At 33.5% G+C, this 266,580-nt stretch overlaps 7 protein-coding genes and 2 long non-coding RNA genes across 17 annotated transcripts; 4 read left to right on the top strand and 5 right to left on the bottom strand.

Moving 5' to 3' along the window:
• Positions 1 to 85,846: 85,846 nt before the first annotated feature.
• Positions 85,847 to 132,771, top strand: LOC128671550 (protein tramtrack, beta isoform-like). 4 transcript variants are annotated; one of them, XM_053748133.2, is made up of 8 exons: positions 106,574 to 106,877; positions 108,230 to 108,390; positions 110,703 to 110,894; positions 112,039 to 112,696; positions 113,317 to 113,513; positions 114,048 to 114,134; positions 115,967 to 116,396; positions 116,707 to 119,506. In XM_053748133.2, exons 1-8 carry the CDS (start codon positions 106,847 to 106,849, stop codon positions 116,856 to 116,858), a joined length of 1,908 nt encoding a protein of 635 aa, XP_053604108.1. In that variant the 5' UTR covers positions 106,574 to 106,846; the 3' UTR covers positions 116,859 to 119,506. The 4 variants fall into 4 exon arrangements, with proteins under 4 accessions (XP_053604107.1, XP_053604106.1, XP_053604105.1 ...); XM_053748132.2 differs by lacking the exons at positions 106,574 to 106,877; positions 115,967 to 116,396; positions 116,707 to 119,506 and adding exons at positions 85,847 to 86,252; positions 125,691 to 132,771; XM_053748131.2 differs by lacking the exons at positions 106,574 to 106,877; positions 115,967 to 116,396; positions 116,707 to 119,506 and adding exons at positions 85,848 to 86,141; positions 125,691 to 132,771.
• Positions 101,959 to 109,875, bottom strand: LOC128671553 (uncharacterized). The gene is made up of 3 exons (XR_008404858.1): positions 109,602 to 109,875; positions 108,471 to 108,619; positions 101,959 to 102,116 (listed from the first exon to the last, which is right to left on the bottom strand). It is a non-coding gene; the product is annotated as an uncharacterized LOC128671553 (long non-coding RNA).
• On the top strand, positions 119,515 to 122,021 carry LOC128671552 (transcription factor Adf-1-like). The gene is made up of 2 exons (XM_053748135.2): positions 119,515 to 120,072; positions 121,373 to 122,021. Exons 1-2 carry the CDS (start codon positions 119,725 to 119,727, stop codon positions 121,916 to 121,918), a joined length of 894 nt encoding a protein of 297 aa, XP_053604110.1. The 5' UTR covers positions 119,515 to 119,724; the 3' UTR covers positions 121,919 to 122,021.
• On the bottom strand, positions 120,377 to 122,547 carry LOC128671551 (uncharacterized). The gene is made up of 2 exons (XM_053748134.1): positions 122,020 to 122,547; positions 120,377 to 121,220 (listed from the first exon to the last, which is right to left on the bottom strand). Exons 1-2 carry the CDS (start codon positions 122,545 to 122,547, stop codon positions 120,402 to 120,404), a joined length of 1,347 nt encoding a protein of 448 aa, XP_053604109.1. The 3' UTR covers positions 120,377 to 120,401.
• Positions 132,772 to 137,934: 5,163 nt separating the features above from the next.
• Positions 137,935 to 210,797, top strand: LOC128671119 (acetylcholinesterase-like). Its single transcript, XM_053747317.1, has 7 exons — positions 137,935 to 138,125; positions 176,409 to 177,717; positions 185,061 to 185,203; positions 187,083 to 187,235; positions 201,397 to 201,560; positions 202,929 to 203,086; positions 203,642 to 210,797. The coding sequence occupies exons 2-7, from the start codon at positions 176,532 to 176,534 to the stop codon at positions 203,752 to 203,754; spliced, it is 1,917 nt and encodes a 638-aa protein (XP_053603292.1). The 5' UTR covers positions 137,935 to 138,125; positions 176,409 to 176,531; the 3' UTR covers positions 203,755 to 210,797.
• On the bottom strand, positions 146,545 to 150,370 carry LOC128671121 (uncharacterized). Of its 4 annotated transcripts, none has more exons than XR_008404816.2 (4): positions 150,254 to 150,370; positions 149,604 to 149,746; positions 148,910 to 149,034; positions 146,545 to 147,503 (listed from the first exon to the last, which is right to left on the bottom strand). It is a non-coding gene; the product is annotated as an uncharacterized LOC128671121 (long non-coding RNA). The 4 variants fall into 4 exon arrangements; XR_008404813.2 differs by having other exon boundaries at positions 149,604 to 149,762; positions 150,254 to 150,344; XR_008404815.2 differs by lacking the exon at positions 149,604 to 149,746 and having other exon boundaries at positions 150,254 to 150,360.
• A 561-nt stretch (positions 210,798 to 211,358) lies between the features above and the next one.
• On the bottom strand, positions 211,359 to 226,217 carry LOC128671501 (uncharacterized protein). Its single transcript, XM_053747989.2, has 7 exons — positions 225,810 to 226,217; positions 219,095 to 219,197; positions 218,338 to 218,498; positions 216,358 to 216,553; positions 214,710 to 214,885; positions 213,773 to 213,881; positions 211,359 to 212,389 (listed from the first exon to the last, which is right to left on the bottom strand). Exons 1-7 carry the CDS (start codon positions 225,876 to 225,878, stop codon positions 212,238 to 212,240), a joined length of 966 nt encoding a protein of 321 aa, XP_053603964.1. The 5' UTR covers positions 225,879 to 226,217; the 3' UTR covers positions 211,359 to 212,237.
• Positions 226,218 to 229,152: 2,935 nt separating this feature from the next.
• Osi23 (Osiris 23) lies at positions 229,153 to 239,112 on the bottom strand. Of its 2 annotated transcripts, XM_053747628.1 has the most exons (7): positions 239,017 to 239,112; positions 237,729 to 237,966; positions 234,589 to 234,782; positions 232,609 to 232,742; positions 231,205 to 231,380; positions 230,112 to 230,147; positions 229,153 to 229,741 (listed from the first exon to the last, which is right to left on the bottom strand). In XM_053747628.1, the coding sequence occupies exons 2-7, from the start codon at positions 237,918 to 237,920 to the stop codon at positions 229,307 to 229,309; spliced, it is 1,167 nt and encodes a 388-aa protein (XP_053603603.1). In that variant the 5' UTR covers positions 237,921 to 237,966; positions 239,017 to 239,112; the 3' UTR covers positions 229,153 to 229,306. The 2 variants fall into 2 exon arrangements, with proteins under 2 accessions (XP_053603603.1, XP_053603604.1); XM_053747629.1 differs by lacking the exon at positions 230,112 to 230,147.
• Positions 239,113 to 245,957: 6,845 nt separating this feature from the next.
• Positions 245,958 to 264,167, top strand: ndl (nudel). Of its 2 annotated transcripts, none has more exons than XM_053747920.1 (26): positions 245,958 to 246,099; positions 247,631 to 247,715; positions 248,761 to 248,865; positions 248,942 to 249,523; positions 249,868 to 249,925; positions 250,702 to 250,812; positions 251,108 to 251,361; positions 251,773 to 251,930; positions 253,275 to 253,402; positions 254,128 to 254,308; positions 254,666 to 255,024; positions 255,878 to 256,176; positions 256,461 to 256,576; positions 256,652 to 256,811; positions 256,888 to 257,896; positions 257,977 to 258,146; positions 258,233 to 258,346; positions 258,429 to 258,606; positions 258,768 to 259,178; positions 259,262 to 259,447; positions 259,528 to 259,675; positions 260,034 to 260,199; positions 260,425 to 260,619; positions 260,911 to 261,142; positions 262,717 to 262,842; positions 263,234 to 264,167. In XM_053747920.1, the coding sequence occupies exons 1-26, from the start codon at positions 246,082 to 246,084 to the stop codon at positions 263,550 to 263,552; spliced, it is 5,868 nt and encodes a 1,955-aa protein (XP_053603895.1). In that variant the 5' UTR covers positions 245,958 to 246,081; the 3' UTR covers positions 263,553 to 264,167. The 2 variants fall into 2 exon arrangements, with proteins under 2 accessions (XP_053603895.1, XP_053603894.1); XM_053747919.1 differs by having other exon boundaries at positions 260,410 to 260,619.
• The last annotated feature ends 2,413 nt before the right edge of the window (positions 264,168 to 266,580 follow it).

Below are 266,580 nucleotides of genomic sequence, written 5' to 3'. Positions count from 1 at the left end.
CAGGCTTTGGTGAACTATTCCAACGACTCTCCTCTAAAAACTAGCCAGACACTCTTGCTGCTTCTGCATAAATCTCCCACGGGCCATTTCCTTATATCGTTATTAACCGTCAATGTAAAGCAAATGAGGGCAATGAATCACTTAAGCAAAATAAAACGGAAACGCAGCGGAGTAGAGCCTGCGTCCCGACATCTATGCGCGTCGTTCCAACCACAGACCTTGGCCTCTATTAGAAATGGCACCAGTTACTTTTATTCGTCATAAAAAACTTAAGTGAAATAGATCTTTTCGTTTTACGTTGGGTAAACGACCAGATTTAATCAGAAGTTATTTCCAAAAAATTAGACAGGAAAGAACTTTGGGAAGAGATTGGAAAAATACCCGTATCTGTTCTAATAGACTATATAAAATATCAATACTTCTTTGTTTCTAATCAACATGAATTTATTCCATATCAGAATTTTGCCCTGTGTTAGGCAATCTTGGTCAATAACATGGTTTTGTTGGTTTAAATTATGTCCAAATTGACTGACTTCGGACATTCGATGCAGCTAGCGAAAACTGATCCGACAAAAATTATCCAATATGCCATATGTAGTGCCTTGAACGAATCTAATTGTTTTATACGCATTATTGAAACAATAGATTTTAAAACTATACTAACATTATTTCATTTTGGTAAAAAAATTACTTATATAATACCTACATACCTATATTTGTAATTTATTTATTTTATTATTGTTGTGCTGAAATGGGTTTTGTTGGGTTCATAATTCCAATTTTAAGATTAATACAAATAAATTAATATAACACTTTATTTTAATTTATTTGTATAGCTCTATGGTTCTATTAAATCAGGACGCTGCACTAGCTCTATGCCAGCCTCCCGTAGGTACGGAGACTTTTTGTAATTCATGATATGCAAAAATATTCCCGATTTAAGGCAGAAACCAGTTAAAATAGGGGGCTTTCTTGTATTAAGTTGTAATATACATATTAAGTATTTAATAGTGAACTTTGCATCAACTTTTCAATCACAAAGATTTTTTTAATGAGTATTTTAAAACATTTTTTGCATAACCTAGGAAGATAAAACGGCTTAATAGAGAAATCAATCAAATAGCTAAGAAGAAGCCATTAGATTTATGTAATAGCTTAGAAGAAGCTATTAGATTTATCTAATAGCTTCTTAACGTACGTACGTATTGTATTAAATATTGTAACTTACCTTAATATACTGAATTACAAAAAAATTGCGATGCGTAGTAATGAAAAAATAAGTTAGGTATAGTTTAATGATTGAATCTTTCCACATGATTCAATCTTTGCAACTGGCCATATTTAAAAGAATAAAAAAAAGAATCGAAACCCGTCTCGCGTGTGGTTCATTAGGCTGCGTACACATTCATTCATAAAGTTGCGTTACTACAAACGAGCCGGTCGCGGTTTGAACGAGTTGCATTCGAATGTCACTCTTCGCGAGTTGCTGCATCTGTCTGGTACGGGCCTAAATTATGCGAGTGGCCAGCTAATGAGACTTTTGAAATTGGAACTGCGTTTAGTATTTACATTCTTGTACTGTGTAAAAGCGGACTCTTAAAAAACAAGTTTTTTAAACTTAAATGAGATTCCAATCAAATTGTGTAATTGTCAAATACAAGTTAAATAAAGATTGTATTGTTTAATTTTTTATTATTTTCTTGTCTTTAGAATTAATTGTATTTTTGTATTTTTTTAATTTGTATTTTTATTGGTGTGAGTCGAAATTACAAGTCGAGGGTAAACTTTTTTAAAACTACTGATTGCAACATTTTGAAGTTTTTTTATTTAAATTTATTTAAATGGTTTTTGCTAAAAGAACATTTGTCAATCCGGCTTCTATATTTCATAGGTTTCGGTGGCTTTGGTACGTGTACTTTGGAATAAAAGCATATAATCAAATCATATACGAACATACTTTAAATTTGTTCCTTATGTCAATTACCCTTCCTTACTTACATCAATTAAATTCTATAATACAACATAATAGAGCCTACAATTATTAAACGTAGTTGTAAATATCATATCGTCATTTATGACGTGTCCGAATATATATATGTAAAAAAGTTTAATTGAAATAACTGACAGAACAATTCACTTCGTGTTCGCGCCCGCCGCACGCTAGATGGGATTTTTAACCACATAGCCGGATAACATTTTACAAATATACTAGCGGCCCGTCCCGGCGTCGCTCGGGTAGAAACATAATAAATTATACACCTAAACCTTTCTCAGCAACCACTCTATTGGTGAAAAACGCATGAAAATCCGTGCAGCAGTTTTTGAGTTAATTGCGCACAGATATACAGACGCGGCAGATAGGTATATGATACAGTTGGACTCTACATAGATGTATTTGTTTGTGTTTGTTATACTGGCCCCACGGCTATGGTAAGAAAGCATTTTACAATTTTTTGTTTATAATTTGGTGGCGAATAAAGTTTATACTATTTTACTATATAATAAAAAGTACTAAAGTACTCGCTCCCTTATAGGAATATTATATATAATATACTGACGGCCTCGGTGGCGCAGTGGTAAAGTTCTTGCCACTGAACCGAGAGGTCCCGGGTTCGATCCCGGTCGGGTCATGATGGAAAACGATCTTTTTCTTATTGGCCCGGGTCTTGGATGTTTATCTATATATGTATTTGTTATAAAATATATAGTATCGTTGAGTTAGTATCCCATAACACAAGTCTCGAACTTACTTTGGGGCTAGCTCAATATGTGTAGTTTGTCCTCATTTATTTATTTATTTATTTATTTAATATTGGGTAAATAGTAGGTACGTCCTATGCCCCGTGTACCAAATTTCATGAAACAATCTAGCAGATTTTGCGTGAAACAAACTTTATATTTACACTGTTACATAATATGATATCTAATGATGATATAACTATAACAAGTATGACAAACCCCAACAACCCCGACTTCTTGTTACACAATTCCGTCCCTTTTCACACAGGAAAAGGATACAGACTATAGACAATGATCTTATATTTTTCCGCGCGTAAGCGGCAGTTAATACTAAATGGCGATAGTAAAATCAAGCAGATCCAACATTAAGTGCACTTAAATTAGTCACAATTAATTATACAAAGGGGTACCCGTTATCGTATCGCTATCGATGTAACTCTCCGCTCGCAAACCCTCTCTATATGTAGGGTGACCAAGGCACCGAAAATACCCGGACTATGTGGCAAAAATTTTTGACAAGTACCTAAATAAAAATGACAATTGAAATAAAGGTGAGTTGATACAAAACTAAATTTTGATTAAATGTAATTACATTTAACTTGAAATAAATAATATTATTAAATAAATAAATATAACAAAGTAAAAAAAAACTAAATAGTATAAATCAGCACGTCATATCATGTACCTATTTTTAGTTTTACAGTAAACACCGCAATAATTCGCTTGTCAATTTATATACATAGTAATTGATAAGCTGTAAAAGAAATAACTTTATTATACATAATTATCTGCTATATTTAAAAGGAAAATGTCTTTTTCTTTTTATAAATAGTCGATATTGATAAAAATATGCTGTGATATAAATATGGGTATTTATATCACAGCATATTTTTATCAATTTATCAAATCAATTTATTGACAAGGAACCTGTTTTAATTAGTCTTCTAGAGTCAAGGATTAATTAACATTCTCATCTGAGCATTAGTTATGCCGTTGTGCCAGAAGGTAATTAGGTTATAAGATGAATTATCCCGAAAAATCCAAACTCAAACGCACCCTATGGACATGCGAAATGAAAAGCTTTACTCACGCCGTCACACCGCCCGCGTTAATTAAACTACAAATTATATGTTCTTTATCACCTTACTTTTTTTTTAATAACAGGCATTGTTGGGCATTCGTGCTAAGAGCCAATTCTTTGCAGCCAGTAGCTGGTTTAATTCGATCACAGCATGAACCAGCTGACGTATGGTGGGACGTCTTCATCGGTTTTACCATGACGATTTAATTCCTGAGGTTCCGGTCGTAATTACCGTGTCGCTAATTTCACTCCATCTTAATTGCTTAAGGCTTTATGGGAAATGTAAAATATTTTAAAAAATACTATTTTTTTTTACTTTTTAGTTGACATTTTGAGATTGTGTTTATTAATTTTCGAAATTTTTCCATTTCATCATCATTTGAAATATTTTCTGATATGTTGTATTGGAGAATTATCGTATACAGATATTTGTAGACAGCTATCTGTATGGACTTGTTGCGAATCAGAAAACGCTCGTCTGGTTCATTATTATGCAAATGTGGTGTGGATACGAAACAATAAATTTAGTATCATTGAAATAAAATTATAACGGACATGATTGCATGGTACGGAGATGGTCTTCAATTATCTTGTAAAATTTACTATTTCAAGTAATTTTAGCATTAAATTCTAGTGTAATATTCGGACAGATATGTCAAATTAAAAGAATGCGCACAATAATAACAATTTATAAAAATAAAACAATTGCCTTGCCATATTTTTTAAATGATAACAATTGAAATTGGATATGAAATTTAAAATTTGTTTGTTTCGAACGGTCTTCAAACTAGAAGCACTTAACTAAATGAGTGAACGCAGGTGGGAGGCACCTGCATCAAGATTAGTGATTGCACTTAGCTACTTCTACTTGCATACTGGATTACTTGCATATCAGCAAATGTGAGTCTTTAATTAATTGAATGACTACTTAAAGGTTTGGCTGGTTTGATGGTTATCACACAGGCTGACGTTTTAGCGGTGTTTCAGTGGACTTGTAGTAATTAAAATAAACTCATAATCCATGTTTACAATTGTGTCATATTTCTTAGAATAAATAAAGGGCCGAGTGCGTTTTGGGCCACGTTCAGTGTAGGGTTCCGTCGTTTAGTGCAACATACAAATATTAATTTTATTTAAAATATGATGTGAAAAAATCTTTATTATGCAAATGTTTTGTAAGAAATAAAATATTACAAAAATAATGTATTTATAAATTCCTGAACAATGCAAAATAAGAAAAGTATTGTTCACTTTTGATGCAGTCATTGATCAACAAATATAAAAAAATGCAGCTGTATAAATCTTTATTACAGGTTATATATCTTATAATTTAAAGTATTTTGGTTTTAGTGTATTTTTTCTGAATAAAGGTTATTTTGAATAAAATAATGAGATGAAAAAATTCTAAAATCGAGCGGGAATTGAACCCACATAAAACTGTCTATTCAGAACAGCTCTTAACCACTAAGCTATCGAGATCATGCTATTGGTCGCCGACGCATAGTATTTTCATTACAGAGATTTCTGATTTTTTTGAAGTAATTTTCATGCATTTGCGGCGGCATCAGCCTATAGCCGACACACTATAGTCACACTATAGCCGAACTCAGAAGTTCGGCTATAGTGTGTAGCCGGCATAATGTGTATAGTTTTTGCATAGAAAATGTATATTTTATCAGTTTGATAGATGATGACAAATTGGCATGACGTATTAACAATCTTGTTGGTACAGTCAACCGCAAGTGACTTATCTTACTCGAATAACTTTTTCTTATTGAGTATTGATTTCAACTGGAGTTTGATCAGGCACATATTATTTGACTTCGATAAGTTTTACTTTTAGTAAAAATATAATGATAATTGTGAATAACTTCCAGTCATTTAAACTATTTACCCTAATTCAAATTGTTAAATTTATGTTTAGTTTATAGATCCATTTGCAAAATGTTAAGTTTGTCGCAATTTTCCCCACTATAGACATTGACGGTCCGATAAGAAAACGTCTTGATGACAGTTATCACAACGTTCAGAGGTGGTCAACAATTGAATTCTTCTTTGTGTGTCGACGTTCTTCAAAGATTTTAGAATTAGAAGAAGAACAACAATTGAAGAACAAAATAATAACCAATACTGAAAAGATTCATTGGAATATTTTCAATATTTCAAAGTCAATTGATATTGATCAGCATACTTACGTACCTAATTACAAAATAACATTTCTTGATAAAAATAAACATTCAGTTTAAGTATTCGTAATTTACTATTTTACAATGGTACCGTTTACAATGACTTAACTTGCAAATATTTTACAATGACCTAACTTGCAAATGCAATAACTTTTTCGAGTATTTTTTTTTATTTAGCTGTAAACAAGAATGAGTATGAGAATCTATAATTAGAATGATGAAAATAGTATATTTTAATATGCATTACCTGCCATTTGAAGTTCATACAAAGTGACTTTTTTGTCGTTTAATTGAATTCTAAATCACTTTTGACATTATATTTTTAAATGCAGACAACATAATACGTTTATATCCTTATCCAAATCCTTACACGTTCGCGATAAACTCAAAAATTACTGATATACATTACTTAAATCATTAAATTATATAATTACTTAAATTATTAATATATTGTGATTTCAGAAGAAGGTTCAGGTGTATAATTTATTATGTTTTTACCCGAGCGAAGCCGGGACAGGCCGCTAGTTATTCATAAGGTTCGTGGTTGGCCGAAGGCAGAAAACTGTGGATGACAAAAGGGGTTGACATTTTAGTTCGCTATTGACTTGAATAACACATAGTGTTAGCAATAACCTACACGACAAGTAAAAAAGAAGACCATTTAACAGATAGGCTTGGTCTGTGAAGTTCCTTTTATTAATTTCGTTCCATTGTCAGTTGTCTACTTAAGTATTGGCTTAAGAAAAAAAATCGATCAGTAATTAGGTACTGCTTTAGTAATATAAAATGTCTACAACATTTTCTTCCCTTTGTTACCTAGTCTTACCTTTGTTAAAATCTTATTATTACATATACATATTATATATTACATTATATATATACATTATATATATACATCATATATTACATATTATATTAGTTATTTATGTTCTATACAATAATAAACGATATAGACTCGTTGGTTGAGTACCCCTGGATATCGATCGATATCGATCATTTATCGATCTAGCTCGTCGCACTATGATCCAACATTTCAAGCGGCCATTGCTGTATTCACGGTTAGTTTTGTAATTCCAGTTTTCTGTGCCCATAAAACTTGAGAACGGGAATACAAAAGCCTTAGGCCATAACTGATTTTAGGTGCACATTTGTTTTATATCAATGCACTAATGAAATATATTGAACGCCTATATAAAGGCCTACCGTCTCTAGTATACCTATTACTAGAGACAGTTGACCATATTGTCAAGATACCTTTATCTATATGCACACACTGAGCTGTAACATTTTGCTATTAAAAAAAGAAATCCTCGTTTAGGTTCAAAATATGATTGAAGGAAAAATTGAAGCTAGAATAGGGAAAGTAAAACAAGGAAGTGCATTCATAAATGAAGTTATAATAAGGTAAGCTCGTGTCGTATATAGCGAGGTAAATATATGGCTGGAAACAGAGTGAAATGGATTTTTTGAGTATTTATGATAAAGTTTTTTAGAAAGTAAAGAACTATACTTACTTGGTAATTAGTTGAACAGAACTACGTGAATTCTCGTCTCTCTTCACTTCATGCATGCTACGTTTTTAAATGTAGTTTTCACCCTCAAGAATTGAAAGCATTTGTAACTGTTAGGAGCGGAGGATCAACTAATTGTGGTAGGTTTGTCTAAACGGCTGTGGATGTACTCGCGCAGACGCCACGCAATTTGGAGCTAACGACTTTTACAGCTCGTATCTTGTAGGAACAAGACGAAAATGAAGATTTGTTTGGATGCTGGAATATTAGTTGCCAGCTTCATTGTAATGTTAGGATCTTAACGTCCTAAGATTGCACTAAAAGATGTAGGTAGAAAGTTTATCTATTTGCAAAATATAAAGTTAAAAATGGCGTGACGGCTCCATTTTTTTTATATGGCAAGAATAGGTTTGGCTTAAATGTCAACCAGTTTTGGTAATCATCATTATCAACAGCCATTTACTGCTGGGGCACAGGCCTTCTTCATACATGGATAAGGAGTATGAGCCATGACCCATCTCGCGGGCCCATTGCGGATTGGCGGGTTTTAACGACTGCAAATACAACTGGGACCAACAGCTTAAGGTGCCTCAAGATAAAACATTTTTGGTCACCTATCCAATTCATCCATATCCATCCATTCGCCACTGAGCTCCCCTAATTCCTATAAGTGACTTGAATAAAATCTGACACCAGTGTTAGCAGTAAAAGAAGATTCCGAGTGCCTTCACTATACGAATTTCAGAAACAGAACAAATACGAACAGAAATTGTAAAGTACCAAATCTTAAAAAAGTAAATTGGTTCGGTAGTTATTAAGTAACTAGCTTTTGCCCGCGGCTTCGCCCTCGTGAATTTTATAGCAAAATCTCAGTAATTTTTTTATAGTGTAAACTCTGTAAGACTGGTAAACTTATATGATTTAAATTCTCATTTTTTCTCATCTTTAGTTCAATTTCCAGTTTCCCGCTGCGTGTCTCGTCCCGCAAATTTATCCAATCCCGCTTCTTGCTATGTAATGTAGATATCCCGTACCGTTTCATACATATTGTGCCATCATGTTTTCGCAATGTGTCCCGTCCTGTTTCCCACTACGTGTCTCCTTCCCATTTCCCGCTCCGACTCCCACTCCCGCTTTTTGCAACGCGTGCCGTCCCATTTTCCATAACGTTTTACGTCCCGGTTTTTTATTAACTACAAACGTAAATTAAACATTTTTTGTATTTACTTACTGTTATTTACTACAAAAAGTAAGTGTGCCAATTTTCAGCTTTTATCTTGAAAATTGTATTAAGTCCCATATAATCTTTCACCCCCCTTTTGAAGGTTAAGGTTAATTTTCAGAATTCATTAATTTGTTGTAAACAACCAAAATTCAAGTCAATAACTTCAACGGTGTAGAACTTTCATATTAACAGTTTTTCACCCCTTTTTCTTTCTACAAAATTTTAAAGTAAATCGGCTCCGTGGATTGTTATTTTCATTTTCCTGCAGGACCCTCCTCATTTTCCGGGATGAAAGTCTATAAGATGTTAACCCGGGATTCCGAGGTATTTTTGATTCATTATTAGTTTTTCAATTATCCTACGGGAACCTGACCATTTACCGGGAAATGTATCTAAGATGTTAGCCCGGTATATAAGATACCTACATACCAAATTTCAAGCAAATCGGTCCAGTAGATTTCGAGTGATGTGCGTTCAGACAGACAGACAGACAGACAAAAATTTCCAAAACTATATTGTCGTCATCTATATCAGTAACTAAGTAAATTCCATGAAGAATTAAAAAATAAATATACAATGTACAAATTTGGCCTTTCTTCAATTTTATTATAAGTATGTATTGATGATGATTAATGGTGTATTTACCTAATGCAACTTCGATTTGTTTTATTTCAAATCCTTGTACGTGGTTACCACGTAGTTACGGAGTCTATACGACGTACAAATATATCTCTAGAAGTCCAAATAAATGGACATCCGGAGCGCCAGATGAACTCCTTATACAAGTAATCCAAAGTGCATTTGTACTTGCATTTACCAAAGCATACTAGCGTGGATTAGTTGAAATAAATAGGGGATTAAATCACAGTTTAAATGGCCAGTCGGATGCCCGTCTGGCGACTAATTGGCCCAAAATGGGGACTACAGTGCAGTTGGCAACGAATGGTATTAATCTTCGTACGCTTCGGCCATTAAGATTGTAACAGGGGTAAGTTACGATGTCCAGTCAAAAAAATTAAGTCTTGCAACTTCGAGTGAGAAGTTATGGTTGTACGAGTTTGTATCTTGTGCCTTATGGAGACTGTAATGTAAATTAAAATATACTATATGATAATTAGATCATCTGTTATTATATCATAAACATCTAGATATATAGGCACCAATATAAGAAACCTATACATGGTATTGTAGGTATTAGCTAGTAATGGCTATAGTGTAATGGAGAAGGCATTTCTATATCTAAACATTTGTCGCTGTCCAGCAGTGGACTTCTTGTGACCGAGATGATGATCAGTATTTCCGATGTGTGTGTATAAACTATATGAAGAAATGTTAGAATAATTAAGAATATGATATCCAGGAGCATAGTTCAAGACAAAACCTAACATATCAAAGTCGCATCTAACTTAAATTTAGTTCCCTGGGTAGGAAGTAGTAAATATAAAGCCCATACATTGTAAGGACCGAGTTGCGTGGGCCACTCGTGTGGGCCGTGGGCGCTCGGCACGCCTCTCCGTTATCAACCATCGGCCACTCACGCGCACCTCCACATACATACTGGATAATTAAATCCTAGATTCAATACATATAAAAATTAAAAGATATCTATATTCAAGAAATATATATTAATTAAGTATACATACCAAATGAAGTTGAAATAGTACATTTTGAGTAAATCATAAACATTTATGAATAATATATCAAATGGTCAATATCCTGTAGACGCATACCTAGAAAGCTGACAGCATTAAAATGTAATTAATTTATTATAAAAAATATTGATTTCATTGAATTTTACTTAAACAATTTTGGAACATTACCATGCGTGTAACAAAACAAAAATCATATAATTTCCCGACAAAATAAAATCATAAATATCATTGTTTTGTATGGAACTAAATAAATACGACATTTATCCGTAGGCTACGACCATATATTGCGCGTGCGCCGGGTTTGCCACTTACCAAGATAAGCTTACTACTGAGTGGTGATCATATAATTCATTTTATTAATTGCTATCGAAGATAGAAGTTGATATTAAATCGAATTATACTTTGTTTTCAATGAAACGAAATACTTTAGTAATACATGCGGTTTATAACATATTGTTATAGATATATCAATACTTACCTATTTTCTATAGCAAATAGGTAAGTATAGATATATCAATATTAACTATACTAAAAAATAAAAGTACATTTTAGAAAAAAAAATTAATGAAGGAGATACGTAACACAAACCTGAAACAGAATATTTCGTGAATAAATTTTTATTATGCGTTCATTGGAAAATATGTTTTTGATTTAATTAAAAATTATCAAGGTTTCATGAGATTACTGATCTTTATTGACATTGTGTCCACATTCAGGCATCTGTCTATCCCAGTACTACATAAATATTAGGTACTTATCAAACTCAGAATACTTGAACCGTAAATACGTTTAAGAAGACTGGTCTTTATCTTATTTTTTTTTATAAATAAATGAAGTCTGCGTTTATATTTATTATAATATTCCTAGCCTAAGGACAATAGCGACCTACAGTTTGACAAGCATTGGCCTAATGTATGGGCGGGTATCGCTGAGAGCTAGATTTTTCCTGCACGCGCTATTACCTCCGGCGCGGCGGGCTGGGTCGTGAGCGCGCTTTGCATATTTCAAGATTCAAGCTAATGCGTGCTATAAGGGGAGCTTAGAGGTTTAGGTAATCAAAACTAGACTCCACGTGGATTATTTATCAGTATGGTCTTAGAATGGTTAGTTAGGCTTGTTGTCCCGCTCTAGAATAGCATTACTCCATATTCGCCCACGGATAACGTACGAGGCGACTAAGGGCACATATCTTTGGTAGCTGTTAGGTAATAACAATCTCTAAGTGGATTGATCCCGGGTTAGTCTCGATCAAAGCCGGCATCGTGCGGAGGTGAGAGAGAGTGCTTTTATTACGGTACTATCACAGAATTGATAATCTAATGGCACTTACTACGTTTTTTATAATGCAGTGACAAAAAAACTTTAGTGTAATGCGATAAGTGTCAATTTCGCGTAACTTTTCCCTAATTGTGAAGCTACTGTACAACATTACTGTTATATTCTGTGTTGTAAGCTAATGCGTACTCCAGCTGAAAAGCTTTGGCGTTTACCATATTAACGGGTAACTGCATGTGCAGCTTTCCCACGGCACTCGCAGCTTTTCCTTGAAGCTCATTGTTTGTGCTTACTAGTCAAGTTTCAGGGAAACAATTGTGCGACGGCTGATCTACTTCCATGATTATAAGCCAACAATTTAATACTTAACTTACAGTAATAACACTGTTTGTGGAAATTTGTAAATTTAATTTCACGTAAGTTACTTGAGGTTGATATGTACGGGTAAGACTGTGGTGTCATTAAATCTAGTTAAATATAATTTGTAACATTTCATTTTTAGTAAGTATGTTAATTGTTTTTGGTTTTATTCAAGTCGTCTAGAGTCATTTGACATGAATTTTACGACTACCTACTGCATGTAGTGCCAAGTGATCGCATACACTCTACTGAACTTAAACTGTCAACCAGTGTTCACACGATTTTGTCCTTCACCGGAGGCAAGACGATTTATGAAAACTACTATTATATGAGTCAGACTGGTATAAAAACTCATGCGGCACGAGTAGCATTCGAACCTGGTACCTAAAGACAGCAATAAACACTAAATAAACAACAATAGGAGTTGGGTTTTCTATTCTGATGAGGCCATTGAAGTAGCTCGATTCTGTTAAGTAATATTTAATAGTAGTCAGTGGTGTGGTAGCGTTTTAGGATTTGCAAAGACATACAAGAAAACGAGACGAGAAGTACCTATTTAGTTACCGTTTGTTTTAGAAATTAGAAATTAGTTAGAAAACACACGTGAAGTCGCGTTAGATCACCTAGACATAAAGCTTCCTTTCAATGTAGTAAATACGTAAGGTATCGCAAGAATACGACGATAAATAAAGGAGTCGTGCGAATCTTAGTGAAAGTAGACTATGTGCACGGTAAGGCCAACATTGATTGAAACTATAACATCGGCAAATGAATCAATGATGATGTTGACTAAAATCGATGGCTTAGAAAATATATTTTGGTTGGGTAGCATTCATTCTATTCCCATGAAATCTTATGACATTCTTTTTATCGAAAAGAAGAGTATTGCTACTCTTCTTTTTGATAATCGGAAAGCGCATCTCTCTCTTTCAGTGTTTAAGTGATGGGCCCATCCAACCCACCAGTAATGACATTTGAGGCAAAAAGGCAATTTAGGAAAGCTAGTTTAAAATTTGAAGAATTGGCTCCATTCTCAACCAGCCGCTTAACTACCGTCAACCCTCTTTGGAAAGGCTGTTACTGCCTAAAGTAAACAAGCGTATTTATAGCTTGTAATAAAGTATAGGCGTAGTCACCGGTATCGATGGTGCGGTCTCAATACGGTCCAATTAGTCGAGCCTGACTTCCGCACGTTTTTGCCCGCCACTAATAGGCAAGATCTGGGGCTTTACAACCCACGATTGGTGGATTTTAGGATTTATTAAGTAAGCCTGAAAAAGGTGGAACTAATACGTGTAGCTTTCCGCTTTCGGCCAAAGCCAGACGTTAGTTGATATTTTAATTTATTTTTTTGTTTCGACTATGTCATACCATGAGTATGTCGGATTATACAGGGTTACTGGTTTCTAACGCATAACCTTAACCCACTAACATATTTTTTTCTACGTCTTTTGTCTAAAGCTAAATTATATAAACTTCAAAATATAAATTGCAGTGAAATAAGAACATACATTTTTGGCTTTCAAAACACAACACGAAAATATTTTTTTCCAAGTTTTTAATATGGTCAGGTTGTCTTGCGACTTAGAGGGCTCCTCCAGCTCTCTCCATTCGTGTCTAGACTGACACGCTTCTTCTTCAGATATATGTGAAGAGGTAACAAACAAGCAATCTTAATTTCGCACTTATAATATTATTTAGGACTAGTTGTTGCTCGGGGCTTCGCTCCCGTGGGAAAAAGAAATATAGCCTAGCCTATAGCAATCTTGGATAATGTACCTCTATAATGGTGAAAGAATTTTTTAAAATCGCTTCAGCAGTTTCGTAGATTACCCGCCTCAACTCACAGTATATGGGTAGATTAGGATACTAAACATTATAAATTTATTTTACAAGAGATATTGAAAATACTACTAATATATTAACTACATACCTTCTATCCGTCTTCCTGATATGGTAAAAAGCCGAAATATAGTGTGGTGTAAAGAAGGCCAGAAAACCCGGCATTATAGGCTGTGCTCAGTTCACAATTACGCGGGTCAAGCGTGCCTCGTCTGACGACGACTCTATACAACAACAAACAAACAGACATACCTATCTCGTTAAAATACGAAAACAACTGTGATTTTTATTTTCGCTTCATGTGTCATGTGAAAATATTAGGGAAAAAGAAGAATATTATATGAAAGAATTTAGAGATCTAAATTTAAAATTTAAGGATATAAATTTTTGAAATTCAAAGAAATAAAATTTTAAAATTATATTAAAATTGAATTTCAAAACAACATATATTCAGATTAGCGTCCCGTCCCGGCTTCGCTCGGGTAAAAACATAACAAATTATACCTAAAACTTCCTCAGGAATCACACTATCTATTGGTGAAATCCGTATGAAAACCGTGCAGTTGTTTTGAAGTTCATCGCGAACAGACATTCAGACGTGGCAGAGGACTTTGTTTTACTCTAGTCGTAGCTGTGTCTCGGGGCTTCGCTCCCGTGGAAATATTTGGTATAAAAAGTACACTATGTGTTATTCAAGGTTCTATTCTACCCATGTACCAAATTTCATATCAATCCGTCTAGTAGATTTTGCGTGAAAGACTAACAAACGTACATACAAACATACACCCTCATAAACATTCACATTTATAATATTAGTAGGATAATAAATAAATAAAATAATATTTAAGAATAGTATTTAAAAATAAAGTGTACTAAAAGAGTACTACTTCTACTACTTTTTTACCGAAAACATTTCTAGCTATCACCTTACCGCACATTAGAGCGGCTCCGACAGCAAATTACCGAAGCACCTGCCAAATCTTAGCTCACTCCGAACATAGTTGCCGATAATGGATCGTTGAGGTGCTCTACTACTCCACATTATGAGGAGTTGAGTTTCACATTACGTTTCAGATTTTCAGGAAGCGTATTGTGAATTTGTGAGAGAATTGCTTTGTTCGTGGCTCAAGTAAAATATTTTTAGACTTATTGTACAAGACGTATTTTAGTTTTTGAATAGATTGTCAATCTAATTATTGGTAATTAAGTATTTAATTGTTCTAGTTATAGTGAGGAATATTTCGTTTGAAATGCAAATATCTATTTTTCATCTTCAGAATAACTTATTACCTACGTCGTCTCTTCAAAAGTACATAAAAACGCTATTTTCTTACGTTCATTAATTCTACACTAGAAAATGTGGAAGAACTAAAACTTTCCAGAAAAATCATATCATTTTCGCGGCAAAGGCAAAATTGGAGTGGCGATAAGGACGCAGACTGATCGTGGACGCTTCGTCAAAGGGATCACCCGTTCCCGACGCCATTCTCCGGCCTTGACGTAGAACGTCAAATTCGCAAAATGTCATCGCGAAAAATTTCGCCATTTTTGCAATATGTCCTTTTAGCACCATGTTAGTTTCATAATATTTCATTAATATTTTTTCCTAAGTGATATCAGACATGCGACAGAATCTGATAGTAGATAAGTATGAGTATTATGACTAAACAGTCTTTATAACATAATTATTATAATACTCATAGTTACTTAATACTTATGAACGTTTGTTCATTCAATGGTTTCTATTCATCCAGTAAATGGTTTCTATTGAGAAAACAAATATTTTTTTCCTAAGTGATATCAGACATGCGACAGAATCTGATAAGTATGAGTATTATAATAATTATGTTATAAATACTGTTTAGTCTTTATAACATAATTATTATTATAATATAACATAGTATTATAATAATTATGTTATAAAGACTGTTTAGTCTTTATAACATAATTATTATAATTCTCATACATTAAGTAAGTAAATGGTTTCTATTGAGAAAACAAAAATGAGTGACGTTTTACCTAATTAGATTAATTACCTAATTTAATTAGAATTTATTAAACGTTGTGAAAATCACGTTTTGAAAAAGTAACATTATGGAACGTAACAAAACTTTTCACGTTGACATTTTGCGATAGTGTCGTTGTACGTCAAGATCCATCCTCTATCCTTTCACGTCAGGGGGTCGGGAGACGGGCGTTTAATATCCGAGGCATTGCGGCCGTCTTTTTACTGCGCTACGAGCGAAAAATAATTGATCGATTCCACTCGGGCTTAATGGCCGCCGGGAAAGAAACTTTGGAACTATAGTTTCAGATTTTTCTCTTTTGGGTTTTATATGGCGAAACGATCAGCACTGGAGTCTAGTTCAACATTAGGCAATCGTTAAAAAATGTAAATGAACTAATTTACATGAGTGCAACTTCATTTGGGGACAAGCTTTCAAGAGTTTTTACAAAAACTATTAAGTTTATTATTTTAGTTTTCTAAAAAACTTAGTTTTATGACTGTCAAAAATAAGGTTAAATGGCAAAATTGTATTGGACAAGTATTTTTTATGAAAATATACAAATATTTTCTACTATATTTTCTACCCTAAACTTTGTCAAAGTGCATCCACATGGGCGCCTCTGGCGATAAGCATTGAACAGATAACAAGACTATTCCTGTATATTCAATAGGCCTCAGTCAGGCCGGGGTCGGCAGCTAGCCTCAGAGATAGGCATTGTTAGCTCCGATGGGCAACAAACTTGGGACTTTTAAAAGAAGACCAGTTCGTTCCCATTTCAGCCTTTTAGGCTAAAACTTCTTGTTTTGAAAAGTCAAGTTTTGGTCCGATTTTGCCCAGATTGTGAGCCATTGTGAGGGAAACAATGCAAGCGCTGACACCTTACAATGGACCGAGTTAGCGCTGTGAAAAATTAACGCGTGACCTGCGTGCGCTATAGCGTACCTACAGTCTAGTTGATATAGTTAGCTTTCCTTGGGCAGGGAAGTTGCAAGTTAATTGCTCCTATACAGGCTGATTTTTTAACATAAACCAAATATTTTTGGCACATTTGCATGACGATATACTTACTTCTTCTTCAGGTCTGAAAAATCTATAGCAAAAACTTTTCAATTTTTTGTTTCTTTTGTTCTATACACACAATGAAAACCCGCCTGTATATCACACACGTACATTATACGATCTAGGTATCCTACATTCAAATCACATGTACCGGAACTTGCGGTAACTAATTTCACTGAATCGCAGACTCCAGATATATTAACGAAACCTTTGACTGCAACGACCAAAATAATTCCTCTACATTCTCAATACATTAGGAGCTGAATGCAACGACTATAGGGGTATATAGGGGGTTCGGTCGTACCCCATTAGTATCGGTCGGTAGTCGACGTTGATAGATGCACCGTGCAGTTCTGTGCAGTGTAAACTTAGAACGCGTTATCCTATGCAGGGAAGTTTGGGGATAAGAATTTGGGATGACTGATGGGAATATTTACAAGCTATAAAGGTATTGAGTTACTTTGTGTTGTTATTTTATTGATGATAATATTCTATATTTTGAGCTGCATTTCAAATTCATAGGAATGGAACGAAATAAAGAGGTATCCATATATTGATAATATTTGATATCAGATATTTTGTTGAATATTGTTTACGTTTTGCAATATTTATAAAATATGGTCGATAATAATAGGAAATGTATGAATACACGTCTAAGAACAGCAGCAACACCAAAGACTTATTTATTCGGAATTTAGACTTCACAAGCACTTCACGTCAAATTCCCTTATTTACTGGTATTTACCTCTCTATAGTTTACAAGAGACAGCAGATTAGGTACTCTTAAATGAGGGTCGAGTGTCTTGTGACTTTGATATATATATATATATAGTTCGCTCAAAACTTGCAGAAATGTCATCAATCAATGTTTCATCATTTTAATTAATAAAGTTAAATGTAAAAATAAATTAAAGTTAACACGCTAATTACAACCAATAATAAATGGGCTGCATTTTGGCATCCCGTGACAAAGAAACCCTGGCGAGGAGTTACAGGAACGTCTGGGGGATGGGGGGTGGCGAACAAAGCCTTCCGGGAAAGCCTTCGGACGTTGATAGATGCGATAAGCTCGGATGCAAGTAAGCTGCATACATTTCTTGCTATTCCTTGCTGAATAATCCAGGCTTTTTGTTTACATATGCCGTTAATCAGAACTATGATATCAATCTTCCATGAATTTATGATGTTTTTATGAATTAATCATTCTTTTTTCAAAATTTGATTATTTTAGGTCGAAGCACCATATTTTTAGTTGACCTAAGTTTTTAAAATGTAGAACGGTAATTAGTCGGCTGAACGAAAACATAGTAACCTTTAAAAGTTAACAAAACGGTTACGACAAGCACTAACCTTTTGTTTTGTTACTTTTATTTTTACCTACGTTATCTCAGCATGGAACACAAGAAATGATAATATGAGTATATATTGTATTTACACCCGTACACACACCACACAGATACAATTTTGTATTGCCAAGCATGTGCTTATGAAGAAAAATATGCTGATAGGTATGATGAAATTTTTACTAGAATTGGTAGTCCAATTCTTGTAAAAAATTCATCAATTTAATTTCATCTGACCCATATAGAATTCAAGAGCAAGCATAAACTCTTTGTAAAAACACATTTTCCTGTAATTTCCTGAAGGAGCTATTATCATATAAGTATACGATTGTAGTATAAAATTGCTGCACAGATAGCTCTTTAAATTTAGGGTGCCATGATAGGAGTCTGTTCTGTTTTTATAAATTAATCAGCTTGTTCAATGGTGTTTATGCACTGGCACACACACCATTGAAAAATAAAACAACGTCAATATAATATATTTAATAAAGAAAAATATATTAAAAAATACATTTATAGTTTATATACATTTACATAACCGCCATGATCGATGATTTAAAAAAAATAAAAATAAAAAAAAGAATCAATCAAAAAGAATAATTTCAATATGATATTGTAAATGATTCTTTATAATTGCTAAAGCTAAAGCTTATTATAGAGCAAAAATATTATATATTTAACGACGTGTGAAAGTAAGTGGGTACATTTTTTTAAAATCTCTAATTTGCCACAACGAACGTTTTCAGTGGAATTCATTTCGCACTGGCAGCGAATGGGCGTCTTCAATGCATTTTCTTATAATTCAGGGGCGTCACGTACCAAGTTCCTAGCCCGGGGAGAAACCGGCACAGAAGAACGCTGAGTATTTGCAGTTACACCTTTTTACATCTTGCCCGCTTCAACCCATAAACTTGGATGAGAAAATGAAATGAGAAAATTCGATTGAATTGAGATTTTCATTTTGAATAACAATAAGGATTACTTAGATATTGTAAATAGACATTAATAATATGAACTTAAAATCATTTTTGACATAACGAAATTTGATAATTTTAACAAAGGATATGTCTATAATTTGTTGAGCAGACAATCGCAGCGTACAAAAAAAAACTTTATTATTTATTTAAATATCTATATAGACATCCAACATTGTTAAAAATATTGTCACGATGATTCAGTTCCAAAAATAGGCACGACGCATATAAAATACACACTATGCCTCTTACACGATAAAAAAATGGGTAAGTTACAAACATTTCACACAATAGTATTGTAGTAATGACAACGTTGGTATTCTAATGAATATTTTGTATTTCATTACATTTCAATGAAAAATTATGACAATGGTGTCTTATAAATGTGAACAATTCAATAGCTACTTGTCTTCAATCGTCATATAACGCACAAAGAAGAAAATAAATTACAAAACGTATTGTTTTTAGATACACAAGTACTTACTACCTATAAAAGAATATCTATAAAATTTCATCAACTGCAGTTGATATCTGCGGCGAAAAAAATATCACAAATTTTGCCTAAAGGTCTGAAATATATTAAAAAATTAACATAAGAAAAACTAAATTGAGCAATCGCTTTATTTACTCATTAATTCGTTCTAATTTAAAAACATGGCTCTTGTGGAGTGGAGTGTCATCTTTCCCTATCCTCGGCCATCGTTTTGACCTCCATTTAGAACATTTACCTACATAAATTCTATATGTCATGGACAGAGACAGCAAAAGAAAATTGTTTTTGTAAGTCCAGGAACGTGACACGAGCTGTCATACGCTAAGCAAGCATGGTCGCACGAATATTTTATTTGGGCAGTCGGGACATCGTGCCCCCTACGCCTACCCGCAAGGGGGTTAAGGGGGTTAGGGGGGTGGGGGAGCGACGTTGATCGATGCACGTCTTGCGCCGGAGGCTGCACCCGACGTAATTCATTAAACGCTGAAACTGCAAGCGGATTTTGAGTATTAAAACGATTTCTCACGAGGTGTCCAGTTTAGTCTTTACATTAGGAACGACAGACAGTTTAAATCCATTGCAGGAAATGCAGTTTAGCTCGGTATTAATGTAGCAAATGACTAGTTTATCCAGACTAGAGAGTATTAGGGGAGTAGGTATCTCGTGTTTTAGAATTAGGGTAGACACTTAAAAGGACAGAAAGGTTTTTAATATTATTCATATTTATGTAAACTATTTGTCCGGTATAACTAATATTATGAAAGAATTATTAAATTAATTAAGAAAAATTATCGACTTTTTGCTACTTGTAATTCTTAATCTGTGCAACTTTCTTATTTCAGTATTCGCTCTACTATTTAAAAAAAACCGGATCAAAATCCGTTGCGTAGTTTTAAAAGTCGAAGCGGAATACCTAACTGCGTCTTTGTTTTATACTAGGTAGATATTTTTGATGATTGTATATCTGTGACAAAATAATATAGACAATAGTCACATGAACATCTAGTAAATAATAAATGTAATACTTGCCCCGTAGATGTAGTATTATTTTAGGCTATCTCGCTCAATGATGGCGATTGTAAATAATAAAAAATACAAAATCATATATTTCATATCATCCACACATTGGCTCACTGAATAATTATAAATATACTTACGTGTTTATTATTAAACGATATATTATACTAAACAGAATATCTACAACACACAAGGTTTTTATTACAGTATTTTACGCTGATATGTAAATTGGACGAGAATTCATTATTATTATAAATATTTACCACAGAAGTTATAAAGTAGTTACCACAGAAGTTATATTGTATAAAATTTTAAATCCAATCTCAAATAACAATACTATACTAATAATTAGACTGAGTGAGTGCAAGTAGTAAAATTTTTATTTCATTTATTGGAAAAAGGCATCATAGCATCATAAATTCTGTAAATTCTGGTTGACTGTTAGATAATGTTTTAGCATTAAATCTGCCTATTGTACTTTTAAACATAGTATTTTTGTGCAATAAAGTTTAAAAAAATAATAAAAATCAGGTTACTTAACGAAAAAAGTTTACTAAAATATTTTCGCAAATTTCTCATAAAGTCCCGCGCTTAGTACTAACGTAAATACCTAAGAGTAATACTCTGGAAGTGCTGAGAAGGTTTCTGGCTGTACCTGCATCAATCAACGTCCTGCCGGCTGCAGGACAGCGAGATTATGGAAGAAAAAGCGGGAACCTTTCGCGCCAAATGCTCCGGTGTAACGACTTTAGAACTTATTGTTTTATCTATTTTAAAGCGTAAATGTTATATAAATAAAATGTTGTGTTAGTTAGTTACATGTTTCTGTTTGTTTTGTTGCTCAGACTCACATGTCTTTTAGACAAAAATTTCTTACTAAATTATTGAATTAAAAATAAACCAATTGTTGGCCATGTTTCCTTTCTATACACACACTTAAAGTACACACAGTACATACCTACCTACAATATGATTGCGCAATAGGTTTGCCATTAATTTTATTTTTATTTCAGTTTGAAAACTAAGTAATTTATAATATATACTAATAAAAACATTATTGTGATAACATTGATTTCTTTATACTTATCGTTTTTTATTTAAAGTGGTAAAGGAGAAGGTCTTAACCTTTTTACACATTAATATTCAGAACCATAGACTATAGCACCTATGTAACAAAATGTATGTATGTATGAAAGTTATATAATAGGTATCTACTTATTTCAAAGTTTCAAACGAATTATTATCTAATTCAAATGCCATTTCCTTAGCATGAATTTCAGATAGGTAGTTGAATTACCATTGTTAACTGCTACATCGGAGGTTCCGGGTTCGATCCGCGGTCATTTATCGTTGAATTAGTTATTCTTCGAACTCACTTTAGTGCTAACTCAATCTGTATGATTTGTCCCAATATACCTACATGTATATATCAACTTGATCATAAAATGTCTGACATTTTTAGATGCTAGATTTATAGTTTACGTAGGCAGGTATTTACCCAAATGATGATAACACATCCTCTTTTAAATTTACGGCCGCATTACATTGTGTAGTCACCAAGTAGGTACGCACGTAGAATGGCCTATATAATTTTAGAGTTATAGTTCAATAGAATAGAAGCGTGCTCATAAACTTTTATAGTTTACACGTGTAACTGGTACGTGACGCAACATTGCATAAATTGTAATTCTAAATAATTGTTACACAAAGATGTAACGGCCGTGAAAAGTGTGTGGGCTTTCCCAGTTAGGTATTAATTATTTTTTTCGAAATAAGATTAAAACGCAATCAAGTCTAATAAATTTTTAAATTCATCAACATGTGGTCACTTCACTGTATGTTTTATTGTATGGTGTGAAGATACTAGATAAAAGATCTCCATGAAACTAATAGATTTTTTCTTTTTGCTTCACTTGAGCATCATATTGGAGGCAATACTATGAAATAAACTCTTATTTGACAGTTGAAATTCAGTGCTGGGGTCCATTGGGGTCATGCGATCGAAGTCCATTTCACCAACTTTCTCCAAATTTTTTAAAAGGTTTAACACGGTTTCTTGTCTTACGATAAATCACAATTGAAAGAGTTCAATTCAATGCATCGATCGATCGATTTTTCCCATTGTAAATTTGCTTAAAACCTTCGAAAAAAAATTGAGAAAATTGATGATGATGATATGAACTTCGATTGCGTGAGAATCGGACCCCTGGTCATTTTCGCCCGCTGTGCCGTACCTATTGTGTGATTTGCACATACTTAAGTTTATTTAATATCAGAATATGTTTATGTGTGAGCTCATAATAAGGACTATTCTATTCCTATTTAATAAGTGATATACTTATAATAATAGTCCTTCATGCGCATTACCTGTTTGCATTACTTGGGGAAGGCATAACATATCTGTTCTTTACACAAACCCCTATCTCCAGACGTACTCATATCCACTATCATATCTACGCTGACACAATCCATATTCCTTTTTATATTTATATTTTCTAGCTTAGGTATGTATTAAGTACATATATTTATAAATTACCTTTTTTCCTCGACGGGTTGATCCTAATATAATTTTTTGTCTTTTGAAAGTATATTTATATTACTTACTAATTACTACTCCTCTAAAATAAGAGCACGCCACCGTCCCTGGTCCTACGCCAACTCCCGCCAGTCGTCACCAACTTGCAGTTTCATCATGTCGTGTCGCTCCACCATGTCGCTCCAGCAGTATCTAGGACGCCCAACTGCTTCGATTTATATTATTTCTATTTATAGCAAAAAAGAATTCGCTTTCAGGTGGTTTTCGCTTTTCAATAACGAAGAGAGTTAAAGTTAGTTAGAGGGTAAAAGATAATAAAGTAGAAAATATAATTGACAGCATCTGCTCACATCGCTGTCTGTGACGGGCATACTTGTGTACTCTTTGTTTTTCCCGCTTGCTATTTCAAATATAGGGTGTTTTTATTTTGCTTTTCATTCGTAGTTAATGCTCCAGCTCAGACGAGCAACAAAACCAAATAAAAATGGGTATTGCACGACATGTCAAGCGTAATCCTTTTGACGAAAACATCTTCCAGCCAGCACGCTTCCCCTAGGTTCTAGAGATTAATTTAGTGGGTGGCACGCTTTTGGCGCCAATGTAGACGTCTAGATGGCGCCACTGAGCACCTCGATACGCGTTGTTTTTACACCGTACTTGTGCAAAATAAGTAATGTGCACAAACTGCTCTATAAATTACCTTTTGTACTCATTGGCACTACTACATATATTATAATTCAAGTTATGAGCAAATAATAAAATATTATCATCTATTTGCTTTATTTTAGCTGGAAAAAGTCACTTAATATTTTGGATATTTTGGAATCTACTACGGAACGTGTACGTTACCTAAATAGCTGATGTGGATAAGATAAAAAAAATATGCTGCAGAGGTAAAAGCAAATATACCTATTCAGAAATACTATGTCTCTTACTATTGATATAAAACTAAAATTTGCATTCGTGTATTAAAGCTTATCGGCCGATTTGTTGTATTTATGTGCGTATAGGTATAATGTCTAAAAATATTGACAACTATACATCAACAGATCGCTATATCTACGGTCCTCTATGAAGTGGAGAGAAAAAAGTAGGTAAGCGCACTTCAGATAAAAACTATAAAGGAACTCATGGTCTTTTTGATACATGAGAAGGACAATTAAGTACTTATATTGAAGTTATCGCCGATGATTAAGAAGTTTCGGGACGTCTTTGGGTGTGTGCATGAAGTGCCATATCTAGTGTACCTTTACTTTGAGGTCATGTCCCAACTTCCGACTATAAAACGGAGCCGTGGTGCAGAGACGAACGGCAGTATGGAATGGGAAAAGTGGTTTAGATTGTGCGGTTGTAGGTGTGATATTTTATGAAAATTTTATGAACAATGGCCACCGTTGTACCTACCTAGTTGTACTTTATGTCCATAATAATTTTGGAAAGTTTCTTACTTCTTCGCTCGTGCTTTTTATCTTCTATCTGAATGTCTTATCTCCATGTCAGACTTTTGAAAAGTTCCCGATAGGAGTACAAACAGTTGCATGTGCAGTAACGCAAACACCTCAATAAACAGATTTCATAAATTGATCCATTTTATAGTATTACGTTTCGTCTTAGTGAGGAGATGAATGTCCCTTGAAGTTTAGTTGGTGTTCAACTGTATTTTATATTAAATAGACATCATTATTTAAATGTAACTAAGTATAATTATATTTTGGATAACATTTAATTTAGTTATGGTTTCGGAAAATGAATGAAACAAAATTATCTTTGAGATAAGCTTTTAGGAGACATTATGTGTACAGTAAACAGTTGAGAAGTTCGCTAGTTGGGAGCCGATCCTAAGTGCACCATATGGTCGAATAAATTATCACTGTAATCGGAATAGAAGCCACGTGCAAAATTATATAACTTTGCTGTGATACGTACTTAGAATACTTTTTTCGCTAGAAGTCGATCCTGGTTCACCATCAGGTCTTGATTACGACAATAATGCATTATCATTAGAAGTAAAGGTGTAGGCTGGGAGTGCCAAATTTAATTTGCTTGATTTGTTGCAAGGCTTTTCTTTAAAGACGTTGACCATTTCCATCAATAAATTACGATCTATTCGTAGAAGCATTTTACTTTTTTTATATTAAAGTTTGCAAAATGTCAAAATATTTTCAGTTAGGTTATATTGTCTTTTTTGCACTGTGGCGTAGCGGGTGGAGGTTGGAAGACGAGCCATGTAGAGGTACAAGAGGGGGGAGGTGGAACGGAGACGACTAATTGACCATCGAGTACATGCAAATCGCTAATTACCGTCGTTTACCAGCCTTCGCAAATAAATAACGTTACAGTTATCCACAGTGCTATGTTGCGGATATCAGATAAGAAAATAAACGTTAATTAGTTTTATCTTCAATTGATTGCGCATTGCGAACGAATTTAACTTCCGTTCGAAGATCCGATCGTCTGTTGCTAAGTGTAACCGTAACGAAAGAAAAGTATGAGGCATTAACACATAAGGATAATTTTATTCACTCGTTCCAATTAAGGAATTATGATATAAGAAAATACATTGAGCCATAGCTGATAAGACTTTCGATGAGATAGAGATATAGACTTCAACTGTTTGGAAGGTAGCACAGACAGACACTTGTATGAAATACCTATAAAGTAAATATATGTGGGCAAATCAGACAATATTGAGTTAGCACCTTTGAGACTAGTGTTAACTGATTTATCAACGAGTATAGTGAGTCTAAATAGGTATAATTATAATTATACGATACAATGATCTGAAAGAATCTTAAAAAGCAGCTATATTATGGAGTATCTATAACGTCTATAGGCGAGAAAAGGTCGGAGAAGGAAATTCGTTCAGGGCTGGCAACGCGCGTATGACACCCCTGGTGTTGTACAGTCAACAGCACACCAACCTACCCTAATTCATTGCAAACTCGCCGCTATTACCGCACCATAGAGGTGCTGTTGACTGTACAGTAAGATGGTAGTATAACTGATATTTTTTGCATTCACCGTTTGACTACAACATGTATTTCTTTTATCTATGACTACACCATGCAAAACTTATTAATAATATTATAACAACAATAGACTTGCTCAGACACTAATAAATATGATTATTGACAAGGAATCCAAGTACATATTAGGCGTGAATGGAAAAGAATAATTTCTTGCATCATTTACTCACAACCGGTTATTTACTTATTTAGTCATGCATAACTTAATTATCCGTAAATATTATAGACATATAGAAAATGAAGTATTGATCACTGTCAACCATTTTTATTATTACACAGATGAATCCATGAATATTTTTCTAAAGAACTTAGGGTGAGTTGCAACGTCAAATTTGAAGTTTTTACCGCTGCGCCGCTGACGTTGAGACAAAATGGCGTACTTTGCGTTTTTCTGCGCACGATAAAGTTAACGTCAAAATTGACGATGCAACTCACCCTAAGAGTTGGGTTACACCAGTCAACTTTGACTTTAACTTTAAACTGAGCAGAAAAAGTTAAGCACGCAATTTTGTTTAAACGACAGCGGCGCGTAGGTCAAAGTCAACGTCAAAGTTAACTGGTGTAACTCACCCAAGTACTAACATACTGCTGTCCCTTTTCTTAATATTTACCCTATTTACTTGTAATATTTTTTCTTTGTTGTAGGTGAAGAAGGCCGTGCGGAAAAATATGTAATGATTTTTTTCTAAGCTGAGAACTAACATAAACCGAGAAATATACATATTTAGAATCGTCTCTTTTTTATTAATTTATGCTAACTTTATTTGAAAAAAATGTTACAACGGGGGGAGTTAATGCTAGAAATATTTCCTACAAGCAACATTCGGGAAAAACTGAAATAATATTTCTTCAGTACTCTTTTTTCCTATGCCTTTTTCACATGACTGCAGTATGGGTGGGCGATACAAATATACGTTTGGTAATAATAGTTAGTTAGTTAGTTTCTGTAAAAAGGTAATAAATATTCAGAAAACCTACGTTTTAGTCGTGATCGCAGATACCGGAGTACTCTATTTGATAAGAAATAACACTAAATCAAACATCATGCACATAATTTACTTTGTTAATTATAATATGCGGTAAGCGAGAGATAAAAGATAAATGAATTTCATTGAATTATATTTATACGACATTATTAACAGTATTTCAAATCCGTTTATTCGTTTTTCAAATCCGTCTTCAATTTCGCGAAATTAGCGTGATTACTTATATACAAACAATTCAAACCAAGTGATTTATTTCGTTGTGTTACAATCTTAAGAGTTTTTACATCTATGTCACGTGATGTAATATTTTAACGGTTAAAAACTTTGTTTTGTATAGTGTATTTTATCAGTTTACGTGATTCTTAGAACGTAAATTTCAATGTCCATTGCCGCCGCGACAAACAAGTGATGTTGGTAGTTGTCATGCAATACAGCAATCATAGCGTGCAGTGTGGGCACAAAATATCGAGAGTGCGAAAAGATAACTCGTATGCGGTAATAAATGTACTAGCTGCGCCTCGGAGCTAGTAGGTACATTTCTTACCGCTTTGCTCCCGTGGGAATTTCAGGATGAAATGTGCCCTATGTTGTTATTCCAGGTTATATTCTACCCGTGTAAATTTCATAAAATGTCCAGTATATTGTGTTTGAAAGAATAACAAACATAACGTGTGTATGTGTCCTCACAAACTTTCGCATTTATGATATTATTAATAGGTTTTCTTAAAATGATACAAGCATTTCCGAAGGACCAGTGTTGAGAAGAAATGCCGACAGAAATAATAAATGCGTATTTTATGCGTTATATCATGAGAAGATTCCACTTGATGTACACACACACACACGTAGAGCTCTTAATAGACTTGGTTGGGAGTTGTGTTGGGAGATGCAGAGAATACAGAGCTAAGGGGGTACTCAGATGATAAACTACGTGAATGTAGCACACTCTGTGCAAACAAGAGCTCGTCTTTTATCTTGGCCGAAAGGCCCTTCCTTATAAAGCTGAATAAATAAATTATTTTGACTGGCATTTCGACTTACAAGGTATGACACTTACCTAGATCAATGTCAAAAATCCATTATTATGTTGTTTCGGAGTAAATATTTTAAAAAAAAATTAAGCATCACGTTGTATTAAGTTATTACGTTGATAACTATTGGTCAGTTAGTGTACACTTTATTATTTATATGCTACAATGTTATAGTAAAGAGTTAAATTGTTTTTAATCAGTTCCTGACCATTTTTCTGTGTTCTCGTCGTTTTTTCTTAAACTACCTATGACACATTATATTGTTTTATTTAAAAGATTCTCCGCATTTTGAAAATGAAACAATTATAGAGCTACAATATTCTTATTACATTTAATATTATAACATTGGTCAAGTGCGTAAAATATCCTGTATACTTGACTGTCTTACAGGACAAAAAAGTAACAATGATCCAAGATCCTCATAAATTCTCATATTCAAAACAATACGTGCGTGAAGTTCGCATTTTACTCAAGCAAAGTATATAAAGTATACGCATATTATTTTCATGTACATTTATGGAGATGTAAATTAAAAGTGATATTATATTTTAGTTATTTAATTTCAAATGTGAAAATAAATAAAAAACATATGAAGCAAATTCGAAAATCAAAATCAATACATAGAATTGTTTTATTCTTCTTTTCAAGTGTATTATTACTAACACTGGTGTTAGATATTATTTAAGCGGCATTTGACTTGACTATTGCTACCTATCAACATCCAGCCACATGTAGACGCATACACACACAAACTGCCGACCAGTGTGCAGGTTTCTTTGGGATGTTCTTAATTAATATATGTTGAGAAGTGTTACGGGTACGCTGAAGTTCATTAGCTACATTTCGACAGCTATAAATTTCATTATTATGTTTTATTTCATTAGTCTTTGAGTAATTTTATTTCTTACTTTAGTTTTGTTGTGTTCAAATTAATAATGTGATTTCAATTTTAGGATATAATTCTTAAGATATCATACTTTCCGATTGTAGTACACCACGGTGAGTCACTTCTACAATCAATTTGACAATCAAAATAAAATATATTGTGCTACTCTAGCATAGACTGAAGTACTTATGTATACTAACCTTAATAAGGATTTGGTCTGAAGATAATCATCTAAAATCTAAATAATGATACAAAATGACGATAATCCAAAATCTTTCATTAATTCCTTCAAAATCGTCTGTTTAGGAAGTACGATACCAGACAGACACACATACATGTGAAACTTAGCACCTAACCGGAAAGAAAAAGAATATATAATAAATTTCAGTGCATGCCCTGCGATTTAGGATAGCGTGGCTAAAATAAAAATTGACGGCACACGGCGGTGAAACGCCCAAGTTGTGTGTGCATTAAGTGCAGTCGGTGCATTCGGTGCATCGAGTCACGCAGCCGTCTGACACGCAATACTTGTCACGAGAGCCGCTGAATTGCAGGACCTGAAAAATAATGCGACTGCATTCAACAACGGCTTTCATAAAATTATAAGTAAACAGGCTGCTGTCTGAAAGGCAATATAATTCGAAAGAGGACAATTAAGTATTTTCAGTGGGCGTAGTGCGGGTTAGCATTTCACTTCTCACCATCGAATCGATTCGAACTGAGACACAGCGAATCAACCACATTGCGCCATTGTGACGCAACGATAACCACACTACAATATCATTGGTAACATATAGATATTTGGGAGAATAGGGCCTGCCTAGTTGCCTGGATAGCTGTTGACGACCACCGTGGTATAGTGGTCACCATCCCGCACGCTATCTGGGGGTCCTGGATTTGATTACCAGCGCTGGCAAATTATTTTTACCTGTGATCATAAATATTTATCGGCGGTTGTGGATGTGCTGTAACCGTGTCCATCGGATCTGCAAAGGATTAAGCAATGTGAATTTCAATATTTTTCTTTCACACCTACTGGTTTAATGAAGTAAAACATTATGTACTTATGTTGGAACACCAACATTAAAAAGTTTTTTTTTTATATTTCATTTTTTGGTTACGGCAACATTGTCTGTATCGAATTTCTCTCTCTAATAAACGGTCCATAGGTCGCTGGTTCATATCCCGAAGGATCATGAATAAAAATGTAAAATATGAATATAGCGGACTGTAGATTTAAGCTGGTAAAAATAAAAATCCAGGAGCTACGAAGACACGTGACTGTTTATTAGAGGGAGAACGAACAAGAGAGAGAAATACAATCGATACAGACAATGTTGCCGTAACCAAAAAATGAAATATAAAAAAAAGAACTAACCAAAAAATGAAATATAAAAAAAACTTTTTAATGTTGGTGTTCCAACAACTTATGAGATTCAAAGATTACTTAACCCACAAATAAAGGTTGTTGTACACAAACACGTCATATGCAAAGAACTTTAAAATTATGTGTTCGTGTCAAATAGTATGAAAAGTAAGCTGTGCCATGAGAATCTAATCTTGATACGGGACAAAAACAAAACAATATCGCTCAGTTGGTCGACCTGTGTTACCTTGTTGTGTAAAAATTATAAAACAACTGGAATGGAAAATGTTTTAATATGGTGCAAATATACATATTTTCATCGTATTGTTTGAACATCGTATTGTTTGAACAAGTTACAAAACTTCTGGGGTTAATTAAAAAATAAACTAAAAATAAATATTATCAGTGAATCATCGCTAATTAGTAGTTACGAATATATTAATATCGGTTTATGTAGCTATGGCTTTGAGGCTTACACCCAAAATACCGATACTACTCTGTAGTTCTTCAAACAGAAGTGAGACAAAATACAACCTTAGATTGACACAGTTCTACTGCATATTCTATGTATCTTTTCTATGCAGCATTCATCTAAGTCGTGGACATAATTACGCCCTTCTCGAACTAACACTAACAGAACGACGTTTTCAGATTCCTTCTGAAAGAAATCATTCATAAAAGTACTCTTTTCTTGAAATGTAAAGAAAATATGTAACATCTAGACGATGTATTTTAACGTTGTATCTCCCAAATAATAAAGCAAAGTAATAGTAAACAGATCTCGTGTAGTTTCGGAGTCAACGCACTCTTACGTTACCATATAATTTTGTAGAAATCCCTGCAGCGTTACAAAAGGGGGGAGTGGAGAAGGGGGTCTGGTGTTGATAACCTGGATGGGGGTGTAGGGTCGTGGACCTTACGCCCAATCTTTGTCTTTACTGCAACCATCTCTGAGACCTGATAGGTACTGGAACGACGTTTTCGTAACAATTTTTAAACTTTCGCCTTGCAGTCTTCGGATGAAATATGTTGAAAAGGATAAAAGTAGATATTATGATTACCTTATTAAATTTTTTTTAAAGTACCGACGTAGAATTGAAATATTTGCGACGCCCGCCTGTTGATCGAAAGGTCTCATGTTCGTATCCTACTCGTGCCATATGAGTTTGTATACCAATCTGACTCATATGTACTAGTTTTTATAGACGACCACTTGCTTTCGGTGAAAGAAAACATGGCGAGGAAACCTGCACACTGTTGGAAAGATTAGTTCACTAGTGTGTGTGCGACTACCTGCCACTAGATGGCGGCAAGTAGACGTAAAAAGTCATGTCAGGTGCCTTTAGGCGACTTTAATAAAATCTGACACCAGTGTTAGCAATAACACACTAGATATGATGATGAAGACCTATAAAAAATAAACTCGGCATATTAACCGTTTACGGTGAATATACTGAGCTTCTTTTTAAAATATTAGGAAAAAAATCTTTTTTCAGGAAATTTCATATGTTACCTATGACTGTTAAATAATGTTTGTTTATTACTTATTATTTGGTTGTATTAAATGAATATTACTGCCACTATCTGTCAACGGATCAATAAAACCAGTATTTTTAATTAACCGACGCTCTAACATAGTGAGGAATTTGTCATAGTACTTGAAATGTTCCCTTCATATTTTCATATCAGTTGGATAAATTGTTGCATGATTTTTTATAATAATGTAGGGTAATTATTAAAAATCCAGATAAGGTAGCTATGCGATGTGTGATATTAAACAACATGCTTTGAAAAGAACTTAAATACAGACAAGACGGAGTAGTTAATATATTTTAACCGACGTTAGAAATGTCTAGTTTACCTATTCACCTATTATTTATATATATATACCGTTTTATTATATGTATATTATCTATACATATAATAAAACTGGAAGGAATTTGATGAGGTTTTCTTATATCTCGGATGGTCTAACTTAAAATCTTGTTTAATATAGATTATTTATTTATATTTATTTTGACATAATATAGCCTATAGCAATCTTGAATAATGGTGTAATGGTGAAATAATTTTTGAATTCGGTTCGGTAGTTTCAGAGATTACCCGCCTCAAACATACAAACTCGCAAACGCTTACCTCTTTATAATAATAGTATAGAAGTATAGATATTGCTTAGAACCCGAGGTATTAACATTAATATGTTTAATTATTAAACGCGGGTGAAGGCGCGGGCAAAAGCTAGTTTTGAATATAATTGCATATTTCAGTTTCCGATACCTATTTACGTTTCCGATAACGATTTACCTAGGTTTGATTTTCTATTTGAACCAGTTTCAACAACTTACTTCAGTTGCGTGATTTCCATGGAAACCCGTTTTTTATTCAGTTCCATAATATATATATATATATATATATATATATATATATATATATATATATATATATATATATATATATATATATGAAGTTGAAGAAGAAGCAGCTTGCAGCAATGATTGGAGTATCCGAAACCAGTATTTTGAATATTCTACATGATCATCTTGGCATGACTAAGGTCAGTGCAAGATGGGTTCCGAGAATGCTCACGCCACTTCAAAAACATGAACGTGTCGAGTGTTCTCGTCAGTTTTTGGAGCTCTGTGGAGAGAGAAAGGAAGCAATTATGGCCCGGATTGTTACTGGTGATGAAACCTGGGTTCACCACTACGAACCTGAGTCGAAGCAAGAGTCGATGCAGTGGCATAAAAAAGGCACACCTCCTCCAAAGAAGTACAAAGTGACACAATCGGCTGGCAAGATCATGGCGACTGTCTTTTGGGATACAGAAGGCATTTTATTGATCGATTACAAAGAACGTGGTGTGACTATAACGGGACAGTACTACGCTTCTTTACTGGAAAGATTAAATGAAGCTATTAAGGAAAAAATAAGAGGAAAGTTGTCAAAAGGTGTGCTCCTTCTGCACGACAACGCACTCGTTCACAGGTGCCATGTTGCGACGGCTGCCATTCACCGATGCGGCTTCGAACAATTGAACCACCCACCCTACAGTCCAGCACCCAGTGACTATTATCTATTTCCAAAAATGAAAAAAGAGCTGTGTGGAAAAAATAATGGCGACGATGAAGAAGTGAAGTCGGCAATTTCGGCCTATTTTGACACCAAAGATAAATAATTTTTTTTCGATGGTATAAATAAGTTATTTGAGAGATCTGAAAAATGTATTAGATTTAAGGGAGAATATATTGAAAAGGAAAAATAGTTTGGTGTTTAATTTCAACCCGCTTCCCCCTTATTCCGCGAACTTTTTGACCTCCCCTCGTATATGTATATCAATAATAATTTAAACGGAAGTTTATGAACATCGTACTTTTAGTAAAACATGCAGACTAACAGTAGTCGCTCTGTGCAAATAAATATATTTTATTGAGAAATGTTGTGTGTGGTTAATTCATCTTCTTTGTTCACTTCTCCTACTTTATTTGGTGTCGGGTTGTGTGTGGTTGACTGTACTCAAGTTAATATGAAATGAGGTCACTGTAAATCTGCACGTAGTTGGATAAAGACAAAGTTTTTAAGCCATTCGCCTTTACTTTGTGTGTTTAACTTGTATTAAAATTCACTTCAAGAAATATTGTCAACATAAATGAGTTATTATAACGTGATCGAGTGAATTTTATTTTCGTTTCATGTACATAATGAATTCACTGTATATAGCTTTTTTAAACTGCTTAGCAAGCAAACAGACATGCGGTCGACCTGATGGGAAATGGTCACCGCAGCCGCAACACCAGAGGTTCACACCGAATGAATCTTGTCACGCCGTTCCGAACGCAATCCCAGAGAGTCTTAATTTTTTTTTAATGTTTAAACTTCGAGCTTTATAGTCTTGGGAATGCAACCGACAGGAAAGGATGAGAGAGAATGAAGGCTATCTGGAGGTCATGTGCGTACTATCTGCAATATTAATTTTTTTAGATTTTTGTCTTGACGGGGCTGATAAATCTTTCGGAACTTTTACAAATTCATCAACCTTACAAGTAAAGAAAACTGAATTTATTTAACAATTTATTCACTGAGCTTTGTCGTCGTCGAAGAATAACAAGAGTAATTGTACGATTTACTTTAATTTTTAAATTCATTTTTAATATATATTTTATTTACTCTTGTTCTTCCATGCCTAATACTACTTGAGATAAATTTAGTAAAACATTAAAAAGCCCAATTACTTTCTCTCCTTTTATCATATATTTTTTTCTGATATATTTTTATGCAATTTTTGATTAGCTTTGAAATATCTAAACTTTTATAAGTCTGCTTCTAAGCCTAAGGCTCAGTTAAGTTCATTGCTCTTGCAACTAGAGCGATGATCTGGACCTAAGCTACGTGAGGCATTGACTTGGAGAGTTTGGTTCCCAAATTCCTGAGTTCAATGGTTATTTTCACCCGATGGCACTGCGTAGGGTGAACGACATTATTACAGGCTACGACTTCACATGTCAGTTGCATAAGTCTTTGTGTTGCCTTATTGGGTTTGAGTTGTTTGACGTCGCTTATATGTGTAGACTGATATTTGGCACGGTATTCAAAATCGAAAATTATCAACATTTAAAACATCATTTTATTCGGCCCAGATATCATTGTTAGTGTATGTTAGTGTTTTTTGTTTTGTAACAAATTCGATAAATTTAATTAAACGATAAAATCGTAAATAGTATAACCTAAGTAGAAACCATAAATTGTCATTCATTTCTTCATCATATATCCATGGAATTAGTACGAAGTACTTACTAAGTCCATGCATATATCGTAATTGGGATAGAAATTATCCTACTTTCGGTTGTAACTATTGACAGATGTTTATACAGTCGAAGAATTATGAAGACTTCTTGGAAATGATTGATGGTAGGGATTCCTATTTTTTTAACAATTTCAAATCATGCCATTGTGATACCTATGTAAAAAACTTATTCGTTACTTCAATAACCACATTTTGTCCATGTAGAAACACAATTTGTAATATAAAAATATATTTAAAGTAACCTGTTCTTAAATACTGTAATTAAATACACTAAATTGAACTTTTTAATTCATGCCAAAAGAATCGTTTCCGAGTGCGAAGGTTTTGTTTGTATGGAACTATTTATTCACTGATTCGACACCTTAATTAAACCACAATACTGAATTGAAGATTTCAAGCAAGAATGTAAAAAATAAGTGTAATATCTTGGGTGAAGGCATAATGAAAAGGCCGCACGCGTCAGGGCAAGTACTTTAGCACCATTTGAAAGTACACATTTTCCCAAATGATCTCACTTTATCGGCACGTTAGATAAATGTGAGATGATGATTGAATCGTCTCAAATTGCAGACTCTGAACTAAACCTATTCTGCTCACTACATATCTGCTTGGAATCGTGACTTGACTGTCTTTAAGATTGTCTAGGGGCTATCATAGGTCTGTCTACCTTAATATTTATTTAGAAAAAAGTTTTCTTCCGGCCAGTCTTACCGAAATAAACGAATAACTTTTTGTTTAAATTCGGATTTAGGATATATTATGTATACCCTTTTTTATAATTCTTTTAGGTACCAATAACTAATTTCCAAAAGGTATCTAAATAATGATTTAAATCTGTACTACGACACTCTTCATGGAGCCCAACATTTCCAGATTTTCGGGCACAAAATTCAGCTCTAGAAGTAAACGGAACGATTTTATTGCGTAATGAATGAGGGTCGGCGTACGGACTCAGGGGGTGAGGGGTGGCGTCTCATCGCACCGGTGGTGTGGGGGGTGCAATACCCCCCTTAGGAGCCTTATTTCGGGTCATCGAGCCCAGAGTTCGCAAAGCAGAGCCTCGCTGAGTACTTCTTGAAAATTAATTTTAAATTGGATCTTGCTAATAGTGCAAAGACAGATTCACTTAGTTTATTTCATATCAATTTTAAGTTAAAATTATATGAATTTATCGCTTATTTATTATATTATTTACCTTTATTTTTAAATGTTTATAGATCTCACGAATTCTTCTTCTAATTTTACTAAAGTGATCAACTGTAGTTTCGGTAACATGGCAATTTTCGGGGTCCATTTATTTACCTTGTCATATTCAAACTAAATAAAAAAAAAATTGGTTATATTTAATTTGAGTATGAAAAGTACCACTGGGGATAGCCAAGGCTATAAATAAGATTAATATGAAGTTATAGCATACATTTGCATACATCGCGAACTTCGACAGAATTTTTTCTAACGAGAAATGAAAGAATGTGGTAAGGTTGTTTCACATTTACAGGGAATCACTAAACCTAATACTTCCTATCTCTGTATCATCTGAGTGTCTTTCTGGTTTATTCCTCAGCCGTAACGCGTCGCAGTCCAGGGTCCGCTTTCTAACTTTTTCTTCTCCATTTCGCTTCGTATATAGAAGCTTCGCCCGCGGAAAATTTAATCTAAATTGGCACAGTAGTTTTGTAGTGAAAGCATGACAAACATACAAACATTTATAACTTTAATATGGAAGTTTAGATTCACCTTCTATCCTCCTGATTCTCGAACGCACTGTGATTAGTGCGTCTTATATCACCTGTGCCGAATATGAATAATTTTATCAACGAACTTTCATGTAAACATGCCTCGCCTGTAGATGTGAATACGGCCGCAAATAACGCTCGCCTATTAATCCAATACTAAGGCAGCGACAGGTGAGGCCGATAATCTTGCGCCGGCGCATACGGCGTGACCTTTCCATAATTGAATAGGCGTGCTCGTTCTACGCACGCACGTCCTAAACGCACGCAAGCATCAGTATTACATGTAGAAAATTGTTATCTCCTACGTACTAGTCATATTTTTCTAACCAGTTGTAAGTGTCAACTACAACCCCCTTTTGGCGGCTTTAAATGAGACCACTATTGCAGCAATAAAGTAGCTCTTTAAAATTTTATTATTAAATAATTTAAATGCCTCGGCTTGCTGCGTAGAAACTGTTAACTCGCACCTGGAGGAATATTTTTTTAATGAAAATAATACTTAGTATGGAAATCCTACGTAAACATGTATTTACAAAAGCCGTTTTACCGCACGCATTATTTTTTTTATGTTAACGTTTTATTTATTTATATACAACCCTGTATTAATATTCGTGTCGAAACCTGTATTTTATGCAGATTAAATAGGTACCTATGCTAAATCTGTAAATTATAGTCATTTTATGACGAAAGTCTAGACTTCTAGTAATGCGTCACAATAATCTTGGCAGAATCATCATAAGGCTTGCCTATAAATATAGAGAATTGGTATATAAAATTAATCAAATAGATGACAAGCTAAATTTTATTAGACCCTAAATGGCTTCAAGAATTCAAGTTTCGGTACGGCTTAGCGACCCAAAGCCCCAAGTGTTTACCAAACGGTCATTCGACAAATATGATTTAATATTTGATATTTCTGACAAATACTTAACATGACATCAAACGTAATTCGTCCAAATGTGACTCGGTCTACGCCAAAATGAAAAACTCTCCTGCTAAATCCTCATTCAAAATCATTCAAAATTCTCAAAATTTTAAGGTCTTCATGGCGTTCATGGCATCACAGCCTCAAATACAACCCGGAACATACGAAAAGGAGAGACAAATAGAGGTGCTGTTGACAGTACACACGAAATGGCTTCCTAATAACATAAGAAAGCAAGAGAAAATATGCCAGACACTGACATCAATAAAACGAAATGCGACTACAAGATAATGACTAAAAACAGTTATAGTTGTATAAAGGTGTTATTAGGGTTTAAAGCTGAATGTAATCAGATTATAGGGGTGTGATCGCACGTGATAATTGAAACATCTGTGGCGGTAATCGGGCGGAAAACCACTTCGCTGGCCGCTGCACATTTCGATTTTTCTCCTTTGATGTGTTCAATAATGCATGAGCTCGATCGCCGCTTTCATACCAACACTGATAGATTTATAAGCATTTATAAGTGATCCGATGCACACATATTAAGCGCACATTTTGTATGCAAGTTTACTTCTCAATGATTAGGCCAGGCAGGCCTACCATATTTTACGGAACGCTTCAAGCACCGCTGTTCAATTTAAGAACCTGAAATGAATCGCAATACTTAGTTTTAAAAATTAACTTGATGGTACGAATTAGTTGAACAGTTTAGGTCCTGAACTGGATCGAAAAGATTAACCGCCCTGAAACGGTCCGCACAGGTCATATAAACCCCTCAAGGTTTGATAAATAATAATATATACATACTACTTATCTATATTTTCTTAATTAACAAGAAGGACCCCACAATACAACCTTTTTTAAAACGATTAAATTTAAAAATCCTATCGATAAACCGTCATTTAAAATCGCCACAATTAGGAGCTCTACGCATGCGTCTACTTATGATTAATTCATAGATTTCAGAGTAGAACTAGATTAGTCTATTTTTCTTGACAAAACCACAATTTCATACACTTTACGTATTCTGTAGTCTAGATTTAAAATTATCCCTTTTCTCTCTAAAATATAGTTTAACACTAAAAGCATTCCCGTGTCCGCGTTGCCCGCGATTAAAACTAAAATTCGATTTGGCGTTTGTTAAATTTTGAGAGAGTTTTTATTTATATCGCTCCAGTTCCAATGTACCGGGTCAGCAGTTCTGTCTGTCTGTTTATTGATTCGCTAACGGGTTGGTTAATTTTGGCAAGGTGCGCGTTTCTGTTATCTACGTAGGTACACAAGACTGCATTGCTTTGGTTCATTTTCGCGAAATGCATTTTGGTTGTGTTGTTTGCTTTTATCTGCTTTTTGTGGTATTCGTTGTGTAATCACGGCAAGATTTGTCATGTTCGTCCTTATAATACATGTTGTGTTCTTTCCCAATTGTTTTTATTCAATTTGAACACATAGCTATACCTACATATCTATAAATGCTTATAACATCCCCCCGTGTTTCTGGTTGCTTTCGGGTCTGCAAGGCTATTGCCTCTTAGTCACATCATACGACATCCACTGAACATAGTTGAGCGGTCCTATTCTAGTCTAGGACAGGACCACATGCCAAACCATTACCATAAGTTACATGCATTATTATGGATGAATTCTAAGAATAAGATAAGAATTTTTCATTTATTTTTTAAAGAAAACACGAGTGCATACAAATTAGCATTAAAGAAATAGTTTAAACACGAAAATAAACAAATGAGGTGCTCCTGGTATATTAGTTCTATTTACACAATGTATTCATATTGTCCGAAATTTTTTTATTTCTTTTTTCGTACCCATACTTAGGTTATCTTCCACAAAATAACAAAAAAATAATCAATTTACACTAACTGATATTTTTCTATCCAGTTCATTTAATTTTCCCAAGTGGCAAATTACATACTTTAAAGAATCACACATCAAAATGCATACTACGTCGCCTGCTTAATGAAGCATAAGTAACACTGTTAAACTTACATCTAATGAAATGTAGGAATTTGGTTCAAGTGCCGCCACGTCGAAAAAAAAGTACACTAACGTAAGTAATATTTCCATGGAGATATTTAATCGAAAAAGGAGTACGTTGTGTAAACTTTGAAATGCAGAAAAAAGTGATATGGAGTCTAATAAGTTTGACCTTTAGCATTTCTTCATAACTGCAATTAAAACGTTTAGTGCGCGCCGCGGACCCCTCGACAAAAATTGCGACACGTACAAAATATATGTGACCACCTATTTATTTATTTGTGCACTCAGAACTGATAAGAATTATCAAACAGTACAACATTTTTATTCATATTTATCTTTATGGTAAAATACATACACAATACAATTTACTTATATTATTTTTTTTATTTAGTTTTTTTTTCCTTATTTTGTACATCTATTATAACTACCCTGCTACTGTATACATGTTCTCTCAACCTATCGTCGATTGACTGTAAGAGATCCCTACAGGGGATAAGTCCGCCGTTGTACATGTATCTTTTTTGTCTATATCACAGATATATGAAAATAGTTTTTATATCTATGTATTCCATGTACGTATTCTCGTAATAAATTTAGTACAAACATTTTTTTGATTGATAATTATGCTCTGAAAAATCATTATAAAGCATAACCGCAGCTGGGATGCGAAAGGCTCAAACTTGGAAATAAAAACAAGTGTATACCAGTATGTCTCAGTATAGTAATTTCATCGAATACTAAGTAACTACTTCCGGTGAAGGAAAACTTCATGTGGAAACCTGCAGTCGAGTTCATTATCAACTTGTGTGTGAAATGGAGAAGACCAGGTGACCAGGTTATGAAGAAGAAGAATCAAGGAAAGGCAATATAATAAACTGTCTCCATTCGATTATGGTCACATACAGACACAGAGCACCTGACGGCCTTGCAATAAATGACTTGTGTAGATATAAAAATAAAACAAGTGTTACCTACTCTGATAGTTATACATATAGAAACTTAGCAAAAAAATATGTATGCAATTTATTTAAATTTCAAATTGCGAATTTAAATAAATGCTTATGCAAATAAATTTGTTTTGGGTAGGTACCATCCATGACACAAAATTACCATTGGTTAATATAACTTGCATTTAAAAAAAATCCTATAAATAGACAAAAATATACATTGACAATTTATATAATGTAGCTGCAATACGAGCCAATTTCAGAATTTGGCATAATGTAAATTATTTTTTATTTTCATTATTTTTTTTTGTTATTATATAGCTAATTCACCGATTTTGTCTTTGATACACTTTTAAGAAACAATCTTAAAGAATAACGAAAGTTATAAACACATACAAATGCTCTTACCAACATAGTGGAAGTAAAATAGCGAGATATACTTATTGTATAAGTATTGTTAAGTTCTATAATGATTTATTATCAATCATCGATTTTTAAAGCAATATGAGGCAGGTGTATTATAATATGCGTATTATTTTCGACCCCAGTCTTAGTTCTGCATTCTTGAGTTACGTTTAGTGAAAGCACAAAATACTGAGCATATAGAAAATGTTTCTAAAAATCTTTAAGTAATATGTTTCAATATTCAATTAAATCTCATTATGAAGATTACATGAATATTAAAATTTAAAATCTTAAAAATTAACCACACAATTCATATTAAGTGAGCAAATCCATACATCATGACAAAATAAAGCATCGGTTACTAAATGTGTTCTCAAGATTTTTAGAGAAACCAATGAAATCAAAAGATTTGTGTAAACGTAGGTACCTGTTTTATACGTTACGTTGATAGGAGTTCTTTGTAGATTTATGTCATAAATATTCGGTTTATTTAAAATGATAATAATGATAGCTATTATTTACTGAATCAGGGTTTGTTGTCACTTTCATAAAATCTAACACCAGTCTTGGCAATAATACATTAGATAAGAAAGAACGCTTTGTTTCGTAATTCCCTTATTGGCGTCGATTAAGATAATTTTGAATAGAGTTTAATATCTACCTGTCACTGTTTTGTAGCGTGACGTGAATAAATTTGCATTAGGCTGCGTGTGTGTGGTGTGCATGCATGCATGTACCGCCTCCGAGGCGGCGCCTAGTTGCGCCTATCAATCACTCATTCACAACACATTCGTAATTTCACATGGATGTCTTATAAAAAAGTAAATAAATAAAAGTAATATCTTATATAAAAGTAATAAAAATGAAATAAATCAATCAATGATAATGAGACGAAAGCAATATATAATTCTTGCTATCAGTTCACGCTTTACAAAACAGCTATTCTTTTGATAGATCATTGAAGATGCATTTGCAATTTGGATAGTAAACATTTTATACACACATTAGTTATTTTATAGATATTAAATACTGTACTGTGTTATACTTCATAAAATAAATGATATATAAAAAAACTGGCCAAGTGCGAGTCGGACTCGCGTACGAAAGGTTTCGGAAAATCATCTAGAAAATTGGCAAAAAAATCACGTTTGTTGTATGGGTATAATAAATTCATATTTATTCTGTGTTATATCGGCAACAGACAACATTTTTGAAATTTTCGACTGTCTAACTATAACGGTTGATGAGATACAACCTGGTACCAGACGGACAGACAGATGACTGATAGCGTAGTCTTATTACCAGGGTCTCTCGTTTTGCCCTTTGGGTACGAAACCCTAAAACGAAAAAATATCTGTATATTAGATACTTAAATATAGTTTCATCGATTCTATTAATGAACGGTATGTATTAAATTGCAGTAATAGCAATTAAAATGTTTATACATAATACCTCAGTTTCACCTGGGTGGGTGTTCGTTCAGCTAAAGATAATCTTGCAATTGACCTATCCCGACAAATGTAGTTTATAACTATCATCTTCATTACATAGCAAAATAAGAGTAATTAAAATAGTATGTATGTTTGTAGACGATGTAATTATTACCCTAAAACTATTCTACTTAGCTCGTTACTATCGATAGTTAGGTACTTTTTACATCTATGTCGCTTCACTGGAAGAAAAAGCTTTCTTCAATCTACTTATTATTATATAGAGGTAAGCGTTTGTGAGTTTGTATGTTTGAGGCGGGTAATCTTCGAAACTACCCAATCGATTTCAAAAATTCTTTCACTATTAGAAAGGTACATTATCCAAGATTGCTATACGATTGGCTATTTTATCTAAAAATTCCGAAACCCCGGGCAACTTCTAATAAATAATAAAACAGTATGTAGACTATATCAATAATACATAGGAGATATTAGAAAAATAATGAAGAGTGTCTTTATGTGACTATATAGAAACATAAAGATATTTTTTTATGTCTGTTCCTATGTTTGTTCGCAAATCACTTTAAAACTTCTGAATGAAATTTGATTCGGTTTTCACAGTTATATAGCGAATTGTCTAGATTAAAATCGTGCATCGCGAGACGCCGCTTAAAACCTGATATACTTATTGACAATAAATGACTGAATGAACACTTAGTGACGAAATTAACGCAGACGAAGCCGCGAGCTAAACCTAGTTTGTAATTATGTTAAATAAATAAAGCAATACGGTAATACGACGACGCGACATAGCAAAATATAATGTATTTTTTTCCCAAATACAACTCGCAAGTACCAAAAACCGTGACATTATGCAAAACTTAAATCCCAGGTGTTTGGTCACACGACTCCTCCGTCCGGAATGTGTCCCGTCAGCTCCTTAGCAGGAACCGCGTGTGATGTGAACTCCATTCGATTCGCAGCTCGTGGTGAATCATCGTGAGAACATTTTGGTTTGTTTTGTCAATTGTTAGGATTAGTCACTTGATGAGCATGTTTAAGTAATATTTGTTAATAAGTAACCTCCACTTATGTAGATAATAAGTAGATAAAGGACAAACGCACTAAAATAAAATAAAAATAACGTTAAGAAATATCCCTCAAAATTAGTTATACCATATAAAATATATCGTAATACTTTGTACTTTATTATATTCGTTAGTGCTCTATCATTTTGAGACATTTTTCTTGTAGCTCTGTTTCCTAAATATTTAAATAACGTATATTTTTTTTGTAAGTACGTTTCCACTTTTTAATGAATTAGTATATTAAGACTCTTAACATTATTATATTTATATTATATTATTATAAATTAAATTATTAAAATAAAATTATTAAACCACTTTTTAATGAATTAGTATATTAAGACTATTAACAATATTATATTTATATTAAATTATTATAAATTAAATTATTAAAACAAAATTATTAAAAATTTAAAACAAAAGTCATTGCAAGTTATTGTCAAAAAGCCATTTGGGAAAGTCTCATTGTTAAAATTTTAATTTTCGAAATTTGCAGGTAGTAATTTAGTAACTATATGATTGGCGATGAAAAAAGCGGTTGATTACAACAGCGTTATAAAAATATGTATCATTGTAATAATCAAGCCTAGAGTATTTTCAATGGAACCTAAACCTCTCAATGCCTTGACTACAATATAAAAGGTAAGCAGCTGAAAAACCAAGTCGATTAATAAGAACTTTTACAATTCTTTTCATAACAATGCAACAATGCTTACAGTTTTTCTCTTGAACATGTTCTGAAATTCCAACGTTTCGTTGACTACAACTACAAGTAGCAGGTGTTAACAAGTCATTAAATATATTTACATAAGTCAACACAAAAGCGGTTAGGCTTTTGCACTAGTGATGACGATCACTATCGATAGATTTATCGATACTGTGAAAATTAGTGTTAACTAATTTTAAAAATTTAAAATCCTAACGGACACTTGATACAATGGCGAAAAAACAATGGAAGGAGTTTCTTCCAACACATCTGTTTCTTCTCTTGTACAGATTGTAAAAGTAAATGAAGGGAAAAATGGTTATAAATTAGCAACCTGTATTATCTAACCTCATTTATAAGCCCGCCATATACCTACAGATGTATAGTTTTGCAACCATTGCTTCTGTCTACTCCATAAGCGATAAGGACGTCACTATGCAACAAATTCCGCTGCCTTGTCTCAATGAGGACAACCCCATTTTATACTACCATAGCCTTATTGATATCCTAAAAGTAGCGAGGTCAACTATCGATATCCTAGCCAATCGATAGTTCGGCATCACTACTTTGAACCGAGTTACTATAATCGTGTCCCAGGTATTGTATGCAGATTTAGCTTAAGGTGTTACCTTTACCACTTTGTAGCGTCATATAAATTCGTTTTCAATTTAAATATCCAGTATAATGATGTTATTATATCGACATTGTTTTAAGAGATAAGGGACAGAGATTAGCTGATACGGTATGTATTTAAAACCATGATTTAAAAACCAGGTTTGAAGTTTAGAATTTCATATGTTAAGAAAAGTTTCAAATCAAATAATTTTACAATAATAGCATTGCCTATTGTAAATGCATAAATTTTTTACTATCATCGTCAAGATTGGGTTGAACCAGTCAATTTTGACGTTAACTTTAACCTGCGCAAAAAAACGCAATGTACGCCATTTTGTATAAACGGTGTCGATGGTGGCGTGTAGGTTAAAGCCAACGTCAAAGTTGACTGTGCAACTCGCACCCTTCGTCACTATTCGATTGATAACTTGGTGTTAAACATGGAACTGTAACTTTGATTGGTACCATTCTTCTAAGTAAGCAAAGTTAAAACCATAAACCGATGTCTATGCAAATTATGAGGTTGTAAAAACGATATACATGGGTTTATCTATAACTTGTTGTGTTTTTAGGTGTCGCTCCCGTGAGAATATCTGAATACTTTATATTTTCCATTGTTGCGAAGTCATATTCAGTATCCTACTAATATTATACATGCAAAAGTTTGTGACGATGTGTGTGTGTGTGTGTGTGTGTGTGTGTGGTGTGTATATTTGTTTCTTTTTCACTCTAAATCTACTTGACGGATTTTGATGAGATTTGGTACACGGGTAGAACATATCCAGGAATAACACGTAGGGTACTTTTTGTGCCGAAATTCTCACGGCAGCGAAGCCCCGGGGCGCAGCTAGTACTTTCTATTTTCGTATTTTCTATTTTTATATAATTCATATAATTAGACTGTAAGACCTTCTTGATTAAACAAAAACGTGTATGTACTTTCTGGAATATGTTCTTCCTGTAAATAAAAATCAGTCATCAGAATCTGTCCGTCCAGCGGATTTTTCTTGAAAATGATCAAACAAACATCTTCATCTTACTAATATTATAAACGCGAAAGTTTGTGAGGATGTAAAGTGTGTATGTATGATTGTTACTCTTCACGCAAAATCTACTATATTGGTTGTTATGAAATTTGGTACATGGATAGATTTTTTATTATTTGGTTTTATCCCGAAACTCCCACGGGAGCGAAGCCCTGGGGCGCAGCTGGTCATCCATAAACTTGCTAATTATAATGTTAGTACCTACAAAAATTAGATATTTTGAGTTCACATAAAAATAATGCGAATGTAGAACATGCGTAACCATGTTAAAGTTTAATTGCAATTAGGTTAATTGAACTTTATGATATAACTATGTGCATTTCATTACTAGTAAATATAACTCCACTAATGCATAATTGTTTGCATGCCTGGGCTTTTGCTGCAATTAATCAAAAAAAAAAACGCAACTTTAACATGAATTATGAAAAAAAATATCAATTTAAAATCATTAGTGTGTTGAACGAGACGATTGCGTGTTCGCCGGTGGCCGCCGTAACTGCAGTGGACAATCGATTCACCGTACCAATGCGGCATATTTTGCGACACTATAAATTAAAATCGTTTCATAACTTTGAAACTTCACTTCGCATTCCATTAACAAGTTAGTATTACCCAATTTCCTAAGCATTCTTTATAAAGCGGCAACGAATAAAGTGTTCAACGATGATTTCATTACGACTGTTCTTAATTTGAAATGTGGTATGTATGCGTCATCAGGAACGTCGTTTGACGCGTTATCGATAGAATCATGTGTCACGTTTAAAGTATAGGAGATGTGTGCCATTGAAGCATCGATAAAGTTTCGATTAGTCTATATTGCCTTCCGATTGTAGTTCCGAGCGATGTGAGACTAACTGGCGAAGTTCGATGAAACCGCTGTGTTGAACAATGAACGAACTTTTTATAGATTTAACTTTTCGCAGACAGAAATTAACAGTGATTGTTTAATTATCCTGATTTTATTCACGCTTTTGCACTAATGTTTCTTAGATGGGATTACTTTGAGAAAATTCTATATTATACTTAATATATTTCAACTTATACTTTATTAATATATTTCAACTATTTATGTATAATGCAAAATGTCTAGATTTCACTCTTTCACACTACCTAAATTATATATTTGTTTGACTATCACATGTACAGATGGTTATGAAATTTGGTACACTTGTAGAATATAACTTGGAATAACACGTATGCCTTCGAGATAAAAAGTACCATAGGCTTCTTTTTATTCTCACGGGAGCGAAACCCCGGGGCGTAGCTAGTACGTGTATAAATGTCTCGACGAAACAATAGCTGAAAAGAGCGGGAAAACTTCGCGTTTAAATTTCGTTATTTATATCAAAGAATAATTTAAAAAAAATAAGTGAAAAACACGTTTTGTATAACAAAAAATTGAAGTGAATGTTTTTTTTAAAGTACATTAGAAAATATATATGTTAGGTTATGATGTACATTTTTAATAACGTAAAGAGTATACTTTTAACTTTATTTTTCACAAAAATCCTATTAGTCCTTTTCTTAATTTTAATCACTCTAGCCGGGACGAGCGTTGTATAAACATACTTATTGCACATTTTTATATAACCTTTTGTAAACATAAAAAATGTAATTATTTATAGGTTTAAATTTACATAATTCTGCTATTAAATATACTACATCGCATGCTTCTTTATCTTATATACTTACCAGCTCTTACCCGCGGCTTCACCCGCGTGAATTTCTCTGCGATAGCGAAACAAACATGATTTTCATATTAACTTTCACCAACCCATATAGTTGGAGGTCGATTAAAAAAAATAGTAATGTTTGAATGGGGGTCTACATGTATACTAGGTCTAACTTTCGCATTTGTAATATTTTTATGGATATACGACGATATTATGAATTCAACAAATCTTATTCACATTGGACATACATAAATACACTTATACTTTAATAACCCTTTTATGACACGAAAGAAGTTTATTTTCATGTCTGTAGACTTGAAGTGTCCTGTAAATGGTTACAACAACAAATTAACTGAAACCATTGCCAGAAAATGGTTTTCCCAGGAACGTTATCCTAAAAGATTTACTTTTTCGATGGGTTATCCAGTATGTTTCCACACAGGCTATAGGACTTTTTGAGGTTATTCCTAATTTTTATGTTACAGTCCATTTGTTGAGTTTGACCACTTTGTTTTGTCTATAACACAATACTTACAAAAAAGAAGACAAAAAACGTCCACAGGTAAAATCATGTATGTAACACATACGTACAACCAACAGCACCAAAAAAAAGTAAATATATCCTATTACCAAAGCATAAAGGTATGTATTCATGCAAGCATTCAAAGATTACAAAGTAAGGAAGAATCATACTTAATTAATATTGACAATGTGTAAACGCACCGCATACCGCCGGTCGCTGGCGCTGTCGTTGTTATAATTACAAAATACGCGAACAAAGGTCATATTTTTTCAGTGAGACGCAATTATGCGTAAGTCCCTTTACATAAGGCGCAATTAAAAGAATTAGAGTAATTACGTTTAATAGTCAAGAGATTACGATAATAAAACTATTTCCGTTCTGGCGACGGTTCTGGAACGGTTGTGTCCAATTTTCTGAGGCAATTTCTGATTGTTAAAAGAGATGGCTTTAATAAATCCTCTGGCAAAGTAGGTTTCGAAGATAAATACTTATTAAATACTGGTCAAGTGCGAGCTGGATTCGTGGGCTGAAGGTTCCGTAAAGTTGGTTGTTTTTGTTACATTACCTAGGACCTTCATTGATCTAGGTACATATTTACGGTTTTCAGATTAATTTCCTCAACATCTGTTGTAAGATAATTATTCTTCAAAGATCATTATTTTAGGTCAATTAACATAGTAATCTGATTTTATAGTTGTGAACGTGACGTCTATGGGCGGTGAACAATTTGTTATTTTTATTTTTCCTTTATTGGTGAAGGAAAGCTTAGCTGATATACCTAGCTATGAATTTAACGTACTATCGTTACTGCAAACGCCAGAAATGCGTTAAACTATAGGCTGTAGTTGATATTAGTCATAAATTAAACTATTTTCTTATCTGAGATAGCTTAGGTATAGTAGTCATTAAATTGCACATAAATAAAACTGCCTATACGGATTTTTCAAACTAAATATTATTACAATATCAGACTTAAATCCCTATTTTATGGTTGAAAATGCTTTATTCAAAATACGAGGTGGTTTCCGATGGTACTATTTTTCGAATTTTAGTTTTAAGTCGTCGTATCAAGGTTGAAAATGTTTTACCTCCTTGAGAGGTGTATCTTCTTGTTTCTAGTTGCAGGGTTGTGGTATTACTCCCGTTGTCCTTCAGATTCTGCCTTTGTGGTAGAAATTGGGGAAAAGTAGACATATGATGGACAGGCTAAGTATATACTTATGTATTATTTTGAATTTCGTTTGGAAGACATTAGCTAACATCTTCGTTAAAGTCTAAAACAATTGTGAAGGTGAACCCACCTTAGAATTGTTTTAGACTTTAACGAAGTAACCGTCAACCGTCAATTTTGAAAAAACGCAGGTTACCACAACGTCAACTCCTTCCATGGAGGTAACCACCTCCGAGTTTTTCCCATATTCCTCATTAGGGCCATAGCTAGTTCCCTCCAGCTGTTCCCACTATAACATTACGCGATTTGAATTTATGTCACTCTTTTCTCATGGTGCATGAGGAGAAACGGCAGAAGAATATTGAGGGACCTTACATATCGAAAACAAAAGAACACACATCATAAAGAAAAATAATTTCATGGAGCGTGCAGAAATGCAAAACTGTTGGTTTTGACCCTAGTTAGTGGCAACGGAAATAAATCTAATCGCGACAACTTCTTCATTATGGGCCCTAAATTCCCATTTTTCATAGCAATGACGCAGGTTTCAAAGACTGGGTACCAAAGGGAAGGCGGTGTGGTGGTCGCGCGTGACGTCGCACGACCTGCACTTATCTCGGCTCTCACGAGCACGCAGAGCGCGCATTGCACGACCACGCTGCTTTCGTTAAGTGCATGCGCGTATTTATGTACCTAATGCACAATACACCCCGATTGAGATTTGAATTCTTTATGGTCATGTCACAAAAGGTCGCATCATTAAACTATTTTTTTAGGATTTGCGTAACTGAGTTATATAAGTGTCTGTAGTGTATAGCTATTATAAAAAAAATCTTAAACACTTATGAGTACCGTAATTGTTATAAAAAATCATATGAATTTTGCTCTGCTAGTCGATTGTACGCGCATCTTTATAATATTATAAATGCGGAAGTTTGTGGGGATGTATGTGTGTGTGTATGTTTGTTATTTTTTCATTTATACGGGTAGATTATAAGCTGGAATAATACATTTTTCACAAATTCCCACGGGAGCGAAGCCCCGGGGCGAAGCTAGTTCCTAATAAAGTTTTGATGATGAGTATTTTTTCATTTTACATTAATATGATTTAATTGCCTTAAAGTTGTATATGTACGCTTTTTAAGGGCTACCACACACGTCTGCGCAGACGCAGGTCGCGGTCTCACGTCTTCGTATCTCAGAATCTCGCCATTTGCATCTGCAGCCTTAGCCCGGGCAGCGTAGTAGCAAAATACTAGTAAGTACCACAGGATTTTTAAAAATCAAGTGTTTTCTGTACATCACACGGATTAAGTATCTTACGAGTTTTTTATTTATCGTATGCCAGTAATTTGTTACTGTTACAATTTAAACATATATTTTTTACTATTATCGTATAGTAATAATACCTACTTTATTATGAATTTAGTTAAATTTAATAGAGTGTGGGTTGAACTGACACTTAAACCTGCGCAGAAAAACGCAAAGTACGTCATTTTGTCTTAATGTCAGCGGCGCGCAGGTCTAAAATCAACGGTGTAACTATCATTTAAGAAATATGATTTCTGATTTTATGCATATAAAATATATAATAGGTAATCCAACCTCCTCGGTTTTTTAAGAACTGACAAATATAATAACAATAAAAAAATATTAAATTTAAAAAGCCCTCTCATCCTAAAAATATCTTGAAATTAAATTAGTCCTGAACTTAAAATCATTCATAAGTGTTGCATCGCTATTACATTGTAATATGAAAAATCGTGTTGGCGCATTGAATAAAGTAAAAATAAATAACATAAAAATCACCATAAGGATAATATGCAAGATAAACATACTTTTTATAGTTTTTGTACTTAAGCAGTAATAAAAAGTCTTCATTAGATTGAATGTATTAGTTAGATTAATAGTTAATCGATGTCTTATAAAAACTTATCCATTTCTAGAACTGTGCGCTAAAATCAAGTATGATTTCTACCGAATTTTACGGTCGACTTTTCACAGGTTTTTGCTAAAACGCGGCCTTATGCGTGGTCGTGCGCTGGGAGTAATGACAGGCCGCACGCGCGCCATCTAATTGATAATGCGCGGGCGCAGACGTGCGCAAGAGACGCCATGGGAACCGCGGAACTTGGGGTTGCTCAGACCTCGAGACCACAGACTTATATTTGCGTAGATACAGTTAGCCAGTACCGGGCCATAAATATAACATGTGATATGTGTACCGTACCGCATGTCATTTTTATGGCTATTTCGATAAGGAGCTTACCATAAGTTTGACAAAAAGAACATAAAACTGTGCTGTAATTAATTTGATTAAATTATACAAGTCTTATATGTAGAATTAGTGTGACATGGCCTTGTTTTATTAATTTGACGAAGGTGAAAAAAGCATTGTTTGGTTCTATATATTATTATTATTAGTGAAGCTATCTAGTATAATGCAAGTCTATGGCTCAGACCATTTTTTTTGCGCATTTTTTTTGCGATGTCTCGTATTTAGACTTTAGACAAGCTGACCTGTGTTGTCGCATTGGCATATACAATTCTTGGAAATGTAATTGTAACATTTCGCGTAATTACATTTCATTTATTAGTAAACGGATGCTTGAAACAATTTTTTATAGTTCACAAAATAACAATATATCATTTTACCAAGGGGTATTTTCAAGCTTTTTGACCATTATTTTGTTAATCTGTCAATGGAGATACTTAAATATTTGAAAGTTTTTTTTAAAATAGTTACATCGCCACATATTGCAGTATAGAAAAAAATAATTACTTTAAAAACTCGCCATTTAATTGCGCAAATTACCGTCATAGGGGACAATTACTGCATACAAAATCCATCTTTGACCCGGCTGTAACCTGAATACAAACATTAGGCACACGCAACTTGTAGGTACTAATGGTACTAACAGAACCTGGTGCGTGTCTACCTCACCTGCAACCACATGCAAGCCCCACTTCTATTTGACCTATTTAAAGTATTATGTAATTCAAAAATCTATAATTGGCTTTAGAATGAAACTTGAAAATGAAAACTGGACTTAAAAAAAACAATGACAATGACATTGACATTTCGGTGGCGCAGTGGTAATGTACTTGCCTCTGAACCGAGAGGTCCCGGATTCGATCCCAGGTCGGGTCATGATGGACAATGATCTTTTTCTGATTGGCTCGGGTCTTGGATGTTTATCTACAGGTGTATTTGTTATAAAATATAGTATAGTTTAGTTAGTATCCCATAACACAAGTCTCGAATTTACTTTGGGGCTAGCTCAATCTGTGTGATTTGTCCTAATATATTTATTTATAATTAATATAGTCTTCTTAGTAAACCACCAGCCAGCTGGCCAGATGACATTGTTTGGGTCACGGGAATCGATGGATGAGACTGACACAGGACAGAAAAAAGTGACGTGAAAAACGCCCGCAGTGGGTTGATGTAGACTTAAAATGATTATGATGAAAATTTTCTTCTTCTTCTTCTTCTTCCACCCAAATAAAGTGGGACAATTTATTTGGGATCGCGTTTCCTCGTGCATTTCATCGACCGCCGTGGCCTCATGGTCATCACGCCGGACTGCTACACTGGAGGTCCCGGGTTCGATCCCCGGTCAGGTCAACATGGAAAATGATCTTTTTCAGATTGACCTGGGTCTTGGATGTTTATCTATATATGTATATGTTATAGAATATACTATCGTTGGTTTAGTATCCCATAACACAAGTTTCGAACTTACTTTGGGGCTAAATCAATCTGTGTGATTTGTCCCTATTTATTTATTTATTATTTATTTATTTATTTATTAGGTCTACTCCAGTCTTTGTGGATCTCTCTATCCACATTGCTTTGCCACGTAGCTGGTGGTTTTCCTAAACCTTAGGGTAAAAACCTATTTTTCTCTTCTTTATGGATTGACATTGAAAATGGTCATTCATGACGTTTTAGTAGATGAAAATTTTGTACAACATAAAAATTGGGATTGTTTATGTTTATTATTGTTTCAAAAAGGTTTTTATAAAATAAAAGGTCAACCTTTTCTAGAGACTTTGTTTCAATGTGGGCACATTTATAAAACTTCACTTATCGATTTAAAAATATGGAATAATTATAACACAAATACTAGATAAGCCATATTCTCACGCAACGTACACTTGTCTAATTCTGTTTTGTTTATTTTATAATTTCTACTGTACATGAGTTTGTATAGCAATCTGACTTAATAGTATAAGTATTTTTCATCTTTTCTTAATATGTATTAGTACTTTTCATTATCCATCATTTACTTCCGGTGAAGGAAAACATCGTAACCTGCAGTCTGGTTGATTATCAACTTGTGTATGAAATGGAGAAGGCAATGGCAAACCACTCCATTAATAGTGTCAAGAAAGTCGTTGTGTGTGTTTCATCCCACGTAATGACCACGATCCTTGAGGAATACAACTATGAAGAAGAGTCGCAGCCTGATCGCATACAAGTTTTTTCTTTACTTTCATAATCGGCAGATGTTGGCAAAGGTCGCTAGCACGATGCGTACAGTCAACTACATATTAAGTTACCACGCAATGGCATTTATGCGGTGGTATAATAAGGGAGAATTTACAATTAGGGCGTGATGATGAGTTGTTGACTGTACAAACGTACAGACAATTAACGGTCTCATGCTTTCATACGTAATGTTTCAATTATTGTTAACAGTCGAGACCCATATTAGGACTAGCGAAGAATTTGTATTGTTAATAAGTTTTACTAACAATACACGAGTTGACAGTTTAAAACGTGATTATTTTTCTGTGTCCTCTTTATATGTAGATTATGTGGATTATTTTGCTTATATAAAACAATGACTCAATGAATAAAAATTAGTGTAAATACAGCTGGTGTAAGAAGTCCATTAACGGTACGGCCTTATCATATGGGTTTTGACTTTAGTACCGTTTCTGATCACACTTGATTTTGTATAATCCAAGAAGGTACGATTAAGGTGATACTACAAATCGTTTGTAGTAGAATTGTAAAAATAGTGGAAGCGAAATCAAAATATATTCCACATCTCTCTCCCTCGCATGTCTGATAAATATAAATATTATGAATTATGAATCGTGTTTTAACATCCGAAGCCCCGGGGTCCACTCTTATTTTAAGACCTTTCTGACAACAATGTGGCCACAATTGTTAATGTTTTATATTGTAGTATGGAATATCATTGCAGAAACAAATTCGCTATTCAAATTAAGAAGGTTGAGGTGAGTTAAAAGCATGGTATAAAAATTATACCTATACTTAAACATATCATACAATTTGGGGACTCCGTCTTCGAAGGTAAAATGTAATGTTAGCTGTAAGTAAAAAGTAAGTAAAAAAAGAACCTATAAATTTTTTAAAGCTGTTAGAGCCTTAGGCAAAAGCTTTAAAAGATCTGTTTATTATGATATCAAGAACCTATGATAAAAAAAGTCTAGTCTGCAGACCTCAAATATTCGCTAGACAGGTCAATGGACCGAGTGTCGTAATTTTAACAATGATTAAATATTCCTAGCCATTAATATGTTAAACCTAGACAGACCCATTTGTATTATTTAATTTATTTTTAATCCTATCCCACTAAAAATATAATTATTCGAAAGTTTGAATATGTGTTAGATTGTTTGTTACTACGTGAGGTAAATTTACTGAACGGATATCGATGAAATTTGGTATAAGGGTAGAATATAGCTGGAAATGGCACGTGTACTTTTTTAAATTGAGTAGAACCTCGGCGATGCAGTTAGTTTTAAATACCTGTATCACTCACTTATCATAATCTGTCAACTATTGTGCAGGCTTCCTCACGATGTTTTTCTTTAAATCGGTGCGTGAGTCTCTGATACGCGTTTTTACCTAATGAGTATTTTATAATAAATATATATTTTTCTACATATTAGTGAAATAGAAATAGTTCAATTGTGTGAGAATCTATTTAAATAGTAGGTTTTACAGTCTGATAACTCCACCGCTCCAGACAAATTCACGGTACCTATTCTACAGAAAAACATAAAATCTAGCACATATATATATATATTACAACATATTAATCTATCTAATGACATCATAAAACACAGAAAGAGTCTGCATCGATCTAGACATGCAAATGAGACCTATAAAATTTAATGCAACTAGACATTTGTGTAAAAAACTTGTCACACTAGTTTTTTATGACATGCAGGATGTTACTCGAGAAAACATGGAAATATGTTAAGTTTATTTATTAAATATTTTGCCATCGGCAAATATACAAAATAAAATCACGTCTTTACCCATTTCGGGGTACAGATCAGAAGCAAGCGGCAGACCAGTTTCATGGTTAATTCTTTTACCTTTCAATCTTCGCGTTTCAGGAATGCTTTTCCCATTGACATAAAATGTAGAGTTTAGTTTAACAGAAGAGTTCACGCTCCTCTGTTGGACACACTCTCTGGTTAATAATTTCTAATAATTTATTTTCTCCTAATAATTCATCATCTAAATTTTGTATTTTATGTATCAATTATGTATGTAATTATATTTTCATATTTATGGAAGTAGTCTGTTTAGTGTATAGCTATATATATATATATATAAACAATAAAGTTTAATAAATAAAATAACCTGAAATAATATATCCTTTACTTAATCCCGAAATGATCACGGGGAATTCTGAGAGGCATATGATATTCAAGCAAACTTTCAATTTGTGAGAAAGTTTGGTTTTTTCGCAACTATTTTACGGAAAAAAGTACTTGACGAATTTGGATTATGATTAGGTACAAGTGTAGAATTTAACTTGGAATAACATTAATGGTACATTTTATCTTGAAATGCAGCGGAAGGAAGCAACCAGCGCCGGCTGCGGCTAGTAGTTAATACTCTATTATACTGTGCTAGTAGTGTCAAACTAAAAATCGATATAATGTGCAATATCGTCTAGTTTACGAATGAATCAAAAAATATTCCAAAACAACTAATAACTAGACTTAAACATTTCACGGAATCAGTATACAAAAAATAATAAATTTGACAATATGAAGATAACTTTGATTTACGGCTGCAGTAGGTATGTTATGTACCGTTCGGTGTAGTGACCTCTACCACACTATAATAAAGGGATAGGTATGTAGGTACCTCACTTATAACTTAGACGTTGTTGTTTGTTGTTATAACGTGACAATTGTAAATTAATCAGTCTAGTCTAGAATCTCAAGTGTCAACGTAAGTTTTTTAAAATTAGAATTCTATTATTCAACGTAAGTTTTTTTTAATTAGAATTCTATTATTCAGACATGCATGCAGCTCCGATTGGTTGCAACTCCATAATCCTGTCTTAACGATGTTTTTTGATGAAAGTAACGATTTACGATGGCATCTAACTTGAGTTTCATTTGAAGTTTTGTCAAAAGACTCCTTATTGTGTGGTCATACACAACACACTGCCATTTTGAAACCTTTTGGTATTGATATTAAAAGCTATCAAAATATACAATATTGCAATTGCGACATCGTTTTTGTTTACGACATCGTGTTAATTTTTCGAAGGACTGTATATATTTTTTTGCTTTATTAATTCCAGTTCACACTGGCAAATACCCTTGTTAGGATAATAAAATGCGCCTATTGATTATTCCCATGCAAAAAGTATGTATTCAAATAAGGCAAAAAATGTGATAGACTTAAATTGCGGGACTTTCACTATCATGCCTAACTAAGGGAATAGTCTGACTTCGTAAATATTTCACGCTGTGTTGCCATTACGTGGCTGAATTATTGTATATTTTAATACTCTTTTTACGAGCTACTTATAAGGTGGGTTGCACCAGTAAACTTTGACGGTATCTTTAACTTACACAGTAAAACGCAAAGTAAGTACGCTGTTTTGTCTAAACGTCGTCGGTGGTGGCGCGAAGGATAATGTCAATGTCAAAGTAAACGGTGCAACTCGTATTTAAAAAGCCGTAATCATAACTGTTCGTTTCGAGACGTGTGGTTCCCGCCCTAGAATAGGCGAATATATATCTTCCCGTGAATGTCGTACAAGGTTCCTTTTCGCTACAGATCTTAGTTTATACATAAATGTAAAAATGTATTTTGGTAGAAAGTACCAATTTCTTTATTAATTTATACGAAATATATTAGGACAAATCACACAGATTGAGCTAGCCCCAAAGTAAGTTCGAGACTTGTGTTATGGGATACTAACTCAACGATACTATATTTTATAACAAATGCATATATAGATAAACATCCAAGACCCGGGTCAATCAGAAAAAGATCATTTTCCATCATGACCCGACCGGGGATCGAACCCGGGACCTCTCGGTTCAGTGGCAAGAACCTTAACCACTGCCTGCTTACCACTTGGTCATCATTTTACTTTATACGTCTAAATGTGTGTCATATCATAATATCACGTATTTAGCTATATTCCATCGATATAAGTTTAATATCCTTGTAGGACCATGCCCATGGCCCCGGGCGATCGTAGAGGATCTCGTGTAAACAAAACGCGTTTCGACGGAGTTTCTCCTCGGCCGCGGATAGGTTCGGTCTAACTGTTTGGCCACTAAGTTAGCGGCTGATCCAAGTCACTAGTGACAAGTAACACATTTAAATTACTATTGAGAAGTCTTTGAAATATTGAAGACATTTTTTTCACTACTATTTTTATAACGATTTTAACTGACGGGCCGCTAAGTTAGCGGCTAGCCGAATTTTTACTAATGGCACAGAATTTCTAAAATTCTGATAGAAATCCTAACTTTTCAGTATTTTTATACAATAAATTTTGTTATATAAAATATTTCAGCTCAATTCTATTTCAATAAATAAAATAATAAATATGTAAAGATTTGTAATCACAGAACATTTTAAGTTTTGAGTTTTAACCCTTTTATTGAATCAAGTTTGTCACCTTTAATTACGCGATTTGATTAGGCGGTGATTTTCGAAGAATACTGGAATAAAATAATTAGTTACGACTGTGATAAGTGATATCACTAGATATTATAAAACAAAGTCGCTTCCCTCTCTGTCCCAATGTATGCTTAGTTCTTAAAAACTAACGCAACGGATTTTGATGCGGGATTTTATATATAGAGTGATTCAAGAGGAACGTTTAGTATGCTTTTCGTCATCATTTCGTTTTAGTCAAGGTTATTTTATTATTATAATTATTATAATGTAATATCATAGAAACTGAAGTGACGTGGAAACTTTCAACTCTGTAGGACAAGCGGACGTCTCTGTAGACAAGATGAAGTTAACATTGCAAGATTTGATTACAGACAAACAAACATCGCAATAGTTTTAAATTAAAGCTTGTAAAATATAAAACTTCGTGGCCCGACGGGCAGTATGAAGCGCGCGTGCACCGTTTTCAGTCAAAAACAACGTGGCCACGACTGCGATAGAGTGTTGGTTTGGACCGCCGCAGTCTAGGTGCGCAGCACAGAGAACACATGGAGACTCCTATACTAACGTTATAAAGAGTATAATGTGTATTTTTGTATGTTTTTGTCGAATAAACTCAAAGGCCGATTTTGATGAAATTTGGCACATAGATAAATTAGACCTTCACTAGTAATACAAACTACTTTTTATCACGAACAGAAGAAATACAATGAATATAATTTCCAAAGAGGAATGACGTCAGACAGGCGGCAAGTAGTACAGACGAATCTTTATTATAACGCTGATCTTGGGTATAGCGACGTCACAGCCCCGAATGGAAACTCACAAAGATGAGAGAGAAAGACGACTACAGGCATGGCTACGTTGTATAGAGTGCAGCTTGGGACATGTAAGGAACAAGAAATACATAGAGATACTCTACTCGTATGTAGTCACCGGGAAATCAAAGAATTTTAATTAACTAAACATTAAAGTTCATAGATTGATAAACTTTTTATTTTATTTCTTTGAAGACGAGAAAAGTTGCTCGGTTCTGGCAAGAAATTGTTTTCTATCTAATAGAGCGTTTGTAGAGTTTGTAGCTTAGAAGCGGACCCTGGGCTCCAACACTCATAAGTTCTGAAGAAATTAAGTAAGTTCTGAAGCTCAGAAGCAATCGGAACCGCAGATTTTCCATCGACACGAAAAGAAGAAGAAAAACTCTATATTGCAAAGTAAATAAATACGTTATAATAAAATGATCGAAAATGATATTTCTTTAGTATATTAAAAATTGGAAAATGTTTATTAAAATCTTTGAGTAGATATAGAGACAATTGAACAAAATACAAGATGAAGTAATTGATAATACTGTATACAAAGATTAATTGGTTTTTATATCCTTACATATAATAAGATAAAGTCCTCTGCCGCGTTCGTTTGTGTGTCTGTTCGCGATAAACTCTTCCTGAGAAAATTTTAGGTGTTGTGTTTGACTCGAGTGAAGCCGGGACGGGCAGCTAGTTATTTTATATAACACATGGAACATTAATAAAGACTATTCTATCAGAACCAGTCGAATATATACGAATGCTGTATTTAAAATGTACATACTAGGAACTGGTTGTAAATTACTTGTTAGACACTTACTGTATTTTTTTATAATTCTAAATTTATCACATGTACCGCTGAGTGCAACGGGACATGTGATAAATTTAGAATTATAAAAAAAATACAGTAAAAAATCCAACTATTATTTTAAATCTTCGAATAAATTATGCATAGATTAAATGCTGCGGGCTAGATTAATTCGACGTAACTAGGACGATAATATCGGCATTTTGATTCCACGTAATTTTGACATTTCATATATATGTTGTCAACGTTCAAATGGTCTGATCGAAAATGGAAAATGTTTGGCTGAAATTAAAAAGAAAACGTTGAATTAATTTTTAATTCCGATTAGAAGATTAAGTCCTAAAAATATATTGATGATTTTGAAACAGCAATCAAGTAGATATTTTGATGTTGTTTTATTTGTTGATTTTTTGACCATGAATTCCATGAATCTACGATGAAAATAGGTCTCGATAATCTCAGATGTCTTACGAGAGATGTCTGCCTGACTTTCACATCTGAAGAGATGTGTTAGTTATAATAAGAAAGTTGTTTATTTGTTATCCATTTAGCAAAATTACAAATGACTTTTCCCACGAAACTTGTATAATTGAATTAGAAAAAGTATTTTTATATTATTTCTAAAAACAAATATTTTTTCTTAAGTGTCAAAAAATTACAGCTGCCAAACTGTAGAATTGGTAGAATTCGAGGCCAATTTGCATTATCGCCAATTTGCGATGTCTATATGGTGCCGTCTTTGGATCAATTCCTTACTGGAAGTGTGATCTTAAAAAAAATTGTGAGTCTCAATCTCAAATTTTCGTTTCGTCCTACGATGGCTATGATGTAGCCGTCTGGCATGATGACCATTAAGCTTTGTCGTCAAAAAATATTCTACAAGACTGCATGCCTTCGCCGTTCCCGGCGTGGTGGGGGCGTGGCGGGAAAAGCTGCACATTATTTACGGCGGCCACGAAGCGATGCCGCGATAAGGCGCGTCGCAGACCCCGTCACGATCTCCGCTATCTGCCGATGCCGATATTGAGACTATAATAGTATTAAATACGACCTCACTGCTCGCTCCCAACGCAAAGACTGTTGACCGAATACGGATCAAGTTGGATCGATGTTGCTGAACGTTAATTGTTTAGATTTCGCTCCGGGAGGTTGTAATTTGTTACAATAAGGCAATATTGTAACAAATTACAACAAATTACAAGATTTAACATAGCCTTAGCATACCATTTTTTTGGCAACCTTAGGCACCAACATGTTCAAATGTATTTCTCCGGTTTTTTTATTATTTTTACTGATCTAATTTATTCTTTTCCTATCGAGTGTATTGAAAGGAGTCCTTTTCTCAAATGCACTATCAGGTGTTAGAATTTATCAAATGGCCTAAGTTGACATGACTTTTGCGACTAACATCATCTAATAGACAAATAATCGCATACACACTTGTGAATCAGTATGCAGGTAAAATTAACGTTTTGTCTTCCTTTCTTTCAGGTTTTGTCACGATTGTTCCTCCGTCGGAAGTATGTGGTGTTCTTTAAACACAGATTAATTGAACTGAAACTGAAGAATTTGAAACTGGGACCTTTCGATCAGTGATCATCACCTTTATGTGTGAATGATCTTTATGTGTTAGCAACAACATTTTTATTGAAATAATGAAATGAAAGTAAAATTAATTTCAATAATGAGTGACATGGATAAAAAGAACAATAAGAAAAGATTATGAATTACATGGAAAAGATGTAAAATTATGGGCCCAGTGTTTAAACTTTTCACATAAAATAAATAGCCTATTGTTTCACTTAGTAATATGGTTTTCTATATTTTCTGTAGGTACATACAGCAAAAATAGCTTGCGTTCCTTGAAGAAAAAGACACGTAAAACCAAATGATTACGTGTTGTAAAAAAAATTAACCGCCAAACAAATCTGACGTATTGGAACAATGCATGTAAATTAGTTTTGTAAATTAGTTTGAGATTACTTCTTAAAACCTCAAGTATTACACGGTTAGGGCGGCAATGCACTTGCACTGTAAGTGTACTGGCATGTGCTAATTGTCGTTTTACTTGCACGTGTATCTCGGTAATTATGTATACTAATATTTGTAGGTACAGTCAATCGAATATCATGTTACCTTGCATGAACCGTATGGCGCGGTAATAGGTAGGTGATGATGTTATAAATGAATGGTAATTTTTACAATGCGTAAATCGTAAGCTATTTCGCTGATGGCTCGGGGAAAATTAAAAACAATTGGTAAGGAGCACCCAAAGAGAAACAATAGGCTTCATGTTTTATGTGAAAAGTTTAAATATACAGCTCATAATTTTCCAACTTTTCTATGTAAAAATATTTAACAAACAAATAAATTATACGATACTAGCGGTGCGTCCCGGCTTGGCTCGGGTTTTTACAAACTATTCTTGTACCTATATATATAAAATTACATTAAAATATGGCAAGCCGTTTCGGTATAGTTACTGAAACTGTGACACGAGAATTTTATTATTAGATTACAGATCATGATCATGGATCCTAAATATATGAGTATTTGGGATAATTCTTATAAAATTATTAATACTTATTACAAATTCTTACTATATATAAATCTTCACACGGCGACCAATGCAAATTTAATCGGCTATTGACATCCGCAGACTAGCCTAATATAATTTTAAAGCTGGCCTGATGGCTTTCTGATTGCCGTGAAAGTTCGCAAGTTTGTCTGCGTTGCGCAAGACGCTACCGGATTCTAGATCTAGCGTTCTAAGGTCAACCGTATTCATGTTTGTCTGACTGCCTATATGTATATACAGGTAACTTTTTATATATTGGCAATATTTTGTCTACATGCTCAGTCCATGATACTATATATATCTATGATACTCAGTGATAATACTGAATATTTATTTGTATAGGAGTAACTCGCGAAAAACAATCAGCTGATCCATACATTTTCCACAACTTAAGTATTTAATTTTGTATGCAATGTATAAAGAATCACCCTGTATATATATTAAAATACTACGGCCGTTTTCGGCCATGGTGATTGTCTATCTTCCTCTAATTAAGGTGTCGATGCCGTATCTTCGACCGCATCTGGTTCCGATAGATAAGAGTTTCGACGGCCGATGTAGGGTGCATACGTACACTTGTTGCTGTGAATGTTCTAGACCAGTGAGGACATATCCGGGTACCGTCAATTACTATATTAGCTTTTGCCTATGTCCTTCTCCATACTTCATACTATAAGAATGCAAAATTTCAATAAGATTGGTTGAGTAGATAGAGCGTGAAGAGTTAACAAACAAACAAACTTTCGCATTTATAATATTAGTTAGGTAGGATGGACTATATTACGCGCTAATATCAGTATCAGCTACACACTATCGGCAAGCGGTTCGCTAAACTTTGGCTATTTCTGCGTACATTGCTGATTATTCCGTGCGCGGTAAATCAAAGGTTTCATAGACACTACGCAAAGATGACTAAAACTACGTCGGCACCGGCATCAGTCCGAGTAAGACGTTAGTGTGTAGCCGGCGTATAAGAGGTTCTATGGCGATTTGTGGAACTATTAATAACATATCAGCCTCGTTGTTGTTGTCTTGGATTGTAGCGCCGAATCTTAGAGACTTTTTTCGTGGCGCGGATTTCTTTGTTCCTACTTGTTTTCGTCAAAAGTTATTGTATGTTGTACCTACAGCATCTCGTGAGCATATAAACAACTGTATATTAAAAAAGGTATTAAACTAAAAGGATATTAGGCATATACATTTATTTATTAAAACCCCTTCCACACGACCCAATTTTACGCCCAATTTGATTAGATTGACAATCAAATTGGGTCGTGTGGACGGAATATGAAATTCAAGGTCATTGGGTGGTCGGTGTCGCCCGATTTGGGATTGTTCAGTCAAATACTGAAATTGGCAATTTAGCCGTGTACGTGTGGTCTAGAACATTCAAAGATTGTACCCAATTCAATCGGCAAACAAATTGGGTAATCAGATTGTATCGTGTGGAAGGGGTTTAAAAAAAACCTGTAGGTCCCAGCTGTCGTAATGTTTAAATGGTTTGGAGATGATAATAAAGAAAATATAATTAAAAATATAATTAAAAATTATATTTATTAAATAACATCACCCCATAAAAATCATAAATAATTTACATATACTATACCTAACAAAGAAATCAATGGATACCTCCAGTTTATATCAATAGAGCAATGTGCAATTTGGGTTTTATCTCATTTATATACTAGATTAGACAGAGGAAGGACACGACTGATGATAAAATAATGTGTATTTCAGCGACAGTTTACTTTTTTCTTATTTTATTTAATAGGTATATATATTTTTCAACATTTTAATTCACGTGGGTATGTTTCATGTAGGTATGTTTTACATTTTGACACAATCAAAAACATACTATATGCAATCATAATCAAGTTCTTTGAACATTTATGTGGGTGAATATTGTTGTGGTCTTTGTAAACTATTAATAAATGTGGCGTTCCAAACAAAATGGTACAGTCAACATCAAGTTACCCTGCATGAACTTTTATGGCGCGGTAATAGCGGCGAGTTTGCAATTAATTTGGGTAGGTTGATGTGCTGTTGACTGTACCACTGTGCAGATTCTTGTTTCCGAGATATTTGAGTTTATTCAATACAAACAAAAATAAATAAAAATATTTTCTCTTTATAATATTAGTATAGATATGGTATAGATCATAGATAAAAGAGTAAAGTGTAGATCGTATAGACTACAGCTGTTGCCCTCAGTTAGTTGTCCTAATATATTTATTTATTTATTTTATAATGTATATTTGTTCTTATATGTGCGGTGGTGGATTACACGTAAAGTAAGACGCCGCCTGTGGATCGAAAGGTCCCAGGTTCGAATCCTACTCGTGCCACATGAGTTTGTATACCAATCTGACTCATGTATAGTAGTTTTCATCGTCCACCACGTCCTTCCGGTGAAGGAAAACATCGTGAGGAAACCTGCACACTGGTTGATTATTATTAACTTGTGTGTGAAATGGAGAAGGCAATGGCAAACCACTCCATTAATAATGCCAAGAAAGTTGTGTGTAACCACGACCCTCAGCCATGAGGAATACGACTATGAAGAAGATATTTGTGTAAGTGAATAAATAAATAATAATAAATAAACAATTGAAACTTTTAATAGTCATCCTTACAAAATACAGACAAACATTCTTAGTAACTAATTAGTATTATTGAAGAAAATGCGTAATTGTGACTTGGCCTTCATTTGTTTGAAATTTAATTTTCTTTGCTAAATACAATTCGCAATGGCAACTGTCTACATTTGATATTGATATTTCGTGTGCCTGTCACAATTATGGTGCTTTTTTGGGGTTCTTAGTTTCCTATTGAAAATCCCAACAAATCGTAATAAAAAAAATCACAATATATCGTTAATTATACTATTTCACAGGAAAATCAAACTAGTACAATACAGATATCGGAGGTGGTGTATGGAAAATACTATACATGAGTGTTGCGGCCAAAGCCTGGCAACACAGGCGACGACGGACGTCAAGGGAATGGAGGCGCCGCGACGGACATCCGTTACTCGCCATCTTATACTAACTTACATCTTGTACGCACCATTGTCCAAAGAATAAATTCTAATCTACAAATTCAGCGCCTTATAAATACAGTCTAGTCACAACATATATTCAGGCCTCTGCGCCAACAATGAGTCAGATTGTTATACAAACTCATGTGGTACGAGTATGATTCGAACTTAGGACCTTTCAATTCCAGGCCGACGGTCTTAACCAATTGACCCACCGCTTCAAACTTAGGTCGCGTTTAGCTTTATATTGGTAGTATTGAGATTAAATAATAGCTTGCTGGCCTATCACTTATGAGAAGAATCTCTATTTGACTGACGATCTCTATATGACTGGCAAGTGGCTTTACGCAAAGTATAAATATATTTTAGAAAATAATGAGATTAAAAATTCTGAAATCGAGCGGGGATCGAAACCTACGCCTCTGGGTAACTAGGCTAGGTGTTTTTAACCACTAAGAGCATGCTAGTTGGGTCGCATTAATTCTTCTTTTTACGTCTTAAATATATATTTGGTACATGGATTTCGGATTGGCTATTTGACTAAACAATATATAAAATTCATAAATAATCAAACACGATAATTGAATGTAATTTTAAATGATCAAAGTATATAATGCTTTTTGTCTCAAAAAACAACGACCTCATGGATGTCATGCAAGCATATACATTTTTATTATTGACATTAGAGAAAAGTGTCTGATTTGACTACTTGATGGTTAAGTGTGCTGTTTGGAAGTATAAAAAAAAATTAAAAAATCTGTGGTACGTTGGAATATAGACTATGCCGAAATACGTGACTGCCAGGGAGATCCCTTACGTAACCGCCGGAGGCCGCGAGGCCGATTGATCAACCCTAAATTAGTGGGTGCGGGGGTGCGACGCGCGGGGCTACGGCAAACTAGGTTGGCCGCGGAAGCACACTAACCCCTAGAAAACTAGGGGTGCGAAACTCCTCCCTTTTCTGGTCATCGGAGCACGCCGATTGGCTCGCGCTCTCCACCGCTCGCCCCTCACCCAGATTACAATCGGTGGGGTGCGCTCATAGAAATAGTTCTATGTACTCACTCACCTATATACTATATACTTTATACATATTATGTATTACTAGACCCCAATCCGTGACATTGAAGTTTACACGTGCTGAATACTTATTACGTAAAACAAAGTCACATCGAGGCCTATGTTTAGAGTTTGGAGACGTCAGGTCAAACCAAAAACGACATCTGAATAATTAGAATGAACAAGGTCATAGTAATTGTCATTTGTAACCCAACCCATTAATGCAAAAAATATTATTTCATTGTTTGTTTCGTGACCTCGTGACTGAAAAAAAAAGTCGCCTCATTACATTTTTAAATAAATATTCGTTCATGATTCGATACTATTCTAAAAAAATCTTTAATATATTATTCATTTTATTTTAAAATTAGACAACAATAGGCAAGCGATTTTGTTAGCACCATTTTTGGGTCGCATATATGTAATCTCCTACTGAATTCAAAACGCCATTAGTTCTGAGCTGCGGGTGGTGTGAAATAACAGAAAGTTGCAGTAAACCATTCCTATGTTCAGAATCGAACACGTGTATTGTTTCTGGTGTAGTACTCAAGATACAGATAAGTATCACGTCATTATCCCTAGCGGGGTTGACAGAGCCAAGTGTTGAAAAAGGCCACATTTGACTATTGATGACTTTGAGATTGAATAGTAATACGTGGCTAGCCTTTTCCTCATAATTAACATTTACATTTTACGCGGGGGGAGATGCAACTGGCACAATGTATGTTTTTATTTCGTATCCAGACCAGCATATAAGTCAGGTCAGGTCAGCATATAATCAGGTTTGTATGAAGTCGATAAATAAGAAGTATATTTGCATCAACTGAGACACATACAAATAATCAAAAGTTGGAACATGCTAGATACAGATATATACGTACATGTATAAATAACAATAATGAGATTGTTTCCGTGACGTAAATATGTGCCACAGTGATACACATTTGGAGATAGCTTAGTGTTGGAATTGCTCAAGGAGTAAACACAGATTTTCAGATATCACTATAAAAGGACACATTGAGAAAAAGTACAAGACTTCAGATCAGGAAGAGTCCTGACAATATCGCAGACTAGGGATAATTTTAACTTGCTGTAGTTATTGTAGTAGTTCTATGATTATCATGAGGTGATTGAACTCTTTTCTCTCATCAGAACAAATGGTTGGTTCCGTTCTCAGCTGATGTGCACTAAAATCCAGGTCCATTTTATATGTTCAGTTCATGAATGCTGTGGTTGCCTATTAATTGCCAAGGCGGCTCTTATATCTTAGTCACCTCGTACGACTTCCACGGGAAGATATGAAGTGGTACTGTTCTAGAGCGGAAACTACGTGCCATATTTACCTATGATTAGAAGAAAATAAATTATAAAACCTTTAGAAGTAGTAGGATCTACGTGTGGATCCTCTCTTTTCATCGTCGCGTGTTCCCGGTTTTATTCGGGGCTGTGAGGCCGCGAAGCCCAGCGACAGAGTTAAAACTGCATATTGCGAAAAAAAAATTACCCAAAATAACAAGCTTACGAATACTGAGAGTATTCGTTTCCTGTTTATTATGTAGAATTGTAGTGGGTTCCAGAAGTACGTCCAGTTCCAGTTTCAGAACTACGTCCTTGCTCTTTTTGCATCCTTCTATGTAGGTACAAATAAAATAAATACTAAGTAGCAGCGGGGTTTCTGAAGATTACTAATAGCGTCATAATATCCCACGCGAAAGAAAAACGTATTTGTAGATATTCTTACTATTTTCTCTCTAAATAGTTTGACATGAATAATATCTAAGTAAGTAAAAAAACAAAGAATAATTAGAATTGTGGCAGATATGACAATAAACTTGATAGGTACATTATATACAATTTAAATATGGAATGGAAAGTCTGGAGCATCCGAGCCAACTTCGGCTCAATGAAACGCGCGTCTCGCGAACGACTTTCGTTTTCATACGCTCACATGTTTGCAGCTTTGCATTTTGTTTCCCGCTTTTTCACTTATGACGTCACACGATTCATGAACGCTGCCTTAAAATAATGCACAACTTTTGTTTGTTGTTGTTTTAATAGTCATACAGTATTTGATATAAATTAGTCGTACAGACTATGTATGTAATATATTTGATGAGGATTTTCCGACCGACTGTATCGAAACAGATCTACTAGTTTTTAACCCCTACGGCAGACGATGCCACGGACAGACATACAGATACGTATCTGTATGTCTGTCTGGGGCATCGTAGCAGCCAAACGACTGAACCGATTTTGATCTAGTTCTTTTTATTTGAAAGATAATTTAATCGAGAGTGTTCTTAGCTATGTTTGCAAAATGCGTGTTCAGCCATTTGGGAACCGTCAGTCTTTTTCTAGTCGGGGGTTACTTAAATTTTTAATTCAATCCATATTATTCATATACAGGGTAAAACAATGACGTTAGTCGATTAATGGATTACTTGTCACGTCACTAATCTAAAGCCGAGTACTTTGTTTTTAAAGATCTCTTACTTCACAACCAGTTATATTTTGTCGTTGAGTTGTGCCGTGGGGCTGGAAGGCTTTTAATCTCCGACGAAAATAGTACTAATGTAGTGTCTGTGTATCAATCTGTGACATCGGAGCTATGAAATGGATGTACCGATTTTGATATTTTTTTTTCTTCTCCGACTAAGACGAGAGTGTTACTACTTATGACTTATTGTAGAGTTTTTAATTTTTTTTTTAATATATTTTTTTATAATGTCTACGCCACGTCCGAAAATATAGGTAGTTGACATAAATAGAGTGAAATGACAATTCCAGCGTGCTACTGATAAGGTGATTAGTAATCACACTCGCAAGGACACAGTGAGGTTACCTGAGCCACGTTATCACTTATCTTGTTGCAGCTATTGCATAATTTTGCTTTGAAATAAAGAATAAAAAATCGCTCACAATTAGTAGAACTAATACTGTAAACAAATATTAAACTTCTCTTTTGATCCCATTAAAATTCTATTTCTCGGGATTTTTTTCAACATTGACAATAATAATGAGATGAAAAAATCCTGGTATCGAGTAAGAACTGAATCCAATCCGGCTCTATCTATGCAGGACCATGCTCTTAACCACTGAGCTATCGAGAATTGTATCGCCAATAAAAATGGTTTTATTTAAGTCACTTATCGTCTTTGATTCATAAATTTACATATGTGTTCTAAATTTTAACTCTATTTATTCAGTAATCGAAGCAAACTAGCTATGAAGGTCGGACAGACAGACGATCAGACAGGTGCACGAGTGATTTTATAAGACTTTCGTTTTGAAGTACGGAACCCTAGAAATATTATGGTCAGCTCCGATCGGCCACATTGTGAATAACCCTCAAGAATCATCTCATTTACGACCTACGTGTACAGTGAACAGCACATCAACCTACCCAAATTCATTGGAAACTTGCCGCTATTACCGCGCCATAGATAGGTTGAGGTTCATGCAGGATAATTTGATGTGCTGTTGACTGTACGATCCCATATATAGTTTCAAGTATATAACCTAAAAGAAAACACGAATGTCACATTATTTGGAGTTAAATGTGTAAGTTATACATCAATTCAATAATTAATTTTAATAGTTGTTATAAATTTAATCGATTCCTGCTGGGGTGGCAACAGGCTGACAACGACAGAAGCCTTTTCCCAGCAGTGGGACACATTAACAGGCTTAATAAACTTATACGAATAACAGGCTAAAAAAAAATTGTGAAAAAATTATAGCGGCCGGTCCCGGCTTCGCTCGGGTAAAACCAAAATAAATTATAATCCTAAACCTTCCTCAGGAATCTATCGTTGAGAACCGCATGAAAATCCATGCTGCAGTTTTTGAATTTATCGTGAACAGACAGACGCGGTAGAGAACTTTGTTTTATAATAAGTAAGGATGAATTGAGTAAAGCTAAACCAAATTGAGAAAAAATTATAGTATATAATAAAAAGAAAGCTAAATCTGCAGCATTTATTCAGAATATTCCTGACAAAAAGACGGTACCATAAATGATTGGATTGGAGGAGAAATGTTCGGGAAATACCCAAAATACTTTCACTACACTTGCATGACTTGCTCAATGCAGATATTTGAGATCGGAAGTTTCATTTAAAAAATATATATTAGTCTCACTTGGACAATTAATGATTTCAGATTTTGATATTCTAATCTTTAAATCTGTTGTACTCTTTATTATAATGTGCTGTTGGTTCGTTTTAAATAGACGCGTTATTTTTATATTTGCTAACGATTTCTATTTTATGGTATTATTATAAAATTCTATACGAGTATAACAGTTCTATATAAATAAATCCACGGGTATCTCTAAATTCATTACGAAGATTTTTCATTGAAAAATCAAGGGTTGGTGAATGTATTTCAAAATATTCTACTTATAAAATTTCATGTAGGTAACAATATTAAATATCTTAAAGACTTAAATTACTATAACATACGACATAACCTATCTATCACAAGCTGGTGTGCACATATTTTGTATCTATACATTTTGTTTGTTGTGTCCCCACTGTTGGGCAAATTTCTACCCCTTTTTCTTCCACTTGGCTTTGTGTACTCTTTCTCGTAGATTATACGTTCAGATTCTGGTCTTTTTCGTAGAAAGTTAAAAAGGAACTACCACCAGAGAGTACAACATGGAGATCTTCAAAAAGGGACATGAAAACATTTATTCATGGCCTGCAACGCGCGTGTGACACCCCTGGTGTTGCAAGCGTCCATAGACAGCGGTGACCACTACCCATCCGGTGGGACGCAAGTCTGTTTGCTTGTTTAGTAGATAAAAAAAAAATTTTGCACACAAAAAAATAATATTATAAATTTTATATTTTTTGAAACACTTAAAATTTTAAAATCACGCTCACAGGTATGTGCTTGTCTGTTATCAGGTGTATGGCTATTTTTGTACCATGTAGATAAGAGTGTATCTACAAAAATGCAGTTTGTCTCTCACCAGTGCATTGATAGAGTGCACTTTGCATCTTTGCCCAATTAGGTAAGTACTTATGAAATTTTATTATGCTTTAATAACTACGCAACAACTATTTTATTGATAATAAACTTACAAACAATATCATCTAGGTATGATAAAAGGACTACTGAAATAAATATTTAATTGGTAAAATTTTAGTTTTTTCTCTGCCACGGTATAAAAGTAATACCATTATTCTTGTTCTTCATATGCCTATTCGTTACAGAATGTTGGCCATCATCTCTTTTTTATTTAGCTTTATCCAGAGCTAGACTGAATTATTTTTCAATTGTGTTGACACAAAGCAGATGAATAAATGGTATCAAAATAGTATTAAGTATCATTTGGAACTTTTCGTCTGTTCCAAGACAGCCGTGGCGGTTCCAACGGGCATGGTATATTTCCCGAGATAAGATCCCTACGCGGACGATTGTTCAAATGTTTAGACTCAAAGCAAATATAAAAAGGTAGTCAAAATAATTGGATACATCTCCATATATCATACATCATTTCACGATTTATCACTTCATCATTCATTCATCAAGATTTGGCGTGTTTTTATTATTTTCTGAACTTGTCTCTTATTGAACACATTTTGCAACTCTTCCGGAACTTTGATACATTTTAATTTTTATGAAAAAGTTAAATTTATTATGGTGCGATTTGGTACCATCCAATCATTTCTCAAAAAAGTGAATTGATTGTACAAAATATAACAGTGTAAATACAACACGTAGCAGTGTAAATATACCTACTTAATAAGCAGCTTAATTACAAATAGGAAAGTAAGTATAGAAGGTTAATACCTTCTGTATTTAATTTCTTATTTATAATTAAAGTTGTCTTATTGTTATAGATATTTATTTCTTTCAGTAGAATAGATTTTTTTTCGATGATAGGTATATTCATTTTCATAATATTCAAATCAAAATATTGCCCGATTACAAATTATAATATTGTTAATACTTCATGACAGCTGAGAATGTATAGTTTTCAACAAATGAAACCTTACTCACAGCAGCTACAGTTAGTAGGTTTTAGGAATTCACGCTAATGCGTCTAGCCGTCTGGTGTCCCACTTACACGGTTATTCACAAGCCGAAATCAATCTAAGGTCAAATGCCGCGTGAAAATATAAAAATATAACCATAAATATACTACGAAAGTGAGAGGACACTCTTGGATATAATTATGTAATATTAAATACATCTTTAGATATATGAAATAAAGTCTACGAAGTCTCAATTTGATAAAGTGTAGTGTAACTGGATTTTGTCTAAAAGTTATTTTTTATATTGCTTTGAATTTTAACGCTTCATTTGAATGTATTTGTGAATTTTAGTAATTTTGGAAAAATATCACTTTGGCGTCACATCGTTTTTAACTTAAAATACATAGAAACAAACGAACAATCACACTTGTACATCTAAAATGTCCTTTGATTGTAATTTTTACATTAGAATAGTAATCCAGTGTTTGACCTTTTAAAACGGCCTTGGTGGCCACTACGTCTGTCCTTTATCTCAATGCGAGTTCGATTCCCAGCAAGGGACAATATCTGTACACTTCTTATCTCAGATATTTGCCTGTAGTTCTGGGTGTGTTATGTTCGTTTGTATTTTTGTCCATCGGACCCATACTAAACACTAGTAGACATACTAAACACTCGTTAGTACTTATGTGAGTTTGATTGATCCTTTAAATATTGTCCATTAAAAATATGTTTACATGAATTACTCGATGATGTTATCAGTTAAAATTTTATTTATGTTTTCGTACGTATGTCACTAATTATATCGATAAATGTCGTGTTTTATTACGGTTTATAATAAATTCATACAAAAAATATTCGAGTATTTATTATTTAGAGAGATTCGGTCAAGGTGACTAATTATACGGTTACACCAGTTAGATATGTACAAAATGTTTTTTTGTGTCTGGGTCTCAGCTGCCTAGACGGCGAGTTCGTCGACCTCTAGATAGTCTAACACTGGCCTTGCTCTCTACGATTTTGTACGATACGACGATAATGAGCTAAGATTTATATATGAATTTTCTACGTTTATGAAAAAAAAAGGCAAATAAAAAAATATAAGTTTTATTGTTTGTTGTAATTTAAAAATAATGATTTGGCGAAATCTTTCGGTTTTTTGTGAGTGTGTCCCAGTATTATAAAATTATAACGTACTAGCAAAATAGTTCCGTCCACGGAAGCCTGTCTGACCTCAGGTCTGAACTATATCTGTTACAAATTTCATCAAAATAGGCCCAGCGGTTTAACCGTGAAAGCGTAACAGACAGATAGACAGACAGCTTTTTGCACTTACAATATTAGTATAGATTGATAGTTATTGAGAGAAAAAAAATATAAAACATTAAAAAAAAGAACATTAGTTATGTTAATAATTTAGATTCAATATGGAGTATTTATATGACAGTAAATTAGTGATAAATAACTATAACTGCAGATTATTGATACGAAATTTTTCCTCTACCTTCGATGTTTCTTGTCTGGAATATCATTTAATTCTTATTTACTTACTTTTGTCTTGGGAATTGAACTTATGACCATCAACTCACCAAGATTTCTAGTAGGTAGGTACCTATCTAGTTACATAGGTATACTACCATATAATAAATCTATTTTTTTTATATAGCCAGTAGGTGTCGTGTCCCACTGCTGGGCAAAGGCTGAATAAAGCTATTAAAATAAATAAAAAAATGCGTAGTGGGCTTTAAACGTTAGCAAACTACTTGTATAGTAGCAGTTGACTTATTAAATTTCCAGCAAGGTACATAGAAGTATATATGTATAAATAAATTTACTATAAAGTGCTATGGCCATCCACGACCCGTAGCTAAGAGTTTCATAAACAAAATACAGTGTATTTAGGAGTATTGAACGTTTTCAATTTACCTACCATTTTACACCTGACAATTTGTTATTGAAAACAGACGGTCCAAAAGTCAATAATTCAAAAGTATGAATCAAAATCATATTTTTTTTGGGTAGGTATACCATGTTATTCAACAAATAAAATTATGATTATGATTCATACTTTTACCTAAAAATGTTACTAGTGTGTGATTTATGTACAAAAACATATTATGAAAGCTAAAGGAAATTATGAAAGCTACTTTTATTTAAGTAGTAACGAAAGTTAAAAGCTTTTTAAAATTTTATAACGCAACCTTACTGCATACTAGCTAATTGTATGACTACGGAACACTTTCTTAACGAATACTTCTCGCTCTTGCCGATTTAACAAAAAAATCTTTTTTTTTTCGTAAATACCCCAAACGTGAATCACCCGTAACAACCAATAGCATCATTAGAGCCGTCACGTAGATTCTACGGTCTTTACGGTGCAGATTTTGAAAGATTTTCCTCAAAATGTCATTGACTTCTTGTTTATAATGATTAGGCTCATTCTTTACAATGTTACCCATTTTTGCAAGCTTTACTTTCAATATTCGACTGCCGCCGTCGTCGTGACAAATTGATTTCAATCATTTGAGTACTTGTTTTTTAAATTGTATTAATGTTTAGGTGCGAGCTCAGTCATTATATTTATGACTGTGGATTTTATTTGTTTGCTAAGTGGTTTAGTATTTAGAATGAACTGTGTTATGTTATTGTGAATGTAAGTGAAAAATTACAAAAGAATAGGTATGTAAGTAGCAAATGATACTAATTATTTTTTCATATGATGGGATGGGAATAAGTACTTCGTACAACAGTACCTACTAATTCCATGGATGGGACACTGCATTTATAATAGGCAAGAGGTTACGCATTTTCGGTTCTTATAAATCGAGCACTTTTAAGGATTACGGAGTCCTTGAGAAGATTGAACCTTGAAACTCAAAAGGTAAAAACGGAACACTTCGTTATCAACTGTACAGACCTACAGACTATAAGTATTTGGACAGACCACTACTGCATAGAAATACCAAATTATTTAAAAACAATAGTAACAGTAATAATAGATCATTTATTCCTGCGTAATTTTGTTTTGATAGGTAGATAAAAGAAAAAATGGCCATATGGCCCATCTGATGGGAAGTGGTTACCGCAGCCTACTTGAAATTCTAGGGTGACAGTGACATATGCGCGTTGTGGACTTCGTGGCTTAGGATCTTTTGCCACTGCAATAACATTGCTTCTTGAATTTCAATCATTGAATAATGACAATGCAAGCATGGCTGTTTAGCAGCAGAAGTAGATGAGGGATTGATCAAAAGGTTATAAGGTACAGTCAGCGTAATAACCTGCCCATCATAATTGTGTAATGGTGTCGTCGGAAGACCAGCGTTGTGGCTCTCACCGCAACTTTATGCTGAGAGGAGGTCTTTTTGGTATACACAAATACGCCCAGGTTGTTAATTCATGTATAACAATTTAGATTTCAGTTTGTGATATCAAATAAACAATTTTTCTTTCTTTCTTCTTTCTTTCATCATTGCCAATTTGACATACTACATCGGGTCATGAAGAATCATGTACATAGGAACTTAACATGCATAGGACTGTACTTACTTACTGTATGGCAGTGTGTCGTGTTTTTATCAGAGCAATATGGCGTGTCCTTTTTAAGCGTCACAGGTTAAAAAGTTTGCAATGTCAGAGCGTCTAAAAACCCACAACTTTTCTTGTCTGGTTGGTATTTATATTACGGACTTACCACTTATTATTACGTAGGTTAGTTAGGTTTTGGACATACGTGAAAAGGTGATTAAGTGTTGAGTATCATACAATTTCAAAGATAGCAGCAAACTTTTTAGAACCTATAGCGCCACCATACACAAGGAAATGGTCATATATAGGAAATTGTCTCTCTCTTTCACTCTACATGTTCCCGGTTGCGTTCGGGGTTGTGAAGCCACGATGATTTTACAACCGGCTGCCTGCCTGAGTCAACCCTCCTTGGGAATACTATTGTTGCCTATCAGCTACTTTGGTTGGGTGTCTCTTAGTCTCGTACGAAATCCACGGGAGGATATGGAGTGGTCCTATTCTAGGGCGGAACGACACGCCATACTAAGAAAATGGCACCTGCTACAAATTATGGTATACAAGATAGGTATAGTACATTTCATCTGAAAGTTAGTTTTCTATTGGTCTGTAGCCACAATCAAATTAAATTAAATTTTCAAAATTGAAAACGGCGACCACCAAAATCATTGTCGTAAATTGTGTCTACATTTTGTATATTGGAAATCTATTTTTAGGTTACTTCAGTAATCTAAGGTTGAGGTGAAGGAAGGAGACTAAAAAAGTCCAATCTATTCCTAGGTGACATCACCTGGGGGATATAAGTCAAGAAATGATAACACTGGAGCGTCTGCTTTGTTCACCTAGGTGATAACGTTCACCTGAACGACCTGAGCACCTGCTCAACGTGGAATAAACCTAGTATTGCTATAGTTAATTATGTTTACTTATTTAAGATGTCCCTAAGAGTGAGTTGCACCAGTCTTTTAATTTTGACGTCAACAAAATACGACATTTTGACTAATTGTCAGTGGTGCGCAGGTCAAAGTTGACTGGAGTGCAACTCACCCTAAGATACTTCATCCCTTGACTGAAGACGGGAAATTACATCGACCTGTAAAAATTATGACCACTCGTAGTTTTTGGATAGTAGAATTAATTAAAACTTAAATTTCATTCACACATAAATTACATTTGATTAATTTTGTTATTACTGTTCACTTTTTTAATTCTTTCCTTCTTTTCGAGTGTGATTGGTAACTGGTATCAGATTTTATTCAAGTCGCCTAAAGGCATATTTTTTTAATGTTGGCCATACATTTTTTTAAATAACGAAAATATATACATACATATCAGTATCAGATATAAACAGAAACTATGCTCATTTTATAATAAATATTAAAAATTTGGTAATAAATATTTAAATCTTGGTAAACAATCGGGCAAGTAAGCCAGCTAATAAATATTAGGTAGCTTGGTAGGCAATCTAAAAACTAGATAATTATGACACGTATATATACATGTTTTATAAATATGACTGCCTAATTAAAACAATTAATTGTTTTTATATTAATTGGCAATTATTTTGGTATAATTACTTTAGTATAATAACATCTGGTTGAACACGAACTTAATGAATGTCTTTATTTATCAAACTAATTTGTATTAATCGACATTGATTGAGAATTTTTTCAGGTTATTTTTTATGTAACAAAAAATTGTCTAGGGAGACAATTTTTTGCGACCAGTGATTCTGAATGATCAGTTTTTATATGCTTAATTCTTTTCCTGTAACTGTATTCTCTTCAATCGCCTATTTAAATTTTAATAATATTAACACGAAATTTTTCTGCTTTCTGGTTCCTACGTATGTTCGAGGTAGAGGAAAAGTTTTGACATGATGCCAACGGCCACATTCCATTACTTATAGGGTTACTTAAAGCAAACGTAGTGACTTAGATAATCTTCAACATGTTCAGCATGGGCTAACCATCGGATTGAGACGGTCATTAACCCTGCGAAAACCCATTTGTTCGCTCTAAAAAACTATAGTTAGTCGATACAATAAATAAGGAAAATTAAAATATATCGCACCAACATAAAATAAAAATATTTGAGAAAAGTTACACCTTGTTTTCAACGAATGTTCTTTTAAATTTTAGTGATATATTTTTGTTATCATATGGTTGAAGACATAAAGTCTTCATTGATTTTTTTTTGTCGGGAGCGGGGAAGGAGTGACTGGAGGAATTTAGGCAAATGAACTCGCAGGTAAAAGCTAGTTGTATTACGAATTCCGTGAGAAATTTAATAAAGATTTAGAAGCATGATTTACTTGATTCTTGTAATGTTTGTATTTTATAGTGTCTAATTATTTCTGTAGTCTCATTATTTTTTGATTAGTACAAAGTCTACAAACATGACGAGCTTTAAAATGCAGGCATGGTCGAGTAGTAAAATAAACTAAATGAAGCACACTGCTAATTAACATTGGCTTAGGCTACCAAAACGTAATTAACTCTTATTGAAAAACTTTTATGGAGAAGGAAGGCCTTTAAAATTTCAGAACTTTATAATTTCACAGACAATAGGCAATTACATTGAAACTTATTTGAAACAAATATAAAAAAAGGTTCGTTTGTTTACAATTTACAGTATACATTCAGGGTTTATGACGTATCTATAGTGAGCACTCAGGCGCACAAGCTCAAGGGCACCTCAGAGTTTGGACTTTTAAATAAACGTCTTGGCTTGGAGTCACCTTAATTTTTTGCACTTTCACATGTGGCTTAGGGAAGGACTGGCGATAACCCCAGCATTCCATAAACTTACTGGTGGCTATGCATATCACACATCCTTATTACACTATACCTAAATAGTAACAACAATACCTTATCCTGTAACTAATTATATAATACCCGAAGATCTTTGTAGTGGTCACCACACCCAACCGCTATCTGAAGGTCCTAGGTCCGATTCCTAGCGCGGCATATATTTGTACATGTGATCACAAATATTTGCCTGTTTCTATATTTGTGTATATCGGACCCGCCGCGATATAAGCTTAGTGCTTCGTGTGGGCCGTTGGGAATTTTTCATTTATTTCTTTATTTATATATAACATACTAGCTGCGCTCCGGGGTTTCACTTACCTATACCTTACCTTACCTAACCCTATGTGTTATTCCAGTTTATATTCCCGTGTACCAAATTTTATAATAATCGGATTTCGCGTCAAAGACTAACAAACATATACACACAAATCCTCACAAACTTTCGCATTAATAATATTAGTGGGATTCCAATTCCATTACTCCAATAACATTATCAAATAGAATTTTATTTTCTAACGCCAGTCCGCATCTAATTGAAATAACAACAATAACACAAAAAAATATTTGAAATTATTTATACAATAATCTCATAATGCAGAATTGAATCCTTCGTTGGCAGTCTCACGTCGGCGGTTCTTGGAAGGAGAACTGCTGAGTTGCTTCCAGCACTTCCAATGGAAAATATCACGCTTGCTGCAGAGCAAATTATAGAGGACGGCAGATGTGACTGACTGTGCGGTGTGTGGTTTCCGTCTTAGAATCAGACCAGTCCATATCTTACGTGTTACTTTTGGCGTGGATGTCGTATGAGGTGATATCAGATGCCTTTACACTAGAATAAAATCCACCACCAGTGTTAGCATTAACACATTCGATAAGTCGAGTGTGTTATTGTTAAAACTGGTGTCAGATTTAATTTAGGGCGCCTAAAGGCATCTGCCATTCCCGCCATCTATTGGCAGTAGTCGGATATAAAGTAATGAACAAAACTGTCTACCAATAAGCAGGTTTCCTCACTATGAAAACATGAGTCAGATTGGTATATTCATTTGGCACGAGTAGGATTCGAACCTGAGAAGATCTTAACCACTGTGCCACCACCGATTTAAATATTTGCTAAGAAAGAAGTTAAAAGATGGGACTAAAATGTCATGATAACAATGGCTTTGCTGCCGTAGGAATTTTGATATAAAAAATAGCAATCTTGGAAAATGTAGGTACCTTTCTAATTTTCTGTAAGAATTTTCGAAATCGGTTCGGTCTTTTCGGATATTACCCGCCTCAAACATACAAACTCACAAACGCTTACCTCTTTATAATAATAGTACCTATAGATATAAATAACTACCTTTTGCCTGCTGCATCGATCGTTTGATTTCCTACGGGAGCAGCTATTGTTTCGGCATAAAAGGTAGCCCATGTGCTACTTCAAACTATATATATGCAAAATTTTAAGAAGATTGAGTAGATAGAACGCGAAGAGCAGTAAGGTAACAAACAAACTTACTTTCGGATTTATAATATTAGTTAGGATTAAAAAAAATTAAAAGGTTTAAGAATAGATAGAAATCCGAAATTATGTAATTTATATCTCGTCAAAGAAAGTATTTAAAAATTTCGTGTCAAAAATTATAAAAACCCATTTGGAAATTTTAACATAATACAAATAATAATTCATAAAATACCTAAGCACTTTTCGTAGGCAACTATATACCTAATAATATACCATAGTTACCTACGAGAAGTGCTTAGGTATTTTCTGCATTCTCTGTATTTTTTACTACCACCCACTGCCTGGGAAGTTTGCAATCGCACGTACGACAACACGTAAGCGCGCGATCGTAAACATTTTATAAGAGCGTGTTTGCAAATTTTCTAAATTTAAAAAGTAACTTTAATTTGAAATATGTACATTTCTAAAATGTAATTTGTCAAATGCCTTTAGGCGACTTAAATAAAATCTAACACCAGTGATAGCAATACCACACTAGATATGATGATGATAAATGTAATTTTAAGGTAAGATTTCGTAGTCAACGAGATCTTGCTTGATGTGACAAAAAATCTGTGCAGTAAAAAGTTGAAGAGTTTGTGCAACAAAACAAAACTTGAATAGAAAAAATCATTTTAATGGGTTCAAGATTTGCTTTAAAATTGAGATGCAAAACTAACTCGGGCGAAAACGATATCATCTAGGTTTTTCCTGATAGTTTTTCATAGCTACGAATTAGCATTTTGAATATAATTATAAATAGGCACCTCCTCTTATTTGTTTTATACATGTAGGTAAATAGTATTTTCATTAAATCATTACGTAATACCTACAATGTATGAATCTCGTTCAGACACCAGACCAGCACCCATTGAACTAGCTGAAAACTCCTTATTCTAGACCATATGCAATCTGTGTACAAAATACGGGCGATTCGCTTTGTGTGTTGACTTTATCCATAGGAAACCGTTTTGCCATTTTCCCACCCTAGGTCTAGCTTAATAAAAGTTTTGACTTTTTTAACCTTTTAAAGATATTTTAAAAGGTCTTGTTTTTTCAAGTGTTTGGAGTCCAACAATAAAAAATATTTTTCTCTTAAAAAATCTGTCATGAAAATATTTTAATTTGATAATATTTCGTCAAGAAAATTTAAAATCGTTTTTAAATACTGTAATGAAGTAAGTAAATAGGAAGAAAAATATAGGGTTACTGTGGATATTAATATAACAATATACATTTTAGTTTTATTTCACAGGTATTTACTTACTTATATATTCACTTACTTAAACCGGTCATCTACTTACTAGTTGTTTTTAATCACAAGTAAGTACTTGAAGAGAAACTGCGCCGTAAAGTAGTCCGGACTACTAACCGGGGAATCCCCAATTTTCGAAGGCACAATCATCTTGATGTAACTGTTATATTTACCGTTTTAGATATACTTGTACAAAACACAGTACTCTCGAGTTGAAATAAAAACATTGACTATTTCAAGTCACGGCACAAGAATAGACATTTATGCTTAAAAATGTGACAAATCACACAGATTGAGCTAACCCCAAAGTAAGTTCGACACTTATGTTATTGGATGCTAACTAAACGATACTATATTTTATAATGAATACATATATAGATAAACATCCAACCCGACCCGGACCAATCAGAAAAAGATCATTTTCCATCATGACCCGACCGGGGATCGAACCCGGGTCCTCCCGGTTCAGAGGCAAACACTTTACCACTGCACCACCGAGTTCGTCATGATATTTGGTGATTTTTTATACATTTGCATCCCATTGTCTAGTCCATAATATTGGACAACTTTTCGTACGGGATTAATCTCTTAATGTGATCCATTTTGTGACCTAATCAGATCTGCATCGCTAATTCATTCCATCTAGTTATTTTTTATAATAATGCGATTCATTTCAGGTTTATAATTTTAACTGACTTGCATGGGAAACATGTTATAAAAGTTGATTTTAGGATTTTTATTATGAAATTGATTTTTGACTTGTCCCATCCATTTTATCCTACTGCTAATTGTGGTCATACTACCACTAGTTAGTGGGAATACTAATCATGATTATAACTTAGAACTTGTGGTTCCAGTAGGTATAATAGTGTCCGCTGTCATACATACATAAAGATTAAATATGGACAATTTGAAAAATAAGTGAAAACTAAATAAGTACTAGCCACTTATTACATTAATGCAGGAAAAATCTATTGATAATGCCCGTTGACATTACCCAGAACAAGGTTCTAACTACAAAGGTTTGCTATTTCGAATAAGGGTAGAAATTAGTACATATTATAAAATTTAACATACTTATAATTACATATTAAATAATATTTGCCAGTCTTTTAGGCACACTACCTCAAATATTGTAATATTTTCTTATTATTCGTAGAGCACTTCAAAACGATCAAAGTACTCGTAAAACATTTATTTACAATGCTAATTACTATGGCAAATATGATTCCCTAATTATGACTAATATAATTATTGTTTATTGATTTTGTAAGACAAATTTAGGTTTTCAGTTTTGTATTGTTGTCGGGTCTTCTCGCGAAGGTACTCACCAGAAAATGAGTGTCTATGGTTTAAATGTTACTCGCGCCACGTGAGTTTTATACCAATCGGACTCATGTATGTATGCTACTATACATGATATTATATAATACTCATATTTTCTATTTTTATTCATCTTCAAACTATTTAAGTACATAGTTTTAATTGAATTATTATGACATGCGGAATTTTAATTTCTATTCAAAACCCAAACAATTACTTATTTATTAAAATTCTGTACTGTCTACAGACAACAACTCATCAAGCTTAACAAAATCAAAGTATAGTAGATTGTAAAAAAATTGTGCCGTGAATAGAATAATGTCGAGATAACCAAAAGACTTGAAATGATGATGATTATTTTGATCGTAGCAAATGCAAAAGCAAAAACTGTCATCCACAGGAACATCATTATTATAAAAAAAGAACTCCCCCTGTCGCGTCTATCTGTATGAACGCGATAAACTAAAAAACGACCAGCCGAATTTTTAACCACTTTCACCAATAGATAGTATGATTCCTGAAAAATGTGAATAATTTATTATGGTATTATCCAGCTGGCAGCCTGGCAGCTAGTGCTCTATATATCTAATGAAAATAAGAACGGTTTGATTGTCACAAACAAAATATTTTATTATTTTCTGTGTTAAAAATGCCTACCTCGATATACTTGGAATCCGCATTTCTCCGAAATTGCGAAGCAAGTCCGTGTAAGTAGTTACTTAATTAACAAGAAAATTATGTTATTTAAAGTAACATAACACTAGCTCACTGGCAGGCTGTCGACATATTCTGAGAATTTGATTTTGCTGTCCGTAACTGTGTTATTACGATTTTTAATGCACTTGATAATATGCGTATCTAGGCTACCATAGACCCGAAGCAAAAAATATCTTAGTCCCTCCCCAACTAAGCTCTTTAAGTTGTTTTTTATGTAATGTAAAATTCTGTTTCGTAATATATATTATATATACAGAAAAAATGCCTACGATATGAGCATTCAAATTTATAATAAACTTCCCAACAATTTAATATCCCTAAGCAAAAATGAATTTAAGGCTGCAGTAACAAAATGGTTGAAGGATATAAGTTTCTACAGCGTTATAGAATATATGGATAGTAAACACTGAGATTAAATTGACTGTGTTTTTTTTTATAAATTTGGAAATATATTTTTTATGACGTTTCTCTTTTTTTGTTGTTTATTTTTATTTATGTTTGTTTTCCTGCTGTAGGTTAAATGCATTATTGATGTGATGTAAGATCTATGCATGTCTCAATGTATTTATTGCAAATAAATGAATGATATGGGCTGTGATGTCAGAAAACCCAGGGTCAGCGTAAAAACATAAATTTTCAAAATTTATTACTACATCACACAATTACTGACAATTTAAATAACATAAATAGAATACTTGAAACTGATATTAAGTAAAAAAAAAGGTTACAGCTTAGATAATGACAGTTATTGTTTTCAGTTGACACATTTGAGGATGCTTTGACGAGATTTCAATAATGAAGAGTGTGCGACGAGTAATGGGTCGGTCAGGGTTCGAAGGCCCCTTGAGTTTGGAGCCCAGGAACTTAGCACCAAACCCTGCGGTAGTTACGCTACTATATGCAGCACAATTTGATATTTACTGTGAGAGTTTATATATTTAATTTTATTTATATACAGGAAAACTTAAATCAGAAAAAATCTTTGCTCCACCAATTTACAAAATATGATTGTATGTACTTAATTGGTTAATTATTTTATCTGATAAGTTGGAAAAACCTTTTTTTTTGTGTAGAAGTTTCAATATCTTACATTTTACGCTTTCCGGCAAATTTTTAATCGATTTTTGTCGAGTTAACTATGGTCCGTGTATTCTTTTTGCTGCAGACTCTACTTTCTCTTATTAACAAATCGCTTCAGACAGGGCTTGTGACACGGATACTTGCAGTTTCCACCATTTTTTTAGATTATTATCTAATATGAAAAGATTTATCTATAAGTGTTAATCGTCTATACTATATTTTGTGGGTTAAAATAAATAAAAATATATAGGGACTAGCTAAAAATGCATGTAAGTACTAATTGATCAAACTGCTTTTAATTTTAATCAAAGTACATTTTTTATTTAAAAAATATAGAAACATTTTTAACAACGCATGAAAAAAATCTATAGTAGCAAATGTTTTAAGTAATAATTCGTGATATATTATTTTAAAAAATGGAAAAATTGCAAGATAATAACAAAACATACTTCACGATTTATTGGTGATTATTTTTTAATTATTATTCATTTTACAGATACGCTGTGAAGAGAAAAACAATGGGCTATTACGTAAAGTGAGTGCGTCTGCGATTGAATGTTAGGCGGGCCGCGGGCAGTGAAAGGCGGCGAGCGGGCGCCGCCGACGCCGGTGTGCATGCAAGGGCGCCGTGCGTCTTGCCGAAATTATTCGGGGCTCGCTGCACAATCGATTTTTCCCGCCCGATGCGGAAAATTCTTCGGGGCGGGGCGGGTGAAGCGGTGAGGAGGGGGCCAAGCGAGGGGGGCATAGCGCCAGGGGGGCAGGCGGAGTGCAGCGGGGCGGTGCAACGCGCGCCGCCGTCCCGGCCGTCAGGCAGACAGTAGGACGGCGACGCCACTGTGAGTCGCAGATCACGGCGCTTGGAGCGCGCTCGCCGCTCCGTGACATGTAGCGCGGCCGTGCGCCGCAGCCCCGCGAACAACCGGTGGCGGGCGCCGATGCGCCTGCCTTCCGGCCCGACGCCCGCGCCGCGATCTACATCTGTGTCGCTTTCACTGTTACACCTGAAGCGAGCCCTTCAGCACGTCTGAATCGTCGGATGGAACCCGGAGTGCGCCGATTCGCATCAAGGTTAGACGAATATTTGATTGTGAGTGTTAGTGCGCCGACCCAGCGCGCCCCGGCGCACCCCCGACGTCTGCAACCCTAGCTACGCGCGTACGACACTCCGTAGCACTCTAGGTAGGTCCAAAACACGTGAAAGGGTGAACGTCATCAATGACTCACACGAAATTCCACGTCTGACCGTTGCGTGTCTACATTTCACCCACTGCACTAAAAATTATTAATTTTCGATCTCAATATGTAATTAATATTTTATGCACTTAACGACACTGCACTGTTTGCTTTCTAAATGTAATAGCTATGTCACGATTTCAGCGGTATAAAAATAACGTTGTTATTGTAGAACAAATTGCTAAAATATTAAGTCGGAAGATGTCCTTAATACTTACTGATATCATTATCAATGATGATTTCTAAGTAACGACTATAAAAAATACGGAAAAGGAAGTACTTTTTTATTTTAGAGCTGTTGATTGCTTTCTACCATCTTCTAGCCCGGACATACACATATCAACAAATATTTGCAACAAATCAATGATCAAAGGAATATGATTCTTAATCAATAACACTATCTACTTGTCTGTTATTATTATTATCATGCAACGTGGTCAGTTGTGGTCATACGTCGAAGCTTTGGCTCGGTACTCATCAACCCTATGCTACTCACCCTCAGCGGGATTTCTGAAAAAGGACTGCATAAACTTCAGAATATCGCCTGATGCGAAGTGCCTGTAGACTTGCTTATACATATAAGTGCATCATCGAAATAGATACAAAAATCTATGGCTTATTCAAACATAATAAAGCTATATTCTTATAGCATTGTTGAGCTGAAAACATTGTTATATCTATCATATTGTTACATTATTTTATTTTTCTCATTCCTTCTCTCCAACCATTAGTTATTTTTTCGTGAAAATTTTGTTCTGTGTTTTAAATCATTTCATTTGTTCTAGATTTTTTCAGACTATTAATTTAATTTCAACTTCTTGCATAATTCATAACTTAATGTCACCTTTAGTTTCTTTTTCTTGAAATACTACACCTACCATCAACCCTTTGTGATATTTGTTAATACTCTGGTTTGCTATTATTCTTTCAATATTAACTCTTCAAAACATTCTTGTTGATGGCTGTACCTTTGAATAAAATAAGCTACTGACTTATTTAAAATGTGTGGCAGAAGATACCAATGCATATCGATATCTACAACTACAATTGAGAATACTTCCTGTAACACCAACTCTCGTGATGTAGCAATAAAATTTGTGACAACAATAAATTTTTCCTCGTATATCCCAATGCTAAGCAAAAACCATTAAAGACCAAAGGTTTCTCTGCGCATCCTCGTCCTTGGTTTTTCCTTCCATTCGTTGATAAAAGCCTTCAAATCATCTGACCATTTCGTCCTTAACCTTCCGCTGTTCCGGTGACTTTGTTTCAAAGCAAGCGATTTATGTCATTACAAGGATGTACACAAATAATCCTTGTAATGACATAAGATAAATATAAAGAAAAATGAAGACTAGGAATTATTTTCGTTCAAATCTCAACATTATGAATAATTCTTTTCTTAATGTATTATATTTTTCTTATTTTGCTATTGTTTGGTTTTTGGAAATATGTCTTTTAATGGCTAAAGGGCTTTTGCAGGCTTTCATCGTTTATTAAGTTATTGTGTACCTTTAAAAAAAGTTTTACAAAGAAGTACATATAAATAGAAAGAAATATTTTCGTCTTTTGTCAAGGCGGAGATGGTGGAAAACTTTGACACAGGTTGTGACAATTCATGTGTTGTGTACTTGTACCATTGCTAGATAAAGGTATACTTAGTTACGTGTAAATCATGATATTTTAATATATTATTAAAACTGACTTTAAATTTTCTATATTTCGCACCAGAGGATACAGTACATGATTTATCGAATCCAACATTATAATTGTTTGTAAATATTTATTACAACATATAAAACGCGATTGGAGAAATTAAGTTAATATAATATTAGGGTCAACAAATATTACTATTAGATCAGTTAGCTATTGAATTGAATCACGCACAAAACATAGACAGACTTCTATGTTTCAACATTTATCATAACACCCTTAGCTACGTACAACTGCTTCAATTCTTGTAATCCAGTTTATTTTATTCATTCATTAAATTTATCAAGAAGTCGAATAAATTTAACCCATAAAATCCCCTTTGGTCTATTTTATAATTGTTTTTCATAACTGGCTACAAAAATGAAAGTATTCACTGTTTCTTAACTATAGAATCAAGAAGGAGTAATTTATCCTTATCAGTCTAGTCTAGTCTTACATTAATATATTCAGAAAACTTTACCGCACGACGATGGCGATTTAGGATCATTTTTTTATTTAAATTAATGTCATAATTTAGTTTTAATTTTCGTTTAATTTAGTTATTATATAAATGTAATAAAATTTCCATGTTATACGAGATGGATTACATGATTAAAATTCACATGATGGTCATTCAGGAACAAATAACAAAATAACATTAGCAATAACATTAGATCTGAGGCTATTTTCATCAATATTTTATAGCTTACATGACTGATAAAATGTTTTTGATGCTATTTTGGTTATTAAAATAGTACACACTAGTCAAATTGGCATTGGGTTAGAGAGAAATGGAATGTCACAGACATGCCAATCGCAACATGCAAATTCTCCCGTCCGATGTAGATATGATCGACATGATAAGATCCACTCGTGCATCAAGTATATTTTCTACTAGTCAGTCTATATTGACGACTTTTAAATAGATTATGGGCCAAGTGTAATTGATAGAGCATTGATAAAATATTTATAGGTATATCGAATAGTTTCATGTGTTTGACTCGCAAACATTTTCAGTTTACAACGCATTTAATATTAGAAGCATTTACTTTTAGTATTTTGTCTCGGTCTGGTCTGGTCTAGATGTAGACCAATCGTGCTTTCGATGTTAGCTGTAGCCAAAATAAAGTCTGAGAGTTAATCAGTTCACCATTATAATCATAAAGTTCAACTGCATCGGCTATTGCTAGCGCTGTTGGTTGAAATTCTTCCTCCTTTCTTTCTTCATCTACGATTTGCCAGCTACTTTTATATAATATTTTTCAACATTTATAGTTAATAAATTTAAAAAATAAACATATATTTTTTAATTTTATTAACTGTAAACAAGTTGTAAAAATTTAATCACGTTGTATTACGGGTGGTGCGCGGTGCGGTGCTACAACGCGTTTATAGCCTTCTCTAACACCTTTCAAAGGCAATTTGTAAGTAAACAACGCATCTATTTCTATTAACAAACCTAGACTGAAACAAGGAGTTTGTTTTCGTTCACACATTTCCTGTCACACGGGACGATTGTCATCATTAAAACATTTATATAACGGCGGGGCTAATCTATTTACAAAATATTACAAATTAGCTATTGGGAACCGGGCATTATTGGCCATGAAAGTACTAGTAAAATTGATCTGCTGGTAGTTAAAAACAGGGTCGTGGGTTAGAGTCCTGAATTGTTCCATCCACTTAAATATAGTTTTTAAAAAAGCATGTGCTTCTTGTATGTGTTTTTGAGTCCCTGGACTTTGACAACCTTGGCAGTGGTAAAGTTCTTGTCACTGAGAGGTCCCGGGTTCGATCCCCGGTCGGGTCATGATTCTGATTGGCCCAGGTCTTGGATATTTATCTATTTATATATATATATGTCTCGAACTTACTTTAGGGCTAGCTCAATCTGTGTGATTTGTCCTAATATATTTATTTTATTTTATTTAACAACACCAGAAAAGTGACACATTGTAATATGTAACAGAATTATTATTGTAACACTTTTTTTACACTATTTGAGTATTTAAAACCTGTTTTGTTCCTCAGTATATAACAATATGTTGTCTATTTCTGTAATAATTTCAAAACAAAAATGAAAACCATTTTCGAAAAAAACTTCATTTGGAAATCGCTAAAGTCCCTACATGCAATAACATCTATGCTAATCTCACAACGTCAGACAAAATACCAGTCTATAGGCGTCTAGTCTCTGACTAGTCGCATGCGCAGTAATTAGCATCGTGGCGGCCATTCGCATAATATTTCAAGCATAGCAACAGATCTGCAGCCGAAAAAGTCAGCTGCCCACCGAATTCTCACATGTTCGAGACATAAAATAACGAAAGTTCAGAAAAATAGTCGTGTTTAAAATGTTGTCTCAATCTTATCAGTCAAGTTAGTAAGAGTCTAAGTCGTCTGAGAATCGGCGAATATTATTATAACCAGCCACTTTGTATGACGGATGAAATGGAAACTCTAAATTCAAAAATATATTCCTATATGAAGAGGCCGAGTGTGAGTTCCAGTAGCAACTTATGTGTATTTCTCACTTATTTTGTTATCTCGCAGCGGAGTTCGTTGTGGTCGCACGACGAACTTTTGGCTCTTTTGTACTCCCCCCCACCCGCATAGTGTTACCTTGAACTGAAATTATTACAATTAATTAAATCAAAATAATTTAACTTTTCACAGAAAATATCTCAGTCACCTCACTACCTCAGGAACTACAAATAAATACGACGAAATCAAGCCAAGCGTTGCTATAATATAAAAGTTTAAAATAACATATTTTATTAATATTTAATAGCCTTTTGTGTCAGTATTAGGCAAAGGCTCCACAACGCTCGGTCTGTTTAGGAGTTTAAAAATAAGTAACACTTCTGCACCCTCTTTATTTTATGCTCTAGGCCTAGATATATCTATAGAGCTAGGTAACAAACATCTCGAAGTAGCCGAGCCGCGGGTGCGTCCGGACATAGACTTTACCCTTGAACGCCTGCACGCCAAAAGATAAATTTAAAGCCAATTGTTGCATTGATAAAAATATGATAACCTAATTAATCTAAAGGCTTATGGAATATTCAGTATTTTTTATATTTTTATCATATGTTTTATACCTATAAGTGTACGTTTAATAAAATTGAGAGTGCGCTAGGTCTGTACACACACCTGTGTACAGACCTAGCCCACTCTCAATATTAAAGAAAAATAATTATGGTGTTTATGGGACGAATAGAAGCCAAAAATTTCTTTTTTTTAGATTATTTATCTGTCTGTATGTTTGTTCGAGCATCACGCAAAAACTACTAGATTAAATTTGCGGTTTTCATAGTTTTGTAGCGTATAGTCTAAATCTGATATAGGTTTGATAATAATGAGTTATGAGCGAAATAAACGCGGACGAAGCCGCAAAAAAAAGCTAGTACATAAATATTTGTAAGGTTATTACGTTATGGGCAGACTGCGATTGACCGTGAATATTGATTATTGCTAGACGAGACATCCTAATTTGTTTATATTTTGTTTAAAAATAAACTTTACATAAGAAATGACAATGACATTCTTGTTCTGTATGAAATGCGTAGGTACACACGGTGACGGGGGTGTAAACCAATACACGTTTTTTAGTAGACTTTTTTCATAAATTAATACATTATTAATATTTTTTTGGTTGGTGATTGCTATGCTAGTAGTTTATAGCTTTAAATATATTTAAACTTAGAATATGATATGAAAAAGTGCATGGGAAGTTTTAATTTTCGAAAAAAATATTTACTATGAAATATATAATCCTTTATGAATGTATCTATATTTTACTTTATTTTATTTACTTATTTTAAACTTCTAATCTGAAAGAAAACTTACATAACTTCATGAACGTAATGAGGGAATTATATCTATTGAAATTTATTAATTCTGTACGTACTTACCTTATAAGATATATTAAATAATTGTATAGAAAATGTTTGATAAATTCGTTTGAGGAAGTCTTGAAGGCCCGTTGATGTCTATTGAAGGGCTTTAGCCCTTTTCCTTATAAGGATATTGTCTTAAATTGTATAAAATTTTAAACGTAGTAAGTAAAAAAATATTACAATGCCTTTAATAAATTCGATAGATCTATCTATTTTATTATTTGAGATAGTGAATAAATTACGTATCCCTCGGCAATATGATAAATTAAAAATTATAATATTTTATAGTAATTATTAAAAAAAAAATGCATACCTCATTGTTTTTTTTTCTATTTATTCATCTTTCTTTTATGAAGATAATATTCAATTGTTCAACTTCAAAAAACATATTATTTTAACTTTACACTGATATTTTTTTAGTATAAATTATATGTCAAAACAAATTGTCGCTGTGGGTGTTGTTGAACATATACAGAAAACGTCGAAATAATTTAAAAAGAAGAAGGAAATTTAATTTAGAAATGTTATATGTACATTTTGGTACATAAATTTCATAATTATTAACTCATATAGGTTTAGAAAAGAACAGTTTAATTTGAAGAAATACCATAAACTTAAAAAATACACATAAAATTATATTATTTCCAATTAAAACCTATGTAAAAGAACATAATATTTAAACGAATTGAGAATTTTATAATATATCATGAATTAAAAATATATTTGATTAGAGTACAATTTGAGGAAGAAATTGCATTATTATTATTTTTTAAAATGACAGTTTGGAGGGTAATAAATATTCTATTTTATATAGAGGAAAACCGCATCTAAAATGACATTTACAAAATAGAAAATACTAAACTAAGTCCAATACTTAAATATATTATGTCATATTCAAACATTAAATATATTTATTTATTGTTTTCTGTTCACTCGTAAATATATATAAGTACAAACTATTCTGGAATTTCTGATGATTGGTTGAGTAGATAAAGCGTGAAGAATTCACAACAACACTTATTTTCATCTAACAATTTTTAGTTAAGATTAAGATTATAATAGTATGTAGTCATGATCCCACTTCCTTCATAGTAGTATTCTCATGGCTGAGAGTCGTGGTCATTACGTGGAATGAAACACGCAACGATTAATGAAGTGGTTTGCCATTGCCTTCTCCATTACACACAGGTTGATAATTCATAATAGAACAGTTTTCCTGACAATGTATTCCTTCATCGGAAGCAAGTGGTGGTCGATGAAAACTAACACATGAGTCAGATTGGTATAAAAACTCGATGTGGCAGTAGTATTCGAACCTGGGAAGTTTCACAGGCGTCTTAATCATTACACCACCACCGCTTTCTGATCCTACATCAGGATCAGGAAGCGGTGGTGGTGTACACTACATAATATAGGTATATGTCCTGATATAAACCTGCAAAAAACATCACAAAATGCTAGTTCGATCGTATGCCACCGTAGTGTGTGTTTCAGCATGGAAACAACTACACATACCCACGTCTGCCGGCGTGGGTTACAGAGTGTCAGAGTGCATGGCAAGGTTGCACTGACAAAGATGTGACTATTCTTCCGGATTCGGTGATCATTTGTTTTAAATTATATGTATAAATAGCTGCGCACCGGGGCTTCGCTCCCGTGGAAATTTCGTAAATCGAAAATAAAAAGTATCCTCATTCCAGGTTCTGTTGTGACGTATTTACCAAATTTTCAGTAGATTTTGCGTGAAAGACTAATAAACACACATACATCCTCATACACATACTTTCACATTTATAATATTAGTACGATATATTTTTGTATGGATATTAATAATAATGTGCAATAAATTATTATTGTGTTGTGTGTACAAAAATAGAATCGTTGAGTTACTATCCCGTAACACAAGTCTCGAACTTACTTTGGAGCTAACTCAATCTGTGTGCTTTGACTCTATATTTATTTATTTATGTTTCTGTTAGTATAAGAATTTTATTAATTTTCTTCATTTTAGCAAAATACAATCTTTCTTATATCTATGTGTATATAAACTGTTAAATAAATAAAATTAAAAAAAACAATTCGTCAAATGTAAAAATTTTGTGAGCTTATCCTAATTTCCATTAGCAATGTACAATTTTCTTCTCTTTTCATGCAAAGCGAAAAAAAATCCGTTGATTAGTTAACCATTGCTGAAAAAAAAAAAAATAAACAATACAGATATGTTATAATTAACGTAATAGTCAAATCAAATCGTTACAATGTTGACTGAATCTCAACAAACGAAAAAAATACATTTTTATAAGCTCAAGCGGTTTATAATAGAGCAGTTATCACCTTAGGATCCAAACTTGTTTTTCTGTCCACAAAAAGGCAATATTTCTTCACTATTATCGAGTTCCCCTTGGAATAAAATGCTAATAACCTAAGCTTCCCTCACATGCAATGTGTCTAACGGACGATGGTTAATCACATTATCATACTCGCTTATCTATTACTAATTAAAGAATGTCAAAGCGTACTTGAAAAAGTGATCGTGTTACAGATATTTTTATAGGGTTCCGTTGATCACTAAGACTCCGCTTTCTGTCTGTCTGTCACCAGGCTATATGTCGTGAACTGGTATTGTAAGACAGTTGAAATTTTCACAAAATATATTTTTCTATGTGCCGCATTTACAAAAAATACTAGAAACAGTATTAATTTAATATTTAAGGGCTCTCATACAACAACAACAAACGTGATTTTTTGCTGTTTTTATAGATTATGTTACGGAACCCTTCGTGTACAAGTCTAACTCGCAATTGTCCGCTTTTTTTAGTTCATCTGTAGGCTTTTTGCTTAGTTTCACTCTTTACCACGTCTAGTAGCACACCTTTACGCAATTTGAATAAAATCTGGCGGCAGTGTTAGTATTAACGCAGTCAAAAAGAAAGAAAGATCAGACGTCGCGCTTGGGATACCGTTTTACCTCTCCAGTCCATACCGGACCATAATCCAGCTAAATTTTCCATAGCATCAGATATATATTTATTATTCTATGATACCAACATTCTTTTTTTATTAATTATATCGAGATTTTACAATTTATATAGACGCAAGTATCAACACTTGTCCTTTTCTTGCCAACGAAAGTAATTAGTATAGTATTGAGTATTTTTTTCCTTTGTTTAGTTGCGCTTTATGGCAACACCTTGCTATCTCTGTCTGGTAATGGTTGACTGGTAGGAATACCATATGGCGATAAGTCCACCTTTTGTACATTTTTTTTTAATTTTGTGCAATAAAATTTTTATATAAATAAAAAATAAACAGTAAATTATTATATACCACACATATTGGCTTCCATGTGGAGATGCACTACATAGTATTCAGGCGAAACTTTATGTGTGTGTATATCTACCGTTTGTGAAATCAGCTGGAAAACATTAAGATACTTTGTACATCTATTTTATGGCGAAACAAACAACTGTTTCTTGCTTTCTTCATGTTAATTTTAAAAAGTTTGCCGACTGGTTATTTATGTTAAAGATGAAATAAATATAGTGAGCAATAATACAGTAAATAAATAAATATATAAGGACATATTTTACAGATTGAGCTAGTCCCAAAGTTTGTTCTAGACTTGTGTTATGGGATACTAACTCAACGATAGTATATTTTATAACATATACAATACATACATATATAGATAAACATCCAAGACCCGGGCCATTTTCCATCATGGCCCGACCGGAGATCGAACCCGGGACCTCTCGGTTCAGAGGCAAGCACTTTACCACTGCGCCACCGAGGTAGTCAAATAGCAATACCAAAATGCTAAAAAAAATTTCAAGATTGTGTTACTTCTACATAATTACTAAGTATAATATTACTTTTCTTTTTAGGTTTTCATACGTAATAAGGAAATTCTGACCCCTAATATGAATCACTTTGTTGATCGTCTTGTCATCTGTGAACGACTTTATTTCTCAGCAACATATATTATATTTGATCAGTTAATTACATAATAATTTTTTGAGTAATATTCTCAAGTCGGGCTTTCGCTCCCTTGGGAATATCAGGATAAAAAATATCTTATGTTACCCAGGAATAAGGTAGCTCCCGACTGGTAAAACAATTTTGGAAATCGGTTAAGTAGTTCCGAAGATTATACATACAAACCTTACAAACACTTCCTCTTTATAATAATTATTAGCGTAGACTGTTTTTTAGCTTTTTATAATATACTGCTAAGATTCCTTCTTCCAGGTCAATGGATCAATGGATATCCTACAAATCTAAAAATGTAACTAAGGATACTGGCAGCGTTCTCAGACAGTTAAGATTAAAAAAAGAACATCAAGCGCCATATTTAATTTAGCGCATGGCAGAAAAGTGAACTAGTTTCTAAACTATAGAAATTGCTGTTTTAATGCGTAGGTGGCGCCTCCACTGTAACTTCAACTTATATTTGACAGACTAAAATTTTTTCGTGAGAATAGGATCGTAGGCGCGTCGACCTCAACTCTTGTGATTATTATTTTTTGTTTCGTGTGCGTTTTGGGATTTCCGATGAGGTTACTTTATAATTCTATAATAATGACTCTATGCAACTGGTCTATATGAATTTTCCATGCGGCTGGTTTCGTTAATATACTTAAATTTTGGGCCACTTTGGTGCATGTTTTAATTCCGGATTGTATTGTCAGCTTAGTTTTAATTGTCATTATGTATATTCTATTTTTCTTTCTTTCTTTAAATTTACGTTATGTTTGGGTTTTTAATCCTATAGTTTATAACATAAACCGTGAAAGATTCTGAAAATATTTTAATGTTTCCTACTCTAGCGTGTTACATATAGCGTGTATTCAAAAAATTCTAAGCAAAACTATTTAGTTTTTAACCCAATATAGTTTTTTATTTACATATTTTCATGATGTAAAATTATTTATAAATAAATTGTATTGCAAATAAAAAAATGTTAGTTTTTGTGAAAAACTGTCTGAGCTGGCTGTGGCTAGTCTAGACAGGTTTGACGCGCCAGACAACAACAAAAAATAGGTATCAAAAATATCTGTCTGTAGGTAGACATGTATTTAGCTGATTTTTTGCTAGATTTTTGGGCTCTATAGATTTTTAAGTTAGGTATAAAATCAACCACAAATAGAGCCCATATTAGGTTGTCCGATTTTAGACCTCTGCGAATCATCGACTAGGGATTAATAGATTGTTCTGTTCTTTGGTCTAATCATGCGATATCAGTTATCCTAAAAACTATTTACAAAGTGGGAACTGACCCCATCTATACATTTTATGACGATCAATGATCGATGCATTGTTGATTATACGACACGGTAAACACAAACGGTTCATCAAATTCCGTCAAATTATAATTTATATATTCGCATAATTCACGAGATTACCGTGCACAGTTTTTTCTAATTCTTTTATTACTATTTCTATATTGCTCTCATTTTTTTTATAAATAACGTTAATATATATAAATGTATATTTCTTTCTTGTTATATTATTTATGTATGTTTCGCCACTATTACCGCCGCATAGCAGCGTGCAAGGTGACATAACATGCGTTTGACTGTACTTGTATAAAAATCGTGCGTGGGCGCATATGCTCTGCCAACGCGCTCGTCTATCGCTGGACTTATTCACATTAAAATGGTATTTAACGTGTAATATTTGCTATAAAATATCATTGATTTTATGACATTCAGTAGGTACTATTGAAAGAGCTAAGTTGAAATATTAGAGAGACAATAATTTTGTCTGTGAATACACGTAATGCCGACTTTGGCGATAGTATCACGGGCCACTTTTTGCCGCGTACGGAGCCGCGGGCAACAAGTAACTAGTCTATACTATTATTATAAAGAGGTAAGCGTTTATTTGCTTGTGAGTTTGTATTTTTGAAGCGGGAAAGTAATCTCCGAAACTACCGGACCGATTTCGAAAATTCTTTCACCATTAGAAAGGTACATTATCCATGATTGCCATAGGCTATATACTATCTCAAAAATCCCACGGGAGCGAAGCCCCGAGCGACATCTAGTGTATTATAAAGCAGTTGTCTTTAGAAGTAGAAGGTAATTCAAACTGAACTTTAGTCAAAAATAACTATGTAAGTAGATATACATTTATTTACACGCCGTCTGTAGTCTGTAGCTAGTTGACATAAAAACAATTGTATTTACCACCAATTCAATGACGTAAAAATTTTTGGAATAGCTTAAATATTAAAATTTATCTATTTAAAATACGAAGGAAGTACACAATGTATCTGTATATGCTCCTAGAATATCTAATACTTATAATGAATTGATTGTCAATGTTATATTGAAATTAAAAAATGCTGTTTATAAGCAATACATAATACTGACATAATGTATTTCATATTTCATTTATTTATTTATATTTGCATACCTATATTCGGTAAAACATGTAGTAGTAGTTAATTAGTTAGTTTTTGACGACCTCGGTGGCGCAGTGGTAAGGTTCTTGCCACTGAACCGAGAGGTCCCGGGTTCGATCCCCGGTCGGGTCATGATGGAAAATGATCTTTTTCTGATTGGCCCGGGTCTTGGATGTTTATTTATATATGTATTTGTTATAAAATATAGTATCGTTGAGTTAATATCCTATAACACAAGTTTCGAACTTACTTTGGGGCTAGCTCAATCTGTGTGATTTGTCCTAATATATGTATATTTATTTATTTATTTATTTAATTCATTTTGACAATAATTTGTATATTTATACTCATGTTTTTGGCAAATAAATGTTTTCTTTCTTTCTTTCTAGCAATTATTTATATCTAGGTACTGTAATAAAATATATCGCTTCCTCATGCATGTTGTATTGTATGTCTATTTCTAAATACTTTTACATGCTATTATATAAATAAGAAACGAATTTCACCATTTGTCAATCAAATCTCGTAAGTTAAATTTTATTTTTCGCAATCTAAACAGACAATTTCTACGACATTGCATATTTATGATAAATAAAATATGATAAATGTGACCTACGGTGTACCCAAGATCGCCTCCCACCTAGGTAACTGGTCAACGGTTTACTGCACGGAATGATTTTTGCCCCACGTCGAATGCAACGACAAAATCAATCTGACGAGCATGTGTCAAAAATTTATATCCATTAAATATTTTGATCCATGTTTGTTTTCACTCAGGGCGTTGCTTTTATTAATGTAGTTATCATGTTGTAATCTCTCGTGCTCGTACTATCAATGGGAATATGAATGAATCCATACTAATATTATAAAGAGAAAAGATTTGAATTTTTTTGTAATGAATAAACTCAAAAACTACTCGGCCGATTTTGATGAAATTTGTCACAGAGATAGACGATACCTTCAGGAGTAACATAGGCAACTTTTTGTTATAGGTTTACCCGAGCGAAGTCTGGGCGGGCCGCTAGTATATCAATATGGAGTGATCCTCTAGTGTGGGAATCACGTGCCTGAAATATCCGTATTGTTCTAATCATTATTATTTTTTTATGAACTCTTGGCAGACTAGTTGGTGCGTTGTGTTGGTTAAAAGGCAAGTTAAATATACCATCATATATTTCCCCGAACCCTAAACTTAATTTCGGGAAATGTTTAATCAGTTCTCTTCTTCATTCACATAAAATAATAATCGAAAAACTGCACGGATCGATCGAACTATTTGGATCGTGAATTCGCTTAAAACCTTACCTTTAATTGAGGAAACATTCGCAAAAATTTTAATGTTTTTTCTCCAAATTTTTGAGCTTCAATAACGTAAAAACTAGACCTCAGAAAAACCCTTAACTTGGAAAATTGAGTTTTGATTTTTCTTTTGATCTTTTTGCTGTCTACAGAATAGTGTCTATTACTTTCAATAGACTGTTACGTGTCCAAAATTTTAACAGAGGCTAGATAGAGTGCAACGGTCTAATGTTAGTTTTAGGCTCGACCGGATGTTCCCCCGACATTACGTATTTCGCCAATCGGTAGGCAACTGCGCCTGCGCAAAGATATCGCGGACTGTAGGTACTGTATTTTGCATGACCTTGATCCCCACGCAGCGCGCGTTGAAGTGCGCGTGTATGTAAGACGGTGTTCACACTGTCCGCTCATCTCTTTAAATTAATAATATTAAACGTATACAAATATATGATACAATGTACAAGAATGACCAATAAAAAACGTATGAATTAATTAATAAATTAGTATTTAGGTATCCAAATTAGTAGTCAAAACTAAAAGGTAACATTTAAAAATGTTAATAACATTTTTAAATGTGCACTTTTAGTTTTGACGGTTGAATGCAATACGCTCTTAAACCATTTCTGCGTACTATGCAAAGCGTTATACAGTAATTTGGTTGTGTCAAAAACATTTTGAAATAAGTCATGCTGTTCAAAAGTACCTATGGCTTTCGTATTTATTGTTTCAATTAGCTTGATTTTTATTTAATTATGCCAAATTCTACCAATAACTTATTTATTTAGTTTATTGTATTGGCGTATCTGCCAAATAGTTACATAAATATTATAATCTCTATTTATATATTTGTTATTCGTATTAGACACCTAAGCCATGGATTTATAAACTATCTTATGATTTAAGTCTCCCAGAATAACACACTATTAGAGTAATAATTATATATATTTACTAGTAAGAAAAAAGAGAAAAAAGGGATTTAATACACATAATTATAATATTAGGAGGTAAATAAAAAAAAAATCACATAAAAAATTGTATGTATTTAAAACGGCACCTACGCAGACTTTATTTCACATTGTAACAAAGTATTTACACAAATATCACAAAATAATCATATATCTGATACCAGTATTAGTAATATAAGATACTTAACATGAAAAATATGGTAAATTGATAATTGGATTGTATAGCGATAGACCCATCTAAAGTAGCCTGGGAACCAGGACCTAGGTACGAGTATAAAATAAAACTGCAATAACATACTTGATAGAAAAAAAAAACGAAAGAAATAGTTTTTGTATTAGTAGAGTCATTTGAAGTAGCCTGAGAACCAACTTATTTAATAATAAAAAGCAATTAACAGTAACCTGTTAAATTCATAGATTATCTACATTTTTTTTAATTTTTTATGTTCTGATTCTTTATTTAATTCATTAAATGCATTCATGAAACAAAATTAAACTGACCTACAAATAAACTTAATTCAACAAAAAAAAAATTAGTTAAGTATAAGCAAATCAAAAGGGACCTTATGGCGGCTGGCGCTTAGGTCTTTATTACGGTTGTTCGAATACAAAACAACGGCAATAATGGCCAGTGATACGCAATTCCTATTCGTATTCCTTGAAAACAAAAACTATATTTAAATTTGTGGTTACTTATGGCCATACAAGAACTATTTTATGTGACGTTGCGTTTTTGACTTGTGTCCTTGTGTATCTAGTGATAACAGGCTTGAGAAATGCATTTTGCGATATCTTATCATTAGCTAATCGCATAACAGAGTATGAAGTCTATATGGACAGCGTCGCTTCTTAAAAGTCATAAATTCAAGAAAGTAAGTTAATTGTTTAAATTCTTTGAACTAAGCACATAATTTTCGTTGAAATTGCTATAAAATATTATATATAAATAATATTAAAATGGGATAAATTTAATATACAAAAAAATATTAGCATTCGAAAAGTTCATGTTTTGGCATTTGGCATCTCTTAGACTTCCTTGTATATTCTAAAAATATCTTCTAAAAACCCTATGTTCGATGAGACTATGACAAAACTGCAGTCAGTAACTCACTGCGATATCTAAGCTTCACAACATGTCAGATTGTTTGCACAGTCAAGGTTAATACAGGCTATAAAAATGCTCCAACCTAACCACATAATGGTAAACGTAATAATGTTGATGATTCGCAAAGTGTGTACGGGGCCTAATATTAGCACGGTCACACGAGAATTGCATGCTAAAGTTTAGGATACACGAGCCACTAATATTATTCATTTTCAATGTCTCCACCTTTAGAGTTCCGTACTTAAAAAGGTAAATAAATAATTAAACATTATTTTCATTCCAACTATATTCCACATACAATTTCATTCCACATAGTCAAATTAGAATTATAACGAACTTATTGGATTTTGGATCGATTTGTCAACCGTTTGTCCACCTGCCTGTCTGTCCATCTGTCATTGTACTTTTTCACAGGAATTCGTAAAGGTTTAGGGTCTCTTTTAGCTGTGAAAAACCAAACTTTTAAGTCAACGCTATCAAAAGATATGACCATTTATACGCATATTTTACGATTTCACATGGGAACCAAACCTCAGAGGTTAACTATGAGGATCTTAACTATGACTTAAATTTGACAAAAAAATTAAGACTTAAGTATAATCACTGGTAAAGGAAAAAATACGGAAAGCATAAATATACCTACATTACAAAATAAACTGTATTTTAACCCTATGTGTGCGAATCCGACTCGTATTTGACTGGATTTTAGGCGTATCAGGAACCTACGCAAAAGACACATGCGCGAAAGACATTTGCGCGAAAAGCAAAAAAGTGGTTAAGGGATGATTATCTGAAAAAATGTTCCTTACTAACGTTGCTTCCCTTGGACGTATCTACTGGGGCAATAAAAGGGGGGGGGGGGGTTTATTATGACATATTTTGAAAAAAATCTAGTCTAGCCTAATCTTTTTATGTTCTCAAGTGGATTCTCAATTATAACACCCGAAACTGACCTATTTTCTAACTACCTAATTCAAATCACCAATACTAATCATCAAGAGAGTTAATAATCATAAAGTATTGTTTCACTAAAGCGAATCTATTAGCTGGGAATATTTTTTTTTACAAAATACAGCTTGCCATTATAACCATTATTTATTATCTCAGTGGATAGATACGTTCAAGGGAAGCAACATTTGTATGGATTTTTTTTTCAGAGAGTCATCCCTTAACCACATTTTTGCCTTTCGCGCATGTGTCTTGCGCAAATGTCTTTGCGCGCAAAAAGATTTGTGCAAGAGCCATTCGCGCACATGTCTTTCACACAAAAGTACCAGATCCGATTTTTGGTGTATGAATATATAATCATATTAGTCTTTGTTAACTTTTTGCAACAAAGATCTCCAGTGAATTGGGATATAGGTAATTAGTTTCTACCAATATACATATCTGTGTCTGTAATAAGAAACGTAATTTTAAATTTTGTCGTCTCGGAAACGGGACGAGACACGTAGCAGGTATAGGATGGGACACGATGTAGAAAATTTTTACATGCTGAACTTTTACATTCATAATTTTTTTCGAAGAGATGGTAGTTAATATTTAATTTTAAGCAGTGTGTTCTTTGCATTGAAGAAAATACGTTGCAACTGTATTTTTTTTCTAAAATGTGTAAATTATATGTGACTACAATGCTATTTATGAATTCACGCATTTCAATAAAAATGACAGATAATTACGACATCCATTTGATGACAGTGGAGGATTTAAATTTATTATTTCGTTTTAAGGGTTCCGTATCCAAATGGCAAAAACGGAACCCGTCAGCAGATTCGTCATGACTGTCTGAATGAAACTATAAGAACAATACTATTGAAACTGCGTTAAGTGGATGTATTCTGTGAACCGCATTAAGATTTTATACAAACATAGAAAAAAAATATATATAAATACTTAGAACTAAAACTTTCAATAATGATATTGAGATTTCTGATATCATTTTTTTCTAAACTATTCAGTAGTTTGCGTGAGAGATACTTCCAAAGTGGTAAAATGTGTGTCCGCCCCTGTAACTTCTAAAATAAGAGAATGATAAAACTCAAAATGATGTACATTACCATATAAACTTGCATCGAAAATTGGTTTGAACGAGTACTAGTAAGTAGTTTTTTTATAGGTCATAAATCGTAAACAGCAATTTATGTTATGTCACTTGCTGCTACGGAACCCTTCATGGGCGAGTCCGACTCGCACTTGGTCGCTCTTTATGTACTTACGTATTTTCAGTTCGTGTTTTCTTTTTTCTCACTATTTAAAAAAGTCTAATGAGCCGACACTTTTTCTATTCTGTGCCACTTCTGGTTCAAGTGGGATGGGATAGAAAAGAGTCGCTGTCAGCGATTTAAGTAAATTATTATTCTAACAATGCATCATGTGTGTATGTGCTCTCCCTAATGCACTACCTCGAGTATTGTGTGATGAAGGTCACGCATGGTCGTTCGTAACTAACAATTTACTACTTCGCATGTTCACATCTAGGCGTTTATGTATTTAGTTATACCTATAGCATCCTGGACAGGTAAAACGCCTAAAATTCGACATGAACATCAAAGTAGAATCTGCGAATCATGAGATTGGCGAAACCTCATCTAGGCAAATTTTAATGTATTAGCCGGAAAAACACTTCAGGATTTTTGCATCCCAGCGACAGCCATGCAGGTCAAATTAAATTGCTTGTTATATTTACCTAAATGTCTATACTTTCATACTAATAGAAAGAAAATATTTGTATTTTGTTTGAATGAATGAGCTCAAAAACTAATGGGCCGATTTCGATGAATGTGGCACGGAGATAGATGAAACCTTTAAAACTAACATTTTTTATTATGGTTAACCCGAGTGAAGCCGGGCCGCTAGCCTAGCTATTATTTTATACAGAGGTTATTCTTGTACTTATAATTAAGTATATCAACTTGCAATGTATTCATGAGGGTTTCGCTGTGTCCATGAGAAATTTTCCAGTATTATAAAAACTGATCTGTGTTATATTAATGGGAAACCTATAATTCTTTTTCCGATTTATATTTAAGTAGCCATTTTGTACAGCTGTTGTTTCTCCTAAAAAATAAATAAATAAATAAATAACAGAAAGCTATATATCTTGGGGTGGAACCTTGCAATATAAGAGACATATATTATCTACAACTGATAGATCTGATTTTGAATTACTTTCTCGGAGTTTTAGAAATACAAAATAGAAATAAATTTATTCAATTAAAATTATATGTATAGGTATTATTTATTTAAAAATTTCAAAAAACTTTACAAACTGACAAAGGAATTATACATAAATATGTATATATTTAAATTATTTTTGTATCAAACTTTTTTGATTAGATGCTGGCAAATTATATTGAGAGTCGATTGTTTTTTCCTGTTGCGCTAGGATATGATGTAATAATATCATTCCAGGATAAAATATTTCGATCTTAATATAGGTATTCAATTCTTGATATTTTACATTTGTAATGAACGACTCCTCCAGGATCCAATCATCAGATCTTGATCATTAGGTGGGTCAGGGTATGGGATGGATGAATTAAAAATTTAACCTTTTTAATACAAAAGAAAAACTTTTATATTGGTCTAAGCATCTTTTGAGTAATCGGGTAATAGTATACATATTGCCACTATTTGGCCATTATGTCTTCATTAGTTCCAACTTACCAAGTTTTGCCTTTCGAGAACATGCATTAGTCACTATAGAAAATATCGATTTTACTGCAAGTATAAGTACCTATAGCATTCGAAGAGCTCCCTCGATTTCTCCTGGAATCCAGATTCCTTAATTCGATCTGGGTCTTGTCATTATGGGACCATCTAAGTACCTATATACCTTTTAATAAAATCTTATCCATATTGAAACTACATAAGCCATTTATGGTCTTCAAGATCAGCTTTAACCTCACAAAATTTTGCTTTTCGGAAGCAATTACTCAAGACACTAGGAAATATATTTAAATTATCTACTTAAATCGGTTTCGTGTAACATACATTAAAATACAATGATCGCGACGAATAGAAAACTTCCTCTTATTTTGATGTCGGTTAAAGATTGTATATAAGTCGGTATAAGAGTAGGTATAAAATCATTTTCCTGAGAAAAATCTAAAAATGTATAACTAAAAATAGTTTTCGTACTAGATTTTTTTACATTTAGAGAAACAATGTGCATTGTATTGTTTTTTATTTCTATTTAAAACAGCTTTGATTTATAAATACGTTTACAAAAAATCTAAAATTTAATATTCAAATATTGTCTTAGGTTATTTCTACCATCTCATGCTCACGGCTTCACCCTTAGGCTTTTTTTTACTTTAGGTACATTAAAAATCCCATCGGGTAAACTGTTCCGAAGATTACCTACCCTGAACAAACAAACAGACGAAAAAAATGCTTATGTCAAAACGAAACGAGTTCAAAAATCTAAATAAATGGACAACACTCAACGGCCCACACTAAGCACTAAGCTTGTATCGCGAGTGTATACGACTAAACTACCGACTACATTACTTTTACTATAAACCCTGAAGTGCCACCTAGGTTTAGGCGGGTAAAAAAACCACATGAGCTTTAGCCGTAACAAACTAATAAATAATATCTACAATCAAAATCAAAATCGTGCTGATTTTGATTTGAAAATTAACCAATACAACCCGGAAACCTAGAATGTTCCATCTAAAAATAGCTAACGATAATTTAAACATAGAATAGTCTAAAACTAGATTAGTAACTGTTACCGTCTATTAGGCTAGCTAGAGTCATTTAGTGTGATAAAAAAATTAAAAATATGATTCGCCGTTCGACCTCTTGTGAGCGTGCGTGAGTCGAGAGGTAGGGAGGCGCAGACGGCCGACGATGACATCACACGAATTGCACCGCGGTGCGACCGCCAACTCTTGCGCAATCGACGCCCTTGATCTTGACTGCGCTGCGTCGCGCACACGCGCACGCGCATATACACCTACATCTAAATGATACATTCGCGCTTATTTATCAACGCGCGTGGAGGCGCGAAACCGTAATCTGCAGTATGTGAAATAATACAGTGCCGTTTTGTATTCATTAGTAAATCTGACAGTTCCGGCTGGTGAATGCGTAAAAACAGTAATTAGTACTTTAAATGCCTGTGAAGTAATTATTATATAGTGCAAGCAAATTCACTGGAGAATATTATGCTTTACTATGAAATCCGTTGGGATACTGGTATGTGATGTTTTCTTTGGAATATTTATAACTCTATACTTACTCTAGTATATTATAATAAACACGATTGATTAAAAACAAATTTAAATGGTCCGAGGTATCGCTTCTTGCAATCAAAACTATAAATCAAGGATCTATTATAACCACTTTACATATAGACCTAATCTAACTTCAAATATATTTAGTGACGTGTCCACCTACCTATATAGTTGTGGTTTCAGATTGTTTAGATTTTTCAAAATTAAGATTAATTGATCAGACAAGAAAATCCTGACAGTTACTGTCATCTCTCACTAACTTCTTTAAGTAGTTACGATTAGGGACACTATAGGTTTTGTGAAGTTATATTTTTTTGCAAATCTTATAACACATCATCATCAGTTCCAAGTTCTTGGAGCCTAAACATGAAAATAAAGAAAATAATAACCATATGTCTACAACTAACATTTTCGCAAATGTCGACATTGAAATCTACAGAAATAGTTTGCTCGTGCGTACACGCATACATATGCGTGTAGGTATGACAAGCAAGTGATTCTAAACAGTAACTCGTGTGGAAAATAAGTCTCATTGATAACGTTTTAGTGCTTACACGAGTTGGAATATAAAGCAGTGTCACCAGTTTAAAAAAGAGGTTCTCATAGCGTGGAAAGAAAACACCTTAAGGAAATCTGCACTACGGTTGATTTATCCGCTATTTGTGGAATGGAGAAAGTTATGACAAACTACTTTGTATATTGGCTATAATACTCATAGCTCAAGAAAAAGTCCGGCCGTCACGATCGAGCGAAAATGAAATAAGGAACGTGAGGAGGAAAGAGAGAATAGAGAATATCTGTCTGTGTGTCTGTATTAGGGTTTCTGATTTCTCGACCTATTTAATATCCGAAGTATGATAATTCTCAACCGGGATTTCTTAAGCTTCTTGGTCTTTTGAAAAATGTTAGTTCGACGTTAGTCTATTTTTTTTTAAATAAAAATAGTTTTTCTTTTTTATTATTACGCAGAGGCAGAGATTCGACTTTTGTCCCATCGATCAAGAGATTTTTTTCGTGATTTTTTATCAGGCGAGATTTCTCGAGCAGAAAACCTAGTCTATATCCAAGTATAAAATCCCTCCCTATTCGAAAACTAGTGCCCTGCTTATTAATTGACCAAAATATGCACTGAGACACTGTCCATTTATATCACATGATTTTATGGATATATAACTACATTATACACTGTTTCCTTTTAGTTTTAATGATCTTATATTTTCATGTAAAGCTGTACATTGTGTCTTTTGATATAAATAAATGTGTTATCTACGTATTATCTATAGCAAAGGTTATAATTTCTTATTATCTTTCCAGCGGCGGGAGCTAGCTCAGACATGGGAAGTGAGCACTATTGCCTAAGGTGGAACAATCATCAGAGCAACCTGCTGGGAGTCTTCAGCCAGTTGCTGCACGACGAAAGCTTGGTGGACGTCACGCTCGCCTGCTCAGAAGGCGCTTCTATAAGGGCTCATAAGGTACCTAACTAAACAGTGAACCAGAGCGACAAACAGATAGACATACTCATCAAACTTACCAACTTAGTAAAGATTTTTACCTGAGTGTAATTTGTTTGCCCCAGATGTCAAGACGCATCTTAGATTTTCTTCTTCTGAGCGTGTTTACTCTGTTTATGTGAGGACCAATACAACACCACTGAAACAGCACTTCATGGGACGTCATACAGTGTGCAGATGGAACACATCTCTAGACAAATAAGTGGGTCATGCTTTGGGGAGAGGCACCACATTAGCGGCAATATCAAAACTATAGTGTCGCATATAGAGTAATCGTGTAGTCTTTGTTGGAACCTTTATTATGGTTGCTATCTAAAAATTAAAAAAGAATAATGTCAACTTTACTTGTCTTTCGTCTGTGCTTAGGTATAATGTACGTTTTTTATATTGCTCTCAAGAAGAATTAATAATCTTGAGTAATCTCGGCACAGTGTTTCATTCCGCTGATTATTTTCTAATAGTCTTATGTTTTGTACATTGGTACAACATTTTAAGTTAAACTTTATTACTATTTATTCTAGATCCATAACCTATGTACAAAACTTATGACTCTATATGCGACATAGGTATAGCCTGGCTATGATTTCTTTGCTTCGGCCGAATTGTGTATGGAGCCTATCGGTAGACTTCCATGTCGGGCAAGGTAGACAGGCTCCAGGTGGGAGGTGCTCCGACAACGAAATGGGTGATGCTTTGATTTAAGCTTTAAGATCTATACATTCGGAATCAGCAAACAAAGACACCAACCCCAACTTTTTATGTATTCCTATTTACTGTGTCTTTTTCTTGTATCTCTGTGTCAATGAACCGTTATTAAATAAAGACAAATACCTATATATATTAAATACACAGATATAAGAACAAATTATGTTATTATCTATATTTGTGATTTAATATAAGTACCTACGTTTGAAAAAAAATCAGATAGGTACTACTACTACTACTACACTAGCATATTAATAGCAACGACAATTGTAATTATTTTAGTGCAATCTAGTGCACTAGATTGCACTAAAATAATTACAATTGTCGTTACTAGTTTTAAAAAAATGCTATTTTAAAATAGGTAAGTTATTTTAAAATCTATCATGCGTTTGTATTGTAGGCGTTTAGGTACTAGTAGTACAAGTATATGGTTTTCGTTCATACTGAACTGATGGGTAGGTACTTACCTGTCTGTCACCGAACACTTTTTATTCCTTAATGCAAATGTTGAGCTTGCCTTGTAAATAAAATAGTGGTTACGTATTATATTTAACGCAGTATCCATTGTTTCAAATTTTTTAATACAATCAAAAAATCAACAAGATATGAAGATAGTTCAAATCCATGAACCTACATTTTTAATTTTGGCTGTATAATGGGTATATTTTCGTTTGCCCCTTTTTTTAAAGCTAAGCTAGTTTACAAAAAAATAAAATCTAAAAAAATTCAGACAATAGTGTAGTTGCTATTGCCATCATTTGTCATGTCAAATTTGATAGGTACTTAGGTACTTTTTTCAAATGTCAAGACAGTGAGAACAAGGCACGTCATAGTCACGTATTTGTATATTTACTAGCTTTTGCCCGCGGGTTCACACAAAATTTCACCCTTATTATAGTCATTTATATTAGCTTATAATTGAACGGGGGTCTTTTACTATACCTATGCATATCAGATTTCATCAAAATCGGTTCAGAGGTTCAGCCGTGAAAGCGGAGACTGATTTTCGCATTTATAATATTAGTGTGGATTTATTCAAACTTTATTTACTAAGATGATGAAAAATGCGAATTTATTGCTAAAAACATTTTCTGCCAGTCAATCTTCCAGCATTTAAAGCGTTTCTATTATTAATTCTAGCGACCCGGCGGCTTCGTTCGGGTAAAACTAATACATTATGCACCTAAACCTTCCTCAGGAGCCACTAGCTATGTATTAGGTGTAAACCGTATCAAAATCCGCCCTGCAATTTTTGAGTTTATCGCGTTCATACAGACAGACAGACGCGATAGGAAGATTTTTATTTAATTTATGTTTTTGAACACATTGATAAATTAACGCGACTGTGCACGAACATTTTTATTTATTAGCTGACGTTTCAACGACTTTGCAGTCTCTGTGGTTGCAGCCAGACTGGAATATTTACGGTCATAGCTACAACCACGGCGACTGCAACGTCATTGAAATGTCACCTACAATAAATAAAAAAGTTCTTACTGAGTCTTATTAATTTATATATGAGTTAAATGTAAAATATACATTACATTTTTTATCGTATTGTATTTCAGGTGGTATTGTCTGCGTGTTCATCGTACTTCCGGTCGCTGTTCGTGGACCACCCGTCGCGGCATCCCATCGTCATCCTGAAAGACGTGGGCTTGGAGGAGCTTAGGACCATCGTGGACTTCATGTACAAGGGTGAGGTCAACGTCCAGTACTGCCAACTGCCTGCACTCCTCAAAACCGCTGAAAGTCTTCAGGTAAAAAAAGTAAACGAAAATATTTTTATTTACAACTTTTTTTAGTAATGTCAGTTTTTTCCACTATATGAATACTAACTTCGCCCCGGGGCTTCGCTCCCGTGGGAAATGTGTTATTTCAGGTTATATCTAGGGACCCGTGTAGGTTAGGTACAACATTTAATAACAATCCGCCCAGTAGATTTTGCATCACAGAGTAACAAGCATACACACATCCTCACAAGCTCTCGCATGTATAATATTAGTAGGATAGGAATATCATCAGCCTATAGCCAATCAACTCAGATTGACAACACCTACATTAATCACTCTTAATCAACACAGAAACGGTCACAACTAAACACTTAGAATCGCATATAGGTAAAATTTGATCAAATACCTATCTTTGACGACCTCCATGTCGTAGTGGTCCAGGTTCTGGGTTCAATTTCCAGCGCAAATTATTTAAATTAATTTAGTATTTGTAATTCAGCGCAAATTGTTGTAAGTAGGTACCTGTTTTCACAATACCTAAAAACTAGGTGTTTGATTAGTAGTGGATGTGTTGAGTCGTAACTGTTGCTGTTTTTGTGTACGTTGGCCCGGGCCGTGTACTTTGGTAGTGTTATAGGAAATTTGATTTTTCGTAGGTATCTGCACTATTGAAGCTGTCTAGATATAGCCGTATTGGTTGTGTGTCCTTTAGCAAGGACGAATAGACATGCGCAAGACAGAAAATACCGAATACTCAGACACAGGCAATATAATAATACCGATTAAACATCCTTGATACTTGCATAGAAAACAGCTAGTTATTTATAGGTAGTATCCTCCCGTGGATTTCTGGATTTTTTCGAGGCAACTAAGGAACTTATAGCCTCTGATAGGCAACAATAGCATTTACAAAGTGGGTTGACATCAGAATAGTGGCCGATTGTAAAATCGAGTCAACAGCCTCGAACGAAATCGGAACACTAGAGGATGAGAGAGTTATTTATAGGTACTTATAGCAATGATAGTTACTATCAATATTTTATTTTAGAAATACGTCACATAATGTATTTAAGTAGGCGTGTCTACTGCTTGAAAATGCATTTGTATATGTATAAGGTATTAGATACAAAATAAAATCTAATCATGTTTTTTGTTTCGCTTATATTTTCAGGTAAAAGGACTAGCTGAAATGACGACGCTAAGTGCCGCTGGTATCGATACTAGAAACGTTGCAGAACCAATGGAAGAGTGCCAATCCCAAGACCCCAAAGAGTCTACAGATTCCCATGAACGGCTGGATAATAGAGAAAGCAGGGACAAAGAGGAAAAACGAGACGCAAAAGAAACACGAGATTCGCGTGAAAGGGAAAATAAAGACAGTCACGAAAGGGATAGTCACGGACGTGAGTCACGTGAATCGAGAGATTTGCGACAAAATAGAGAGAGAGAGGGAAGGGAACCACGTGATCTCAGAGAGCACAGAGACCATCGTGATGTCAGAGAGTCACGGGAACCTAGGGAACCGAGGGATCACAGAGAACACGCAAGAGACCGAGAACCTCGAGACTTACGTGACATTCGAGATCCAAGGGACTTGCGCGATACTCGTGAAACACGAGATGGGAGAGAAACATCAGACGCCTCACCTCCTAGAATATCCCCATTACTCTCTGTAAGGCGGTTTAGATCAGAAGTTTCTATTGACACGTCGACGCCTACACATCCACCTATACCAAAAGATGAACCTCCTGACGAACCTATGCGATCGTCATCGCCTGAAGATGATTCAGTGTCAATTAGATCAAATGGAGCGCAAAATGATAGTATTGGTAAGTAAGGAGGTGTACAATATTAAGTGAAGTGTATGTAATTTTAAATGAAAACCATTTAATTGAAGTACAATTATATTTAAAAAAAATGCAAAATATGTATGGTTAACGTATTTGCTTTTGCTTTCAATTAGAGAAAGTAAAATGTCAATTGTCATTGTCGGCTGTCATCAATATATGTCACAGTTAAGTTGTTCCGTCAAAATAATTCGTAGGTCCTACAGCTGTATAGGTACCTACCTACCTAATATAAAGTTTGTTGTTTTGCTTTTAGAGTGTTGTCTTTTATTAAAATCAATATAAAAACATATAATGAAGATGTTGATTTTAAATTTAAATATTTCACATTTTAAAAGACATAATTATATCTATCAGAATGTAGGTATTACCTAAATAAAACAACAACATTAACAAATTACCCATATCAGTAAGAATAGGTAAGTTTTTGTAGGTAATACTTGTTTATCAGTTTTATTTAGGAGACCTGAAAACTTACTTAATATGTTAAAAGTTATCTGCATAAACTATAGCCAATACATATTAACATATACTTAGAAAGGCCCCGGATAATATCCAATCCATAAACATAAAAATGATTTAAACAAATGTTATTTTTTCAGGTATAAACATGACGATAAACAGTCATAGCAGTAGTGTCCTGGGTCCTCGATATTCGCCAGTGGAGCAGAGGCTCAGTGTGCTCAATGCTATACCACACCCGGGCTTGCCCCATCCATCTCATCAATCACTGCCGAGTCCTAGGAGTGAACCCATTGCGGGTCCATCAGGGCTGCCACCTGTCCAACAAGTACCATTAGTAAGTTCTTCTTTTAAGTTTTTAATTTCTTTCATATTCTAGTACATACTGGCATGTTTACTTATCTGGAATATTAATAATAAATGTATTATTAACTTTTTATCTTGAGTCTGTTATCTCCGTCAGCTGAACAGCTGACAGTGATAATAAGGTGTAGTATAATAGGAAGGTGAAAATCCCTGAAAAGATTTTTGTCACCCATCCAATGACTGACTATTGTTAGAATGACTTAACCCCATTATAACAGGATGAGTACACTAACCATAGCGCTAAATTAAATTAGCAACATTACACAATAAATAGCACAATATGGCGTATTATAAATGAGCTTCTCAATTGAGTGTTGTGGGAGCTTGCAATGTAGTGTGCACTATTTAATCTTTTCCCAGTGATGCGGCCAACCGATCACATAATTAAGGGATAGTGACACACTATGATTGGTTGACTGCTCCTCGTTTACAGTAAGACCTTTCATCAAGGTTTTGTTCATGCTTAAAAAAAAATGACAAATCATATTTTTTCTCAATGTTACAGTCTTTGAAAAAAGAAATTGACTGGGACCGCAGTAATGAAGATAAAGGTGGTGAATCATCATTGGAGTACAGAATGCAACATGAAACGGTGTGTATTTTGTGTTATTATTATTTTGTAGTTGTCCAAATCATAAAGCCTAGCCTAGTTTAACAATTTTGTGTTTTATCATCTTTACAATAAGAGTTTTTGTGATATGGACAATCACATGATGAATGTTGTATTGATGTTGTAAATATTCCTATATGGCCTGCAAATGAGTATCTACTTGCCCGTGTTTGTGTCATCAAAACATAATGTGAATAATATAAGTTGCTACCTTACCACTTGAATTCAATATCGAAAAAAGAATTACATAATTTGTTGCAATTTATATATTATTAGCTTTAACTTTCACCCCCATTATAGTCAATTGGTGGTTGATTTCAAAAAATACACTGCATATTACATGCCAAATTTAATTAAAATCGGTACAGCGGTTTAGCAGTGAAAGCGGAAAGGACAGACAGACTTGCGCATTTATAATACGCCATATTGTGCTATTTATTGCGTAATGTTGCTAATTTAATTTAGTTGGAATTAGAAATAAATAGGTTTGCTAAATTGTTCCTGCAGTAAAAAATGTTTTATAAAAATTCAATCTTGAAAAACAATAATTCGATCATAAACAAATAATATAGTTTGTTTATAATTGTGTAAACTCAAATGGTTATAAAAGCTTTAGCTTTATATTATAGTTTAGTAGCATTCACCTGAATATATAGGAAATATTAATATCTGAAACAATAAGTGGATATAACTAGTTATGTGTTGTAGTAATATTGTGTTCATATATATGCATGTAATTTTTTATTTACATTTTATTAATTTCTTCTTATTATTTTACTTTACAAAGTTTATAAGGCTATGACAATATATATTGAAAACCTCACTGCTGTTTTATAACAAGTATTTTTTGTTATACTGATTGCATGGTTTGTGGGGCTACTAATATTTTAGCAAAGTATTTTTCGGAGTTGAATGTCACGTTTATAAAAAATATTTTTTTCTAATTATTGTGGTTAGATAATACTCCATAGACAGGACCTAGTTCTTAAATCGATTGATTCCACCTTTGTCATATGAGGTTTTCCCGGTTTCATCCTCAGCCCTTAAGTGTTGGAATCAGTTTTTATAATTTTTTATCATAAGGTAGGTAAAGATATAATATAGAGTTTAAATGAATTATAAATCCTTCTGCAGACCATGTTAAATTCTCTAATTAAGTACATACAAAATGAACAATGTTTGGTGATTATAAGGCCTAGTTTAGGCGGCAAGTAACAATCAATGAGAAAATAATATTTTTTTGCGATTGATATTTGATTATAATTAATATACATATGAGTAAATGTATTCCCATTAATCGTAAATAATAATTATGTAACTCTCAAACCATCAATTGAAGTAGAAACAAATACCCGCTATATTATTTAGAATGTTGTTGTGTGTATTGAGTTATTGGTGTTTTATGTACTAGTTATGTATGCATGCTTGTTTGATATGCTGCGCTATTTTAAACACCGAGTACTATGCCTTGCTGTCAAGAAGTTGACCTTCATTCTGTTGGCCATCATTTTTATATTCATTCATTTTGTTTGATATATTTTTTGGGCAGTTTTTATTTTAACTTTGGCCATACGCATACGTCACGAACCGTTACCGTGCGCGGGCGCGTTGCTATACAACAAGGCATTACGCGTAAGCTCCGGGTCACTCCTGCACATTTTTGGGGCAAAAATGAGCGTCAACTTCTTAATTAGATAGTGGAATAAAATATAAAGAGACTGCATCTCAACTTAGAAAGTAGTGGTAGACATATTGCACATTGTGTGAATGGAACAAGAGAAAAAAGAAGTTGATGTTCTTTTTTGTGGTTGCAGGAGTACGATGGGCCCGGTAGGGTGCGAATTGAGGAAGGGGAGAGGGGGTATCCTTGCATACACTGCGGCGCGGCGTTTCCTCATCAGAGCAAATTGGCAAGGCATATACTGACGACGCATACTCTTGACACATTGAAGTACCGGGATGCTATGTTAGCTCGACCGATGGGTCTTCCTATGATAGGGCAGTTCACTGAGCCAACATACATGGGGATGCCTGCTGAAGAATCGCCAATAGACCTGGACATCGGCGCCATGGAGCCAGGAAACGTGGTGCTGTGCAAGTTTTGTGGCAAGAGTTTTCCGGACGTTTCGTCGTTGATTGCACATTTACCTGTGCACACTGGCGACAGACCATTTAAGTGTGAATTTTGTGGAAAGGCGTTTAAATTGAGACATCATATGAAAGATCACTGTAGAGTTCATACGGGTAAGTTGAGAATTTAAAATTTTGTTTTGTGTTGTATGTTTTATTTTATTTTAAATTATTTTAGACAATTTCACTATAAAATTATTAAATAGCGGGCAAGGTCTATACTTAGGCCAATGATGGCGGAGGGATAAAAAAATACTTGTATGTAATTGATAGTAGTTTTAAGTCTAAACATTATTAGTTATTATTCTTCATAAGGCTCACTCAATCACTATAGAATGCCCAGTGGTTCGTAAATTTTAATAATTTCTTTGTAAGACCTAAATTGTTTCCAAGAAAAAATATACTTTATTATATTTAATTTCAGGTGAGCGACCCTTTCGGTGCGTGTTATGTGGGAAGACGTTTTCTCGATCGACGATACTAAAGGCACACGAGAAAACGCATTACCCTAAATACGCTCGAAAGTTTCTATCGCCGAGCCCAGTCGACACCGAGGAGGAAAGTCCACACCAATGAGTATGGAATGGATGTAGTGCTAAATTGTAGAAGGATTTATCAATCAATAAAGCCTAGTTTACATGCAATTCAAACGGCCAGTTACATTGGTTGTTTTCCGCTTGTAACACAGCTCTATTACTAAGCAATGTATGTGGAAGTTTGAAGAGATTTGGGCATGTGAACTTATCATATTGTTGGGAATGACGTGGCACAATACTGAAATTAAAATATTGTTAGTATTGTTTTAATAAAGCAAAATGCTTCGCTGTCATTGCTTTAGATTGAGTTTTATACAGCGCGTTGGAATTTTATTTGGCATTTTCGCCAACTATTTCGTACGTAATTTTGGAAAAAATAAGGTTTTCATCCTTTCCTAAATTGAAATATTACCTTAAATATTATTAGATTGATCTTGGAGTCAATACTATTTTACTTATAGTTTTTTTTGCCACGTTGTTTTCCAGTGATATCGATCCAGGCCTTATTGGATTTAGTCAATGGTTTGTGCGAAGTGTTAGTCGATTGAACAAAAGAAGGACAATATGTTGTAATTAGTTAAGAATGTGATTTAAACGCCGCAACTGTGATCTGAATGATATGAATAATATTTGATATTTCACTAATAGATAATTGACACACTAAAGTGGTTTAAACTTCATTAATTTCAGCATCTACATTTATTATTATTTTTTGCTTTTTTTTTTAAATTTCGAACAGTAGGTGCTTTCTTCACGCTTTAGATAATACTAATGTGGACTCATACATTGAGTCGCGAGACGGCATAGCCAAAGTTAGCTAGAGAAGTGAAACTTCGTGTCTTTTTTCTGTTTCTGTTGTTAATTAGGTCTTGTATTATTGCTTTATTTTAAACATTAGATGTGTTCGATAACTGATTTTTCTAGATTTCACCGCCATCTTGAATTTCAAAATAGCAGCATTTTTGTCAGTCTCTTGCTAAGTTCAGATTAGTAAAAAATATTGTTTTGATGCTAGCATTGTCAGTTAACGAAACTATTTACAAGAGCATCTAGATATTCTTTGAGAAAACATAAATGAGCTCTCATCATTAATTTTTTGGTTGCCATTTCAAAGCTTTTCGGTTTAAATTGAAATGTAAAAAATATCGTATTACTTTAGAACGGACTTATCCTTAGAGACGTGTGTATTTATTGTAGCATGAATCATTGCAATGTTGATTTTATGAACCAAATTAAAGATTGATAATGAGTGCTTTAATTATTATTATTAGAACTCATACGAAAATGGCACTCAGTATAGCTCGTAATGATTAAAAAGTTAGGGATTTGAGATTTTTACTAATTTTATGTCTTTCGAAGTTACGACGCACGCTCCCCAGAGGTAATTCAAAAGCAATATTACGACATATAAATGTAAATAACATATAGTTTGATAATGATCGGATTTTTAGGAAATTTATTAGTCTGTAACGCTTCGGTAGTTTCGATTGTTGAGAAGCGTGGGGAGAGGTGTGATGTGATTATGGGAATCAAAGCTTTAATAACGCTGTTTCAGTTTCTGTCCCTTACTATGCCCCTTCCGATTATGACACTTTAGATATAAATATGACCCTTAATATAGCTGTTCTATCTTTTAACTAAGACGCATTTGGTTGGAAAAGCAAGGGGCATAGTACCAGAAAGTATATAAATAATAAAGTTTTCTATCTATTTTCATACTACAGAACATCGCCATTTTATTAACAGGACATTGCAAACGTTTTGTTTGTGAAATGTAGTTTCGATGTACTCAGAATGGTGTAAGGTTATTTTTGATCATATCCAACGAATTATTACTACATTTTATTGACAGAAGGTTTGAGACCTTAGATTGATGTGTTCAATAAATTCAACAGAGTCTAATACAGGGATATTTTATCAGATTACAAATCACAATATCAACTTGTTTCTTAATTATTTTTTTTTTACATTGGGCTGTTGAATTGAAATTATTGTCTTTTATCAGTCACCTTTAAAGCAAAATATATTGGTTCGCTTTTCACCAAAGATGTGTGGGTAAAAGAAAACAGTAGCTTGAACATCTGCTCCTAAACTAGAAAGGTTGTCCTTTCTAGTTTAGGAGCAAAACCATTTTGGAAATATGTACGCGCGTGAACATAAAATTAATTACTCGTCGGCATCCAATATTTGATTTCATTACTTTCTGGCGCATATTCATTATCATCTAGCGTGAAAAGCAAACCGACTTTATAATCTATCAATGAATTTAAAGCTTTGATTTGGAACTGTTTGAATGTTGGCTCACTTTAGTATGTAAGTTTTCTTCATAAATTATTTCATAGTTCTGATTTGTCCACGGTACTTCTCGGCTCATTGATGAGTGTACATTGTTTTGTACACTGAGTGTGATGAATATAATAAGTCTTGTATTCGATTATTCTAGTTTGTAGATCTGTTCTGTACAATCATTAAATTTTGGTACATATCATAATATATCTTTGATAGAAAATATGCGTCTTCGATTATGTTTTAAATCATGTTATATTCGTCAAAATTTTAAGGCTATGAGAAGATTTTTATTTGGATTTTTATCTATACTTATTACATAGGTTTTTGAATGTAGGCGGTGTTATTTAGAAACTTAAGGATCTATTAATTTGGATTTTATAAATTGAAAGTATTAAGCCCCGGATACACTAGGGAACATTTTGTCCCGCAACATGACGCGCAACACAAAATATACGTGACGCTGCAACGTTGCATAGTGTCCCGCAACATGACCCACAACATTGTACGTGACGCGGGGCATGTTGCTTGCTCCCGCCTCGTGAGCGAGCGCATGTGTCCCGCGTCAGTGTTGCGGCATTTGTCACCGAGTATAGTCGCGTACGCAACGTGCCTTTAAAATGTCTGTTGTGTGGGGAAATGATACCGTGCTTTTGCTTATTGAGCTTTACGAAAGTCGTGACTTGTTATGGGATACTTCACACCGTGACTATCGAAATAAAATAAAGAAAAATGATGCATGGGAGGATATTGCCAAGGCGCTTAAATTGCCTAGAAAAGAAATAGAAGCCAAAGTACATACCCTGCGTTCGCAATTTGTCCGAGAAAGGAAGAAAGTGAAATCGTCAAAAACTACTGGCAGTGGACGAGAGGACGTGAAGTCCAGTGCATGGTTTGCGTATGATGCAATGAAATTTTTGCTAAAGGGAGCCACAACGTCTGGAAGCTTGGACACTTTGGACACAAACGTAAGTTATGCTTTTTTATTTCTAATTTATTTATATTTACTAGCGGCCCGCCCCGGCTTCGCACGGGTAGCTAAATTTATACATACTTAATTTATTAATTTAAACTTTCTTCTATTTCTATTTCCTTTTTTCTGCCCATATGATGCTGTATTTTTTTATCTTATCACTTATTTTATTATTATTTCACCTTATCACTACTAATATAATATGTATTATTTACATTAACTAAGATTTGTACACACCTCACCCACAAGACTTCACTTCTAAAAGGATTGACGTTGTTCAATAACATTAAAAGAAAAAATATAGTACAATACTAGTTTATTCATTTAAAAATTATTCTGCCAGGGAACACGTCCTTCTTCACTCATGAAATATTCAGCAAATTTGTTTCTTATTTCCATAGCAGATTCAGGGTAGCGTCGTCCCATAGCATTTAAATTCGACATATTAACAGAGCCAGCTTCTCTGCGCCAAGATCCTTCTAAAATATCGTGATCCACATTTTCAGAATCAAAAGTTCCATGTGGGTTGTACAGTGATCTCGATTGACTATTTCGCCTTAAAAAATTATGGAGGTATATGCACGCCATTACAACAAGTTCAGCATTACAGGGTAGGATGGTTATGGGAGTTCGGAATATACGAAATACAACACCTAAGATACCGAACACATTTTCGACAATTCTTCTAGCTCTTGACAGTCGATAGTTGAAAATGCGTCTTGTTGTACCCACGTCATGATTACCGGGATATGGCTTCATCATGTTTTCTGTCAGTGCAAAGGCGCTGTCTCCTACAAGTACGTAAGGCATATTCGGCCCATCTTGTCGTATTGGGTCTGGAGTCGGCCAGTTGAGTTGGTTATCAGCCAAAGCTTTATAAAAAGCAGTCTCTTGGAATACTCCACTGTCAGAAGATTTTCCTTTAGCACCACAATTTGCATAGATAAAATTGTAATTTGCATCGACAATACCCAATAGGACAATACTAAATTGTTCTTTATAGTTAAAATAGTCACTTCCAGAATTCGAAGGAGCTTGGATCAAAACGTGTTTACCGTCTATAGATCCAACGCAATGCGGAAAATTCCATATATTTTCAAAGCTTCTAGCCTTGGCTTTCCATTCATTTGCAGTAGCTGGGACCTGTAAAGAAATTATTAAACATTAAATACTATTTTTACGTACTAATAATTAAGGATTCATGTCTAACAGATGTTTGAAATAATACAATACGTGTTTTATAGTCTATCCTTATTATAATAATTGATTTAATATTTATATCATTAATTTTTCAGAGTCCACAAAGCCAAAACACGATTTCGTCTCCGGATGAAGATGTCGTTCTACAGTCTCAATCTACCGTTCCAGAATTTCAATCTCCTCATCAACTAGAATCGCAATCTACCATTGATCAAGCAGAGCAACCTACAACCCCTGCACCAACACCTTCATCGTCGCGACCAACTCGCAAGAGGAGCCACCCCAATGAAGATAGATTAGAGGAGGCTTATGAAGTTCTGCATGCTGCTAAAAACAGAATGATGTCCCGAGATGAATTCGATGTTTATGGACAGTACGTAGGAACTGAGTTACGTGCATTAAATGACGAACACAGTGTAATTATGGCTAAATATTATATTAATAATATTTTATTAGATGCACGCTTAGGAAAATACCGTACAATTTATAATAATCAAAGCCAGCCAGTTGTTCAACAGGGCTATAGCACTGCATCCAGTGATATTAGCCCCGAGCCTTCTGAAGAGCATATTATACAAGATATACTTGAAACTATGGATTCCTCGAACACTAATAGCATTGATGGCACTAATACTAATTAATTTACGTTGGTCGCTATATCCATCTCGTACTCTTTAAAATTTATTTTACTGAAGATTAAAATACAATTATAAATAAAATATATGCGTTTTCTTTAACTTACCTTTACACATATCTTCAATTTATTTATCAGTTCTTTACAAACTTCTGGTACTATTTTACGTATCAGTTGTTTTGACACTCGAAAAGTGTACGACAAAGAAGCATAAGAATCTCCAGTCGACAAGTACCTCAATGTAATGGCAAGTCTGATATGAGGACTAATAGCGTTTCGTAATATTGTATCCTGTTTGGCTATGGAAGATGCGATCATTTGCAACAAAGTTTCAAAATCAGATGATGACATGCGAGTAAAATTCACAAACGATCCGTCAGACATTCGGAGATCACTTAGAATATTTACTCTTCTTTCTCGTTGTAATAAGAAATTCCGCATCCACCACCTTCTCTTTCTCTTACGTTTCAACACACTCGATATAATTACTATGTACGCAGCACTAATAGCCACAACCTCCTCGGGCGACATTTCTATAAACACTGAGAAGTGTGGTCGACAAAATGTTCCGCGACATGTATCTCGGCACATTCCACGTAGTTGTTGAGCAACATGTTCCGCAACATGTTGCTCCATTTGTCCCCTAGTGTATCCGTGGCTTTATGGTATATATAGGAAAAGAACTGTGATATATAAAGTAAGAGTGCAACATCTGGGAGTTTTAAAATTTGATCTCAGATAGTGATTATAAATTTAAGTTTAGACCATTCGGGCTGATGTTGGAAACTCTATTAATTAATTATTATAATGAACATCCATAAATAAATGGTATATGTCTTAAATATATGATGTCTATAAGTTGAATATCAGTTTTAATCATTATCTAAAGTGTTAACAAAAGTTACTTTGTTAGTGATTAAAGTTACTATTTAAAATTACTTTTTTTTGTGAAATTGTTGTAGATCTCATTCTATAAGTTTTAGACATTGTGTGTGGTTTGATTTATGCGCCAGCGGGACATCTTCGACTGAAATAATTAACACAAATTAAATTTGTTTCTGCGCTGTACTTACCAACTTTTTTGGTTCATATACGCCTGACATTCCGTCAATAATTCCAATAAAACTGGTGAGATATACTTTTATCTTCTAAAGCCACCGATACTTAGGAAATAAGAACCAATGTACACTAACAATAGCGCTGAGGGTGCCGTGGAACATCAAAGATTATTTTCTGTCAAATGTTAAATGTAATAAATATTGAAATAATGATGTGTAGTGTCCTTAGGAAGATCTTCCAAACACTGTGTATGTTTTTAAGTCTCTGCGAGGATTGTTTCAAAGATTTTAAGGATACATATTATCGTTTGTTATAATTGTACTATTGTAGTTGAGAGTGTGCGGTTTATACTGGTTATTGAACGTTTTAAAAAGAACATTCCATATAAACCAACGCATGTTTGATTTTATTTATCGACTGCAGCGAGTATATAATACATTCTGAATATGTATTCTTTTAAAAATAATAATTTCTGTATAAAGCTCTAGTGAATTTTCAAATTAATTATGGAGGGAAATTAAATGTTGGACTATTGTTAAAATCACACGTGTAAATGCATTTTAGATGATAGATTGGTAGATGCGCTACTTCCCGGAGCTATAGATCGGTTTTGTCAAAAACGCAATATAAAATTATTAAAAAATATATATACACAAGAATGTTGCTATTTGAAAAGCTGCACTCTTTTATTTTCCGGAGTCATCGTTACCAAACATTAGAACAATATTTAAACCTTGATTAATGTTCCTCTTCTTATTTTAAGAAAGATTGAATATTTACTATTTACAATAATAGCAATAATAAATGGTTAATATTAATGCGATTTAATAAATTTCTACAAGTTTTAACAAAATAGTTTTTTATATTAGACAGAATACAGTTTGAAATGCTATTTTGTTTCCTAACTTTCAGAGGTACTATTTATTAATGAAATAATGATATTGATAGAATTATATTTCTATGTATTGACTTGTAATGTATATAAGCAGTGATGAATGTTGTTGAGCGATTTATTGTAGTATACATGAACAATAGTTTTATACGGTCCCCTAAGTGCAGTTATTCAAATTTTAACATTAGCCAGTTAACGCCACGTCCTTGCAAAAGTTCACGCCGTTAGCACAAATAAATAAATATTGTAATTAAAATTTATGTAGATATTTTTTTTTCTTAAATACCTACTGACTAACTTTAAGAGAACACTAGCACGAATACATTTCATGTGTTGAAATAGTTAACGTAGATTCGTTTTTATATAATAAATTGTGACCACAGTTTTATATTTAGAGTGCCTCTTGCCTATACAAGACTTATATAAAGGCTGCAAATCACGGAATATACATAGTATATGTAGCAAATAGAGAGAAAATGTGTAATTTTTATGGTGAAAATTGTAACTTGCGTTATGATATGTGACTTGCGCAGTCATGTCGGTTTGTTTGTGGCTTGAGCGAGGCCTCCGTAGTTAGCGCATTCCAATCTCGTGATAAGGTCATTGAACACCCAGTGCAAAATTATTTTCCTGACCAATATAACAATAGATTTATTTTTTGTATAGAATATCTATCTAGCGTTGTTAAGTTTCGTCCGACAAGTTCGTTTACGCGAGATATCGCGACTATATGTGGGTTAACTCAAAAGTTTTTTTTCCAGTTTCTTCTCAAAAAGTCTAGAACAAACCCAACTTGTCGATGGGTTTTCGTCGGACTGTTTGGGAAGAACTGCAAAAATGGGGGTAAACCCATGTCTGATCGCGACCGGTTAGTTTTAATAAACGTACCATTTTTTAAGTGGCATACCTAAATATAGAACTTATATTGCAATTTTTCTAAGTTCCTGTAGGTGTATTAATTATTGTATATCGGTACAACTTGTTTTATTAATTATAATGTGTTTATTATAAATTATTTAGATTTAACTTTCGCGATTCATATTAATTTGTATTAGCATGATATAATTATGGTGGAAATGCAATAAATATGACAGACAAATGGCAAAAAGTGATTATTTTAAATATTTTTTTTCTTGTAATGAATATCCTATGTTATAATCGTAAATATTTTTTCCATAAATATTTTTTTGTTACTATGATTTCATTATAAATATATATTTGTTTAAAAAAAAGAGAAGGATGTTAAAAAAATATAAAGAAACGAAATCCCACAGCCCAATATTTTGTATATTATGCTACTACAAACAAATATACTGCACAAGTTCAAATAACGTAGGTCCACTTTATTTATAGAGCTTAAACATGGCCGTCTGTTCTTGAGAAGAAGCGGCGATCGTATTTCCTTAAGCTGTTTTATTTAACATTCATTGTTGACAATTTAGATTAGATAAAATCTGTTTTGCCTTAACATTATTAATAGTTCATAATGTTGTAACAAAGAGCAGTACAGTTTTGTTAAATTAGTTACAGTACCATTGTAATATCAGGACGGATGAGGATCAAAATGATGTAATGTTTTGTCAATTGTACAGCAGTCTTCATGAGACCCAACGCTGTTGATCATTGTAACTTTTGAAACAAATATAAGCATATCATAGCTGTAAAAATACAATTTTGACAAATAAAAGCTCTACAATCATTACAGAACTATTCTTTCATTGGCAGGGGTGCATTTTTTTAAGAATGCCAAATAGGTATGTAAATTCAAATGTCTTTTCTAATGAAGATACATATAAACACAATATTTATTAAATTTGTTTAATTTCAGATGTGTTTGGACATGTCGTGCGTGTCGCCGAGCATTCCGAGCCCTATTCCGCCGCGCAGCCCTAGCGCTCTGCCCCTCTGGTCGCCTCTCCTAGCGCTGCAAGCCTGTCGCATTCGCCGCTATCTAAGCGACGACTGCATGGCCTATCAAAACAGACATCTACTCCACTCGGAGCGCCGCCGATGTGGCGTCTGTCTCGCTTCTTTTCCTTCCACCTGGCTCTTAGAACGACACGCTGCCCTCCAACACGCCTCACAAACTACCTGCGACGATAAACCCTTCGTCTGCGAACAATGCGGACAGAGCTATCGATACAGATCAGCATATGTCAAACATAAAGAACAGAATCACCGCGCCCGCTTGCCAGCCGACAAACTTTTCACATGCGACGTTTGCGGCATGCAGTTCCGCTATCTCAAATCTTTCAAAAAACATCGACTCAATCATACATTAGAAAGACTACACACTAAGACCACTGACACGCCAGAGGGGATGGATCAAGTATCCAGCACTAACGAAGCCCTCATCGGTCAGTGTGGAGAAATGGATCTGTCGATGAAAAAGAAAAATAAAACTGAAGGAAATAAATCTCCGCCCATAGACGTCATTAGAGATGCGGAGCAAGATAGCACCGTCGATTCTAATGGGGCTTCCGACTCGATAGTCACCGTCGATGATTCGATCGAATGTCGGACCTCTGAAACTGATAGCAAAAGAGACGACGACACTGGCTCAGAAGAGAGAAGGCGCGTCCCCGTGTCTTTTGCAAGTGTCAGCTCAATGGCGGATAGTTCAGAAAGCGAGTCCCGCGGTGACATTAGTAAACACGAGACTTCGAGCTCGCATTCGGGAATTCTTGGCTTCATGCAGAATGATGATAGACAGAGAGATAGAGAGCGTCGATTCGCGTGTCCGTTCTGTGGGAAATGCGTGAGGTCGAAGGAGAATTTGAAATTGCACGTCCGGAAGCACACAGGTGAGCGGCCTTTCGTATGTTTATTTTGCGGTCGAGCGTTTGGGGGAAAGAGCGACTTAACGCGCCACCTGCGGATTCACACCGGAGAGCGGCCGTACCACTGCGAAGCGTGCGGCAAATGTTTCGCCCGCGCGGACTACCTCTCCAAGCATCTCACCACGCACGTACACAACACGCGCTGATCGACGCACGCGCCGTCCTTTTTTCAATCTCTGCATACCTCTATAGTAAATGACCGAGTCATATTATAACAGTAAAATGGAATATTTTTTAAAATGTTTTTAATCTTTACAACATTATTATAATAAGCAGGTTTAATTAAATGTTTACAGGACTGTTTTCATTTTTGGAGTAATTTATCAACGTATAAAACAATTTTAATACAAACTGGAAATATATGATGGGTTTGTTAGCTAGAAAATGTTGTAAATACTCGCATATACTTATATTAACTTCCTTTTAATTTGACCTCCAAAATACATCAATTTTGGCTTAACTAACTACCGCCTACCAGATGATTGAATGGCATACACTTACTACGTTGATGGAGGTCCCTTGCTGCCTCCTCAGCCTATAAATGCGTTGTAATTTCATAATTTACGGTTATCATATGCATTTCTCTGCTTCATCTTTGTATACCTCATCACTCGTGTTAATAATAATAACGAAAGCGAAATCTGATAATATTAATTTTATCGAAGTTGGTTTCAAATCATTTGGTGGTGGTTATTAGTTCTAAATACAATTTAAATACCTATACTTAAATGGTTATAATTCAGACACATTCTATTCGTCGTGTTACTTCGTTTTCTACAAGTTGCTGATTTCGAAAATATTTATTGGTTGGACCATAATGGAGAGTAGTGGCCCGGTTTATTGTAATATTACTGCTATTCTGTCAAGGATTATTTTGCCATATTCTTGTGAGTCGGCGTATTTTTAAGATAACAAGAAACTCATTCCATTGAAGGAAACTAGACATTTGGTAGACGAGACGATAGGTAAGTAGGAGAATGCAAAAAGCTGTGATTCGTATGATTAAGACCAGTCAAACGTGTTTTAGAACATCGATAAATGTTTTATGTAATTTAATGTAATGTTAAAATTTAGATATACATGAACTATTTATAAGAAATCTCTCTGTGCCAAAATATGTACCTCATAAAGTAACAATGAAGTAGATAAATTAATTACTGAGAATTATTTGTAACAACATCTTATTTTATACATATAATGCGTTGCTGGTTTCGTATTGTAAGTTTGTCATGTACAGTCTCCTCAAACTTAGAAAATAAATCTTAGATCCGTCTTTTATTAAAGGAAACTTGCCCGCAGAATCTTGATATCTAGTACAATAATTATAATGGCCATTTTATCTTTTTAAGAGAATGTAAACTGCCGCCGTTGTGATAAGTAATACTTATACACCTCGATTCACTTGTTAGAAGGTCTTATTTTAAACATCGTTTAATTTTAAATTCCTCCCGTGACAAATAAGTACATGCGACATATATTTTTGATATTCAAAGAAATAGTGATTAAGTACTTGATAAGTGTAATCTGTTGTTATAATAATTTAGATAACGATAGCCATAATAAGGTTCGTTTGTTGGTATATTAGAATTTTTTAACTAGAAAGGAGACGTGTTGTAATAAATACTGATTGATATTACCCGTATATAGTGCAGCATTTTAAAATATGTAACCCAATCTAAAGTTTTTAAAGCATCAGAGGGACCATCGTTTTATCCATCTTATTATCAGATATGTAGAGGCCCTATGCAGCCGCTACCGTTATATTGTTATCAATTTCTTAGTGAAAAAGAAAATATTTTGACAAATGATTGTGCCACACTAAAGGTTTTTATTATGTCAAGATATTTTTTTTATTTTTCGCTAAAAAATAATAAACATATTATGATGGTGGCGCTAGTGTGCGGCTAGACAGGGCTTCAAAGTATTAAATGTACACAATTTTAAAAGTATTTTTTAAAAGTCATATTTAATTTTTTTTAATGCCAAGAACATTTTTATGTACCTAAACCAAGTGGTATATATAAATATTTTCAATATAAATTTTAATTTGCTGGCTCAAACACAAAAAATAATTTCAAATGGACTTTTACTGTCAATTAAGTATATAGGGTAAGTGAATATTAATTACTGTTATGTATTTTAAAGTCGATAGATATTGCGGGCTAGTTTTTCTTTATTACAATAGTGTTTTGTAATGTTGGTGAGTATAGTCTCATAAATAATAATACATTTTACAAGTAATATAGACAAAGCAACGAAATAACCACAGGTACAGGAAATATTAAACGAAGATTATATTATAGTGTAATTTAACTTATTTAATGTTGTCGTAGTTCAGTTTAAAAAGTATTTTTTTGTAATTATAATATAATATACCTACTTTTTGTTCATATTTGAAGTAAAGGCGCATTGGATACGAAGGTATTGTATTATAATGAAAAATAAATATGTATGCCAGAGGGATATGTTAAGTAATTTAGGTAGTCGAAAACTTTTAGTATAAACGAAAAGCAATACTCTGAATTATTATTTTTACTACTGAAATACTCTTATGCTGCACACGGTGAATTTGAAAACTGGATAACAACTGGGCTTAAATGTCTTTTTTGTCGATCGAATTGTTGGTTTTAAAACTTAACTCGACACATTCTTCAATTTTCAGCTTCTCCTTGTGCAAGTTTTTATAACAATCAATACCATCGAAAAAAATAATGCACTTTTGCATTACAATTGTGTATAATGTAGATATTTTGCCATTACGTCAAATATATGATATAATATTCAAAATTTGATGTTGACTGTTTTTTATAATTATATCAGCGGTAGTTACTTGATGTCGTGGTGTACTTTAGTGTCTTATAGATTAAGGACATAAACCACTCAAAGCGATAAATGATCAATTTTCCAATTACAGACCGATGGTATGGAGTATGTACCAGAAAAATAGTAGCCAGAAACTTTGAGTGGTTCGTTATTTTGAATTCTCGTAGAATAAACATTGGTGTAGTATTCTTTATATCTGTTCATGTAACATACATTTTTAATCTTATAGATATAATTTAATTTTTAACCAGATTCTAAGCTATACTGAGCGATGGTTTTGTAAATATGCGAGTGCTAACCAGGACAAATGTGATAAATTAGGTGTAAAGTGGTGATCTTGTTTTGTTTTTGGGTAGTAGGAAAATTTTCCTTTTTGTCATTGATTAATTTGGACATATCTTTTATTTCTAATTGTTCTGTTGGATGTGTTCAAATGTTTGTGTGTTTCTTAAGATTTAGTTGAAAGTCGACTGTGAGCTAAACGGGCATTATTATATTGTACAATTGTTTTACTTTGTATTTGGGAGTTCGCGGATAGAGGGCGTTAGTGGGCTACGTTTGAGAGACACGGCTGTGGTCTTACGACGCACAATTTACCACTTTATGAAGCGTTTTTATATGTCCGTCCAATGATATTGTGTATCGTATTTCAATTTTATTGAAAAAATAAAACTGCTGGAATTACTACAGTTTTAACATGATTAAAAAAACATAGTTTTTTTGTTATAAAACATAATTTTTTGACAGTCATTTAGACAATGTGCTTACACAACAAAACATCATTTAAAGCATTTCATATTCTCATAATTTATTTGAAATTACTTAATTGTTGCATTTCGATTTCGTAATTATTTATTTTTCAGACTTTCTTTTGTTGATTTTCAAGATATCTAAGTGCTTGATTATCATGATAGCCGCAGAGGCTGATTTTTAAATAAAGAAATCGGTTACAATTCTTTTATGTAACTTTACGTCTTTAATTATAGCTGTACTTTACAATGTTCTGTGGTCATCGCAATGAATGTGATATTACTTTAAGTCGAGACAACGACACAGGATTAATAAGAAGTCTCTCCGAGCGAGCCAACGAAGATCGAATGTAGACTGATTTTCGGGTAGAAGAAAAGTAGGCCAGAAGTTTCGCAGTCAATAAAGGTAGGTTCTGACTGTGCGCAATATTTTATACTCACTCAACGATATATACGTATCAAGCATACATGCTTTACGAACGTAAGCCTTCCCATGGCGGGTAGTGCTTAAAAACGCAGACGATTGCGTGCGCGCACCTTCGGACCCTACCTTATACGTATATATATAATATATAGGTGTTTTAAAAATGTTTTAAAGCCAAACACAACTTCAATAGTCTAACGACGTAAAACAATAAGAGAGTTTATTTAATTTTAAACATTACTTATAAAGAATGTTTTATATACCAACCTTAAATTATTTTTCAGATGTATTGATTTTTATACATCTCCATATACAAAAAATAGAGGTAAGTGTAGTTATCGTAGATGGGTCTATTAACCGCGTGGTGCTACAAAGTGTAATGATATGTGATAGAAACTGTTCTTCAGAGACATTTTATTTATTGAAGCTTCCATAGATGTAAATATAGTCTCATTACACTGGTGGAATAGTCTTTATTGTTTATAATGCAAGATTATTAGGGTGATATTCTGAGCGGACCAGCCCAGAATTATTTTTATCTATCAACACTAAAATATATTATTATAAAATTTATCATAATTTTTTGTTGTTGTATTATCCAATAGTGAACAGCCTTAAACAATAGTTAACAATTATCAAATTATGTCAGTTTATTGTTTATCAAATTCTAAATGCTGGTTATATCCACCCTGAAAATAGCATGAATGAAATTGCATTATGACCAATTTACACTAACAAAATGTCATGTATTCATCTATAACATTCAGCAATAAATCGGTTTAGGTACATTATTTACTTGAAAGTTAAACCAGTATTTTAAAATACGCGATTGGTCACGTGTCTCGTAAAAACCAAAGTAATGAATTTTTAGGAATATCTTTATTAATTATTCGGTGTGCGCATTTCAAAAATTAAATTAATGTAATTTATTTCCAAGTCGTATAAGTCGACCAGTAATATGTCTTTGGGGTAATGAGAGTTTTGATTTTGTAGTGTTTTAGTCTTGATATTATTGTTCTTTCCAAGAGTTACAATTTTATTAATAAGGCAAGTTAAGGCAAATTAACGTTATACTATTTTATCGTAACTCAGACACAGCTAGATAGGAAAATTTCATTAGGTTCAAGTGTTGTACACAGCAAGACATAAATACAATATTGAAACATTATTTTATGGCCTTATTAATAACAAATATGTCTTGGAGTAAATTTATAATGTATAACTTTCTTACTAAGTATATTAATATCAAAATATGAAAGGTAATATTTTGTGATATAAGTTTCCATTGTAATATTTTAAATGGGCACTAATAAGTATTTATTTTTTAATTTAAATTTCATGTTTAGAATTTCACGAGTGATTTTCTTTTTATTATGTTTTTACCAATTCTCAGTTATTATTTTTAATTGTGCAGATAATAGGTAATAGTATACAATGTTATAACTTAAAACAAATATTTTTTTTACTTGTATATTTCAGATGATTATTATTGTTGAATATATTGTCCTATTTTATATTTTAACAATTAACTTTATATACTTCATTATCATTATTTTAGTAAGTCTTAAAACAGTCCATTTGTTTTTAAAATATTGTCCATTGTCCAAAACTAACTTAGATATAGTTCCATATTTTGGATGTGTATTATATCACGATCTAAATTAACGCTATTGTGTATATTATTTCATTGTCGATGTGCAAAATTATAGTAAATGTCTTGGATCTCTAAAAATAAGAAAAAAAAAAGACAAAAATACTTTACGAAATTTCTAAATGTGCAATAATTATGTGTGTTGTAGTGTTACCATTAGGAATAAAATTTCGGCTATTTAAAGGTAGAGTTACCGAAACATGGAGGTGGTAGTGTGTTGTTTGATTTTATCTTTAAGTGACGTTTAAAATGATCTCATTCATCGTATTACGGTAACTTTATTTTTGTAGCTTATTAAATGAATATTTGGCACTTTAAAAAAGGCACATTTCCCTATTATTATTAAATGGTTTGAAAACGTGTTGAAAATGGATTTGTTGGTAATTAATTTCATAATGAAATATATTTGTTTTATTAATCAAGATTATTTTATTCATTCAACCACCTTTTTAACGATACAAATCAGTTAACATATTTTTAAAATTGTTATTTTAATTATATATAAACCGGGGACGGTTGATTAACACTTATTTCAAAGAGTAATTGTATTTCGTTCTTTTTTTTGTGTTTGACGTTATTAGTTAATTGCTAGTGACAAAATGTCATACGGACAGCGTAGGTAGTTCAATAATCTACATATATACAGCGACGAAAAAATATATCTACAGCCTTGTGGAAAACCATTAACAATAGTAAGGAACTGACGAAGAAATAGATTAACTTAATTATTTTATCCTTGGCCTAGTTAAGTTGCGCCACGTAACTTTTATGAATCCGTTATAATTCAGAGCAAGTTACGAACTATTGCTTATCTGCAAATATGAAATTTTTTACAAGATTATTTTAATCTTCAGCTTATTTCGACCTTTTTCTTGAAATAAACAGCGACAGGAAACAAGTTACAGAGAGCGACAAAAAAGGTATTATTTTTCCATTTAGAAATTAGTTTGAAACTCGTACTAAGGATTGATATCTTAGAAATTGTCTTGAAAATTTTAATTCTAAATATACATAGGTACCTATTTTATCCTCAGCCACAAACCCTTCTTGACCTAGCCGGCTGAATTATGTACATCTTCATGGGGAATGATATTGTTGCCTATCCGTTATCAAAGCTTTAGACAAAATGCTACTTTGTGTTTTTCTGTGCACGTTGAAGTTAACGTCAAATTTGTGACTGGTGCAAACCACCCTTCTTTACTATGTACAACAATCTATCATGGTAAAAGTGAAAGAACAACGAAGTGTGAAGTTATAACATGGAACAAACTTAAAACCGTCCTCGAACGCTGGGAAAGACCAGATGTTAGCTGTCGATCAACTTTAGGGAATGTTTATGAATGCTTTTGCTATCATCTTTGTGCGTATTTTTTGTAATTTTCATGTCCGTCATTTCGTAGACCTTCTACACATAATTAGCGGTGTCCAGGGTCCCGATTTTTACGACGAATAATAGAAGTTACATAACTATATGTTGTAAAAGTTATGACGATTCTACGGGTTTGTCTTCGAGACCCAGATTCCCGTCCCGTTCGGAGGTGACATATGGTTTAATGGAAAATATATTATATAATGTAAATTTATTGGTTAAAAAATAAAAAGATTATATTTTTTAAAATTTTCATCAAAATCATAAAAGTACGGCCGATGGACACATTCGATTGTGAAATTTCTGTGAAAGATATTAGACAAATTTGATGAAATGTACTTCGATCTCGTGCGTATTTCGGGGTAAAGACTCCTTCGAAAAAAAAAATTTTTTTTCTTCTACATCTATGGTTTGTTTCGTCCAGTATTCCTTGCTCGCCTTTCAGGGCACGTAATATTTTAGACTGTGTTTATAATAGCGTTGCTCCCATTTGTTACTTAGTATTCATACCGGATAGCGGGTGTCTCGCCTCAAGATGAGTTGACGAGGAATATCTAAACAGGAATGAAATAAACACAGAATTTGAAATAATACAAATGAATTCTATCTACTTACTTATCACGTGAAAAATATTGTACCTATTGTACCTCAGTCACTAAAACAGAGTTTGAATTTACATGTTACATGAATTTATAGGGTTCTGTCTTCATTTGAGCGTATAAACGATTCATCGGGTAAGGAACTATTCCAGGTTTTAAAGTTATACTTACAATAACGACAGTAGGTACTAGGTGACAACCCTAAAATGTCGTGGTTTACTTGGGGCCCGTTGAATGTCAAATGGGATTCACTTGAGGCTTACCCTAAGCATACCTTCAAAAGCCTTGGAATCAGTTTTCAACGTCAACATTTTCTGATATTTAATTCGATTCAATTGGACCCATAATTTAGACGAAGTTCAATTTTTTTAATTTAAAAAAATTGTCTTCGTATTCAGTCTTAACAGTTCTATTTGTATCCCCGCCCAGAATAGCCATTTTACTTCTACTCCATATAGAGAATGTTAGGCGACAATAGCATTCCCGAAGAGGGTTGAAGTTAGACAGGCGGCTGCTAGTAAAAATAGCCAAATCTTAGTTTTATAATTGTATTTAAAAACAGGGAAATAACAATAACCTAATATAAATGAATAAGATTTAAAAAAAAATCATTTTTGACACTTTTAAGCTTAAAATGTTGTCAGAGAGAGAATTATGTCCGGGCTGTTAAGGAGTTCCCTCGTTGAGCCGTTCCTGGGTGCACCTTCATATAACGCATTGTCATCAAATCTAAACGTGTATACAAAATTTCAGCTGAATTTATTGATGAGGTAGGTAACTGCTTCAATATTGAGCTGCAAGATTCCACTCGAACACACATACCTACTTACACACCTACATTGCAAGATAAATAAAAGCTTGTAATAAAAAGTAAGGACTTCAATATGGCTGTTTATCGAACAGGCCAAGAATTAGATCACGTTATATGTAAATAGCTATACAGATAGGTGACAGCTTTTCAGGCACTGCCTAGCAGGTAACATCTCATTGCGCACGTTTCGCACCTACGAAATAAATGGTGCACTGCACGACTGAGTTATTTTATATAATATATTTATATTTAATTTTGTTTACTTGATTTTTATTATTGACTTGGTTTATTAAAACTTGAGTTTGTTTGTATAATCGTTCGCTATGACAGATTATTAAGTTCGCCATTTGTTTTTGAGTAAGTACGTTTTTATTTTGAAAAATAAAGGTTAAATTAATAAATAGATGTTAAATAAAAAAAATGCGAATGTTTATGCGAATACAAGTATATGTGCGTATGTTTGTTACTCTTTCACGCAAAATGTACGAGACGGATTGTTATGAAATTGGGGTACACGGGTAGAATATAACCTAAAATAACACATAGGGTACTTTTTATCCGAAATTCCCACGGGAGCGCAGCCCCGGTGCGAAGCTAGTGATTTAATAAACTATCGTTTAGGTAGTTTCGCAAAGTGTAAAGTATCGCATCTATTCTAAGCAGGTACATACTTTAAGTATCTACTTTTTACCACCATATGCCTACCTATAATACAATACAAAATCTTTAACTGCGCATAATATATTAAATAAATATTTTGGGACATAATCAAGTTTATTTGTTAGACAAACTAAAAAACACCCGAGTTTTCATATTAATTTTGCTACAACTTTTTGACCGGCTGAAACGATTTTGATCAAACATATCTAAGAATCACCGCATTATCAATTAATAAAACAAACCGCGTCAAAATCGATTCACCCGTTGATGAGCTACGGTGCCACACACACAGACAGACAGACACACTTAGCGGTCAAACTTAACACACTTTTTGCGTCGGGGTTTCAAAAGCATACAGTTCAATATTGAATATGCAGCTTTATTTAAGATCCTATTATTTTTATAAATAGGTTATATCAACAACAGACCTAAATACGTATGTAAGATCGTCTAGAAATTTCACAGTGTAAGAGTCACGCTCTTTCAGATTCAGATATTAATGTGGGAGAAGACACTGTGTGGGTGTATTGTTATCGTTTCAGTAGTTCGAATTTAGATCATCTAACTTTAAGTATACTTATCTATTATAGGCAGATACAATATATTGTTTATTTACCTAGATATCCGAAGTTTGCCGAAGTGGCACAGATTTTGATGACTTTAAATCACTACTTATAGTAGGTATAAAATAAAACCCTCTGTCTATCTGTTTCTAAGTTTTCTTCTTTTAAACCACGCAATGGATTTTGATGCAGTTTACACTGTTATTTAGACAATTTGTTCCCAATGCTTTAGAGACCTCGTGCGAAGCCGGGGCCGGGTTACTAGTTAGACCGTGGCCATCATAGTCATTTTCATTATTATGATGACACATATTTTCGAATAAATACGCGACCATGCTTAGTATCTTACATTTTGTTATTGCCAATACTGGTGCCAGATTTTATAAATTTATAAATTCTTAATGCGTCTTCCACCATTCTACCTGCCGACCGAAAATTCTACCCGCTTTCTACGAACACAGCACAGTTTTGTTTGTAAACAATATTAACCGTCGCCATTTTGAAACCGTTTGTCATATTCGCCTTAAAATTCCATCAATTGCGAACCCCCCCTGCATAAAACGGTGCAATTATTTATTCATTAGCTCCAATGTAATCAAGAAAGTTCCCAGTGAATGCCCTAATTTCGTCGAAAATTCACGAAAGAGCCGCGCCGCAACCGCGAATCTGCAATTATTTAATCGTTTTCGAGGTGTTGCTCTACGGAAACTGTGGATTCATAACTATATCACTAATTCTATAGACTACTAAAGAAGCAACTTTAACCTATGACGCAATCCACTGCGTCTTATGAAGGGAGTTTAGAGAAGCCTAATATTACTGAGCGCGTGATGGAATACGAATTACAGGGATCTGTTGTTTGGCATTGTGTTTCGTGGTAAAGGGTCATCGTATGGGGTGCCCCGGGCGCGATACCGGTTGGGAAGAGTGATCATCCACGAACCTGGGATGCCAGCATTTAGATTTTCCCATTATAACGTCGAAATATCAAGTAATATGGATAATCAAGAGAATATTTAGCAAAATTTTATTGGTTTGGTTCCGTATGAAATAAACATGTATTTCTAGTTTTAATAAAAAAAGTCATATTAAAATTAAAATTTGTTAAAAACAACTTTATATTATTCACAAACTAAAATACAAATAATGTTATACCTAAAATGCTTTAGCACTGCTTAAGTAGGTACATTTGATATTTCAAAGGACAAATAATACAATTGAATACCTATACATATAATCAATACCTACCTAAGTATTATTATAGTGCAAGTAGAAGGAAGGGTCTGACTTACTACGCTACAAAGGCCGTCATGAAACCTTATTTATTAGAAATACTAAAAATGTTACCAATCATGTACAGTCACGTGTGGTAATATGTTCATATACAACAAACCTTTGAATTAAATTTTAAACTTGTCACATTTGAATAATAACCGATGTGTCTTTATATCATATATACACACGACTATACCTAAGCCTATGCTCTGAAATTAACGTTAGGTTTCAGCGGGTGGTTTCCACGATGAAAAATGGAAAATGCTTTCTGTAGCTGGCAACCCGAACCACAGGCCGACGTAACTGTGCCGCTCAGTCTACTCTGGGAAGTCGGGGATTAAGCGTCGCTCGTCGTGTTCCCCGTCCAATTAAATTATAACATACTATTTAAACGCGAGTGTGTGTGACTTCACTAACTTGAGTGTCGGTGATACCCTCCTCGTGAACTGATCCGTGAAGGTCATCATTTGGCAATTTGACACCTGTTGTTTGTATACATGTACGTATCAATGTATTATGGTGTTATAATACGGGCCCTTTACGGCATAAGTTGATTGTTGATTTTGCTTTTGGATGTAGGTACCTGGTTTTGATTTGTTTTTGCTATGTCCTTAGCTTTTTGTGAGTAAAGTGTATTTATAAATGATTTACTTCAATTTTCTACATATTAATATAATAATGCCTCATAAGGAGATTATACTCTATTGACTTTACCATACACTCTCAAATTTAATTTGTAGACTTGACTGATATAATTGTAGAGTTAGATAGCAATTATTATTATTTGTATCTCCTTTTGGGATTCACGGCACTAAGTCCGGTCCTTTGAGAGGCTTGCGTGGGGATATGGATCCAACACGTAGAGGCCCTTTGGAGAATTTTGATGTTGTGTAGTGTAGTGTGTAATGTTGTGTAGGTTATTATTATTATTATTTATCCATTAGTTGTTGTCACGTGTAATAAAAGAGTGTAGTAAATCGACAAAAAGAAGGTAATTAGATAGGTATTATTGAGATTTTCTTCTGTTCGTTAATTTTTTTATGTTCGTTAAAATATATTTAAAGGGTCAATTCACACACCTCGACTTTGCAGTGAAATGAGGAAGATTTTTCGGAACGATTTTTCGTGCTGGCCAAGCGTGAACTGGAACGTCGTAACGTCTCAGAGCGATAGAAACGAAGGGTGAAATTGAAATCTGCTGAAATATTTCCGATATCCAAACGAATTTATTGAAGAGTTATCTGATTTTTTTCTATACTATATAGGTAACGCGCCTCAAACATACAAACTCACAAACATCTTTATATATATAAGCGTACTTAAATTTGAACAGAAATGTCGAACAGCTTTGATAATGGCATATTAAAAATTGCAGATTGTACATGGATGAGCACAAGGTGGATTAAGAGAACGACCAAAATGATTGTTCTTGCTTTAGCGGACTTGGGCTACAAGGCTTATTGGCCATGGTAGCAATGAGATTTGAAACTTTGGTTAACTATCGCCTCAACCATACAAATTACTATAGTACTGCCATGCAAATAGATACGAAAATTAGGTATATAGAAATGGCGTCTGCAATTTTTCAGTATCGATCGGGAATAGCAACACAAACAATTAATTTTTCAAAATCTCAGTTCAAAATCAGAATATATGTTGAATTAATGAACTTTTCATTGTTATAAATTAAGATAACTTTATCGTATGAAATAAATTATACCAAGCGTCTGATCGATATTGTATTTAGGTCGATAAAATTAAAATCACATTGAATACGTTAACGACCCCAGCACGGCACGATCCGTTGTGAACTTGAGTTGGACAGGAATGGTGTTGGAAGTCTGAAGTATTTCATTGTTAATCTTTACATACTTATAGGGTGATTTCATATACATTGGCATTATGTTATCTACATGCTCAGTCGATGGTACTGAACAACTTTTCGTATGGAAGCAACCTCGAAATGGCGAAAAAAATCAGTTGATCCATACATTTTCCACAACTTAGGTAGTTATTTAATTTTGTATGGAACAGCTGATTTTTTTTTCGCGATTTCGGTGTTACTCCCATACTAAGAGTTGTTCAGAATCATGGGCTGAGCATGTAGACAAAATATTGCCTATGTATAAAAAGTCACCGTGTACCTATAAAAGTCTTCTGCCGCCCCTGTCTGTTCGCGATAAAATTCAAAAACTAATGTAATGTTTGTATAAACTAATGTAATGGTTTTCATGCATTTTCATCAATAGATGTGTGATTCCTGAGGAAGGTTTAGATGTATACTTTTTACCCAAGTGAAACCGGGACGGGCCGCTAGTTCATTCTAAACAACACCTCCTATAATGTTTCATAAAATGAAAATCTGTAACAATCGCGGTCACAATGAGTCGTTGTACATTTTATTTTGTATTAATTTTAATGTATACAATTATTTATTTTCGTAGAATGCGTGGAGGAAGTTAGGGGTGGCTTTTGCCCAGCAGTGGAACTCAAACAGCTAATAAAAAATATATAATAACTGGAGTAATCTTTATTCTATTAAAAGAATAAAATGTAACCCTATTTGCCTTGGCCGTCTCTCTCTTTGCTGAAGGTTTTATAAAAGGTAGATAGGTAGGTACTATAAATTTTAATTTCATCAAGTTACCTATATGCAACTGGAGAACAAAATTCCTAAATTTTTAACAATAGAGCTTGACAACTCTGCAATTTATACTTATTAATTAGAAAATTATTCAATAAGTAAATATATTACATTTATTTGTTAATAGAAAAAAAATCTTGGAAGAGCCGATTAGGTAATTTTGGGAAAAAGAATAAATACTTTTTCCCAAAATTACCTAATCGGCTCTTTGTAAATGTAATGTAAATTTAGTTTGTTTTCAATAACTCGGAGGAGTTTCTTCCATTGTTGCTTCTTTCTATCTACCCCGTATATATTAAGACTCTAAAATCGTAGATCTCTAATCTCGTAGCGGTGGTCGTCCAATGGCGTAGCGCAGGCGGCGCCTTAACGCCTGTCATCGAAATGTCTAACCCTACTAGTAGGTAGGTACCACATGAGTTTGCATACCAATCTAACTCAAGTTTAATAGTTTTCATTTCACTTGCTTCCGGTGAAGGAAAACATCGTGACGAAACCTGCACACTGGTTGATAGTTTATACTGACTGTATATGACAACTTCCCACTAGATGTCGGTAGGTGATCGTAAACACACTAGAAAAGATAGAAGAAACAAAACCCAAAATGCAACTCGGAACACGTAAGACTGGAGATGGAGACTGTGTTATCCCTAGATGTTGATCTGGAATTCGGGATACATACTCGTACTGCTTTCAACCACTCCGACATAACTATATACGCATACAGTATATTTGCCCCTCATGTTGACACGAGAAAATTGAGTTTCCAGAAGCTATTTGCTCAGTTCCGTCAAAGTTTTATACATTCAAATGATTTTAATTAATTAGTGCTATTTATTAATTGAGTCAATATTTTTTTTTTCGCTAACTGCAGATTATGTACTTACATTTCTTTTTACAGTATAATATCTTTCAGGATTTTGTCTCATTTTATTCGATAAAATAAAATAAAAAGGCCACAATTTTTTATCTTGATGAAATAATCATCAAATTAAAATTAAAGTAAAAATGGATTGTTTTATTTTTACTTATACGTAAAAATCTAATTTCTTAAACTAGGTATAAACCTACTTATTACCTATAAAACATGTTATGACTTAGTAATAAATATATTATCAGCAAGTAGGTTACAACAGCCGTTTCATGGAATATTTAGAAATTCATCAAGCGTTGGAGAATAGGCGTAGTTTAGGGCATACATTATTCTTACAGATACCTAAATTACTTGCTCATAATAGGTTGTCAAGTTAATTCAAATAACAACTGATATGGACATGAGTGGAATAAAGTTATTTATTGTGGTCAGCGTAAACATTTGGTTAAATAAAGTACTTATTGTGTGATTCTTCTTAATCCGTTTTTGCAAATAAAGTACCTTTTATCCGTGTGACACTAGTATATGACTGTGAAGGAAAATTTTCTTGTGTGACACCAGTGTGACTCTGATGGAAGTAATTCTTGAGTCATACTAGTGGTTTTGTGAAGGAATAAAATGGGATACAAAAATATTGTGTGTCACACTATTGTGACTGTGATGGAAAAATATTCTGTATCCCACTAGTCGAACTGCGAATGAAAAATTCTTGTGTGTACACTAGTGTGACAGGGAAGAAAAAAATCTTCTGTGTCATTCTAGTGTGACAAAATAGTGTGACAGAGAGTCGAAATTGAAATAAACTAACATTTAGAAGGTAAATCTGCCCACTGCCTAGTAATTCCCTGGTCTTCATGAATTTCCAATATGTGAATGAAGGTGTGAATACCATTTGTCAACAGTGTCAGTAACAATACACTCGATAAGTACCTACTCGTAACAGTAGTATAAAGCATTCTGAATTTCTTACTGGATCCTTGTCTCATTTCTACGATACTTTATTACGTCTAGGATTTTGTAATAACGCAGAGCCAAAGCTTACAGAACCACTAAGTTTTCATTCTGTTCATTTCATTTATTTCAAACCCAGTTTCTATGAGTTCTATTATAATTTTTGCGACGGATAAGTATATTATGTATTCTACAAAAGTATAATTCAACAACCTTATTTATCTGATATTTTAGACCTTGATTTAAACCTTGATTGACCTTAAATTGAATGAAAAGAATGAAAAAAAAAGTTTCGAATGAAAAAAGAAAAATAATAAATATGAAATATAATTTATTTAAAAAATATTATATAAGAATAAATGAAATAGGTGTAAATTTTCTGAAGCGTGGCAGAGGTGTAAGTATACTGAACATATTGTATCAAAATGTATACAACAAATCAGAAACATAAGTGGTAGCTAGAATTCACAATGCAATAGAAAAGCTGTTACCAAAGCAAGTTCATTTTACATGCACATTGAACCATTGAATTTGAAGACAGTTCAGTGCACTATACTAGAACGCTTTATCCAATATATGCACATCTACGTAATGCATGATACATTTAGGTACCTAAGTATGTGATCCATTGGTTAACAACGGGATATGTCGGGTCGTTTTATGTGTAATATCAAATCTAATCAAATAATTTATTCAGAAATTAGACATTCGCCTTCGACCTTCCTTTTTTTTCACGACAAATTTTTAATTATACTTGAAGTAAACTCTGAAATTGCTACAAATAATTGGCATTACCCATCGACGACTGCTGAGGAGAAACACCGAAAGAATCACATTTGAACAGTGTTGGTCCATATCATGACAGAACCATTTACCAAGCATCTTGTTTGGCTAGACTTCAGATTTTCTGAACTCCTTTGGAAAAAAATATATGTGAAAGTTATAGCTATATATACTCGTGTTTTGCTTTTGGCTGACTCCCACATAACTAATGTTTATGAATCAACCAATTTTCTTGATAATTCGCATAACTAATTATAGTTAATAGTAGTCTACGTCATAGAATATTAAGTACTTTTCATCCATTCAAATGTTCCATTGCTGCAATTCCACGAGAGTTTAGTTGCAGACAAGAGGTAAAAACATGTAAGTACAGTAACACAATTTAATTTAACGACGTTCCACTAAAATGCATTTACGAAAGAATTCCATCTGTTTATACTCCGTCCTCTGCTTAATATTTCTGACCCATTGCGAAATAATATGAGATTCCTATCACGATCCCTAAGGATCCTCACTCACTGCTTAACTTAATACTATACAACACTCGCAAAGAAAATATTAAATATTTACTTACTGAAACATATACAGTAAATATGCCTTTTCCTTTTATTTAGAAGAGGTAAATGTTCATGAGATTTATCAAAAAAGTGCTCTGGTACAAAGCGAACTTTTTTTGCTAAAAAAATAAAACAAGTAATGTATTATGTAAAACATTTTGTAATTTCCTTCCATTTTGATCTGTTACTTGCTATTTTAATAGATACCTACTGCCTATTCATGCAATCCTTTACACACTCTAATCTGAAGACGAACAAGCCTAAAATGGCAACCAAATTCTCAATACCTAAATGTTACAATACAGCAATACCTTTTTCGTACCAAGTTGTTTTGATTTACTGACAAAAATTGGCTTGAAACACCGCTTATAACAAGCTATGATACTTTATTAACAACTTTTAGTCCTCGGCGAAATATAACTTCGTAATTAGATTGAGTGTTTCTTCTAAATTTGTTGAAGTTTATTTTTTGTCTTGATGATTTTGCCTCTTGAGAAAACCATAGAGCAGATAAACAAAATTCCTTTCCTTTTTTACACTACTGCAATATAAAAAATGTGAAATTTGAAAAGAACGTGAATCTTACAAAGCAAGCCTACTAAATAGTCTGAGAGCTAATGCATCCACGGGGTTATTACGAGCTTCAATTTTCAAGTAGACTTTTCATTCAAATTTACAGTATAATTTATATTACAGATAGTCTCATTTAAAATTACAGTGTATTTGTCATGTTTCCCAAGTTTACAATTACATGCAACCCTAGTCTAAGAGCTGCAGCCTTGTTAGCTTCCTGGCTCGTGTCGTGTAATGAGAATGCATTCTCACGCCACAAGAAAGCTGTTTCCAGGGAATTCGTATTCTGAGTGCATTTGCATTGTACACTGGATTTGTGGATGCTTTGAATTCTATACTTTTATATGTATCTACAACATTTTGTTTAGTTAGAAAAGGTAGTGCAACTTCTTTATTGCTATTGGTAGAATTGTTGTGGATTCTGGTCTAACAAATCCAGGATAATATCTTTTACTTCATTGAGTTATGTTTTGGGTGATACCATTTTTGCATATTTTGTCCTATTGCTTTATTATTTCTATCGATGGAGATTAAAACAATAGTCGAAATATAAGTATTCTTTAACTATGAATAGTAAAGATACTTGTATTTATATTACTGGACGGACATAATAAATATGTGTTTAGAAATAAAAATATACCTTCTCCATATACTAAAATACAATGCGGATAATTTCAGCGCTTGCATAAATCTTCAGTTTATTAGTGTACCTTTTTAATGTTTAAAGGTTAAAGCATTGCATTGAGGTGATTTGTCGAGTAGAGATAAGTTGTAATTGTGGAACAGGCTACTTTTTGCCACGCACAGAGCCACGGCCAACAGATAGCTGCATAAATATATGAGGACATCAAATTAAATTAACCGGATTTTTTAGAAATCCTTAGGCTGATCTCCAGAAAGAGGCGGGAGTGATAAATGTATGAATGTACATTTAAAACGTTTAAAGTAGTACTTGCCTGACTAATTTAATTTATGTTAAGTGTTACCCTGCTAAATTAATGACCTGTGTTATGTAAATCTCTCGCCTCCACGCGACGACACTTGACGGTAGTTTTAAATGTCAGCGAATGTTATATATTATGAAGGGTCGTAATTACACGTCGTTATGTACAGTCGACAGCATATCAACTATATAACAAGTTATAACTTATTACAAGTTGGCTGTTATGACTTGACATATCGATATCAGTAGAATCTGAGTATTAATGTACGTGAACGGACGGTCGTACTTTTTAAGTCTATGAAATGTTTACTAAGTACATACATAAGCTTAGTACCTATATATGTGTATGTAAATAACACCTAAAGTACATAACTTAAGAGTTATTTACATATATATGTATACTAGGCTAGGGCGGAATGCCACGCCAAATGGACAACCTTTAGGCGTGGGATTCCGCCCTAAAATAGCACCATTTAATTTCTCACGTAGATGTTGTGCGACTGAGAGACATATATAGTCTTGACAGGTGAAGGTTGACGTTAGGCAGAATCGTCAAAATTTAAAGTTTATTTTACTATATTATACTCTGACTTATTGCTTCGCGGCTTCATAGCCTCAAAAATCACACAAGAAACAATAGAAGTTGAGAGAGATATAAAATATTTTTTTAAAAAATACATAGGTACAGTAAAACAAAAGTGAAAGAAATAAACTTAATTGAACCTTAGGAAGTAAATGAAAAAAAAAGTGTATGAATATAATATGAGAAGGTAATAAATTCTAAATAGAAATTACTTTTACGTTGAGTGAATTTTTATGTTAAATATGTGCGAGTTGAATTATGTTTCACGTTTTTTCTCACCACGTTTAGGTAACTTTTTGTGTCAAGAAATGTAAGTAAAGTTGAGACTACGTGTCTAAAAACATAACGAAAAAATGAAAGTAAGAAATCGTGAAAATTGGAGACAAAACTTGCTGAAATTATAAGTTTTGATGTTTTAAATTATTTGAGTAAAAAGTTGTGGGTATTCTTTATTTGTTTGGATTTAAGTTGTCCCTATAAGTTGGTATAATAAAGTGATAAATGGCTATGTGCGTCTAGCTCATAAATCGAGAATTTTTTGGACGAATTCGCGAAACCTCAGGATCTGAAGGTAAAGAAATTTCTTTTTTTTAGTTAGTTATCAAACACATAATAAAACTAGGTTACGTAATAAAAAGTTTATAAATCTTCTCAAGATTTTTTAGGTCAAAGTCGGCGTTTTTTTTTAATATTCGTCGTATATATATATAGAATTTAAAACATTATAAATTTTTTTTTTGATTGGAAAACAAATCAATTCCTAATGTATTGTTATTTAAATACAACGGTACTTATGTATCCTCAGTAATCAGTTAATAAAATATATAAAAACATTACCTAGGTACTTCTCTTCTTAGGTACCTATTATATACTAATTTATTATTTGTTTCTCTCCGGTTTCTCCGTGAATATATAAACATCATTACACTAACTACCATTACATATACAATAACATCAAAAATCAATTTGATCACAAATGACATGTCGTGTCGTCATAGCCACAGAGCTGATATAATTAGTCAGTTCGCGTGCCATCATTATCAGTATTATTACGTCGTAAACCAGGCTCGATCGTTGTCAGTTCTGTGATAAATAACTCGGGGATCCCTTGTGGAAAACAATAATTTTCACTTAGCTTCTATTAGCAAGGGAATTATGCTGGCAACACATGCTTGTAATTAACACGTTCATTTGTGTCAGTGAACACGGACATATTTATATACTGCAGGGGTTGCGTTGTGATAGTTTTCCATAGAACTACGTTATATCCGATATACCTACTCATAATAAACTAATTTGATATACTGATAACTAGTTTTAGGGCCAGTTTTTTTCTGATAATATCTAAATAAATAATTTTATTGAAAAGAAATTGCAACATTATCAATATTAACAATTCTAGCGTGTTGCACTGCTGACGAAGTTATTATAAACAAAGTCAAATAACAGAATCCATACACATACCACAAAAATATTTTACTGAGTTTGTATATTTGCTCATATTTCTTTTTCTTACTCGATTTTACAAGAGGTTTCGTGAAAACAATTCTGAGAAAACTTCCGTAATAATGGCATGGCATACTGAAGTTTAGTTAAGCAAAATTTAGGTGTAAGATGATTTATGCTACCAAATTTTCCACTTATGGGGGAAAATATGCCTTTTTCTTCCCAGTAAAGTCGACATAAGCGTTCCCAAATATTTTATTTCAAAGAATTTGCGTGTATTTTTTTAAAAGTTAAGATAAATAATACGAAACATATACATTTTTATTCGCTCTGTTTAATAACTATTTCAGTATATTTGCTTTTATAAACAATTTGATCGCAATCGAACTTCATATTTCATTAATTTTTCTACAATATTTTTCTAAAGATTTTGTCAAATTTATCGTAAAAGTAGAATCCATAGACACATTCGAGTAAACTTTTTGATTTGTGATTTTCTGTAAATGCAGAAACTCTGTTGAACCTGTAAATGCACGTGATAAATCTGGATAATTTAAACTTTGTCTTTTATCTAAGCATATTTTCGGTTTCTTCCATAGCTTTTTAATATTTTTATCAAGGATTTTAATCTCTTAGTCACATCGTATGAAATCCACATATATATGGTGATTGTATTCTAGGACGGGAACTCCCGTAGAATATTCAAATTAATTCCATTTTTAAAGATGAATGAGTTTTCAAAATCTTTTTCGATTAATACTGAAAAAAATCAGTTGAAAAATATTTTGATGAAAGTCTCACATCTCGTATGTAAAATAGGTAAATAAACATTCAGTTCACGGACGAGGGGTAGTCTGTAGGGGTAGTCAGGGAGCTGACGTAGAATTAAGTGAGATTTATGACTTTCATGACCCACTCTGTGGATACGAACGACAGTTATTTGCGTGAGCGGTGGACCATCGAGGAAACTTTCCTTGATTAATCTACTAGCTTTTGCCCGCGTCTTCGCCCGCGTGAATTTCTCACGGGAACATTTACTTTTCTGTTAGAGATAAATAAAAATAATAATGGGATGAAAAACTATGGAATCGAGCGTTAATTGAACCCGGCGTGGGTTCAATTGTCTATATAGATTGATAGACAGGGTCGCGGGTTGACTTCCCTCTCGATTCCATAATTTTTTCATCTCATTAATATTCTCAAAAATCATTTTAAAGAGATAAATAAGAACTGATGGTTTTCAAACGGTTGAACAGACATTTTTTATATATAGCTTGATTAAAATTTCTTTTAAATAAAATAAAAAAAAACTAGATCAAAATCAATCCAGCTGTTTGGCTGTTACGATGCCACGGACAGACATACAGATATACACAAACACGTTAAACTTATAACTCCCGTCTATCTAAAAGATAAAGCTTACAAAGTTTGCGTTTTTTTTTTCACTATCGCACTTTACAAAACTTGACATTGACAGAACGAGGCAAAACATACTTTATATATGCTTTAACTTTTTAATGAATAACAGGGTTAATATTATCAAAATCACGGTACGCACCTGTATTGATTTGTACAAATGCTCTACTAACGACTAATGAAACACAAAGAAATATGACAATTTATAGTTATTTAATCAAGGTCGTCTAATTGACTGAATTTGGAATAGAAACCTGAAAGGGTAGTTTGGACCTAACCTTCGTTAGAGCAACAAAATTAATGACTGCCAGCGAGCTTGACTCTAATTCCATATTATTTGTAATCACTGTTGGCGCAGTACGAGCACCTCGTTCTTTATTTAACCTGTTTTTATTGCCCATAATAACTAAGTCAATACTAATGGCTGTGATTACCTGAGTAATTAAGGGAAATAACATCAGATTTAATTTTTAAAAATGTCTGTTGCAAGTTAAATTTCACTTAAGTACCTACCTACTAACGCTGGTCCTGCAGATTTGAAATTTTCCACTACGATTAATTTTCCATGACAAATGCATTAAGTATTATGATAAGCATGACCCAATATGGTGCACGGCTATCAACGGACATGATATCACCTGGAAACAATAAAAGCTTGTGTCAATAGTGTCAAATGTGTTATTTGTGTAAAAACGAGGTTCCTACGGCAGCGAAACCGCGGGGTGTAGCTAGTGTTTCAAAAATTTGAGAAAATAATGGTAAAAGTTTAGTGAGAAATATATAGTAAACACACAGTCGTTTTCTTCTGTGTCATATAGTTTAACTCCCACACACTTCAAGTGAGTGACGAATCAATAAAACAAGTGTAAAAGGTAATTTTGAAAGGTCACGTTACGATTTACGACACGACATACAGTTCTTTCTTTTAGTAGATAACAAATGGTCACAAGATAAAAAATATACTAGAAGATCTATATGGCAAGTTCAAAGAAATACTACTTTTTTTTCTTTTTGCCTGTCGACGTGACCCAGTGATGGGCAAAGGCTTCACCTTTCTTTTCCCATCAATTTTTGTCGACGACAGCCTATTGCTACCCACGTAGGAAACCATAAATATATGCTTAATCAAAATGAAATTGATGTAGGGTATATCCATGATTATTTTAAAAATTCAAAATACAATTACATTATTAACTATATTACTTACGCGTAATATATATGTCATTACGTAGTCAGTTAAAAATCTAGCTCCGTAGTGCATCAAACACAGTAGCATCAATCACATGCACCGCACAATAACTGTGTTTCCGGCGCATTTGTTGATGGGTTCCGTGTGGGACTCGCAGTACACTTCACACGATTCATTCTCACGAATGACAAGGATAACACAGAGATCAAAAATGGAAATATTTTGAAAAATTATGTCTAATTTCAATAGCAACGACGTTTGTTTGAATTTCAATCATTTTGATTTAACATTCCTACTAATATTATAAACGCGAAAGTTTATGAGGATGTAAGTTTATCACTCTTTCACACAAAATCTACTTATTTATCTTGAAATTCCCACTGGAGCAAAGCCTCGGGGCGCAGCATATTAATGCAATGTCATCCAAACTAAAATTGTATACAAAACAGCGGAATCTTTTGAATATATCTTTAAAATTGAGTTACAAGATTCGACCCGAACAGACGTATTACATACATTGCAAGGTAAATAAAAGCCTGTAAAAATGTTTGACATTCAAATTCCGCTATTCAAAATTTTAAAGCTTCTATATTATACTAGTAACCGTAAATCCATAATCCTTGAACTGGTAGCTAACTGAACCCAGATTGACTTGTATCAAATGTTACCGTCTCGAAAGCAGGGCCTTCAAACCAGACGTCAGTTTAAATTATTGAATATCAATCCTCTACTCAACAAAGTGGCTCCTAACACGCGAAGCAATTTATGTTGGTACTATTATCGAGTACAATCGTTTCAAATCTAAAATTTAATGTATAACATAAATTTTTATTACAATTTCAGTATCAGAAAATGTAGTAAGTTAAGCCTTACATATTATAAAAGGAAGTCCTTTTCTTTCGCGATAAACTGAAAAATGACTGCACGAATTTTCATGCGGTTTTCACCAATAGTAGATAACGTGCGCAGAAAAACGCAAGTTCGCCATTTTGGCACAGTAGGTAACCGCGGGAGTCATCCGTGTAAGTGTGAATTATCGTAAAAAATATGTCTAAAAACGCATTTATAACAGCGAATGTAAGTACATTTGTCAGATGTAATTGTAATTGGTTACAATTGATGCGAAGACCAAGGTTGTAATTATGCTCACGTCTTCATTGAATTGATTAACGGAGCTATATATATTGTATAAGACACAGGGTTTCTTGATTTTTAACACATTCGAAGTATATGATAATATATTTATAACTGTACTAGCTGTTGCCCGCGGCTTTGCCGTGGAAAAAATGCCTATGACACTCTCCAGCTCTCCAGACCAAAAATCACTTCAATCTGTTGCTACGTTTTCACGTAAAAAACGAACAAACAAACACACTTTCAAATTGATAATTTTAGTAAGGGTGTGTTGATATCTATAAATCTATATTACAGATATAGATACCATCTCGTCCTTAAAAAACTACGCTTCTACTGAAAGAACAAGTTGTTCATTATTTATGTTTAATACCGATAAAATGTTTTCTCTCGCTCAAACGATGTTGAATTCAGAAGAGTTTTGAACTCTCAAATACAACGATTCTTTGTCTTAACAAATTGAACTCACGAATGTACCGTTTTGTATTCCCTGAGCATACTAAATCACAAAGAATCAGAGAGGATCCCAATTTATTTTGCTCAAGGAAAATACGTTACCCTTCCACGTAAAGTGGCGGGAGATTTTTCATAGCTTTGTTTAATTAGCCGCTTAAGGAGCTTATCTCGCTGTTAATTAAAACTCCAAGCTTTGTGATAATGAAGCTTCTCATTAGATACTTTCTTTCAAAATCGTGACTAGGGTTGTCAGTCGTTAAGCGATTGGGACAAGGAGATATTCAGAACGCAGTTTCTGTCGCTTTTTGGCTGCCCTGATGCCGTATCAATCTTTCATGAATTTTTTGGTTAATCGGAACTTCTTTGTTTTTATGTAGACCTGTAGTTTTATTACACATATCGAAAGTATTTTTTTAGACTATCCACGTTATCCAAACTTAATAAACAAACTGATTAATCTAGATGATCCAAAGTTTCAGTAATCTCTCTCAGATTTCGATCATTTAAATAATCCTCGAATAACAATGGTGAGAGCCTTCTATTGTTATTTCCTTTATATCTTGTCCTTTTGTGAAGTGAATAATTAGTTACAAGTGTCTGAGTATCTATTACTTCGTTCAAAGCGAAAAGCGTGGAACGATTTACGAAAAAACAATTGGAATCAATCAGGTTAGGCTATTATAGGGGGTCGTTAATATTATCCAGAAATGATTTATAAGTATAAAATTGTAACTATAAAACTTACTTATTATGCCCATGATAAAACGTTTTTATTTGATAAAGGTAACAGCAATTTTAGCTCCTGTACCACACAATAAAAATAACAAGGATGTGAAAGAAAAGTACACATTGAATTCGCACTACGGTGAATTCAGACAAATAAACAACACGAATTATATTGCAACACGAATTATACTGCGTATTTTTTATGAGAGCTTTTATTTATAGTAAGAAAAAACCAGAAATATATGAGGAAACCGCAAAATTTGACAAACTGTTCGTCGATAGTGTACAGCTGGCATAATGCTTGTATATTGAGAAGTGACGTCAACCGTTAATGTGACAATAAAACATCGCTTAGAACACCTGTGCCTATTCACACAGATGTATGTTATTAGGGATGAGCCTAATGCAATTTTATTTACTTCTAATTATTCGACTACAATCACAGACTTATATATTAAATATTAAAACTTTCGACTAATGTATATCATTATTTTTCTACAACTATTTTACAAAAAAACACTACAATTTACGTGCTAAGTATTTTTCTTCTTAAAATGCGCACTTATCGATGTATATTGTTAGATTCCAAAGGTGTCGTTATAATGTGGTTAATCAGCTTAGGTTAAATATGTTTATGGTAACAATAGAATAGTATTTTTTTTATTACAAGTTTAAAATTTAAGTTTAAAATCAAAAACACGTTTCGTGAAAAATCTAAAGGAGTGAGACTTCGAGTGCTTGCAACTTTATGGTGTGACAGACAGTAGAATCCATTAGCAAATTGTTGTCTAAGTACTCATCTAGGAAGTCTAGGTTTTCCTGGCAGGGTATTAGATGCGGCAGTGATGTCAGCCTTCTCTTTGATTAAATTGTGTAATAGCTTTTAGATATTTGATCTGATAGTGTTTATAAAGCTATTCAACTTGAGTTTGTGGAATAAAAGCCCATCGTCTGAACTAATGTTCATTAATTATCTGGTAAAAATAAAATTAATAATATGAAAAAAAGGGTTTATAGAATAGGGTTTAGTATGGGTTGAAAAAAAAAACATGCAAAAAGCGTATAGGTATATTTATTAAAAAAACAATTTTAAAAAAATATATACATATTCAACCTGTAAGTTAACACGCTTTCGCGAACGCACTATTGCTATATAACAGTCGTAACAATTAAACTTCTTTTGCGTCTCGTTGAGCGAAACGAAAGTGTTAACGATAGAAGCAGAAACCCCAAGTTATTATTATTTTATGCTAATAAATACTTTTGACAGATGATCACGTTCAATTAGAATGCAGGTAAACATTATTTAGAAATGATACGAATACATGAATGAACCCGTGAACAAATGACAATCAATTACAAAACAACAAAGGGGCGACATTGATAGGTTCCGATCCGGGTGTACAGTAAACTGCACGTCAAGTTTTTCCGCATTAGCCTCTACGCGAGAGTTATAGCGGCCACTTTATAATGAATTTCAGATAGGTGATGTCGACTGTACAAACGTTTGAAATAATTATGAGCACAAAGCGCCCCATTTTCATCTCTCGTGACGTCACGGATGCGTGAATGTGATCACATTATGTACAAATAATTAATAAATCTTTTTACATATTAATAACGATCGATATCTACGTTATAGTTCTATATATATTAATATAATATAAAGGAAATATTTGTATTTTTGTAATCAATAAGCTGAAAAACAACTGGATCGATTTTAATGAAATTGGCATAGGTATCTTGGGGACCTAGGTATATTGGTAGTTATCTTTTATTGTTACTTTTCATTTCACGCTTATTTTCATTCGACTTATCAATATTTATGAAGAGAAGGCTTACATTTTGTATTTAAACGAAACTTTTGAATTATGCCTTTGACATTTTCATATTCGTAATGTGTACTCTCGCCTCGCCTCCTCGCTCTGTATCGGATCGCGTCACTGAAAAGGATATGCCAATTGAAAAGATGTAACTATTTCTAGATTTGCAACTACAGTTTGTTAACAAATCAAGTTTTAAGTGTCCCATTTTATTTACGTTGCGATTTTCATTAGTGCTAACGAAAAGTATCAAATTGTATCCGCCTGTAAGAAGTATTTTATATTTGTAGCAATATATTAATTAGTAAAACAATAAATATTATACAAATATAATTTGAAGAGATCCTTGTTCCTATTCCGATGAAAAAAATTAATATAGAGCAACACTATCCTTGAAAATAGTCATCGAGAATACCGTGAATTACTTAAATCGAAGATGACCATATATTTACATTAAACTAATAATTTTTAAAAGTATTTTTTCTTGTCTACAAAACTGTTTTGTTTTTCTGTATTTTGAACATCGAACACAGGGCATCCCTATTCTCGATGACAGTTGCAGGGCGAGAATACCCGCCCGACAGATATAATCGAATTATTGAATGAATCCATCGAGTCGCTTCCGTCGCCCGCATCGACTCGCGCCACTGAGCAGGATATGCCAATTGAAAATATTCATTTTAACAACTATTTTTGTAATAAAATACAGAACTTGGAATACTTGATTAGTTCAAATAATTTAATTGCAATTTTTCAGTGAGTTTCTCTTTCCAACTATCTGGAATGATTTTAAAATATCCGCCATCTAGTGATAACAATCGCAGTAAACACTAGTAAATTGAATAGTGAACCGCCTCGAAATTGTATGCGTGCAGGTTCCATCAGCATGTTTTCTTTCACCGGAAGCAGATAGTGGTCAATGAAAATGACTGTAACAATACTGTACTATACAAAGACGGGGAAAATAAATAATAGTAGGCAAGTTTGGTTGTATCTTAGTTTTAACCTCCATTGACTGTATATCAGATTGTATTATAAGACTAATAAAATATCAGAATAAATATGAATAAACGGAAATAATCTTCTTTACTGAGTTGTATCAATTGATCCATCGTTTGTTTGAGATGACGAATTCTTTATCCGTACTCGATTATTTGAAAGACTTTCTAGTGCCATTCTTTCATGTGATTAGTCCTTTCTTGAGCATAATTTTTAAATATATTTATCATTAAAAAGATTGATCTGAAAAATGAGTTTATTTTGGCTTTAAAAAACGCCATAATAAATTACACATGTAAATCTTCCTCAGGAAAGACACTATCTTTTTAAAAATCTCGCATCAAAATCCATTGCGAAGTATTAAAGTTCTAAGCATAGGGACAGACAGACAGCGGGAAGCGACTTTGTTTTATAGTATAAAGGTGTCATAGGTAGCGATTGACAACGTATACTATTACCACAAAATTTGATTAATTTTGAAAGTTATTCAAATTTATTTATTAAAACACAAACACGCTTTGTCGTGTTGGTTACGTAATGCGATAATAAAGTTTATTTTGTACTGCTTGCGAGTTGCGAGCAAGGGGTCGATACGTCGGGGGTATGTTCGTGTTTACTTGTTCTTTTATAATTATGTTATCCACTGAAGTTTCAACCCTTTATCGTTTCGTTTCTTTACTTATTTTTACTAACTCACTTTTACCCTTTTGTAAAAATTTACTGCTTTGCGATTGTGTTGAAAATTTAACATTTAAATTACCAGGAGAGATCTAACACATACTTAATATTATTTTCTACTTATATTTAACGTACATATTTTTTATTTATTAGTATGTGGTCTGTTTACCATGAAAAAATATTGGTAAGTACATATATAAAACATAAATAATATTTTTTTTCTTTGCGTTCCTCGAAGAAAAACGAAAAGCAAATATTACGAGTGTTTACTGCCTAATTCTTTATTAGTATGTTTAAACCGTTAAACCATGTGCAATGTGGATATCTCGGTCGTCCTAGGTGAGCAACAAAAGCGTGAAGAAGCGCGATGCGGAGTGACGCTTCTACACACTATCGGACAGGTGCCGAGCCGAATGCATGAACATTGCGTAGTTTGTATGAGTGCGTGCGTCTTTTATTTACCGCAATGAAAAATCTGCCATTAATGCCAAATTCGTCAAATTCAGCGAACTGGATAGTGTGGAGCCGGCATTAAACGTATATATGTGCTTATTTATACGTGGCCTATACTGTCGCTATGATTATTCATATTCATACAGTATCTTATCGCCGCGTAGTGCAGCGTTCCGTCGCCCACCTGGGACGTAGTTTAATGCCTCTAAACCGCTCGGAAGGAATAAATACATTTTTATTTGCGAAATCCATAAAGTATTTTCTGGAAGCCTGAAGGGACATACGTTGTTAACTTAAATATTGTAAATGCGTGTGTATATTTTAAAATGAATCATTACATTAGCTACTACACATTTTAATACTAAAGTACATGAATAGAGTTAATGTATGTAAAAACCGTAATTAATATTTGTCTAAACAATAGTGAAAAAAATCCATTGCGTGGTTTAAAAAAAAGAAACTTAGAAACAGACAGATAGAGTAATTTTGTGGTCTTTATTAGTAGTGTCTTTGTCGTTTAAGTTATAAATTAGTTATTAAATACACCTTAACCCCAACACTACTTCTACGTATAGTAGGTTTAAAATTTATAAATGACATTTCGTCCTCCGATCCGCACTGGCCTTATTTCTATTTTCGTCCGGGGCAGCTTCGAAGGACGCTTTTAGCTTAAAATAGGTTGATCTAAATGCAAATCCGGTTATTTCCAGTATGCTATTGTCATCGCTTCGTAGACCTGCTGGCGATGTGCGGACATGTTGATTAAATCTGCTGGTGGATTACTGTTCTAAATAAATTTGGGTAACAACAATTTATAAGGACAAATCACACAGATTGAGCTAGCCCCAAAGTAAGTTCGAGACTTGTGTGATGGGATACTAACAAATACATATATAGATAAACATTTAAGACCCGGGCCAATCAGAAAAATATCATTTTCCATCATAACAACAATAAAACTAATATAAATGAGAATGTTATTTTTTTGCCAATGTCCATTTCACTTGTTTCAGTTTTAAGTCGGCTCACAAGTTACAGTTGACAATAAATAAACTTTTTTTTATTTATTTAAATTAAAGCACGCTTACAGTATTTCTATATAAAAGTTATATTAGGTACATTAGTATTAGTTTTCTGATATATTATATACAAAACCAAGCGTGCATAACATTTTTGATAACTTTTTATCAAACATTTTGTGCCCTCTGTTTAAAATTTCTCTGTCTGAATTTGTTTAAAATAAATTGAATTATATAAGATTTCCATTAATGGCTGATTAAGAAACCAGAAAATACTCAGAAAACAGATTTGGTCATGAATTCAGAACAATAATGTTCCAGTGTTACTAGTATATTACGAGAACTAAATACTAATAACTAATAAATAAATATATTAGGACAAATAACACAGATTGAGCTAGCCCCAAAGTAATTTCGAGACATGTGTTATGGGATACAAACTCAACGATACTATATTTTTTAACAAATATATAGGTATAGATTAACATCCAAGACCCGGGGCAGTTAGAAAAATATCATTTTCCATCATGACCCGACCGGGGATCGAACCTGGGAACTCTCCGTTCAAAAGCAAGCATTTTACCACTGCACCAGCGAAGGTCGTCTAAACTAAATAGAGTCCATGAGACATATGTAAAAAACATCATACTTATCCGAAATAGGTACGAGTATTTAGTAAAACACATTCTATCACTTCTGTGCTCTAAAGCTCGAGCTAATTGAAAGTATTTTATTGATAAAATACATCTTATGTAATCATCTGTTTTATAAGCAGTTATTAGGATAGGTACATAAATTTATCTCCACCACATTCATACAAAAAGTATAGGACCTAATCAATTTTAAATCAAAACCGCGGTGCTTTCTCTTGCGTGATTGAAGAAATTAGCAAATAACGCACCTTCCTAGCTTAGTATAATTAATTTGATTAATGGACTCAATTAATTGTACGAAAAATAACTAAAGAATTGATTTGGGTCATTTAACCACTTAACAAACTAAGTTATTTATTTACATCACAGTCACTGCCTATATTAATAATATTTAGCTACATAATTAAAACGTTTTTGTAAACAAAACCTCAAAATTTTAACTCAATAGGTAGTAACTCTCTCATCTGAGCGTTTTCCTGGTAATTTCCTTAGCCGTTGAGCGTCGGAGCCCAGGTTTCGTTTTCCTATACTTCCCACGATCGTCGGTATACCTAGTTGCCGGACCATTGACATACGTAAGAACCATTTGAAAAAAAAAAAAACATTACTTAATTAAAATAAAATAACTAAATTAATGATCTATTTGATTAAATTATTAGTTATAAAATGAAATAAATATTCAAAAGCAAAGCTTTCAAAGTATTTTCGAGCTTCTAAAAACAAACAGGCAGACTAAATAAAATTTTAGGCTCAATAATGAATTAATGGCAAAGTTCGAAAGCTCAGACAATATGTACTTATGCGTTTTCAACAAATTCATTTGAATTTATGAATGAAAGATTTATCATGGCTAATATAATAATAATAATAAACCATCACACCAATCTTTTGCTTATTTCATCTTGCACAGTCACCAACAAGATTAGGTATCAAACAACACGCATTTTTAACAGCCTGTTTTGATGCGAAATAAATAATTTTAGTTTTCCATTACACAATGTAGTCACAGTTGACGAAATAAAAAACGGTGGGCACTTAATTTCTTTTAGTCTACTGTGACCACATTATATTATAGAAATATATAATACTTTCTACTACAATTCTTTAAATTATAAATATATACATAATAGAAATTATTAAAAACTTGAGGTGGCGCTAGTATGCAGGGAGAAAGCGCCGAGCTCTTAACTCTACATCACCACTGCTAATCTATATGGTTTTACAAAATATCTATAAATATAGGTACCTAAGAAATGGTAATATGGTACCATAGTAGACCCTTTATACTGAGTTTGAAGTTAATATTAACACTTCTGAAAAGGGTGTTCATAAGTAGGTTTTCGTAGTCTACAGTAGACGCGAATAACGACTACTCTTTAGAAGTATTATTAACTTGAAACTTCGCTTAAAGTAAAGAGAAATTCTTTGTGCTTTCTTTTTTTCTAAGATAATTTAGGTTTATATTGATTTTGTGGCATGATAAGTGAGGTATATTATCCTATCAACAAATCACCTCACACGATAATCGGATCATCGCGGTGTGCCATAAAGACATTGGCACGATTTACGCACGTTTCACACTAATCGGGGATATACAACTAGGGTTGGCACAGCCTGAGTGAACGCAAACGGATATCGGAAATTATTATATTTTTCTAATAATTTCGGATAGGACATAGAAATATTTTTTTCCGGCAACATGCGTCTAAGCGAGATAGTTTTATCAAATATGTTTTTCTTTTGGTCGTGACACGTGACTATACGCCTCGTATTGTGTGATTTGGTATTGTTTACTACTACTATCCAGGCTCAGTAACAAAAAATGAATCCTCAACAAGAGTAATTGGAATCCAGACTAATGTAGAAGATCTAATCGGCGAGGCTAATATTATGGGCAAGACCAAGTATTGTTTAGAACATGTTACATTTCTCAGAAATAATTTAATATTTGTAACCAGATCTATAGATCCGTAATTTAATTTTCGCTTCATCCCTGGTTACGAGTTACGACCAAGATTGCGCCTAACTGACCCTAATAGTGTAATAATGAATAGGTTTAGTGTAGCACATTCTCAAACATAATATTTTCTTTACCATATTATAGCCTGCTGATTTGACCATTACTTAATACACAGCTCATCCTTGCAAGTTTCCAAATGCATTTCCGGTTGTGATGTCTCGAAGCATGCGGTCCACGTGAAAAAAAAAATACTTTTTTGAAATTAAATTTCATTTCAATTCTATTTTTCTCTTTGAGAATGATATTGAAAACACACGTCTTTTTATCGTTTAGTCGCATCGTACATACAACAATGACAGGATATATAGAATGGTCCTATTTTAAGGCCACCACTTCTCAATGTTCTGTCATGTTTTTTATCACATCTTAAAATATCTATGGAAAGAAAGAACATCTACCTACATCGTAAAGAATAAAATTTCATATAGTTTTCTTAAAATCCCGGTTTAAAATTGAATAGACTGTAATATTCTAGACAAAAATCAACGAAAACGTCTCCCTGCCTTTTCACTGAAAAAGACAGCTGTTAAAAGGAAGGAAAAGTTACTAATAGTTTTAACTTCATTTTCCGAGCTCGCTCACCAGATTGCAACTCAAATCTGTGAACTTTTCTTTTTATTCTTGGAATTTAAAATCAGGCGTAGTGAAACTTTAAAAGTAGAAGCAAGCAATGAATTGTCACGTATTCTAAAATTCTGCTATTAAACCCTTGGTTATTTTGCGTCTAGTTAAGTTCAATTTCACTTTTGCCCCGCTTAATTTCGTCTAAATTCATTTTGTGGAGATTTTTTATTTCTTCTACTTAACTTCTGGATCAATTTTCATGATAAGGTATGTAGTCCAAGGTAACGTTCTGATAACTATAATTACTAAGGGTGGGTTAGTCCAGTAAACTTTGACGTTAACTTTAAATTGCATACATTTTGTTGAAGTTAACATAAAAAGTTGACAGTGACCCTAAATATTAACCCATACTTCCATTTTCATCCATCTTTACTAATATTGAAATGTTTATATTAGAGTTTATTTGTCCCTTTTTTATGCCAAAAAAGGGCATTGGATTGAGATCATTTTTGGTATGGAGATTGTTGAACGGTGACTGGTGACAGAATGAGGCTACTTTTACGGCTATTATTTAATCTCTAAAGATAAATATGAATAACGTGTTAGATAACACGATAGTAATATTTATTTTTCATATATTACATCATATTACAAACATGAAATTTATGAATTTAGGGATCTTTAGGGCAAGAGTGAATAGACGACATCTTAGACGTCGTCTCTGCCTCCCTCCTCTAGCATAGAGGTCAAATGCACTGAAATTTCTAATTAAAAAAATGTTTGGTTTGTTTTTTTGATAAACTCAGGCATAAATGACATCGATGTAAATAGTATCATTCGAATAGTGTTGCTTTTATTTATTCGATATTTTGAGTCATACTACCCAAAGAAACCAAAGTAGATTGACCACCAGACCTTGGCCATAATAATATTCATTGTCAAGGAATAATTAAGGATCATTATTTATGTGCTGGTTTGTGATGGATCGCTTTCTTTCATGGTTAAATTTGTTAACATTACTTACTAGTTGTTCTAAATACCCTTCAAGTTTTATATCCCCTCATTTGATTTTTTCAGTAAAATCCATTTACAAATGGAGTGTTTAGAAAAAATGGATGTTATCGATCACTTCCATTTTTGATTTTTTGGAATTTTCATTTTCTGTCATTTTCGTTTTTGTTTAAAGATAACGTAAACGTAAATAAACAAAAGTGAGTTTATAATTTTTATTAGGTACCCAAGCTACGAATGAATAAATTACCTACTCAGAGAAATGAAAAAGGGAAATCAGAAAAAAAGACGGCTGGTCTATTTCTGAACTCCATTCAATGTAATTGGATTTTGACTCAGAACCATGAAGTACCTACTAATTCCATGCTCAGAACCCTAACATGCTGTCAATTTGTGTTATAGTTATATTTATATAAAGGTATAGAGTAAAGTTAATGTCTTCTTTATCTTTACGAGTGTGTATTCAAACATTTTTACTAAACGCACTGTAATGCACATACAGATAAAAAATATCATTTTATTTTGTTTATAGTCTAAACCTAGACCTTCAACCAACGCCAGAAATCGTGTGCGGCAGATATAACAAATAAATTATTAAAAACAATCTGTTTGTCTCCCTGTTTTCGTTCTAAAGTATATTTATTTCTTTATAAGCTGGAATAAAGAGCTGCAAAAGTTGATAATAACGTTTATCCTTAGCACTTTGGGAGAATTAAATGGTTTATCCCTATGAGCTGTTGGTATAGCATGTAGTCGCTCCGTGGGCGGCATTTCATTGCTACCCTGATTCGTTATTTTAACATATGTATTGTTTTCTTCCGTTTTCAATCTCTTGCCGGAATAGGATGAACTAAGAAAATATTGTTGAAGTCTATTTTATCTATGTAGTTCTCGCTACGTTGTATTGGTAATATATAACTGTTGTGTTTGAATCTCTAAAACGAGTGCAATAAGTATGTATTGGAAATAAAATCTGTTTCTTTGTTAGCCACATTCATGTGAAGGAAAAATTCTACGAAGGAGGTAAGTTGCAGAATTTTGGGATGATAAAAAAATAATATTTTTAAGGATGTTGCTCGGCAAAGACCGCCCCTTTCTGCTTCCACAACTCTTGCGATTTATTTTCTCTCGATTTCCCGCTTTTCTGCCAATGAGCGCTAAGTGTCGTCTTGCTTGGTCTGTCTTTCCACCGCCGAAAATATAAATAGGTACCTATCAAAAAAAAAATGCAGGGTTAAAAAACAAATTCTATTTAAAATGAAACATGTTTTAAAAGATTTCTTACAAGTAAATAAATTATGCCTGTTAAAAAACATTAAAGTCGAAATAAATTCACTTTTTCTTTTTGCATAATCATGAAATCATATCATACATAAAATATGGAAACTAAGGGTGAGTTGCACCGTCAAATTTGACGTTGATTTAGACAAAATGGCGTACTTTGCATTTTGCTGCGCACATTAAAGTTAACGTCAAAGTTGACGGTGCCACCCACCCTAAATGTATTTTATATTTTAGCTAACGCATTTTTCATATTTATATTAATTTTCGTGTAATAAGAAAACAAATATATACGTAGATTAAATGACAACAGGGCTCTCAAACTTTGCGAAGACGCTGAGTATAAAAAGTACATAAAACTAATCTGAAGTTGGCCGAAGTTTGCGAGTTACTTACGCCGTGATAACCATATAGGTATCGAACGATGACATTTTCAAATATAAAACATGAATATTATTCTACTATTTTTGTATTATTCTTTTGTACCTAAAACTAGATCTAAGTTCTGCGGTTTCGTCGCACATCTCTGTTTTTCAACTGGACGTGTTGGCTTCATTCTCTGTTCTAGCCCAGGGTTGAAATACACTAAACGTTAAATGATTTTACGACCGATGGGAAGCTGTTATTGCCTGTCCACTGTCTAAGCATTTTTATAAGCAATTAAAAAAAAGTTTGCGACTGGGAGTAAATGTTTTTGGACCGCGTAAACCCCAGTGCGTAAAGCCAATTCACGCATATTTCTTTACGGCTCTGATAGACATCGTTCCTTGTTATTGGATGACTTTTCATGACCCTTATTAGTTAGTAACAGCTGTCATATGCACACTACAACAGATGCTGTAGGTCTCGTTCACACGTGCGCCATTAAATGCGTTGGGATACAACATAATGAGCGTATCCGTGTTACTATTTTACCCCAAACATTGTTATTGGATTTTGCGTTGGACGGCAGCTTGAATATCGAATACGTTATTCAAGAGGATGGTTTATATGCAGGTACAATTTATTGTTTTTTTTTCCGAGCGAGGGCCGCTAGTTTAATCATAAAATGAAACTTACGCAAAATTTTATCGGTTAATTTGCACAAAATTCGTTAATATGTTCTAATAGGTAAGCTAAAGTTTGTTTAGAAAATTATTCTTAAAACTAAAATTTAATAAAAAAATAGTTTTATTTTTCAGTAGGTACTTTTGTATTTAATAAAAGAAACCCAAAAATGCTATACGAGTTTGCGCCAAGATTTTGTGTCCTCCAATCGCAGGTCGCTGGATACCTGCGTGGGCGCTTGACAGACGCTCTCAAAATTAGGTCGTTGATTACCACGTGATGAGAGTCGGCAATGAACTTGGAGGTGTGTCGTGCGGTGCAAGCGCCAAGGTCGCGCGGCGCATGGAGTTGTTAGAACATCGATTTATTGGGCGGCGCGCGCCGTTTGCTCGCCCCCGCACCTCTACCCAGCTCACGGCACCTTCAGTTTATCTGCTGTTTTTCTAACGCCTGACATAAGATAAGCGGAGACGGTATACAACCAGATGTCGTTGTATACCGTCTCCGCTTATACCTTACATTACAAGCCTAGATTATAGGTACCTTGGTTTGATGGTGAGTTCGGCGATAGTGTGAAGTCATTAGAGTGCCTCAAATATAAAAAGAAACGGGACACTTAAAAGTCAGATGACTTTAAATAAGTTTTTTACATTAATGTAATTTTTGACACAAGCTCCTTTTGTTGATTGACTTGATTTCATAAAAAAAATGCTGTAAACCGTTGAGGAATTTAAACGGGTCACAGCTTCACACGCGAGAATGAGATAAATAATTACGCCTGGCAGCGTCTATGAGTGCATAGTGGTACCTAGAGTGATCTGATATGTTCTAGCTGTGTCCTACCATGCGGTCTTGGGTGCGATTCTCACATTACAGCGGCATTGAGGGCAACAAGTCTTCTTAATAGGTACCTACCACATAATATATTTGTGCACAATGCTTTAGTTTTATTGTCTTCCATCATTTAAACCATGACAAAACAATAGTTAAACTTATTTATTTATTTATAAATAACATTTTATAATTTGATATTAATAATAATTCTCCTAATATACCTAATCCACAGACATTTGCAATAACCCTATTACCGCGGTACAGCTGCGGTTACATAAAGCCCACATAAAGAGGATAGTGTTTGTAAATGAAATCATTTCTTTGTAAATGGCTCACATTCTTCTTTACGATTCCAGTTTTTTTTACTGAAAAACCTATATTCTCGAAAACTGAGCTTATGACCTATCTAAACAAAATTCTAGAAAGTGTTTCTAAATAAAGGTGCAAATTCGAAGGGTCTTTTTGTTATGATACCTACACAATTTAATATCAGAATATTTTCACGTCACGAATTATTTTTTTAATTATTTAATTTTTTTTTGTTGTATAAAATCTTATTTGTAATGCCTTTAGGCGTCTTGTTATTTATTAAAATCTGACTCCAGTGTGAATGTAAATAGAAGATTTGTAATATAATAGTATTTGAGTTTGGATTAATGAATTGTATATTTCTATTTAAATTAGACATAAAAATACAAAAGTATAAATATTTTTCAACGTTTGAACAATGTTCACTGGAAATAATAATACTGGCCGTGTATCTCGCTTTAACAGCACAAATAAAAAAAAGAAAATTTAATTTATTAATTGTCCATTATTATTTATTTCGATTATGAAAGCAAACATAAGGAATAGATTAGATCTGAATTATGATGGACAAGAACATCATTAAGAAAAGGTCAATCTTGATTCGGGCCCAAATGAATGGAGCTATGATATGAGTGAAAGAGACATTTCGTTAATGGGCCGCTTAATGTGTTAGGTATTACTATACCCACGTCCAGAGAGGGGTCCGGGACAAAGGCCCGCCTGCGACCCTCGGAAAATTTGGTAGCAATATGTCGTTAGTTCTGAGTTGGCACGCTTATTTCTACAAACTAATGATAATATAGAGGTAAATCCTGAAACTCTTTGGTACTCACTACTCATCCTACGAACTAGTTTCTGAGACATGGAAAAAACTCCACAAAGTGCCCGAATTTGTTGGCCACCGGGAGGAACTATTACCTGGACATGAGCTTGGCATGGTCCACTTGGAAGTCGCTAAACACACTGCGCACTCAAGTGAGCCGGTACAAAGATAGTCTCACTGGGTGGAGAATGCTTGATGATTCCAAGTTCCCATTCATGCGACTTTAGTTTCTCCCCTCAATCAATAAATAGATCATATTAATCGGCTCATCTGTCCTGAATGCTGAAATACCCATAGGTACTTGACTGAATTGATGGCAGCTTCTGATGAAACCATTGAAGTAGCTCGGTCCTGGTAAGAAAGGATTTAGTATCCAATGGGATTTAAGATTTGCCATCGTATCGACGTAGAAAATATATTTTATTTTGCTCGGAAAATTAAAAATCACAACGACGACTATTGACTAAAATAAAATAATTATTTCACAACTCAATTTTTATTTCTTACATAAGATTTGCAAAACACACTTATGACAATTTACATTCCTACCTTTTATTAGACGGTGGGAAAAGTGTCTTTATGTCGCCACATGTAGGTAATCAAGATACAACACGCGATTTTTTTTAACTCGTGCAAAATATAGGTCACTTACCTATACCTTCAGCGCACAAGAGAATAAAGGTTACATCACTCATTTACCTATACATACCGGACACCTGATCAACCCTATCAATAGACGTAATTTACGATTTAATCGCGTAGCCGACGAGGGAACGCCTAGCGGTCAACGCATGGACGTTGCGCGGTCAACGCGTGGACGTCACCAGGTCAACCAGCTAACGTAATCCTCAAACCAGGCATACATTTTGTCATTCATTTCCTCTCGGGTCTCTAGACCGCACGAGAAGAAATTGATAAAGTACTCCGCTTCTCGAAGGAGCTTGGTTGGCCCGAGTGAAGTAACCGACCAGTCTCCTCACACAGAAAGAGCCGAACCTAGGCTCCTAGCTGCGGACAATGGTCCTCGAAGGAAGTAAAAAATTAACAATAATCTAAACTGGCTTGAGGATGTAATGTGCAACCATAAAGATAGCGTCGTGCTGGTATTGTGCCGGTACAAAATAAGTGATTAAATTAGTTACTTTTTTTTTTCTATTTTTTAAATTTTTTCAATTTTTTTGGTGCTCGCTACGTTTATGTCATTTTATTGCGAACATAATAATATTTATGGCGCATTGCAACTCTGTGCACGCATTAAGGCTCTCTTTTCCGCCGAATTCATCTTATCCAGAACATCTTGCATTTCAGGCCAAGGTTCATACCGCTGATTGATGATGATAACCTTCAGTGCCCTGGGGTTTCGGAGGTCCATAGTCCGTGAAATGTTCTCGCGATTATGCGTTGTGAATACTACGTCACACTGAAACAGTTGCAATAAGGAAGTAGGCCTAATCACAATGGTAGGTACTGTTTTGTCCGTAACTTTGAACGCGCGTAAAACACCCTGTCAACCACAGTTAACTGTTAAATAACATACATCTGGTCATAGATAGCTAATATTCGGTATGTAGATATCCTATTTGATGTATCCTATGTGATCCTTTAGTAACTAAAGCGATACGGTAGGTTTGTTAGACTATTGTGAGCAGTATCATGGAATCGAAAATATTCCTAATAACCTTGAATCATGGTACCTAAAAGTGAAACTTACCTTATTGTTAATATTATTGACGATGATGGCAAAGACAATAAAAATTGAAAACGCGGTACAAGTGAATAGAGGTATGACTTCCCAGTAGTTTATTACGGCGTAGATGAATTTTAATTTATTGGGCCAAGGCATGTCGTACTGGCTGGGAGGGATCAAGTGGGACATCTGTCGCTTTTGGTTAGCCAGAGGTTGTGCAAACCATGGCTGTACTAAGGTTGGTTGGTCATGTGCAGCCGCCTTTCCCAAGTTGAACAAAGGTTTTACGATCGCTGGTTGAAACCTTGCAGCTGCACGCAACAATTGCGATAGCATTTGCCTGCTGTTTATTCAAATTTTGAAATAAAAAACTGAGTTGCTTGTTATTTTTGGTGTTTTGCTGAAAACATTGACCTTAGATTTTGACACTCGGAATTTTTGACATCCCGCCCATAGGTTTTTTCTATGAAGTATTTTTTTATTTGAAACATAGAGGATAATAAACTCTTTTGAATGTATTCAAGAAGATGCTGGAAAAAAGATCACATATTTAAATTTTAAAATATAAATGTATATTCAAATTCACCACAATATACCTATCTAATTTAAAATAAATGAATGTAATGGGGGAATTCCAAAGCCAAGTGGTATAGTTATAGGTATAGAATAGGTATACAACATTTGTGGACATCTGCTGCTAATCAGTTATAGAAGCAGTTATACTCGTAAAGTCACGAATTTATTGAGCCTATAACTTATGTAATTCTGATTGTGATTCAAACTTGAATTTACAGTGTTAAAAACATTCAACACCTATGTAACTAAAGAATTTTGAACGTGTTTCGGATTTTGGATATCTAAACTGAATGAGTTTAAAAACCGATTCTAACTTGATTTCTACACTTTAAATGTTCTGCATTAAGAGGGCGCGGCCGGTCTTGGGCCTCGTTAGATGACGCGACAGTCTGCATACAGAGTAACCTTAAGTTAATTTGCAGAGAGACTGCTCCCTGGAGTCCAGCTCATCCCGACAAACGCTCTGATACACCCTACTCTGCTATGTATTAACAGAATTTATTTATTACTGGCTTGATAGCTTCAAGTTTAGAGGTGTTAGAGAATAGAGGAATAAACTTACTTAAATGGATATAATAAATCTTTATAAATATCCGATACCGCACGTCCTCGTTGAGAATAAGCGGCGCGATGCGAAGCGTAGTGTGCAGGTTCGGTATAATTTAACGCCAAGTATGGTTGTATTTTGTTCTAGATTTTGCCCGGGGCTTCGCTCCCGTGTGAATTTTCAGATAAAATATAGCATATAGTAATCTTGGATAATGTACCTTTCTAATGGTGAAATAATTTTAAAATCGGTTCGGTAGTGTCGAAGATTACCCGCGTCAAACATACAAACTCACATACGCTTACCTCTTTATAATATTAGTATAGATTTACTATTAGAACACTGGAATACATATCCATTAGGTAGGTATTTACGTATCACGTCGCATCTCAATGAATTCAACCCGTTGACGACGATAATGACGTTCGTTTCGCGTTTTAAAACGTTAAAGGCGACAAAGAAAGAACAGCGACTGTCGGCCATGTAAATCAATAGGTACTCGGAGTGCCTACCTACTAATTCTATGCTGTCGGTTGACTGGTAGAAAACATCTTTGGTTAAGTCCGCCTAAAGTTATATAAATATATTAATAGGTACATTGTAAGTGTAAAAGTATCTCCAGAAGCCTTAATATTGATATCCTTCTGGATCCTGTATAAAATTACTATTTCTATCCTTATGATAGGTATTAACTTGTGCACCTTGGTGATGGTTAATTTATTGCATAGGTCGCGTTCAGCATTCAGTGGGAACTTCTCGTTTTCTTCTCATAAAAACTTATTAGAATGAGTAATGATCACTTTGATTTTTCTCTGTATTCCACACGAACCCTATCGCAGTATTCTTCGCACGAAAATGTCGTTATTTTGACTCGGGGTGAACAGGGCTCGTACGTGTCTCTTAGGGTCTCCAATTTATACAATGATCATTAATGAGAAAAGCATCGAAAAAGAGAAAAAGTCTATAATAATTTATCATATAAATTTTCCAAGAATTTCGCTTATGATGAAGTTAAAGAAAAAGTGAATATAATATTCGACTTTGAGATTTGCTAATAATTTTAACATGAACAAATAATTATTTTTTTCACAAAAAATACATTTTTGATGCAAGCTTTTATTGTCGTCAGAGAGATCGTTGCATTCAACACGTGTCAAAAAAACATGTCCGTGCAGTAAACCTTTGAGGAGTTTTCTCATCGGGAGCCGGTCTTGGGTGCACCATCAGGTCATGCATATAATATTGCATTGTAATCTAAACTAAATGTGCTAATAAAACACAGCTCTATCGGTGGAATGAAGATAGATATGCTTCAAAACTGAACTGCTGCCATTGGTGGTCTATGAAAGAAGGTAATTGTCCTAATTCTAACTAATATTAATAATTAATATTAGTTAGAATAAATAATTATAAATGAGAAAGTAATTTGGTTTGTTACTGTAATTATTAATATATTAATAATTTTGTTTGTTGTTGAATCAATATTCTTGAAATATTGTATACCTACATGTAGTTTGAAGTATGGACATAGGACATAGTTTCATCCCGGAAAAATAAATGTTCCTGCGGGAAAAAAACGCGGGCGAAGCCGCGGGTGAAATTCGAAATTCCCAGTGATCCCTGGTATACTCAGTCGTAACAAATAGGCCGTCCACACACGGCAAAAGGCCCACCAATACCAATGAATTTTAGAAAGCATTCAACAGATTGCCGATCGAAACTTATCATCAATTCACGTACGCGTTTGGGTTATTCACTATAAGATCACAGGTAGTGGTCGCGCGTGTGGTCATATGGTTAAACTTAAAAACATACCTACCATGTAGATACCTACCTACCATGTTACATTCACTATGAGATGGTTTCTGAAGCAGTACAGAAAACCAGTTTTTTACAAAAATGTTAATATTGCTCTTTTCTTTTTTGTTGATCTATATTCTACTTACAAGCTTTTATGTTCGTCAGAGAGATGTTGTTGTAACCAACACTGATGTCAGATTTTATTTAAGTCGCTTAAAGGCATCTGGCACGAAGCTGAAATCTGACATGTTATAGATCGTTGAGAAGTTCCCTCATTTGGAGCCAATTTTGGGTGCGTCGTGCTTGTCATTAATTCATTATCATAGAATCTAAGCGACGCAGAAAACTTGAACTCGGAAGCACAAGCGAAAAAACTGTTGTAAAAATTCAGAAAAAATTCAAAACTGTTGTAAAGTATTCGTTCAGAGTTAAATTATTTGACCACACGTATACTCATCCCGGTGTGGTCTCTTAGTGAATAACCCGTTTCTCGATGTGGTCCAATTCGGCGCCCGTGATCATTATTTCACTGGGTATCCAATCGGACACAGGGGACATATAAGGGTCGGCTTTGGGTTCACAGTCGTTCAGTGAAAAAGTAAGGATGTAAGTTGGATTGCCTCTCAAGTACGAGATATTGTTTGTTATTTCAGCGCGAAATTCGAACAATTTTGTCGTTCAGGGCTTTCGATAAAGTGAATGATAAATAATGGATTGATAAAATAATTTATAAGGTCAAAATAACGTTCTGCAACTGGTCCTGTTAGAAGAGGTAAACTTTAAAATGATGCCATTGGTGATTATTGGCTTGCCAATAGTCTGACAATTTAATGCCAACGAACATGTGAAGTGGAAAAGAAAAATAAAGTGGATCCTGAATCGTAATATTAATATACTAATAAACTATTACTAATATAAACTCTTACGATTGCGGAAGCAATGGAATATCGTTTAGACATAATATTTTTTTTCTAAGATAACTTAGATAGTTTTCGGGGCAAAATTTATTTAATTTTAATTTTTTTCCTCTTATGTAACGTAACAATAAAGTATACTCGTTAAGTTAATTTAAAGTGTAAACAAATTCCACAAATTCTACACAGACCATAGATAACATTAATATTTATTTTATCTATGACAATGATGCTATACTACGCCGACCACTTCTTGATAATATTACAAAACAGAACATTTATTCTAATAACATTGATAGAAAATCACCACCAGTATCAATAAAAACAATGAAAGTTTTCCATCGGTATCGAAGTGCGCATCAATTCGTCGGAAAGCGCCATTACTTTCGACTCCCAACCAATCCACTCACGAGCAACCAATGTGATTGTGATTGATATACCATTTTCACGACAGTAAAACCCTTTTTGTTTAATTCTGGACAGTATTATTAACGGATTGATAACGTTATTTCTTCTATCATCTGTTAGGTGTGTACATTTATGCAACTGCAGCTCAATTCACGTAAAATGAAATACAAAATTTCGACTGAGTGAATTGGGTAGGGAGGGGGAATCGAACAAAGTATGTGTTCGAATCCCCCTCAAGTCCATATTAAATATCTCGGACAAACTTTTTTTTCTTTTATTTGCTAAATCAAGGCATATATTCACAAATTAGACCTTTATGGGCACTTTTAGACTATACAGGGTGATTTCTTATACATTAATATCATTCTATCTACATGCTCAGTCCATGGTACTGAAAAACTTTTCTCATGGAAGCAACCTTGAAATCGCGAAAAAAAAATCTGCTGATCCACACATTTTCCACAATTTTTTTTGTCAGTTATTTAATTTTGTATAGAATAGCCAATTTTTTTTCCGCGATTTCGGAGTTATCCATATTAAAAGTTGTTCAGAAACATGGACTGAGCATGTAGACAAAATATTGCCAATGTATTAAAAGTCGCCCTGTATAATTACGATTTTAAATTATAGTATTTATCTAAAAGCTACAAACTTGAGGTCTCACAATGCTGAATTAGTATATTTTTCATATTTCTTTACTATGATCACTATATCACATATCACATAGTATAAAATAAAATCGCTTCCCGCTGTCTTTACCTTATCTTAGAAATTACGCAACGGATTTTGTTGCGGTTTTTTTTTATATAGGTAGAGTGATTCCAGAGGAAGGTATATAACGTGCATAATATGTATTTACATATGTAACATCCATAATATTGCACCCGTGCGAAGCCGGGACGGGTCGCTAGTTTAGTTAAATAAGTTTAGGTATATACTACTTATATTTATTGCGATTCAAATATCATTGTTTTCATTATCAATGCTGATGAAATTAAGTACCAAAAATTTGAAATAATAAAACAAAACCTTTTCACAAATGATGATTGCAGACGTCACGCAAACTTATCCAATTACTGTAATACTATAAGAGAATATAAATTTCACAGATGTAGCACTCTTAATAAACTTCCAAAATAATTTTTATTAATAACTATATTAATAAATTGTTAATTAATTTCTTTCTATATTGTTTCTTGTTTTATTTTTTATTTAGTAACTCTTTTTTCTCATTGAATGTTTCATTAAGTTCTATCTAAAAAAATTACAATAGGTGGACATATTTCCATAAGGTATTATCAGTTCATTAATTATTAGGACCAAGAAGAAAAAGGCTAAAAGCTTATTCCTAAAATTACATTATTCTTTTATTTATTAAAAAAATATTGCACAAAATTGCAAAATAGTACAGAAGCTGGACTTAATTACTATGACTGTATATTTTTTATTAATAACATTAATTAAGCATATTAATTGTTTATTACTTAAATTGTACATTTTTTAAATATTAACTAAACTTAATATTTAAAAAATATACAATCATAGAACAACTAAATTAAGCTAAAATTAAAATTAAAGTGCAAATATTAAATTAATTCTATAACTGATATTCTTTTGTGACCGAAGCTCATTTTTAATTTTGTGACCGAAGCTCATTAACTAGTGCTTTTGACACGGAAGATCGTGTAATATTGGGTAGTACTGTTTGTAGTTCAAAGACAAAGACAAAGTTTATTTATTTGCAAAAACATGATTTTACATTTTTTTTACAATGTGATGTTAAAAGAAAAACTTAATCCTACATGTTTTATCGTCCACGGCTATGCAAATTTAAATGGAGAGCATACTATCATCCCGCAAAACATAATCGAATAAATAAAAGTAACTAAATAAACTATTTTTTATCTAAATCTATCATTTAAAAAATCGTTCAAATTATAATAACATTTATCAATCAGTAAGGACCTGAGATGCTTTTTAAATAAATTTAAATTTTGATCTTTAACTTGTATATCAAGTTGTTATTATAATAAATTCAAGCAGTGTAATCAATGAAATAAATTCAACCAATGAAAAGGTTAACAATTTCAAAAATTATGTACCAAGTGTGAGTTGCACCACTCAACTTTGATTTGACTTTGACCTGCGTGTTGCTGACGTTTAGATTTAATGCCAGTAGTTTGTAGTTTGTGAGAAATTACTATTTAATATAAAAATTGACGTGAAAAAGTAAGTACCTGTGAAGGTCTAATTTCAGAATAAATGATTTGATTTTGGTGTACTTTGCGTAGGATAAAGAAAACGCCAAAGTTGACTGGTGCGAGCCAATCAGTCATTTATTACTAGTGTTAATTTACGAAACTTCATAATATCACTAACATTTTACATATGAGTCAAAATCACAAATTATGTTCGTTTATTTTGTGCCACAACTCTCATTAGCGCTGTGGACATGGCTAAATTTAGGGCTGCCATCGCTTCAATTATGACAACGGCCAACGTGGATCGTTCATAAGATTTACAATTAAATTTTATTGAAATCGAAATTCTAATTTAAATTTAAAAATAAATAATTAGTATTTTATATTAAATAGACAACACAGAAAAAAAAGGAAAATTTTATTAAAAAAAAAAATCTTTCTTCACTGTGCTCAAAATTTTGCGAAATCTTCATCGCCATGAGAAGCCTTTTCTCTTCCTTTATTCAGCATTAACTGTTGCTCGGAGCTTCGTGACTTCCGTGACCTCCATGACCTGAGGGCAAATATGGGCTACTCGCTATAAACCTATATTCCAAATTCCATCAAAATCGACCCAACGGTTTAGCTGTGAAAGTTTGACAGATAAACATTCGCATTTATAATAATATTGTGGATATGGATGACTATATATAGCCTGTGACGCAATACTACATTATTCACATCAATAACACATACGAAATCCTGTAAATTAGGGCAAATCCGGGCAATCACGAGTGGCAGCCCTACTGAGCTCACGACAGACGCTGTCACAACGTTTGAAGCACGAACGTCACCACATTACGTACGTACGTCAGTGGTTTCGCTGAAATAATGCTAGAGTTATTAGGTACCGCAGAATTCGAAATAGGTAATATGGTAAAATCGATGGCAGAGAATAAATCTAAATTGAGGTCATTCCATCAAAAAGAACGACGTTTTTTAAATGCTTGATAATGGTAAATAGAAGTGCTATCTGCTATCTTTAATAAATACTAGTCCCTCTGGCACTCACTATAAATACGTGTACGAATTATAATACTTGTTTAACCCGTTGATCGCGCAGAATCGAGACACAATAGATAAAAAAATAGTTTAACCGGCGCATTTGCACCGGTTCGTAAAATAGACGTAAAAAACGAACGAATCCGTTAAATCTGTTAGCTCTGAGAACTTCAGATTTCTATATAGGTAGCTTATTTCAGTCAACGAGACAATATTATACACTAGATGTTACCCGGGGCTTCGCTCCCTTGGGAATTTTGAGATAATATATAGCCTATAGCAATTTTGGATTATGTACCTTTCTAAAAGTTAAATAATTTTTGAAATCGGAACGGTAGTTTCGGAGATTACCCGCCTCAAACATACAAACGTTACGCTTACCCCTTTATAATAATATTATCACACCTAACCACTTATAATTCCAAATTCTGTAGTGATTACTATACCTAATGATGGTAACGATACAATTACGACGTAAATTATTCGTATTGTTGCTCTATTACGCTTCAATAGATCAAAATGAATTGACATGTACACATTTGGTAATACTCAGACAGGGAGATATGAATTATACTTAGTTTATAACTAATTATTTTCTTTTCACATAAGTGTACTAAACGCTTCCATCTTTGCCTCGCCTTGCCCGTAGGAATATATTTTACATGTTTGTAAGCACATACCGTTGTAAATAATTAGTAAGAACGAAAGAACGAAAGCTAACAGGGCGATCAGTGGTTGGGTGCCGTTGAATTTTTCATCTCCTTTCTGCATAACTCATGTAGGCATCTACTGCTTTAGGTGAAAAATAAAGTAAGTACAAAGTTTTTACTTAGTTTTCACGGTATATGATCAGTTTACAGCTTTTCATGACCTGCTGGGTACTTTACTGCTTTGTGCGATTCTAGCACAAAAGTCAGAAAAAATTGTCTTGGATAAAATCTTGAGCCGTAATAATGCTAGCAATCTTCTTTTACGAAAACAACTGCTAAGTATATAGCAGATGAAACTAGGATTAATTTACAATTAAGGATGTATTTATCTGACGACCTCGGTGGCGCAGTGGTAAAGTACTTGACAGTGAACTGAGAGGTCCCGGGTTCGATCCCCGGTCGGGTCATGATGAAAAATTATGTATTTATTTATCTGTTGAGTTAGTATCCCATGGGACTTAAAGCTAATCTGCCAGTTTATTTATTTATCATTCATAGTATAATTTTGTAAAAAGATAACCTTTACGACCTAGGACTAAAGTAACCAGACTGTAATATATTTATTGTGTGAGAAAGGGCAGTTTCGTAAATATGCTACTGGAAAATCGTGGTAAGCTATGAAGTAGGCTAGTGAGGATACACGGTAATGGTTATTCAGCGGGCGCATATTAAACCTTTACTGAATTTTCATTTCCTTCAAATAAAGAATCATTAATAACAAACGCTTTATTTATGTTTATTTGTCGTTTTTTTTTATTTCTTATAGATAGGAGAAATAAAAACTAAAGAAAAACAAAATTTATCTTATTCTAGAGGTAATTAGTTATATCGCCATAGTAATAAACCATTATAGATTTTATTTTAATGGAGACATCAGTGCGAAAAGCAGACGAATGATCGATCAATCTATTCTATTTCTTGTATTTGGAGTTTAAGTAGATAAAAATTTCCAAGAAATAAGTTTTTCGCAATTCCCTGAACGTTGAAACAATTTGTGTTGATGAGATTTATCGTTCAAGGGCGTTCATCGTTCTCCAAGGGCATAATATAGTTTATTTGTAATATATACCTATACAGGCAATATAACAGCATTTGTCTTTTCTTTTCAGGTACTGTTCAGTTTAAAACTGCAGTGAACCAGAAATGTGTTTTAACAAGAATCTCATAAAGTTGGCGGATTATTTCCGGTTACATCTCGAAGGTTCGCGTTGAAAAACTACAATCCATAAAAAATGATCTGCTACAGAAAAATAATGTTCACAAAACTATTGCTGTGCTTCTTTGTGTCCAGTGCGTGGAGTAGGTCTTGGGCGAATCATCATGACACGACAACGTCAACTACTCAAACTACCCCCACCACTAGTCCAGCTCCAAAGAATTTCCACAATGACCCCCTCATTGTCGAAACCAAAAGTGGACTTGTCAGAGGTTATGCCAAAACTGTGATGGGCCGTGAAGTACATATATTCACTGGCATACCATTCGCAAAGCCACCTCTGGGACCTCTCAGGTTTCGAAAGCCGGTACCTATAGAACCATGGCATGGGGTGCTCGACGCCACGGCCATGCCAAACAGTTGTTACCAGGAAAGGTATGAGTACTTTCCTGGCTTTGAGGGGGAAGAAATGTGGAATCCTAACACTAACATATCTGAAGACTGTTTGTATTTGAATATTTGGGTACCGCAACACTTACGAGTTCGTCATCATCAAGACAAACCTCTAGCTGAGAGGCCAAGAGTGCCAATTCTTGTATGGATCTATGGTGGAGGATACATGAGCGGCACAGCCACACTTGACTTGTACAAAGCGGACATAATGGCTTCTTCCAGTGATGTTATAGTGGCTTCCATGCAGTATAGAGTCGGTGCATTTGGATTTTTGTATTTAAATAAATATTTCTCGCCGGGAAGTGAAGAAGCTCCAGGGAATATGGGTTTGTGGGATCAACAGTTAGCAATACGTTGGATTAAGGATAATGCACGAGCTTTTGGTGGAGATCCGGAGCTGATAACACTATTTGGTGAATCTGCTGGTGGCGGCAGTGTGAGTCTGCACATGCTTTCGCCAGAAATGAAAGGTTTATTCAAGAGGGGTATCTTACAATCTGGAACGCTGAATGCTCCATGGAGCTGGATGAGTGGAGAGAGAGCTCAAGATATTGGCAAAGTATTAGTTGATGATTGTAGTTGCAACAGCAGTCTGTTACCTGTTGATCCAAGTTTGGTAATGGACTGTATGCGTGGTGTTGATGCTAAAACAATTTCAGTGCAACAGTGGAATTCGTATACTGGTATACTTGGCTTCCCATCAGCCCCAACTGTCGACGGTGTATTTCTGCCTAAAGATCCAGACACTATGATGAAAGAAGGAAGTTTTCATAATACTGAAGTTCTTCTTGGGAGCAATCAAGACGAAGGTGAGTGTTATTATTTATGAGCTTATATTTATACTTTTTATTTATCTATATCAACTTCACTTATGTAATATATGTCACTTAAACATACTTAAGTTAGCAAGTATGTTTAAGTGCATAGTTTTGGAAATTGGATAAATATTTTTACTGTTTATTCTATTGCAATATATTGGACTCGTCAATGCTGTCTTATGAACTACTTGGTTAAATTTTAGTTGATACCTACACTTTTGCCAGGTACAATATTCATCAAAAAGCGTCGCGCGTCGAGTTGTGTTAATCCATCAGCACTATTGAAATTAAAAAGAAAACGAGGCTATTTACCTCAACACTAACAAGTACAAACGTTACAGCTTATCTACGGTTTATCAATATTACCTCCAGAGTTCGAGGTCATTCCAGTCTAGCAGGACCCTCCAACGGGGACCACGCCTGCGCAAAGCCATGTAGACACAACAATACCGCGACGTAGATTTTTAGTCGTACTACCATGTACTACAGACTCGCCCACGCCTCCCCTACCACCCTCCCCCTTTCTGTTACCAACGATCCGCGCACCTCACCTAAGAAATAAATAGTAAAGAGAAATTTCACATTATGATATGCTTCAGTAGTCATTATCCGGAGCTCTGATGGTCATCTATTGATGGTCTTTTCTAGTTTCTAGTCTATGCGTCGTGGACACACAACACATTTTTGTATACTATGTAGATTTATAATATTAACTGTTATATAAAAACTTGTAGAAGCAAAACATTCTACGTTGAAGTTTGAGCCATTGATTTTTTTATTTGTATTGAAACAGTATATCCAACTGGATATGGATAAGTGTCTGAAACTTTACAATCAATTTACGGGAAGTAATTAGTAAATCAGTAAAAAAAATTAAACAAGTTGTTTTTCTATATGTTTCATATTTTCTCCACCTCTCCAGAGACGGAGCTTCGAGCTTCAGTTAAGAGCGAATCGCGAAATTGAAAGGTACCATTGCCACCTGAGACTGAAAATTTTGAATCGTTTTTCCAAAGAGACAATTGAGGATTTGAGGTTATGTTGGCGCGCTCAAACAGAGAGATACATTTGAATATTTGATATAATCTTGTGGTTGCTATACACGGTATGTCTGCACGTGTAGACTCCTTTAATCGTCGTCTACTCACTACTGAACGTCGTTCATTAGTTTTTTTGACTGAGCGAGCGAAGCGAGCGAGGTCTCTGTTTCAGCTTGGCCAAAAGTGCTTTCGTATTTCTGTGTGTTTCTCCTCTAGAAGTCGCATTTTTCAACCGATTCCCGTGACATTTTGGGAGCAGGTTCGAAAAATATATGAAAATCGATTGTCAAAAATACATTTTTTGTATGTATGTTTGTTTGTAACGCGATAACTTTTGAACCGTTGGTCCGATTTTGATGAAATTTAAAAGGTATTTATGGAATTTTTAAGTTCGTGGTGCAACAATATCGGTTAAGCCGTTTTTGAAATATTCACAATTTTATAATCAAAAGTCTCATCAAAATTTATTGTATTCCCGAGGTCTACGTTCGCGGCGAACAACTAGTATTAGCCTTCTCTATCTCTCTCATATTCGCTTGTTCCCGGAGTTGTGACGCCGCGAATCCTTTAGTCAGCGTAAAAAAAAATCCTTTTCTTTTATGACCATACGATCACATAATATCAGCAAGTTTCAGGGTTCACAATGTTGGCATCGTTTAATAAACATCACAGGATGTGAAACGGCTTTGACATAGACGAAACAGCCGTCAGCGTCTACACAGATAATATAACTTTCGCTCTATCCATTAGTTATAGATTTTCTTTAAAAAATCCATTACGAAATTTAAATGATATGTCTAGAAAGATCCCCTCACCTCTCATACCCTTCACAAACGCCCGTCTTCGAGGAGTTCGATAAATGACTATGAGAATATTGTAGATAGTTTGTGGTATTAGATAACACTAGGCACGTGCAAAACGTACGTTAATTTACTTATAAGTTTTGCCACACTGTTTTTCGTTCATGTGGAAACTAATGGTGGTCCATTAAAACTCTCTTCCGTAGGATTTCAGGATCCAAACTTTTGGGTAAGGGTAGGGCAGGGTAGATATAATAAATAATGATCTATCAATATTAGGCAACTGGTAAGATTTCACATATCAAAATGTGCAAATTTTTATGATTTGATTTTTTTTTGCCTAAATAATAATAAGAATAAATAAGAAATGAAATGGAACAGTTGTCTGCAAATCAAGTATACCTAATACAACATTTTTGACAGTTTTGACACAGTTTCCAAGAGTCGCTGAAACACCCTGTACCATCATTACTCGTATTGACTTAACATTATCATACTTAAATAATCGCAGAATTTTTTGCAAAGCAACTTATTTACACAGAGTTTTTCCTCTCTGAGAATTTGCTTCACTGCAAACAACGTCGAAATTTCCCTACCTTTTGAGAACACTTGAATTGAAATGAAAGGTTGTTTTTGAGCTGAGCCCCGAGGCGACTACAACAATTTTATTCGTATTACCGACTTACAGGAAAAATGTCTGCGCAACTTTTCCGAAGAGAATTTTACGCTTACACAAGTTTATTAGCATATTTCTTCTGCACCACTTTAACATTTAAATTAATTGCAACTAAGGGTTAATTTATAGAACAACATTAGCTTGAGACGGCTTTTAATTTTTATAACTTTTTACTCTTATCTCTTTCTAGCTTCTGTTCATTAATCTGTCGGTTTAATTTCCTAATGTAAATGTTAGTATCCAAAAATATGAAAAGCTTTGTATTGAAGCTCTTCAATACAAAGCTTTTCATATTTTTGGATACTGATACGAGGTATAGGATAAATGGAATATTGATCTATTTTAGCCTTGATTTACTTAGTTGTTGGTTGAAAAGACGACCATAATTTTCTTTAATAAAGATCATGACGAAGTATAATAATAAAGTGTGTTACAAATAATAATAATTCGCTCTTACTAGATTCCTGCACCGAAATAGATACGTTCTACGGAATTAGTTAATCAAATTAACATGTATATTAGCTAATTTGCAAGACAATTTGAGCTAAGTGACGGCAAACTCAAATTTGGGAATCGATAGAGTTTATATATATATCTATATTAATATTATAAATACGACAGTCCGTCTGTCTGTTCCGCGTTCGCAGCTAAACCACTGGACTGATTTTGATGAAATATTGTTTGCATTTAATTAAAGATCCTGTTAAATATAGTCTACTTTTTTTTTTCAAAAATCAACGCCCATTAAATTAGTTCATCACAATAGCTAACGTCACAGTTTTCTATCTAACCCAAGTACTAGACATAAATTTCATCTTGATAACTCTACGAGTTTATGAGAAAAAGGTTTTTGCCAGACGGACAGATAGACAACAAACAAAGTGGCTTCCGTTTTTACCTTACGAGTTACGTAATCCTAAAAATACTTATTGTTAAAAGTAAATACAAATTAATTTATCAAAAAATGATTGTTCGGCTGAAGGTTTTAATAAATTGGCAGAATGTAGTTTTTGCTTTGTTGTGTTGGACAATCATTTATCAACTTAATTGCCGGCCTGTATACGTACATAGTAAATTCATAGACTAATGGTCTATTTAACCTATTAGTAGATATTATTAATATATCATCCATTTTATTTATGACGACATGACTTAGGGTGAGTACCATTGCCAAATTCGACGTTGATTTTACGTGTACACGTATGTCAAGGAAAACATAGACATATTTAATAAAATGAATCTATGTACTATGTATTTATGTACTAATAAGTACACTTGCTTCTCCGGCTTCTTTCGGGTAAAAACATAACAAACTATATACATACATATTAACCTTCCTTATGAATCACATAATAGGTGAAAAAAACATGAATATCCCGTGTGTTTATCGCAAACAGACAGACAATCAGATGCGGCAGAGGACTTTGTTTTATAATAAGGATTTATGTATAGATGTATTATTTTCTCTCAATTTGCTAAATCGAATACGAGCGACCGCAAGAAAGTGGTGAAAAACTGCGGATGGGCTCCGACGCTCTATAGCCGAGAACGAATAGGGTCTAAGTCTGAACTAAACAATTCTTCATTAATGTCATACTAAAGGATAACAATGCTTTAGAATTCACTAACCAAAAGGCCAACAATAGCTTTGTACTGTGGACCGACCATGTTTCATAACGAGTAAAAAATTACGAGCTGGCCATGCGTTTTCAGAAGCCTCGCTTCTGACCTCTTCACCTTGACCTGTCTTGGCTCACAGAAGGGCGATAGTCCGACTAAAACTGACTTAAATGAAAATGTATGCTACTGGCTTTGTTGATTCGGTACTTTTGCTATAATCCTAACTAATATTATAAATGAGAAAGTAATTTTGTTTGTTACCTCTTCATGCTCTATCTACTTAACCAATCTTCTTCAATTTTTGCATACATGTAGTATGAAGTATTGAGAAGGATATAGTGTACCTTTCATCCCGGAAAAATAACTGTTCCCGTGGAAAATATACGCGGAAAAAGCCGCGGGTAAAAGCTAGTATTGCATACATTCTAAGTTTAATTTAATAATATAATTTGTATACCAATCTAACTCACGTAAAGTAGTTTTCATAGGCCACGTTTCGTTCATAACAAAGTCGCTTCCCGTTGTCTGTCTGTCCCTATGTATGCTTAGATCTTTCAAATTAAGTCTTGAGGAAATTTCCGATGTAATATATTTAGCTACCTGAGCAAAGTCTATATAGGCTGCTGGTTAATGTTGCATTTCTAAAACTATTACTCAAAATCAAACATTTATCGGGCTATTTACTTGTTGATTTTTGTCGTGTTTTGGTGGAAATTATAGATTAGTTAATATTTGAATTAATGATGGTGTCACTGTTTATATATAGGATATAAGTGAATATTAATGACATAGGGTGACAGGATAAAAAAATATTAAAAATCCAATGATTCATGTTAGTCTCCTTAGGGTGAGATGCACCAGTCACCTCGCGCCGTCGCCGCCCGTCGTCGTATCGACGTACGTATAATATGGCGAAGGTACTTCGCGTTTTTCTGCGCAGGTTAAAGTTAACATCAAAGTTTATTGGTGCAACCCACTCCAATACAATGATAATAATAACGATTAATTTACTAAAATATGCAAATTGCCGTCACGAATTAAAATTTAAAAACTATAAAAAATAAATCTGATATGTAATGATTTATATTTACAAGTAGCTTTTGCTCGCGCCTTCGCCCGCGTTTGTGCGTCCGCTCATTACTTATTAATGTCAATATCTCGGGTTCTAAGCAATATAATCGCGATGAAATCTATACATGATTTTAAGTTAGACCATCCGCTATACAACTGAGAAAACCGCATCAAATTCCATCCAGTAGGTAGTTTTTACGTTTTGCGCGAACAAACATAGCCCACTTACAGTTTTATTATATGTTTGTATATACATTAATATATAAATAAATAGCCGAGAGTACCAGCTCAGTATTCAATACCAAATGTGAAAAATGTTTTTCCATCATTAAAAATAATATAATTTGAATGAAAATTGTAACAATTAAGTCCGCGTGCCGATTCCCATGTTATAATGGTGATAATAACAAAGTCGATATGGCCCTTGAGAAAGGCGACCACCAACCTTGACCATTCTCATGAACGTGGGGGGATCTAGTTCTTGTTGTCGTATACTTCAAGGTTAAAAGTGGTTGCCATTACGTGGAATGAAACACACATGACAATATTGACAATATTAATTGAGTAGTTTGCGTTTGTCTTATATAGTATATAGTACTATGTAATACGAAAATTAGGATTTATAATCTAGTAACTTTAAGTTACTTAGGTATGGTGGAATACAGCCTAGTTTAGTAGCTAAATCTTAAAAATATATATATTTATAGTCAAAAGTAAAAATATTTGGTCTTGTATTTTTTGCCCAAATTCTATAAGTGTGTAATTGTTATAAATTCAAGCCACTTGTTACCTAAAATTATGAAAATCAATTGATTTTATGAAAAAGCCGAACACCGGATCATAGGCTCCGACGCTTAACATCTGCGAATAAAACCCGGAAACGAAGAGTTAATTTCATGAAAATAGATTAAAATTCATTTTATCTCAATGTTCACACAATTACGTAAAGTTGACTGTACGAAAATATATATCATCGGTAATATAAAGTTTTAGAACAGAATGCCATTATGGTCGACTGTACTAATGCCCCAAATAGTTTCGGGGGAATAGAAACTACCGACTAACATGGAAACCCCATTAGTACACAGTTTATTGACGATTTGTGGAGTTATACGATGTCGATCGAAAGCCATCCCCTTTATGCTGTGTTTATTGGGAGCAAACATGACACTAATAACATGTTAGATTTATGCAGATCTAGCTTATGCTAGCGCCGTCGACCGCGTGAACTTTTCACTTACCCGACGTCCGATTCGTACTCTAAATGTTACGGCTCAATCCTGAAGCCCGGCTACATATAGGTTTAGCCTTTATAATTTTGGCTAGATCTAGGTCGGTCTACGATAGTTACACCTAGGTTTAGCCTGTCGGTCGTAGAATGTGAAAATGAAGATTTAAGAACGTGCGAATCCGTTTTGACGAACTTATATAAAAGCAAACGCTAGTTATTTCGAAGTAGCTAGTTAATGAAAATAAGACTATGGAACTATTTGCGGACAACGTAAGCTAGGTTATCAGTAAAATAACATATGGCCACTCGTATATTAAAGAAAATTTTCAACGTGACTTGTCTTTACAATTTCCTTGTGCGCAGAAAGGATTACGGTAAGGGCTTAGAATACGGGTGTGTACTTGCAATCTGAATAAAAAATACTTCTAAAAAATCCATTATACTTGACCACTCCACTATACTTACAAATGAGTCCACTATATTACAAATCTACTAGTTAATAAAGTAACTTTCAAATATTCATTTGAATTAAACTAAACCCTTTTGGGGGTAAGTCTGCATGTTTTTTCTTGCTTTCTATGTTATGTATTTTCTTTGTAAAATAAAATGTAAACAAAGAAACAAAATTGGCCTATAAATTTGTACGAAGAATTTTTACTGTCTGTTTGTACGTGTTATAGTTAAACAAACTGAACGTAAGCAAGTTAAATCACAAAACTGGACATGTATTTATAAGTTAAGTAAGTTAATTTTAATTTATGAATAAATGATTTGATATGACCTTGACCTGACCGGGGATCGATCTTGGGATCTCCAGATTAGCAATCCAGTCAATAGGCTACAGAGGTCCCCTTTACCAGATGGATTTATACATATTTGCATATTTTTTCTTCCAGGAACTTATTTTCTCCTGTATGACTTCCTCGACTACTTTGAGAAGGATGGACCGAGTTTTTTACAACGTGAAAAGTTTTTGGAGATCGTCGACACAATTTTTAAAGATTTCTCCCAAATTAAGCGGGATGCGATTGTATTTCAAGTAAGTATTATATACATTACTACATGCCCATGGAAAACATTATGGGATTTCCATTCGTCACGACCCTGACAAGTCTCACTTCGCTATACTCGTAAGTATTTAATGAGTGAATAAATATGGTTTACTTCATTTTATAGTCCAATAATAACTTTAAGAAGAAGTCAGAGAGATTCTTGGAATCATTTGGTTATATAATAATTTAAATAAATTCTTATTTAGTATAGAATTACTTAAGTATTAAGTATACCATTTAACCATTACACAAGGAAGAGATCCCTCCATGGGATAAGTCTGCAGTTGCTAGTACTTTTTCTGTTTCTGTGTCTTTGTGTGTTATTATGGAATAAAGTTATTTCAAACAAACACTACTACCGCTTGAAAAAAAAATCTTGATAACTCTGAACTTATACCTACACAATAATTTAAAAAGTTAATTGTATTAAAATAAGGAGCCAAATTGTCTTAGTCTAGTAAAAGTGAGACATTAACGACCGAAGCGCAATTGTAACTGATATTTAAAGTTAAAAAGATAAGACTTGAATAATGAAATCGGTTGTTAACTGTGTGAATAGTGATAAAATGCAAAGGACTGCCGTTGTCTAAAGATAAAAATTAAAGGAACAGTGCAATGTAGGTCATGTTCCTTTTGTTTATTGAACAAGTTCGTTGTCCTTTATTATCTGGTAGTTAAGAAGGAAAATTTTGTAGGTAGGTATTAGTGACAAAAAGCATGACAAGCAAAGAAGAAAAATAAAACGAAAACAAAATAGGAACGCGAACCCTGGGCTCCGACGCTCAACGGCTGATAAAGGTAGGTACCGGAGGAACGCTCAAATGAGAGAGAGAAGGGTTAAGGATTGTGTATTCTTTCAACTTCCTTCTGCAGCTTTTTGATCTCTAAATAAAACTAAAACTAATATTATAAATGCTAAAGTTTGTTTGTTACCTCTTCACGCTCTATCTACTCAACCAATCTTCTTAAAATTACATTGCATACATGTAGTTTGAAGAATGGAGAAGGACATAGGGTACTTTTCATCCCGGAAAAATAAATGTTCCCGTGGAAAATTTACGCGGGCGAAGCCGCGGACAAAAGCTAGTTTATTTATAACTTAACACTGCATTCAAGAGAGATAGCGTGTTTCTCAGAAACCACTAAATAGGATGTCCTCTTCCCGAATGACTGTGCGTCAATGAATGCGAATATATGACTGACTTTCAAGATCTTTTATAACTGAATTACATTCCTCTTTTTCCTCTTATAAATAATGTAGTGTTATTAAAATAAAGCCCTAACGTAATAATAGTTCATATCAAACCATCAAGCCTCCTCTGGCTGGTAGTAGTTGATGGTTTAGTATCTCTTGATACTAAAGTTAGATCGTAGTCCGATAGGGCCTCGCAAGAACTAAGTAGTTATTTGGCTCACCTAGAAAGTTATGTAAGAAACGAAGGATAAAATTAGGTATTAGGTAAAACCTTAGTGATAAACCCAAAAAATCGACAAGGTTGAATCGTATTATGAACAAAACAATACCTATTCTTTATTTTGTATAAATCAAACGAGGGTTGTGCCTTTAAAATCACTGCTAACTTGGAAGTTTATAACTGCTAAGTTGCATGCATTTCCCAGATGCGCGAAGATTAGGAATTTCCACATAATATTATATTACTGGGCTCAAGTACTAATTTATGAATGATATATATGGTCAAATCGACTGCTATGACGCGATGTCCGTCTATGTTTTAATCAAAACAACAATGTAATTTATGTTTTAATACAAAATATTCGTGTAACAAAATTATATGGGTCGCAACTACATATAAACTGAAACGAATGCTCTTCAATTTAGTCAATTAATTGTCGTTCCATTTCCAGTATACCGACTGGGAGGAAATCACCGACGGTTACCTGAATCAGAAGATGATTGCCGATGTCGTAGGGGACTACTTCTTTGTCTGCCCCACCAACTACTTCGCTGAAGTATTGGCCGAATCTGGAGTCGACGTCTATTATTATTACTTCACTCATGTAAGTATTTTTTACTATTTCTCTTTCTTATCTTCATTTACAGTGGTGAAGCTCCAAAACCTGGGGTCGGTCATAAACATTTTTTTTAAGATTAGGCGTAATAATGTCTCTCGACTCTGCTCGATCGACGGGTAAGTTCTATGCATACATAGTGACAGACAGTTTTATACATTTAAAAAAAGTATCTGTAAACAAAACGGAGAAAAACTTATCTTTATTTACATATTTCTATATAGACACTGGGAAATAGTCACAGGTAAATTTAAGTACAGTCAGCAAATAATTTAGCAGGAAAACATAATCGAAACTATACCGGTGAGCTAACACGTTAATTTGGGTAACGAACCGTATATGAGGGCCCTACAAAAGGCCTGCGAGCAACACACGCTTCTGGCGAAAAGCTGCTGCAAAGCTCAAAGGAAAATGTTTGTGACATCTGAAATATATTTTCTACCGCGTGTCAGATATTTCATGTTACTTTTTACCTTTTTTCACAGCTAGCTAGGTGGTTGATAATACAAGTAATAATATTCTTTTTTAATATTAATTGTCAATGTATTTATTATAATTTAATGGATTTTTTTTAACTTTTAAGTGAAATTCGTTACAAAAATCGGCGATTTATCTATCAGTGTCACGTTTTTCATGCTTTTTGGGATAGACGAGCTAGATAGAAAAAATTACATTTCAGAATTGCAAAAACCCACTTGACATAAAGTACAAAAAAAACATTCTCATGCAATATTTTTATCTTCATTCATGCGATTATAGTTGTCTGTGCGCGCAGTGATCTTTCCCTCGAGAATTGTATGCTCCTTTTGTTATCCAATTTTTCACATCGGCCATTCGAGCGTGCTATTTAGTATCGCAGATTTGATTAGCGTTTGTCTTTCAATGGTATTATTTCCTTAGGGAGAGAAATTTAGGATAGCAATACGTCACATTTTATTTTGTATATTTATTTATTTTGCAGGTTAATTCATCTTATTTCATCCCACCAATAAGTATTATAAATGAGAATGTCTAGAGCGAGTAGTTGCGAGTATAGAAGGATGATTGTTTCTTAATCACGTTTAACCTACTGGGCAGATGATTTCGATGGAAATTGGTACATGGAAACATTGAATAGCATACAGGGTAAGGTCGGAAATTCGAGGTAAAACATCCGGGACGGAAGCACCGGGAAACAGCTAGTGGTCTTATCATAGACTATGTACTATAGAAAAACATATTAATCTTGTGTGGTGAAGACTCATCACAAAATAAAGTCTCGAGTTCAGTGTTTGGAAAATTTGACAAGAAAATAATACATTACCGTTGTGTTTTATCATTTTAGGTTAAGAAAATGCTCCCACTTAAAATGTTAATGACTCTCCTAGATCAAAATGTGGAATCAATTAAGAATTCAATTGACATCGAAATTGATTGATTGCATTCATTAAGTGAATATACTTAATGTGTAATAAATAAGTAAATTTGTATGGACAAATCACACAGATTTAGTTGGCTCTAAAGTAATTTTGAGGCTTGTGTTATGGGTAACTAACTCAACAATACTACATATGACATATACATATAGATAAACATCCAAGCCCCAGATCAATCTTCAAAACTTCATTTTCCATCTTGACCTGACTGGGGAACGAACGGGACCTCCAGTGTATAGCAGTCAGGCATGACTACCATTAAGACGTGGATTACCATACTAATATTATTAAGAGAAAAGATTTGTATTTTGTTTGTAAAGAATAATTCATTCGATATTGTGGTCATTTAGTTTGTAACACGCACGATTTTTATCCATATAGTGCGGCTGCAGCAAAATGTATAGTAAATATTAGTTTCTAGGTATTTTTAGTTATTCTAATTTACTAAACTAATTTACTTTAAGTTATTCTAAAACGGACTTCTCTAAAAAGAGTTGGGAAAAGATTTACTTGTGTATCGGACTTTCCGGTAAAGTCCGGTACACAAGTGACAAGACACCCATGGTGTTGCAGGCCATATATCTATCATCCATAGGCTGCGGTAACCACTTTCCATTAGATGTTTACGCATGTAGCATAAAAAAATATTAATTTGTCTTCCATGTTAAAAAATATTAATTTTAATTCTAGTACCATGTCAGAATGTCATCAACTTGGGAACATATCTAGATTTTCCTAAAATACCGGCCATTTACTTAAATGAGCCTTCTAATCAAGGCCCGATATTATCTATTTGGGCATCAAATGGGCTGTGGCAGTGTAGGTCGAACTTCATTAATATTGTATTTGGGTTAGGACCTTCGCTGCCATTTGAGATAAGCACTCACTTGGTGGTGGGAAATAGAAACTTCAACTTTCACATTTTTTTTTGTTAAACCAGCGCTGTATGAGTTGTTAACTCGAATGAAGATGAAGATGTCAAAGAATTTTCGTCAAGTTTTTTGGTTAAAATATTATTACCTTGACTTATTTTTGAAGCGAAAACTTCTTTAGCGGTGTTGTACACTTTTTGTGATGGGTAAAATAAAAATGTTAAACTCGCGTCAGGACACTGATCGAAAATTTGTAAGACGTCAAAAATGCACAAGGTTCTTATTCAACTTATTCAAGTTTCACTTCTGCTTGCACTCACGGAGTGCAACCCGTTTTTTTTTAATATTTACTTTAAACGACCACCAATATTTTGGTCATTATTTTTCAAAGTAAAATTGCTTATCCGTTATGAAATAATGCCGATTTCCAGACAAAAGTACTGACCTTTCCGCAAATTCGTTTAATTTCAGCCAAATTGGTTAAGTAATTCTTGAAATTATCAAACAACCAAATTATTTTTTCGATATTGAATAAGATGTATATCTAATCTTCAAAGCTAAATCTAATCACCTCGCCAAAAACAATTGGCCCGGTGATAAACTTACAAAAGTCATTACAAGATGACAATTTAGTCGACAGCAGCGATACCTTCACATGGTCAGAAACCCATATATATCTGTAGTATATGTGTAGTAATTATTTGGTTCAATTTCGACAATTGAAATAATGAATATATTCTTTATTATAGAAGGAAGGGCTTGAAAGAAAGGCTATCGCATTCAAGTATTGACTAAACCATGTGGCTACTTGCACTAAGCCAACTTGGTCTATTATCAAACGATAGCACAATTAATCAATTTTAAGGTAAGCTATATTTCCTAACACCATTATGGCAAATAAGAAAAATAGAGTACCTTATTTTTCCTATTTTTTGTGGTTTGGAAACCTCAAAGAATGAGATAAATTGTGGGCAATAAATCAAGAGGTTAGCAGGGGCGGCTCGAGGCGCGAGCGGTGACGGACGAGCGAGATGTCGCAGACGGTTTATGGGTCACGACTTCAAACACCACTTCGTAAAATATAAAGGTTCTAAAGGTATACCTAGTGTAAGGAGTACCTTGTTTAAAAAAATATGGAGGTACATAATTTTTTTTTTTAAACTACCCACTCCAAATCAATCATTTTATTTTCATTTTATTACATGTATGTGACTTAATTCTATTTATAACAGCATAGTTAAGAATTGCAATGAGCGAAAGGTAGACAAATATTTTTGCGAGGTATTCTTCTTCAAAGTAATAGTGCAGTTGATAATTAGGTGCTCTTTTAATAACCCGGAGCAGAGGTTCTCTGGCGCAGATATACCTAAGAGGAGACTGGATCCCTAAAAGTGAAATAAGACAATGGTAGAAAAATATACCTCTTAACAAAATTAATTTCACATTGGGTATCGATAAAAAAAGTTGCGTCCACAAATTTCTTAATTCATAATTTATTATGAGAAATACAGGATAATACATTTTTTAGGAATTTGGCAATAATAGAATATTTTTGATAAAGGGGTAACATTGATAAATTCCATGTTCTTTGTTTCTTTTCGAGTGTGTTAATTGGCGTTATCACTTCTGGTCACTGTATAGTTTAGTATTACGGCTTCACCAGCTACTAAAAACCAGATTGCGGATTGTCACTGCTATTTGTCATTCGATACTATCAGCTAACCAAAAAGTCACAGGATATAAAAATGTCTATTCAGCTAATGTCTAAGCAGCGGAAAAAAACACAAATGTTTTGGTGGATAAATGCTTTGAAGTCCCCTTTTGATAGTATCATTGTAATCTAGGGAAAACTCTTGGGTGATCTCGGTTTTTTAAGAACCTTGATTTTTATAGATGTTTTGAAATATTGTATTTACCGATATTCTTTACAACTTTTGAATCCACTTCAGTCATCTTCATCATCAATATAACGTTTTTCCTCGCTCAATACTAATTGAATGAAGGGATAGCGTAATATAACTTTAAAGAGTATATTAATATTCGAGTTTAATCAACGTCATAAACGTTTAAATTGAATATAAATTGTATCCGACGACGTGTTACAATAATGTGAGGTGAGGTTAATTGTTGGCATGATTAAATCTCTTTCGTACTAAATAATTGTTGTATTTGATGGAGATACAAAAGTTTTACAGGAATTTACGTGGGTTCATAATTAAATACTATCTGTGATATCCTTATAAATATATTATTAAACAAAGTCTTCTACCGCGTTTGTCTGTCTGTTCGCGATAAACTCAAAAACTACTGCATGGATTTTCATGCGGTTTTCACCAATAGATAGTGTGATACCTAAGGAAGATTTAGGGGAATAATTTATTATGTTTTTACCCGAGCGAAGCCGGGACTAATAAAATATAAAAAATCGCGATGAATTGAGAAGCTCCTCTTTTTTGAAGTCGGTTAACAATAAATATATTGCTGGAAGAAAAATGCAGAGTAATACTATCCAGTGATAATAAGATCGGTGCAGGGACAGATTTTGTTCTCATCTGTTTAATGTTTTAAGTTTAATAAATAATGCAATGAATATGAAAACTGTACACTGTATCTAGTATACTGAAAGTTATATAAGCCAAACGCAGTACCAGATAAAAATAATTATCAGAGTTGTGATACTTTTGATGATATACCTAATGTAGCTGATAAAATTTACGATGACATAAAACGGTTACTATAAAAACCACTCTGTCTCACATTCGTTATGGCGATTAAAATGGTTGAACCGTCGTTAAATTTCTACAAGATGATTAGATACTTATATTTTTACAGGTTCTTGAGATACTAAATCATTTAGAATATATATTGAACAAGCTTGATAATGTTTACTTATTTCTTGTCCTTACTACCAGTAAACTCTTTATTTTCGCATGTTCCGCGGCTGACGTTTAAACAAAATGCCGGCAAATAAATGCATTTGTTATTTGCTTTTCGCCATTATCTATTTTGTATATACGACTTACTCATTTATAAAAAAAAGAATAATTTACTAGGTGCATTTCTGATAAAAATCTATAACAGAAATTTCCGTACAAATAATATTTGCGACTGTACCTGATATTAATAAATTAGGCATGGGTCAGACTGAGCAGGCGGGGCTAAAGGTCACAGATTAACAACCAGCTATTTCCGTGCAGACTCGACCTCTCTGCTCCATTTCTAGTCTCGTCTGTCCCTATTTCATCGTAATAAGTCATTCTGCATGTCAAAAGTGTTACGCAAATCTTCATTTCCCGCATTGACTCTATACAAAAAAGACTTGGAAGTCTAATCCTCCTTCCAAGTTATATTAAAAATGCGAAATTTTGCATATATGCTGTAACTAGATCCTGAGAAATCTACAGGATACTTGAAAAAAAAAATTTTTTTTTATGTCTGCCACTGGTTTATAATAATACTTAGCTTAGAATTTATCCGTTTTAGAGTTTATATATGTTTCTATGTTGACGTGTTTCTATTTCTCCTATATAAGTACTTATACAATCTTTAAAGTCTTCATCGTGACTTGGAACTAAATTATCTTGCCTTAGACTAGCTTATCCTAAGATATTAGTTCCAAGGGCAAATTAATTTTGATACGCGTGTTTCAGCAGCCTACAGTTACGTAGGGATTTTGCCAGCGAATACCAATTATAAGTTTGTAAATTAAAGTTTTGACAAAGTTTCATTTTATTATTAACCATTTTAATATGTTATGATCTGAACTTGCATTGTACCGTTGTTTTAAATATACAATTTAATAAATAAATAAATAAATAATCATTTATTTCAGACATGTGTCCATTTTGTTAGTAACAATTTACTTATACTAAGGTTAGTGCGGAACTTAGCTACAAAAAAATATTAAAAGTTAAGTTAAAAAAAAGTTAGGAAAAAATAGATTAGGTGAACAAATGGAACAGTCCAACTACCCACAATGCAACCTGTTCCAGTGAATGAGCAATGGACTATTCCACTTGTCCACAATCATTTTTAATATGCAGTTGGAGCTGTCACGTAGCCGCCTAAGCATGGAGGCACACCTCTTACGAATTATCGCATGAAAGCCGTCTATGTGCGCCTCCGCAAACATGCCCGACGCGCTGCAGCGTCGCGACAGCCCCATCAGCGCTCGGAACGAGTTATTGTACTGAACTCTCAGGGCGTTGTATGCCCGCTGCGTATAGCTGACCCACAGACTACACGTGTAATAAGATTGGCAGTACGCTTTGAATAGGGTAATCTTACTTTCCCTTGAACATTTTGCAAATCTGCGAGCCAGCATATTGCACCGTACAGACAACGCCCTGCGTTCCCTCTCTAAATCTAAGTTATCGCTTAGATCCTCAGAGACCCAATGGCCCAAATATTTAAATTTGTTTACCCTGGAAAGCGTTGCTCCATCTAAAGTGACCTCCGGCAGGTCCGAGTATTTTTTATTTCCCGCTTGAAAGACAAGAACATTGCTTTTCCTCACATTGTATTTGAGCCCATGGGCCTCTGCATAGGATTCACAGATTCTCAACAATTTTCTCATTGCTTTGATTGAGGGACTCAGCAGGACCATGTCGTCCGCATAACTGACATTATTGACACATACTCCGTCAACATGACAGCCGATCCCAGTCCTACTGAGTTCCTCAATCAAACCGTTCATGTAGAGATTAAACAGCCGAGGAGATGTCAACCCCCCCTGCCTCACCCCGCATTCCAAGTCGTACTCGTCAGAAAGGACCCCTGCCCACCTCACTCGGTTCCGTTGTCTACCATACCAATATTGGAGTATCGACACTACTTCGCTAGCCACACGTGTATCGTTTTTCAGCTTCGTCCACAAAAGATCATAGGACACCAGATCGAAAGCCTGGGAGAGATCCAAAAAACAAGCCACGACAGGTGTTTTTCTTTGCGTGTAATACTGAACTGTATGCTTGACCGCAAGTATGGCACTTTCTGTAGAGAGATTTGGTCTGAATCCGAACTGAGCATCATGTATCTCTATACGGTCAGACATGTGCCGGTCAATCACACCATCCAGCACCTTAGCCAAGATGGTGGCCAGAGAAATAGGCCTATAATTGGTGAGGTCAGATGCGTCACCCGTCTTATTCTTAATAACAGGGACTACTACTGTTCTAATTAAGTCATCGGGTAGGTGACAATGCCCTATACATAATGTAAAAAACATTGATAGAACTCTGGGCAGATGTAGTCCAGCGTACTGCAAATGTTCTATGCTGAGTCCATCATGGCCAGGTGACTTCCCTCTTGTCATGCCATTAATAATATCAGATATCTCTTTAGTTGAGATTCTGACACTCAGCTGATTGTCATTACGCGACCTCCCAGACTCGATCACCGGCGATGACGGACCCAGCAAAGAATGTACTTTAAAATGATTCTTAAAACAATTAGCAATATCCACTGGCGCACTCTCACCCGCCACACTCGCGGGAAGGCTCGGTTTAGGATTCAAACTATTTGTGCTTTTCCAAAATTTTGCAAAATCTTTTGATTTATGGAATTTAGCTATGTTGTCCATCTGAATTTGTGACTGATTGTCTTGACACCATTTCAGCTTTTTTTTGAATATTTTACGTTTCTTTTTCATATTTTCATATAAATATCCCATTTTAGGTTTACCCTGGCGACACCATTCTTGAAATGCTAGACGAGCCTCCCCATGAGCAAGCTTTACATGAGCGTTCCAACCAGTGATGTAATTCTTTTTATTACGTGCCCTACTTTTGTTTACATAACAATATTCAGCCGCATCCGACAAGATTTTTATTACGTTATTATATATGCTATTCAAGATTAACTTATGATTATTATTAGTACATATTTTATCACTGCATTTATTAAATTCGGAAGGAAAGTCAATTTTACACAATCGTGCGTGACAGTAGTCATTATAGTCATTTATTTGGGCATTGTCCCGTTTACCCCAAATTACTTTATTAATTCTATTCACATTTATTGTCGTTTTGGATTTTAACAATTGCAAATTACAAACCACTTGTAACGGCATGTGATCAGACCAGTATGATCCATACAAAACTTCTACACTACTAATAGTACAATACGCAGCGTCAGTCACCAAACAGTGATCCAACCAGCTCAGGCTACCGTACACATCACTCACGAACGTATAAGTGTCTTTTGGTAATAATTCCTGATCTACGCAAGTCCATGATTGTTCAGAGCAAAAATGTAAAAGTTCAAGGTTAAACAACTCACCAGGGTGTGCGTTGAAGTCCCCTAATATGAACACGGAATCCACATTATTTGTCTCAATTATGGCGTTCACTTCACTTAACACACTGGTAAACTCAATAAGATTTTCCTGTAAATCAACAGGCATATATACGGAGAATATAAGAAAAGAACGCTCCTGTTGCATCACTTTTATCGCGACCAGCCGTACACTTTTACACTCAATAACGCTCACAGAACCAAGTATACTTTTTCTCCACAGTAGGGCAACGCCGCCGTGTGGCCTTCCCCTAAAAACTCCACTCGAAATATCCACTGCTGATTTACCGAAGAATGCAAAACGGTCATCAATTTGCCCCAGGCAACCAACGTCATACGGCATAACCCAGGTCTCCTGCAACGCGATGATGTCCGCATTCGCACATAGCTTCCCAATACAATCAGTAGACCGTTTAACTCCCTTGCAGTTGAATGATATCATTGTAAAGGGCTTATCCATAATTAGTTATTCGGTGCTTCGCTATTCCGAGCCGGGGCTCTGTCTGTTTTACTATATTTAAATTCAATAAAACGTCGAAAACTTATACCCTCGGGCCACAGGTCTTTGTTCAAAAAATCCGTTATTTTATTTTTCGGTATAAAGATTTTGTATGAATTGTACTCTCGTTGTTCTTTGGTATTTATTTTTTGTAATGACACAGTTATACTAGTTTTGCTTTGTATATATGTACATATATCTTCCTCCGACGTGTCCTTGTGAACATAGTTAATAAACAACGGAATTTTCATGTCCGCCGCCCTAAATTTTCCGTCCGTACTTGACGTCCCCTTTTCTCCGATAAAACGATTTTTTCGTTTTTTCTTCTGGACCGTTATCCATACCTGCCCCTTATCACTTTCTAACAGATGTTTATCAGTGCAGTCAGCTGTTATTGACGCGTAATTCATATTGTGCAAATTATCTGCTGCGGCGGTGGCTTCCAAGCGTCCTTGACTTTGAGCGATAGATAATATGTCCGCCTTTGCGGGCGAGCGGGATGGCAGACTCCGCGCTTGCGGTAGATGCGTACTGTTTTTATTCACCAAGGATGAATCTAACGGATGTTTGCTAGTTTCCTTCGAATTGTGTGATACGTTTATAAAACCATACGGCCCGCTATCACAGTCATAACTATCCACTAAATTAGCCGCACCTCGTTTCTTAGTGATATACTTGTCACACTGAAAATTATTGACGATCGATGCCTGTTTGAGGTTAGCCAACTCATCCTTCAATTGTTGAAACTCACTCATGGGCACATATTGTTCTTTCATATCTTCTATACTTTGCTTCATGCAAACAAGATCTTTCAACAGCCGCGTCACGTCAATGTGATCGAAAGTAACGGGCGGCAATTTCTGCAAATCACGGGCGACGAATGTAGGTATTTCGTCAGGATCAGTTACTTTAAAAAAGGATATCATGTCCTCCAGCTCCCTTTCAGTTTTTCCTTCTCTCTTCCTGGTGATATTGCGCCTAGTGGTTTTAGGCACCGACTTGAAAAGAAGATTTTTTGCAGTCGTAATGTCCTCCGAAGAGAAACTTGTGGAACACAGCCGAACTAAATTATCCTCGACCATCACATCACATTTGTTAGATATGAACGCCAACACTTCGTTAATTACAATGTTACAATTAGAACATTTCAACAAATTCGATGCCATTATGCACAGACACGCAGAGCGGCACTTACACGTACGTACCGAACGACGCGCACGCGCAAACTGAAAAAAGGAAAACATAAATTTTGCTTCTATCTTCTATCTGCAATCTTAGTAAAACCTATCAATTCGCACGTGGCCCGATCTGATGCGATCCTATTGTTCTTCAATTGTTTTTATTACTTCCAGGATCGAAGAGTTAATCTATGTAATGGCATTTTAATCAATTTTGTGTTGTCTAGTTTTTAAATTTATTTGTTTCCAATTAAGATTCAGAACGGTAACTTCGTGATTTGAAACTAAATTTATATTTAAATGTAAGTCTTGCCTTCTATCTAGAGTACAACAAGTTATTTACTATTTCCTGATAGAGGATTAAGCTTATCGAAACCAAAGTAATGTTATTTGTATTTCATTAGTAGTCTGAGTCAATTGTTTGAGCCTAATAGCACAAATATGCTAAATCAAAGTTTCAGCGCTTTCGCTGCCTAATTAAATATTAATATATTTCTGTCTTTTGAAGCTTGTTATACGAGATGAAAATAGTTTATAAACTAGGACACGAATGAATACAACATTGTTAGTTATAGAAAATTGAACCGCCCATAGAAACAAAAAGCCGCGAGAAAGGTGTGTGTGTGTGTGGAAGTTATTTATTACCAACAATCTATAGAGACTATTTTTATTTTAAGAAAAAATGTATTATTTTTAAGAATAATTTTGCATACTTTGTGCCTTATAATCATCACGCTCTTTACTTTCTGTAATTACGAATTTAAAGTAAGAAATAAATAATTGTTTTAGATGTTTGTTTGCAAAGGGTAATTACCCTTCGCAAACAAACCATTGTTGAAAATTCAAATAATGGGTTTATTCCAGAGTACTCTTCAAACGTGCTATATACCGCTTTCATTATTTGCCATGTTTTATTCTAAATCAATTGTTTCATTGCTACACCACGGCTATATCATCTCGTTAAAAACTAAGATGTTGATCGCTAAAAGTGCGACGAGCGACGCAATTCAACTTTACGCCAACAAACAAAGTTTTTGATGTTCTAATCACATATTCACGGAAGCCACAAGCAATCGCAACGCAAAGCCTCGACGTGAAATATATCAAGGACTTTACACTGTAGCAGATTTACATTATGCAAGATGGCTGACCTTTTCACCAGCTTGGCTCACAAATAACAATAATGCAGAAAAGAATAATCTTATATCATATTTTATTATCATCACCTCAGTTTATAGTTATCTTTGTACTATAACTATTATTATCTTTGTCCTTGTTTTTCTAATTGTAAAATTTCTTCTATTGAACTCAGTTTTTGTGCGCTTCTTTATTGATGTTTCATGCTACCTTAGAGTGTCTCGTTTCTTTCTTTTTATTGAGGAAGTTCTATTTATCGAGAACAAAAAATATAACATTTGATATCTTTATTAAGTCTTGTAAGAGAAATATTTTTGTCGTATTGACGTTTGAAAGTCTTAAAAATACCATCAGCATTAATTATTTCAATATAGTTTCCAAACCTGGATCAATCGTCATTCTAATACAAAGCACATCTTTATATTTTCCTGTATTTTATACTTTGTGCCAGTATGTTTGACGTGCATGACGACGCATAACATTAAAACCATACAACCAGCGTGCATTATTAAGTGGACCTGGTAACCGAGCGCTTTTAATTCATTACCAGACTAAAAAAAAACACCCACACACTACCTCGCGTGGAATGTTGAAAGGGTTAAATTGAAGCACGAATTTTATAAATTCTCTTGACTGTGGCCTTCGTAGCAGGAATTTCAAGGGAAGTTTATAGATTGAAATTATTTGAGCAAATAGAGAATTTAGCATTGAAGTCTTTTGCCGTATTTTTAATTATTAAGTCTTCACTAACGATACCAAAATAACCTGTCTTGAACAAGATCGGCACGTTCCTCTAACGCGATCTGTTTGAATAGTCAGGTTCTGGAAAATTATGTCGTCTTCAATTCTGGCCCGACAAAATGGACGGGAAGTAATAATAGATATGTGTGATATATTAGGGAGACGAGACAGTAATTGTAACGGGGGGAAGGTCGAGGCATTCGACCGAAATCACGGAAATGTATCTACGCCCACATTTCAAAGATAACGTAAGTAATTTAGTTTCTGTTATGTCAATGAAAGAAATTATATAGATTAATTTTTATGAATTTTTAAGAATGAAAAAGTCGTATGTGACTAAAACTATACTTACAAATACGGTAGGTAATTAGTTTTTTTATTATTCGTTATTTTCATTATGATTACGTAAACTAGTTTATTTTTGTTAAAAATATAAAAAGATTTAATCAAAATTCAATTATGATATCTACGATCACTGATATGTTTTTAGAAACATTGTAACCCAGAGAGATATCAAAGCCAAAATATTAACATCGCAATTTCCAAAGGCTAGGTATACTTCCTCGACTTATACTTGACACGAATGAACTAGAGTGATGGAAAGATAAGGATTCTCGTGTTCACTGTAGAATTCTAAAAAGGCTTTTCCTTAGAGAGTAAAGTTACACAAAGGACACATAAAGATGGGATGGTAAAATGATGTCAGTGACATTATTCCAAAAAACATATTTCGCGGTGAATATTTGAAGCATTCGTTCTATCCCAATCTTATTTGGATGTTTATTATGCCATCTAGTCATTTATTATTTAGGCTCGTGGTGGATGAATTACCTACAAATGGTGTTTATGATAAATGAGATGACGAAATGACATAGGTGGGAAATTCTTTATTACCTTATAAATCCAGATGTTTTTGTTTCAATTGTGATACAGAACAACATTTGATGTCATTAATATACTTCTATGTAGGTGTAGGTACTTGTATTTTTTGATGACATAATATTTATACCTGATATTTCATGTTATTCATTCATTTCCAATTTAGTAGGACGTAATTGATTAGTACAGTATCGAAATAGTCTAACTCAAGTTGAATATTTATTAAGATAGGATAGATTTTTACGCAGGCATTACCTGAAAGCAATAAATCAAATTATATGTAATGTAATATTAAATCCAATTCAAAGTTTGAGGGTGCATAAACAAGGAAACACAAAAGAAAAAATATTGCGTAGGGTGCGAATTGAAAATCAGTATCAACACCTACACGCACCCACTGACAAACAATCTGGGCAAACAGATACGCTTGTAAACAACACCTACTCAATACTGAAGTAGAGTAACAGGCTTCTAAAAGTCTACGAATCGTGTTAAGCGGATTACGAAACATTTAGTATTGAACGATCTGAAGATCTTGTGAGAAATGTATGAAATAGAACTTATTTGTAATTTTAATATATGCAAATTCTATTGCTATGAGTGGCACTGAAAAAATGGGGGATCATAAGTTCACAATGAAGGCCATACAAATATTGTATATGCCTACTAAATCTAAGATAATGGACAAAATATTATAGAAATATTTATTTTTGACAAAGTCGAATTTTGTAAGCTTCAAAGATTTTAAAAGAAATCTATTTATGGACTTAATTGTTCCATGTTATTCCATTTTCGGACAGTCTGTCTTGTGAAATGGGAATAAACTTGAGAGACAGATGATTAACTTTGCATTAGAGCGTGTTCCCAGTTGCTCAGTTGCGCTGTCACGTCCTATACGTCATGTTGACATCCGTCGCCGGATCAAAGCAGAAAAACATAGAACTTGTATGAAGTTTCAATGGCAACACACGTAAATGTCAAAACTTGTACAAAACAATTGAGCATAACGGAGCTACCATGTACTGCATCAGCAACGGAGGACAACTGACCAATAAGAACGCACTCTTAGAAGGGACATTAAAATGACTATGGATAATAGTGATTACGGCTAATTTGACAATCTGTCCTTTCTAGCGAACGAGTACGAGCCTGTGGGGCGAGTGGATGGGGGTGATGCACGGAGATGAAATGGAGTACGTGTTCGGGCATCCCCTGAACATGTCCTTGCAGTACCATACGAGAGAGCGTGATCTGGCAGCCCATATTATGCAGTCGTTTACCAGATTTGCTCTTACTGGGTAAGTCCATAAATTAGAGCAATTTTAATAAGACTAGTTGTTCGCCACAAACATAATTTTGATTAGATTTAATAAAATTGTGAATATTTTAAAAACGACTTCACCGATTTTGATGCTCCACAAACTTAAAACACATACCTTTAAAATACAGATCCCCATACCTTTTTCATCAAAATCCTACATACCAATTTCATCAAAATCAGACCAACCGTTCGAAAATTCTTAGAAAAACTTCATCAAAATGTACACCCAGGTGTACATTTTGATATAAAAAAATGATTGTGAAGTGTTAAATCTCTTCAAGCTCTCTCAAATGGTAATCGAAATGTTTTCTAAGACATAATAAAAAATAATATATTAGGACTACGCCCCTTACTAAAAATAGACTTTCCTCTATATTCAAACTGAATGCAGAAAGTAATGAAGAATAGAAAACCACTTTAAAGCAACGAATAATTAACAATAATTTCAGTCTAGAATCGGATAATTTGAAAACGTCAAAATGATAATACCATTTAGAATAAAATTCATAACTACGTAGAAGATAATAAATGTTTAATAGCATACTAACCTCAAGAAGTATTACTACTTAATACTCGAGGTCGTGATGTAGTGGGCGTATAAATCTAAAGATATTTTTCTCCAATACCTATTATAGATTCTTGTTATATTTATTTTATTCACAAAATGATGGTTTTGGTAAATTCCTCAAGAAATTAGTTTTTTTTATATAATGCAAGTACAAATACATATAATTTCTACCATATCAAATATAATATTGGTTCGTTAGGTGCGCCATCTCGCAAATGTCTGACGAACCAAATTGCCCCAGAAAGCTCTTTCAGTGCCGCTGTAACTTTATTATCAGTATCCATTTGGTTCTTCAAGACGAGAGTGTCGCCTCTAGCGTTATATAATGTAGGTTCTTCGGGAATGTAATATTCTTTAGTTCCTTACAAAATTGTTCTAATTCAAAATTGGGAACATCGTCCTATTGAAGCCATGCCCAGTACCTCAGCCGTGTACTAACGTACACGCTGCGTTGTTTTCTATAGGTTTTTATAACGATATACGTTGGCGTATGTGTAAACTAAATACAATTTCTATAATGTTCTGCGTTGATCCGATGTCGACGTGACGGCACTCCGTCACGGAGCGGCAAAACTAGTCCATTCTTTGAGTAAGATTCTAAATACGTCCCTGTTTTATTTTAAACAATGCTTACTTTCTGCTCAATACTTATACCATTGTCATAAGCATTTTCATTAATTGGATAAAGAGGGCGGGTCAAGACCTTTTAATAACATAGGGCTAGTGTCCAATCTTTAAAAAAATATATTATCACTCCGTTTAACACAACAATTCCAGGAAACCACATAAGCCAGACGAGAAGTGGCCTCTATACTCCAAGGCCTCTCCCCACTACTACACGTATACCGCCGACGGACCCAGCGGCCCCGCAGGGCCCCGAGGGCCCCGCGCTTCGGCCTGCGCGTTTTGGAACGACTTCCTCAACAAGCTCAATGGTAAAATAGCTTTATTGGATTCGTCACTTCATACCCACGAAGCAAGAATATGAGTTGTGTGATGGACGAGCACTGAGAATCCAACAGTACTCACATTTTTTACAGTCACTTCTAAACACTGTACGCCGTAAACTTAACACGATGAAGATTAGAATATTATAATATTTAATTAAAGTTTATTTATACCATTTTGAAAATAATAAAAACTGCAATGTTAGTGCCAAAGCTTTTATTAAAATTTTTTTACATACAACAGTGAATCGAGACAAGATAATATAAAAAGATAAACTAAAGGCAATAGAGACAAGGCGCGGAAAGATGCTTGAGCCAACTTGTACGTCACGACAACTTTATGAAATGCTTGATTGAAGGTAAAGTTCAAGGAGGGCGGGCCATTCGTGGATCAGTTGAAGGAAAAGACAGGAGTTATGTCGTATAGTGAGGTAAAATCGATGACAGAGGATAGATTTAAATAAAGGCAGCTCCATCGACAAGAAAAATATTCTTAAATGCTTGATGTACTGTGAATAAAATGTTCGTGTAATCTTTTTTCAGAATTGGAGCATGTGCCATGTGATGGGGCAGTCACTGGCCCGTACAGCAGTGTAGCAGGGACGATGCTGCCAATAGCATTACTTACTACCCTTGCTACCACCGTCACCTTGTAAATTCCTCTATAGAGACTGTCAGTGTTGGTGTGTGCTTATTTAGATCTTCAATGACAGGCAAACGGACGATAGACTTTTCCCAATTATTTTTATCATTTATTCCAAGATGATGAATCACGCGTGAGATAGAATTTACTAGTGTATCAAAAATATTGTCTTTTGGATGTGAAATGTAATAGATATTTACGTGTGTAATGTTTTATTTATTAAGATTAAGAAGTAGATAAAAAATTATTAGTCGTATTATATAGGAATAGATTTTTTTCTGTCTTATCGTTATATATTGTATAGGAATGGTAAATGTATGTTGATATATGGAAAATAATGATAGACGAGCGTAATACTTGAAAAGTACTGAGGAAATCGATTTAAATATAATGATGGGGTAGGAAAGCGGGTCGACTAAATATAAATGGTGTAGGGACGCGAGTCAAATATTAATAATAATTTGGCGACATTGATTATGTTTATAATTTTCGTGTTGTAATGTTAGAAATATTACATGTTGCATTAAGTTATAGTTTTCACAATGTTCCTGTATCTTGTTAAATGTTTGATGTATCAGATTAGTCGACTTATGTGTTTCGTGTTTAGATAGAAAACGTATTCCAACTACATCCCTTAGAATTGTGTGTGAACTAATTAATAATTAGAAATGTATGTCAGCTTTAATTGTTAAAGCTATGCTTTCACACAAAATGGAAAATCACATACATATCAACGTGTGCCTCAGCTTTATAGCAAATGATACATCTTTATGGTAGAGAATTTTAGAGTTTTATATTGATAAATCGTATATAATGTCGAGCGTATACTGTGAGATGAATTTTTATCAATATATTTATGTATATTTACTACTATTAGGAAAATATTAATTCGTACCACTTGATGATCTTATGAACTCCAAATTCTTATGACTTCGAACAGATAAATAGCGTATTTTGTAAATAGTCCTTTCTTAAGAATAGGTCACCTAATTTGCATTCATGCATTCTAAACACTTTATGGGCGTGTAAAACATGATATGTTTTTTAATAAAATTAAGAAGCAAATACTCATACATAAATATGTCAACAATAAGTGCTAATATACATGCTGTAAGAGGTATATTCACTACTGCATATTTATACTATCACATACATAATATACTCAACTTATACATCCCCATAAAAAAAATTAATAATAAAATACCAATTCACAGGTAAATTTCAAGTCGTACACAATACAGAATGTAGCTTAATAATGCTTTAAGTGAAAAAGTCTTATGAATTTATTAAAATTTTATACTTTTAACAAGTTTGTACTAACACTTAGCGTTAACCAAATATATAAATGTGATTGTCAATTACTATCCTCGAGAGTTGTTGAAAAATACGGAAACATATTTAATGTGGAAAGAATTGTGCGTTATTTGGGACAATGTTAAATATTTGCATACATATAGGCTTATCTGTATCTGCTCGGGGTCTTCAATTGGCTACTTTCCAACTGTCAAAATTTGATTCTATTCTAATGTCAAAAACAAAAAAGTATAATGGAGCTTATTATGACAGTGATGCTATGACGTCGCAATTTTTGGAGTCAAATGTATTCCTAATAAAATAGTAAATTACGTAATTAATAATATTGATCAATTAAAGTGACATTTAATACTATATATTGTGTTCGGTTATTTTATGTATTTATTTTTTTATCCAGTCAAGTAGCCAATTGATCTATAAACGTAGGACTTCGACGTAGACAAGTGTGTATTTTTTAAAGATTATGATTATTTTATTTGCAGGATCATTTTATTGGACGTTGTATTTTGAAGTCGAAACATTTAAACAGAAACAGAGACCTTCACTGGCACTGTTCGCATTCAAAAATATGATAATTCGAAAAGCTAAAAATTACGAGCATACATAATAACGTTATCGTGAACATCATAAGGTATAGGGACATGATATGATGATCAAGAAATCCATCAAGAGATCAAGAGCGTAGGATTTAACAACGACCAAGAAAAATGAGTCCTTCTTACTAATGCGAATTAAATAATATTTAGAACATATCTTACTTAATTTACGGTTTGACAGAATATACGTCTACCTTACAAACCGGTGCAGACGCGCACGTCAAACAATAGTTTATCTATATAGTATATATAGTGTCTCGATTCTGCGCGATAGACGGGTTAAAAAAAATAATACGTTCAGAATGGATTGAAGAAAATTGAATCGACCGCGCCATCTATATAAATTTAATTTATTTACTGTTTCTCCTTTTTTAAATACTGTGAGGTTAAAAAAACATTGTTGTAATTTACGCAAGTAAGTACGCTGTGATGTAAAGAAAATATGAGTATTTATAATAAAATATACTCCAATGTGTTAGAGCAACGTAGATATTATTGTCATGTCGAATTCTTTTCTGTAATCACTGCGGCAAATTGATTGTGTGCGATGGTTGCTAACATAGTTCAAATAATCGAGTAGAATGCTCACATTACTCATTTTAAAATTTAGCTAGTAATTTACTTTAGATTTTCCGCCCGAATTTCCAAAAGGGACGATTTTTCTGGGATGAAAATTTCCCTTTATACTTTCTCCGTTCTATCACTAAGTCATTTCCTTCAGTTGATTAGAGGATTTTTGACGAATTATGATTTTTTTTAATCTACCTCGATTGTATGCAGTATGTCTGTTTCTGTCGCACAATGCACAATGTTTCTGTCGCACAATGCACAACACTGGCTTTTTTTTTCTTTAAAAGCACAATGAGAAGTTGTATGGGATAGCTTTAATTAGATAAAAATAAGATGTAAAGTTAATTAAGTTACAATTAACACAGTAATCTAAGTAGGAAATTCATTAGGGTTTTCAATTATTTGGCTCGGATGATATAATTTCATATAGTATTAAAATCCATAAATGTAAAGAATTATAAGTGTAAAACATGATAATTTATTAATTTTAATGCTTCATGTTAATTTAACTTGAGCTGGTAAAATTCATTTATTTCAATCGGCGAAAAAATAAAAATTATGACAATTTTTAATCCGAAAGGTTTTACATATTTAAAATAAACATTTTCTATGTTACTTTTTTATCTAGAGATGCGTAGTTATTTTACCTTTACTATATTAGTAGTGATTAATTATCAGTTCAAAATAATAATAATTTATAACTACATGTACCTACCTATGTAAAATTGATGTAGTTAACACAAAAATATAATCAACGTACCTATATAATGTATCTAGTAAAAAGAACATACAATCTTAACTCTTCAATTTAGGGAGGAGTGGAGTCCAAGTCACTGTTTTATTGCATTTATCTGACATAAATCTTCGCAAATGAGCTTCGTGTACAAATATATACGAACATAGTTTATGACCAAACCATAGTTCATTACTATACCATATCACATCCAATAATACGAAGCGGAAATGAAGACGTATTTTATATATTCTTCTGACAGTCTTCTGGATTACTATTATAGGACTATAGGAGGATTACTAGGATAGGACAATAGGAGGACTATAGGAGCTGAGATAAATAATATAAAATAAATTTGTTTATTCACTTCTCACAAGGATACGGGCTTAATATATTATATAATTTACGTGTATACACTATACACTTCTTCCTCATAGTCGTATTCCTCATGGCTGAGGGTCGTGGTTATTACGTGGAATGAAACACACACAACAACTTTCTTGGCATTATTAATGGAGTGGTTTGCCATTGCCTTCTCCATTTCACACACAAGTTAATAAGAATCAACCAGTGTGCAGGTTTCCTCACGATGTTTTCCTTCACACTTGTGCATAGAAAATCCTAGTACTTGTGAGAGTCTGGAGTCTGAACTAGGTCAAAACTTGTACTACAGATCTCCAGGCTCCCTCATAATACTTACTAATGCAATATACGTTTTGTTAGTACGTGAAACATTACAAAAGAATAATAAAGACATGCAATAAAAAGAAAAACAAGTAAGTTTTTCACATGATAATATGCAAAAAAACATTAGGTGAAATGATTTTATGTTAAATGAATATAAGAAATGAACTTACGCCTAGATTTCTAAACGATAAAATTAATGTTATTGGGTCGATGGCGTATAACTCATGTATTTATTGCATTTATTTTCCTACAATATTTATAAAGTAATTATATAAGAGTGTTGCATTGCATATAAAAATACATAAAGTAGTACTACCTCTCACGATTCAATAGATTGAAGTAAAGGTATTTGACAAAAACGAATTCAATGTAAATGTAAATCTTCTTTTCGTCTCGTTTTCTTACTACGATATGATAATTATAAAAACAAGATAGATTTATTATTCTTGTATCTATTTTAGTGACAATTTAAAATGAATAGATCTATTATATTTATTATCTTATTACCAAATATAAATAAGAATCAAACTATATAGTATAAAACTCTGGAGAAATAATAAAAAATTATCATATTATATATTTACTTACGATAGAAAAGTTTTTATTTCATGGATTCAGTTGGCCTAAACTTATTTTTTAGACTACGGAATATTAACAATCAAATTCATGATATCAGTATATTAAAAATTATCTAAATACAGAAAACACAATAAAATTAGTTGTAGGTTGAATGGAAATGCCACTAGTTATTGAATGAACTGCAACAGAAACTCGTAGTTTAATTATAAAAATAATGCTTACAACGTAAAGTACTGAATATATATATATATATATATATATATATATATATAGTTATATAGATTTATCTTTTTCATTGCAGAATGAAACCAAAAAAACTAGGAATTATACAATAGATGAGAAGTAAAAAAATATGTGAAACATTTTATGAATCGTGAATTTAATTAAATATATGAATTAATTTAGCGGATTTAGAGTTTCATGTATAATTTATCATCTATTCTTACTGTGATTATGAAAAGGACATATATGTATTTACTGGTATGAAAAACTCACAAATATTTCCTCACAGCCGTTGCAAAATCCATATAATGTCAACAGCGAAATCCAGAATGTAATAATTAATTTGTACGTATTCCTGTCTGTATGGTAGTAATTAGAAAAAAATATATTATTTATTAGTAGATAAATGTTCAATGTTCTATGTATGAAGCTTTCTGACATGGAAACGATTATAGTAGGTACTGCTTTACAAATTAGGTGCTAATTTAAATGTACGTATGCATAATGGATGTGCACTTATTGGTTTCGTACTGTATGCAATGCGCATGACTTTGACAATATCTGTTACTTGTAATATTTTCGTTTCCTTACTGCTGTATTAGATTTTAATCTAAAATCGTCTATCTGTATTTATTGAAATACTCATATTGTATTTTTTTGTTATTTATTGTATTGTATGAGTGTAATGTGAAAAGAAGAAAAATATCACCGCAAGTTTATCTTAAGACAGGTGTAGACCTATTGCGTCATGTGTTTACTTTGTAGGTATAGCCAATCAGACCGAAATTTTAATTGAAAAGCATCTTTGAAGAACCTTAGAGTTGTAGAATTATCATTGAAAAAATCACACCAATAAAAGTATTTCTCAAGATATAACAAAAATAATGAACATTTTTCGGTCGACATTTTGCCATACAAAAACGCCCCTTACTAGTTGTACATTATTAGACGTCATCAGTAGAAAATTAACCCATAAATTTCGATCTTCAATAATGGTTTATAATGGACCAATCTTTATGGGAAAGTTTTATGAATGAAATTTGAAATTTACAGTGTTGTATTTACAGTGTTGTATTTACAGTGTTGTATTTACAGTGTTGTATTTACAGTGTTGTATTTACAGTGTTGTATTTACAGTGTTGTATTTACAGTGTTGTGTGTACAGGTATTGTATACAATACCTGCGTAGTTACTGAAAATGCAGGCTTCTTGTTTTATCCACAACGAAGTTATTGGGGTTCGAAATTGGCTTGAATTGCTTCGAGAAAAGAATGGTACGGTCTTTTTTTGCTCGACTTGCGGGGACACTGCCGTGTACCGCGTAGCATAATACGCATTACGCATTGGTCTACACTAGCCTTAATGTTGAACTAGTCAGTTTTCTTAAAAAAAGAAAAATGATCCATGAATGTGCCATTATACAGTAACTTCGATTAATTCTCGGTGTTCAATACCATATTGTTTTTTAATTCGCCGCAAGAAGTTAAATCAATATTGGAGGTATTTGTACCTAATTTCAAATTACTAAGTATTGCAATAAATTTGAATGGTGTGAGATGTATTAAGTCAATATTTTATTGTATTGAAATGTGCATAATTTCAATAACACAACAGCTGAAAGTTAAGAACATCATTACTTACCTTTCTTTTTTAAGCTGATCGTTCACCGCTAACTGAACTGAGTTAGTTTACCTTATCTCGCATAGCTGAGAGCCAGTTTTACATACATATATGTCCACCGCAAACTATACCAGCTAAGCTACGTCAAATATGCCCAGCTATGTTACTTAGTTGTCTAAACCGATTAATCAAAGCATCTCTAACGTAGTTTTAGCTTTTTTTTCGGGGGACATATTACTTATTTCCGACGACCTCGGTGATGCGTAAAGTGCTTGCCTCGGAACCGAGGGACGAGGGACCTCGTCTTGGATGTTTATCTATAAATATCGTTGATTTAGCATCCCATGACACAAGTTTCGAACTTACGACGCTAGCTCAATCTGTTTGATTTGTCCTAATATATTTATTTTATTTTTTATTTCCCAGTTTGGCTTAGTTGACTGAGTTTAGTTTTGATTAGCTTAGCTGGCGGTGAACGTTCCGCTTTAATCTGCAATAAAAATAGCATTACCTATATCCACATAACGTAATTTTGATTCTCTACACTAGAGGTTCATTAGAATTTTGACATTAAGTAAGTTCGTATGTACAGATGCACTAAGTTTTATTTTGATGTAGTGAGAACAAATATTTTTATCTGAATAATTTTAGACAATAGTTGTAATAATGTTTTGCTTTGAATAATTAATTATTATCTCTATCCAAAAAACTACTCAATAAAATTTAAATATGTAATGGTGTTTCATTATATAACTGGATTTGAACTTTTCCTTTCCACTTGTGTTTTGGAAGTGACTATAAGCTGAATTCTATAATGAATCTAGGAGAACAGGTATGTCTCTTATTAGCTATACCTATTCTCCTATATAATTGTTTTTAGAATTGTTTCAAGAAGCTCGTGCTCTTTTTAAAGTATTTATCAGTAGGAAGACCTTAATGACAGTGCGGTTAGCGCACTCGGTCTGTGATAGTGGCGGTTAAAATACTGTCACAATGGCCGTTCATTGGATGGGTGACGTAAAATGTGTAATCTCCATCCGTGCTTCGGAAGGCCCGTTATTAAATCCACCAATCAGCAATGGACTCGCGTGGTGGGTCATGTCCCATACTTCTTATCCGTCCATATGAAACCTGTGCCTACGTTCATCCTTCGTCGGTCGTCTTTCCTTCGTTGGCGGATAATTAGGCACAAAGTACTATTAAATATAACTATATAATATAATTAATTAATTACAGTCAATTCATATATTTCTCTTTAGATAATATTGGAGTAAAAATGAAACAATGAAACAGATATTTTAATATATTGACAGGTTACGATTTCATAATCATCTAATGCTTCGTATATGACTAGATAAAAATATTGATGACACAATATTCTTCTATAATTTCTAAGTTTCGACATTAATACTGTAGCAGGTAATAAATATGTAAAAATAATACCTATGCGTTAATAAGTACTTACAGATGACTCATGATTATGTGTTTACTTGCTGTGCCCTGGGAAAAGCTTTATTTAAAAAAGTATTCGTGTGATATTTTAGGTTATTTTTTATCCATGCTCCAAATATAATAGAAATTAAAAAAAAATATTCTCACATCCTCACACATAACTTTCGCATTTACAAAATTTGTAGGACAAATAAATCTTTAATCTGGGAATGTATCGGCATTCCCAGACAATTTTAATAATAGGTACAAGTAAAATTACAATGAAATTTATTAAATATTATAATACTTATATTCTTATGTTATTCTAAGATAAATTCCTTAACGCCACAGATATTGTAAATCAATATTTAATTACATAGAAGCGGCATTGTCACTTAATTTCGTCACCGAAAGCCAATAATATAGGTACGGTCTCTAGTCACTGAAACATACGACATTTCAAATCAAGAATTCAAATAATTTAGTTTAATTTTCGAACACATTCGTGTATGTAATCTTCAACTACAGATTCAGAACTGAATTTTCCGAGATTAATGTGCAAAGATCAAAAGAAACGTACGTAATATTTAACTAGCAATGCTTATAATTTAATATTTAGATTACAATATATATTTTCCATTACCTAAAATTGATTCACAAAATAAATTAACGTAATGCTAGCAAATAATTTTGTGTGACATAAAAGCTTTACAGACATTGCTTTGGTACCAGTATGTCGTCAATTTAGACATTGCTCATTCCGCAAATCAAGTCGGCGTGCTCAATATCCTCCTGGGGAAGGGGTGCGAAGGCCACAGTAACTGAGTTGTAGAATCTCCCACTTGAAATAAGCCTTGCAACTGTATCTTCACATGCTATAAATGCTGGGCGCCGACCTGGAAAATATGAAAAAAAAAGTTAATACTGGCCGGAAACATAAGATAAAGTACTACAAGTTTATTTTGGAATACGAAATAAGTATGTAATTTAATTATTTTTTCGAATATATATTAGAAGTTTTTCGCCCATGACAAAAAAAAATTGTCTATGATCTAACCCTTGGTCATTGGTTATATTCAAAATCAATATCCGTAAAAGTGTTATAGACATATTATTATAGATATGGGTATCGTAGTAAAAGGTTGTAAGAAGCATCTATACTGACGTAGAAAAAAAACTTATTTTTAATGACAAAGCTATTTCAATATACCTACCGCTATTTATCCTAAAATCATTCACATATTAAATGGTCCAATGACTGCAACAATAAATTAAATAATAATATGCAAGTTACAAAATTGAACACTTTTCAAAAAATTTAGATTTTCGAGGAAATTTATTTTATCTTGTCTAATTGGATTTCAGCGAAGATCATCCTTAATATTATTTAAGTCTTAGCTAGTCCATTGACACGAACATTTAACGAAGTTGAAACTTCGGCAATTAATTTACCACGTTTTTGATATACCTACTTAGTTACATTGTTAAGAAAGAAAAAGAAAATCCTGTTTATGATCTTTTTACAGTACATTATAGGTTAGAAAGTGAATTATAAAACTTATTTTTGAGTTTTACTGACTAGCCAAATTTTCTCGATATTTTGTTTAATATGTATGTATCTACACTACTCTACAAATGTGTTCAATTATGTTTGTTGTATATTAATTTCGCGCCGTTAAAATTTGAAACTGATAATTGAAAATTTATATGACCTCAAAAAAAAATATTTTGCACCGCAAAATATACATATGTATAGAAGAGATTTTTAGCAAAAACTGAAAAAAATATTTTTTTATCCCTTAAAGAAATCGCATAAATGTTTTCAGTTACAGCGTTCATTCCATATTTATATTATTCCAAAATCTTTCACTTGATCGAAGAGTTAAACTTTAATCCAACCTCAACAGGATTCTAAATACAGTTATTATCATTAAGTTTGAAACAGATCTTCATGTTTAAACATGAGCTACTTATTCCCCTAATGAAACGGAATGTTGAGTTATTAATATTTGATTTATATAACATTGACAAGTGAAATGGAACGACAAATCATTGAGAAATTTAATAAAGTTACTTTGCTTTGAAACTAAGAAAATCAAATATACTCGTATAGTACACTGATATACGAAGGTAACAGCTGAAAATCGGTGAAACTCATTCTAAATATATAAAAACATTCATAAAAGAAAAAATATTTAATATGTATCCGGCCAAATTGAGATAGCCTGCAAACCTGCAATAACATAAACATGTAGGTAAAGCAGTCTTGTTGTCCTTACCTTCATTTGAGTCGAGTCCGCACACAGTGTCCAGCACCTCCATTTTCGTGTGATCCAGCCCACTGGCGCCCCCTATTTCCACGTAATCAGGCAAGCCCCGCTTTGTACACTGTGCAAACAGAGTGGTTCTCATTAGGTAAATGTCATGAAGTACCCTGTACACACAGCACTCTTTTTAAATGGTATAGTGTTGTGTGAAAATTACTAATGCGTGCCGTGTAAATGTTGCCATATTTTCAAGAATCTTTAAAACGAAGGTGGAATTAAGAAAACAGACATACACTGAAAACATTACATCACTGGCATTGATTATTAATGTACAACAGAAACTGGATTTAATCTAAAAAAAAAAGATATTCGATACGTAACATCTATTTTTACTTTTAAAGACATTTGCGAGATATTTTTGGAACAAATTACGCATCATTCAATACGCATGATGAAGTATGACAGGCAGACTATAACGCGGTAAGGTATTATACTCGTACGATGAAAGGAACCACACATCATCCTTCTGACTCATTATTTGGGGATTATCCATCTGAAATGGGTCTTAACAGCATAAACGCCAATATAAAAATTTCATCAAGAGATTAGACTCTTTACTAGCTTTATTTGTACGTTTGAAGATACTTTTTGTGTGATAATAACTATTTTTATTTTGATCGTTCAAATTTTTTTTATAATCGTATTTTTTTCATCAATACCTACGATTGTAAAAAATAATTGTATAATCATTGCTGGTCTAAAAGCGAAAAAAAAACAAAATATGCCAGCTATTCCTGCTCAATTTTTTAAAGAGAGTAGGTATACATATATTATAATAGACATATCTACATATAGTTATCGCTGTGACAACTTAAATAATTTTATATCTGATGTCTTACACATAGACTAAATTTAAATAATCCTGAATATATTTTCATTATTAACTTACATGATGTATGGTGCCTGTCTCGATCTCCAGGTTGCGATTCTTGACAGTCTGTCCAACGTTCAGGTCGATGACCCTCACAACGGCTGGAGACACTCCTATGACTGAGCAGTTGCTGGTCTCGCCGTGGTTCCGCAGTGTGTACACACCTTCAGCTCCGAACAGCATCACGTTACATGCTGGACATAAAAAATAATATACCTTATATAGGGACCACCAATATGCATTGGGCCCAAGTAATTGGTCATGGGCTATCCTCCTTATCGATGAAGACCAGTGCCCTAGTAGTGACATTTAAGTGCCTGACGATGATGATGAACTCTTGGGCTTTTATAAAACACTTTTTTCTACGCATAAGTATTCATAATCACAGCTGCTACTTATCCTATAGTGTGTAATCAGCCGTCTCATGAGTACAATATACGGATATGTAATAATTTGAACATTTAAACAAAATTAAAAATGGTTATGTTTTCATACAAATGTAGTTGTAATGTAAATTATTGAAATAAAATGATGTAAAAAGAAAGAAAAAAATTTATTATACGTACTTACTTAAATTGTTTGGATTTAAATTGAAAACGTATATAATTAAGTACTTAAGTACATCTTGTCGATCAAATGTGAATGTAGATAATCAAATATTGTATTGTCAAATTATATTACTCATCTCAGAGAAATAAGAAGTCATAATATTATTACCTAAAAACGTTGCTTCCCTTTGAAATCGTTTGAAAGCCTTTTATTTCGAATTTTAAAAAGAATAAAATGTCAGTAATGGACGGTCGCGTAATGACTGTTACATGAATGGAATTTATTATAATACCTTCGATTTTCGACTAGTATCAATATTTCAATAACGAATTTCTTTAAATCATAATTTAATGTAAATGTAGTAACGTGATTACTTTGTTTGAAACTACGCCAACTTTACAAAACGAATTACAATATCAGTCTGTAAATAAGGTGTTTGATTTACATAACACACATTCATAAAATTATAACATTTTACTTAGATTATAATTATTATAAGAACAAAATCGAAAAAGTCATACGTATAGCTGTAGCTCAAGTGGTCTTTCCTGAGAGGATACTTACGCCCGGGTGCGGATAAGAGCTGAGATCCATCGTGAATGCGATATTAGCTGTACTTATCTATGACACTAGCTTACTGGGGTCAACGGCCCTTGTGGCCCTGCCGCCTGACCTAAAATCAGTTTTGTGCACGGAAATCCAGTAGGAAATTATCCTGATTGGTTTGATGATATGAAATAATTACACAGGAATTAGATAATAACATTATGTTGCAGACAGTTCTATTACCTTTTTAGGCAGCATCAAGTACCAAACCAAAGCTAGAAGAGACGTTTAGAAGAGTAATTTTTCAGAGTTTTTGTTTTGTGTAATGACTTAACCAACCGGGAGGTTATGCCGTATACTGTCATACCGATCTACCTATCATCATTGGCACTTCTGTAGTAGCACTACAAGTATTTAGGTATCGCATCATATTATTGTACAGAAAGCTAAACCCCATCCTAGTCATTGTCCGCCACAATATATAATGCTATGAGCACTGTCACGCACGGCACCGCACCACTCAGTCAGGTGAACCCCGTTTTCAAATGCGCTATCAATAAATAGAACTTACGCCTAGCATTCTTCAAATGTCGTATAGTAACAGAAAATCCTTTCCCCTGGGCAGGCACTCGGTACTGGATAAGAGCTGCGTTTTGTCGCGACACGAGTCTTCTTTGTGGTCTGCTGTCGCAGGACTCCACCACTCTGTCATCGTCCCAAGAATCAGCCGGCCAGACCTGACCGTTCAGCTCCCAGCCGTCTATCCACTAAAATAAAATTAAACGTCATCAGAATCAATAATTCTAATTTTAAGTTGGATAAAGCCCTAAAGATTTGTACATTCAAAGAGCTCTATCACTAACGCTGCATGAAGTTTTTTACTGATTGAAAGAAATAACTAATTCAAACTTTAATTTTAATAAAATTCAACGTCGAAAATCCGGAATACAACTACACAAGGCTTGAAAATTTGTATAAACTGAAAATGACATATACTGGCCAGAGTGGCCGGAAATGTTCATAACATAGACAGAAAACAAAAGCCTAATGGTTTATTAAACGAATTAAGGACATTTTTTAAATCAAACGAGAACGCCTAAAATAGAAGATTTGTTTTGTTTCTCAAATATATAGCATAATCAGTGAAAATATTCACTGATGTAAACTAATGACTATTATATAAGTGGAAAAGAAATAATCCAGAAACACCACATTCAATCGATGTAATTTTCGAAAACGAATATAGATAAATGTTGTTTGTACAGAATATAATTTGATTTCTGATTCCCTTCGATTAAGTCTCGAAGGTTTTTCCAGCCTTATGCTCAGCTCACATCAATTGTCATTGTCATGTCATGTAATTTATAAAAATATTTTTTAAGTAAAATAATGATGTTAGAAAATATTACACATAGTTTAAACATAGAATGTGATGTGTTAACATCTGAGCCGGGGAGTACTGAAATCTGAAATTGAAAACCGAACTCGTAACGAGCTAATAAGGGCTTCTTGCTTTCATGGGTAATGAGCCTTCGTTACCTCAAACTTTTAATGTTTCAACATGTAAAAACTTTGGCAAAAAATATAATTACATCATAAACTTTTCAAAATTATTAGTTTCATATCATAGTTTCACTGATCTGAATGTATATATATTTAGATATTTTGATATAAAAACGAATTTGCTATTTGTTATAAAACACATAAAGTTAATAAAAGAAAAACATCTTTATTCAAGTGCCCAAGTCTCATATAGGTATTAAATTTTAAATTAATTTTGGAGGAACAACTAAACATGTTTGATCGTTTTTTTAACAATAGCCACCCACGGTTTTGATTAAAAAGGACATGAAATTGGATGGTGACAAAATTGATATTGCTCAGCACAGACCCGTGTTTGCCCTTTTTACCAACAAGCTTTTAGTGTAATAGATTGCAACGGTAATAAATTTTCGAATACCTTTAGGTACATTTGAAGGATATACGAGTACCTTTTCTGATAAATAATATTTTTATTATCGCGTTATCTATGTATAAATTTAAAGTAGGTAGGTATAGGAATCACTTATCAGAATACTTAATTCAAAGTATAACACGTAAATAATATAATTTAGTATTCTTTATTACATATATTAATAAAAACTTTATAAATATATGTAATAAAGAATATTAAATTATATAAAAAAATGTAGTCGTGTTTGAAATGTTAACAATCTTATCAGTCAAGTTAGTAAGAGTCTAAAGTCGTCTGAGAATCAGCGAACATTCAATTCTAACCAGCTACTTTGTTTGGCGGATGAAGTGGAAACTCTAAATTCAAAAATACCTATGTACTTAGTATGTATGAACCTTTTTAAATGTAAGAAAGAATAATAATGTAGGTACCTAGCTAAGTCGAAAGCGTCAAATTTAGCGAATTTCTAGCCGATAGTGTATAGTCGGCATTATAGTTATTAAAACGTTTTAACAATTTCACCAATGAATTATAAATAAAGATAATATTTTTTAATTCCAGAGTGCGAGTTAAAAATATTAAAGTAAACAAACTTACCGCAACGAGACCCCCATTGTCGCACGGCACGTCGAGGTAATTAAACGTCACCTGAATCCGCTTGTCGGGCTCTGCTATCATATATATACCGCACACAGAAGGCTCATCCGATGGGGCCTTGAAAAATAACTCCCCTTCCTCTGACGTCACCAAAAAACAATCTGATACAATGAAATAAAATTTGTGAGACTGGCCAAATGTTTCACAAAGGTTATGAAAGGTAAATTGGATAAAGACCCATTTAAAAATATAAACAAAATGTGAATTCTGAGAGTAGATGGTTTTATCATATTACTTGCGCGGTTTATGTATCAAAATTAATCAAACCACAAAAACCACGTATATTCTGCTCTTTTCAATTTAGTACATGTTGTTATATAAATCAAATGTTACCTTCCTATATATTGTAGGTGTTAGGTTTCAATCTCAATTTAGTGATGAAAATATATTTATGAACGGAAGTTTGTCATCTTTTATGCTACTCTTTGAGAATACAACCTATGCTTGCGTAGGTTTTATTAATATTAATATCTTAAAACAATGAGGCGAAATGGCTATAGGTATATTCCAGTTGCAGCAGTCAACTTTGAAATTAACTTTAACTTGCGCACAACAACACAAAAGATCACCATTTTATCTAATCGACGGTGGTGCGGAAATTAAAGTTAACGTCAAAATAATAATTACTATTTCTATGGCTTCAAATAATAAGGTTTATTGTTCTCGCAATGAACATTCGTGAACAAATTAAATTTACCTTCTGTGGGATCTATGATTCGATGCGAGGGCCTCGACAGTCGTCTCACTCGCGAATACCACGAGACTGGTGCTGTATTTCTAAGTCTGCCATAGTCTCTACCCTGCGTAACAAATAAAATAATTATTTACCTTAAATTTTCAGTGAGTTGCACCAGTCAACATTGACGTTTACTTTAACCTGCCGACGTGTAGACAAAATGGCGTACTTAGCATTTTTCCGCACAGGTTAAATTAACGTTAAAATTGACTGGTGTTATCCAGTCTAAAATTACTTTACTTCATTATTTTGTTAAAAAAAAATAAAAATATAATGTGCTTTAGATTTCCCTTTTAGCCAAATGTCCTTTATGTAACCCAAACTCCTTTCACAAAGGCAGAAGTTCTCTTAAATGACCATAAGCCGAGATAAACTTTGACTCTTGAGTGATTTTAAATGTAAGAAACCCACACTGTACGTGAGTGTCACACAAATGATGATAGTCTTTACCAAATGACTTATAACGAAAGTACTTTTGTTTTCATTCGAGAGATTAATGGTGGATTATGATTTATTATATCAACTTTTTCATAGTAATGAAAGTTACGTAAATTATTTATCTTCTGAACAGTTTAAAATGTAAATAAGCAATTTACTAACAACTTTATTTGTCAATGGTAAACAAAATAGTGACTATGTTATTTGTTTAATAAATATAAATAAATAAATAAAGTACAGTATAAAAAAATCTAATAAGCATGCCAGGAACCGGCAATATTATAAAACCTTACAGACTAACGTCTGATAAAAAATCACCTTTACAAACAGCCTTAGCATACACATCAATCATCATTAAACCAATCATATTTTCTTTTAAATATGAAGTACCTACCTAGCTATTTTCATTAAAAAATGAATATATTTATCTAAGTACATAAATGTCCTAAAATATTGTAAAGTAATATGGCCATAGATAAATATAAATATCGATTAGAATATAACCTTTAGGTTTAGTATTAAACATTTCTAACAATACCTATAATCTGGGCTATATTTTACTCAGGAATTTAATTCCGCACGAAAGCGTTTAACCTTCGTCAGCATAAACTTATTTTGAGCAAACTTTGCATTTTGGAAGCAGTGAAATTACTTGCAAAGAGTGAACTACTGTGATTAAACTAACTCTCAAACCTTAATTTTGCTTCGCCATTGTTTTGTGCAAATATCAGCATTTTTGTTAGTTTTTTTTTATCATAAGATAAATCATATAGGCACTCAATTTATTTATACTTACGGCTCCAGTTACGGAAGAGAGTTATGACGGTGGCTACAGGCCTTGAAAACTATTTTTGTGGCATAGATCAATTCACATACTTACTTAAATACATATATTTATAAACACCAAAAACATACACTTAACATCATTTTCATACAATAAAGTTATTACAAAAAATAAAGGTCCGGTCCAATGACCGGACTTAGATACAACCAACTGAAAATAGCGGACCAAAACCACGAGAGTACCGTATGCTGTCCTCCAAACTTCAATTCGAAGATGGCACCCCATGATGATGATGATGATGATTACAAAAGAAGAACTTAAATAACTTATGTAGGTATCAAAATTGTTTTATTCTTCTTACCGAACGGACAACCCTGGCATTCAAATTTGTAAAAAAAATTACCTCGCCACTACCAAAACATTGTACGTTGCTTTGTATTCGCTTCGTAAATAATCATACATAGAACTATTATAAAAACTGCTAAAATATACAATATATATATTTCTTTCATCTTTAAATTTGTAAATTAATCAAGCAAAAAATACCCAATTATAGCTTTTCAGCAGAGATCGGTATAGTTAAGGACGAACAAGTTACTTTAGCAACTTTGTACAAGGTCTGCAGTTTTCTTGTATGTAGAACTTCGTGAATCTGCTCTGGAAACTTCATTTAATATTAAATTAATAAAGGTCTTTACGTGTTTGAGCTTCCTCAGATTTAATACGAAATAGCTGTTGCGCTTTTCTGCTCTTGTATCGTGTTCTTTATGGCTTGGGGCCGCGACCATTATGTAAAATAAAAAAAAATTATAACCACTTGGCAATACGGACGAAATGGATCGCAATTGCCTTCACCATTTCATTATGTAGCTTATAAAAATCAATTTCATTATAGGTTACATCGATTATGTTTGCCTTCACCGGAAGCGAGTGGTAGTCTATAAAAACTGAGTATTATTCATGAGCCAGATTGATATACAAAGTTATTTGACATTTTTTTATTATTATTCTATATTTGGCTCAGAAATATAATTAAACTAGTATACTTGTACATTGTCCACGGTTAGTTACAGATCCAACGTATTCTTTTTTATTTATACTACATTGAGTAGCAAAAAAAGCCTTTGAAATCTTCGCTCTTTCATTCACTTTTACAATCAAAGACTGAACAATACAAAAACAAGGTAAAACAATACTAAGGTATTTAGTTAATTACATAATTTAATTAGTACTGTATTACGGTGTTACTTTAATAGGAAAAGACTAGAAACTACAGACATATCAGGAATTTTTGTTGTCTATAACAAACATGTCATAATATGACAAACATTTACATCTGTGGAATTTATAGTCTATCTTTATGTTCATGATAATGAGAGATCATGATAATACAGTAAGCTACTTATATAGCTCTAGTTTACAGTAGAAATTATTAGAATGCTTCACTTATTTCCAGCTATCAAGAAAACACAACCTGTGAAAGAACATTTTTTTGCTATTACAATACCATATAGAATCTTGACTATTCGGTCAAGATTGCTAAACGTAAGTACCTAGTCACATTAGGTGTAACTAAAACAAACGAAAGATTACACATTTTATCAAAAACTAACTTTTGCCCGGGGCTTCGCCCGTGTGAATTTATCTGCGAAAGCGATAATACGATTTTCATAAAAAACTTTCACACCACATTAAAGTCAATTGGGGGTTGATTTTTGAACAGAGTAGCCATGTTTAAACGTGTGTCTTTAACTATATGTATACCAAATTTTATCAAAATCGGTCCCGCGGTTTAGCCGTGAAAGCGGAACAGACATACTTTGGCATTTATAATATTAGTATAGAAGTTTAGATATGGATTTATTCACAGTGTCAACTACAGTGTGTGACGCAAATATGCAATTGACAGTCATCAAAATAATTTATGTGTATTCATTCATTCCGAATCATAAAATTTGCCTGCGTGTGTGGGATATCGACATCCATTAAATTTTAAACCTGCTTCTACCCGTGGCTATAAATGGAAACTTTGGTAGGAATTAGTAAGGAAATTGTGGTTCCGCCCTAGAGTCAGGATCAATCCGTATTCTCCCGTGGATGTCATAATACGTGGCGACTAAAGGAAGGGCAATAATTGTAAAAGAAAAAATATTAAAAATATGAATCAATATGATATGAATAATAGATATGCTCTAACTACTAAATAAACAATAGTGTGGTAGTCACGATGAAAGAAAAATACATGTTTTAATCACACGTGTGTTCGCCTTGTAGTCTCGTGTTGAGTGAGAGAGATAACGTTTTAACATGATAGTAAAAAAAAAATACGTAGAACCTATTTAAAAACATTTTTAAAAGGATCAAAAGTAAATTATATCAGCTAAAACTCCCACTTCTAACCTCGTACTTGCGTAGATACTGAGTATAGCAGCCATAATAATTTATAGCTTGAACCACAGGTGTGCAGGCGATATACATCCTAAGAACGATGCTTATTTACTAGTCTAGATAAAACTACCCAATATTTTATTTATTTTCTAGACAGAGCTTTATACTGTAGACGTTTATTTTTTTGATTTTATGTTTTAAATTAGTTAGATACTATTTGAAAAAATATTAATACTTGACGAACAAACATTTTTCAGGGCTATTTTTATAAAAGCTGAGTTCCATAATCAAAAATAAATCAGATTGATAGGCGTTAAATTTGAATTAAACATGTGGAAAATAGGGCGTCAATGTTACAGGATACGGATGATCGAGGACTGTTATTAGGTGATCTTTGGCACTTTTCGATTGGAAAAATATCTATTAATCAAAATTTACGTGGATGTAAGATATTCTTCATAGTCGTATTCCTCATGGCTGAGGGTCGTGGTCATTACGTGGAATGAAACACACACAACTTTTCTTTCCTAGCATTATTAATGGAGTGGTTTGTCATTGCCTTCTCCATTTCACACACAAGTTAATAAGAATCAACCAGTGTGCAGCAAGTGTTCACCGGAAGCAAGTGATGAAGATGTTGTTTATAGAGATTTATTTTAAAAATATTAACAGCTTATAGATTGGAAGTACTTAGAAAGTAGCCTAACGAGTGTAACTACAAGATAAACAACCGGAACTGACGAGCTTACGTGCGTTCAGAGCTTTCAGGTAGGGAGAGCTTTTGATAAATCATCTACAACAATAGAAAGCAGGGAATATTCCAAGAATGCGTATAAAATACATTATTACTACTTTTATTTAAAATATTTTTTTACTTTGGACAAGTCTACAATCAACTTTTACGGTACGATTCCAATGCAATTCAGTTCAATTAAGAACCTGAAATGAATCGCATTAGTATTACAAATTGATACGAATTTGTGATGCAGATTAGTTCAAAAAAGTGGATCGCGTTAAGAGATGATAATAAGCCCTGGATAACAACTTTACAATGTAGAAAACTCAGTGGAATAAAAACAGTTTTGATTATAATGAAAGTAAAAAATGTACATCATTTTCTTTTCACCACAATGTTATTAGATTTAGCTTGCAATATTAGATGATCTAATCATTAATTGCTGTTTTACAAAGCACAATCAATTCTAGGTAACTTTAAAGCAAATATATATTTTGCCCTCGTTAGAAATTAAATTACTTGCACGAGAGTTCATATATCGTCAAATTTATTTACGCATGCAAAATAAATCATCCGAGACACTGGATCCAAGCTAGGTAAGTTACTCGTAGTTATTTCGTTCGTTGATTACACTTTAGAAATTAATTACCGGACAGAAGGATTTACTCCGGACAGATTGTTGTTACGGATAAATCCTTAAGGAAAATGACTTCACGGACACCACTCCACTCATCACATACAAATGAAGATACTAATACTTAAAGATTCGAGGAAGATTCTTAGGTGTGGTATAGTGTGTTTGTATAAGCTAGTATACTTATCTGATATTACGGAGCAAGACAAAATAGAGCGTGAAGTTTGAAACTAACGGTAACTTAATTAAAAAAGTAATTAAGAACGTGACACCTGATATTATAGACAATTATTGAAAGGTTTATATTCTATAACTAGCGGCACGTCCCGGCTTTGCTCGTGTAACCATAATAAATTATATACCTAAACCTTCCTCAGGAATCTATAAAAAAACCGCATCAAAATCAGCGCGTAGTTTTTAAAGATATTATACCTACATAGGGACAAACTGAAAGCGGAAAACAACTTTGTTTCATACTACGTAGTGATAGTGATTATAACTTACTAGCTGCACAACGGAGCTTTTCTCTCGTGACAAATTTGAGATAAAATTTACCTTATTAGCTATTCCCATGGGCTATTCCCAGATGTATTCTATTCGTGTATCAAAATCTTTCCTCTTCTTGGAGACTTCCATATTATGTAAGGATATTGTTAGAATTAGTATGAACATGTTTATCAGTGGTTATTTTTTCAACTCTATGAATTGAGAAGTCATAGATACTTCGATCGTTTGGATGTAATTCTAAGGGTCGGTAGCACCGTCAACTTCGACGTTAACTTTAACGTGAGCAGAAAAACCCAATGTAAGCCATTTTATGTAAACGTCGCAGCGGCGCGCCGTTTTATATCAACGTTAAATTTGACGGTGCAACTCACCCTAATATAAATATGCGAATGCAGTTCTGGAACTATTTCATTCTTACAATTCTAAACCTATTGAGTCCTTTGATTTTTCCTTTAGACCTTTGATTTGAAACCTTTTTCTTAGCATAATATGTTTGTATAGCAAAATAGGCAGCCGACCAAATGATGGACATATTATTATGGTAATATAAAATGTTTTATGTATGTTTTCCTTCCCTTTCATTACGTAACCCTTTTCCAAGTTTTCCATCTTTCCTTATCGGAAATCGGGTCTTGCACTTCACTTAACCTACCTTATGTATGCGATAACTATATAATGCACATCTGATTTAAATAATGTCACAGTTTGAAACATCATTAGTTACTTGGTAATGTTGCTAACTTGTTTCATTATTTTTTTCTAATAGTGTTATTACTATTTATATATTATAAGATACCTATGCATAAAATACGTCATATAATATTTATAACCTACTAATGATTTTTCAAGTCATGTAAAACTTTTTTCCTTTTTAATTTAAGTTAATAAATCAAAATTTAACATGTTATCAATCTACAAATAACACTAAATTAAATACATTAGGGAAAATATGAGTTTCTGTAACATATTTATATAGTTTTTATTACTGCAAATGTCTATGTAAATCTTATATAAAATCTTGAAATATTTTTTTATTTCAAAACTATACAATATTATATTATTTTAAAAAGTATTAAATTATTCAAGTCTAAAAAATTAAAAAGTTTATAATCTAAAGTTTCTTACGGCACAGCAAAAGTTGTACAACTTTACATCAGTACAGTTGCTGGCAAAATATAATTACACTTACTGGCAAAATCAGGCTGGTGATGCCGTCACAGGCTAAAACAATCACAACTATGCAAAAAACTGCCCTCATGTTGGGAAAATGTCACTAAATCACTGCACTGTGTCCTGTTTCAGTGTCGCCAGCTATGGCAGTGACGTCGGCAGGCGGTAACTTGTGAATGGGGAGAGTGACTATGCCCATTCCTTTATAGGGCTACGATAAGTTACTGCGCAACCTTTCTGCGCTCTTTTACCTACTTTTTCCTACGCACTTATCACTTCCGCTTTTACTTGATCTTAATTAAATGTTCGTTAGAACTAAGTCGTAAGATCTACAAACTATTTTTCTTCTCATTTTTTGACCAAGAAATGTCAGCCTTTTAAATTTAGTTCTAGAAATGTGTTTCAGGCTCAAAGAATGCGATTTAACGACTTCTCGTAAAACACTGAGATAATTTAGTGTACCGTTATCAGGTGTTGGTGGCACGCGCAAGATGTTATCAGTATCTATTATTTGCTGTGCAAATATTTTGAACGTTACGATTTTTTAAACAGAAATAGTAATTGAAATATCGTTTGGTTCCGCGTGGCGTGTGGTCCCTATATATCCCTAATAGGACCACTCCATGCCCTCCCGATGTCGAAGATCTGTATGCAAAAAATATCGTGTGTCTAAAAAGTAATAGATAATTCATTAATTAGGTACCTTTTTTAAATACAGAACATGGAACTGCAGGTTCTATATTTAAAATAAAAAACTAATTGTAAACAACGTATCACAAACAACACACTACTGATTGGCGCACTACAAAAAATAACGTGAAAAGAACTGAAAATTATTGACAAAAAACGCGAAAAGAACAGAGTGAAAATTATTGACACAAGTTTTTAGCGTATTCATGAAACCTGTAAGACCAGCATTTTCATTTCAAGTTCATTATTATTTAGTGTACTTTTATAATTTGTTTATTTTGTTAAATTAGTACACGTGAATACAGTATAATATTTGTTAACTTATATTTTCCATATCTCTCCACTTGTCTATAAACCAAAAGCACATCATTTAACACAGACATGTGTTCCCTATTATAAGTTAAAAAATTATAGGTAGATAGATCATAAATATAATGTCTATGGTGGTATTAGATCTAATTGGTATCGCTTTACTTCGTTCGTCCCAATTTAGTACTATATGCTATGTAAATGAAGGGATAATATTATCAGTACAATTGAAAATTGATGATTTGTACTTCTATATAGTTAGTACATTAATAATACATAAACGAATGTAGTGATTTTTTAAATAATTATTTTGCTGTCTTATTTCTCTCTCGTTTCCAGTTTTGTATGGAGCTGTGAATTTCACGAGCGTTTAGAACTCTGCCCGGGCTCTCATTAGTGTTTATTAAATTGTACCATACACATTAATCAATTGAATGATCCTGTTTTAAAAATAAGTAAAGTGCGGATATAATGTTAATTATATAAATGTTTAATTTAAAAATAAAAACCTTTATTTAAAAAAAATCGGATATCAATGAAACGCTACACGCCGCGTTCAAACACTCGTGAAATTCACCCTGACGTCACGAATACGATATACATAATCAGCGTATGAAAACTTAAAATTTTTAAGCGGTCGCCTGCTTGACGTCATATTTTGGGAATGCCATTACTGCCTATACTGTCCGTTTACGTGACATGATAGTTTTATATACAGTTCACCACTTGACCTTCACACACATACCACTGACGCTTCAGATCCTATGTAGCTGGGAAAAATTCGAGAAAATTATGAGAGAGAGGGAAGGAAAATAAGTTTTAAAATAAAATAAATAAACCCTATAAAATAAATAAAAAATATTAGGTCTCAGAACGTAATGAAGGCGACTTTTCAACATTAGCCTTAACGTAAGCACATCAAATACACCTTGGCAAATTATTCCGTTGGCCTACATTATCTTTAGGACACTGGTTTTGTGATATCTTTGTTAGCTAGACCTAAATTTAACAAGTTTGTTTGTTAGACAAATTATATAAAAAAACCCCCGACTTTCAAAATTAATTTCGCTATAATTTTGTAATGGCTGAACCGATTTTGTATAAACATATTTAAGAACCACATTACAAAATTAGCTATCAAATAAAAAAAAACCGTATTCAAATCGGTTCACTAGCTATGGTGCCACGTACACAGACAGTCAGATAGACAGACGCACTTAGCGGTGAAACTTATAACACTACTCTTTTTGTGTCGGAGGTTAAAAACATAGTTACCGTTGTTCAGAATATTTTTAATTTTAGTCTACTGGATGACCACAGAAATGACGTCAACGTAACGTTATGTTTGCTTCTAAATATTTTATTGCACGAAAATAGGTACTTATCCCATATAGCGATTATCCAATGTTTTAACAAAATTATTGTTTGGCTGAACTCACCATCAATATGCGTAAAAAAGTTAAATTAGGATTCAACACTGCTACAACTTCTTGAAAGGCCGGCAACGTTCCTGCGGTGCCCCTGGTATTGCAGTTGTTTTAGGCAGCGGTGACCACTTACGATCAGATACCCGCCTGTTAGTTATTCGACCTTTTCTACAAAATTTATTTGAAAGATTTTCTTTTACTTAATTTTTCTTATTCGCGTCGTTTTTTATTGCAATCGCACTTAAATAAGTAGAACTCGAAGTTTGTTTGGATTTCGTACTGAATAAATAAACTGTCATTAATATAGAAATATATAAATTGGAACTTAGCGAGGCTTTTGATTGATTTATAATGGTTTAACCCGACCAAAGCCAAGGGGAGCCGCTAGTATAGAATAAATCAAGCTCTTTTGCAAGGGATTGCTTTCGTATTTGATTTAAGTGTGTAAATTCAAAAGTGACTAAAAAGTGAATAAAGAGATACTGTTTGTTACATCTTATAGCTAATAATATATTTCCGGAAAAATCCCAATGGATATTTACGCTAGTCGAACGTTATTAACAGTTTCATAACTTCTACATTATTGTATGAATTCTTAATGCGATAATATTCCTGGGTAATTTAAAACATCTGTAAATTGAATTTTACATGAATTTCAGATATACATTTTCATTATTTTAGTTTTATTCCTAGCTGCAATACAGGTCGTAGTGCAAGTCTTCATACACTTTTAATTCCTAAGATTGCTTATGTATAGATTCCAATTACTCAAATTTTCAAAAACACCACAGAATATCAAATTACTGAGTCGTTAACTCGTGTATTACTCAGAAAATTGCAATAAATTTGGGTAGCTTAACATCCAATCATTATAATTGACCATGACGCGATATGAAATAAAACTCCACAAATTTTCATTAAACGCTCATTAATTAACACAGTTTTTTACTAAAAAAGATACAAATCTAATTAACAATTCAATTAATAAATAGAATAAATAACTTGCCTCTTGGGATACAACACTTGAGATAAATAAGAAAATATATTAACAATTACATTGCACAAAGCCCAAACTAGACGAGCGAACACATCAAGCTGAAACGACAGTAGAGGGACTTTGAAAATGAAATCCATTGTAGGGAAGATCCAAAGTGTAATCGGCTTGAACCTCGCCAGGTCGAGTTGTTTGATCGATAAGAGAATTAGGCGCGTCTAACGATGTATAAACTGCAGGAGAAGATTGATATACAGGATATAATCTTGGTTCAATTTCTTCCTTTTTCGGTAATTCTGATCTCCAAGTGAATATTTTGACTTGACTTTCTTTACCGTCTTTATCTACTACGCTTGTTCTATCTACTTTGACTGCTCCTGTATCTAAAGGCCATTGGTTGACGGATAAAGGTGGCGGCGGTGTGGCAGGCATGGTTGACGGAGGAGGCCAATCTTCGTGACTACGTTTCTCATAGTAGTCGTAAGGTGGGTAGGAGTGGTAGAACCCGTAGTTTACCGGACTTGAAGCGATCTGGAACAGAACATCTGTTAACGGGTTATCTAGGTGACTTTTAGTAGGTGCATCGAAGTAGAAAGCGTGGTATTTAATAATTAATCATGACATATGATATAAATCTCAATAGTTTGTATTGTATTAAACGTGACTATTCATGTGGAAACAAATCCGTATTAGTAAAATAATATTTGTGATCTCTTGAAATTCTTGTAAAAGAATATAAAGCGTTGATTGATGTTTGAACCCATTTTAATACTTCCACGATCAAAGATATCATTTATATTACTTTCTTCACACGTTTGCAAATGTTGCTCCACAGAAAAATTGTTCGGTAAGAAATTTGTAAAGATGGAAGAGAAAGGTTAAGTGAATTACAAAATCATACCTTTCCCCCATGTAAACCCTCGTAATTATTCTCTACCTAAAAGAGAAGGTTAATATAATGCTAATTTAGTTTATACTAAAGTTAGTGGCAAAGGTACCATGCCCATATTATTAATATTTTAGTTTCAAGTTAAATCACGACTTCTACTTTAGTTTGACGCGCACTATGATATATTCATGAATAAACAAATTTATAGTCATCTGCTTATCAAAAAATCTTCATTTATGAAAACTTTTGCATATTACTTTGTAAGTAAAGAATTCAGATTTAGATTCATTTATTGCAAGTCACAAGTTAAAAAGATGAAAGTAATATAATAGGTTACGCCCTGCACGGGTACAGCGAACATTGGGCAACTAGAATGTAGTGTAATTTACTTGAATAACACAATTAATTATTTATTTATTAAGTTATTTATGTCAAGCTGATAATAAATATCCTCCCCAAATATTAGAAAATATCAAACAATAAAGATTCAACATTTTAATTTGCTTACATATCGATCGTAAAAAGGCTATTTGAATTAAGCGACATTTTGTAAAAGTTGAAAAAAATAGGTTCAAAGATTTTATTTTTCATAAAAAATTCGTTGACAATAAAAGAATTGACAGATTTTGATGATATTCGTATAGTATATTCACAAGAATGTAAAACAAAATGAATAATAATGATTTACACGCCATATTTTTTTGACACGAAACTAGAAACGTACATATAATTATTATAACCTATTTCACTATGGTTCAACTACTTGTTTTCAGATGTAAAGAAGTGAGTCAATTCAAGTCATTTGTATTCATGGAGTGACTCCAAAGTTACTTTTTTATTTTTTGCGAACATTTATTTGCCAACTCGAAAATTAAATAAGAGGCAGGAAATGCTTGTTCATCTGAAACATTTCCTGACAACCATTTTTCAATTCCAATCCAATTTCAATGGTAAGCAGAATGTAGTTGATATATAATATAAGTAGAGGTAAATGAACAAATGTTTAAAAATGTGACTATGACAATAAAATATCAAAGTGCGCGTACGTTTCAAGTAGATCAACTAAATATTCCACTAACATAATATACAAATAAATGACGCTCACCTTTTTAAGTCCTTGTATTGATGCAAGAATCAGTGCCATTTTGGCCAGGAGCAAGGCTTTCCCGCCAAGGACAGCTAGGAATTGGAAACCCATAGGTATCAAGACCATGCCGATGGACACCACACCAAACATCATCATCGTCATCATCTGGTGCCTACGCCTTCCTCTGTACTCAACTGAAACCATATAAACAATAAATTAGGGATATAACATCAATTCATCCACGGCTAAAACAAGTTAGTATTGTTTTTACATACATAGTACTTAAGAACAGTCTCGATTAAATTATCTTTCTATTAAAAATCTAGATTGAACTAGGTTCAGCCGTTTAGCTGCTACGATACAGATACAAAGACATGTTAAACTTTTAACTCTCCTTATAACCTTCTGTCGTCGGGCATAAAAACTAAATTTATATATATTTCTGGCTGTTTGTTTCAAAGTTTTCTTCTTTTAAACCTCACAACCTTGTCGTTTTCATGGAAGGTTTATACATAAAAAATCAAACTGTTAGACCGTGCGAAACCGGGCCGGGTCGCTAGTAAAATATCATTAACACTGGCCGCATAAAATGTATTTTTAGTGCTAACCAAAAAGAATATTTAAACATTATCAAATTGCACTCAATTTACATATTAATACAGACATTACATTTTGCAATTAGTGCAAAATTTATTTAGTAATATAAGACCCGTAATACATTTAAAAGATAATAACTTTCGTTTCTGACACAAAGTGTTTTAATTTTGTTTAGGAAATGAGTTCATTACAGTGTCAAAGGTCCCTTACCTTTGCTGATCATTGAGTTTAAAAGGGTATATTAATATAAATAAGTTACTCTATATTCTATTATATCTGTTGTTTAAAAAATATTATAAGAAAATCAACCACTGATCGATTGTTCAATTCACTGATTTAACATATGACGGCCATGTTAAATGAATTGTATTATATGACGGTCAAATTAAATTAATTTACTACGTCGTTTTATTCATGTTTGAATGTAGTTATCATTACGTGGAATGAAACACAATCAACGGTTTTGGAAATATTAATGGAATTAAATACCTATAGGCAAGTATTATAGTATATAAAACTATCATTTGCCCTTGAGTTGCCCTATTGTTGAAAACATCATGAAAATTCATACAGTAGTATCGATTCGCGAATAATCAGATTCTACTTCATTTTTCCACAAATCTCTGAAAAGATAATGAGATGTGGATAACTTAATTATATAATACTAACTGCGCTGCCTACTCGTGTACCAAATTTCATAACAATCCGTCTAGTAGATTTTGTGTGAAAGAGACAAACATACACACATACGAGTACATCCTCACAAACTTTCGCATTTTTATTATTATTAGGATATAGGATAGTTGCGAAAAATAGACACATTACCTGTTTGTCCCTTTTCAATTGACTTCCCGTCGTCAAAGTCAAATTTGATGACGTGCGTCCTCAGTACCTTGGCCATGCGTTGTAAAGCCAATGTTCGCCATTCGCCTTCATCCAGCTCCTTGTCACTCCAATAGCTGATGATAATTCATTTTGCTTCACTAAGTCCATTATCTATACTTCCATACTAATATCATAAAGATACAAGATTTTTGTTTTTTCAATCAATAATATCTTGGACCCATTGTGATGAAATTTAGACCTTTCATTTCCCAGCAGACGAAGTCGCGGACGGAGCACATAAAATAATAGTCTGAGTGGGTAGAACCAGACAATTTTGACGTTTACTTTAAACCTGCGCATAATAACGCTAAGTACGCTATTTTGTTTAAACGCATGGCGGCGCGCAGATCAAAGTCAACGTCAAAGATGACTGGTGCAACTCAGCCTAATAAATGAAACATTTAAAAACATTTATAAATATGTACCTTCGTAATAAGAGTTGGCAATCGAGAGAATAATTTTGAAAATAGAGGCTGAGTTAAGTTTATCAAAGATTCCCCATTTTGAGTAGGTAGGTACCTAGGCTAATTTATAGAAAGGAAACTGTTTTTTTTTAGTCAATATTAATAAATGAACAGCATAATATTAAGTAATTATAGTAGATAAACAATCACATTTTCGTGTCGAGATTGTTTTATCAAATTTGTATCAAAATAAATATTTAACTTTAAAACGGTGGCATAAAATTTACGCAATATTGAAACGGGCGAAATTGTGTTACGGTCATTGACCTTTATTAAGCAATCGAATAAACAATTCAACAAGTGATACAGGTTGCTGGATAAACAATTTTCATATTCATTAAAGCAAATTGGGACATTATTCACTTTAGTGATCTTTATTTTATTTTATCATTCAAAATTATTAATCTGTAGTATTCGATTTATTTGTAAACAGATAGAAACTAAAAAACTACGACGAGACGACTAGATTTTTTGAAAATTGCACCAAGGTTACCTTTTTTCTTTACTGTTGTATTTCCTCATGGCTGAGGGTAGTGGTCATTATACGGAATGAAGCACACACAATAATTTCCTTAGCACTAATTAATAAAGTGGTTTGGAGAAGGCAATTGTGCCTTCTCCAATTCACACACAGGTTTCCTCACGTTTTTTTTTCCTTCACCGGAAGCAGTTGGTGATCTATGAAAACTACCACTTTACTAATGTGGCAAGAGTATTCGAACCTGGGACCCAGGTCACAAATCCCTCAGGATCTCATTTTATCGACACAATTTGAAAGTTATTTAAATTTTTAATGTAATATAAAACATTACTCGGCTAAATTCTGAATGGGGCCGTAATAATAATGACAAGCGCAGTATCCTCCGTCGTTAAAATTTTTCTTTAAGTTCTGGCGATTTTTTCTGAGATAGACAGTTGATGAGTTTCAAAAAAAGGAAATTTCTTGTAAGATTTCTTTTTATAAACAAATTAATAAACAAATATTATAAACAAATCCGATGAATGCGTTAGAAAACACAATATTTTTTCAAAACTCGGATGCTTTTGTCGGTAACTTTTGTCTAATTTTGTCCTATGTATTGTCATCAAAGAGATTCTGTTGCATTAAAGTCATGACAAAAAAAACATTGAAGAGCCGACCCATGGTGCAGTATTCGATCAAGCTTATCATAATAATGCACTGTCATGAAAAATTTCACCTCAGTAGGAAAAGCGATCGTTCCGATAAACGGGTCAGTGAAACTAAATAACAGCTTGTCAAACAGGCAATTTTCAATTTATTTATTTATTTATTTATTTTGCACTAGCTTTCCCCCGTACGTATTTTTCTGCTAAAGCGGAACAGACAGCCAGACAGATAGACAGCCTTTGGCGTTAACATTAATATGGAAAAGTATTAAAATATTATTATGGATATGGATTTTCAAAAAAAAAACAAATGCATAGTATACTTTACCTGGTTTGGTTATCAGACATAATATTACCGGAGCGGTCGACCAGCTCGAAGCGCACGAGATTGACCCCTTCAGCTATTGGCACCACGTCAGGGCTGAGCGATCGATCCAGGGCTCTGAGGGTCTTCCTCTTCATGCATCGAATGAATTTAGGAAAATACTCCTTGTGGTCGATTACGTCTTTTACATCTACCAACTGGAAAATACAATACTTCAAGGTACCATTTGATATTTTTAGTTATATTATAAATTATATGAAATAAAAAAAAATACAAAAAAATATTGGCCACATAAAAATTACCATTCCTGCAAAAAAAAAAAATACTAATTGCTTATAGCAGCAATCTCTTCCAGACAACCTTTGGATGGAAGTTTTTTTTGTGTGTTTGTATGACACAATATTTAATAGGATAATTACGTATAAATACTTATGAGGTAGGTACTTTGACGTTGACTTTAATCTGCGCTCCGCTGACGTTTAAACAAAATGGCGTACTTTGCGTTTTCATACGCAGGTGCTAACCTCAAAATTGACTGTTGCAACCCACTCGTAGGCCGCTGATGTTGTATAAAGTTTAATACATAAAAGAAATATATTTGAATATATCATATATTAATCAAAATCCTAAACGTGGCAGTTAGTTCTTTTTACTTAATTTCTTTCGAAACGAATTAAAATAATAATATTGGAAACACAATATGCACAAGCCCGGATTTTCATATGCTTTCAATCCCATTTTTATTCAATAAAGAATGGCGCATATTAGTATGAATGAGTCTATGTAGACAAAACTTCGCGGAACTTTGTTACACACTTAAGAGGTACTACTTTCTTTCTTTTGAGGTATCCTCTGTGTTCCTTATTCAATTTAGCTCTAAGAAATGTATTTTTATGTTAAGTATATACGTTCTCCTTGAGGTTGTCTTTGGACATTATTTACTGTCTTTAAATATACATCGATAATGTAATCTCGACGACCTCGGTGATGCAGTGGTAAAGTGCTTGCCTTTGAACCGAGAGGTCCCAGGTTCGATCCGGTCGGGTCAAGATGGAAAATAATCTTTTTCTGATTGGCCCGGGTCAATAATGTAATAATTTCATATATATCTGCTATCCTATATGTATACCAATCTGACTCGTGTATACCTAGTAGGTTCCATCGACCACCATTTGCTTCCGGTGAAGGAAAACATCGTGAGGTCACCAGCAATCTAGTTGATAGTTTATCATTTTCGATCGCGCAGAATCGAGACACAATAGATAAACTATTGTTTGACCGGCGCATTTGCACCGGTTCGTAATAAGGTAGACGTTAGTATGTACTGGAATGTAGTATAAACTATTATATAATCTGTGACACTAGTGTACTCAATGGAGAAGACAATGGCATGGCAAAACATTTCATGAATATTGCCAAGGAAGTCGTTGAATACTATTATGCGATATCGATTGATATATATTAATATTGAAAAGCTCAAAATAGAACAGAGGAATAAAAGATATTTCTGGAAAAACTAAATGAGGAAATATATTTCAGTTCGTTATTTGCTTCAGTAGGTTCCTGGAAAATGCAAACGATGTCTGCACGGGCAAAAAGCACTGTGAGCAGGCTATGTCTTGCATAAAATATCAGTCTGTTTTTACTCTTCCCATTTTGTTTTCGTAAATAGACTGTCACTATACTTAATTACAAGTGTTGAAATATTTCTTTAACTTTTTTTTTTGAAATATTTACATGACATAAGAATTTCTGTAGTAGATACACACAGCTTGAAGAATAAAATAACATAATAAATCACCTGGTCAGCTGACATCGTTTTGGGTAACGGAAAAGCGATCTCAGATTACTGACGACCTCGGTGGCGCAGTGGTAAAGTTCTTGCCACTGAACCGAGAGGTCCTGGGTTCGATCTCCGGTCGGGTCATGATGGAAAATGATCTTTTTCTGATCGAGCCGGGTCTTGGATGTTTATCTATCTATATTATATGTATTTGTTATAAAATATAGTATCGTTGAGTTTGTATCCCATTACACAAGTCTCGAACTTACTTTGGGGCTACCTCAATCTGTGTGATTTGTATATATTTATATTTATTATTTGTATATATTTATATTGATATATTTATATTTATTCATTTATTTATTATCCACGAAATGGCGCGAAAAAAGAGCCCTATTTAAGAACAGTGGTTTGATTTGAAATTATATTGAAATGATGGAACATAATACATATACATGTTATAAATCAACGTCTTCTGCCGCGTCTGTCTGTTTGTCTGTTCGCGATAAACTCAAAAATTACAACACGAATTTTCATGCGGTTTTCACCTATATATATATAGTGTGAGGAAGGTAGATGGTTAGACGTATAATTTGTTTTTACCCTAACGAAGCCGCTGGTAAAATATAAAAGTGTGCATGCAAGTGCACTGTTTTACATACACATAGAAAACGTTTATTTGTGTCGCTACAGACACTAAAAACAATATCATATATAGCATTAAAACAATATTGATATTACATGTACATACAAGTATAATGCTAAAAGTATTAGTGTGTTACAGCAAGGCAAAAAGGCCATAACTCAGTGAACTTTCTTCACATTAGTACAAAAACACTGATTTTCATTTATTGCCGTTAATGTAGGTGAAAGTTGCCGTTAATGTATGTAAGTTATAAAAAATAAAAATAATATTGTGTACTTAAACGTTTTAAGAAATATTACACGAAGCATTACAAGAAAAAAAAAATAAAGGGAAATATTAAGATATTAAAACATTAAGGTAACGTTTAGGAATACCAATTTTTGTTTCTCCAATCGAAGCTTTCTAAAATGTTTTTTAAAAAATTTTGGATAGAACTAAGTTGTCTTATTGGTGGTGGGATGGTATTCCAGCATTTTGTTGCCTGATAGCGGAAACTTCCCCTGAAAGCTACAGTTCTGTGTTGCTGCATAGACTGTAGATGTCGGACAGCCCTGAATCCACTGTGGTGGCGAAACATACTGAGCTTGGAGTACAAGTACTTTGGTTTTATTCAGAATATCAAACATTCCATATAGTTCATTGTCCAGGTGAATGGATGAATATATATATGAGTGACAATACTATATCTATATCTCTACTTGATTTACGTCATACCTTTTTAGAGCAATCTCGCCATATAATCTTTATTACGTCAGCACCCTCGAGCCACAGGTCTGCGACGAAGCGGCTCAAATATGCGTCGGTGTCAACTTTCTGGTCGCCATGGCAACAGGAAATTAAGACCAAAGAGAAAAATGATATTACAGAGACTCTCATATCGGCGCCTGATCGTATTGTCTCGCTCATTTCATTCGCTTTTGTGCCATATCTCGGTGAACTCGCATTTGATAATCTGAAAATGTAATTTAGAACTTCAAAATGGTTTTTATGTTTATACGTATTAGAAAATTATAATTTTTATTTCATTGATAAGTTTATAACAAGAATTTTTAATATCATATTAATTTTGAATATTATTTTTATTAAGTACATTAAATTCATGAAAAATTGAACATCTACACCCCCGTTTAGAACCCTAGATGTACATCAGATTAATTTTATTTTTAATAACCCCTTTTTTATAGAAATATCGGCTCAAAATCACAGATATAAAAACATTCTCAAAATACCTAATCTCTATAAAGTGTTGCTTACTGTGCGATGTTTAGCTATTTGCCCGCGGTTGTGTAACCGCGTGTATTTCATACGTGAACGTGAGGATGAAAGCCCTATACCCTATGTCCTTCTCCGTACTTCAAACTACATGTATCTGCCTATGCAAAATTTCAAGAAGATTGATTGAACAGATAAATCGTGAAGATGTAACAAACATACTTTAGCATATATAATATTAGTTAGGATTAGGATTTTGACGTCCGTATATCTTAAATCTATTGATAGATTTAATTCAAAATTCCATCTGTAATAAATTCCTGGAGCGCAGATAGAATAAAATAGGAATACAATATTGACAAATTTAATATACCTGTGAAGTGTTTATATAATTCGAGTTTATCTATATATAATTCTTAGATCTCGTCCTTTGTAAACAGATCCTACTGCAGGTAAACCACAAAGACGTTTCGTAAGAGATTTCTATCTAAAGAATGTCCTCAGGTGAGTATTTGCAATATTCTTCTCACTGTCATAAAGAAATTTTATTACGAAATCTGAATAAAAGTATAGTATTTAAAAAACCAAAATTGAAGCAATAAAAACTGTCTCGTTATTTTATTCAATTCAATAGAAACATGTTAAACTTTTTTCTTCGATTAAGAAATAAAAATGCTTATTTTGAATTGTTTGGTGTAAGCTGTGATTAGCTAAATGGATTTTGAAACTGCCCAAAAAAAATGTATCACTTGAATTTACCTTTTATTAATTTATTAATTCATATACTCACAGAGTTTAGTTTGAGTAAACAAAACAGTCACTGTACACTCCAGAAACAAATCAAAACTTTTATTTAAAAATATATAATCGCCCACGCACCGTCAAGGTTAAACAGTGAATAGAAAACTGTTGTGACACCCTTAGGTTATATGACCTGACCAGTGATGGAAAGCAAGCAATTTCCCCATGTCCACCAACCAAATCATGTTAATGATTACCCATGTATCAGTCGCTTATTTGTGCAGTCTGTGACGCGTATGATACCGGTTTATGACACGAGCAAAACGCTATATTTCTTCTGATTATAGTTTTAGGATTTGTTGAATAATATAGATTGATTAATCTTATCATGACTAATATACATACTAATAAAACATTTAATACATAGCATTTACGATAAGTTCGATTTATTATCTGCCTTACCTTGTCCATTATATGGGGTTGGCGTAAAATGTCTGTCCTATTTCGTTATCAGCACCCTCGAGCCACAGGTCTGCGACGAAGCGGCTCAAATATGCGTCATAATGTCTGCTTGATCAGTAGTATAAAAAACTACTCACATCCATCCGTAATATCCTTATATCTTCTATGATACAATCTATATCTCTTTTTAGGTTCTTTATAGGCACTCGTACGAATAAACATAAAATAAACAGCTTCCTGTATTAAATCTACCTTATCCAATAAAAAAATAACGATTACTGGGAAAAAAGTCGTACAGTAAAAGAGCAATCCGTGCTATATATGGTTTGAGGAGAAGGGATTCCCTTAGAGATTTTTTGAAAGATATTAATATTTTAACTTTACCCTCTCAATACATATTCGTCAACATTATGCATGTCCGGAAAAATTTAAACTTATTTAAAAAAGTTGGTGATTACACTGATAGAGCCTTACGTAATAAAGATAAATTGTCTGTCCCCGGGCATCGGTTGGCCAAAGTTAGAACGTCTTTTGTTGGGAACTGTATCCGTTTTTATAAGAAATTGCCTAAATGGATTCTTGATTTGCCGGACAAAAAATTTAGAAATTATATAAAAGAAGTACTTTGTAAAAAGGCATATTACAAGTCTGATGATTATGTGAACGACCATAATGTCTGGCCCAAGCATGGTGCAGTATCCTCATAACATATGTAATTGATTTATGACATTATTACATACGTTTTGTACATTTAGCTTTTTATTTATATATATATATATATATATATATATATATATATATATATACATATATATATATATATATATAGTGTGACAATTTTCAATAATTTTATTGGAAATACAACTTTTATTTTATTTATTTATTTATTCAAATTTTGACATTTTTAATAATGATGTAAATTCGTCCTCCTAATTTTTAATATATAATATAAGACCTAATTTAATATAAGACCTAATTTATAATATAAGACCTATATTTGTTAATTGACGTCCTTGGAGAAAAGGCTGAGGTGAAGTTTGTTGCGCCGCTTCTTCTTCACTTGCGCTTTGGAAGCCGGCAGTAGACTTAGTTTAAGTAATTTTTTTGACGCCAATAAGTGATGTATATCATGCTAAATTGAATAAAGAATTTTGAATTTGATTTTGAACAGTGAGTCAAAGTCGTCTATAAAAAGAATGTATTATAAAAAAATTAAAATGTCCTGAAAACATTCAAATTCGACATTGAAAGACGGGACTTTCGATTTAATTTAAACTGGCAGACCTTCGTATCCTTTTGTGATGCAAATGGCCGTTACTTCACCTCGTGTAGCGATTTTAGAACCTCGAATAGAAAAATATCCTTTGATCCATGTTTACTTTAAAAAAGGTTCACTTCACTTTTATTTTTACGATAACTTTGTATGAAAATGAAGTCCAAAATACTTGGAACAAAAGGATTTGAAAGTAATCTCGACAAAAATAGTCTAACCTGATTTCGAATTTATGTATTAGTATCTATCAGCGGTACAACTGCACCAGCCAAATTTTCATGAGAGGTTTGTATGACGAAATATGACAGTTATACAAAGAAATCTGTACCTTTTTGCTCTACCACGCATATTGACCGATCATAATTTATCAAATTTGAGATGTCTATGTCATATTATGTACTGAAAACATTGTGAAAATTTGGATGAAAATAAAAAAAAGTTTCTACATAATGTTGCAGTAGTCTTTTTATCTTCAAGATTATTATACTTCTGGAACCATCCATCACAAGGAACAGAAACGCAATAAACAACTTTCAGCTAAGTACAAGTACATAAACTTGCACTAACACAAAATCAATTACGTCTCGAGCAAATGTATAAAATAGGAGACAATAACAAAATCGAAATTATTTTTGGCCATTGAAAAACGAAATTCTTTAGATTTCCAAGTGCCAGTAGGTTCTAATCCTACTCGTGCTACATGAGTTTGTATACCAATCTGTATCATGTAAAATAGTTTTTATAAATCAACAATTACTTGGGTGATATACATCGTGATGACACTACTATTTGAATAAATTAAAGTTTATTTAGTGTGTATGTAACTTGGACTAAGTTGGGTGGAATCATAAGGGGGAGACCGTTGCCCAGCAGTGGGACACGTCATCAGTAGGTTAATAAAATGCGTGTAAACGATGTTGATGATGATTGTATTCATAAAGGTCATACTGTACCTTTAGATGTAAACCATATTTAGCGCTCCAATATACCAATATAAAAGCATGATTTAGAAATAGCTTTACAGTGAAAAAGTCAAAAGTAAAATACCATTTATATATTATCTGCACTAAAATCAATGACCTGACCATAAAATTAAGTATGAAAATCAATTAACTAATGGAACGTGTGTGGATTGTGGTAGCTCCATTAATTGATTTGCTTTACGCCCAGGTTGCCCCTCCCGCAGAGTCGAGATTACCTGCTGACCATGCCAAGTTGTGGTCGAGTAGTTATAACTATCGCATGTGATCGATATGTCCTAGGTTCGAATCCTAGTCGTGACTTTTCAGACTAATATTAGGAAAAAATGTTGAAAGAATTTGCTTTCCAGTGGTTGTAACGTCTTCCGGGGAATGGAAAGTTCACAGGTTCGAATCCTACTTGTGTCACATGAGTTAATACATCAGTCTGACTCAAGTATAATAGTTGTCATCTATTAAGTGAGCGGTGGTCTACCAACACTTCTGGTGAATTCAAATACAAATCATTTATTCAGAAATTAGGCACAACATTTTCACTGGCACTTTTTCACGTCAATTTTTATATTAAATCGTTCATAATTATTTCTCACAAGCTACAAACTATTGGCATTTGAAGGAAAACATCGTGAGGAAAACTGCAAAGAAGTTGTCAGTTTTTTACGGTCAGTGTTTGTAATTATCACAGGTAGGTAGTCGTAGAAGTCATGTTAAATATCACGGCAAATTAACACGATCTCAAAGAAAGAAAGACAAAATAAAAACATTCTCGTGAAACTTAATCGTTCTTGATGCAGCAGCTAAAAGAAAAAGTTTTAAATCTTTTATAGATTGCCGTAGCGATAGTCCTATGCCCAGCGATAGCCTTTGTAAGCCTAGAGTTTACTAGTAAACTTTTACTGAACTCGCGACGTTTATTACTTAAAAGCTTTTTATCTTATTTTACAAGCTGGATTATCCGCATTATTCGCTATGGAACATAAGGATTTGGTAAAATAGCTAAACTCAAAAAAAAAGTCATTCACCATTTTTTGTGCTCAACATTACTCTTTTTTTTTCTTTTTGCGGCAATCAAACTTCTTCAGTAAAGCTAAATTTTGCCAATGTTGACTCCTATTGATATTAGACGATTGGTAGAGGCGGTGATGAAGGATCTTCTTTGCGAGGTGATTAATTAATGACAGTTGAAAAAATAATTTAAATTAATTAAAACAGCGGTAGGATCACGGTTAAAATTAGGTATTGTTTTAATTACCCAGGTATAGTAAAAACATATAATAATAATTACCCGTAGCCTCGCCAGGGGATAGGAGCGCTGGGTAGTGGGTACACGGGTTGAAGCTAAAATAGTTTTTTTACTAATAAAGGGCGACATCTTTCTTATTATTTTTATAAACGTACAGTCGTCGTATTTGCCATAAAAATCGGAAAATTATTTTTTGTCTAAATTGACTTTTATATTTTGTTCTTATTTGATTTTTAAAATATATTTTCATGTTTTAAATGTAAATACTTACAGCATTTAACACTCTAATACATGATTATTAAAATAAAAAATACGTAGTGTTATTTCGTAATGCAAATTTAGTAAGTACATCAGGTCACTGGCGATTGAGACTGATGATAAAGCGATAAAATATCAGCGCGCAAACTTTAGACATTAGTCTATTGTACTCTTTTTCGTACAAAGTAGAAAACACAATTTAATGAAAATGTATGTCGTCGTCTACTTTTTATCGTATGGACTCGATTTTTGAGAGGACCATACAACGCCAACACATGTTAGAATGTAAAAAATGTGTTTTAATTTAACAGTATACGTCCATATCCTCCCGTGGTTGTCGTATTAAGACATTATAAGGAATATATGTCTTATGTCAATAACAGGTATTGCCAAAGAGCCAGATGATGCTGAATCTCTAAAAATTAATAATCTTAAATTAAATAATAAATATTCTGTGTAAAAAACATTTTTAATAAAAATAAAATGTACTCTATAAATATATGTTACAATATTAATGTCTATGAAGTAAAGTAACTTCGTAATAAAATTTCATATGTCCCATACGATCATAGCAATGTCAGCGAGTTAAATATTCACAGGGGCATAAGAAAATGTAGGCATAAACGAGAGCAATACATACAGAATGCAATAAATTTTCTAAAATACTATAACTTTTTGTAAAGCTTGTCTATGATAAAAAAGAAGCACTGTAATCATATATAGCTAATAAATCATTAACTAGACTTTCCTCACTATGTTTTCCTTCCTTCACAATAACACGGGAAATGCGCTCGTATTGCGTGTGTTCATATGCTGTGGTTTCCGCTTTCCACTAGCTGGTTCGCATTCCCACTAGGAACATAATACGAACAGATATTATTAAAAGCTTATTATATGTCGAGGTATTTGGTAGAGTGGGAATATTCCCATAGGAAATTTAGGTTTCATTCGTTTGGTCCTAGATAAACTCTCGCTTAAACCACAACCGTAATTTTTGAAAAAAATATTAGGTCCTTACATATGAAATTGGCGTTTTGTTGTACTGGCCAAATTTCTCACTTGTATTTGTGTTTCGTTAACCGTTATTCATTTGTTTATTTTTCTGATTTTTCTGTTTCCGTCATTCATTTTACAAAATGGAAATCTTGAAATATAGCGTTATTTACGAGTAGTAGTAGTTCTACCGTGGCACGGTCATGTCGCAAAAGGAAACACAGTGCGTTTTTGGTTGCAACGTTTTCGTTCTGAAAATTTCGACCTGGAGAACAAGCCCCGTGGACGGCCGGAGACCCTAGTTGATAATGAAGAATTGAAGGCTATTGTGGAAGCGGATCCATCGCAAACCACGTCCAAGTTAGCTTCAGGCTTCGGTGTTAGTGATAAAACTATTTTAATCCACTTGAAGCAAATTGGGAAGATTAAGAAACCTCACGAATTGAGTGAAGCAAACCGGCAAACGCGTATCGACTGCTGCGTTACATTACTTAACCGGCACAATAACGAAGGGTTTTTAAATCAAATCATTACCTGTGATGAAAAGTGGATTATCTACGATAATCGGAAATGCTCATCGCCATGGCTGGGCCTTGGCCAGCCAGCCAAATCCTGCTCCAAGCGAAAATTGACCCAAAAAAAGTTACTTATAAGCGTTTGGTGGATTGCCGGTTTCATTACAGTTTTCTCAAATCTGGCCAGACGATTACGGCAGATGTCTATTGTCAGCAATTGCAAACTATGATGGAAAAACTAGCTGCTAAACAACCGAGGCTGGTCAATCGCTCCACGCCACTGCTGCTTCACGACAACGCTAGACCACACACTGCACAACAGACGGCTACCAAATTAGAAGGGCTTCAATTGGAATGTCTAAGACATCCACCGTACTCCCCGGATCTTGCTCTAACATATTACCATTTTTTTCGAAATTTTGATAACTTCTTCCAAGGAAAAAAATTCAACTCCGATAGGGCAGTCCAAACCGCCTTCAAAGATTTTATTGATTCCCGTCCGAAAGGTTTTTTTTAGTAAAGGGATCAATGAACTACCTATGAGATGGCAAAAGTATATAGATAATAATGGTTCTTACTTTGATTAAATAAATATATTATATTAAAAATATTCGACTTTTTGTTCCTTCTATACCAAACGCCAATTTCATATGTAAGGACCTAATATTATATTAAAAAATATTCGACTTTTTGTTCCTCCTATACCAAACGCCAATCTCATATGTAAGGACCAATATTTAGTGGTAAATTCTTCAAATATAGAATTTTTTATTGGAAGGAACTGATTTGTATTTTTGTATGTTTTTTTTCTTATGCTTAGTTTTATCTATTTCATTCAGATTTATCTGCTAGCTTTTATCACATTGTACGAGGCGGGTAAGGGATAAACAGGGTCTTGACAGCTGATCGTTCAAAATAGCATTATGCCAGCTGGTATGGCGGCCGATGTTCGTAAGATTGTAGTCGAATAGTCAAAATTTAAAGGCAAAATATATTTTTTCGCTGACCCCAAACTTTGCAGCGTCACAACCGCGAAAGCAACCAACAAAACGCGAAGGAAAGAGATATTACTAGCTCAAGCTTTGTAGAAACACAGTAAGATACTAATTTTCCCAGAAGAATAATATTTTCAGTTTAGCAAGTCTAAATCAATACATTTTGCAAAATTATTTCAATCCATATTCTGCATAAAGTGTGTGCTACTTCGAACATACCTAACAATACCCACTGAGGTGACAAAATTACACTTTATGGTAAAAACGCAACCTCAGCAGAATTTACCATCGACTCAGTGATTCGGTGTCTGTTGTCCATCATGTATGTGGTTTGATTTTCGTGTAGTGTCCTTATTGTGATTTGATGTAGTGCAAATTTTAGTTTTAGTTATAAAATGAAATTGCATACAGACGTAAGTACTTAAGTATCTAGATATTATTTGGAAATATCATGGTATGATACATACTTGGTTACTACAAACTTGCCTTTTCTAACATGTATAACGTTAAAAAAACAGTTTTTACTATATTAAGTTGGATACAGATATAGAAAAACCTTATTAAAAAAAATTGTTTTCGAAAATGGAACATTTACTTCTAAGACATTTACAGGGACTTTTTCACGTCAAATAAATATAAAACTATTTAAATTTCTTAAAATTCTACTACTAGATCACTATACATCCTCTGCCTTTTCTGAAAGCAAAGCGATAAAGAGTAAATGATATCCAAAGGGATATCTGTAAGAGATTATTGGTTTGATAATATTTTGAAATTTTAGACAAATATTAAACCATTCCAGCAGTGAGCTTTCTAGAAAAAAATATATTTCAAAGAAGAGTTCCGAGAAGCGAACGTGCGTCATAAATATCGAGGAATGTACGCGACTGTAATTTATATCCGCTATGTATGGGGTTATTCGCTATGTGACCATATGGAGATCAACAAGCGTATGGTCAAATAGGTAAACTCGTAAACACACACATTGTTGATACAGTCGACAAGAGATACAAAATTAGTCTCCAATGTTCGCTTGTTCCCGGCTGCACGGTATCATAGCCCTAACTATGATACCTTAAAAGCCGAGGTAAAAAAAAATCTAAACACGTATGTGTTTTTACACAAGTTATTATCTGTGAGGTTGAATAGTAATGATTTATCAATAAAATATTTTACAATTGTACATTTAAATATTTTAATTTAGAAGTTGTTATTTATAATTCATTAAAAATATATATTTATTTTTAAATCTACAAAATTTTGATGAAATAAATAATAATATATTATAATACGACATATTTTGTCATTAATTACGTTTGTATAAACGTAATTAATGACAAAATGACATTCTGTGAGCGTACTTCAATTCAAAAATATGGTCTTATGGTGTAAGAAAACTTTTTTTTCTTGTTTCACCATTTGACCACACGCTCCTTGATCTCAATATGGTCTCATTGTGAATAACCGCTGTCTGTCATCTCATCTATTCAAGTGGAGTGTTTTGACCTGCCCTTGTAATTGGCAACTAATAAATATGATATTACCAAGACGAGACAAGACCTATACGCAATTACTTAGCGGGAGTGAACAAACTTCAAATAGAGCTAATATGGCTGACATCGATTAAGTATCGAGACAGTGTTAGTATAGTATTTAATATTTACTCCACTAAAAGAAATTTATAAAAATGTGAAGTGGCACTAGTGTGTGTAATCGCCTTTTACTATGCTCTAGTACAATAACTGACATTCCTTACCCTAATTTTCGCGAATTCCTGGTTACATTCTCGGATTTGACGCCTTCAAACCTAGGGTTCACTTAATAGGCTTTGATATTACGACCAGTCGGCCAAACGTCAATCCTCTTTGGGAATAATATTTGGCACAGCTAATATATGCTCAATGTAACAAAAATGATTACTTTTTCAAATAAAACCATTTTCAGACAATGAGCAAAAATAACAAACCAGAAAAATCTTCAAGCCATTATGAGGGACCACCCATGTCATTAGCAGAGTCAAAGAAAAATGGTAAGTGAAAAATACTTCTACTGTAAAGCTCTTTAATATTCCTATTTTAAAGGTTTTTTATGTCCTCAAAAAATTACATTAGCTTATCTATTTTTAAAAAAGCTTGTATTTTAGTTAATGTTATATTGGCCAAACAAAAACAATACAACATTTCTATAGAAAAAATTATCCTCATAGATGAAAAATTATCAACATGCAGATTTCCTCATTAATGTTTTTCTTCACAGAAAGCAAGTACTGACCGTTGAAACTACTATACATAAGTTAGATTGGTATATAAAATCACGTGGTACAAGTAGGAATCGAACCTGTACTTTACGGTTAAGACTGTTCTTAACCATTGTACCACCACCGCTTCAATTTGTGAATAGTCGTTCCAAAAAACCATGTTCGTCCACAGAAAATGTACTTATAAACGAGTATTATGGCCCCGCAGAGAATACTGTTTTTTATTTATAGAACACATCTGCCGATTGCGTGCATGTTCATATTGAAATGAAAAGATTTTCACACATTTTTATAAGCGCGATTTGAGACAAAAATTGAGGGAATCAAAATTATTATCATTATATACCTAGTATAAAACAAAGTCGCTTCCCACAGTCTGTCTGTCCCTATGTATGCTTAGATCTTTGAAAGTACTATTATGCTAGTTATAAATAGACTAAGGGTCAGTTTACACACTGTATAATGACAGTACGTTGGCTCATATATGTGGATTAATACAGTGTGTCTTTACTCTCTGCTCAATGTCCTCGGACAGATTAAGCCTCAAAGTGTTTCGGATCACTAGGGATCTTGCCAACTAATAGCATTGTTTCAAAGATTATAATAGACGATCTCTGTAAGACGTAATCTTATTGACATGTCGGAAATACGTATTCAGTTAATAGAAATAGAAACATCGACTTCTAAATATAGAGAGAAAACATTAAAAGCGATAGCAAGCAAACTATATATCCTGTGAAGTGATCTCTCTATTGTTCAGAAATTTTGTCACGTTTCCTTTGGCATTTACCTAATTAATTTGTATTTTATTTTTTAGGCCGTCGTTTAACGAAAATCGGATTATGTTTATGGCCGTCCTTACTTATAATAATAGGGGTGATTGGAATATTAATAGCAATCAAAATATTGCTTTCTAACACAGGTAAATACTATATTTTCAACTTTGATAAAGTAGTAAAGATTTTTATTGAATAAATCACAACTGAATCTATTTCCAGGTTACATATCAACAACTGAAATAGTATCATTGAAATGGATCAGTCAGACTTCGGAAAATATTCAAAGCAAAAGTGATATTTTCTACCAAGTTAAAAATGAAACTTCTATGTCAAATAAGAAGAGAAGTAAAAGAATGGCAATTGCTCCAGCTAACGACACAGAAAAAGTAAACGACATCTTTTCAAAATACAAAGATAGAGAAATCTTAAAAGCTCGAGAAATAATTGCAAATCACAAAGTCGAGTGCAATGAAGAGAACAAAAGTGAAATATGCAAAGACCTTGTCACGAAATTAAGGAGTCTCAGGAATACGAAAAATGAAAATACGCATCGAGGTCTTTTTTATTCTTTTGACAATGCAGTTTCTGAGAACCCAAATCGCGAAATTCATCCAGTGAAGGTTCCATTAAGAAAATACACTGCTAATAACGTAGCAGAAATTAATCCGTATGTTAATTTATATCCGAGTCCAAGTTATACAGTCAATAATTACGCCCCCTACCAACCCCCTCCGACTCCACCACTATCTGAAACTTGTTTACTAGCACGGTTATTAAAAGATAATCAGGCTCATTACAAAGGTAACTTAATAAAATAACAATGTATAATCTTTATAATTATAGCATTAATAAGGTTAAGATATCTGAAGCATTTTGAAGTTACGATAAGACGATGCCTTGGATTATCCCCTTGGAATCCGATGATTTGATCTACTTATTTTATAAATTTACTTAGCAAAGACAACATGATATGTACAACAAATAATAAAAGATTAAGTAGGTACTTCGAAGTATAGTGCTTCAACATAGTTACTAAAACTGCTTTTCCGAGTGGCGTAAAAATACTCTTTGCGACTAGGTTTAAATTTCAGATCCATCTTTTTTAAAAGTTTTTTTATATATTAGTATATTAAGTTTATTCACAGGTCTCGTTCCTCAAGAATACAACTCTCAATATGCGCAACATCTGACGGCTTACAACAGGTACATATATCTATACTTCCATACTAGAATAATAATATAAAGAGAAACGATTTGTATTCTTGTTTGTCCTATTCATATTATAAAAGCAGAAAGTTTGTTAGGATTTATATGTATGTTTGTTTGTATGTTGTAACTCTTACCCGCAAAATCTACTGGATGGATTGTTACGAAATTTGGTACACGGGTAGAATTACCTGGAATAACACATAGGGTATTTTTTATCCCGAAATTCTCACGATAGCGAAGTCTCATGGCGCAACTGTAATGAATAAACACAAAAAATACTTTATTTTGCTTTTAAACGACCGAAACCTGGGCGGGCTGCTAGTATATAATAATATGCATCGCATCTTAACTCACGTGTGAACAATTTGTTATGGGAAAAGGGACGATTCATATAAATAATTCATAAGAATATTCACTCATAATAAAGGTTTCAGATTGTTACCTAAACTTTGTTTAGTCCAAATATGGAAACACGTTTTATTTAAAATGTAAGTTATATATGTATGTGTATAGTAGTGCTTACAAAATCATTTTATAAAATTGTTTTCCTTTAATTCGTCCTTACGTCACAACTAGTTTTTTCACTAATTATTATTATTGTAACTCTAAACAATATGTTTCAGTTCTCAAGTTTAATTGGCTCCTTTGCTAACCATCTCCATATCTCTTTAGATGTTTTTATACAGCTCTTGGACTTCCTTTTTACAAATAAAATAATATATTTTACTTCGTTCAAAGATGAGCCTCATATCAATATGTGAATGTGACAGGTTCCCAGCATCGGCATCGAATCCTTATCCCCAAATGCGAGACGTAGAGGCTCAAACACACAAGGTGCACCCGCAAGACGTTGACATTCTGATGCGTTATCTGACTCCAAAGTAAGTTGCATTTGTAACGTAATAAAATAAATGCTTCATAAAACTGAATCAGGACTATTGACGTTCTGTAAGACAAAGAAAAAAAATCTGGTATTCAGTGATTTCCATGAATAGCATGAAAGACAAGTTCGATAGCTAGAACTAAATAATGGTCAATGAGAAGCCATTTGGTTTTCAATGGGAATGATTTTGAACCAATTGATTAAATTCAATCTATTTCTATTTAAAAAAAAAACATATTTAGTATTTTGTGAAAAAGTTTATTTTTCAAAAGACAAACATATTTTTCTTACAGACAAGACGGTGCTGATAAAATGACGTCAAAACCGTCCAACAGTACAACACGTGAAGCTCAATGTCCCTTAGGCTCATTGTCATGTAATGATGGAGACGACTGCATCTCCGAAACGCAGTGGTGTGATGGTAACGTCGACTGTCCTGACGCTAGCGACGAAGTGGGGTGTTCATGCAAATCTAGAGTAGACAAGTCCAGATTGTGCGATGGATATTTTGACTGCCCGTTCGGTGAAGACGAAATGGGATGCAATGGTAACATGGTTTTTAATAATTTTACTAAACTGAGGAAAGCAGCGCCAGATCTGTTTGCTTAATTCAATAAGAATGTCCGGAAATAGGTATCCGAAGACGCTAGGTGTAATATTATAAATATAAAATGGTCAGCATAAATATAAGCAATGTAACTAATCATAATCATTATATAAATGGTTTATAATATATCTGCATATAATATGTTTTCATAAACTAAATCGGCTCAAATTATGGCTGTAATCGAATTTTAGGTATGTTTCATATTGTAACATAACATCTACTTGGAATGCTAAAAAAATTACGAAAGCAATAATATTGAGAAGAGAAGTAAATATTGTTTTTACTCACCAAATTAACTACAATAAAAACTACAATATATATCTGATTTTTAAATCATGTTTACCCTTACAGGTTGTAGTGAGAACAGTTTTAGTTGTGAAGATATAGACGTGAATTCTCGCAGCACATGTTTTACAAAAGAACAGAGATGTAACAACATTGTCGACTGCCCAAACCAAAGAGACGAGTTTGAATGCAATAGTTTATCTCCAATCTTGCACAGAAAACCTGTAAGTGCCTGGTATATTACACTAAAACACGTATTTGTTGATTAAGGTGGGCTAGTCGATAACGCAGACCTGCCGCCCCTTCCATTTCAAAGGCGTTTATCTTGTTGTATGACGCCACAGGTAAAACTATATAGTGATTCACTGTATCCACACGCTAAGAACAAGAAGAACATTAAAACTATTAACAACTTGGCGTAATTCTTTTAAACGAATTGGAAAATCATGATCACTACTTTATATAGGTACATTGTGTTATTGCAATATCAAAATCTTCAGGAGCTATCCACCACAAGTACGTCACACATCCATCTTTTTGGCCTATCATTTTGTACGATCAATCATACGTCATATTATTGAAAAGATAGCAATTTAATCGAATAAAATTTGAGTGGTAGGTATCCTTTACTTATAAGTAGATCCGTATTCATTAATTATACGATCGTGAGTGTCGTTTCTTGCAAAATAAACTTTCTGATTGCAATTCTAAGTAATAATCCGATTTGTTTGTGGCTTTCTTATCGCTGGAGTTCATTTGAATAACAAAAGCTGAAAGAAAAGTTAAAAAGGTAACCCGCGTCATGAATTTTAAGACAATTGTCACCGAATCGAAACTTCCAAAGTCCTAAAGCTGTTGAGTGTGGAAAAGCTCCTAAAAACAAAAGAACTTCAATAATCGAGTACCGTTCGCTAAATTGAAGAAAAACACTTTTGTTCTTGAACAATAAAAACAAAAGTAATAAAGGTCAGCTATTTATAATAATACCTATGACTGAGTTGTGTATGCTTTTATAGAATCAGGGTCAATACAGGTATCCTATATAAGCTAATAAATAAAGCTAAAAAGTTATTCGAATATTCGTTAGCCCTAACGAAAATAGAATCTAATAGCGATTTGACGGTTAGTTAAAAGAAATAAAAATATGACAATAAAAACATTACCTGGGTACTAATATTAAATTTAAAAAAATATATATGTGTAAGGATGTTCGTTTCTCAACAACGCGTATTTTACTAAACGAGTTTACGAGTACATGGAAGGTACACGGGTGAAATAGAATACCACATAGGGTACTTTTTATAGGGTTCCCTAATAAGGAAGAGAAGACCTGGGCGTAGCGAGTATTGAAGAATTTATTCAAACATAAACAGTAGTACCTACTTGCATTATATTCCGGTTTGAAGTGTGATTGAGGCAGTGTAATTACGTGCGCATTAATGCGCGTGTGACACCCCTAATAGAATTGCAGGCGAAAAAAGACTGTGTTCTTGTTTACTTGCTCGGTCGTATTATAAAAAAAAACCTACTGGTACCTTAAAATAATTGTCACTGTAATTTTATTTCAGCTATTTGCAATTTCCAATACAGAGGGCTATTTGTATAGAAATTTCAGAGGTGATTGGTTCCCGGTGTGCAAAAATCCGTACATGTGGGCCCATGATGCTTGTCGCCGGGAAACTGGACTTATAATAAGGTAATCCTTCCTTTTGTTATTAATTATTTTATTTAATCATAAACTTTATTGCATAAATTACAAATTAAAATGTACTACATTTGAACACATTTTTGGACGTAATACATAACATCACCTTATCTACCGATATAATTAATTGATCATAGATCATACTATATTACATGTCCCACTGCTGGGCAAAAGCTTCCCCACTCTTTTTCCGTGTAACCGGAATCTGATCTTCACCATCCGTCAAATCATTGTAAGTAAGAATGTTGCAGTAAATTAAAATATTCTATCAAAAATTTGCTGTACAAACGTTAAATGTTATTGTGAAAAGATTTTCGGTATTACGATAGAAATTAGAAGTATTTTTTATTTTTATTTTAGAAATTTAATTTTTTCGTTTGAAGGTTAAGAACCTTATTCAACGTTCAACGCATATAAAACTGTCTGTTAAATATTTTTGAGGTTTGACATAGATGACCTTAGCTCTTTTATATTTTTATAATGACCACTTAAATATTCCGAATTGGAAATAATAATAGACGTTTTATATTATTCAATATTGAATTGAAGTACCTAGTTAATTCGAGTACTATATTCCGGTATTCTGAATAATAACATGTAGCTCATAGAAGGAATAATATTAAATTCGGAGTAATTCACAAGTATTCTGAAACTTGTCAAAAAAAAGTGACGTGTTATTTTGCGAATAAAGTTTTAATTTATTTTTGCATTTTCAGACCTCCGTTTATCCAATTGGTGGCAATCGATAATATGTCGAGGGTGACCTATTTGAACACTGGGCCGGGCGGATTGATCCATACGAGTGATACCTGTTTCAACTCATCTGCTGTCTATGTCACATGCCCTGATATTCTCTGTGGCACCAGGATACTGTCTACCTCGCAATTGCTACGAGAGGTCAGTAGGCGCTTTATCTTTAACTAAAATTAGTATAAAATCACAATAATGGCGAGAGGCTCTATCAAAAACGAAATTATGAACTTTTTTGATGATTTTATGGTAATTTCCATATAGCATTGAAAAAATACATTGTTTTATATAAATAAAATTAGTTAATTTTTATATAGACGTCACTTTAATTTCATTTTTCAATTATAGGTAGGTACCTAGATACTTTTAGTTTCAAGATAATCATGTCTTATATTATTTTTATACCCCTGCAAAGTATTTTGACATAATAAATCAAGATACTGTTTGATATTTTATTTAACCTTCTGATTTAATCTAAATACATTTTATATAAAACTTTTACAGAATACAGCTATTGAAAATAGGCTTTTCGGTCGTAATAAACGATTTCTTCTGAACCGCAACCCTTACGGAATATTTTACGGTGGCCGTCGGCGGCACACAAATAAGGATACGATTGAGAATATTGCTTCAGCCCACACCAAATATAACCAGGAGAATGGAGAAAAATATAATTTCATCGATGAAAATAATTCGGTCAAATTGAGGGGTAAGAGGGCGGAGAGTAGAGTGGTGGGGGGGAGACCCAGTCAGCCTGCGGCCTGGCCTTGGATGGCGGCAATGTACAGGAATGGAATGTTCCATTGTGGTGGAGTGATCATCAACCAACATTGGATCATGTCGGCGGCGCATTGCGTACATGAGTAAGTTTTTTTTTAAATAGCTATAACATGCCCCACTGCTGGGCGAAAGCTTCCCCACTCTTTTTCCATTTACCGGAATCTGATCTTTACCATCCATCAGATCATTGTTAGTAAGAATGTTGCAGTAAATTAAAATATTCTATCAAAAATTTGCTCTACAAACGTTAAATGTTATTGTAAAATGATTTTCCGAATTACGATAGATATTAGAAGAAAAATCGACAAGGAAATGAATGTACAACAATGGCGGTAATTTTAATTTATATTTTGTGTAGTACAATAATGGATAATGTATCCATAACAATCGGAATTTTAAAAATTTACATTCATCATTGGCAATTTTAATGTCAGGGTCAATGACCTTTTTTGGTAGATAAGGAAGACGACTTAGTACTAACATACTAACATAGATTATATTATGGATACTAACATAGATTAAGTAATTACAAACGACATAGAAGGAGCGTCGCCTGTTAATTAATCGCTGTCGCTAGCAGTGAGCCATATTTAACGTGCGCTCAATGGGCTGCTTTCTCAGGAGCGCGGCGCAAAGCCCACATTTATCTCCTGTCTTGTGCAAAAAATGCTTTAGGCGAAATATTAAATGTCGAAGAATAGTTAATAACTTACACAATCTAATTACTGCTACTACTAGACAAAAAAAGCGTGACACGTTGTGGTACACGAATTTTGACAGTTTGTGGTAAACTTTTTGTCAGGCGTCTGTCAGTGATGTAGTAATATAAACTTAGTCTATAATCAATCATACTCTGAACTTTACCCAATCAAATGTTGTACTAAACAAAACACAAACAGATTTTATACGAAGAATAAACAATTTTTACGTATACAGATTTTGGAATCACTACTACGAAATTCAAGTGGGGATGCTACGACGCTTCTCGTTTTCACCACAAGAACAAAATCATCCTATCTCTCACATCATAGTCAACCATAAGTACAGCCAAGCTGATATGAAAAATGATCTTTCATTGCTAAGAGTTACGGAAGAAATACTATTCAGTCGGTGGGTTCGACCAATATGTCTGCCTGGTCCCGACACGGCAGGAGCTGATTGGTTATGGGGTCCATCAGTTGGCACCATGTGCACAGCAGTAGGATGGGGAGCCACAGTGGAACATGGCCCAGATCGTAAGAAATCGCCCATTGCTTTTTACGTCACATGGCCTACCACGAAATATACAAAAACACGTGGAAAGTTACTAACGTCCACATGCTTATTCCCATATCGTGTACGCGTCGAGTAAAAAAATAAAAAACCTGTGGACGCAATTACGTGTTTTATATTTCATGGTAGCCCCCCAGATACTTTTTTGTATGTAATACATTATACCTATGTCATACTTTTTTTACTTCTAAATTGCAATGGCATAAAGTTTGTCCTATACAAATTGTGGTTATTAACGATGTTTTAGCTGATCATATGCGAGAAGTAGAACTACCAATTTGGTCCGACTGTAAACACGTAGAAGATAGAGAGGGTAAAGAAATATGCGCAGGACCATCCGAAGGCGGTAAAGATGCTTGTCAGGTAGGTAACTACTTCCAACTCAATCAAAATTCTTTGAATTATTTATTCTTTTAATTACTTTACATTTTTATTTAGGGCGACAGTGGAGGACCTCTTTTATGTAGAAACCCTTTCAATTCTCAACAATGGTATGTAGCAGGAATTGTCAGTCATGGAGACGGATGTGCCAGAAAAGGAGAACCTGGTGTTTACACTCGTGTCAGTATATTCATGAAATGGATAAAACATCACATTTGTAAGTAATACTTTTAAATCGCTTTTTAGTCCAATACATTGGCTAACTAAATTATAATAAAACAATATTTTATCAGCTTCCAGTTCATTACCAAAGATAAAACCAAAACAAGTATGCCCTGGTTTTAAGTGTAAATCAGGTCTGTTTAAATGTCTTCCCGATAAAAGAGTCTGCGATAAGATTATTGACTGTCTCGATGGAGAAGATGAGCGAAAATGCAATGATTTGAGATCATTTGATAATATATTTATGAGCAGAGCAAATAATGATACTATACAAACATCGAGATTAGGAAAACAATCAAAATTAGAGAACACGAAGAAAATTGATAAAAATGTTGAACGTTCGACAAAGGAATTAGAAGACGACTTAAGACATGCATCAACAATTGAAATCTCTATAACTAAAAGTACAGAATCAGAAAGTAAAAGCACAGAGTCTGAAAGTAAAAGTACTGAAAGTGATAGCTCTAGCGAACAGATAACTGATAAGTCCATCATAAGTAGAGAATCGAAAAAAGACAGTAACGCTAACGAAGGTATGTTTGCCATAACATCATCACGAGAGGCATTAGAGTCTATGTCATCTGTTATAGAAAGTCAAAGTGTCCGTCCAGAGAGAGGAGATTTAAAGGAAGTTGATTTAGAAGATAGAGTTACTAGCACAACGGAAATTATTGAATTATCTACTAATGCTTCTAATGAGTCAGTTACCAATGATATCGATTTGTTCACCGACATATCTACTACAGAAATAGTGACACCTTCAGATATTTTACTTGATGTTAACACAACTGAAATTATTGAAACAAATAATACAAATAAAAACATAGATGAAGTTGAATCTAAATCTTTAATTGTAAAACTTTTACCAACTTCTCGCCCCATCAATGAAATTGATAATGACTTCAATATAAATGACTTCAATAATACGAAACATAAAGAAATAGATGTCTCATCTCAGTCTGAAAAGTCTAAGAAACTTCCTGATTTCAATGATAAAATAGAAGATATTGTTTTTCCTGAGCTCCATCCAGCAAAAATAAGAAAGAAACATCTTATTCCTACTGAATTCGAGTGCAGGCAGTAAGCGATACTTTTCTTTAATTTGTATTTATTGTAACTGTTATTAATAATGTATTACTACAAACATGTTCTTATTTTAGGATATCACAAATTATTCCACGCAAGTATCGTTGTGACCATAAGGCTGATTGTGAAGACGGTACTGACGAACTTGATTGTACATGTACAGATTATTTAACTACATTTGATAAGAATTTATTATGTGATGGGGTATTTGACTGCGCAGATGGACAAGACGAAGTTGATTGTTGTGAGTATTGCTTTATGCCGACAAAGATTTTTTATTTTTTTCAATAGTTGACTTACTAATTTCTAAATGAAAATTAAATTTCACAGACACTTGCCCTGAAGATAGATTTCTTTGCATGAAAAGTCAGCAATGTCTACCTACAAAATATGTTTGTGATGGTGAACCACAGTGCCCTCAAAAAGAAGATGAGTTAGATTGCTGTAAGTGTTTAGATTAAAGAGAAATAACAAATTGTGAGGCATTATATAGTTTCATTGATTTTTTTTTGTAATTGGCTTCCAGTTGCACTTTCAAACGGAAAGGAACTGGCTTATGAATTTGATGGTAAACCAAAAATAAACGTAGAAGGATTCCTAACAAAAAAATATAAAAATGATTGGCACGTGGTATGTGAAGATACATTATCTACAAAACAGCAGGAGGAAGCTGCTATACACATTTGCAGATATTTAGGATTTAGGTATTTCATCAATATTATTTACTCTATTATAGTATTCTAAGATTAATAATGTAGTTCAGTGCACATGTTAGCTTAAGCTGCTCGCGTATTACTAATAAATAATAATAACTGTTGAGTAAAATATCAGTTATTTAAGTAATTATTTACCATATTTATTTCAGCTCAGCCAATCGTTACATGGTGAAAAATATAAATATACGAAATAATAAACTATCTGAATTAAATTCGAAAATAAGAAGAGAGGTAAATCATGCACCCGTGCATTTTGCTTATAGAAGTCAAATCGACAACAATGATGCTCGGCATGTAGTAATTAAAGACCCTCAAATACTTAAAGAAGAATGTGTTCCAAATGTTACCAAAACGTGCATGTCTCTTTATGTAAACTGCGACCGACCGTTATTCGATAATGATATATTTGAAGAACTATTTAAACGTGAAGCAAATTCTATAACAGACAGGCCGTGGCCGTGGGTAGCAAAAATTTTTGTTGAAGGAGATTATAAATGCTCAGGAGTTCTTTTAGATACAACATTAGTATTAATTGGACAGTCGTGCCTTTGGGATCATTTGTAAGTTTGAAATACTTCATTATCTATCTTTTGCCGCTACGTATTTATTTATTTCCAAGTATTTATATGATTTTTATTTTAAGGTTAGAACAGCACACGGTGGTTGTGGTTGGATCTCATAGAACAATTAATGCTACAAGTGGACCATATGAACAAGTACTTAAAGTCGAATCTAAAACTGAATTGTTCAACAGCAAAGCTATTCTTCTTCACCTTAAGGAACCCACAATTATCTCATCTATGGTAAAACCTATGGCTGTTACTTCATCGTAAGTTGAATAATCATAATATTGCTATAACGTACTTTGAAATTCAAAATGTAAACTTTTTCATATCGTGATTATTTCAGGAATATGCCTGATAAGGACTCTATATGCGTGGCAGTTGGTCAAAATGAAAAAAATTCCACAATTAGCATGTTTTTAAGAGAAATGAGAGATAACTGCTCCATTCATAATATATGCTTTGAACGTATAATGAAAAACAAACTATGTCAAGTAAGTTTTTGGATATTGATATAAAGCAAATACGACCGCATAGGATTTCATTTTCGAAGAAAGATTATTAGAATTATTTTCCTATCTATTTTTGAAAAATTAAATTCATTTACATATATTCCATTACGTAAAAACGAAGATATTTGTAACCCAAATTCCTATTAACGATTATTACTGACACAATTTGCCCGAGGCACCCCGCCGCTTCGACGTCAATTTAGGAAAACTTTATTTATTATCTGCATAATATCACTTTTTTAAATTACATCAAGTATTTTTTATCTGTTTTGGTTGTAATAAAGTTAAGCTATTCGTTGGATTACTGGAAGTGTGAGGTATAAAATAAAGACTATTTTAGCCAGGAGTATCATCGCACCGCCTTTGGGCTGGCATCATTAGCTGCCACAATCAAGACGGCTGGTATCCTGCAGCTTCATTTGTGGATAGTCGAGGAGAATGCGGTGTGGGAGATCACATAGTGGCCACTGAGATTGTACATCTTAGAAGCAGTATACGATCAACAGGTAATACAGAATATTGGGACGTAATTGGAACAAATCAATACCATGTATTTACACACACATTTGCAAAAGAAAAAACGTAGTATATTTACATCTATCTACGCAATATTGACTCCGCAGCAGCTTCTAACTTATACAATCAAGCATAAAACCCGCATTTTTACCCGAAAAGCTTAGATTAAACTATCAAAATTTTAGAAAGTCTTTTTCAAGGTCTTTGTTTTACAGAAAAAAAAATATTAGAAACTAAAAAAGAAGACGCTTCCTCCTGTGACGGCGTGCGCTGTGGACGAGGTCGGTGCATCAATTTGATGCAAGTCTGCAACGGTGTGAGCGACTGCGAAGATTCCAATGACGAGTCTGCACAGGCTTGTGAGAAGAAGATGAAAATATGTCACAATGATCCACATCGAAGCGGATGCGGTGAGTAAAATCGGTTACTGGAAAACCGTATAAAAAAGCAATTATTTTTCTTTGCAGGACATGGTGTGGCATCTATTATAACAAGATATATATTTTTAGAGTATTAACCATAATATAGATTAGATAAATTAATACCACACCACAGATAGTGGCATTAAGTAAAATAGACTATAGGTCTTTTCACATCGGGAAATATCGAGAAATAATGAGAGATATACAAAAGTATATATTGACTTTCTGGTTGCGCCACAAATAAGTACACTTAAATTAACAGTCATGATAATATTTCAGAATGTTCATCAAACCAATTGAGATGCCACAACGGCAACTGTATATCGAAAGAGCTCTTCAACAATGGGCACGACGACTGCGGCGATAGAACCGACGAGCCTGACCATCTCAGCTGTTCCAACTACTTGGCCAGGGTCATGCCTTCTGGTCTCTGTAATGGAGTACTCAACTGTGAAGATCGGAGCGATGAAGACCCTATGTTCTGCAAGTGCTTTGCGGAGAAGACTTATCCGTAAGTGCTCATATTGAGTTATCATTAAAGCTGTTGGCATGTGGTATTTACATGATATGGGACCAACACTGTTCAAATGAGTTTCTTTCGGCATTTCTTCTCAGCAGTGGTCGTTCCGAAATGCCAGTAGTTTGTAGCTTGTGAGAAATTATTTCACTACACTACTATTTAATATAAAAAATTACGTGAAAAAGTGCCTGTGAAGGTCTAATTTCTGAATAAAGAATTGAATTCGTTGTAGAATTTATTTAATAATGTATTTATTTGATACTACTATGTTTGAAAGATAAATTATCCAAATTGAGTCTGTGAAGATTTAAATATTATATAGTAGTTTGAAATATATTTTTTCAAATACTGATTCAGTATTATTGCAAGTCACAAGTTAGAAGTTATTACAATAAAAGATTAGTACAAGTGACTAATTAAATTTTACAATTCACTGTTTTTCATATCTTTCACATATAGGAAAGAAATGAAAGATTATTCTAAATGTTGTAGAATGTTTAGAAGATACTGTGATTATAGGATCAACTGCTAAGTATGGTATCCCCTCTGTATATAATTATGTGCCAACGTATAAAATTAATTTGCAGTTACGTGTGTATAACATTAAAATTGCTCACAATTTCTCTAATGTGGTGAAACAAGATATGAGCGTTGTCACGAACTCTTGAAGTTTATGAAGAAAAGTGTAGACGACGTAAACATACCAAACCTAAAGAACTACACCTACGTACTCTTTCACCATAATTGTATTCCCTCCCACCGGCGTAATATATCAGTTTTATGTTATGGAAGCCTACGCCCTAATCTTACATCCCACAAAATGTTCTTTAAATCTATCTATCATACAGCACTTTTTCTTATAAACATTATTACTGATAAACTACTAAACAATGTTACTAAAGATTTCTCAGGAGTCAACGTTATGAAAGAAATCTTTAGATTTCTCAGGGGTTTCAAAACCACGAACATATTACTAGTTGTTTTTAGTGTAGGTACGTACAAATCGCGACTGGCTTGAATACTTTATGTTACTTATTTAAATTTTCGTTTTTATTGTAAGGCAATTATTTTTAATGGTACTCTTTGATCTAAAAATATATTTTTTGACTATATTCAACGTTGATATTTGTATTTGAAACGAAACAAAAACTATGAGCTTTTCTTTGTGCATTATTATGGCTTATTTTTTGTTTTATTTACAGTAACTTAATTTTGCCCTTTGTTGAATGCACTGGTTATTAAAGTTTTTATAGTGCAATAATGCTCAGCTTTCATAAAGCAGTTTAATTTAAAATGAAAAAAAATCTTATTCTCGTGGTCTCGTGCTGAATTTTATTTTTAATAAATTCTACACAATAGTTCTGTTTTGCAGCCAGTGTTACATTTTTCTACCAATCAAAAAAAATTGCTACATTGAACAATGTTCAAAATCCTTATTATATGGTACCGTGCAGTACACATTGATTAATCGTAAATCGTTGCAAATTCACCCTTATTATTACCACTTCGATTTACAAGCATCATTGACGTTCCTCAAAAGAATGTTTCCACTTTGTATTCTCCAGGTGCGGCAAAACTAGCAACGTGAACCACTGTGTGGCTCCAGACGTGGTTTGTGACGGCGTCAGAGACTGTCCAAATGGCGAAGACGAATCTACCTGCATTGCACTCAATGCACCTTATGGAACTCCGTACGTTGCAAAATATCTGTTTATGAATATAATTTACATAATTTTTTTTTTCGAAAATGGCGACTCGACATATTTGAAATTAGAACAAAAATCGTGGCACAAGTGCGTGGTTGAAAGAGCCGGAATAATTAATTTTAATTTTAAAAAAAGCATTTTATAAATACAAGTATTTTATTACGTGTTTTGTGATTTAAATTAAGTTATTACTTCGGAGTCAAAAAGGGTGTGAAAATATTAATTCAACGTCGTAACATTTTGAACTAAAGGTATCTGACATTGGAATATATTATGTGGTGTCAAACTATGTTGATATACAATTTTATAAATAGGTACTTAAAAAAAAAACAAAAAAATTAGATAAACATGACATAAAATTTACTTATAATTCCAGATCTGGAAGCGGTCAAGTAATAGTGCGTTCACACGGCATTTGGCATACCAAATGTTACCCCACTGAGAATCACACAAGAACTGAATTAGAAGCTATATGCCGCGAACTCGGATTCCTGAGTGGACACGCGAAGCAAGTCAATCACTTAGCTAAAACTATACCACCCATTTATAATGCAGTACTATTGGATCCCTTTAGCAACGTCAGACTAAACAACAAAACCAGCATCAAGTTGAGGAACACTCAGGAACCTATGGCTAAAGGTATCTTCGATAACTCTTTGGAGAACTGCCACCCAGTTTATATAGAATGTCTTTAAGTTATTTATGTTATATTTAGGATAAATATTTATGTAGGAAAATTAATCGTCGAATTTATTTTATTACATATTTGGACCACTTTTGTTTTTTCTGTTCCTTTTCCGAACACTAACACCACAGCACACCACTTTGAATTTAGAATATTTCTATGAGATTACTTATGGCCAGTGAGATTACTTATATCACGTGAAATAGAATTATTCGCTTCAGGCAGCACTTGGTTATTGGCTAATAGGCCACGATCGGGTTCTTCGTAACGATTAGCGTATTGTTATCAAAAACTAAGCAACATACGTCGATTGGCTACGATCATGGACGATGTTTGAACGTGCCATGTTTTATTATATACTGACATCTATCTTAAAACCAAACCATTTTTGTAGCAAGATAAAGCAGTAAATAGTAGATCCTTTAGAACCGGTTGTATCCTATTCAATTGTATCAGACATAACCTTAAGATGGCGCTGCAAATATATTTTAAGATTGAATTTGAATAAATGTTGGCCCGAATTGCTTCGAGAAACGGATGGTATGGCCGTGCCTCTTTTTTTGCTCGACTTGCGGGGGCACTGCCATGCCCCCAGATATGAAAAATATTTGGATTCGAGCAAAAATCGATTTTTGGATCTGCCTTTTTGATTATGGTTCATGTCCATGGCAAATCGAAGACCATTGCTGGTTCCTTAAGAACAAATGTAGGTACTATGAGACTTCTGAGATATATAACTATTGCTAGACTAGATTTTCTGTTCCGGAAATTATGGATCTTCATAACAGAAAAACGATAATGAAGTATGTATGTACTCAATGTTGTAAATTAAGTCATTTCCCCTTTTAAGGTACGAAACCCAAAAAGAAAGTTAATCTAAAGAATACCTTGTTAAAGGGATACATGAAATAATCGTAAAATACCTTTTGGAATTTTATTGGCAGCTGCACTTTATCAAGGTGTCGATTCTGGTAACGGCAAGCCTCATTCTTGCCTTAATGATTTTTCAATCGTTTCTTTACAAGAACTGTACTGTGACAGAACACTGCTATTGAAACTCCGTCAGGACTCAGGACAGGTTTACGCGTTATTATCAGCAGAATAGACACCCTGGTCTTCATATAAAGTACGGGAATATTGCTTATTTGATTTTGTTTTATAACCAGTTTAAACAAGATTAAAAATTTTGAATCATCAGGTCAGTAAACTTATAAAAGTTAACACAGGTTCACCAAAACAGAAATTTACTTAATACAGAACCATAAATTATATGTCGCTCATACATTTATAACTAAAGCGATTATTATACGATACGACTCCTTGTGAAAAATTGCCACTAGTCTAATTCTTGTACCAACGCGGCAGGTTATAATGAGTCTACATTTAAGAAATGACAGAAATCCGTTATCCTTAAATTTATTATCGTCATATTGTATCATGTTGATAATTTATATCGACAACCTGTAAATGGTTCAAAGTGATTTAGAGAGTCTGAAATGGTTCTCCGACAATTGCTTCGTCTACGAACGATTCGCCGACAGAATGTCTTTTCTATTCTGTCGGCGAATCTTAGTAGATTTAGAAGATTTGATGTGAGACATATATTTTTATTGGGATAATTTTAATTTAATTCACAAAATACATAAAGACGCTTTCCTCAAGGTAGCCTGAAAGAGATTGCACTGGCGATATTATAATTTTTTCTAGTTGTCTAGATAAAGTTTTTGGTTCAATAAAATGTCTTTACTTACTTAAAAATATTTTTACGTTTATTTTTTGTTTACGCTTTATTTGCAGCTGATTAAGATCTCATACGTCACACTACAACCTACGTCTATAACGTTGGTTCTGACCAACTATTTATAAACACTACCTATGTAGCTAATTAACTGCGACTCCGCCGCGGCAAAAAGTATATTTGTTGATTTAAAAAGGGTAATTAATATTTTACATCAAGCCTTTTGCTTAATCTATAACAAATTTTATCCAAATCGGTACAGAGGTAGAGAAGAATAAACTTTCTACGTGGCCAATATAAAGTGTTTTTTTCCATATTTTAACTTTTTAATAGTGTTGTGTACATTGTACCAAAATAAGGAACCCTCTAAAAGGTCGATGAATTCCATGTTATTCGAGCACATACCAAAATTATGAGGAAAATCTTTTTGAGACAGTTAATTAGCCATAATTTCTTTGAATTTTTTATGCACAATTTAAATTTTAAATTATGGTCCGAGTGCTATCAAAAACTTCAATCAACAATGTTGTTCAATGCCTTTTTTTGGTTTTGTGCATGAGCAAAGTTCAACCACCCTCATTAGGCATGTCGAATGAGCCCCATTTTTGACTTGGCGCCAAAAAGGCACGCACGTAGTTGTGTTTTTGCACTTCGTTTTTTTTTTTCATGGGTCCCAATTTTTACAAGCTTTTACTGAGATTCTCAGAAGAAAGGTGTGATGCATGTATGATGATAACCATGGCCGGTCGAATCGGTTCCCAACGAGAGAACTCTTTAATTGCTGACTGCACAACACAAACAAGATCTCGACCATATGACCATAGAAGCTAATGGCATAAATTAGTATTGAAAAATTCTTATTTTCTGTTCGCGGCAAAAGACACGAACATTATTTTCGAAATTTCAAATACGATTTGATTTATTATTTACAGATAAAAAGATAAGAAAAATAAAATAAAATAATGGTTTAAAAATTATTCCAGCCAGATATTGTTGTGTTATTCTTAAATTTTATTTGCATATTTCGTGGGTTCGAATGTTTTTGTTTTCGTGTGGAATGCTCCTCTTGGGGAAATATCTTGTTACATTCCATAAGTCAATAATGTGTATAACAAACACGTATTCCGCAGATAATAATCTCAGAGTTATTTCGGTCCTTACACAAGAACTTTTAAATCGTAAAATCGATATGTGATGTCATAATACGCCAATCGTGGGTTTATATTGTTTCATTCATTATGATAGCCTTAAAAAGTTCACGTTTTCAAGTTTAACATTGCATTCTTTTTGAAAATTCCAT

The sequence above is a fragment of the Plodia interpunctella genome, chromosome 7, assembly GCF_027563975.2.
Source record: "Plodia interpunctella isolate USDA-ARS_2022_Savannah chromosome 7, ilPloInte3.2, whole genome shotgun sequence".
Taxonomy (NCBI): domain Eukaryota; kingdom Metazoa; phylum Arthropoda; class Insecta; order Lepidoptera; family Pyralidae; genus Plodia; species Plodia interpunctella.
The sequence above is the reverse complement of the archived record's forward strand: the minus strand, read 5'-3'. Positions and strand labels throughout refer to the sequence as shown.

Coding starts and splice junctions, on each gene's coding strand:
- LOC128671550 (XM_053748130.2), top strand. CDS start 106,847: ATGCTTTACTATGAAATCCGTTGGGATACTG. Junction 113,514..114,047: donor CTGTCCAACAAGTACCATTA/GTAAGTTCTTCT, acceptor TCAATGTTACAG/TCTTTGAAAAAAGAAATTGA. Junction 114,135..125,690: donor ACAGAATGCAACATGAAACG/GTGTGTATTTTG, acceptor GTTTAATTTCAG/ATGTGTTTGGACATGTCGTG.
- LOC128671552 (XM_053748135.2), top strand. CDS start 119,725: ATGTCTGTTGTGTGGGGAAATGATACCGTGCTTTTGCTTATTGAGCTT. Junction 120,073..121,372: donor TGGACACTTTGGACACAAAC/GTAAGTTATGCT, acceptor TTAATTTTTCAG/AGTCCACAAAGCCAAAACAC.
- LOC128671551 (XM_053748134.1), bottom strand. CDS start 122,547: ATGGAGCAACATGTTGCGGAACATGTTGCTCAACAACTACGTGGAATG. Junction 121,221..122,019: donor AATTGAAGATATGTGTAAAG/GTAAGTTAAAGA, acceptor ATTTCTTTACAG/GTCCCAGCTACTGCAAATGA.
- LOC128671119 (XM_053747317.1), top strand. CDS start 176,532: ATGATCTGCTACAGAAAAATAATGTTCACAAAACTATTGCTGTGCTTC. Junction 201,561..202,928: donor ACCAGATTTGCTCTTACTGG/GTAAGTCCATAA, acceptor CAACAATTCCAG/GAAACCACATAAGCCAGACG. Junction 203,087..203,641: donor CTTCCTCAACAAGCTCAATG/GTAAAATAGCTT, acceptor ATCTTTTTTCAG/AATTGGAGCATGTGCCATGT.
- LOC128671501 (XM_053747989.2), bottom strand. CDS start 225,878: ATGAGGGCAGTTTTTTGCATAGTTGTGATTGTTTTAGCCTGTGACGGC. Junction 216,554..218,337: donor ACAATGGGGGTCTCGTTGCG/GTAAGTTTGTTT, acceptor ATTTTATTTTAG/TGGATAGACGGCTGGGAGCT. Junction 212,390..213,772: donor CGGACTCGACTCAAATGAAG/GTAAGGACAACA, acceptor CATATTTTCCAG/GTCGGCGCCCAGCATTTATA.
- Osi23 (XM_053747628.1), bottom strand. CDS start 237,920: ATGAGCGAGACAATACGATCAGGCGCCGATATGAGAGTCTCTGTAATA. Junction 234,783..237,728: donor GGCGAGATTGCTCTAAAAAG/GTATGACGTAAA, acceptor TGTATTTTCCAG/TTGGTAGATGTAAAAGACGT. Junction 230,148..231,204: donor CAATACAAGGACTTAAAAAG/GTGAGCGTCATT, acceptor CTTCTCTTTTAG/GTAGAGAATAATTACGAGGG.
- ndl (XM_053747919.1), top strand. Junction 258,607..258,767: donor TGCAGATATTTAGGATTTAG/GTATTTCATCAA, acceptor TATTTATTTCAG/CTCAGCCAATCGTTACATGG. Junction 259,448..259,527: donor CCTATGGCTGTTACTTCATC/GTAAGTTGAATA, acceptor TGATTATTTCAG/GAATATGCCTGATAAGGACT.